At 37.7% G+C, this 288,358-nt stretch overlaps 9 protein-coding genes and 2 long non-coding RNA genes across 14 annotated transcripts; 8 read left to right on the forward strand and 3 right to left on the reverse strand.

Annotated features, from left to right (window-relative positions):
• Positions 1-83,665: 83,665 nt before the first annotated feature.
• Positions 83,666-105,282, reverse strand: LOC115630484 (cytoplasmic dynein 2 heavy chain 1). The gene is made up of 25 exons (XM_030527065.1): positions 105,246-105,282; positions 104,711-105,051; positions 104,445-104,529; positions 103,672-103,801; positions 103,153-103,616; positions 102,564-103,092; positions 102,066-102,489; positions 99,673-101,582; positions 99,401-99,617; positions 99,086-99,331; positions 98,324-99,028; positions 98,059-98,241; positions 96,427-97,358; positions 93,883-94,008; positions 93,698-93,829; positions 92,707-93,625; positions 92,514-92,630; positions 92,341-92,454; positions 92,184-92,286; positions 91,044-91,499; positions 89,670-90,984; positions 87,242-88,551; positions 85,784-87,180; positions 85,420-85,722; positions 83,666-84,044 (listed from the first exon to the last, which is right to left on the reverse strand). The coding sequence occupies exons 1-25, from the start codon at positions 105,280-105,282 to the stop codon at positions 83,772-83,774; spliced, it is 12,768 nt and encodes a 4,255-aa protein (XP_030382925.1). The 3' UTR covers positions 83,666-83,771.
• On the forward strand, positions 85,099-96,256 carry LOC115630485 (hormone receptor 4). 4 transcript variants are annotated; one of them, XM_030527066.1, is made up of 4 exons: positions 85,099-85,241; positions 91,810-91,956; positions 94,175-94,321; positions 94,579-96,256. In XM_030527066.1, the coding sequence occupies exons 1-4, from the start codon at positions 85,224-85,226 to the stop codon at positions 95,770-95,772; spliced, it is 1,506 nt and encodes a 501-aa protein (XP_030382926.1). In that variant the 5' UTR covers positions 85,099-85,223; the 3' UTR covers positions 95,773-96,256. The 4 variants fall into 4 exon arrangements, with proteins under 4 accessions (XP_030382926.1, XP_030382927.1, XP_030382928.1 ...); XM_030527067.1 differs by having other exon boundaries at positions 94,175-94,306; XM_030527068.1 differs by lacking the exon at positions 94,175-94,321.
• Positions 105,283-132,573: 27,291 nt separating the features above from the next.
• On the forward strand, positions 132,574-133,294 carry LOC115630728. Its single transcript, XR_003996101.1, has 2 exons — positions 132,574-132,651; positions 132,704-133,294. It is a non-coding gene; the product is annotated as an uncharacterized LOC115630728 (long non-coding RNA).
• Positions 133,295-140,321: 7,027 nt separating this feature from the next.
• LOC115630594 (transcription elongation factor A protein-like 3) lies at positions 140,322-141,912 on the forward strand. The gene is made up of 2 exons (XM_030527214.1): positions 140,322-140,394; positions 140,452-141,912. The coding sequence occupies exon 2, from the start codon at positions 141,212-141,214 to the stop codon at positions 141,590-141,592; it is 381 nt and encodes a 126-aa protein (XP_030383074.1). The 5' UTR covers positions 140,322-140,394; positions 140,452-141,211; the 3' UTR covers positions 141,593-141,912.
• Positions 141,913-142,116: 204 nt separating this feature from the next.
• On the forward strand, positions 142,117-142,732 carry LOC115630595. The gene is made up of 2 exons (XR_003996098.1): positions 142,117-142,330; positions 142,409-142,732. It is a non-coding gene; the product is annotated as an uncharacterized LOC115630595 (long non-coding RNA).
• A 2,338-nt stretch (positions 142,733-145,070) lies between these two features.
• LOC115630776 (insulin-like growth factor-binding protein complex acid labile subunit) lies at positions 145,071-227,241 on the forward strand. Its single transcript, XM_030527431.1, has 15 exons — positions 145,071-145,299; positions 169,355-169,394; positions 179,853-179,875; positions 211,902-212,034; positions 217,026-217,223; positions 218,819-218,946; positions 220,324-220,467; positions 220,571-220,675; positions 220,746-220,872; positions 220,961-221,157; positions 221,244-221,399; positions 223,081-223,227; positions 223,380-223,542; positions 223,635-223,766; positions 226,583-227,241. The coding sequence occupies exons 4-15, from the start codon at positions 211,902-211,904 to the stop codon at positions 227,239-227,241; spliced, it is 2,289 nt and encodes a 762-aa protein (XP_030383291.1). The 5' UTR covers positions 145,071-145,299; positions 169,355-169,394; positions 179,853-179,875.
• On the reverse strand, positions 180,631-181,328 carry LOC115630488 (eukaryotic translation initiation factor eIF1-like). The gene has a single exon (XM_030527072.1). It carries the CDS (start codon positions 181,187-181,189, stop codon positions 180,857-180,859), a length of 333 nt encoding a protein of 110 aa, XP_030382932.1. The 5' UTR covers positions 181,190-181,328; the 3' UTR covers positions 180,631-180,856.
• A 13,717-nt stretch (positions 227,242-240,958) lies between the features above and the next one.
• On the forward strand, positions 240,959-243,373 carry LOC115630531 (phosrestin-2). The gene is made up of 4 exons (XM_030527135.1): positions 240,959-241,161; positions 241,997-242,804; positions 242,864-242,993; positions 243,059-243,373. The coding sequence occupies exons 1-4, from the start codon at positions 241,053-241,055 to the stop codon at positions 243,107-243,109; spliced, it is 1,098 nt and encodes a 365-aa protein (XP_030382995.1). The 5' UTR covers positions 240,959-241,052; the 3' UTR covers positions 243,110-243,373.
• A 3,357-nt stretch (positions 243,374-246,730) lies between these two features.
• LOC115630498 (protein croquemort) lies at positions 246,731-248,605 on the forward strand. The gene is made up of 5 exons (XM_030527088.1): positions 246,731-246,861; positions 246,919-247,221; positions 247,290-248,101; positions 248,155-248,245; positions 248,298-248,605. Exons 1-5 carry the CDS (start codon positions 246,733-246,735, stop codon positions 248,433-248,435), a joined length of 1,473 nt encoding a protein of 490 aa, XP_030382948.1. The 5' UTR covers positions 246,731-246,732; the 3' UTR covers positions 248,436-248,605.
• A 1,327-nt stretch (positions 248,606-249,932) lies between these two features.
• On the forward strand, positions 249,933-251,465 carry LOC115630777 (protein croquemort). Its single transcript, XM_030527432.1, has 4 exons — positions 249,933-250,238; positions 250,301-251,097; positions 251,148-251,241; positions 251,301-251,465. Exons 1-4 carry the CDS (start codon positions 249,933-249,935, stop codon positions 251,463-251,465), a joined length of 1,362 nt encoding a protein of 453 aa, XP_030383292.1.
• Positions 251,466-277,406: 25,941 nt separating this feature from the next.
• LOC115630726 lies at positions 277,407-279,261 on the reverse strand. Its single transcript, XM_030527381.1, has 2 exons — positions 278,460-279,261; positions 277,407-277,797 (listed from the first exon to the last, which is right to left on the reverse strand). The coding sequence occupies exons 1-2, from the start codon at positions 279,236-279,238 to the stop codon at positions 277,476-277,478; spliced, it is 1,101 nt and encodes a 366-aa protein (XP_030383241.1). The 5' UTR covers positions 279,239-279,261; the 3' UTR covers positions 277,407-277,475.
• Between the last annotated feature and the right edge of the window lie 9,097 nt (positions 279,262-288,358).

The following is a 288,358-nucleotide window of genomic DNA, read 5'->3' on the forward strand; positions in this document are numbered from 1 at the left end:
CAAATGCCAAAGTTTTTTAGCTAGAAACTCACGCACAAATGTAAATCGAATAAGAAAAGCAAGGAAGTGGAGACAACTAGCTGATGGGAAAATGTAATAAGAGATAAGCACTGAGATGGTGAGTTCGGTAAAATGGGGATAATTCTCAGAGGTGTGACAGCACTTAGAAAACAAAAGAAAATTAAGTAAAAGCATGAAATTATAGAATTGGGAAAACAACACTTGAAAAAATCATAGATTCACCACCGCTCTAAGCCTTCATTTCCGCCTCACCAACATCACAACCTACTACACAATAATAATAAATTATTATTTCATATTGTCTGGGAGAAAATGCATTTCGCAATACATTAAGAATGTACACTCGTATAACTTTTCAATTGCCATTTATCTTGATGAAAAATGCGTCGACCAGTCAGCAAGCAAGCAAGCAAGCAAGACCCACAACAAGCTGCTCCCTATGGCAACAGTGAGTATATTTATATAATTGCCGATAAGTTAATATATGAAGTACTTCAACAAACTTCTAAGCGACGACAACAACAACGGCAACAGCAAAAGCAACAACGAGAGCAGCAAAGACAACAAATCTTGCGAGCCCAAGACGACTGAGTCGTCGAATTGGCCAAAACAAGGACGAAGTGTCGTTAACAACAGCTGCAACAAAAAGAAGAAATTGCGCTTATCATTTTAATCATCATTCCCAGTACCAAACACTCGACAACAAGCCAAATTACACACAACAAATGCCATTTAAGAGTCGTAAAAGCGAAATAAAGTAAATAAGTAAACCAAAGGCAGCAGCAAACAGCATTTTTTGGCCGTGTAAAATAATCTGCAGCTTATATAAATTTGGCCAGAAATACAAAAAAGCGCACAACATCAAAATAAGCAGAAAGCAGAGGTGCGATAAAAACCAAAACGAACGCACCTGCACTCGCGGCAGATTCTGAGGATATGGCAGGTTTATGTTCTGGGAAAGTTGCTTCGCAGCCCATCTTTCAAATTTAATGTCTAATTTAAATGTTGTAAATACGAGAGGCAACGAATTAAGCTTACGTGTGAATGTGTGTGTTTGTGTGTACGTATACAGCAGGGACAGGCCGATGGTGACTATGGAATCGGGCGTCACCTCGAGTTGGGCTCTAAAATTAGAAAAGTTCATCTTTAAATGACATTTTGGATATAAAGATATTCAATTCTTTGATTTTTATGAATAATGGAAGAATGTACCATAACACAGCATAACTATGTCGTTTGATTTATATTATTTTGCGAATGAAATTTCATTCCATTTTAGATGCAAAATTTGATTAATCTTAAGCAATAGATTGTAAAAAAATTTATGATCTATTAAGGAGAGTAAACAATTTCTAGTAATGGAAACTATAAATAGCTCAAATTTATTTAACTTCATTTAGGTGCCATGACATATCAATAATAAATTACACGTGCGGCAAGCAGGGCGCTCCGTTGCTTAGAAACGGCCCTGTGTACGAAAAAGAACGAGCGAGTGAGGGAATCGCAAAAGGGCAAGTTGCAAATGGCAAGTGGGCTTTGGTGGTCCGTCCAGCAGCGGCGAGCGTCTGACTTTGTTATGCAAATGAATTGTGCAGGATTCACGCGCCGGAAACGGAAACTCACACAGTTAGCGCTATGCAACCTCACAGGCTCGCAATGACGCCACGGCGCCGGTCAAAGGCCGAGCTAAGTTTTCTTCTGCCGCTGCCGCTGCTACTGCTAAAGCCGCTCCGGTTGTAAATATCATTAACGTGATTTTGAAGCTGACTCGTAAAACGGCCGAAATTGCTTGCAGGCTCCCGCTGCCGTCCACATCGCATCCAAATTCTCGGGTGTCGGAAATTTGCTTTTAATTTTCCAGCAGCGGGCGTGGTTGCGCTCGCATTTCGGTCATTTCTGTCTGCCCCTTCCTTCCAGACACGGAGGGGTCTATTTGGTTTATGCAGCTTTGTCGTCTGGCACTTGGGGCGCTTTGTTTGCACCTTGCCCTATAATTCTGCGAATTTCGAGAGGTGTTTTATTATGCCACAATCTGAAGCCCCTCCTCGTTCCTTGCTCTTCTAGTGCAGTTTTTATTACTTTGGCTTTTTTCAGAGTTCAGAAGCGGGCCCTGGCCTAATGAAAATGTTTAAATCAATTTAACGCCTACTAAATATACACACACACACGCACATACATTTGGCCAAAAATAGGTCCACATAGTTTTTAGAGCGTGGCCTTTCGGGCTTAACTGAAAAGTATACGTAATATGCCATTTATGTTTTATTTAAGTTGACTTTACCAGCACTGATACATATATCTAAGAAGCCTAAACAAGCGTCTGATGTTTAAGTTACAGCTTTTGAGCAGACAGCGATGCGTGACGGAAGTGAAAATCGAATTATGCCCCAATTTAAATGCGGCAGTGAGAAATCAAAGCGATAGAATCTGAGGGACGGGTCTTTGTAAACGGTTTGATGTTTTGACAACGCAATTAGCCAAATTTGTCTGTTTCGCGTTTCAATTTGGTGAGCATGATGGATTTTTAATATAAGTATATTTTATAGCTTGAAGATGTGGGCTACAAATAAAATGTCATTAAATGTTTTTAACTCTAAGGACACGACTATGATTCTCTTAAGTTCTTCCGGTATATCAATATGTCGCTTTACAACTTTTTTGTTAGTAGCCTTACAGTTATTAGCACTTCATTATCCTCTATCCAACACCCATTAAATCTAGAATAAAGTACCTTAATGCGCTTAGGCTTGCATCGCTGAGAGAAAATATGAGAAAATACTTATACAAAATACGGCAAGGTGCTTTGGTATTACTAGGTATTATGTCCGTAAAAAATATCGTTAATCGACTTTGGATTCAAATCTAGATTCCGATTTCTCCCTATTATAGAAATCAAAAGCTGTTGCCTTTTAATTTTTTAAAATCACATTAAAAGTTCCAACTACATTACTAACATTACTTGATTGAATTTTTTGTTTTGTATTCGCGTGGTTCAGCACCACTCAAGTTTTAGTTTGTTGGCGATGATATTGGTTTTCGCGTAATATATAAGTCATTCATAAGAATAAAAGAATAAAGAATAAACATAAAATGAACATGGTTTCAGACCGTGTAATTCGCAAACTAAATTCCAAAATTGCTTATATAAGCTATAGAGCATGTAAAATACCCTCTGAAACATAATTAAAACAAAATAGAACGCTACAGTCGAGCAAGGCCGACAGTAAAATATCCTGTACTCTCCACCAAAAAGAAAAATTTAAGAAAAAAATTACTTAAAAAAAGTTAATTAATTAATTAATTAATTAAATTAAATATAAAATATTCAACACATGCATACTCACACATAGATAAGTGTATGTATATACTCACACATACACTTATCTATGTGTTTATGTACAATTTCAATAGAATACATTTACATCAGAATCGTGTCTCTGAGCAGAGCAGCAACAACAACAGGTGCGGGTAGAGCTGCAGGCAGAGCATGGGCAGCGATTTTATTTATGGCTATAACTTTCTACAGTATTGACCAATCATGGTGGATGTAATAACCAAATTTGATTTTAAAATTCCAAAAATTGCGGGAGTTATGGAAAAAACACAATTTGCGGGGGAGTGGGGGTGCATCGAAAAGAAACTCAAACCTGTACTTACTGTATACCAAGTTTGGTTATTCTAGCTCTTATACTTTCTGAAATTCTTGCGTTCATACAGACAGACGGACGGACGGACATGGCTATATGGACTCGACTTGTCATCCTGATAAAGAATATATATACTTTATGGAGTCTGCCACGCCTCCTTCTCCCTGTTACATACATTCGCACAAAACTAGTATACCCCTTCACCCTTTGGGTACAGGGTATAAATATTAAATCATCCGTTCTCACAACTTACAAAGTTTATTGCCAACACATAACATCAGTATAGTTTACAAATTATTGTATACATATGCCCTGTTATAGGCAACATCAAAGAATCAGTTGAAGCAACCCAAAATGATTTCCGCATCAAAAAATTCCGCTGCATAATTAACTGACAGCATAAAATTACATTACATTAAGTGCTGGGCCGGAGCCATAACCAACATAACCGGAAAAACGTTGGCCAATCTTTCACTAACTCCCATACGCAGACCCAGAGACCGCACGCACAGGCCAGTTGGGAACCACGTGACTCCACCGCTCGCCTCAATTGCGGCGCGAATGAATATTTCCATTAAAATTTCATGCTGATGCTCCTGCGGCTCATTGCGAAGCTTTAAAAGTTCACAACGAATGTTTTTAACATATTGAAATGGCCAGAAAGTAAAGAAACTGAAGTGTTGTTGAAGTGTAAAACACTTTTCGGTTTTAAGTTTACATTTTCAACCATTTTGGTGCTCAAAATTTGTGCGTCAACAACAGCACAGACAGGACAACAGCAGGATGAACTAAACATGAGTGAAGGACACGTGCCTGTGGGCAAACAACAGAGCAGCAGGAAGAACAGTAGCTTTGCTTACAACATTTCCAACATTTAAATGAAAACTTTTCTCATATTTTACTCGTAATTAAGTTAATTTACTTGTCGTCTAGTCGCTCCATTGTTTGTGTTACTTCATTATTTTTGTTGCTGTTGCCTTTTTGGTTGTCAGATGACTAGGTAGAAATCCGTGGCATTGTTTCTGCTAATACTGTTACTGATATTCATAGACAAAAATTAGAGCGTCCAAGTGGAGTATTGCTTTGTAGCACTTTGTAACACTTTAATTATGAGATTCCGAGGAAAATATTAATTACCTTAACGAGAATAGCAAATAATTGAATAGTTAATTGGCAGCCTTATTGGTTTGACCCTTGCAATCACAGCAGTAACATAATTCATTCGTTCTTAGGCACCTCATTCAATAGCTGAACCTCGAGTATATTCTTTAACATTATATAGTTAATGAAATTCAGGCTGAACGTATCGGAATCAAACTTGCAATTTTGAGTACGTATTAGTATTATTCAAGGACATAATTAATGATTAAGTGGTGGGGTAATGATTTGAAGTGGGATTACGTCTCATAAAGAGTGAGATGTGAATGAAATTCGCTTCATATTTCATCGAATATATGTATCGTAATTGGAGAACTGGCCTGATTAGTGATTGTTATCATTTTATTGAATGAAATAGCTACTTTCAAGGTAAAGAAATCCCGGACTAAGGATCCGAACCAATTCAGAATCCGTTTATGAATTTAAGGCAACAGCACTGTCTCAGAGTCCTGTCTTCAAGACAATTTTTTACTAGTACTTTAGTTTCTCGTTGAATGTCAGAATTGAATAATTCTCACGGAAATTCACACGACCTTCTTTGAAAAACAATGAATGTGTAGCACTCCAGTTAAAAAAAGAGTTAAGAATGAAACAAAAATGAAAAATCGAGCCTTTTTATTATGGGCCTTTGAACATAAATGAATAAGGTGGCAGCGTGATTTTTACAGAATTTTTCTCCCGCATGATCAACACCAATTAAACATAAATTTTGTCACCCGCCAGACAGCTTAAAACTGTATGCATTGCAGTTATTGCAATTGAACGCCACAAATCACTGAATAAAAAAATATGTACACACGTTTTTTCCATAAGTCATTTTAAATTAATTTTCCAACCTTATTTTCCAATAGTCCCGGGTCCTGAACACACTATCCAATTTCGTTAATGAGCTTTTCAGCTTAAACGCAATTGTATTCAATTTGTCACCAATATTACGTGCAATCCGATAAAGCCAGTAAAAAACGTCAACAGACAAGCAAGCCCCTCCGCGCCTTCGCCACCAAATTAAGACAAAAAAGCTCCCAGTTGACCCAAATAAGCCGGCCAGCCATTCAAAAATGCCAATGCCTTGTTCTCCTCTTGTCAGCGTGCAAATAAACGGCGCCGTAAATGAAATCCAATAACAAATTTTTAAACAAGTGTTAACTTCTACCTGAGCCCTCCTGCCACAAATGAAAAGAATAAAAAACCTCGACGCGTCGAATGTGGAAATGGGAAATGTGTGAACGGGCCCTTTGGCCACTGGTCAGTGCATAAAATGCAGCCGCCATTTCCGAAAAAGCTTTCTTTTGGGCTCATATACTCATGCTGCAGACCACTGCAGGGACGTGCATCATGTTGTATATATATATATATGTGTGTGTGTGCTTGCTTGTGTGAGGCATTCTGTAAAGTGCCGCATCGAAAAGCATGCATTAAAATGAAGCGAGTGGAGTGAATGAGACTGTCGTCTGAAACTGTTCGTATTCAAAAGCAACAGTCGAACAAGGGAAATGAAAATGAAAAGTGCGGGCTTCACGGTTTTTGCCCCACCTAGATGCAAAATCAAATTGATTAATGAATAAATCAAGTTTTCCTTGTTACTCTTTTACTCATTTATCAAATAAATATTAATGATATTTCAATTTCAACTGCGCATTAATTTAACAAGTGGAACTGCTAAAGGCAGGTGGCCCCGACTTTGAAATACTCTGTACATATGCTGAGAATATTTTTAGAAATTTAAAACATTCATAAAATTAAAAAAAAAAAAAATTGTAAGCATTTTTGATCGATTCTACCTCTTTTGGTATTCATTCAAGGTAAGATGCAATTTTTTGTCTTAAATTTGGAGCAGGCTGGTAAACATAATTTCACAACACTTTTTATGAAAAAGACTTTCCTAATCCTTGCCTTCACCGTCAAACTGTATTTATGTCTACAATTGAGGGAAGAGCTCATTCTTATTTCCCAGCTCCTTTTCCTTTTGTACGGGTCCAGCTATTTTAACTATTTCTAATGGTTCAGTTTTGTTTAAATAGTTTAATTTTTAATTTATATTAATGTTATTTCAAAAAAACATTATTTTTACTGTGTTCCTGCGGCTTGCCGTACAATTCCTACTTAATTCAGTGATATTGCTGCAGCGGTTCCCACAATCTGAATCTGCAATTTCTAAATGCGGAATAAATGTTTTTATAAAATTGAAGTTTGGACAAAGTAATTTGTCAAAATTTTCAAGCTATTTTTGCGTTGACTTTAAAAGGTTACGACCAAGATCTCGCTCTTGCCGATAAAATATGTTATACGAACGGCGTTGCGGAAAAGCCCTACTATGGGAGGAGTAAGGTTGTAAATCAAGAAAGCCACACAAACAAGCAAACTATGACTGGATCAGTAGACTTAGCAATTAAAACGAGCCGTTATAAGCCCTTCAAACATATGTCAAATGCTGTGAGAACTAATTTAATTTTCAGCACAATTTCTAGAAAAAGTAAAACCAGAAACTTAATTTGATTTACAGGCCAAGCGCTCTACCAAAGTCATTAAATTTAGAGACAAGCACTCACACGAACACATACACGAACAAATAACTAGCACAGCACAAAAACTTTGCGCAAAATATTGCACAACAAAAATAATTGTACAATACAGAAAACAGCGCACAAAAAATGAAGGCGAAAACGCGCGAAATTTATGAGCCATCTTTGCGCAGTAACACGCACGCACATAACGAGCCATAACAAACACTCCCCAATCCCTGCCCTAGCCCAGACACATCCCTGTATATACTATACGGTTATATAGCGGCTCTAACAGTACTTTGTTTTAGTTTGGCACAATGGCCGCCACTTGCACACACACACACACACACACACACACACACATACACACAAAACTCTCACAGCCACACTGTCAATAAAACGCACGCCGCCACATAAAATTTTCCAGCTAGCGAACAAAGGCAAAGGCTTCCTTCCATCCTTTCATCCGACCCTCTGACTGGCCTAAGATCGTGTTAAAGTTTTGACCAGAGTTATATGTTTAACCCCAAAAATGTAGCATGCAGCGCTTACTTGCAAAAACAAGTCGGGCAATGAAAGTGGTAGTCGTATCGCAAAAATCAATCATCAAGTTTAAACGCATTACATTGAGCGTTAAACGATAAGCAGCTTTGCTGCATTTTCCAAAGGATATCGGCAAGTGCATCACACACACACACTTATGCACAGACACGCAATATACACGCACTCTCACATACTCGTACATAAAACCGTTTTAGTCTCTATCATCAACTTGAGCCATTTTATTGTGCTGCGACCTAAAAACTAAAGCAATAATACGCTTCCCAGGCACGACTTGCATTTTATCATGCTCTATACATTCACACATATAGTACCCATACAGATATATAGTACTCGTACCTACTGACATATAACTATGTATGTGCAAGACTTATGTGTTGGGTCGTCGTCTTCATTTTAAGACTGTGTGGGCAAGGGCCAAGCCATGCCAGATACCAAATTTATGGCCGGCGAAGTGATTGAAAGAGATTACTGAATTAAAAGTAATCAGAAGCAAACAATGTTGTTTAAGCCCACACACAAGTATGTAGACGTATTAAAAAGTAACTTGGCTAAAACGCGATTAATAGAAGTTGTGAGGCTTAAATTCAACTTGTTATTATATTATTAATTTCGCTGCCTAAATGGTAAATTTGTTTATTATTTTCCGTTTACAATAATTTTTAAATAATAATTTAAATAAAAAATCTGTATATTTTGGATTATGAATTATTTGGTAGTTAGAAGTTAGATTATATCAATTGTGAATGTACCCACAATATTATTTCTTAAACATTTAAGGTTTGATAATAATGGCAATAAAATTTCCGCCACTGGGTTGGAGATTTTCCTTCATCTCTTTTTTTTGCTTTTTTTTCTACTCACAATTTTTTGTTAGGTCTATAACGTCTCTGATATCATTTGGCTGTAAATCGAAGCATAGCTGGCCATATGGTGAATAAAATGCCTTTAAATTGTCAAAATTGTCTTGTTTGTTTTATAAATATTTAAAAATGAAATGAACTCCCAAAAACAAAGATGGGTTTTATAGAGACAAACTTTAAGATGTCATGAATAATGGCTCCCATCCTAAAAGCTGATATGTTAGTAACTGGAATGTTGTTTGTTATGTAACATTATATAATGAATATTACTAGAGGGAAAGCATTAATAACCCTTTGTGATTTTTATAAGTATATTACATATTGAGATTACAAATAAAATTCATTTTATTCATTAATAAGTTTGGATAAATCCACAAAATTTTTCAGCCTCTTTCTTCCTCACATTATTCCAGATAGGTCTTAAATTTTGGTTCAAACTTGCTAATAACGAAAAATAAAATAAACACATTTCTGATGTACATAAGTATTTAATTCTTATTTTACTTTTTGGCTTGCACATATTGAACATTTTTGCAATCATATAGAAGGTATCATTTCATGGTCCAGTTAAGTTATTTTGGTCGTTCCACTCACAGCATTTACTCTGCCCACCAATTTGGCATTGGGATTCAATTGAAGTATAAGGAGAGGCAGAGCGTGAATAGCTGCTGTCTCTATGTGGTTGCAAAACTATTTATTTAGTTGGTCATTTTGTTGTTATTTGTATTTTAGTAGACACACACAAACATACACACACACGCTGGCAATAGACATATCTGTATATCCCAACATAGCGACGAGGACGTCGACGACGCACAGGCGGTCAGAGATATAAATGTTTGCGATTGTGCGAGTATGTGTGTGTACGCGCATTTATTTATTGAGCCTTACACACATACTCACATTTCTACGTATATAGGGCGTACTAACTTGTTATGCCAAAGTGTGGCAATAGGGGAAAAAAGCATAACTAGGGGAAAATAATAAAAATAAAATAAAAATGTGTGCATGTGCGTGGTGGTCGGCTATAACTGTGTCGACATTTTAGCCTTTATAGCCACACAACTCAACAATGGCGCTTGTCTGTTAGCGGCCAAACTATATGTATGCGAGTGTGTGTGGAAATATTGCAACAAAAAATAAGATAGAAGTAAAAAAAACAAAAATAAACAACAAAACACAATGAGGAACGAGCAACGCAACACTGCGAACGGATATCAAAGTGCGATTTATTTTTATTAGTTTCGGATGTCAATGTGCGGGAAATTGAGAAATTAGAAAATATTATACACGCTTGCTTGTTAACGCGCACCTAAACACAAACGTGCACACACACAAAGGAACACTCACTCACACACACACACACACACACACATTCATGCACCATTTATGCTGTTACTTTGTTTGCCTTTCCGTTGGTCTCTCGTCCCACAGACCCGTACAAGTATTTTATTGTGTTGTTTGATTTTATGTTTTGCTTTTGCGCTTCGACGCCTCTGTTTGCTCTATTCCCAGATCAGTTTCCGTGTTTTGTTTTTGCTTTTAAGACATTTATTAGTTTTGCTTTTCTGTGCGCTTATACTCGTAAATAAGCGCTAATTGCAATTGAATAATATATTCCTCACTCATGCAAATGCCTATGACGTCAATGAGTTATATTTCTCATAGTTGTTTTGTAAATGGTAGTGGCAAAATTTATTTAACTTTAAAATACTACACGCTTGCCTGAATTTAAGTGACAGTAATTGACAGGCATTGACTTAAGTAAAATGTACAAGAACAATACAAAATTCAATATATTCAAATAATCACATTATAAAGTCGACAAAGCGGCTTAAGCGGCTTGTGATGAGTCATGCTGCTCGGGCCACAACGATGACAAAAATTAAGCTGGCAAGAAAAATCCAAACTCTTTATGAAAATGTGAAAATAAATTATTGATTTTATATGATTATGATTGCCATTTTTCTTTGAAAATGTTCATTAAAAATGGCATAATTCATTCATAATTCATAATTTACATGTTTATGTTTTAAGAGTGTTTCAAATTATTCGCCTTCTACCAACTTATTCTTATTTATTGAACTAGAGAGCTCATCGCTCACTAAATTTTAAGCGCATTACATAATCATCATCATGAAATGCAGCAAAGCTCGCACCCAAGCCATTTACTAGTCGCCAAAATAAAAATCATGTATAACAACAACAATTAGTGCAAGCCAGAACAAAGCAAAAATCCAACAATAAAATGGCGACAACTGCTGTATGGATGCCACAAATTATACTTCATATTTGCGCTCGATACGCAAAATAGCAATAAAATTAAACATAATTACAACACTTGAGCGTGGAGGGAAAGCGCGGAGAATGTGGCAGCCGCACAAACAGTTAATGCAGCAAATATTAGCTGACAAACGCACACTCATACACACATTCATAGGCATTCGGAATGGCTTAATTTGCTATATGTTGGGCTTTTGTTTAATTCTCAAAGTGTATTGTGAAATGTACAGCTGGAGAATCATTGTCCAAACCATCGGCAAAAACTAACAGCACATACATCCACACACTTCAGCACCACTACATGCGGGAACGTGGCTTTTTATTAGCGCAGAACGCATGTTAACCGCACGCATATACTCGTACACTAACACATATAAACATGTGTAGCCGCCGTACGTGCCCCGAATTAGTTTTTTGCGATTTGAATAAAATTGTTTTGAATAAATTTGAATGCCACATGCACACGCCCACTAATAGAATACATACATACATGTACACACACACACACATATATATATATATATATATGTATATACATATACAGTCAAACACACTCGCCCATTCGAAATCGTTTTTAGCATTGCGGTTCCCGCTGCGCTAATAAATAGGCAATGTTTTTTCCCACAACTTTGCCCCATTTTCTGGCACGCCTGCTTTACAATTCGGCCCCGCTGTTTTCTGTTTATAATTAGCTGCCATGTGCGCTTATCTGAGCTTATTAGTACAGAAACTTTTATTATAATGAATACAACATACATTCATGCTGGGGAATAATTTTAATTTTTACCATTGCAATCAGAATCAGTATCATTCAATTAGAGAATTAAGTCAAAGAATTGGACGAGAGTAGGAGACCCCCTCCTCACTCTTTACTTGAATTATTTTTGCACAACGCCTAAAGAATAAATAATATATACAAAGCTGGTCTTGAGTATCTTTCTTTGACAAAAAATATATAAAATATATAAAAAAAAAAATAAATCTCAATTTACAATTTTTGTTCCACCAGTAGATATAGCAAGATGTTGTATCTATTGAATAATCACTATACTTATCATATTTGCTGCAATAAAATAACGATCTGAACGAAACCGTTTCATGCTGCTAAATATGCAAAAGATTTAGTTTGAATGTAAATCAAAGCCTCAAATAGAAGAGAATCGCCATGTCTGCCTGTTGTAAAAACAACTAACAAGTACTACCTATATACTTAGTAGGTACATAAGTAGAAGTTGTGAAGTGTCGTTCTTAACACTCTTCAATGGGAGTTTGGCTTGGCGCTGCTTCACCGAAAAACCTTTTCGTACTAGTGCCTTTTATGTGTGCAAAGCTGCAGACACTTTCTGTGCTTGAAGTGGCTTATATTGTCGAAGGATACTATCTGTGGACTTCCAAAGGCTACTCCCTTGTAGTCCAATGCCGGGCAGTTACAGAGATTGTGTTTTGTCTGCCTTCCAGTTTTTACCCATTCTGCTTGTTAATGTGCGATGTAGGCTGTGTAAAATGCCTATTGTCTTGGCTTGAGAAGAGGTCGAAGGAGGGAGGTCGGTGGTAGTGCCTGTCACACTTGCAATACTGTTATCTGACCTGCTCAGAAGGACAGCAGCTCGTGTTGGGGTGTGTTGTCGTCACTGTTCATATAATGCAATATAAGGTATTAAAGGGTTCTGATAGAGTTGAAAAATTTAATGGCAAACATGCAGCCTCTAATGGCCACAAATGTTCATAGCAATTTACATTCTTATAAGATTCTGCATAAAGTTCTAACTATTCTCTTACTCCTCTCCAATGCAGGCCTAATGACCAAACTCTACTTCAACATTTTTGAAATTCTATGCCACTTCAATTGCCGGTACAGCTCCCACAACTGAACAATAAAAGCCAACAAACAAGCTCACTTCGGAACTGTACACACACTCCCACACTGCCACAGCCCCGCACACTCACACACACACACACACTTGGCCGCAGTGCAATTGAAATGCCAGCCACAACAACACATATGTATGCACATGTATGTGTAACGCGCATCGAACATGAAACATGCAACATGGCCGCGCATATCAGAGTTTTTGGGCAACGCCAATTGCACGCACATATGCAAGCGGTTTGACAGTTGTTGGTCGGCCAGAGCTGCCACCCCAGCAGCAGTTTTTTTCGCGGCCTGCCACTGCAGTAATTGAGGCAATAGAAGCGTCGCCAACAAATGCTGAAGGGCATTGGGAACGGGCATTGGGAACGGGCATTGGGAATGCTATCAATATTGGCTTGCGAACAGTTTTTAAAACGGAACGACATGGCCGATAGATGGATGTATGTACATACATACATGACATGCACACATATAGATTGCTATATATGCATGTCTCTATGGTTAGACACTTGTTTATCAATTTGCTAGCCAGCATGTGGGCAGCTGTGGACGGAAACTTCTTAACACAAGCCATGTTGGCTTGTTCGTGGCGGCCAGTCTAACATTTTCTATCGTTTTAATTGCTCTCTTCTGAAATTACAAATCGATTTCCACACACAAGACCTTCTTTGTCTCCCCATTTTCCAATTAGCGCAAATTAAATCATTTACGCTCGGAGTCTGGCAGCCTAAAAAGTTATTCAGCAAATTAAATTATAAGGAATTTTGCGCTAAACTCTTCGAACGTGTAAGTTGAGACAAACAGTCGCACTTCATAAATTCTTCGCTGTTTTTGTTAGTGGTTCGAGACTAAAAAATGTGCGCAAATACATAAATAAAAAGGCGTTGAAAATCTTTGCCATTAAATATGCATGAGCGCCGCATAATTTAATTATGCGTACGCTGCTCGGCAGCTTGCCAGAACTTATAATTTACTAATTGAGTAGCTGGCAGAGATTCAATTGCATTCAAAGTTGAATTTCAATAAGATCATCACTTCAAATTCCCGCTCCACACACTTTTTCGAAGTTGCTCAGCTTGATAGACAACCAACGCAGGCAAGGATTAAACGCAATCCAACCGTCAGTACAGAGCAATTTGAAGTTCATAAGACAAAGGCATTGATGTCAAAGACGCTATATGGTGCTAAGAAAGGGAAAAAAAAACAAAAAAAAAAACAATGAACAGAAAGGGCAGTGGGAGAACAACTTGAAGCGGCCCAGCACTTAGAAAATTGAAGAGCTATGCGCCTCACTTTGCTAGCTTACTCTCTAAATTATGAAATACTTGTGAAATTTATGACCGAAGTTTCTCAGAAAGTAAACAAAAAATGTTCGCAAAGGCAAGCCAATATTTTTCGCTGAACATAAACGTGCAAACCCTTTTCTTATTATAGTTGAATATAAGAGTCCTGTCGTTGCTTTAAGTAGGCTTTGAATATATCAGTGACTTGATCTATGATCACGATAAGAGTTCCAACAAACCAAAGTGCACTATATATTTGAATTTTATGATGATAGTACATACTTATAAGATAATAAAATCATTATTTCCATTATACCAGACCAAGACGATATTTTCAAAATATTGAATTCCTTTTATCTTATCTTGGTTGGATTCAGCATTAGACACCAAACTGCAGCTGAAAATTATCAGTTTTTTTTAAATTATTTCGGTTCGTTTCGACGCAAATATAATATTGAACTAAAATTAATTAATTAATCTTCATAATCGTCATACAAAAAACGAAAATGTTGTACAACTTTAATAGTATTTCATATCAAGTCATTCGTAAAGCCTTTGCAAATATATTTTATTTTAATAATATTCTGAAATACATTTAAGTTTTCTTTGTTTGCTTATAGTCTTTTCATTGAATTGAATTGGCTGACACTGTAAACACAATGCTTGGAACAAAATTGCATATCAATATCTGTCTGGCTGAGGCAAGATCCTCTCCCTGTGACCATCAAAGTTGCTTGGCAACGTTGCGTTTTATGCGCCAACACAAAACTAAAAGAAAAATAAACATAACAAAAATGGAGCCCAGTCGCCATGACAAAATATTTGCAAATAAAACGGCTGCAATGTGGCGGAAGTAAGCTCCAGGATGTTGGCTGCCTGTCGTCCCCGGCTGCCTGTTGAAATGCGCAGCGATGGGAGTTAGGACAAGGAAATACATTAGACTAAGCACTGCTAAGACGCTCGTTCCTTGATGGTCTGGTCCAAGAACAGGCGCCCAGCTACTGTATTTGTATGCAATTTGCGTTTGTCTCAGCAGCTAGAGAATCCCCTATTTTTCTCCCTTCCTTGTCCCTCTAGCTGCTTTGTCTTTTGGCTGGCAGTGCCTAGGACGTTGGCTGACACCATTTTTGCACTATGAATGCAAAATGCCATAATCTTATTAAATGTTGAAAGGCAGCTGAAGTAGCTGCAAATTGCCGGCAAAAAAGCATCAGCAAGTTGGCAGAGGTGTGCACAACAGATAGAATATGGGATGTACAGTATAGGACACAGAATTCATATTGCCAGCGCTGTCAGGGCAACATTATAAAAGTTTATCTAAGTTATAAAACAGACTACATTTCATTACATCAGGCGACTGCGAACAGTCAGGCTGCTAATTTGGTTAGAAGACTAATAAATTAAAAGTAGCATGGAGAGCTCCGCTTATGAAAATGTGGCATATTGATTTCTAAAAACATTTTTACTTATTAGATTTTCTGAAAACATTTCATCTTAATGTACTTATCGAATTTCAGCAACTAGCTCAACAATTTGATTTAACGTCTCTCTAGGCACTTGTTAACAAATGCCTCTAAGCGGCACGTGATAGCCACTTAAGTCTCATTTCAGTTCGGCCTTAAATCAGTATATAAGCAAACTCGCAACAAATTAGGCTCGTTTTCATTCAATTCCAGCTAAACAACGGCCACCCTCGCCTATAGAATGAGGCAGTACTTTGTTCTAAATTGGTTAACCATAGCTTAAATGATCCAAGGACCAAAGGCTCAAGACACAATCGAAAAGTTAGAACACGAACAACTTGGCCGTGTGTTTTCTGCAAACAATTTCAGGTTCACAGCTAGCTGATTATGAACGGAAGCATTGTCTGACAGAGGAGAGAGGGCTGCTTGGGCATGGCCCAAGGGCGTGAAGCAACAGCAAACATTACAAAAATAGTGCCCGTAACGATCGAAACACTTTATGTAAAAACAATTTCGCAAAAGGCCCATGAACCCACAATGAAGCAGGCCCAGAAATTACAAAGCAAAACGTCCAGCGGCAAACACCAAATACCAAACGGGTTATCATGAGCCGATGCCGTTGCCAATGACTGCCAAGGCACAGCAAAGCACGGTGCCAGAAATAACTACACTGCACAAAAATAGAATAGAATAGAATGTAACAGTCGAGGAACAGTTGTAATACCCTGTACCCGATACCTACTTTTTTGATTATACTTGTATGCTGTAAAGAGAAAAGAAGGGAGATCATCCATGTCTAGAAGATAATATACGTATGTACTCTATGAGGTCGAAGATTTTTCCTCCTAATATGCCACCCTAATAGTTGAAGGCCAATTGAACATTAACAAAGTGCATATTTTTTAAGGCACACTTATTTGTGAAGCCTATAAGAAGAGCGAGCAACAAAAAGAGAATGCAGGAAAGGAAGGGAAGTAACAAGCGCGAGAGAGTAAAAATGTTGACTCTCGCGCTTTCACAGAAAAAATAAATATGACAACGGAATGATGCACAGAACAAAGACAAATGCAAAAAAAAATAGGCGGCATTCCACACTCAACAAAATGTGGCACCAATTAGATAGAAATAACATACTACATACAATGTCTGAACAACAACAAAAAATCCTAACCTAATCTTTTAGACAATTGCTACGCAGCCACTCGCTTTCTTTGGAGCCTGCTCGCCGTATTCAGGATTTTTCTCCTTTTTAATATGTAAAAATATGTAAAAAAAAATATGTATAATAATATGTAAAAAAAATAGTTTACGCCTGCGGGAGGATTCTGGGTTGAGTTTTAAAGTATTTTCACGCTGATTTTATGCGGCTCTGCCGATTAAAAAAAAGGCACCGAGCCCCGCCGTTAGATCGCTACAGCCCGCGTTTAAACACTCCCTAGCTAAAACGAGAGCTTGCTAGCGGACAGCTTGTACAGCGGACGGTAAAGCTAGCCTAGAAGTAAGTTCTTCTCTTTTGTTGCCTATTCCTCCCTCTGGGAACAGAGGCCGATAGAGTGGATGTGCAAAGCAAAGTTTGTTGCGTCGAACAGCTGATAAGGGCCCCTGGCCTTAATCATTTTAATTTATTTTCCACAAATAAGTATATTGATTTTAATCCTTAAAGCGTTGAAACAGATAAATTAAACGATCTATCGTATGCACTTTCAATTGAACTATTTCTCCTTTTTTTTGTCCAAAAAAATAACAGCACAAGAAAAGTGTTCTTTTAATTCGTACATTTAATGGTTGCCACTTCTGGTTTAGATGACGTTCAGAATAAGAAGACCGAGTCTATTGCCGATGGCGCAAAAGAAAACTTCTAACAGAGCGTCAGTGAAAGGTGGCATTTCCTTTCTTGTTGACATTTGCAACTGCTAGTTCACTTTGACCCAGTACCTTTTAAGGGATACTTCTGACCAATGACCAATAGATGGCGAATCGTTGTACATATTTAAAAAAATTGAATATACCGCACAGGCTACAAGCGACGCTGCAGCTACTTTTAATACAAATTCTTCCTATTTGCATTTCATTTCGCTCCTTTTTTTTCAAAGTGTAGTCAATAAGCCCATTAAGTAGGTTCTCACTGCTTTTGGACATGTAATGAGTGCGGGCATGCCCAAAAGGATTGCTGCATGCAACAGCCAATATCCGACATTCAACGCCGCTGGCCCATTATGATGGAGCCCATTCAACTGATGCTTACGTGTGCGCTGCGCCTGATAGAAGCCAACAACTACAACAACAGCTACTACTCCAACAACAACGTGAACAGAAACGACCACGATGAACTTCAAATCGAGCGTGAATTTTTGGTTAGAGTCACTTGAATTGGTCGCGAAATGAAATGCCAAGAGGCAGCAGAAGCAGCAGCAGCCATGGAGATGACTCCGCGTCATCATCATCATCGTATGGGCAAGGGTACGGGGGAACAGGCACTCGAAACAAAGCGAGCGAAAATGTCAGATAAAGCGCTTTGAAAAGCATAGCTCGAGGGCCCTGAATATGAATGTTGGATATAAGCCTAGGCGTGGGCGTGCACTCTTGGCAAGCAATGCACTCTCTTTCAACTTCATGTGCAGGTTTCACATTAAAGACGTCATCATAAAACTGGCACAAATATATCTACACATACGAATTTGAGGCTTTGTAAGTAGAATCCGTTTCAATTAAAGACTAAACCGACGCCTGTTGTTGCTTCCAATTAGATGTGGCTCCAATTAAATAAATATAAAAGCCACATTACAAAATAAATAGACAAAAGTGCAATGAATATAATGAAAGTCGTTTGCAACAGAATCAAAAACAACAACGAAACCAACGACAATTCTCTTAGGTTTGTCGTCAGGCAGTCTTTGCATGTCTTGTCTAACTTAACACAATCATAATAGAACAATAATTGTAATTGTAAAGCAAGCCAAGAAATTTCAGCTGCAAAGACTCCCCGACGCCACAACATATGCCCTACGAAATTTCCAACCATAGCTAGTAAAATCCACATAAATAAATGTGTATGTAAATATGTTCAGGTACACCAGGAAGTATGCTACAAAAATATGCAGCAGCTATCTTGTTATTTTTAATTATATTTTATGGAAATTCTCGGAACTCACAATCAAACACAAAAATTTTCTACTGCAACATAAAGAGATGGGAGGAGAGAAATTTTTGGAAATTTTACTGCACAAGAGCGGTTGATGATGGCGTTGACAGGTGTTAGTATGATACACGGAAACACACACACACAGGCACAGACACAGACACAGTCACAGTCACAGCTAGAGCCATTTGATTCAGCTGACAGTGACACATTTTCAAGTTTTAGCTCATATGCATATCATGTTCATATGTATACAAGTATGTACATATGTACTATATATGCATGTTTATTTTCCTATGTCTGTATGTAATGGCAGGAACTCAACACCATTTCTGTTTTGATTATTTCAACAAAAACACACAAAATTCGGCACAAACTTTTTTAATAAATTTTTGGACTGTTTGCAAGAAGCCACACTTGCGTTTGTTTGTTGATGCATGAGTGTGTGTGTGCGTGTGTGTGTGTGTGTGTGTGCTTTCATGGGGGCATATATACTCGGTGTGAGTTGGCTCGTTCGTTTTATTTTGTATGCTTCAAAATATTATTAACCACAAAAATATGTTTCCGGGAATTTGAGTTTGTATTTCCTGTTCGGGTTTTTTCATGTTACGCCGGGAAAAAGCTTTCAGTAAAATGAATGAATATTTTCCCAACATGCAAATGTGGGTGCATACAAAAAATTTACAACGAAGCTAGAACAGCTGGACCTCAAAAATTTGTTGAGTTTCTCAAATTGGCTTACTTGTTCAATTAGACTACATGAAAAATAATACAAATATGTTTAAATCGAAAGAATCACTTTTTGGACCTAAAAAATTGGTTGAGCTTCTGAAATTGGTTTATTATATTATTCAATTAGACAGCATTCAGAAAAATGTTTAAATCGATAGAATGACTGTGTAATTTTACTTCAGGCTGTCATCAGATGATAGAAGAGCTATCAGTTCAGTAACTAAGTTAAAGCCCTACATGACAGCATTCATTTAATAATTGATGTTAGGTACAAATGGGTGTTTTCCGGCTTATTGGAAAGGAGCATGGTGGTGAGCGCTGTGTGAATTCAATGTCAAATGAATGAATAAATAATAGAACGCCTACTACACGGCTTAATCAGACTAACCACAATAAAAACGAAAGCAAGTGATACAAGTATAAAGCAAACAGGTATCAGGTACATGTACATACATATGTATGAGTCGTTATGTATGTAGGTATATTTCTGTTGCTGATACAATGTTTCTATGAATAAATACGTAGTGCCGTTGCAATACAGGCAGAATATATACTAATTCGCAGTGCACGCTTGGTAAACGTGCTTTTATCTGCTGACGGCAATGCACACTCTGCGGCAGTGGCAAGCAACATATAAACGTGGTAAAGGTAGTGGTTTTTCCACTCAGATAATAGTGCTAAAGTGCGCGCAAATCACTCAAAAGCATTCGCACTGGAAAATCTTAGGCTTTATTCTAATTTGGCGTGTAATACTTCAACTCATTCATTAAAATTCAAACGATGCTTCTAATGATTCAAAATTGCTCTTGGATGGATCTCAGCTCTCTAATCTAAGCATCAAGCTAGCTTAGAATAATTTCCAACAATGTTTTATCCCATATACGTACAGTTTATTCAGTTTCGAAAGATTAATCATTTTTCTTTTTCAAAATGTCACTCCACCACATTAAATTATTTTCTTCGAGATCTGACAGTGTGAATGCCAAATTACGTATACGCCACGTATAAATCAGGCTGAAATCAAATGCCACGACATTCACACATCAACAAAAGCGATAATCACACAATTCATAGAATTTAAACAAAGTTCGGCAGCCATCATTAAAGGGAACCCCTCATCGCTTTGCCTAAGCATCAGGAAAAGTTATACCCTGACATTTCGCCGACAGTGCGTGACATGTCGTGTAGAGTTCAACGTGCAGTCAGGAGTCAGGAGCCAGGAGACAGCCCAGCGAGAGTTGCCACCCAATCACTTGGTACTGCCGTTAACGCTTTGACACTCGGTCGCGCAGCGGCAAACTGTCAGATAACGATGACGATGCCAATAGCGTTCGAGGCTGAATCTGAATCTGAGGTTGAGGCTGAGACTGAGACCGAGACCGAAGCACAAACTGGCACTCTGTCGATGACGATGATGTTTAAAGCATGTTTACGACTTCAGCGCGTATGTGTAAAATTGGATTTAAGCGACAATTGACAGAGGGGAAGTTACGCTACGGTTTCGCAGGCAGGCAGACAGGCAGGCAGGCAGGCGCATGTCAATCAGGGTTTTGCGAAATGTGCCAAAGTTCGGCATGGAAACAGTAACGACTACAGTCCCAACAACATAATCAGCAACAACAACAGCAAGAAACGCGCCATGTTGCCACGCCATTGTTGACATTCATGCCAGTGCTTGGCGATAATGATGTCAAGCGTGTTTTACTTAACAAACCCCACTTAAGCGCAACACACACGCCCATTTCAAGCCAGACATACACACACTCACATAATACTCGTATACGGGTAAGAGTATGTGCTGCCCTTATTGGCTGATCTGGCCTAGAGTGGTGTGCTGACAATGACGCCGCCTCAGCCATTGAACTGCAATTGATGTCGATGGCTTTTGGCCTCGTGTCACGAAAAGTTTGCGTTGCTAGCCATAAAAATGTTGCTGCTGACGATGACAATTTTTTCCTCTGCTTTATAGTGTATGTGATTAAGCAAGCCGAAGAGTATACCAGTTTGTGTGTGTTTTACATTGTTTTACAAGTATATTTTTGATGTAATACAATTTTACAGGCTATTCAATTATTTTTAAGCACATCGTTTCCAGCTTATAATTGTGTAATCAGGTCGAGAATACATCCCGCACAATTTAATTGAATTCAATCTCAAAAAACCGAATTATGTGAAATAAATTGAATTTCCTCAGAATTGACTATCACAATGGTCGCACGTAAACCCAAATATTTACTCATTAAACATAATTTGCTACATCTGCCACAGCTGCCACCAAATGTGGCAAGCAAGCATCTATTTAAAATCCCAAGGCACCAACTTGAGGTCTTTTGAATTGCCGTCAAGCATACACCTAAAGAAAAATTGGGGTTTTCAATATACTTGTAAATTCTGAAATGTGTATTATATCTGAATGGCACCAAAATAAAATTTTTTGAATAATTGGATCGAATTATTATAAACAACTGTTTGTATATAATTAAAACTGAATGTTTCGGTTGTATATTCTGAACCTTAACCGTCCTCAGGGTTATATTTAATTCAAAAACTAGTCCCTATTCGAGGTCAAGTGCGAATTTAATATTTTTATACCCTGTACCCAAAAGGGTACAAGGGTATATTAGTTTTGTGCGAGTGCACATGGAACACACAGAAGGAGGCTTGGTAGACCCCACAAAGTATATATATTCTTGATCAGCATGACAAGCCGAGTCGATATAGCCATGTCCGTCTGTCCGTCTGTCCGTCTGTCTGTCCGTCTGTCTGTCCGTCTGTCCGTCTGTCTGTCTGTATGAACGCAAGGATCTCCGAAAGTATAAGAGCTAGAATAACCAAACTTGGTATACAGATTCTCCTGAGACCGAGAAAGGACGAGTTTGTTCATTTTTTCTGATCCACCCCCCCACTCCCCCCCCTATTAACGATTTTCTATAACTTCCGTAATTCTTGGAATTTTGAACTAAAATTTGGTAGTCACATTAGGTTAGTTATTATATAACCGTATACCAAGTCTCATTATGATAGAATGATCGGAAAGAAAGTTATAGCCATATAACCAGGCCCAATGCACACATACATACATATGTACAAGTACACAAACACGCATAAGGCACGATTCTGATGTAAATGTAAATGTATGTATGCATGCATGGAATATTTTATATTTAATTTAGTTAATTAATTAAATTAATTTAGTTAATTAATTAAATTTAATTAATTAATTAATTTAATTACTTTTTTGTGGGGTGGTACAGGGTATTTAAGAGTTGAGCCTGCTCGACTTTAGCATTCCTTTCTTGTTATAGTTCAGTAAGTGCCTCATTATGCCTTCATTAGAAAACTTACAGTTCAGCTTGACTATGCATCTAAAATATAATTATTTCATGCTTACATATTCGTAAATTGATATTAGTCTTATTTTAATGATGTATTATGCATCCATTTTGCAAATTCTGATAGTTTAATATTAAATTAATTTGTAATTAAATAGATTTTCCATCAGCTGTGTTAAAACCCGTTCACTAAAAGAAAGTTATACACATTTTTATGTGTATTATATACCCCAGAAGTACTAGTACTACAAGTAGTTTATATACGATTACATATATATGTACAAGCCAATTGGTAGCATATGGCCGCACAGCTTTTATTGACGCAACAAGCAAGGACCCCGACAACTTCAAGTCAATTCAATTAAAATGGAGTGTAGCACTTAATGTCTTGCGAAGCTTTGCACCTTTCAACAAATCAAAGGAGACAACCCACTGTGATAAAATGTGTGTTTATGCGCGTGTATATACTTAGAATGTGTATGTGTGTTGTGCTCGTACGAGTATGTGCCTTGCGTGCAATAGGAGTCAATAATATTGTAACAGCTGTCAATTTTCGTGTGTATGTGCGGGCGTGCGCCCGTTTGCCATTTTTTAATGGAAATTTAAATGAGCGTAGGTGCGCACACCTGTCGAAGAAGTGAAGCACACATACACGCAAACACACACGTATACACACAGGCATGCGCACCACTCGTGCATAACTGTTGATTATAAAAAGTGAATGCCATCCAATATTTGACAGTTGATTTCGCCTCTGTGTTCGGCATTGCTTTTCCACTTTATTTTTCCACTTAAAGGTTACAATTATTATTTAAATTAAAATTACATAAATGGAGAGGCCTTTGAAAATGCTTTCAACTGAATACTGAATAAAATAACAAAAACAAATTGTGAATTTAATTCGTTAGAGCAAATAGCTCTTAATATGAATCCCAAAAGATTAATTAAAGAAAATGCTATAAGTTTCCGTGCTTAATCCTTCTGAGGCTCCTCTAAAAACTCCGAAATACTTTACTTTAGGTCTTTGAAGATGGGGCCATAGAGAGAATGAGAAAATATTTTTAAAGTATGACAGTACGTCGATTACTGGGTTAAAGCAAAGGTAAAACCACGCATTCATTAAATAATTTTTTAAAATACAGATTAAAAGCCTTTGAAACATTTCTTTAAAAGATCTCCTCGTTTCGTGTCAACGTAAGCATTGTATTTGTAGGTGAATATTTTTATTATATAAATAAATGAGCAACACATTTTTTGGATCAGCGATAGAACTAATTTTCTGTAAGTAGAATGTTGGTTAAGCAAAAATGAAAACATTAAGAAAATTGGAATATATCTCTACAATGTACGATCGAAAAATGTGAAATAGACTTGCTGCTGTTTTCTATTTTCTCCCTCTTTTTTTTTTTTTTTTTTTTGTATGTTGGCATTTGTCTTCGGTCTTGACATCCACAAATAGGAATACGAAATAAACGCTGCATCACCAAGAACTTACTCTTAGTGTTGCTTGGCAACCTAAGCGCGAAGCCGTTTGGTGCAGAGTATGGCCATTACAGATGAAACTTTTTGATGATCTCACTGATGGCATTATTATAGCATTTTTTATGCTTTCAGCAGCACATACTGCGTACACAAAATATAAGAGACATACGTACATACATAGAATAAATATATTGCTCCAATCTCCAATAAATGGCATGATTTAAAAGAATGGTATTCATAAGTTATTTAACGGACTTCATTAATATCTATTTTTGTAGGTCCATTATATATTAACTAATTCCAGTAGAATTTGAATAAGAAATCACTAATATCGTAATATCGTCATTCCAATCACGCCTCTTTCAGTATGTTACTTATTATGTATAACATTCGCACTTAACTAGTAAACCCTATTACCCTTACTTTATAGGGAATACACAAAAAATATTAGTGGTTGGCAAATCCGAAACATGAATACCAAATAGTTGAAAAGCTTTTAACAAATCTAATGCATAACTCTCTGTTCTTTTATATATGTCTGACACTTGAGGAGCCAGATTCAGCCACTATATATTTCTACCTATGGCAAAAATAGTTTAACACTCCACCATATACAATCCTTGATTAGGCAATGCAGGGTACGCGCCCATAACCAATCATTGCTTTTAATTGGTTCTAATTAAAATGAAAAGCTGTACTTAATTAAATATGAGACTGAATGGGAGCCCAATTGCCAAATTCTCCTGCTCAGACGTTGCTCTACTGCTGACATGGCGCAATTTTGTGGTGGCTGCTTTAACTTTTCATTCTGCCCGTTTAATGCCAAAAGCGCTCTGTAGTTGTTTTTTAATTGCTTTGCTGTGGCAGCGTAAAGTTTTGTCGCTAATTTGTTGCGCCATTTGCACGCAGACAGTCACACACACACACACACACACACACAGAAATAAAGCGGGCAGGGAAGGAGTCGGAGAGAGAGAGATACGTATTTGGTGAGCATTTTAAACATATTGGTTGCCCACAGCTGTTTACTGCCATTGAATGGGGCGTAAAAGTTCCTTTACTATTCTACACTTTACGTTTAATGGCTTTTTGGTTGACTTTGTCAGCGCTACATGCTAGTTGTGCCATTTAAATAAGTCTCAAGTGTATTGGAGAGAAACGCAGAGAGAAGTGCTATTGACATTAAACAACATAACAACTCTGCTCTCCCTAATAAATCAAAGAAAATGCAATTTAAGGCGACCGAAAAAAATACAAAGTCCTCTTTAAGCTGCTGCTGTACTTTCTTAATGTAATTTATGATCATTATTGCAGGCTTGAAATGATGTAAAAGAGCCGCGCAAAGTTGTCTATGACCGACGGGCTTTTGGCTTAAACGACAGCTAATACATAAATTGAAAGAAAACGCACCGTTACGCTGAGCAAAAAAAAACTTCAGAACTTCGGTTTTGTTATTCCCCCATTGAGAGGCACTCCAAAAGAAAATACAATACGGGTATGAATACAAATAAATTCAATACAAAAGGCTGTATAGGTAGCCAAAGGACTGAATGATGAGCTGAAAGTCAATTCGCCCAAACAAGTGTTGCCAATGTCAATCAAAATGTCAAAGTGCTAAGCCAAGCGACTTACCCACCAGCGGCCAACAACAATAATAACATTGAAAAAAAAAAAAACTAAAATGAAAAAAGCTAACCAAGCAGCAAATACGCCAAATAGGATTAAAGCCAATCTAAAGCGACCGCCGAGTAGCAACGGCAACAGCAACAGGAGCAACAACAACAACTACAACAACATCAATAACAACAACAACAACAACAGGAGCAGCAGCAGGAAGCAAACAGAAACAACAGCCACATGGCTGGGTATTAAAAAATATCTAGACCAAAGTGCGCATTGGCAGCCAAAAGGTGTGCAAAACATATATTTTTACGAGCATACTTACATACATACATACATAGAAATGTACATATGTCTCTACTCGATGCCAGTTGTTGGAATTTGCACTTAACGAAGCATGAAGTTGGAGTCAGACAGACACAGACACAGGCACACACACACACACACACAGAGAGAGAGAGACACCCACACCCACAGTCAATCCTAAACCCATTCGACATTGAGAAAAGAGCGACAAGAACAACAACAACAACTTCAGCACTAAAATAGGACCTTGCGAATGCGAAAGGAATTCAATCGAAGTTTCTCGGAAGTGAGGCAAGGGCATTGGCTGACATTTCTCTGGGTGTACACGTATTTGGCAGCCTCGACAACGTTTGTTGTTTGATTTTCCGGCACGGGATTATCATCAGAAAGCCATTAGAATTTTTATTGAATTCCGCACGAGCACAAATCGCACGCACACACGATACTGATGATACTGATGCATATATAAAAACTAGATAGGAGCTACACACTCAGGCTGTCACCACCCACGCATGGACACCTTTCTGCTATTCTAATATCTTCCAATAAAGCAAAGCCCTCCAACCAGAACCAACTCCAGAAACAAAAGAGGCGATGGATCATCGAATATGGCACACTCTCTCATATTTTGTTATATTGTAATTAATTCTTATACTTGTAAATACATACAATATAATTCATATGCTGCTCAACTAAATAATAATACTTCGAAAAAGTCAGGAGCGTACACACATCTCACAAAACCGGAACCGTATAACTGCCTAACAGTTGCTCTTCAGAAGCTTCGCGATTTGGATGGGAAAATCTGCAGAAACTGCAAGTAGTAGAGCAATAACTTCTTTCATATTTAAAAAAATATTAACTTGAAAAAGTGCAAGAAGTTAAGTTCACTGGAAGATTTAAGTAATTACATAATATAGGGTAGAAGCCAATAATACATACTTGTACGTACCATTTATTTCACTTCTAGTCGTTGTAATTAGAAGCTAATGGATTTTTTTGAATTCTAACTAACTAGATGCATGTGTATTGCAAAACTTTTCCTTCGAAACACTGTAGGGCACTAGTTACGGATTAGTAAAGGGTATTTCAATAACACCAGCAACAGGATGCTACAAAAACGTATATGTAAGCTCCTTTGAGTTATATACCCATGAGTGCAGCTGCCAGCAGCTGCCAACTGCCAGCCAACACTTTCATGCGTATTTACGTTAATCATTTGGGATTAGTTCTAATATACTCAGCAAACATTGTTATTGGATTTGAATCGACTTTGTGTGGAATTTCAATTAATGAGCCTGGCCTCCTGTTGCTCCTACCTATGTACGTACGTATGTACGAGTATGTACTATGTTTATTGGGAGTATATAATATATGCCTATACACATGTGTAGATGCAATGCCTCTGTCCGTCTGCGATAGTCCAGTTAATCTTTTATAATTAATCTGATTCAGCTTCCTTAGCTCCATTTGTACTTGCTCAGTGCTTGCCCATAAGTGTCTGTATTTGTATGTGTGGAGTCGAATCGTTGCGTCTTTTGTTGCGAACATAATTTCCCGTTAATATCGTATATTCTCATTATATGTACATGCGACTCATTGGTGTCTACATATTGCGATTATGTTTACTACTCGTGTAGGCGCTTCGAGAAACTAATGGAAATTTAGTTATATACCCAACACGATTTCTCCACAACTGCACATGTAAGTCAGTAGCTACATACAAGTATGTGTGTGTTTATAAATATACCCTCACATTGCCGGCCCTTTAATAATGCCTATTGATATTGTTGTTGAGACAAACAACAGACGAAGCCGAGGACAGCCTAAAATTAGGCATTGTGGCCAATGGTTGTTGTTGCGGTCTCATTTCTTTGATGCATTGCCTGTTGCCATGGCAAGCTATGAGCTCAGATGCATGGTTTTGAGGCACCATTGTTGATACTGATTGACCATGCATGCAATTATGTTTGTGCATATTCCATGAATGTCAACCGAGTCGCCAGTACACGCCAGGCAAATAAACAAGCTTTAACAACCAAGTCTTCTCGTCACAGCTAATTTATGTCACAGACAAACACTCGCATGCTTTATGATGCTAATATACCAAAAATCACTTGCCGCCGTCTCCTCCTACTTGAATTAACATATATAACATGATATAACATGGTTTCGTTTTTGTGCATCCAGTTACTATTATTTTCCAACTGTCAACTGTTGACATACTCGTACTTTGACAATCATCTGCTACTGGGCTTGAAGAGATAACCAGTCATAGGCGAAATATTAAGGACCTAATAAACTGCATTCGCAATCGTATCTGCAAAGAAGCAAAGAAGTCAACCATTATTGATATCTGCAATTTATTTTGGAAAAACCTGTAAAGAAGGATTAATATGCCAATGTCAGAATTCCAAGTATTTTAAAATGAAATCCTATAATAAAGGAATAAAATGTGTAAACGCATAGCAAAAAAGGAATTCTAAGTATTTTAAATTTGTATTGAAATGGCAAAAAAGATGACAAAGAACATACCACAGAAGATGATGAAATTGATGAAATTGAAACACCGAAGATGACCAAAAAAAAAAAAAAATGACAAAAAAATAACAAAAAGGATGATAAAGAATGTAAAAGAAGAAAATAAGGGTGAAGAAGATTTTTTGGTTTGCCGTAGAAATAAATACATTTAATGCAAAGCAAATTTGGGAAAAATGGGAATTTAAAATTGTTATCTTCTTCTATCAGGTCGAAGCTGGTCTAACACCTCTTGGCCTTCGCCATATTCAATGACTCTCATCAACCATAAGCATAAAGGTTCAACAAATTTGACTGCATTTATTTTAAACTCTTCCAAATTGAGATTAAGCAGCTGGCTAAAGCTGAAATTACGATTTTGTAATGTTTACTTTCAAGTTGAAAAAAAAAAAAAATTAAATCATTAAATTTAGTATATTTATGAATAAAGTGACAACTTTTTGTTCTGTGTCGGCTTTCAGAAGTTTAGCGTTAATATATGCCATAACTTATGCAAATTTCAATTACTTGCGTCACTTGCCTTGCTAAAGCAAAATAAAAACAATATGCGAGAAAATCCAAACAATAGATTATTTTTCTTTTGGTGCTCATTTTTCCCAGATATATTGCGCAGTGTCTGCCAAGACGGGCTCAAGTTCAATGACATGCAAAACAACACGTACACACACACACACACACACACACACACACACACACACACACACACACACACACACACACACACACACACACACACACACATGACACATGGAAACTCAGTTAGGGACAAAATGCAATAACTTGGGCACATTTCGAGCAATTGATTCACAAAATTTGGAATAAAAACTTTCTTCGTTGGCCTGAGTTACGATTTTGAGGCCACTTAAGCAGGCAAATATATCAGAGCAATTCCTCGAAAGACTTCATATTTATTAGACCAGCATAAATGTACGAGTATATATACATATGTATATGTATATGCAAAAACAGGCCAATACGGGTATGAAACGAAAATACACACATAAAATTTAATCTGCGATATTGGCCAAGGAGGAAGACAGCGGCAGACATGCTTCACTGCACTGCAAGCATTTTTGGGCTGAACGAGAATTTATTATCATATCGATATGCGTAATAACTTGGCAATAAAAATAAATCTCAGCACAAAGTTATAAATATGAAAACATCAGCGTCGGCACAAAACAAAGCAAAGCAAGGCAAAAAAAAAACGAAAGACTTGAAATAAAATAAAAACACAACAAGCGAAATGTCTTATGAATATAATACGAATGCGTCTAGTGATATTCATTTGAAATTAGAGGCCAAAAGCCTAAATAAACATCAGAAGCCGAGCAAGCGAGACACACTTCAAAGAAAAAGGCAGCAGCCCAATGAAGCCCCTGATTGAAGTCCTCGAAGTGTGGCAGCTTCATTGAGCGCGAAGCTGCGAGTGGGAAAAACGGAGAAATTTTGCCGCTAATATGAATATTGGCAAACGGAAATGAACAAATGCCTTCGCCGTTTTCTTTTTCTTGATTTTTTGTTGTTGTTGATGCTGTACTCAGAAATGAAGCATACAAAATTCCATAAAAAAGCGCACCAGGGCAGGGTAAATGTATTTCATGTTGATTGCTTCGCTTGCCAGCTTGCGAGCTTGGTAGGGCAGAGCAGGGCATGGCACGCTGATTTCCTGCTCGTCGGTGTTTCCTGCTCGCTATCGATAGCGGGGCGTTTGCCATCCAAAGTCCGTGGACGGCACTCCAATTTCATTTGATGCAGAAAAATTGCTACCAATAAGTGCCTGATGGCAAATGAAATAAATAGACGCTTCGTTGCGCATTGTATTGCCATAAAGTCGCTGAGCCTCGCCCCTCCTGCCCTACTGGTATGGTGGTCTATAGCGTGTCTACATGTCCTCCTGGAGGAGTCGGAATCAGCTGCGTGGCTTAGACAGCTTTACGACCATATTTTTTGTAGTGGTTTGTTGCTTTTGTTGCTGCTGTGCTTTTGTTTTGCCATTTGTAAAAGTGATTTCAAAATAATTTCCCTAGGTTAAGCAAATTTACGCTCCTTAGCCTTGCTGAGTGTTTTGCAGTGGGCCAATGCACAAATTCATTGAATTTGCTCAAATATGCCCAACAATGGAAAGACATCTTTGCCATTTATTATTTGTTTAGAGGTAAATTCAGTTCAGCTTGAAGTACTTTTAATCGCAGATGAATTTCTCAAATTTGCAATGAATGCGTTTTGGGATTGTTTGTTCACAATTAAAAGCACTTTAAGTTTTCGCATTTAAGCAAGACAATGCGAAGACTATTTACTGTTCAAAAATATGCAATTTGCCCCTACATAAAGGAGCTAGACACATTTTGTAGACAAAGGGTCACTTAGAGGTTACTAAGCAAAAGAGAAATATTAAGTCAACATTTTTTTATTGTTGAGACAAATTGGTTCTTAAATCATTTTGTTGTTTAGAAATGTTGTTTTACATGTTGTCTGTCGGCATAGGCAACATTTTTAACAAGTATTTTTCTTGGTTTTAGCAGACTTTCTACTGTACAACAATATACAATACTACAAAACAGTTAACAGGATGACTGTGTATACTTGTAAGAAAATTAAAATATATAAATATTAAAACTGCAAAAACTTACTAATGATATATTTTGCACACATATTTTAGCTTAACTTATCAGACCAACACAGGTTTCAAAATCTTCTTTGATCCGTATAGATGTTAAAATCATTTGATTTTTGAAATTCGGGATTGAATAATGTGTTGTTAGAGAAGGATGCGTGGCAGACCCTATATAACGCATATATTCTCGATCAGATGATGAATAAATATAACCATGTCTATATCAGCTAGAATAATTATAAATAGTCCAAGTAATTTATGCATTAAACTACATTCAATTACATTCTCCAAGTACTTATCTGTTTTCATGTCAAGTTTTATCGAGTTTGGTATAATGTTGTTGTTGCTGCTTTGGCTCAACTCTGTACAGCACACAAAAGCATGGACCCAACCTCCATGGAAATTTATGCAAACTAAACGAGAAAAAAGTTGACTGTTGTACGCCCTAAGAGGTTTTCTCGTCACAATCCGTACAAAGAATACTTGTAATAATGTTGTAGTTTTAGTTGGAGCTATATTTTATTTTCCACCGATGAAACTTTCCATTAAAGGCGATACTTATCAAAACTCATTAATAATAATTTTAATAAGAATGGTTTTCCCACGCATCGGTCTATAGCAGTTATATAAAATAATAAGACTATATATGAATTATTAGAATATTCGTATGATATAACAAGCCTATAAACTCACTCAGTTTGGTGTGTCGTCTAGTTATGCTGATCCTAAATTATATGGATCCATTACATTGGCGTTTTTCACTTGATGTCAGGATACATATATACTATTATATTCTAAATTATTCTATATTTTAAAAATGATGTCTTTTTTACGAAGCAGAGGTTCTTAAAAGTTTATTCCATTCTTTATTTAGTTTTGCTTTTCTTTTCTTAGCTCTTTAATAAAATATTGTATGCCTGCTTTGTAATTTACAATTTACTTAACAAGCATTTTATGTAAGAAGCCACTGATTTCCATACAAGTAAATATTTTAGTGCCAATTTTCACATCAACAGCCTGAGTGCACTTGAAATATCCTTGCGAGATATATGTAACATGGTATTATTATAATAAAAGTGTGTACAACAAGAGAGCCCAACTAAGCTGACAGACAACATAGATAAGAACACACGCACACGCACCCACCGCACATCCACTCGCACACACACTTTAGCCATGTCATACGCACAGATTTAACACGTTCTACAAGGCACCAGCACCAGCACCAGCATCAGCAGCATAATACATAACTCTCTGGGCATATTTACAAAATATGCAAAATAATGTTTGCAGCTAGTGTTTAGAAAACGGAATATACCGACATATGCACAGGCAAATCTGTTTGTAACTAGCTGCATGAAAGTATGCCTTTCTCTGTGTGTGTGTGTGTGTGTTATGTGTTTGTTCAACGCGCGTCACATGTGCACTTGAGCTCTTGAGAAATTAATTTCAAGTGGAAATATTATACCAGCAGCAGAGCAAAGGCAAACAAATAAACAAAATATGGGCGCATGGCAGCAGACAGCTGCAAATTTTGATAAGTCCCGCCCCTCTCTCATCCTCTTTGACTGACCTGACGTTCTATGATGATGATGGTGGTGATGATCAACGTGCTTTTGGTTTTGTTGTAGATATTGCCTACGTATTAGGTTTGGCTCTTTCAATTTGTAATTGCAAATTTCTCGTATGCTCGCCGTAATTTATGAGGCGGCCAACAAAAGTCAAATGTTCTGGCATCATGAGGGCCTGGACAAACAATATTTATTTCTATTTTCATTTGATGGTCGCACAAAAATGCAAATAAATGTTGGCCACAAGCGCCGCACTAAAAGTAAGTCATTTGTCAAATAGGCCAGACAGCAACAAAAAGTGAACAATAAATTTACTTAATTTGGCGCATTCTTTGGCCATCGCTAGAGGCCTCCCTAAGCTTCCTAAGCGTTCTCTCTCCCAGTCTTTCATTATGGTTCAGATGAACTTGCCGACAAGGTGTTTATTAGCATCGAGGGAATAATGTGCGTATAAGTAATATTATATACCCACATTTTTTGTCTGCTGTCTGCCATGGCGCATTACTCATACGCCATGTGTGCATGCACAGAAACGTTAGCAAGCCACTTCGGGCATCTTAAGGCGCCACTAAAAGGCAAAAGTCATAAAAGAAAAATGTAACAAAATAAGTGAAAATGCCAAGGCGAAAAGTGGCACACAAATGAAATAAACTACAGAGCGAGATGACATTGGTGAGATGAATAAAAGGAATAAGACGGATGAGGTTGATACTCAAGAGGGTGACCACATATACAAGCATGTTAAATGTATATCAAAATACAAAGTTAAATATCACTAGCTGTGGGAAATAAAGCGAAATAGTCAAACATAATTAGATAATTAGGACGTGCTCGGTTTTCTGTTTCGAAATTGTGAGTGTGAACAAAAAGCTGCAGACAGGACCCAACGGCAGTCGCAGTATTTATTTATTTTTTGCTGCTCTGGCCTTTTGTGAAGAGATGATAAACTTTGATATCAATAAAAAATCGGCACTCCACTCGCATCAAGTCGTGTTGAAGAAGGAAGAACTGAATTATTGGACGTGCTTAAATGTAAACTACTATTACGAATTTAAGAATTTCGTTTTTTTACATTGTAGTGTTACATTAATTATAAAGAAATAACCACAAAACCCCTGAGCATTAAAAGTAGTTGCACAACAGCCATATTCAAAGGAAAGATCAACAAGCCGCAAAAAATCATTTAGTTTTTTTTTTCAAAGTTAGCAGTCCGAAATATGATATCGTTAGAAATAATAATATCTTGCAGAAAATAAAGATATATCTAATAACGACTCCCTCAGGCAATGGAGCTTTAATTTTTTCAAACATTTTTACAAAATTTAGCACTTAGACGTTTTTGAGTTGGAATCACCCTAATGCTTCAGCCGTAAAGCAACAATTATGCCTCACAGGGCCCGAAATGGAAGCGAACAGTGCAGCCAAGGAGCGAGTGCTTTAATAACACTTAGCATAGCAGCAACAACAAAAACAGCAGGCACCTCATTGGCATCAGCATCAAGCTTAAAGACCAAAGTGACGAATTGGGGCTAATTTATATACACACACACAAGCACAAGCACACGCACTCACACAACCACACATGTACACCGATGCCTTTGTAAGCTGTTGGCCTTTTGTGTGACACACATTTTTCCGTGCCATTCTTTCATTTGTTTGTTGGTTGTTTGGTTGTTTGTTTGTTTGCTGGCTGGCTTCCCCCAAATGTCGGTCTGCTTTTTGAGGCGTAAAACAACGCCCACACCCACTTCACATATTTCCTAACTGAACAATAACATAGTCCGGGGTGCTCTCCTATATGTTTGTGCTTGGCTTTGTTGTTCTTTTATTTACGCCTGCTTGATGTCCTGATAGACAACCGCAACCAAGCGCAGTAAGCCAAGCCTCCACTCTACCCCACCCTAGGATTGTCATCCCCCTTATAGCTGGTAATGCTGCCCCAGTGTTAGCTTCTAAGTAAAGCCCTACACTTGTTATTGTTGGCCGCCTGTGGTTGTGTTTCTTGTTGTTTCAGTTATTTTTTTGCGCCTTGGGGAAATTAGTTTTCTGTGGTTGCCCGTTTTCTTCTTTTATTTTTGAGATTTTACTACTTCCTACTTCCTCAACACACATACATACTCGAACTATAAACGTAAATACACACAGAGTGTGTTTCCTGCGTGTGCGTTTACTTTTATTTTATGGAAATTTTACACAATTTATTAGCCGACAAGTGCGAAAAGCAAAACTTGCCGCTCGGTGCTACTTCTCCTGATGGTGTGTGAGTTTTCCTTCTTGTTTTCTGTCTCTCCCACTCTTAAGCTTAAGTGTTTGAAAAATATAAAGATATGTTTTTCGTTTATCATACAAAATGCTCACAACGAACTTGGAGATTCACGTTGAAATGGAATGAAAAGGACTTATATAGACATTTAAAAATAAAATTTGAATAAAGAGCGGCTCTTGTACTCACACAACATTTTTAAATTAGGTATTTCGGATTGCACAAATTAAATGAAAATAACAACAAAAAAATGATTAAAACATTTATTTTGTCCCAGTTAGGCTGACTTTTTAAACAAATAGTTTTTTAAATAAACCTAATTAAACCATAGTACTTGTATGCTACAAGAAAAAAGAGTCATACAGTTTCAATAGAATACATTTAGATTAGATTATTCTCAGTCATTTTCCTTCAACCGGCTCTTCCTGTTGCAGTTCTTATTTTTTTCTCAGTCTGCAGTTGGTGACCATTAATTAATGGAAAATGACTTCAAGAGCTGTCGTTTTAACCATTCAAATATAATTTAATATTAACAATAAGGAAAATATATGTAGCGCGCCTTCGACAAAAATTTTTCTCTGAAAAAAACTCTTTCGAGTTCGAGCTTTAATAATCGTTTTAAGCTAAATACCTAAATCAGATTGTAAAAGTTGCAATACAAAGTTTAAGCCAGAAGGAAAATGTGAGCCGTTACTGACGTTGCGCTCAACTGTCGTTTACAAACGCTGAAAACAACAGCAACAAACACTGCAAAAACTGTGAAAATATTTTAGAACACGTAGCAAACATCAAACAAATTGCGGCGGAATCCTTTTAGCCAAGCCATTTTTGCGCTGCTGCCACTACCGGACGTTGCTGTCAGTAGGATCGCCAGCAGTGGCAGCAGCAGTAAGAAAAACAACAAAACAAACGGCGTCAACTGCTTCTCGTTTGCTTTGCATTATAGCCAAGTTCCGTTTCATCTCGCCTCCTGCACTCAAAAATTAATTCAAGCAGCAAAAATTGCGCGTTGATAACTTTCACAAATCCCCGGCTGAGGATATCGTCGCCTGCCTGGTCCTAAGATTTTTGCCATCTGCCTTCTGGCTAAAAAGTTGTCCGCTGCCGCTTCTTAGCTTCTCTGCTCCTGCCTAGGGCTGCCTGGCGTGCCGGCAATTTTTATTTACCCGACGACAGATATCAGGACCGCATGCAGTTATAAGCACCGTCAAAATTTGTTCAACTCTATGGACACACGCTGCGCCAGTTGGCGATAGACAAAAAAAAAAAGACGAGCCTCACATGCTCGACGGTCTCCTGCCTGTGCCGGTCACATAAATACCGACAAACACACATGTCGCAGCAGCTGCAATTCTATAGAATGCGCCATATACATTTTCTTGAACCGAAAAGTCACCAAATATGGATATAAAATATCAGTAAATATCGAATTAGGCATCTCTCTATGAAGTGTCGCAAAGTTGTTATCTGGTCAAGCTGGTCTCTTGTATACGCTGCATTCTTTCTCACAAACCTACAGCCAAAGATTATTTCAATCTTTCCCATCCTATTCCTCTCAACTTCTATATTAATTATGGTATTGCATTTACAATTCCATCAAATGTCTGAATTATATCGTTGTTGGTCTGGTCCTGCCATTTGTGCCACTCTTGTTATTGGTTGCGATAAATACCATATAACGTAAATGATTAGAGACGTCACTTTGGTCAAGATAAGTAATTTATTTCTATATTATGGTAATTCAAGATTTGTACTGTACTTTCTCACACACTAAGGATTTGCGTATGGAATGCGAAAAAAACTTTTGGCTGCTTTAATGGAGTAGCAACCTTAAATTGTATATAAAATATATCCAGTATGTATGTATATCGAATTAAATTTAAGCACGGTATAATCTCAAGATGGTTAATGCTAGCTGGAGTAGCAGATAAAACTTGTTTTTTTCTGTTGCCTCATGATAAACGGCTTCTCAACTCCCCAGACTAAAACAAGATCCACTTCAATTTATTTGGGTTTTATTCTATGTCTACCCACCTAATAGTTAAGCGAAAGTAAATTAAAACGATTAGATTTTCTAAAATTATAAAGAACTAAAGTTCCAGATATTAATTATAAACAAATAAACTAGTATGTGCCAAAAACATACACAAATCGCATTGCTGATATAACTTGTGGCTGCTTCTTAAAGGCCAGGCACTTGGCCAAGCTCAAAAGTCAAAGTTCAATGTCCAATGGTTGCGCCGTGCCGATGAAACTGTAGTGTGGATGTGTGTGCCTGCATGGATGTGAGTGTTCATTTGTGTTTGTAAATTATGATGGGGCATTCAATTTGGCACAACACTCATAATTCAAGGCAGCTTGTGGGCTATCTGTGTACGCAAACAAATTAATTCCTTAAGGGTTCCTTGAATTTCTAAGAAGTGGATGGCCTCGCCTTCCAGAGGGCCATCAGGTAAGGTAACTTGTGCCAATAATTCAAAACGCAACATATTTATCTGCACTCAATTATATGAAATGGATTTTTGTATCCAACGGAAACTTATTCAACGAGAAAGCGTAAATAAAATGACCAATCTACTTAAATAGAATAACAGCAGACATTTTCGACTTGCAACTTGCCAGCCAATGAAACATGATCATCGACTGACCCTAAATATGAGATAAAGATTAGTCTCTAAAAGTATATGGTGACCCTTTTTGAGAACATCGCTTGAATAAAGACAGCGGCCAATGGATGAACGTCGACTTAAATCTGTTATTGCTCCCCCTTTCTGGATACTCGATTGCCTCTGCTTAATTAAGAACATTGCTCTCTTGCCTACAAACTGACATGCAAATGAAGAGCGAGTGCGAGAGACAGCAAAAAAATTATTTTCTATTAACAAGCAAACAGTTTCAACGCCACAGCGTAACAAAATTGCCTCCATTCACTAACACATGCCACACCCAGGCCCACACACACACATACAAACACATATGATGCATACGCTTACTTATCAAGCCTGATAAAAAGCAATAACGGCAAAATACTTTTGCCACCATACCAGCAACAGCAGCAGCAACAGCAAAAGAGTGAGTAAAATCAAGCAAAATGGGCAAGCAAAGTGAATTTGCGCAGTCGAACACACAGCACCCACACATACACCCACACATACACCCTCACACACACACACACCCATACGCATGCAAAACGTTTAGTATGGAAATTAAATTTGCATAAATAAATGTCGACATGGGGAAAGCAACAGCGATAGTAGCAGAAGTAGTAGCAACAACAACTGACAATGTGTCGCACGGTCCAACTACCCGACAAAATCGTCGAGCCCGGCGAGTATTGGGGGCCGGGTCATGGATGTGTTCAAAAGAAATCTCAAATATTCCACTTGTGCATAAACAAAATTAAATATACGAGACAGAAAAGCTGTGGAGAAACCACAACAACAAATGACACACAATCAGTAGAGAGAGAAAATTCACCAAAACTATATAAAAATTGCAAATTGGAAACCACAAACGAAAAGTGTAGAATGTAATACAAAGAGCATTTGTAATGCACAAACAACAAACAGACGCGGGTCATGGTCAATGTTATTACTCCCATAATTCACAGAAGCTCTCTGCTTCTGGCTATATACTTATTTGGTAAAGAGCGAAAAAGTCAAATGAACTCAAATGAAAAATGTCCAAAGCTGAACAACCAACATAACTGGGCGACCAAAACAGAAAGTCAATTGGTATGCTCTCCGTACCGCAACTTTTCATTATTTGCTAAATTGTGTTCCGTATGTAGTATAACGTGGGATATAGAAAACTTCGAAATTTCCCGTTAAATACAATTGGTGTCCAATTTAGACCAAAAACAGCATTCACTATTTGCATAAAATATTTTTCTCAATATAAACGACATCAATATGTGTCTTTTAGTTAAAATGATTTCTATATAAAATTCTATCTAATTTAGTAGAAAATCTTGAAACTAATCATAATAAAATGTATTCAGTTTTTATTCGATTTAAAATAAGATTTAAATTTAATATTTTATATCCCTCAATGTAGAAGTTTACTACAATTTGTTGGGTTAAAGATAATTCTTTGATTATAGTTTTATTCTAATTCTGTTTTTCATATACTTGCTTTGCATAACTATTCTTTGTTTTCTAATCCTATGCCTTTTTCCTAAAATATAAATGTAGGTAATTCTAATATTTTGGAGCCTGCATGCTAAATTAGTTTCCAGGAGCTGGTCTGCTATTAATGCTATTAGAGGGTCGATCGCATTTCCTCTCTTTCGTGGGTGTGTCGACCATCCACTTACAGAATTCACGTCGTTGATATATTTATAAGTAGAATTTTATCAATTAGTTTTACCGATGAGAATGGAAAACGGCAAAACCCAATCTTATTAATAATCTTATCCTCATATTTATTTACAACCATTCCCATTTCACAAATCAATATCAGTATGGGCCAGACTGAGATATTCTAATTGGGCAATATCATCCGGGATTATCAATAACTGCGAATCGGAAATACCAAACTCAACAAAGTTTCAGTTTACATTGAATTTTTTCGTAATACTTAAGCTTAGTACTGAAATAATATTAAGCTTATTTTCTAAACGGAGAGAAATTACCACATTAATAAAGATTTTGTAGAAATAACAATAAAATTAATACAGAAAAGAATAAAATATTAAACGCAACCCCTGAAAAAAGAAGGTGCGAAATAATTTCAATTTGTTTTTTTTTTGTTGTTTTTTGTAACCCAACCTAACTGACTTCCTTGCTTTGTTTATGTTATTTGGTTACTTCCTGGTTACTAATGCCTAATGTGTAATATGAAAGGTTCGTGAAATAAACGCATACTAAATAAAAGGCATAACTCACATTAACATAATTTATATTGCCATCGCTCTGATCTGTCGTAAGCCCCACACACATGTACTCGTACACCTCGATGTCTTCCCTGCATCCACTCTCTCGGCTGACGACACAATTACTCAACTGCCTTTTGTTGTAGACTTACAAGCATTAAATGTATTTATTAACAACAACAACGATACAGCGATCCGCTTTTATTATTAATATGCCATGTGCATAATGTGGCTCCCGTTTTTCTTAATTTTTCTTTTTTGCTCGTCGGAAAATTCACATATGTGCTTCAAATATTTTCATTAGAAAAAAACAGTGAATGCAAACAGCAGCAGCGACAACCACTAAGCCTCAAAATTAAGTTCATTATACGCACCATGCAAACAACAAAGCAAAGCGGTGACTGTAACATACACTTATAAACACATATGTATATACACACAAGTATATTACGAGTATGTATAAATGTTTATATAAAATCACCCACATCAGCATACAATAATAATAATAACAGCAACAACAACAACAACAACAACAACCACACAAAGCTAATTTTGCACAGCTTAAAGTCTTCTTTATGTACACTGCCAAAATGTGCCTGCCAACGACAACAACAGCAATAACAGCAGCGAATAAAACAACAAAAACACATAAGTTAGAGAGCAAGCCAAAAACATTATTCAAGCTTTAAGCCCTGGCAAACATTTGGCATTGTCTAATGGAGAGCGGGTACCCTCGGATAGGGAAGAACGGTAGCTGGGAAGCTGCCGAGCACACCTTGACATATTTTTTGGGCCAAACCATAAATAAGCTGAAATAAAGTACGAGTAGCTGCCAAAGCAGCCGCAGAATGTACTAAAAATCTGTAAACAAATGACAATAGCAACAACAACAACAGCAACAGCAACAACATCCAAACAAACCACTGACTGGGCGCCAGTTGACAACGACAATGACGTCGACGTCGACATCGAGGTCGTTGGGAATGAAAACAAGAACGGGAGAGCCAGGGTTGGCACAACTTAACGATTACTATCATGGCCCACTAGAACTTTGTTGTGCCGACAATGTGTAACGGGTATAGGACATATCCCAGTAGAGTAGGCGAGATGGTGTGTGTATGTTGGAGAGCGCACGCTATATGTTCCGGCTCGGGCTCGTCGGCTAGTGGGTGGTGTTCGATGTCTCTCCAATCATACGGCCTTTCATTAAGCTTATTATTTAAAGTTAAAGCGTGCTGTGGGGAAGCCAAAAAAAAAAACCGGTAAAGATATACATGAATATGACTAACGAAAGGATCGCTGGTTGGCAGACCACGTAACACAAGTGAACACACATCTGGTATTCCTCTGTTGGTGTTGAGGAAGTATTGGCCCACCCATCCTTGGTCATTTATATCCAAAAACAATTATGCAAATGACCCCTTTGAACCTCTACATGCTGTGGCTAGCGGAAATCAATGTTAGGCGGAATTTAAGCGAACATTATAAACTTTTTATTAAAAACTAAAATCATAATTTTCAAGGAATTCCAAAAAAAGTGACCGTACATTAACCGATAATAGAAATCTAAAGCTAATTATCACTGGATTCGTAGCCAGTAGCAGAATAGGTAAACATATGACTGCCTTAAAATACTAGTGTAAATATAAATTGAGCAAGGTGAGTAAAGCAACGGCTTGGCTGTAAGAGATGGTTAATAATTGAAATGGATCGTAATATAATAAAAAAAAATATGATGTAAGAGAAAGTGTTGATATTTAAAGTGTTATAAATTCTTGCATCGCTTTTTTTTTTTATTTGTAAAGATTGGCCATAAATTTAAGTAAGTAATGACCGCAAACAAGTATAACGTTATTACGGTGATTTAAAAAAAATAATAATAATAATGCGGAAATTAGACTTTACATGGCCAGCAGGCAGACATATGACGCATATGAACAGGTGTTTTATTTATTTTTTTTGTTTTTGTACGCGTGCTCTTCTGCATGAAAGTAAATAAAATTCAAACGGTTCTACTTACAGTTGTCGTCCAACGTCGAAAGATCTTTCCGTTGAGGCGCTCTGCATAGGCTCGTTGCTGCTTACATGCACATTAATTATGATTTTTAATTTGTTGGTAAAATTTTATGTTGAAATTTTGGTTTTAAAAAACATGCACTTTTCATACCTTCACTTGTCGCCATGCTTATTAAAATTTTATTTCGAAACGTATAGTCAAAGGGGTTTTTATTTGTTGTTTTGCCTTTTTTTTTTGTTGCCTTCTCTTTTTCTTTTTTTTCTCTTTGGTTTTCACTTATTTCTTTTTTTTCCCTCTCTACACCCCCGGCCGTGCTGCTTTGCTCACATCGGATATAGATCAATTTAAGTATAAGGCCGTATACGACCCAAAAAAAAGAATATAAGACGAAAGAATAGAAAAAAATAAATGCCTAGTTCTCTCGGTTGCACTTTTTTTGTTGTTTTTGCAGGGCCCACATTTGTGTATAGTTTTACATAAATATAGTTTTTATAATTTTTTTTTTTTTTTTTTTTTACGCAGGCACTCTTCACTAAAGCCACCTGGGGCTTCGCCACCTTTTCGGTGCACGGAAACGCAACAAAAAAAACAGGTGCCCTAGCTTAAGCCGACGACCGTCATATCGGATATGATCCACGCAACTGAGGCGGTGATTCTTTTCGCCGTTCCAGTGGCCTGAGCGAAGCGCCGATCTCGTTTCTAGCACGCCTCCTTCTCCCGTGCACTTCCCTTTTCCTAGTCGTCGCTCTAGCAAGTGCCCATCAAAGCGATAAGCAAAGGTTAATGCCCTTTCTGGGGATTGGACTTTTTATTAAGTGCCAATTCTGCACGAAAACAATGTACAATGAAGAAATAGCATTAGCTTTTGCATTTTATATGCGAATAAACGGAAAAAGTAAAATTTACCCGATATCCGGAAGTGGCACCAGGCAGAATTCCTTTTGCTAACACAATTGAAGTGAAAAATTACTGCAAATTCTCCAAATTTGTTGCAGCAGGCTTAACGCTTTGGCCCAGCCGAATTTGAAACGGACTATAGGTTATACTATATGTATGACCATATATTTGCCAGCCAGAGTATATTGGGCACAACCTGCTCCCATGCGATCTTCAAGCGAAAAGAAAGTATCCGGATGCCGAGGCTACGCAAGAAAACTTTTCTTTGCGGAAATTGCTTCACCCCCTCTTCTGACAATCTCCCTTTGACAGGTCAAGGTTGAAGAAAGGGCCACTGACAACTAGCAAATATTGCCACTGAGCAATACTGAAAATAACCCATAGGTGGCCGATAGCCGTGCGGCTGCAGAAAATAATTTTTTTTTGTACATATATAAAAACAATTATGGAAAATTTGTTTGTTTCGTCTGCTAAGGCAAGAATAATAAAAATGCGATCATAGGCAGTTGGCGCTAAGACGAATCGCCAATTCAAACCGTAACTAAACAAGCAGTGCGTAAACATAAATAGCCAATGAACTGCTTGACTAAGGGAATGCAATTTAATTTACGATATTCGCCGCCAGCGTCGTTACAAATTCCCCCCTGCTAAATTCAATCTTGGGTTTCAAAGCAAACGCAAGATTGAAAACACCAGACGCTGCAAGAAAACAAATTCTTACTGACGCAAGTCTTTCGCATGATAACGACCCAGTATTTTCCCTTGCAAATTTTCGACCTCGTAATAAGAATTTCCAAGTTTACGTCGAACTCTCGCTTTCACAAAAGCTGGTCCTAACTTTGCATTGTATCCGGCTGGAAAATTACTCTGTTTAAAATTTCTAAGGAAGATTTCTTGTCCAACTGAATAAGAAACCTCACGCGACCGCAAATTATAGATTTTTTCGTTCTTCTGCTGCTGTTTCTTCATTGTCTCAAGCGCCTTACTGCGCACAATATCGAGCGAATCCTCTCTTGAGAAAACAACCGCTCTATCCTCAATAAGACGCAACGTTTTAAGCAACTTGTACGTTGAACCTGAAGTAATCATATGCTGACCAAAGACCATGTAATAAGGTGTTGTGCCGAGGCCAGAGTGGACAGCAGACCGTAAAGCGCAGCAGATACTGCTCAAACTTTCATCCCAGTCTTTTTGATCTGGACGAATATACGAACGGATGGCTGCTATAACTGAGCGATTCACGCGCTCAGAAGCATTTGCCTGAGGCGAATGCACCGCTGTAAGTGAATGGAAAATTTTGTTTTCCCGCAAGAATTTTTGAAATGCTTCAGATTTAAACTGGGAACCATTATCCGATACTATAGTTTCGGGCACCCCAAATGTATGAAACAATTCTTGCTGCATGTACTTAACAACCGTTTCTGCATTCAATTTCCTTACTGCCTTCAGAAAAACAAATTTAGAGTAATGATCTAAAACAATGAAGATGGCAATATTTCCGCTGCGTGACCGAGGATATGGACCTAAAAAGTCAACGTATAAACGTTGGAAAAATCTCTCAGACTCCGCAGGTTTGCCCAAAGGTGGTCGCATCGGAAAATTCGGTGCTTTTGTCATCTTGCAAGTTTCGCAAGCATTTACGTACGTCTTGACATCATCAACAAGACCAGGCCAAAAATAGTAACGCCGGACTCGTTCCAACGTTTTATGGATCCCGCCATGTGATGCTAACGGATTGTCATGGGCATTGCGGAGTACTTCCTCGACCAAGTTCTTAGGTATCCACAATTTCCAAGCATAATTGTCGTGTAGCTGATCACCCGTTGTATGCACGGTGCGCCTATACAGCATATTGTCAACCACCTTCAAGTCCGGAAACTGGTCATTGTTGGCTTTAACTGACTCGACCATATCCAGATAATCAGCTGACTTAAAATGTTCTGAGTCCAAATTTACAATTAGGCCCTTATTATAGTCAATTGCTGCTAATTCGTCCTCGTTTACGCGTGACAGCGCATCTGGCACAATATTTAATTTGCCTTTTCGATGCTCAATATTAAATCGAAAACCCTGCAGTTTTAACGACCAACGCGCTAAACGGGAATGTAAATCGGTTTGCGACATAAGCCATTTTAAAGAGGCATGATCGGTAATGACTGTAAATTCATGCCCTTCAACATACGGACGAAATCGTTTGATACATACGATGGCTGCCAAACATTCCTGCTCGGTGACAGAATAATTTCTTTGGGCCTTGTTTAATTTCTTAGATACGAATGCAATCGGCCTTTCGTCTCCTGCTTCTGACTTTTGTACAAGAACCCCACCTACTCCTGTCTTGCTTGCATCGCAATGTATGTAAAAAGGTTTGGAAAAATCGGGACTGATCAAAAGTGGAGCAGAACTAAGCATTGATTTTAAAGTTTCAAACGCTTTTTCTCCTTCGACAGACATAGTAAATTTACGCTTTTGCTTCAGCAAATCTGTTAGTGGAGCAGTGACTCCAGCAAAGTTGTTTATAAACTTTCTATACCATCCGGCCATACCAAGGAAACGCCTTAACGCCCTTAAATTCTGAGGTAAAGGAAAATCTACAATCGCTGACACTTTGCTAGGGTCTGTGCGTATTACTCCCTCTCCGATTATGTGGCCTAAGTATTTTACGCTACGCATACAGAAATTGCTTTTTTCGCAATTTATTGTCAAGCCGGCTGCCTGTATGCAAGAAGCTACTTTGCGCAAAACATGCATATGCGCCTGAAAACTATCTGAAACCACTAATAAATCATCCAGATATATAAACACCTCATTCCTCAGAGCCGCTGGTATTACCTTGTCCATCAAGCGGGACATGGTTTGAGGAGCATTGCAGAGCCCGAATGGCATGACCTTAAAATGATATAAAGGTCTACCTGGTATGGTAAAAGCGGTTTTGTCGCGAGATGCGGTATCGAGTGGGATTTGCCAAAAAGCATCTTTTAAATCCAAACTCGTTATGAACATTGCCTTTGGTAGCCTGCTTAGTATGCCATCAATTTGTGGTAAAGGATATGCATCCTTTTGCGTAACTGCATTCACCTTTCTACTGTCTAAGCAGAGCCGCACTTTGCCAGGCTTTTGGACCAACACCACAGGCGAGGACCAGGCACTGTCTGACTCCTCAATGACATTTAGCTTCAACAATCGATCGACCTCAGCATATAAAAGTTTTTCAACCGCTGGCGATACTGGAAAATGTCTTTGCTTTATTGCCTTGGCGTTGCCCACATCTATAGAGTGAGATACTAAATGTGTTTTACCTAAACCAGCTACGGCAAACGATGGAAACTGCGCTATAACATTCTGCAATTCCGATTGCTGAGCCAAAGTCAAATTGTGTGTACCCCTATCTACTTCTGCCAATTGCAAATTAGATGGAAGTAACCCAAAACTGTTCCAAAAGTCTATGCCCAAGTATAAGTCTTGACTAAGAGAAGGTATTATATGGAATACAATGTTCTTTTTCTTATCATTGTATTCAATTGGTAATGTCACTCGTCCCAAAATTGTTTGACTACTGCCGTCCGCAGTGCAAGCGTTGCCAAGAATCTTTTTGAGTCCTATCTTGCTACGTATAACTTCCTGGGCCAATTGTCCACTAATACAGCTCATTGATGCTCCTGTATCTAATAAGCCTGAAACAACTCGACCTAATATTTTAATATCTGCATACGGACGTTGGTCCTTAGCATTTTTGCCAATAGCCGAGATAACTTTCGCTGCATGCCAAAAAGATTTAAGTCTAGCTGTGTTGCGCGAACGTTTACCAGGATGAAGATACGTTGGAAAGTTGGCGGATTCTTTTAAAATCTGAATTCGGTGAGGCCAGCATGACGTAATGTCAGGCATAGTCTCAAAATGTGGTACGTCCGGTATATTTTCAACAATAGTTGAGTTTATTTTATTATGATACTGGTCTACAACTCCGTGTTTGTCGACCGAGAATGGTGAGCGATCTGAGGCGGTCGACTGCCTTGGGTGCTCGCTTTCGCGTTTTTTGAGCATCGCTGACATGATGGCTTGTAGGTATTTGCCACTCCACAACCATAACAAAACACTTTTCTTTTGGCAATACAGTCCTGATAGCGGTGACCCTCCTTCCTACAGTTCCAACAGACTAATGCTAACGCTTCTATATCTAAAGGAACTTCGTCTTCACCAAACTCAGAAGCCTCTTCCCAATTACCTCCATTGACTACTTCAGCTACGTTAGTTCTGAACGGAAGTGCTTTACGATAAGTCTGCGTGCGATTAATGCTTTCCAAAAAGCATTCGCGCCTGCGACAAATTTCCCGCAACTGCTCAACAGAGTTGATCTGCAGATTCAAAATTTCATGCTGAATTTCTGGTTTCAAGTTGCGCCTCAAAACCTCAACTAACGTTTGCTCCGACAGTGGAGTTTGCAAACGGTCAGTCAGCAGCACAATCGCATCATAAAATGCATCAAAGCTTTCTTTCTCGCGCTGCTTCCTATCGCGTATTAATTCGCGGATATCCACGTCGGTGCGAGTGTCCCTAAATTGTTTGCGTAAGGCCGCGCATAACTCTGGCCAACGTATATGTCCACTGGACTTGTGAAAACGCCAGAAGAAATCGCTAGCTTTTCCCTCAAACAGCGTACTAGCATTTCCGCATAATAAATCGAAATTTCCTTCCAAAGTTTGATGAGTCAAAGCCTCAACCCGGTATAAGAAATTATCAATAGACAAACTACTGCGTTCACCAGAAAATCTAAGTTTCCAGCTAGTAATGATTTGGCCAACTTTATCGGGTCTACTCAACAAGCTAGAATTGATCGAACGAGGCGATGCATTAGGAGGTGCCGTTGATGGTATGTTAATGGCATTGTTAGAGCCAATGCCCAATAGTTGTTGCAAAGAAGCGGTCTGATCTGGTATTTCTAACGATATGTTTCTTGATTCTGCCGTTGCTGCAGGGGCCGCTTGTGTGGCTGCCGCTGGTGCAGCTGACAATTGAGCTGCAAGATTTTCTTGTAGTAATCTCCCTATCTGACCAGTTAACTCCAGCATTAATCCAGTCTGCATTGCTTTAACAGCTTCTGCAATCGCTGCTCCGACCTCAGGAGAAAGGCTTGAATTACCAACAGTACTGAGGTTGACGGTATTAGGTGGGCTTGGACTAACACTAGTTCGCCTTGCCTCACTGGACGTGCTAGCCGAACCTTGTTGTCGAGATTGTGCCCTTGTGTTGTAAGCCGAAGTTGTTGGCTTGGCCAAAGGCTTACTTATGCAAACCTCTCTGCAAACGGGACATAAATTTGAGGCATGGACATGCGTTGTAATGCATGCCTTATGGAATATGTGTCCACAAGTCACCCTATATGTTTCCAAATCCTGTAAGTTGCCCTTGCATAAAAAGCAAAGGTCAGTTGCCGATTCGGCACTGGTTTCTGTAGACCGATTTAGTGGCATCTCGAAGCTACTATTAATACTTCAATGCATATGCAAGCAAAACACTTGCAAGAATAAATGCAAAACAAAATCCCAAAACAAAACAGAGAAACTAAAATGTCAACAAAACCAAAAAAGAAATGTTGTTGATGTCTGCACGTCAATAAAACTATTGCTGCAGCTTAAGATATAGGTACAACAAACCCAAAAGCGAAAAACTAAAAATTAAACCTAAACAATAAATATAGCGAAACGGTAACGATCAAAAACCAAAAGTCTATGATTTCACGCTTAACCAACAGCATATGTAGAGATTCTTATCAGTGTTTATCAGCCTGTGTACGTAAGTGTCTGCTTCCCAAAGCGGGGTAAGAGGAAAGAACACTGGTGTTTGTCGTAAGAACAACAACGCCAAACTCAACGCAAGCCAACGCTTGGCCGGTATGACGGTGTTATTCTGATGCCAAACCTACGTGACCTTGTCTTCATTATGAGCCGTGGCCAGGCGGCAATTACAGAAAATTAACCCAGCCTGTATTCCTAAGCACCCCATAACGCAAACAAAAAGTCTTTAGAAACCAATGATATTGAACTTTTTTTACTATTTGAATGCCTACATTATCCGTGGTCAGTAGTCAGCTCTTAAAGCCGATCGTACTGAATTCCTATGCGTCTAATTGCAGAAACTCATATAATAAAAATAGAAAAAGGAATTGGTATCGCTTTAATTCCTATCAGCCGTGGCCTGCTGACATTTCAAAGAAACTATTCACCAGTATTCCTATGCGTCTGACAGTCACCAAAGCGGTACACAAGAAAGGACAGAAGAAATGGTTATAGATATACAGTGTCATTGCAATTTAAACAGTAGCCGTGGTCAGGCGTACCCTCTGTAGAGAACCAATCCCCTGCAGTCCAATGCGTCTAACTGCTAAATATACCTAAATGACGTTAAAAGAGATTTATTTTTCCTTACGATAGTTGCAATTAAAAGAAAACATAGCGATAACGATAAACAAAAATGTAGCTAAACTACAAAAGGGAAAAAGAAATTTAATTGCGACTAACGTACGAGAAGCTATTGTTGGAAAAGACTAAAGATTTTACTGCAGAAAAGAATAAAAAGTGTATCAGTCATATTTATGTTCTTGTGAAGCCTAACATTTGAAAGCCAAAAATACGAAATAAAATTGACAACTAAAAGTTGGGCTCCACACGTTGGGCGCCAAAATAATAAATGAAATTATAACTGTAACGGGTATAGGACATATCCCAGTAGAGTAGGCGAGATGGTGTGTGTATGTTGGAGAGCGCACGCTATATGTTCCGGCTCGGGCTCGTCGGCTAGTGGGTGGTGTTCGATGTCTCTCCAATCATACGGCCTTTCATTAAGCTTATTATTTAAAGTTAAAGCGTGCTGTGGGGAAGCCAAAAAAAAAAACCGGTAAAGATATACATGAATATGACTAACGAAAGGATCGCTGGTTGGCAGACCACGTAACACAAGTGAACACACATCTGGTATTCCTCTGTTGGTGTTGAGGAAGTATTGGCCCACCCATCCTTGGTCATTTATATCCAAAAACAATTATGCAAATGACCCCTTTGAACCTCTACATGCTGTGGCTAGCGGAAATCAATGTTAGGCGGAATTTAAGCGAACATTATAAACTTTTTATTAAAAACTAAAATCATAATTTTCAAGGAATTCCAAAAAAAGTGACCGTACATTAACCGATAATAGAAATCTAAAGCTAATTATCACTGGATTCGTAGCCAGTAGCAGAATAGGTAAACATATGACTGCCTTAAAATACTAGTGTAAATATAAATTGAGCAAGGTGAGTAAAGCAACGGCTTGGCTGTAAGAGATGGTTAATAATTGAAATGGATCGTAATATAATAAAAAAAAATATGATGTAAGAGAAAGTGTTGATATTTAAAGTGTTATAAATTCTTGCATCGCTTTTTTTTTTTATTTGTAAAGATTGGCCATAAATTTAAGTAAGTAATGACCGCAAACAAGTATAACGTTATTACGGTGATTTAAAAAAAATAATAATAATAATGCGGAAATTAGACTTTACATGGCCAGCAGGCAGACATATGACGCATATGAACAGGTGTTTTATTTATTTTTTTTGTTTTTGTACGCGTGCTCTTCTGCATGAAAGTAAATAAAATTCAAACGGTTCTACTTACAGTTGTCGTCCAACGTCGAAAGATCTTTCCGTTGAGGCGCTCTGCATAGGCTCGTTGCTGCTTACATGCACATTAATTATGATTTTTAATTTGTTGGTAAAATTTTATGTTGAAATTTTGGTTTTAAAAAACATGCACTTTTCATACCTTCACTTGTCGCCATGCTTATTAAAATTTTATTTCGAAACGTATAGTCAAAGGGGTTTTTATTTGTTGTTTTGCCTTTTTTTTTTGTTGCCTTCTCTTTTTCTTTTTTTTCTCTTTGGTTTTCACTTATTTCTTTTTTTTCCCTCTCTACACCCCCGGCCGTGCTGCTTTGCTCACATCGGATATAGATCAATTTAAGTATAAGGCCGTATACGACCCAAAAAAAAGAATATAAGACGAAAGAATAGAAAAAAATAAATGCCTAGTTCTCTCGGTTGCACTTTTTTTGTTGTTTTTGCAGGGCCCACATTTGTGTATAGTTTTACATAAATATAGTTTTTATAATTTTTTTTTTTTTTTTTTTTTTACGCAGGCACTCTTCACTAAAGCCACCTGGGGCTTCGCCACCTTTTCGGTGCACGGAAACGCAACAAAAAAAACAGGTGCCCTAGCTTAAGCCGACGACCGTCATATCGGATATGATCCACGCAACTGAGGCGGTGATTCTTTTCGCCGTTCCAGTGGCCTGAGCGAAGCGCCGATCTCGTTTCTAGCACGCCTCCTTCTCCCGTGCACTTCCCTTTTCCTAGTCGTCGCTCTAGCAAGTGCCCATCAAAGCGATAAGCAAAGGTTAATGCCCTTTCTGGGGATTGGACTTTTTATTAAGTGCCAATTCTGCACGAAAACAATGTACAATGAAGAAATAGCATTAGCTTTTGCATTTTATATGCGAATAAACGGAAAAAGTAAAATTTACCCGATATCCGGAAGTGGCACCAGGCAGAATTCCTTTTGCTAACACAATTGAAGTGAAAAATTACTGCAAATTCTCCAAATTTGTTGCAGCAGGCTTAACGCTTTGGCCCAGCCGAATTTGAAACGGACTATAGGTTATACTATATGTATGACCATATATTTGCCAGCCAGAGTATATTGGGCACAACCTGCTCCCATGCGATCTTCAAGCGAAAAGAAAGTATCCGGATGCCGAGGCTACGCAAGAAAACTTTTCTTTGCGGAAATTGCTTCACCCCCTCTTCTGACAATCTCCCTTTGACAGGTCAAGGTTGAAGAAAGGGCCACTGACAACTAGCAAATATTGCCACTGAGCAATACTGAAAATAACCCATAGGTGGCCGATAGCCGTGCGGCTGCAGAAAATAATTTTTTTTTGTACATATATAAAAACAATTATGGAAAATTTGTTTGTTTCGTCTGCTAAGGCAAGAATAATAAAAATGCGATCATAGGCAGTTGGCGCTAAGACGAATCGCCAATTCAAACCGTAACTAAACAAGCAGTGCGTAAACATAAATAGCCAATGAACTGCTTGACTAAGGGAATGCAATTTAATTTACGATATTCGCCGCCAGCGTCGTTACAAATGCGCAGCACAGAATTCCAACACAACTTTCAACGCAAGAGCCACAACAACAAGAGAACTGGCCACCCAGGGACATGCCACCTCCACATTCGCATAACGCATTACTTTATGCTCAGGGCCACAATAATATTCATGCAAATCGCTTTTGAGGCGTGCACCAAACCCATTCGAGTAGATACAGTAGTTATCGCCCTTAGTACAAGTCCTATTACTCTGAAGAGGCAGCTTATCTTTAGATTTAAAATTAATAATTTAAAGACGAATCCATCATTCATCTATAATAAAGATTATATACCTATTTGAATGCTTTCTTTTGAGTTTGTGTGTAGCACATTTTGCTGTGGATCGAGCCTATTCTTATTGTGTTTAGGCATTTGATATATATTTTAAGTTTTTATTTATTGTTTTGAACATTTTTATATTTTTTATTTTATTTTTATTTATTTATAGGTCTTTTAACGCCTCTGACTACCTTGCATTGCTGGCCCAATTGCGAATAATATTGACGATTAATATTAATGCAAATTAAATTAAATTTTTCCCACATATGGTTTTTTTTTCTAATTTTTCCTACATGCCATTACTACCAATATACAAATAAAATAAATAAATAAATAATCAAAGGGAAGAGGTATTCATCCGTGCCGATTATGCTTCCTTCTGTTTGTTACAAACTGTGCGCAAACATAATAAGAAATTTTTACAGGGTACAGGATATAAACACCGGATATAGTATACTTTTATCCGGGGCTGTGTTTCGAGTTAAAAATTGTACAGCATCATGCTTAAGAAATGACAACATTTATAGTTTCATTTTGCTGTTCTTTAAAAATACGGGGCGATGATGTCATCAGCCCCGGAGTTAGTTTAGCTCTAAGGACGACTATTTTATATATTGATTCTTAACTTACTGTATGCAGAATTTATCATTAAGATGGGTATTATGAGTATAAATGGTAGTTGCACTGCTTACTGTATCCACCCATATAATTTCTACTGTATATAAAATTGGGTGTGCGTTTGTATGAATGTGTGTGTGAATGTGTACGTGGCATGTGTAATTGTCCTCACGCCGTGCAAGTGTTCGTGTGTGTTAGGCAGACAATAGGTAGTAGTCAGGTCCACCGACTCCTCCTCAATAATTGTTTGGCCAGCCGTGGCACATTTGCATTTGCACGTAGAGTTAACAAAACACATACGCTTAACAACATGGGTGTGTGTGTGTGTGTGTGCTTGCTACAGGCTTTGGCATGCAAATAGTTAGCCATGGCGCGATTGCTTAGATTAGACCACGCATTAGTGTCTGTTGTTGTGGCTACCAATAATTTTCAGCTTACGTTGCTTGATTAGGAAACAAACTGACTTGGAGGTAAGTATTTCTTATATTGATTCGAAACTAATTGGAGCTCGTTTGAAATTTGGCAGCATGCATAATTCAGAGAACAGCTGAATTTGCGTTCTGCTGCAGGCAGTACTTGATTAGCAACATTAAGTATTAATAACATATTTGAATAGATCGCAATTTGCGGTGTCACTTGCGAGTGCCTAATTACTAATCGACGCCACGATTGTTGCCTGCTTGTGTTGCAAAAGCCGAGAGCGATGAAAATGTGATATAGATGTGCCTCAAGCAGGCAGTCAGTCAGTCAGTTAGCAACATAATAACGCCAATTGTTTTCAGCTGACAGAACATGTCGAGTTTATTTACAAATGTTGTGTTCTGTGCATGTTGGGCCTAATGATGTGTATTGCGCATAATTAGCGTTTAATTGGCAGCTTCGAATGTGGCATGTTTATTTGAACATCGTTATTCAGCTCAAAAATGTGAGAGCTTTGATAGCTTCCGGTTATTTTCTATTTCCAATTTGGACATTTATTACGCCTACAGTATGAATGAGCTGTCAACAGTTCATTTTCAATTAAATGGGAACTACTCTATGCCCATTGTCCCACTTCCTTGGCAATCTCTTCGCACACCACATCATGTGCTTTTGTTTTCGAGAGTGTGTTTTGTTTTAATGTTTAACATAAGTACCACATGCCAGATGCCGCCCCTCACTGTTAACAACCAGCACTGTTAAGTAGCAGCAATAGAGGAGACCATATTAACAGCACCGTCTTGGGGTGTACATAACATCCACACGATTTGGGTGGGGTTGGGTGAGCAATTGGATCCACTAACTAATGTCTCTCGGTGGTGACATGTTAATTTCAAAAGAACGCATTACAAGCTTGTCAGCCCCCACCCTATCCTCTTTTCTGGCTGTCCTTTTATCTGTCTGTCTGGGTATGCTTGCTTTTGATTACTGCAGAGCAGGGCACTGAGCTTTAATTTCAAGCAGGAGGCTAATTTGTATAAAATTGGCTTTTTCTGACTGACTAGTGAAGCGAAGGAGCCCGTCATGCTTCAATGCAGTAACGATTTTTTAAATCAATATTTGTTACTTTATGGGCTCCTCTAATGTGATTAATGAATTCCCAAGCTCAAATGATTGTGGCTAACGGTTTCGATAATAAATACTATTATACGATCGGTCTTAGCGTATTTTTCGATAGATGAAAGAGAGAGTTACAAAGAGCTCTATTAAGATCAATAGATGATTCGCAAACGAAATATCAGAGAGAATTATATGGAACGAAACCACAGAAAACCACATCTGAAATTGTCTATGTTTTTATAACGACCATTGGTGTTCTGCCACTGTGTCAGTTCGTAAAAAGTTTAAGAAACGGAAAATAATGAGAAAATATTGATTTCCTTATACTCTTTACTGAAAAGTCTAATATATATTGTTTTTTGTCTGCTAGTTGAACCTTCGCAGGAATATAAATTATGAATTAAGAGAGTTTTAGAATACAAAAACTACAACTTATAACGTCTTTTAAAAACATTTAGAAATCACACGAAAAGGTAAATATTTCTTATGTTATTGTCGGTAAAAATATGATAGTTCCGATACAGTACTGCTTACAATATAAATTGTAAGAAACAGCATATACTAACGCATTATATTTTCAAAAATTATTCAAGTGGAGCTGCAATTGCATTGCATTAAATCAGTTTATGCGGCCCAGTGGAGCTGATGCCAAATACTTTCATTTCATATTTGGAACAACATTTTATTCCAACTCTGTATTCCCAGCGTTTAACTAAACTGTTTACAAAATATCAACAAATTTGCAGCTTTAAGAAATTTCAATCAATTTTAATTTATCACACAGACTTAAAAGACGATTGATTTACCAAAAGCGACAACAGCAAAAACCTGAAGGACGGCAGTCCAAAAATAAACACAGACACACATGAGCATAAATAAAAATAAAAGGGAAACTAACGAAGAGGCAAAGACAAGCCGAAGACACGACATAGGAAATCATTTTTACCATAAAATTTATTGCTTTTGGGTTTTTCAAATATTTGCCGCACACATAGCACGCAATCAGGCGGAATTTGGAGGGTAGACGACCGACCGGGCGACACACACTGAAGAGCCATCAGAGGAAGCACACACACACGGCAGCGCTCAAAGTGTTTTATGAACCTTCAATTGCTGTCAATTTATTGACAACATGACGCACACAGGTTGATGGCAGGCTTCTTAACGGCAATGCCTCAGGTGCTTGCAAAACAAAGACGAGGAATTCGTTGCCGAAATTTGTTTGCCAGCCGCTTGGAAAATATGAAGACAACAAACCGGTGGAAAATCCTTTTCTTTCCTCCTTGTACCTCTTCCTTTTATGCATTTACAAAAGAAATGCGCAAAATTTACAATAGAAATTGCTGCGTGAGGAGACTCTACAGACAAGAAGAGGGGGCATGTACGCAATCAGACGATGCCAGGTGACACACAACAGCAACAGCAATAACAGCCTCTACACTGTGCTCTTGATGGCGCAGAGGCAAGAAACAAAAAAAAAAAAAAAAAAAGAATGTGATATTTTACATTTCAATTGTTTTTTATGATTGCACGTACGACAAACGGCTGACGGCTATGGTTGTTGTAACTTAACTTGATGTTGTTGCTACCAACATTGTTGCCAGGGATGTGCGTGTAACCATACACCATTACGATCACTCATATAATTCATGAAGATATACTTTTCTAGCACATTGACCGTGATAAGCCGTCTCACCTTATAACCAATAATTATTGCCAGGAATTCTATGAGCATTCAGATATGTATATTTTCAGTCTATTATGGTGCGAACGAGCTTCGGATCTCCTAGGGAACGCACAGAATGCTCGACAAGCCTTCAACTATATTGCTTCTGGTAAAAATTGAAAACTGTGCAAGGTCTGAGATAAGTCATCAGAGCATCTTGAACTCAGATTTGTTATTTTTGACAGAGCTTAGAACACCTTATTTTAATTGATGTTGCTATTATAATTCTAAAAGAGATGCTTTTCAACAAGAGAAATAGTCCAACCCAAAGTTAATATACCCATTGCACCAATTTAAAACAACTTTATTTAATGTACAGCTTAAAACTTCGTTTTCTCACCATAGTCTTCGTGAAGTTCTGTGACGCAAATTGTTCCGATGTTGTAACTTTCTTGCCTTTGGCAGTTATTTTCGTTATTTATTCGCGGCCTATTACGTACGATCACGCACGAAATCACGCACATTGTTAGTTATTGGTGTTGTTGTTGGTGTTGCAATTGCTGTCTTACTGCTGTCAATTTGGAGTGTGCGTGCAAATTGCGCACCAGCTGTTCGATTGACACTTCTGCTTATGCATGTGAGTGTGTGTCTGTGTGTGAGTGTTTGCGTGTTATGCATGTACATGTATGTATGTAGGTTTGGGCCTATGTATGGTTGGCATCAGCATTTTCCTATGTTATTTCATGTGCATGGAAATTGAAAGTGAAAAATGCTTTGCATTTGTGCAGGTGTTAAGTGATGAAGTGCCAATTGCTGTTGCCGCTTTCATTGTGTTTGTGTGTGAGCCAAATATTGATTTCCTCTAAATATCGAAATACTGTTTTCGTACGCCCTCAAAAGTAGGCAACAAAATTTTATGTTCGCTACGTTGATTCTTTACCAAAGCACCGAAATACACGCATGAAATCTAAATTAAAGTACGCAGAACCAATTGAGAATAATGATGTAAAAGGATGGAGGCACCCACCAAATGGGTGGCGAGCAGTAAAGGAAATTGAGAAAAAGAAACGCATCATTTGTTTTCGAGGAAGACTTTCCGTATGAAATTGTCTAGCAAAGAGGGTATTATTATATAAAAATTTATGTGTATGTGTGGCAAAAAGTTTTGGGTGATGAAATGAATCAGGCGAGACTAGGCAGAGAATTCTGTTGAATGTGGATGACAAAGATCATCAGAATTGGAACACATACCCCGAAAACGATTGAGCCAAGGGTAGTGAGTTGTGCAGCTTGATGAGTGGGAAATAATTCCATGTTGGTCTAAAAGGAGCTCAAAATCTAAGTCAAACTTGAAAGAACATACCATTAAGGAAAGCATTCTGTCAGGAAGAGCTCAACAAATGAGTGATCATAATGCCATATTAACGCCATCCAGATCGAAAGAATTGTGGATTTAAAATTCTATTTGATAAAATTATGTAGCAAATGCACTTGAAGAATTTTAGAGAAGGATTTGTTCCATATTTTTCCCCTAGTGATATGGCTGAGGCTTTCGTCCCTCCCGTATCTTAATAGATCTCTTCAAAATCCTTATTTCAAGTGTTTTTTTTTTCTCATTCACCTCAAATTATTCAGCATGTTAAAGAAAATCAGTACATCAGGCATCAAGAGCAATCAAAACATTGCATTTTTTCACAACGTTGGCCAAATTGTTGAAAAAACAAAGTTCAAACTGTTAAATTTTCAGTTTCAACTGAATGTGCACATTTTTAAATGTAAGACTTCAACAGATCGTTATGCGAATAACAATAACTGAACAGCTAACTGAACGTCTAATGAAGTGCCATAAAAAACAAATGCAAATGAAAAGGAAAAGGGTAAGGAACATTGTGAAAAAGAAGCAGAAGCGGAAAAATCAGAAGCAACAACGTGCAAACAAACTCCCAAATGTACAGTTATATACTTTGAACGCAACTGCGCGCCGCTTTGGCGCAAACTACTAAATTAAGGCCCTCATGCAATAAAACAAGCCAAAAAGAAGCTCAAGATTATTCACCAGCAACAACATCAACAATGGCAACAGCAACAACAAACAGTTTTACAACTTTAGGCGCGTTTACATAAAAATAAATTTCTTATTTACATAAAGAAACTTTTAAGGCAAGAAACAACAACAACAACAACAATAATGACAACCAAAAAGAAAATAAATAGAATAAAAACCGCAAAGTGAAAAAAATCTTGAGCAATGGCAGCAAACAAATATTAACAGCAGTAGCAGCATCATCATCAACAACAACAACAACACTGAGCACTACATTTGCATATTTTCGGCTTTAATTTGTTTGCAGCACATACCCACGCACATATACAATATATACATATATACTCACACATTTGGATAAAGTATGCAACGGTGGAGTGACTTTTGTTGTTCTCAAGCTTAGCAGCGCGCATACAAGTTTTAAGCGCCTTCTCTCGCAGAGAAATGAGAAAAATGTAATAAATAAGCTGAATAAAAACTGCCACAAATACCCTGAAAAAGTGAGTGGCGCATTGGGCCCCCAAGCGGTCCTAAAAACAGAAAAAAAATGAATAAATGGAGCTGTTGGCAGCCTCAGATGCACAGACATCGTCAACTAATACGCATTATCACCAACTGCGACTAAAAGTCTGAATACGAATTTGTGAGTATATATAGTATACATACATATATGTACAAGTGTGTGTTACTGTGAGTGTGTTACTGTGTTTATGCAACAAGAAAGCAGGAAATTATTTCATGAATTGTCCATACCAAGTGTGTGGATTATCCTAAAACAAAGTTATTAAAAAAATGTTTTGATGCATTAAAAAGAAATATGTTTGGTCTGATATCGCATTGTACTTTTCATAAAAACATAAAAACAAAAAACCATTGTCCACCAAAGAACCTATCAAAATATTTATTAATATTTATATTTATTTAAAAATCATTAAATAAAACACAATTTTGTTTGGAATAAATACAATACAACAATAATACAACCTTATTTGCAATGTTCGACTTTTATTTAATTTAATTTATTTCGTCTTAAAGAACTAGAAGTTTCAAAAATTAAATATATAAATCATATATTTTAAAATATTCTTACTATGCTGGCACTGAACAACAAAATAATATAAGCACTTCGTTGCAATTTATTTATAATGTGCACTTTCTCATTTCCCGAAAACACCTTTTTGTGGTTTGTGGCATCATTAAAACTTGCAAAAAACACCTGAGTTCGGTTGAATAACCCAAAAACAATGTTGAACTCGTGAATTTAAGTTTTCAACAATTGACTAACATATACCAGGTATGTGTATTTGCCAACGTATATGTATGAGAGGAGGTAATGCCAATTCCCAATGACGCATTCGGCTCTTCTTTTTTGGACTACTATGTAGTTTGTCAGTATGGGAGTCTCTCTGTTGATTTGCTTACATTTCCATCTTTACACACACATCTACAAACTTGTACAATAGCTTTGTTTTCTTTTTTTATCCAAAGCCATTTGGGCAGGGGATTCGGTCTTTTTTTAAGGCCGTAGTGCCATAAATATTGGCCTATTGTTTTGCTTTATTATTTTTATTGTTATTGTTTGTACCGCTTTGCAAAATTTATGTTGATTATTTTTATGGCGCGGTCGCTTTTGGTGGCCAGACCATTCAAATGGTCGCACATCCGACAATATGTCAATATATATGTATGTTCGTTGTATTCACCGTTTAACATGACAAATGGTCACGCCCAGCTCTCAATGACTTCTCGAGCTCTGCCGTGCTACTGCTGCTGCTGCTGCTGCTGCTGCTGCTGCTGCTGCTGCTGCTACTGTTGTCAATGAAAGTCAATTTATGAATATGGCCTTTTGATAGGCCTCTCCGGCCTGTGGCAAAGTGCATCAATATCCTTACCGCACATACACACACACACACACACACACAGATATACGTAAATATATATATTTATATATAAACAAATGAATATACAGACAGATTCCATCGCTGTCATATTGAGCACCTCTTGACCGCGTAAGAACAACTCACGGAAATCTCGTCAACTACTCAGGCAGTTAACAGAATGACGCATCCCTCTCAGCAACGAACTTCCGTTAAGTGAATCGCAGACTGTTAACCAACACTGACGGCGTTGTATGGAAAAAAGTAAATTTGCATCTCATGATTGAAAATACTGGTAGTGCGAAATGACAGAAGTGGAGATGCAATTTTTCCGCTTTTGTTTTATAAAGAACATTCATTCATCCAGAAGATGTCTAGACCACTATTAGAATATTTCCGCTAAGGATAGAAACATGCTTGTTTGAGTGTACACAAGCAAACCGCTTATACAGTTATACATATATCTGTATGTATTTTTTAAGGAAAACGGTATTTATGTATTAAAGATCTTTGTGTTTGTCCGAAGGAGGGATCCTGTAGAAAGGGCATATAAGGTTTGTACAACGTATATAACTGGCTAAGGCAAGCATTTTCGACCTCATAAAGTATGTATATACTACACATATGTATATTCCTAATCAGTATGACGATACAAACAAATTTAGTAGACATCTCCGAACGACAGAATATCAGAACACTAGTATGATTTGCCACAATCTGTTGTTCTTGTTGCTGTTTTGTGTGTTTAAACTCTATACACACAAATCTTTACCTATGCGTTGAATATTTTGTATTTAATCAATTGCATTTAATTAATTAATTATTTTTGTTCTTGAGTCGAAAAGTTTGACAGACTTCTTGAAGCCTTTTTTAAAAATATCCCACATGTTTTTCTAGATCCCTATTTGAATATCTGTTATTTAATCAATTGTATTTAATTAATTGAATTTTAAATCTATTTTTTCTTCAGTGGAACAGTTTGACAGACTTCTTGAATCCTTCTTTAAAAATATCCCACGTGTTTTTCTAGAGCCCTAACAACCGACTTGATAAATTTCAAGTATCTTAACTGGGAGTGTATTAGTCACACATAGACAGACACACACACGCACTTAATCACACTTCGCATAAGTTGAATATTAGGGGTTGCATATAAATATACATATGTATAGAGCATTTTGAGGTTAAGTTCACCTCAGTCACACAATGTCTCACGCATTCAAGCATTCAACTTCGTGCTTGGCTGATTCATTCACTCCAGCATACGAGTATGTTAAGAAGCAACAACAAGCACCTTAACACGTCCCTCCGTCGGCCTCTAAGCCCTACCTCAAGCAGTCGCCAAGCACTAAAAATCTTTCGTCTCTGTTTGCATTTTGTTTTGTTATTTTAGTATCTGCTATTAATATTTTACTTCTGCTTATGTGTGGGCTGCCTGCTACCCTTGCCGCTTTCCTCACTCCTTGCTGCTTCTCGTTGTTGTTGTTGTTGTTGGCTGCTGTGCGACGTGCCGTCGTCACTGCCATTAATACGCTTAACATGGGTAACATGATAAGCTAACAAGTGTGTTTGTCTAGGTTTTGACTCGAATTTGACGTGGCTTTTCGGTTTGCCATTTTATGAGTTTTTATTTCTCCTTTTGGCTTTGTTTGCTAAGCCGGCTTTAAGTATGTCCTTGACTTGATTCTTGTTGTGTTCGGTTAAAGCGGAAGTGCCTCTTTCTCTTCATCTCTTCATCTTCATCTTCGTCTTCTATTTCTATAGCTACCAATTGTGGTTGTCAAAGCAACGGATTAGCTGACAGGTTTGTGTGTAAAGGCTTCTTTGATTTCAGTGCAACGTTTTTGTTTGTTTTAATAGCTGCTTCGAAATAGGTAGAAAATATTTAAAGAAATGTACGGGTACTTTAGTCCACAAATACTTATATACCTATAGGTTTGCATCGGAGAAAATAAATAAACTTGCTTTTATCACACTTAGGAGCAGCAGCATATTCTAGCTCTTAAACAATAGATCCTGATATACGTGCGCCTATACAGACGGACTGTCGGATGTCAGATAAACGAACATGGCTATATCGAATCGTCTCGTCCTACTGAAATGTCCTTTTGCATACATTCGTTCTAAACAAATATACCACTTTACTTTACTTTAGTAGCAGCAACTGGAAATTTAGAAAAGATCTTTTAAAAATGTAAAAAAGAAACCTATTTTCATAACGATTTTCAGGAAAATAAAAAACGGCCTCTTATTAGGTATTTAGATACTTACATTCATTATAAATTGTGCATAAAAACGTACAAAATCATTTGATTTTATTTTTAATTTTTAATTAGATAATTATTAAAAATTTGCACGTTTAAAATAATTTTCAAATACCTAAGGCTATAACAAAGTACTCGCAGTATGTTTCAAATAGAAAATAGTTGACGACACTGATTTACTTTTGTTCACAGATTTGTGACCGTTTTGAAATTAGAAATTGGAAACAAAGAAATCTGATAACATTTATTTGTAAAGTGCAATTAAAAAGGCGTCCCTTTGCAAATGATTCGCATTTGTAAGCCAACAGTTAGGTTCATTGCACACATAAAAAGCCATTACGGACTTTTTGCTAATTTCTAAATCTATTTAAACACGGGTAGTTCATTAAAAGCCGTCAACCGCACATGAAAAATCAATTAAAACCAACGGCAAACACAATGCTTACCGCAAATCGTTGCCGCAAGCCAGCATAAACAACTACAACAGCGACAACGCGACGGTGATTGTGGCAGCCACAGAAACCATTGCTGGCTGATCTTGTCAATATTAGGTTTAACATGGCGCATAAAATATATTTACATGCATGTCGCATGCAGTCAGGCTACATCCCCACTTATACGCCCACACTCCTATGTAGTATGTATTTATTCAGCAGACCAAAACCAAACAACAACACGCTTCTGTGTGCATAAATGTGTGTGTGTGTGTGCGTGCTTCCCGGTTGCAAATACCGTCCAATTTGCATATTGGCCGTGTGCGCGACTTCCAGCCCTAAAGTGCACAGCAAAATGCAAGATTCTGGCAATACAGACAAATAAAATTTGCAAAATGAATCGCATTTGAAAATTTACGTGCCTCAAGACGTAAACAAGAATGGAATGCTAGAGTCCACTCTACCCTTCTGTATTCCACATAAACGTATTTTTTAATTTCATTATTTTGTAATGTATTATTTAATGTGAAATATTTAATATTTAACACTTTATTTTCAACAAGTGTAATGTAATATATTAGATGTTCTCTCTCCCCACACTACTTATATACATAATATTAATTCAATAAATTAATTTAATGTAATTTTAACGCATACTTACATACATGTCTATGTACTAGTCCAATGCAATACATTTTCCAAGTTGCGTCTATTTGTGTCAATGCCTGTTTATGCCATGAAAAGTTGAGCCAAATCAGTACCAAGAAGAACCGCAGCTGCTAGTTCTTGGCCAGAGATAGTAATAAATTAATAAATTTAACAATTTAACAAACCATCTACCATTATTATTTTTTGCTTATTTTTTTATTATTTACATTTTACATTTAAATTCATTAAATGGAATATTAATTCTAGATATTGTTTTTTGTTTTCAGAAAATAGAAATTTAATTTTAATACTCTGTACTCTGCAAAATGTAACAGTAGACCCCACAAAGTATATATGTATATTCTTGATCAGCGTGACAAGACGAGTCGATCTAGTCTGTTTGTGCGTTCGTCCGTATGAACACCTGGATCTTAGAGACTATAAGATCTAGAGACACAAAATTTGTCACAAAGATGCCTTTTGTGTGTACGCCATACGAGTTTTAATTTAATTTTGACAAATACCGCCAGCTATACTATATACATGTTACTGCTTGCACAGGCACACGAGACACACACTAAGACACACATACACGCATAATTCTAAACATATGTATGTACAGAGTATTCCGAAGTCGGGACACCCGACTTTAGTAGAAAAGCTAAAGAGAAGCTTGTTTATAATTTGAAAATAATTATAGAAACACATTTAATAATCTCATACAAGATGCAATGTTTTTCACCTCTTGTCTATTTAGGTTACATATTTCAATTACGATAATATACTTTCTTGTACATATTTTAATTTGTTTAACATATTACAGTTGAAAACACACAATAATTTGTACTTTATGATGGTCATTTAGCAAACTATTAAGAGTATTTTCAAAAAAGAAAACAAACAAAAAATCAATTAACATTTGCCAAAATTTAATTATTGTATAATTGAAAATGTATCACAGCTTGTAGAAAAAACAAAAGCGCATTAAACCTAATTGAAATTTAAAATATAAATAAAAGTAAAAGTGGGAAACGAATTGCTGAAAGCAAAAAAAGGCGACTATATTTCAGCCCTGAAATTAAATATCAGCTTTAGTGCCAATATACGGTTATAACTTTTTGTTGTTGTTTTCGCAATTGTGATAATTGTTTTCCAATCGATGGAGCATAAACAAATATAATGCAAGCACAAAGTCAGCGCAAGCTCGCCTATCCCATCAACTCTCTCTCTCTCTCTCTCAGCCCTATAGTCTATCATATGCAGGATATTTTATTTTATGGGCGGCTGTTGCTCATTTAGCAACAATAAGTGGATGAAAATATTGTTTGTTATTGGCATGGCTTGTTTAAGCAGCGAAAAATTAAAAGAGAAACACACAAAATAACATATTTTGTGCACACAGAAAACGCAATTGAAATATTTCCCGGATTGATGAAAATAAGCAGAGCGCCCTCTAGTGGGATTCTGTTGCAAAATGGACGCAATAAATAAAACATACAATGAAGCATGAAATCAATGCAAATATAAGCATGTAATATAGTGGATAATTGCTTATTTTAGCTTTGGAGCGTAATGCTACGAGGGCACTACCAGAAATACTAGCAAGTACAACCATTTTTTTGAACATATTCCATTTGGAGACTTGAACTCTGCGAATCCAATCGAAGTATTAGGGATGGGACCACGAACTTATTATTTTGAATTTTTGTTAAGTGAAACCAAATTATTCAATCGTTATGAATCAGAATAAAGAAAGTTTTAACAATTTTATTCGGTCAAATACGGAAAGATGGTCTGTGGTTTCAAATCAAAATAGAACCGATTAATCATTAAAATTAAAACATTATTCATAAATGTATGGCAACGGACACCCACTTAAATATGAGAAAATGCAATTTTTCGAACCTGCATAAACCTGTTTGTAAAATTTTGACATTGTTCTATAATTTTCCTTTGATAGAGTTTGCTTGAGCTTCTTATATATGTATATATTTAAACTTTTAAACAGGTAACGATCTATTGAAATGTATGTATTCTAACTATCTGATCTGGTATTGAAGTATTACAGCCTTTACAATATCCGTCATTATAGCCTGTACCCAAAGGGTGAAAGGCTATACTAGTTTTGTGCGCATGTATGTAACACACAGAAGGAGGCGTGGCAGACCCCACAAAGTATATATATTCTTGATCAGGATGAGAAGACGAGTCGATATAGCCATGTCCGTCTGTCCGTCTGTCCGTCTGACCGTCTGTCCGTCTGTCTGTATGATCGCAAGGATCTCAGTAAGTACAAGAGCTAGGATAACCAAAATTGGTATCAAGGTTCCTATAAGCCCTAGGCAGAACGAGTTTGTTTATTTTTTCTGATATACCCCCCCGCTCCCCCGCAATTCGTATTTTTTCTTATAACTTCCGTAATTCTCGGAATTTAAAAATCAATTTTGGTAGGTACATCCAGTTAGTACTAATGTGTCCGTGTGCCAAATTTCATCATGATTGGTCAATTCTGAAGAAAGTTATAGCCATAAGTAAAATCGCTGCTCATGCGCTGCCTGCAGCTCTGTCGGCAGCGCTGCCCGCAGCTGTTGTTGTTGTTTCTGCTTTTGTTCAACTTTGTGCTGCATACATACACGCATATAAACACGCATAGGTACGTGATGTAAATGTATGCTGTTTAAACTGAACATAAACATGTATTCTAATTTAATTTAATTTAATTAATTATTTTAATTAATTAATTCATTCATTTTTTTAATAATTTAATTTTTTTTAATTTTTTTTTTTATTTTTATTTTTTTTTTTTATTTTTCCTTTTTGTGGAGAGTACAGGCTATTTTACTGTCGGGCTTGCTCGACTGTAGCGTTCTATCTTGTTTTTATCTACTTAATATATTCAATTATAAAAAAGGATTTAATATATGCAACTGCTTTGACTACCCGTGTTACGAATAGTACTTTAATTTAACTTGTTTACATAATACAACTTATTGATATGAAAAACAACTTTATTTTTTTAATTTATTTGCAATACTAATGATGCATAAGCCAATTACATTGTCTGACTTTCCAAACTCATTACCATAAATATTCTAGGCAGGCAACGAAGTATGCAGCCATGCCCGGCATTCGTCCATAGCTCATTTGCTCAATCAATTAGACAGCACGGCTCAACATGCAGATCCAATACTCGACATCTTGCGAATGTCTGTGCCATGTGCCTCGCTGGTATTTCATGCATCGAAGCCATTCTACCTAACCTGTTTCTGTATCTGCTGCATCATTCGCTCGCTTCAATCCCAAATGCCGGACTGTTTGGGGGAAATGCAAAAATACTCTAATGGCCGAATTCGTACAGAGCAGTGGGACTGCCCAAGTCGATGGGCAGATTGGCAGCTTCCGAGATACGACAAGAGCTGCAGCAGGCCATGACAGGAGACTCCAACGAAGTGTAATTGTCTAACAAGATTACGCAAAATATCCGTTGCTCGTGGATGGCTGAGCAGCCAGCAACAGGGACAACAACAACAACACTAACAACAAGAATCCCTGAGCAGGCAGTGAGGCTGAAGTGTCAGCAACAGCAATTGCCGCAACTGTAACAGAGCAGTACCAACAACGACGACAAATGCAAAATGTTGCTAAACCATTTGAAAATCGCATTGCACAAAGTGTCTGTTGCACGACGATGAGAAGGGTGGCGAGGGCAGTGGCCGAGGGGTGACTTGTAGCAGCTGCTTGGCCCGAAACATGGCAAATGTGCAGCAGTCTAATGTCGTGGATTTCACACTTTTACAAGTGGATTAAAACGAAAAGTATGTCAGGTTCGCACAACGGTGCGTATGCTTTATGCAGCCGACCTGACTGTTTTAATTCAGATTTCAAGGAGGCATATACTATATGAAATGTGTCCTAATCGTTATATTTACTTCACCTGTTTACAATGTATCACTGCTCAGCTTTCCGTTAAACTTACGGCTGCAACTAAATTATTTTTTGTTTCCTTTCTTTTACTTTGTCAAAGACGCCTGACCAACTAACGTACTTGCACCCAGACAAGATCATCAAATTTTTCTAAAAAGAAAATATTATTAGTTTGGAGGATGTGCCTGTATACTTGTTTCTGCTCTGTTAACGATAGATTTATGGTTTTTTTAAATACACTTTTTATACTCTGCATCCAAGGGCTAAAAGCTATATTAAAGTATATTTTATTCATGTTCTACAAGTACTTGTAGATCAGTATAAAGTAGCAATGTCTAAATTTACTTGCCTTGTTCTAATGATTGATACATCAGTCAGTTGTTTAACTCTGCAAGAAGTTAAGGCTTCAATTTTAAGTCAACAATTGGTCAAGCTAGCCCTCAATTTATATTTTTGCAGCAGTGATATTAACTTAGCTACGAAAAGCCCAAAGGCCTTATAGCGATTCCTCAAATTTGGATTGAATATGTTTGTGATTTGGCATCTATTTGCATATAAGCCCATCGCTTGAAAGAGTCATTCCGGCCTGATCAGTTTACATCGGCAGATACCGGCAGTGATAGCTTTACCATCACAGTATGTCACATGTAGTACAGCATATCATACCTATTTATTTCATTTATTTATGGGTAATTAAATACTAGTGCTACATATTTATAAACCCTAACCATTCTAAATTAATATAAGGCCAAGAACGATGCCCTTTCTGCTTATGCCGTCACTGAGTTGCTTATTAAAGAAGTTGAATGAATATGAATATAATAAGCGGCACAAGGCAGCTAAATAGCACGTATGGTTCCATAAAAGTAATTGTTTTAAACGAACTCGCTTGCTTTTGAATTTCTCTGGGTCTTTCTTGCCTCTCAGTTGCAAGTCAAGCAATTTTTCCTCTCCTGTTGTCCAAATCCAACTGCACAAACAAAAGTTTGATGGAAAACTGTTGCCTACACAGTTGCTCGTCGATTCCATCAGTTTGCTGATGCGAACACTGCACAGCAGGTTGCGCCGCCTGGCCGCATAAATATTTTAGATTTTGCATGCCGCACACACTTTTTGTTGCTCTTACTGTACGGGCATAACAGTGGCTCAGCAGGAGCTGTGGCAGAGGGGGTAAGGGACGTCGGTATCTGCATCAGCTGCATATTTTGTCAGCCTAACCAGCAAGCCGTTCATCCTGCTGATGCTTGTTGTTAAGAGTGTTGTTGTTGCTGCTGCTAGTTGGCCAAGTTGGCATGCGGCAACTGCAATGTTGACGCTGCTGTTACAGAGGAGCTCGTTGAAGGAGAGAAAGATTGAGGATGCACTGCAGTGAAGCAAAAATGTGCTGCGGGTTGGTCTTTAAGTTTGTTTTATGAGAGCTTTCACATTTTTGGTTGCTATTAATTTGTTGCATGCGCATAAAAGTGCTTAATAAATATTTTAATTAGGAGCGTCGAGGTTGCAGAGGTTGCACCACTCGAAAATTTAAACCAAGCCGCAACACTAGCGGAAGCTGCAGCGGCACAAAAATGTCAAGAGTTGAAGCTGCGAAAGGGGCCATGTGTCGCAAATGTTGTGCGACCTATTTGGTATCACATTTACCGACTTTTGGCAGGAACTCTGGGGCGGACTCGCTCAGTTGACAATCTGTGACAAAAGCCGGTTCCATTTTGACCTCGTCGTTCATATTTACTCTGTCCTTACTGAGAGTGCTGACTAATTATAAAGCTTTGGTCTTTAGATAAACACAATTTGTACGAAATTATGCAATGCTGGGCGCTGAAAAGCAAAACAGGACAGGCCAAAGGCGTCTAAACTCATTTGTATAATACACACAACTACGCACACACACAACCGCACACACACAACCACACACACACCAGCACACACTCATGCAAGACTCATCTGCATATGCAAGTTGGGAATGCGTTCGGCTCGGCTAAAAGAGCGGGTATAACTTGAAAATGTGACCCCAAAGCATGAAGTGAAGCCTGGTGCGTGTTTATAGTGTTCTGGCCTTGGGCAACGTTTAGCACTTCCTGACGTACGCTCCACACCGCAACCACTTCCTCCCTCCACTAACCCCCACCCGCACCCGCCCGTCGTCAGCTGTGCGAACATGATGCAGCTTAGCCGTGTGACACATTTTGCACATAATTTTCAACACCTAAATCCGCAAGTTAGCGCCAGCCAGCATCAGATTTTCGCACACGTTAACGCAAACATAAAACGTAGGATTTTAAATTTGGCCGTCACTGATGGGCGACCACCTGGCTATATGCACTTTGCGAATTTTAAAGCATGGCAGCATATAGAATTAGAAACTTTTCGCATGCCATCAAATGGCATCGTCCGCTTTGTTGGAGTTACTGCCCACTGTTACTGTTAAAATTCAAATGAAGACTTCTGGGCCCATGCCCGAGGCCAAACTTTAGTCAAAATATAACTAACTATAACTTTGTACATGTGCTCGACAGCTGCATGATGTCCTACTCGTACATGTCCTGTTGGGCTGTCAACAAACCAAAATGCATAATCAAGCACCACACAAGTTTTTGTCGCCACGATTGTAGGCCACATTAACCGTAATTTGTGGGCATGAATGAGTACCCAAGCATCTCAATTCAATTATAATTTTTTTTTTTTTAAAACCAAACCTATTGTGTTTACCACCGCTAGGGTAATTCTATCGTTACTCGATTCTTACACAACTATATCTACCAATATCTATCAACTATACTATATCAGCATAGTACACTGATCTAAATGAATCAGCAGGTTATGAAAAATATTAGAACCAAAATTAGATTTATACAAGGTGCGTTCCAAAGTAAACAGGACTTTTTAAATCTAGCGCTCCCTGGTGGCGCTATCTATATGTCGACTGGTGCGTTAGAATCTGGTATCTTTATCAATTGTCCAGTGAGAATTTCATGACATTTCATCAATTGGAAGTTAAGTTATCGCGTTTTAAGTGTGAGTATGTTGTGTTATCGGTGCGAAAATGAGCTTCGAACAAAGAGCCAACACTAAATTTTGTTTTAAAATTGGTAAAACTTTTACCGAAACGTTTCAATTGATGGAGCAAGTTTATGGCGATGATTGCCTGATGATCCCGTAGCAGAGTGCACGAGTGGTTTCAACGTTTTAAAAGTGGTCGTGAGGACATAAATGACGATCAACATGTGGGCCAATCAAAATTTGATTTGATTTATCGCATTTTGACCGAACATTTGGGCTTACGAAAGGTGTGTGTACAGTTTGTTCCGCACAAATTGACTGACGACCAAAAATTGCTCTCATCGATCGACGATTGTGACCGATTATTTTACCAAAAATCACATTTCAACCATTAACCACTCGCCGTATTCACCTGATATGGCACCGTGCGACTTCTACCTTTTCGGAAAAATGCATTTGCCCATGAAAGGAAAGCGTTATGCAGATGTAGAGGCCATTCAAAAGGCTTGCACCGGCATACTGGCGGCCATACCGGCCAACGAGCTAAAACACTCGTTCGACATGCTTTTGGATCGTGCAAAAAGCTGTATTGAAGCAGAAGGAGACTATTTTGAATAAAATAAATTGATTTTGCCGAAAAAACCATTTGGTCTGTTTTTTTTTTAAAGTCCTGTTTACTTTGGAACACACCTTGTAGAAGAAAAGAAAAACGTATGAAAATCTCTAGCCCTGTGGGGTAAAATTTACATAAAAATCCGGCCTATGCCCCAACTCGCACCTATAGGGTTATAGGGAACAGTTGGTATATGGTAGAGAGAAAAAAAAGCTACGTTGAGAGTAAGTGCAAAAGATTATCATTATTTCAACGATTGTGCTAGGCATAGTCAGTTGTGCACCTAGACAAGATAAATAGTAATGCTAGATACATAATACACGAATATTCCAAATGGCTGAGAAAATTAGTTTCATTTTACACAATTAAATTAAATTGTAATTATTTAAGTGACATGAACCGAAAATATCGATCTATTGTCTACCATTTGGAGCTATTAAGAGCACCATATATGTGTAGTATACAAAGACAGCTTTTTCAGTAAAAATTAAATTGGAAATACATTTGTAATAGCTTTTGTTAAATATAGGTATCCCTTTCATCCCTAATGAATATTTATGCCTTTCTTCTTTGCCACATACTCGTACAAATTATTTGCCTATGTATACAAGAGCATATGGATGCATGGTTTCCTGAAAAGTTTGTTTATCCTTTTTGTCGTTATTTTAATCATTGTTTTTCCTCTGTCAAAGTTTAAACTACAGCCAGGGTTGGGTTTCAGTCCTTGCAAGCGTGCCATGTCAAACGAAAATTTATAAAAATTTTGGGATAAAAACACAATATGAAAAACAACATATTAATATGCAACATTTTGCTGAGACACATGTCGCACATGTTGCACACTCATATGTAAATGAGACAGCACAGGGACACTCAAACAAAGCGGCAGCAGCAGCAGCAGCAGGATTCATCGAGCGATGGAACATACTAAAGACTAAGGCGTGGCTTCGCCATTTTCTGTAATCTCTCAGATCAGCATTGAAGTTAAACGAATGGGAGGAGACATTATGTTTATTATGCCTACATATTTTTTGTGGTAAATTGCGCGCAATTCATTTCATTTATTTTTTCGACCAGCAATCAAATGAAACGCCATATATTTTTGCGTTAAATAAAGAGGGAGGAGGAAAGTGCGGAAAACCAAATCCTTACTCCACAACTTTTTCAATGTGCCATTACTGCGTGTGTTTGTGTTTTTGTGTTAGTGTGTGGTATAGAGTGTATATGTTGTTTGTGTTTGCATATTTATCATGTTGTGCTGTCATAGACAACCAAAAGCAAACACACTTATACACATAGCGGAATATGTATACATACATGCTTAGCCAAGTATCTATGTGTGCTGTTTCCACATTGCATATTTTGCCAATCAGAGCAACAACACTTTGGCCTCATTGAGGCAAAACTACAACAAGTTGTAAACAAATAAAGGAAACTATGCCAGCGAGCTCAACTATCCTTGCGATAGTCCTGAAGCACAGTCACAATGTCATCGACGTTGGCATCCCTGAAGCTCCTGCCAGAGGACCCACATTGTTGCTATAGACCTTTTGGCAATATGTGGAGAAGATTCGATAAAATGCGCAAAGGGACCGACGGCAACAACGGTGGCAGTTTGTAAAACTTTTCAATAAGCTTTGTGCGTTTGGTGTCGTTGCAAGTTGTGTGTGGCAGCGGAAATGCATAAGCATATGTAAGAATTTCCTTCAACGTTTTCAGCACCATTTTATCGCGAGCATGGGTTAAGCCCACTAGACAAAGTAAATTGAATTCAAATTGGCTAAAAGTTATGTAAAAATACAAGTTGCTTTAAGGGACATAATCATTGTACTATCTAAAAAGTAACTAAAATTTAAATAAATTAACATTTACAAAAAAGTATGTGAGCGCTAATGTTAATAATAATAAATAATTTATGAGTAAGATAAACTCTGCCCTAGGGACTTGAAGAGTCGACATCTATATGTTCACTGTACATTCTTTCGAGTACAGGATATAAAAGTACTAAAGGAATCAATAAAACATTTGAGGCTGCTTTTGGTTTGTCACTTTTCATTCAAAAATTGAATTTATATTCAAATTCCCAATAGAAAATATGCACGCTTTTTAATTTGTTGTTATGATTTGAAAATCTGTATCTCATGTTGTTCAATATTTTATCATCTCTTAAAATGTTATTCTACGCTTATCCTATATCCTATGTAATCGATGTTACCCTGGTTTGGGTCGTCCCTAACGCTAACTTAATGCCCCCATAACTCAATGGGAACCTATTGAATCACAACAAATTAACATGCATATATCCTGCGAGCAATGCCCACAAGGACACATGTCGACTGACGCGTTTCTCTGGCTGGCATACAAAATAAGCACAACAAATTCGATAACAAATGGTTTGGAATTGAAACAACAACAGAACGAAATACACATCCAAACAACACATACATAAAAAAACGAAATAGGGAAGGACTGCGGCGAATTTAGAACAAATGACATATTGTCATTGGCAAACAAAGAGGAAACGGCAGAAGGCAGAAGGAGAAAAAGGGCAGCACACATATAGTACATAAGTATGTATGTTCCACTGTGTGTTTGTTTAACGTAAATATAGAATTTATTATCAAAAGCAAAGCATAAATTAGCCCGCAAATCGGCAGCTGGGAGACCTCGTCTCTGACAATGTTGATGATAACAAATGAAAGCAAATGAGCATGAAACTAACAATATGAATATGGGAAATCGTACACACATATACATACAACTATATATACATATAGTCACACATCTACATACATATATAGGAAATGAGTGGACACAATGAGCGCAGAATGTGGTCATGTTCTCTGCAGATTAAGTTGCCAAGGAATTGACTTGCCAGTTCAGGGCTTCTGGAAGGCACAAATAATCAATTACAGCGCGTAGGAAAGGAAAAAAACAATAGCTGTGTGTGGCGGTATTGGCGGAACTAGTAAAAACATTGCTTGAGCATTGTCCCCCAGTAAAATGTCAGATACAATGAACTCATTGGCCTTGGCAACTGAGACTCATCATGAAATCGAACGCTTGGCTGATCAGAATGGCGAGCTAATTAAAAACTCATATGCCAAACTTTAATCCCGAGCTTCAGGTTTATACATATAACACATATACAGTACTTACTTGTCTTTTTAAATTCACTTGGTGGTTTACTTTTCTGAACAACAGATCTGTAGTTGCTTTCCGCACAGAATGGTAGTATTGCCTTCAAATAGATGGATGCGGAAACAAAAACAGTTGTGGTCTTGAGGGTAATAGAAATATCCGTAGAAGTATGCTTTTTTTGTCATTTAAAGTGACTAAATATTTTAAGAAGGATTTTGAAGTAACATCATCCTATATAGAAATAGAATTTTCAGCTATTTGGTCTAAATGAGGTATATCTAAGATAGTTTTCCCATGCCATAACTCTACAAAATTAAAATGGAACCATTCGAGAAGCACCAGTTTTCAAATGGAAAAAGAATCATCAAAATCGGTTCACCCAGTTGAATGTGCTGATGTAACAAGCATAAAAAAATAGGTTAAAAATAGAAAATAATATCAAATTGGAAAGTGTATAGCCCGCTAGCGAAATATGCCAAGTTTTTTATAAGCGCCAAATTTAAAAAACACTTTTCCTTCTCTAGCCCAAGCCTTACAAGTAGCCTTACTAAATAGTACTGGTTTCTAGCGAGGTAACTAGCTCAGGGGCTTTAAAATTATCTGAATATGTTAATTACTATGTTTATGTTTGCATTACCTGCGCATTAAAACAACCCCATAATAGTGTGTTCCATTAATCCAATGCTAGAAGCTTTTTTGTAAGCTTCCCTTCAACTCCACAGACACATCATCTCCCATAACTCAACCCCATCCCCTCCAGCCAACAATTAGCCAACAGTTATCTGCCCATTACACCAAGAAAATTTGATCTGCACACTTATAAATTTAGCTCTGGGCACTAAACAAACTAACACAGAACTCATTTGGTAAACAGACAGGATATGCACATAAGCACACACACACTCGCGCACATCCGCTCTCACATGTGTTTGTAAAGAACTTTCAACGTTGTGTTGCAGTTGTAAAATCTCAAAGTTTTAGTCGGTTATGGAAAAGTTTCCGATGTTGCTTTTGGTCATGTTGCGATTGTTGTGGCTCTGCTTTTGGATGTTGCAAGAGTCAGCGCAGCCTCGCTCTATGACTTTAAGCACCGACAACTTGGCCAAAAGTTACATACGATACATATAGACAAACACATAAACACACTATTTGGGTAGAACACCGAAAGAGATTCGGGCGTAGTATTTGGAATTGAGGCAGCGAGAAATTTATTGCATTAACAGAACAACATGTGAAATTTAACACTTGTCAAGGACAACGGCAACTCTCTGAAACAGCCAAGACAGCAAAGTAATAGCAAGTGCGAAAGGATTACACTTAACATTTGTATACCAGGTTTGTTTTAAGGTATTTCAGCAGCCTGGGGCCCCAATGCGTTAACATGTGAAGACAACGATGTCTAAAATAATTGATAATTGTCTAAATTTATTGAAGCGATAGGGCCTTTCAGAATATTTGACATTGTGTCAACATGTTAATTAATTGTTACTCCAAACAAAACCAACAAATAATTTCAATTTGTTAAACAAATGTTTAATTATTTGTGTGATGCAAAAACAGACATGTAGCCAAGTGCATTAGATTAGCATAATTTAATCAGATGTTGAAGGAAATAATGCTGACATTTCATTAACCATAAGTCATAAGGCTTGTTTAACGTTTTAGTTATTTCTCAAGCTCGTTTGATTTTGTTCACGGGTTAGAGGTGTTTATTTTCATTATAACTTCCACGCTTTTTTTTTATAATTAAATGCAAGCATTGTCTAGTTGACTGCCGATTTTTATTAAGTACCTCATATTTCATTACTTAAGCTGCATTTATTCTTTAAATAAAGAAATTGAAACATAATACACTTTGTCTTACAAATATTTCAGTCTAGTTAATTAAAAAAGTGTTCTTTATTAAAACTAATTTATTATTATTTTATTTAATTTTATTAATGGCGTTTACATGTTCAATATCTAAACACATATTCAAAGATGGGTCTTCAGTTGCAATACCTGGTATGGTTTATGGATTAGACTTTATGCTTTTTTTCCATCGTCTTGTTTTCTGATCAATTTCATTTTGAATATCAATACTTTTTCGCTCTATTTATCAAAAGTGGATTTATTTTTATTTGGATTTATTATACTTATTAGAAACCTAATTTCCATGAACTGGCAATGTTGCCTGTAATTTATAAACTCCAACTAATCGAATGACACGCAGAAGAAGAAAAAATCCCATTAGGACACAAAGACGTCAACTCAGCAAAGGGCCAAAGTTAAATGGAATCCACGTCTTCCATTAATCATGAATTACCTGTTGCCATTTCGTTTTCAATTTCCGCACAAATAATTAATTATTTAAATGCCACCAAAAAAAATGCAATAAATATAGCAGCTGTACATTTTTTCACACCCATGCACACAAATCCCTTATAATTTTGCTTTTGATTTAACTCCATTTTAATATTGTCCCCACACATGTAGTATTTATATATGTACAAGTATATGTATATATATACTGCGCATCTCTACCCAACCTTGTATGTATAGTATATGCATACACTGTACTGGGAGAAAAAACTATTGAATGCTGTGCAGTTGAATGCAAATTAACCCAGAAACGTTTTCGCGCATAAAATGCCAAAAATTTAACTAAAATTATGCATCTTTGTAGTGGCTTCGCAATACAAAAAATAAAAGGAAAACGTAGGTAAATAAGAGCCATCCAGCACCCCAAAATGAGGGGCGATTGCTGGAGAGCAGTGGCGGGTAGGGGGCGGGGTGGCGTGCATAAAACGCTGATTGCACTCTCGCGCCTTATGCGACGTGACTGAGTTTACACGCAAATAAATACAAATTCAACAACAACGACAACACCAGCAACAACATGCTCAGCATGCATAATAAAAATGTGGGCTGTGTGGGGTTAAAGGTGCAACAAAAACGAATATAACAACTACAGCAACGACAACAAAAATATGAAACGCGAACAACCAAACAAATGCGAATTTATTCGCAACGAAAGACTTTTGCACATAATTTTATCACGTGCCACGTCGCGTCGCCAGATGGCGCTCATCGTAAAGCTAGCCGTCGCCGTTGGTAGACCGGAAACGGAAACGCTGACAGCAAGGCGCATTGTCCTCGCACACCATGCCGTGTTTGTCGTTGTTGCTGTTATTGTTATTCTTCCCAGCAGATCTATTCGTGCATAGTTGGGATGAGGTAGGCAGAGGAAAAGGATTAAACAGAAGAAAATCACTACAAGGGAAACCCACATATGTATAATGCAGTTCTCCAACAAAATTGATATTTATGAAAAGCTTCTATTGTTTTTTGTCATTATAGCGTTTCCCCGATTCTAAGAATAAAATCGTTTAATTTCATCTCTAAATTTATCACCAATGCTTTTAACAAATCGCTTTAAATAATATTTCTCCTCACTGAGTTTTTGACAACACAATCGGGAATTATTCAATTCATATATTATTATTGAAACCAAATTGGAGGCACAACCTTCATTATTTTTTCCTCTAAAAGTATTATTGAACCCTCTCTTTGTTCGCGTTTATTTTATGTATTCATTTATCCATTCAAAATTAAAGCGATAAATCTATTTGTGTAATCTTTTTATATTTTAGAAGATTTGTTTAGAGTTTTCCGCATTTTTTTTAAAATTGTTTTTTCTGTATGGAAAGATATTTGAAATAATAACAAATCAAACATCCCCAAGTCCTGTCACAAGTCACAATCTTTGATTTTTGTTTAGAGTCCAGAAACTCTTAACACATAGGCTTCACTGTTGATTCTAGTGAGGTATGTCAGGGCAACGTGTTGTTGTGTGAATAAGTTTTTCATGCTTGCATGGACAAAACCAATTAGCTGCGATTTAAATGTGCGAAATCTCGCAGCTCGACATGGGAATCTTGTGTGTCCATGTAAGGAAAGGTAAAATAATGCATGTGTTTGGGAAAGAAAGATTGAGTTTTAAAATATTCTGTCTGCTTTTTAACATAAAGTAGTTTCGAAATAATCAACTCATTCAACCATTAAGCAGATACAAAAGTAATAATAGGATTGCATAACCCTGGGTTAAATATTTTATATTTATTTATTAATTATGTTTTCCACCTTCCATCAAAGCAATATTCTAAGTTGAAGTCCGTAACGTAAAAAGGCATAAACAAAATACTTTTTGATGTTTCTTCAAATAAAAGATACTCTGAACTTACACGTACTTATATGTATTTTGTACCGCATCCAGAATGTGGAATTAAATTAAATTAAATTCCAATTTACCGATTCAGTGCAGAAAAGGTATTCTTGTAAGTAATTATAAAGCTGTAACGGAGCGGCCCAACCGTTTGTAAGCTTTGATTTAGTATATAAGTCAGATTAGGAAAAATGTAATAAAAAGAAGGCTTTTAGTTAGTTAAATATGCCCGAGCCAGAGCACGGACACAAAATGCCTTAACACAGCCAGTCAATCAGTCTGTAGGGAAATGATTAAATGATTAAAAACTTAACACACAAGTTCCCTCTGAACGTCGTCATTCAAGCGCGCCAAGGCTTCTACAAATATTATTTTCAAATTATATTTTCTTTTTGACTTACATCGGCTCACTAGACGCCTATTTACGCGCAGGGCGTTGATTAATCGCATTTGAAAAGCTTATAATTATGGACACACGCAGGATGCGCATTACAGCTTCTCAGTATGGGTCTAGAGTTAAATACAGGACAGGAATATGGCATGCCAAAGGATATGTGAACTTGTGCGTGACCCACACAGTACACGAGCACCCACACACACTGTGAGATAGGCATGCAAATGTCATAGGAGCTTAATATGTACATATGTATGTACTTTAATTAATATCTAATCCTTGGCACTGAAGTCAACGATGGCAATTAGATGCGGGTGCATGGGATCTTATAGCTTAAATTGGACAGCTATTTAGGGCCAATGCATTTATCAAATGTCAACACACATATACACCCACACACACACACACACACACACAGTCCACACATCAAATTCCAATTAGACATTTCAAATTTAATCATCAAAGTTGGCCAGTTACGTTTGCCTACTCCTCCAAAATGTGGGACTTTACATGGGGTAGGACTTAACATAATTAAGCACATCGCATTCACGAATACACAAAGTGAGTGAATGAGTGAATGAGTGCGTGGGTGTGTAAATGGACATGGAAATCATGGAAGTTCTGAGTAGCCGTATTATTACTCTCCCACTGCTGCAATGTGTAATTTAATACTCAAGTTTAGAGACAAACAATTGCTCTGATTTATTGGGAAAAGACACATATAAAAGTAAGTTAGTTAGATAGTCGATCGAAACATGATTGACAAGGCATTCTACTTTTTATTGAAATTAGCATCCATTGCAGAGAGCAAAAGAGTACAACCTTATGCAATACTTACTTGGTTTTTTAAAGCATACGGTTCAACAAAAAAGAACATTATAGTCGGGCAAGCTCGATAGAATCGTCTGTACCCAAAAATCACAGAGCAGAAGCAACAAGAACAAATAAAACAAGAGAGAACGCTACAGTCGAGCAAGCCCGACAGTGTAATACCCTGTACCCAGGTAAACTTCCGTCACTGAGTTATATGCGCCCATAGCAGCAACAAAAAGAGGAAGAAGAAGAGCGAACTTGTTGCTGCAGTTTGTGGGGGTTGGACTGGCGAGAATTTGTTTCGCTAATAACTTTTCTTAGAATTGACCGAATTGAATAAAATTGAACAAACAGTAGACAATTATATATAAATTATGTGTGCAAAGTTTGGTTTAGGTAGCATTTGAAATGTGGACGCTATTGACGAAATTCTGTAGCGGGGGAAGGGGGGGAAAATTAAAAAAAAATAAAATAAACTCGTCCTTACTCGGACCTAGGAGAATCTGGATGCCAACTTTGGTTATTCTAGCTTTTATAGTTTCTGAGATCCTCGCGTTCATCCAGACGGACGGACAGACGGACGGACAGACGGACGGACATGTCTAGATCGATTTCTCTCGTCATGCTGATCAAGAATATATATACTTTATGGGGTCGGAGATGCTTCCTTCTGTATGTTACATACTGTGCACAAACCTAATATACCCTGTTTACCCTACGGGTACAGGGTATAAAAAGAACGAAAACGCTGCTGCAGTTTGAAGTAAATTCCTATCCTATTCTGGAGTAAGTTCTTAGGATAAACAATTTCGAAAATTAAATAAACATAGAGAATAGAATTTTAATTGTGCAACATTTTGTATATACTTGTACGTATGTAGCCAGGACAGGCAAGAAAAAACCCTCAAATATTAAATATACTCGGCATTAGAGCCTACATACTAAGATTGTGAAATTCTGAATTTCCTCTGGAGAATATATTTACGTCATAGGGCTTCAGCCCTGCTTCCTTCTACCTATCGTACAGAACTAGTGTATATCTACATACACTAGTTTCACATACTTTTTAGCCAGATAGGTATAAAAATAATTAATATTTAAAATTTTAGAATCATTCGTTCAACAAATTGTAAGTTGTCATATAATTTATTTTGCTGCTTTAGAATTTGAAATGATAACGAAAAGCGCTAAATATGTAGTTGGAAAAATTGTAGTTTACTCCTCGAATACACAAATACTTGTATTGTGCTCCTGCATTGCATTTTGATAATCGAATCATGAAATAGAAAAGTACAACTAATCCCTTCTGCAAAGGCAAGCTGAGCTAATGTTATTTATTTCATAGATAATATTAACATTATATTGCTATACCCTTGAAAGGTATATATTTATCTTATTGGTATTGGCATCGTGGCACAGATACACATCTACAAGCACAAAAATGATCAGATTAACGATTAACTTGTCTCTCATATTTAAGCTAGCAGATAAGCTTCTTTTCTTTTCATGTAGATTCTTGGTCAAAGTTGGTCGAGTCGATTTAAGCGGAATCTGACATCAATACCATATAAGTTTCATAAGAGCGATTGACTTATTTTGCACAATTTCTTTATTTTCTAAGCTAAGTACCTCGACTAAATTCAATTGGCGGTGGTTTTTGAAATGCTACAGCATTACAAATGCTAAAAACTTGGTAAACGACTAAACGCTAAAGTCAGATTCTTAAAAAATAAAAGTTTTATAAAACCTATATTCGTATTAACATTAATATTTGTATTAATTAGAGCTGCAAATAGAATCAATTCAGAATCGATTTAATAGGGTGCTTTTGGAGAATCGAAATAGTTTTAATTCAAATTCATACTTGAATAAGCCATCATTACTTGCCAAAATTAAGATTTATCTTTGCTTAGTTGACAACTAATTGATTTTATTTTTGAAAAAATCGCACACCAATTGAAAAGGATTAGTGCAGTTAACATCGATTATTTTGCAGCTGTAGTATTAATATCATTTCATAATGCCAATATTAACAACAGCTATTATAAAAGCATTTGAAAATTCCCCCAATTATCGGAATGGCAGCAACCATAGCATTCATAAGTTTCATATTTTCATAAATTGTACATGATTTCGCTGCTCGTTAGCATTTCAAAGCCTTGCCACACAACTACTAAACTCATGATAATTTCGTGCTGCCTTGTTTTAATTGTATAATTTATGTATTGCCAAATGGTACGTGCTCTTCGCTGTAAATGTACTCCGTGGATAAACAAGATGTGGCATTGCTCCCCACCTTACCACACCTAACCCAGAATACTCACGCAGCAGTTGCAGCAACTTTGATTTGTGTTTTTCAAATACTTATAGCATCAGCATCCTTAGCAGCATTCCTGAGCATCCTCAGTGGGAGCGCCCCAAGCACTTTACACATAAATTGTGTTAATTTACATATTCAAAACTTTGCCTAATTGAACATAATGCCAGTTAATTAAAGTTAGGCAAGTTTTTGTGGCTGTAGGTGGTATCTACCAAACAGATGTTTGAGAATACACATTTCTACGTTCATATGCATTTAGATGTACTCGTTCTAGTGCTGGAGACTTATGTAGTTGGACAAATTGATAAATCACATTACCCTCTAGAAGATACAACAGAAAGGCAGGCGCAACCCGACATTTATCGCATACGAGTATTGTTGTTGAAATTTACAGCAATTTAGTTTAATACGAACAGATTATGGCCACATCACCAGCTTTCGGGCAATAACAATTAGCATTTGGGCGGTAAGGTTGGAATATTAAATGCCAGTCATCCGTTTGGGTATGTATGAGAGTTTTTGAGTGTGTTTTAAGGACGTCTACACACAAAATATGCCAAATATTTCAATTGGAGGGGTCAAATGAATAAAATCCAAATTTCTTACCGCTTAATCTTTAGCTTCGGGTAGTTGTATTAAACGAGCCCAAAGGGTTTATCAACAAAAAAGATGCTTAAATAACAGCGTAAGGATGCACAAGTGGGTTGGGCGCACATAACAGTTGTTTTTAGAATATAGAACAGGATAGAGTAAAATGGATTGGCTAATAAATCTTCCCCCAACGGGTCAGTGATTCTCCCCATTTAGCTTTTAAATTATATTTTATCTTTTATTATAAAAGTTTTAATTTAAATTTGTTATTTTAATGTAAGCTTACTTCTACTTTATTTGTATTACTATTTCTTCATTTCTTTTTTTGTTAGTTCTAATAACGTCTCTGGCTACCCTCTGCTGTAATTTGGGCAAATAATTGGCAAATAGAGTTCTCCCACCGAGTCGGATACGTTTTGAGATATTTTTGTAATTTGAGTAGGCTTTTTTATTCTTTAGTATCTTCGTTTGTCGATAAAATAAATAAATAAAAATGCCATCTAATTGATTATTAAGGCTAGAACAACATGGAGCAACCTTTTGGACTCGTTTACATATCCTCAAAGCTAACAATATTGAAGTGTTCCAATCACATGGATTGAGAGATACAGAGCGGAATCTATGTATATAGGTTTTAAGTTATTGGCAAATTGCTGCCAAAGCACATACAGGTTGCATGCAACTTTGTTTTGCATTTCATTTACGATTTATAATCGATTGACAACACACAACCAACCCTAAAAGTATGCAATCGAAATTAAAGCAAATCAACAAGTAAATGAGAAAACTAGAATTGCATAAAATGGGGCCGTATTATTAAAAAATGTTGCCGTATTTTCCCCATCTTGGCATAACAGATTTCATTTGATTAAACGGGCACACTAAAAATTATTTCACTAACCACAGCAGCCCTTTCTCGATACGGAAGCCAAAATTAAACGTCAGTCAGAAATAAATCATTAGTATTCCATAGCTAATAGCGAGCAGACGCTCAAATTCAATATTTTTGATTTTATTTTAAAATGATTATATTTTATTTGTATATATATATTTTAATTTGTTGCATAATATACATAGTTGAACTTTTCTTTTGGGACAAATGATTTTAAAACCAGCTAGCAATATTTATTTCATGAAACCTGCCATCCTCCTTTTGCCTTAAACTAAATTCATTTCAATGGTCCTCGACTACCATCGCTAGTCCAGCTAGTAATGCTTCGCTTTCCGTAATTTGCTCGTTTTCCAGTTCCAAATAGCAGATGACTCTGTCGCGTTGGGCCCGCGAGTACAGCGGCAGTCTTAGTTTTGTAGACCTTGAAGCCTGGTCTGTATCCAAGGAATATTTGTTGCCTAAGGCCTTATTCTTGTCCGATTTAATTTGGTCTTCCGTTTTGTAAGTTAAATAAAATTCGAACGATTTTGGCTTTATTCCATCTGAACCGTCCAACTGAAAATAATTATTTTATAATTTTTATAATTATTTTCTAGTCTTAAAAAATCTTAAAATAAAATGTAAGCTTCGTTTGTATAAAATTTAAAAAGTCTGGGTTTTTTTTATAAAAGAGAAAGTGATTTAACTGTTTTGTTTTATGTAGCTTTGTTTTTTAAGAGATATGTATAATATAATATAGGTTGATTATTACTTGGATCAAAATATATTTATTTTAGTAAAATAAACTAAAGTTTTTTTAATTCCTAATTTGTGATAATTTTTCGCAAATTAAGTTGGTCTATCACTGGAATACAAAATACTATGTACATATGTACATACATCAGTATTGTGGAAACTTTTTATGTTATTTCCCTCTTGATAATTTAATTTTTTGCGTTTCCTAATGATTTTGTTTCTATATATTTTTAATTATCGTAACATTATTTTATTTTTCCGATGCTTTATTTTTAAAATCTCATTTTTTGATAATTATTGCCTAGGAGGCATTTCTGGATTTTATTGTATTCTTTTTATTGCTCTTGTTATATTGTAGCCCTGGTTGTAATTGAGAATGAAAAATATAATATTTATCGTTAAATACTTCTGTCGCAAAACATGTAATGTAAGTTTACTTATTATTTTATTTTAATAAATATTAATTTAGTTTTCATTTTTACAGCCTTTTTTGTTAGGAAAATTGTTCGGACGAAAAGTTTTACTGCTGTAGTCTAGACACAACCCTTATTAACTGTTTTTCCAATTTGCTAAACTCAATGACTTATTTTTAATATTTAAAAAATTTAATTTTAATTTTTGGCGTATGCTAATTATTTGTGCGTATTTGCAAAAAGTTGCAAATACAGATACAATTCTCACAGCTTTTTAGACGCAATAATTCAAATATAACGGCCAATCTTTGTAGTCTAGACACAAACCATTTCACACACACCAGACAACCCTGAGTGTTGCAGTGCTACCTAGCGCAGAAAAACGCCGAGGCCAGTGCTGCCATACCCTCTGCAGACGCTGCTGCGCCGGAATGTCAATCAAATAAACAACAAAAAGAGAAGCGGCGTGAAAAAAGTAAAACTGCAGCGAAATATATGAAAAACGCTGCTTAAATGCTGCTAAATTAAAATTAAAACTGAAATACACAAGTGCGATTGAAAAACAGGCAAACTGGAGGCGCATTTTATGGCAAAAATGGGCAAGGTAAGCCAAAAAATGAAACAAAGCAAAAAACAAAAAAAAAGAATGCAAAACGAGACGACCAAGCAGACGAGTGGACGGACAAAAGACACAAACACCATCGTCGAGGGCAGGACGAGCGAAAGTGTAAGCAATAGCTAAGTGGGGGAAAACCAATATATCCGCATCTATACGCACTCACCTTAAGCGGTGCAATATGCAGAACAATACCGTCGTCGCCTCCAGCGACCGCCTCAGTAGCTCCCACACAAACCAAGTGCAGGCATTGTGCCGACACGCCGAACGTGTGAGCCTGCAGCAGTTTGAGACAGGCCAGCAGATTCTCGCAGTTGAAAATGTGCACCAGGTTCAAGGATGTGGCAAACTTCACGTGCAGCTGCTCGCGATAGCGACGCTCCGCTTCCGAGGCACGCACAATCAAGCCGCGCAGGTAGTCCACCGCAGATGCAGGTCCCGGCCACAATTTCTGCCAGGTGGCTGGCACCTGATCACGATTATACGCATTAGTTGTTATTGTAGAAGATAGAAATGTGATGGTGGCTCACCTGGTGCTCGGCCAACGTCTGCAATGCATTGGCATCCACATTTCCAGCCTGTGTTTGGGTCTCCTTTAGCCAGGCGTGCAGCTGGGCCAGTGTCCGATGCACAAGCTTGTAGAGATTTGAGCCCAATTGCAGCTCTGCAAGGACAAACAGCGACCATGGAGAATCCATGCCCAGTGGCTGCTCCATTGCCTGCATTTCGTCGACGGTTTGTGCCACACTACAATTAACTGCCAGTTTACGCCAGAGGCTCAAAATTGGCTTGATTTGTTGCTCTAGTTTCTGTCGAGCGCTTGGCGTACTCACAGCATCGCCAGCTGTGCCGCCATAGTAGGCAGCACGCAATTCCTTGATGACCACACGTGACTGTTCAATCTCACGCTGCTGATGCGCCTGACTGGCCAATCCGTAGATTGCCGGCTCATCCACATCGGGCAGTTTGTCTAACGCTCCATAATAGTCCTGTAGTTGTGCGCTTGTTGGTATCGAAAAGCTTAAACCCAATGGCGTCCAACGATTGCTCAATACATCGGCGCAACAGAATTTATTCAGATAGCTTCTGAGCACTTCCAGATCCCGTGCATTATCCACACGCCCGCCATAGGCCACAGACTCGCAGAGACGCTGCAGCAGCAACCAGTCGCATCTTCCTCCGGCCAGCTGCGCATCCATCCAGCTGAGCACGCCCAGCGCCGCCTTCAGATCGGCCTCGCCAAACTCGTAATATTTGGACCAGCCTTGGGGTACATACTGACGTCGCTGCTGCAGCACCGCACTGAGCAGAAACATAACCACTCGCATCTTCAGGCACTTGGCCTGTTGCTGTTTGTTACCCTGATCGAGCTGCATGGCTGCATAGTTCTGCAGCATTCGCTGTACTTGCTGCTTCAAGCCTCGCGGCTGTTCGTAACGCACCTTCAGACAGCGATAGATGGCCGCTTCGCTGAATCCCACCGTCGATTCACATACCAGCCAAAGGCGGAAGTCCGGCGCCTTTGTCATTTGGCCCAGTTCGCGTTCCAATTGTGTAAGCCAATGCGGCACCAAATGCACATTCTTCACACACAGCCATTGACCCTGGGCGGCCGCTTGTCGCACTGCCTCCAATGCACGCTGCTCAATGCCACGGCCTATGGCCAGTTCCTGGTATTTCTTGTCACCCCATTTTCGCAGTGCCGTGCTCTTTAGCTCCGTTGCCGGATCATTTTCGGCCTGCGTAATCATTAGTATGGGACGCTCGTTGCTACTCTCCTCGAGCAGCTGCTCCACACTAGGCTGCACGCCGGCATCGTAGGCAATGCCAAGCAATTGGTTACAGGTGCTTCGCAACTGGGTCACAATCAGATCTGGACGAAATATTTGAGCCACGAGCACACGTTGAAAGGGCGAGCTAATGGCGGCTGTAAGTAATTGGATAAATGTATGAGTTAGTTTTTAAATTACCCCAAACCTCTAACTTACGCAGCACATCATCCGTTTGCTGTTCAATAAATCCGCGCCACACGTAATCCTTGTTCAGTTGCAACTGGTCCTCCAGAGTAGGCAGCTGCTGCAATAGCAGCGACAACTTCAGCTGAGCCTCACGACTCATGCAATCCGGCAGAGTTCGGCGTCCAAGAATTGAGCTACTGTCGGCAGCACTGCTCATGAAATTTGTCACAAATAGCTCCCACTCTTTGGCGCTAATGCTCTCGGCATAGGCCTGTCGGCATATCCACAGGGAAAGGGACAGTTGACTCGAACGTGGGGTAGCTCTGGCCAAATGCAAATAGACACTGCGTACAAGACGCTCGTATACACGCGTTTCTTGTTCCTTCTCCGCGTCTAGCGTCCGCAGCGCTCCAAGGAAGAGTTCAATGTATACCAAAGCCGATAGTTCATAGCCCAGAATTAGACCCGTATAAAATGCTGCTGCCTTTGCGCATTGGGCGCGCAGTGGTCCGAATTCGGCCAGCAGCGTTTGCCTTACCGCTCCGCTCTTCTTTAGCGCGTCATCGATCTGTCCGCTGCTTTGCTTCACTTCCTCCAGCGTGCGAAGCAGCTGCTCGTTGCGCAAAATGTCTCCTTGGGCGCTGGACAACTCCTCCAGTAATTGATTCTGCAGCTCCATACGCTGCTTCAGCAACTCACCCTCTTTTTGCAACAACTCCACACGCTGCTGCTCCAATTGCGAATTCTTTAGTACAATGGCCTTCGACAGGAGCTGGTCGCTAAGACCCGCAGCAGTGACTGTGAAGAGCACAACATTTACAACGCCACGAAACTCCGAACCCATTTGGAAGCGCGGCGCCTTGCTGCACAGCACCAGTTGGAAATTCTCATGCAAGTCCACCAGTTTCGTGCCCACCTCCAGCTGCCGTTTGTTAAAGCGCACGTAGGTGTGGCCCTGCACCAACTGCAGCAGAGGCGGTCGTAGTTCCTCGCAGTCTACTACCAGAAGCGTTTTCCCAAAGCGCACGGCCAGCTCCAGTTGATAGGATAGTCGTTCATTATTCTGTGTGGTTAGCTCGTAGGCACGTCCGCTACTCCGTAAATGAGCGGCCAACCAGTTGGACGCTGTCTGAGTGGGATCCAGTAGTAAGGGCACGGCACAGCTGCCAAAAGGTAGTGAGAGCATTTGCCTCAACAGTGCAGCATTCTCGATGATCTGCACGTCACGCGCCAGTCCCTGACTCTCCCAAATTATTTGCTCCTGTTCTGTGATCAGCGCCTGACGTAAATCAAAACCGCTGGACAACTGCATTTCGGTACTTAACTTCTGCAGTAAGGAACTGCAAAAAATGTACAAATTAAAAATTTCAATGAAATATATCAATGATTTGGTATTCAGGCACCAATCAAATAATTATCCCTGATAAAGATTAGATCCAGAAGAAGGCGCTCCTTGGCTTGCTAATAAAACGTTAAATCACAATTTATACGTAGTTATATGTAAAATATATTTTAAGATAAAATGCTAAAGTGGAACAAGCATGCCAGTGAAGTATCCTGTACCCAACATTAACTTCCGCCACTGAGTTATATGCGTCCACAGCAATAATAAGAAATATGAAGAGCGATCCCGAAATCAAACAATACAATTAACTTGTGTTGCCTTGGAATAAGGATAGTATGCATTCCAAGTTTGGTCCATGTGGGCTAAGCCATATCCAAAATCCAAGCGTTCATCCAGACAGACGGACGGACAGACGAACATGCCTAGATCGATTTCTCTCATCACGGTGATTAGGACTATACATATGTCTATGCATAATGGGGTTGTAGATACTTCTTTCTCCTTGTTAAATACTTTGTACAAGCCTATTTCTTACTGCTTTTATCCTTCGATAAATACGATACCATATACATATCTTCTATATAACATATGGCAGTACTTCTTTTTCCAAAAACCGCAAGAACATTGCAAACCTTGCATGCCTTGTACTAGCCCCTATCTCTGCCAGAGTCCTTATCTCATGTATTCGATTGTAATATAAGTTGAGATTATAAATTTTAAACACATAAATATAAAATGTGTGATATCTTAATAATCGAAAAGATAAAGTTTTTGATACAAAAAGTGATTTTTCCCTGATAACGCTTTGTAAAATAATGTGGCTATTTATGTTTTGTAATAATCTGGCCTGCTTATGGATAAGATCAGTATGCCTGGCTTAAGACTTCTCGTCGTTCATAGGCATGCTTATAACGATTCCTCTTGTAATGCTGATCATATCATTAAACAGACCTTTTCTGACTGCTACATACATTTGGCGTTCACACATTCTAGTATACCCTTTTACTCATCAGGTACATCAAAACAAAGGCTCTGCTAATCACTTGTTTGCTTTGTAAGAAACCACATTTTCCGCGTTTGGAAACCGCATCAACTATCTTTTCAGCCACCTACCTGCGCTTATCCAGAGCTAGGCCTGCAAAGTAATTGAGAGCCAACGCTACTAGCAACATCTTTGTGTCAAGGGTCTTGTGTGCCTGCTTCAGCTTGGCCAGCTGCTCACTCCAAGTAGCATACTCTGCGCTCAGCTTCTCGACCAACAATTGTGCAGCTTGCAAAGTACCACGCGCCTCCTCCAGCTTCAGCTCTAGGACGGCGGCCTCTTGTGTGTATGTCTGCAACTTAGCCGATAGCTGCTTAACACGCTTATCCACATCATCAAGTCCGGTGGCAAGTTGTTCCATTTCACCTTCGGCTGCCTGCAGATTGCGTTGCAGTTCTCCCTGCTCCCGCTCCAGAGGCTTGATGCTTTGTATAACTCGTGCATATCGCACACTAGCTTTCACCCAGGCGGCCAGAGGTGCTGCCGCAGCCGAGGCTCGTTTGGCGTTCTTCATTTCATAGGAATCCCCTTTAGCTGCCAGGAGACGCTCAACCGCCTCGCAGTTCTCGGGACTGATGCGCGCTGGATCCAGCGAGCGTATATCCTCCTTGATGCCACGCTTGGCCAAGAACGTTTTCATGCTGTTCCAAGAGGTATCGCGTATTCCCATCAGTCGGAGCACGCCCTCGAGTATGTCACGCACTGTCTCGGGTGGGGCACGCAGCGAGCGAATTTCGGAGAGAGCCTCGGACTTGATTTGGCCTACGGCAGTGCTCGCCTCCGCCAATATGGGTTCCACCTCAGCCAGCTCTTGTTGAATTTCGCGTTGTCGTACCTTGAGCTGTTCGCTGCTCTCTTGGGTCTGCTTCTTCAGCTCCAGCATGCTGGACTTTTGCTCGTTCGCATTTCGCATGGTGGCCGAAATCATTTCGAGGGCTTCATTGGCTAGCTTCCGCTTTTCGCCAAGGGCCTGCTCCTGGGTACTCGCGTTGGTTTTTAATGTGTCGACCAAGGCGTGGGCAGCAGCTAATTTGTCAACGCCCAACTGTAGCTTGCTTAGCCGCTTGTCAATATCCGAGGCGGCGTTGTCGTACAAATGATAGTAGCTGGTTATCAATTGGTAGTAACGGCAGGGTGCCTGCTCCGGTAGCAGATCCTCCACTGCATCCACAAAGTAGCTGCACACAGGCACTTTTCCCCCTTGTCGGCCTTCGCCCAACACTTCGATATACTTTTTTGGCAGCATTAGTAAGGTTTCTCGCGATGCAGGCCGCACATAGAGCACGGTCATCTGACGATACAGTGCCGGACAGTGGTTGAAATATTCCTGCACTTTCGCACTACTTGGATCCACAACAACAACTAAATGTAAATTCTCTCGTGCTCCTGCAGAATTGAGACGTGGTTAGCTAAAATTCTAAACAAGCCATCTACTATCCACTTACGTTTCATAAAATAGGCACCCAGGGACTCTTGATATCCCTCCAACTGCGCTGCCTGTTTTAAGGTGCTGGCTACCGACTCGAGCTCGTCACCGAATAATTCCAAGATCTCGCTTCCCTCCAGCAGAGCTTCAATTGGTTTTAAAATGTCCGGAACGTAGCTCAGCCAACAGTGCTCGATCAACATATAGGTGTTCTGCTGCTCTAGCGCCGCCGTCTGCATCGCCAGCTTTAGATCATTATAAAAGTCTTCCAGAGCATAGCTCTGACCGCCTTGCAGGGGCAACACTTTTGCCTGCTGTAGGGTGGCTGCGACGTATATGGCATCCACATGCCTTCCCCCTGGCTGGCCAAGTATAAGCTGATGCCCATCCTGGCGGACTAATGTGCGGGCTATATGGGCTGTGTAGTGGAGTAGTTCCTCGGTAATAGGCGCCACAATGTTGTAGCTCTCAGTATCTGTTAAGGAAGTGAGCATTAGACTCTATATTAACATTATTTAAGCGTCCATTAACGATGAATGCTATCACTTTCGCTCTATTTTCAAAGGTTAGAGATTTTTATTTTTTAATATATTATAGCAAAGTATCTTCTTTATGTAGCCGTTCTATCGGTTTTAAAGTCTACTTCAAGGTAATAATGCAGCAGTTGATATATGAGCTGCTGCCTTAGAATTTTATAGACAAATTTCTTCGCCTACCTATTACAAGTCAACGTTTTCTGAGCCAACATTTTCTGTTTTTTCTACCCATTCTCTATGTACTTGCAGTGGATGACCCCTGAAGAGGAGGCACGCCAAAAGTTCATCATGCGCGAAAGGGATCGCGAGCGAAAGCGCATCAAACGTATGAATCCCGAATATCGGCAAATGGAGCGGGAACGTGATCGATTTCGCAAGCAGACGCCAAGACCGAGTGTAGTTATTCCAATCATATATTTGGTTTTTATATCTTTATCCGGATTTGTCTTGTAACGCTTGGGGCAAGCATAGAATATTTGCTAGCATTTTGTGGGGCTGCTATCCAGTTTTTGGGACATTCTTTTATGCAGTTGGGTATATTTTTATATTTCATTCATTTCTAGTAGGAGCTCTCAGCAGTCCAGCCTGTCAGTTCAACCCCAGATTAAATCTTTGTTACTTACTACATATCGTGATTTGGCGTTGCACCTCATCCAGCCATTCATCGTGAGTCAGACCATATAGCTTTCCCAGGGACTTGGGAGACTTGGGCACGTAATAGATTTTCTAATCAAAACAGACGCATTTTAGTAACACCCACAATTGTTGAATGTAGCTCACCTCTTTTCCATAATATTTACGCATTGTTTGCTTAAGGATGCCCTCAAACTGCTGCACATGTTCCTCAGTAGCCAGGCGATCCTTGAACATGGCCAACAGCTCGCAGTGCAAGGCCTGCAATGAAAAGTCAAACATTAACAACCCCATTAATCAGGCACACGCACTACACCCACCTCGTTGAAATCGCCCGGCGGGTAGTACGAGAGTGCGTCCAAAAGCTTCATAATGCATTTCGGACTGAATTGGTAGTGCCCCTGCTGCTGTGACGCGGGCGTGAAAGTAGCTTGCAACTGCGAAATCAGACAAGCAATTAGCAGAAACATAAACAAGTGCATTTGCTGCAGAGGGTGCCTCTGCGCTCCTCACCTTGGCGAAGAACTCCATTAGACACTCGCTCACATGCTGCAAATTAGTGGTGGCAGCGTTTGTTCTGAAATACGCCCCGTTGCCACAAAGCAAAGGCTCCATGCGACACTGGACGATGCCAAGCATGTCCGCAGCGGTTGGCTGGCCCACTCGCACAAACTGATTTATCGCCAAAAAGCGAGGCGCAATCTTCGCCAAATTTCCGCTAATAGATGCGCATATTTGGAGCCCACTGACGCTGATCCACTCGAGGGTGTCGGCATAGAAACCTTTACGCTGCACCAGCTGCAGCAGCAGCTCCACAACCTCGGAGGCACCCCAGGCATCCAGTCGACACAAGTCCAGATTTTTTAAAAAGAGCACAACCCGTGCCTGTTTGGGCTTAAATTCTCGCCCACGTAGCCCACTTATTGTAACGCACTGTTGGCGCAGTGTGTTCAGCAGATAGGTGGGCGCCAACTGGGTCGAGCAGTTCACGGTGGCCAACTGATATCCTGAATGTTCCTGCACTGCTTGTTGCAGCAGCAATGTCTTGCCCGAACCGCTGGGGCCGATAAGCAGGAAGGGTGCGAGTGTGCAAGTGTCTAGCAGGGTATCCAGAATGCCCAGATAAGATTTTACTGCAGCTGTCTCAATCAGTTGGCCACCAGTTGACGCCGGCTCGATGCTCCCAACTGCATACTGATCCAGTGCACCACGCCGCTTGTCGTAGTACGTCAGCTCGGCATGATTAGGATTGGCTATGTAGAGATTGGCGCGTTGCAGGACAAATTGCGCAAATTCCTGGTGACGCTCATTGGTCACGAAACCCAAGAGCGCCCGTAGCATGGCCGCACCAAATTCCTCTATGGTCTGAGTTCCATGCAGCTGGAGGAGCAATGCATGAAGCAAGCTGCTGCGACCAATGCCGGGTATATGACTGACACAAAAAAGAGCAACAACAACAACAACAACTTGTAATGAAGTTAACTTTGCAAATTCGAGAGCTTACCCCAACTGTTCCCTTTCCAACCACTCTGCAGCTGCCTCGAAATTGGCATCCAAGTAGCTTTGCAGCAGATCTCCATATGGTTCCTTGGCTAGCTCATGCCTTACTATCGCTTGCAGAGGATAATGCTCGTAGCTGTGGGTTACGCACTAACTGTAGCTAAGGATCAACCCACACTTCCTACTCACCTCATATTAATAATGCCCATGCGTGAAATAGTCGCGGGGGAGGCGTGTCGCACATCGTCCGTCTCGAAAATAAAGTTGATATTGTTGCCGAACTGTATGCGCCAGCCGGAGGGGAGGGTCAGGAGTCTGCAAGGGTTTCAAGACAATACTCGTATTGGCATTACATACGCTTGATTCAATAATTTTCTCACACCCACACAAACAAACACACACACACACTCACGTACAAATCCCAGATGTGCTTCTTGTGCCAACATGTGATACAACAACCGATTCCCATCTTTACTTGCAGCTTATGACCCCCGAGGAGGAAGCGCGTCACAAATTCATCATGCGCGAAAGAGATCGAGAGCGAAAGCGCATTAAACGCCTGAACCCTGAATATCGACGAATGGAGCGCGAACGCGATAGATTTCGCAAGAAGGCACGACGTGCTAACGTAGCATTTTTCCAATGTTTCTATTTAAAATCACACACACACACGCACACATTCCCACCTACACGGCTTAGTCTTAAGTAGCTAGGACAGCGACCTTGGACGGAGCTTAGAATTTAGTTCGTAGTGGTAGAGACAACCTGAACGCTAAACCGACCTTTGCCTCCTACAGATAACGTCACATAACACCGCATACCAAATTGTCGATTTACATTCCACATTTTGCTTTAATAGGTTTTCCCCTCTTCCCGTTTTTGCAGCTGACGCCCGAGGAGGAGTTGCGTCTTAAGATGATACAACGGGAACGAGATCGCGAACGCAAGCGTATTAAACGCCTGAACCCTGAATATCGGCGACTGGAACAGGAACGCGATCGGGATCGCAAAAAGGCGCGGCGCGCTAACGAGGCCTTTAGGCAGCTGGAGAAGCTACGTGATAAAATACGCAAGGAGCGCAAGAAGGGACTTCTAGTGACTGATCCAACCCAATTGCCGCCTGAATTTGCGGCCATTATACCGCCAGTGCCTGTTGAGCCTGAGGTGATTATATCGACGCCGCAGGTACAGCAACAACAAACACAACAGCCGCAGCAACAACCTCAGCAGTCGCAGCAGCAGCAACAACAACCACCAGCCACACATATTCAGCAGCAACAGCAGCAGCAGCAACATCAACACCAACAGCTAGCAGCGCAGCATCAGCGACGACGCAACAACATGTCGCATATGGTGCATGCGGCGGCCACAATTTCGGGAGCAATCAATACCACCACATTGACGCAGCTTCACGCATCGTCGCCGGCGCACGCCACTTCGCAGCATTTGCAGCAGCTGAATAAGTTGCAGCAATTATACCCGCCACCCAGCTTTGCGCATCCCGCCTTGCCCATCGCCAGCGTCACACTCATGCCTCAGCTTTGCCACCCCATACTGCACCAGAATCTGAGCGCCACACTGTATGCGGCGCCACCAAATGGTATCAAGCAGGAATATGGCCAGGAGCCTAGTCTCGGGGTCACAACGTCTGCCTCGGCGGTGGCAGCCGCTCAGGCAGCAGCACTAGCGTCACTGCGACCGCAACAGCAGCCGAGTGATGAGGCTGAAATGGCGCTCAATTTGGAGCCAGAGATAATATTGCAGACGCCCGGTGATGGGAATCCTACGTCGCAGCAGCAGCAACAACAGCAGCAGCAACAGCACCACTTCAACGCCAGCCACGCGCACCAGCAGCAACAACAAGCACAACAGCAGCAGCCGCAACAGCAACAACATCATCTACAGCAACATTGCAACATGTTCCAGCATATGGCGCCCCAGGCGCACATTCAGCACATACGGCCAGCGCATGCGCCGCCACTGCCGCCGCCACCGATGCTAGCGTTGCCACCGCCAGCAACGCATCAGCAACCGCCACAGCAGCAACAGCAATTGCAGCAACAACATGCGCAGCAGTGAGGTGCTAACCGGCACACCTAGATTCTAAGCTCATGTAGCCACACTTTATAAGTTTTTTATCCACCCATACGCACACAGACTCACTCACTTAGAAACACACTCATTAATAGGTATATATAGTTATATGTTCATTGTGAATCGAGCGTCATTTGTAAAATGTCGTTACGTGTTACTTGCATTACGTTACACAACATTATGTGTTAGTGGGCTTCCTGTAATATTTTTAAAATCTCATTTTATCGTTTCTGCATTTCTGTTTAGCCTTTAGCCTGTTTATTTTTAGTAGCTAAGTAATATAGGGGATATCCGTATCCGTACAATATTTGCAAATTTAAGATATGATACATGAAATACATGTAGGTTTAAAGTGTACGAGTATACCTATACATGCATATATACAGCATATATATGGCAAGCAGCAAAATTATACATATTACGAATTTATGCGCAAAATACGAAACCAATATAGAAAACTAAAACCGAATGCCTCACTCTATGGAAATGGGCTGCATTAATCGAATGGATATACTTGTATTTGTTTAATTTATGAAGATTCCCACTCGGCTACTATATACAATGCGGGGCCTTAATTAAAAACCTAAACTTAAAAGACTGATAGCCAGGTGAGTTATCCTCCAGATCCCCACTACTTACTTGTTATCATCCAGAACCGAGTTCAGCGCCTCAATCCACTCGGGGTCGATGCTTCCGTCGCACAGTATCCACGAATGGACATGCGCCGGCTCCTGATTGACCACAACGGCTGTATGAGTGAGGACACCATCCTGCCACTGACGTGTGTCCGCATCCAGACGACCTAGCAACTGCACGCGACTCATTGATTTGGGACTGATGGTGTGCACGCGTATCTGCGTCGAGTTGGTGGCCATTAGCGCCTGTCGCAGCAAGGCTATGACAGTCGACTTGCCACAGCCAGGAGGACCCACAACAACAACGCCCATGCGTTTCTGCAGCTGCTCGTGCAATTGCAACGCCTTCTCTATTTGTGCACTATTTGGGCCCAGGGCGAGGGGGCCGAAGGCAGAGGTCAACGCCTCCTGTAGCGAAGTGGCTGGCGGCGGCTCATCACCAATTTCAGGAAATACCGTTCGTAGCAGCATTTCGAAGCGCGCCACGTCGTGTTGCGCCAACTTTGACATGGTCGATGAGCGCAGACAACGCACCACAATAGACATTTCATCATTAGCGGCCGCGTCGCTGGGGGTGGAGGTCGCCCGCTCATTAGCAACAGCGTTGGGCGCCCTCGCTAATTGCATACGCAACCCCTCTCCACAGACGAGGAGCGTTGTTTTAAGCTCACGGAGTCCCCAATCGTAGTGCCGCTGAGCCGACAGCATTTGTCGGCACAGTTCGAAGAGTTCTACGATGCGCGCAGCCATGTCTGCGGCAGTCGTAAAGCCCTCAACGAAGAGCATGACGCGAGCAATTTCGCCCGGCTCCGGCTGTTGCATTACAATGGGTCGGAATAGCGCTTGAATATTGCCGGGCAGTTTTTGGCGACCACCATACTCAACACCAGCCGGGTTCAAGGTTACAAAAATGCCGCAATGCTGATTTAGTTGAACCTGCGAATAACATTATTTCAATTATTGATGGGAGTGGAGTTCACAAATAAAACATTCTGAACTTAAACAAGAAGGGAGTACTAGAGTCGAGCGCACTCAACTCTTACATACCCTGTACCCACTCCCAAAAAAAGGAAAAATTGATTTTTTTTAAATTAATTACAAAATTTTAAAATATATCCAATACATGCATACTTAAGTGACATATGTGTGCATTACAGAATTAAGTCAGGAATAGCTGCAGACAGAGATTACACTTATTGCTATAACTTTCTTTCTAATTGTCCAAAAATTCCATGGGCCCCAAATTCCGTGAGTTATAGAAAATCGTGATTAGCGGGAGAGTGGGGGGTGCATCGGAAAAAATGAAGAAACTTGTCCTTTCTCGGGCTTAGGAGACTCTGGATACCAAATTTGGTTTTTCTAGCTCTTAGACCTTCTGAGATTCTTGCGTTCATACAGACAGACAGACGGACACGGTCGATTCTTGTCATCCTGATCAAACATATATATACTTTGTGTGGTCTGCAACGCCTCCTTCTGTGTGTTACATACATTCGCAGAAAACTAGTAAAACCTTTCCACCTTTGTGTACAGGGTATACAAATAATCAATTGGCAAGCTTAAAGGGGGGTCGAGACATAGATTACACACTCAATAGGGGGAGTGATGTGTGTGCGTTAAGTCACAGGGTACTTGCAGTTCGTTCTCCAACTTGCACCGTTGCCGCCTTGTCCTTCAGTGCGCTCTGAATGGGCTGTATGAGCATGGAAATGGCAGAGAGTGTAGCCTCCTGGAGCCTATTAAATTCATCAAAGCAGCCCCAGGCTCCACAGCGAGCGAGGCCTGTGAGAATAAGTCCCATCGATTCCGTGTCGACGTTCTGAAAGCACACATAGAAGCTCGCACAGGTTAGACAATGACAAATCACAAGATTAGTTGGTTATGGCAGCTCGTGTACCGACCTCATCACAATTGAAAACCAACACGAGGCGTCCCAGCATCGCACCCAACGCCTTCACACACTCCGTCTTTCCTGTGCCCGCTTTTCCAAAGGGATTACCGCCCAGGCCCATGTGCATGGCCTGTGTGAGTATGAGATAACACTTGTGCGTCAGCCTTGTATGCACAAGTTTGTTGGCATTGCCCAGGAACTCGTAGGCATATTCAAATTCTGCGTAAACCATACGCACGTAAATCTGCCGCCCATCACCCACACCCACACCTCCGCCTTTGCTGCCACCTACTGTCGCAGCTGTAAGGTAGTATCTCAGTTGACACAGCCAATGCCAATCGCTGACATGCATCACATTTTCCTGCACTAGCTGCTCCGCGACAGCTGCATAGTGCACCAGATCGATAAGTAGGGCGCGCAACTTGGAGGCGGGCAAGCTGCCATTGGGAGCGCCTTGCTTCAAGGCGGCACAGTGCGCAATCTCCTCTGCGAGCCGCTGCTGGAGCTTGCCCAAAGCCATGGAGCCTATTGCCTGCTCTGCCTGACGTGTGAAGTGCAAGGCCCGAGCTGTGGCTAGCACCTGGATGGGGTATTTGTTGAGCAGACGCTCGTCAAGAGTTTTGTTGTTTTCACTAAAGTTGTTGTTGTTGTAGCACTCGAATATCTGCCCTCGAAGCGTCTGTTGAATGCTGACGACGAGCTTATTGAGCCAATGCTGAGAAAGAGTATATTGCATTCGTTGCTGCTGCTCAAACTCTTCTACTGCTCTTACCTCAATGTCGCCCGTCATTTCAACGCTTTGATTGAGAGTTAGCTCATCGCCTTCAGCACTGTGCAGCGCATTGATGATAAAGTGTCCTGTTTCAGGACCTTGTCGAATGCCTAGACTGTGGCAGCCAGGAAACAGCTTTCGTATGTGGCGCTGCACAATATCGGCATCTTTCGAGGCCTGACCAAGCAACTCGAGTAGATCATCGTCACCAAGAAAATAAAAGCGCGGAAAGCTGTTGCGCTTATCCTATAAGAGTAGATCATAACACGGCTGTAAGTCTCAAATTTTGAAGTTTCCCGAACACACATTACTTACCGTAATGTAACTCAATAGGTTTTGCTGACAACGTGCCAATTGCGTTTCCAATGTTTGGACAATAACGCTAATATTGTTAATTCGTAGCACTGAAGTAACACGAGGATCCGCTTGTATCTCACGCATCACATAGCGAAAGTCCTTGTCGATGCGCTTGAAGAGCGCCTGCTCCTGCTGTAATGTTCCAGCACCAAAGACCGGCTCCAGATAGACCCAACTGCCATAAAAGTATATCAGTCGTATTCCACTTACATAATTGCCTCAAGACTTACCGCCTCTGGGAGTGACTCAGACTGCTAAGAAGCGTGTCGAGGCTGTTGAGGCGACTCTCCCATAGGGCCGCCTGATCCGAGAAGCTGTCAAAGGCAGCGGAGTTCTTTGCCGACTGTAGTAGCGACTGGTTATCGCCAATCTTGTTGAGAACCTCCTGATAGTCCTTAATAAGCCCCACCGGCTGGCCAGATGCATCCGTACGACTAATTAACTTAAACTGAGCTGTCACCGACCACTGATCCAACTCAACCAGGGCCTGGCGCACAACTTGCTCGGCAGCTGCCTGCCGAACAATGTTAGCCAGCTCGGGGGCAGCCGCTTGAAGTGCATCCATATCGTCGAGTATATCAGCCAGCAGGATACTGTGCAGTGGCTTCGTTTGCTGTTTGTGCAACAGATTGAAAATTCGTGCCCAATGGCGTTCGCTAAGCGCATCCGACTGCAGCTGTTGGAGAACAGGGAGTGCGGCTTGTAGACGCTCCACACTTTGTCTTATGCGTTTGGATGGCAGGTCGATGGATTCATGTACAGAGCTCTCCCAACGGCCAATAAATTCGTTTAGCACATACGGACGTCGACGGTATATGGCCCATTCCTCCTGCATAATTGGCTCCAGCTCGGCTAGGAAATTATCGTACACCTCCCACTGCTTAGCCTGAGAGTTCATCTGGGCGTCGATCTCAACAAAGGGCTCCAGCATATCCGCCGGAAAATGCATATTGAACTTTGCGCACTCGTCCAGCAGGTGTTGTTTTTTCAATTGTATCTGCTGCCAGTGTGCTCGACGCTCCTTGAAGAGCTCCAATGTGGCCTGTTCGTTAGCCTCCAGCTCGGCAATTGTGGACTCCCAGCGTAGCTGAAACTTTTCAGCCTCGTTGCGCAAATTCTGAAGCTGTGTTTGTGCCTGCGTCTTTATCACATCCACTTGACGTTGCAGGATCACAGCGTGGTTCTCCAGTAGGGGCTGAAGCTGCTCCCACTGCTGCAGAATCCCAGCCAGTGCCATCACGCGCTCTTTGCACCAACCAGCGAGACAGCTATCTTTTGCACGCACCAAGTCCAATGTGGCGGCAACTTGCGGAAGCTCCGACATGATCTTCTCGTACTTCATGCCCGATTCAGTGATGCTGCCCTCGTCCATGGGTATGTTTTGCAGGAATTGAAGTGCGCTCTGCAAAAATTCTTGCACCACACCCACATCGCTCAGTATAGATGAACGCAGGCTGCTGGCTAAGGCCTCCCAGTAACGCCGCCCAATTAGCTCGATGTCCGATCGCAAGGGCAGAACATCAATAACAATACAATCAATAGACTCTTCACTGCGCTGCAGTTTGGCGATCTTCTGGCTGAAGTGCTTGCATTCGCGAAAGTTGCGATCCCAGTCATCGGCCTGGCTCAAGTGAATGCCACACAGCTGTTCCACATCCACACAACCCAGAGCAATCCAAGGTAACCAAATGCGCTTAAAGTCCGCGAGCTTGCTGAACAGCTGCGAGGCTCGTTCATAAAGCGGCCCAAAGTGTTGTTGATTCATCGTCACCATGGACCCAAACAGAGTGGTACTCTGATCGGATAATCCACGAAAACCACACGGGCGTTCAATGAAACGACGCAGCTGGGTGTAGTACTGATCGCGTATCTCCTCCTCTGGCGGACTGTAGCAGAGCTCGCGATGCCGGAGCACTAGCTTTGTATGAATGTCGGGCAGCTTATTGTTCATGTCTAGCAGGCCTAGCAAGTACTGGTACTCCAGGACTTTGTACAACTGATGGTCCCAGTGCAACTTAAAGGCGTCCAAATTGCTATATCCCTGCCGCTCCAGGGTCGCAACTAGTTCACGCAAGTGGCGCAGCTCGTCCTTCCAGATTTGAGATTGAGTAAACAGGTCCGTGGACATAAGTCTCATTACCTAACATATAAGGCAGGACATGAGATGAAATGGAAAGTAAAGATAAATTAGCTTAGAAAAAGCAAGTGGAAAAGCTAAAATACTCTGTACATATGTGTAGAATAAATATATACAAGTAAATCTAAAAAAACAGAAGAAAATCATTTCGAAATAAACTTATACTGCATATACAAGTATATTATTTATAAAATGCTTCGGTGGGCAAATTTGTGTGTCTCTAGATCTTATAGTTTCAGAGATCTAGGAGTTCATATAGACAGACAGATATGATAAAGAATATACATAGCTTGTAAGGACTGATACGCCTCCTTCTGCTTTTTACATCTTTCAATTTGAACGATTCTATAAGGTTCGTTCAAAGTGAAGTATACTCGTACTCTTGTCCCTCTTAGGTACAGAGAATAAAAACCGAGTAAGAGGTGATCGAAAGGAAAATGGGAGCACTATGTAAAATAAAAAACAAGTTAGAACAGAACAACTTACGGTTCGCTTAGCCTGCTCATGGTAACCAACCAGTAATGTGTTGTCTGCGGATAGCTTGGACACTGCCTCCTGTAATGTGTTCACATAGCGCAGCACCGAAGCCTCATCCTGCCAGGCAACAGTTTCGCTCTGCACAAGCGCTGCAAGCTCCAAGGCATTCTTTAGCATTATCGGACGCTGGCACGGAATCATGCGGTCTCCAATAGTGTTGTGGAAAGTGGCGATCTGCTGCAGTCGTCGGGCATGACACATATGCTTCGCTGCATGAGTCGCGGCTGCTCGCAATTCGAGTGGCACATTGTAGCCAAGATTCTCAAATTCCCGCACATCTTGGCAGAAGGTGACCAGCTTCGGATTGAAAGTTACGCGCATTAGTTGGCGGCCTTCCTTTTCGAACTTCACCACGGCCTGATCATCGCGAAGTCTGCAGAAAGAATGAAAATGGGGAAAAATTAATTTGCAGAACAAAGATTAGGGTGATAGTAAGCTGTGACAAACCTCAGCTCGCCACTTTTCACAGCCGTGGAGCATTGGCCGGACCATATTTCAAAGTTCGTCCGCAGCAGAGACTCTGTTTCCTCCTTGATCTCTTGGACAGCCTTATTGATCTTTTCAAAGCCCTCGCGACCGTTTATCAAATGGCTAACCTTCTCAATCTCCTGTATCTGATACTGCACCACCTTTAGCCAGCGGCATTCATTGCATATAACCGACAAATGTCCGGTGTCCGGCTCCATGTTTGTATCTGTCATCGCCTTTCGCAGATCCTGCAGTAGAATGTGAAGTGACTGTAGAAATTGCTCGCGCTCGATGGTCAGTAGCTCCAGCACAGTGGGACGCTGTATGAGTGTTTCGTACTTCGAGAATATGAAGATGACCTGCCGCGGATTGCTCAGGTGGTGGTGCAGCTGTCCTTTCAATGCGGTTGCTATACGCTCATCAATAGGCTGCAGCACCTGCTCGAAGTGCTGCAGGGCTTTGTTCCACTTGGACTGACCCAGAATGGAGGTGTCGAAAATATTGAAATCTGTAGGTAAAGCAGGTAATGATTAGTGGGACTCTAGGTCAGACAGCTCCTCCACCTTACCACTGAAAGGTGCATGCTCCTGAAACATTTCCTGCAGCTCAGTGTCGTCGAGCAAGGAGGCAATTTGTTTGTACAGCTGCTTAATATTCCTGATTTCGGTAAGCCGTTCCTTAAACAATTGACCACGTTTGGGCATATGCGGCTCGCCAACCCACGGATGCTTCACATAGTTGGGCCAGAAGAGTCGCGTCAGTGAGTCACACAGCTGTATCCATGCGTCAACTGTGTCAATGCAATGGCTCATCAGATTGTTCACATTAAACGAGGTGAGGCTCCAAATATCTTCGGCCAGCAACTGCGCAAGACAGGCCTCCAGCAGTCGGTTACCAATAATGTCGAGCAAGTCGGCCATTCGCTGCTGTGGATAGTTGTAGGGAAGGCGCCACAGTTCGTCCAATTGATTATGAGCATGGTCGAGAAACTCTTCGATAGTGCTGCCCGCATTGCCATCTCCTTCTATGATACTACAAATATGTTCCTTTTTTATTCAAAGGTGTTATTATAGGAGTGTTAAGTTACCCAATTCTTCTTTCGATATTCTCCAGCATGCCAATAAACACCTGAGCCGTTTCACGATCAAGACGTGAGCTAGACTTTTGTCCGAGCTTTTGCTTCCAATATTTGATTTCATCCTTAATGTTGGAAATGCCTACAAATATGTGCACAAGGGTCAGTTTTTTTTTTTTTTTATTTCCTTTGTACTCCACTTGGGAGTTTTTTTTTTTTTTTTTTTTTTTTTTTTTCGTTTTTTCGAGAGGAGAAAATTTAGGTCATGCTCTCGCCATGAGTGGGGCTCGAACCCACGACCTCTTGTTTGGTGTGCGCATGCGCTATCCACTACGCCACCGAGGCCCCCTCAAGGGTCAGTAGGGCGCTTTTTATATCTTACCTATTGATGTGGGTTCAGATCAGATTCGACCAACAACATTATTTTATGAAACCAACTAACAACCGTTAGGAGCAATCATTTCAAATCAAATCCAACGAAAAGTCGTACAAAGCCTTTAGTTACAGGGTAGATGCCACAGTTCTTCCAAGAACCCTTTGCTGCACAGCTATAAAAGGATCTAGTACTTTGAACGTTTAGAAGACTTTGAAAACTAAAAACAAGTACATAGTCCTTTGTGTAACTGATAGTACAGCAATTCTACTACAAGTAAAGCAGTTCTTAAAATGCGAGAAATTGTGCAACTTGCAACAATATTTAATATTGGTGTGTTGGCTTATTAAGTTCTTTCGCACCTTCAATCAATTTTCCATTTCTCAAATGCCATTTATTTGATTTAACTTACCACTCTGTGGCAGCCCTAAAGTGGAGCCAAGGGACACATGCAAGTTCTCCAGCAGACCGCTTATCTCCGGGCTATATTCGTTGCGCTGCCGAGAAATAAAAATACGTAGATACATATTAACAAATAAAATGCAAAGCTTGCAGCAAAATATAATTGGGAAAATGGAATTGCAAAAATTGAATTATGTGTGAATCCGATTAAAATGTTTTTTTTTTCTTTTCTTCCTCTTTGCCGGAGGCAAACTGGAAAATCCATCCTGCACCTACCTTGGCCGTTGCATGTGGAGAAAATACACGTGAAACGGAATTGTAAATGGACTTAACCAGGCCACCTTCCAGTGTTAATATGCCAAGCAGTGGTTCGTTGGCGACTGAACCGCCGCCGCCGCCGCCACCGTTGCCGCCACCACCTTGGCCCACCTGCGGCACCTTGTAGAAAAGCAAACACACCTCCTCGTTGGGAATGCGATGTTGAAATTTGATTTTACCATCGGATTTATCATGCACGGCCGAGATAACCGTGTGCTCGTCCTGCTCTAGAAACTCCAATATGGCTGCTGTTTGCGCATCCAATTCCGTGCCCGGAATGCGAGCACCAAAATATTCAACTGCAAAAGGCAACAGTGAAGCTTCATCGTTAGATCGCAAAATCGTAAAATGTAATAGTCTAGGACCGCCCTTGGCCCCCTTTGTGCAAATATTGGCCACGTATGCACAGCGAATAACTTTAATCGTATCACAAGTTCCTCCCTTTCCTTCCCTTCATGCACTATATAGTTGTAGTAGTAGTAATTGGATTTACCCGATGTGTTTATTATGAACTTTGTGCGGTGGCTCATAATGTCAGAGTCCTTTAATTGTTTTTCACTTTTCTTAACGTGGGTGTAAATACAATTTTAGTTTTTGCTTTTCGGTCACTTAAAGCTCTCGCCGTTTTTCCACTTTCCCTCTTTATCATGTCATGTCACAACTATTTGTTGTACTTTTGTGGTCGCCACTGGCAACGCGCGTTGTCATGGCTGCCACAGGTAAGTCCTGGGATTTTATACCGCCTTTTGTTTGCACTTGTGTTTCTTTTTTACTTCGATTTGCACCTGTTGTTGCCGCTGGCAGTGCGACACGTGTCGGTCAGATGGGGAGAAAAAGTTAAAGTGGAATGTTGAAGGCAGTCCAAGTTCGGCCGATCTTTTGGGTCACTAATGAAACCAAACACAACACTGAGGTGCTGCACTAAAAATGCCAGCGCCAGTTCAGGTCATTTGAATGCCGGTAATTGAATTGCACGGCCAACAGCAACACCGACAAACTCTACGCCCTTGCCATCTGCGAAGAGGCTAAAACAAAGAACGAAAGGAATCTTAAAATTGTACTTGACATTGTTTAACAAGGTGGGAGACAAGAGTATAAACTTTTGTATTTTGTGCACCCTTTGACATTTACTACTTAAGAATATATACATAAATTATTATTTTTTATGTTATTGTAAGCATATGCAGGTCTGTTCTTAGAAAACTAAGCCAAAGTTTGTAGACATTTGTAGAGTTTGGTTGAATTTTGTGTGAGACCACATAAGCTTTACAAATAAAAAATAATATTTTGTGATAAAATGTTTATGAAAATCAGGTAAAAACTCCTGCGGATATATCCTCAATTACGGTACTTTTTGAACCCCTCCAGCGCTTATTTTTTATATTCATGGCAACAACTAGAGTTAGTATAATTCTATATGACATGAGACACATAGGCACGGGATATTTTTGTATAACTTGCTAAACTATTACGAGAGTTCTAAAAATTCCGTATCTCGATAGAAAAAACAGAATTGATCAACTTTGGTTATTCTAGCTCTTATACTTTCGGAGACGGCCTCGTATGTTTTTTTATCATTCGGGTACAGGGTATAAATATTAATCAGTTGGGGAAAAACAAATGTAAACACACACGAGAGGTACGTATGTTTTTCCTTACACAGACGCACGTTAGTGTATCCTATTCCGATAATGATTTATTCGATTGCAGATTTTAGGTCTGTTTAAGGAAACTTAATATTCAAACTTTTAACAGCTTCAAATGTTTTCCAAAATTTAAGATTAAACTGTATTCAATTTTGCTTCTTATAACTCTTATAATTCCATTTAATTTTTAGATATATTATAAATGCAAATATTTCGAATATTTTTCTAACTTGAAGTTAATACAAGGAGAGCCTAAGGTGCTCGAAATAAGAAAGTAGGACAACACATTTTTTAATCTAACAAATGAACAATATATTGCAACAAAATAAAAAAAATAATATAAATCAAAAAAGAGCGTAGGTTGAGCTCCATCCTATCATATATTCGTATACTAGCTACATATCACTGAATAATTGCAACATCGTTTAAAATCCAGCTCCGCTATCCACTTCCACTAAAACAGTCCGTCAACTCCTCCTAATTGCAAAAACAGCACTGCTAAGCTGAATGCTTAGCCAGACAGCGTGTGATTAATTCAAATACTCCGAAATAGATTTGATAAGTCTGATTGCTGAACGGGTGGATGAGGCGTCAGTTCGACGCTCATTTGGCGGCCAACAAAACCACATGAGTCTAATCTCTTATGTGGAGTGTGAAATGCGCGAAATCGCAAACATAAAAAAACACAGCTTAAAAATTAAAATAAGAACAAAAACCTAACCAAAATGAATCGAGTCGAAAATTGAATGCAGCTGTGCACATTTAACTGAATTAACTGTATAATAAAATGTAACTTTTTTGTGCCTGCTAATAAATTGTGCAAATTGACTTTTAACGCCAAATGCCAAAGCACACATAAAACGCTAAAACAAAAAAAAAAAAAAAAGAACGAAAAGGAATGAAGGAAGGAAACTGAATTATTTTTATGACACTTGTCATAAAAACGCTTTTCGTTTATAAAAAGCGTCACCAGCGGCAGTCAAAGCCTTTTCATGGTTATGCGGCACAATTTTATTGACAAAGGCAAAGGCAGAGGAAAACGAAAAAAATGGAACAAAAAACACTCGTGAAGGGCATTGAGTCTGAGTGCAATGCTCGAGGCATCTCAAAAATGTTTCACATCGACATATCTGCTTTGGCTATTTCTGTGACCTTGCCATCAACTCATTTGATTATCAGCTAACATAGCATGCAATGTTTTCTGCATGCCTTACTGGCTTTTTCATTGTTAGCAGCTCATTGGAGATCAACCACATCAGAATACACAAGTCAATCATAACTTCTATAATTTGCCATCCATGTATGGGAGAGAAGTTTCAGCTCACAAACGCACAGTGTTCCATTTCGCTCATCGAGGCGGACTAAAATAAAGTTTCACAAGCATTCATTACCTTTCTTTCTTTTTTTCTCTTTTTATTGTATATTTTTGAAAAAATATCAGGGACCGCAAATAATGATAATTTTGTTTGTTGAATTTACAGATATCCTTTTTAAAGATTCAACATGATTTACAAATTTAAATTTTTCCCATGTGCCCCCAATTTAATGATTCGATTAATTTGAGTTTTACTTTAAAAATTAAGCAATAATCATTATTGTTGAGGAAAAAATAAAACTTACAAAATAATGATTATTCTTTGAGTTTAATTTTTTTGATCAAATATTAAACTCAAGCTAAAGTCTTGTCTTTTCAATAGGTTTAATAGGATTAAGGACTTCATTTATATATATCCCAAATCAGTGAGCCAAGGCGAACATATTAAATAAATTATATATATATATTTTTTTAATTCACAAATTAAGTATTGCTGAGCTGTGGAAATGAACAGCGCATCCTAAGAAACTCAATGTTTGTTGTAAGGACACTTGTACCTATGATTGGTCTGCAAAAGTATTTATTTCGTAAAACACCCTATTATCACAAATTATTATAAACATTTGTAGATGATTTAGTGGTCGTGTGTTTTCTTTGTAGAACTTTTGTGACTTTTACCCACTAAGGTTAAGAAAATTGCATTCTGTACTGCGCCTAAAAGCAAGCACTATTTTTTCTCCGACTGGATCTGTTCTAATAGGCCTTTGTGCCTTTTACTTATGGTCTGCCAATGTTAACCAATGACGATTTATGTGTTTATGTGCTTTTTATTGCTATCCACAAAGACACACACATATACTTATGTTCCTACGCGGATACTCGGAAGCAAGGGGTGCCACAGCCAACTACAAACGTTGTTCTGCAAGCACAGACGAGTTGACAATTTCGATAATACTTTATATGTTGATGCTCCCGCTTCTCGGCTCCATTTTATTGCCAACGATTACGAGTTTGTTCTGTGTAGTGCCAAAAAAGAGGAAAACCCGAAAAGAGCGAGAAAAGCCAGAAGACAGGCAAAGAAATCCAGTGGAAGACAATGGCCCGCAGCTTGAGCCACAGCTACCGTTAGGCCAATATCGTAAGCGTAATTTTAGTGCTGGCTAAGAATTATAGTTTATGGCTTTTTACTGGTTTTGTCAAATTGTTCTTGTTGTTATTTTTGTTGTAGGCATTTTTGCTACTGCTGTTGTTGTTGTTGTTTTTGTTGTGTTTGGCCTCAGGGGCAACCTTTTGTCTACGTGTTTATTCAAGCGTATAAATTGTCAACACACATTACGCACGCATGTGTGCATGCTAGTGTATTTATATATATTTGTACATATACTATACATACTCCTGCATATATGTATATGTATATGTAAGACCATGTAAGTGTGTGTGTGTTCTTGTGTCTGCGGTATTTTACATTGAAATTGGGATTTGATGGCTGCTTTTCTTCTTCTTTGTTTATTTGTTTACGTTTTGTCGCTCTATGATGCCTTTGGCCTACTTCTTCTCCCCTTCCTCCTGCACTCATAAAAACATATCAATGTGTAAATTTTTATCTAGGTGATGAGAAGCAACAACAACAAAAACAATAAAAGTATGACCATAAAGTAGAAATTATATCGAAGATTATGATTGTTATTGGTTTAATAGCAAAATTTATGATATGAGCAACCGAGTACGGAAACATGGGAACCAAAATAAAATAAATTACAAATACTATTGCTGTAAGCAAAAGGCCAATTCCTGGTATGCTGAACAAAATGATTTACAACTTGGCATATTTTGTAAGTTTTGCATTGCATTTCAATAATAGCCAATAATCTACTTTAAACTTCTATTCGCATAATAAGAATTTAGTAGACAAGTGTGATTTCAAGTTCAAGAAGACCTTACATCTTTTAAAAAAAGCTGGACTCGGTTATGTTATTTAGAAATGGTAAATAAATCTTACTAAGTGTTATATAAGAAATTATACAAAATATACTTACTAAAATGAAGATTTACATGCCAGTATGTCTATAAGCTTTGAAGACTTAAATTAAATTTTCGAATAGTGACGAATTATTTTGTGTCTAAAGCAAATTGCATTCAATTTTTGCAATGATAACTGTTCTAAAAAATATTTTTGGGCAACGGGCTTGGCTTTTCTTTTAATGACTTATTTTTTCCAGAAATAGCAGCATTTCTTAGTATTGCCAGTCCTACATTAAAGTTCAATGTAAAAGGAGCTTAAAGGCAAATGGCACATTGACATGAGAATGATGTTGCTTGAAACTCAAGCAGCAATGCGTAAGTTTGCCAGCTCATACGTGTACACACACACATGCATATGTATACATTCATATGCATACTATATGTATCGAACACTCACAGCCATACTAAAATATGCATGCATATTAATGAACGTTGCAACAATTCATCATTAAGAGCGACGCCTTTAATAACACACAAAAGCACTTGAGAATGCCTGAACCACCTAGCGACCCACTTACACAGCCAACAACCCAACCACTACAACATTAATAACAATAACAACACGACGGTATGCAATCGCACACAACGAGCATTGCAACATTTCCGTTGCATATTCTCAGGCGTCGTCATCGTCATCGCCATCGCCATCGTCAACAACAACCGCCGCCGTCGTCGTTGCCTTGGCATATTGATGAATATCCACGATTTGCAAGCTATAAATTTTGACGTTCAATGCAGTGCACGAATTTGGCATTTACTAATTGCTAGATTATGCGCCGACAGATGATGTTGTTGTTATTTAACATGTTATCGAATTACTTTAAACTAGAGATGGGCATTGACGCGCAACAAATCAGCGTTTTGCAAACATGGCCGCCTACACGCGACGATCCGAATTCTTAGATACAAATAAAATAATTAATAATTTTAAATCTATTTTTACTTTATTACAAGTATTTTACTTATAAAACAGGGTCAATAGTCATTTGAAATTAATAAAAATCTTATTTTAAACATTCAGCATAGCTTAATCAGCTAAGCACAAGATCGAACGATAAAAAACAATTGATGTATGATTTGAAATAGTTTTTGAAGAAACAACTTTTGGACTGGTTAAGATATTGAAATCGAATTGCTTATAAAACGATAACATATTCCAAAAACAAGGGTACAAATAATGATCATGACTAACACAGCCTGTGTTGTAAAACACATACATATACGGGTATATAGATCAAGCAATCAAAACCTTTTGATGAATCATTTGGAAATAGTTTTTTAAGAAGCAATTTATTGGCTTTTTTGAAAGACAGTTTATTTCGTAAACCGTAGCCACAAATAATAACCATGAAGAACATAGCTTACTTTGTAAGGAACAGAGAAGGGTATAGGGCTTGATCAATTTTTAGCGCGTTTTGAAACACTTGAACTCTTACATATGCATCTGCGTTGACTATTCTAATCAATTTTTATGCAACTGATGCCGACGCGGCGGATTTGTCATCAGCATTAATTAATCAAGAGCCTGTCAACTGCAAAAGCTTTTTCGGTCTTCCTCCACCTCTCTTCCACCTTTCTGCATCTTTCCCTTCTCTTCTTTTCTATTTCTGTTTGAGTTTTCCAAGCGTATCACTTTCGCAAATTGAAGTTTTTCTTGTCGCATGTATCTATGCATGTATGTTGCTTTTTTTAACTGTTGTTATTGCTTTTGATGTTGTTAGTGTTGCTGCTACTGCCGTTTGTGGCTTTTTGTTGTTTATTTTGCTGCTTCTTTTGTTGCTTCTTTTGTTGCTTGTGTTATTGCTGTTGCTTAGTCTGCCATTGCACGTGTCGTGCTTCATTGGGAAGTCATGCATATTCATTGTTTACTAAGGGAACACACAACGCGCACGTGATGCAGCAGTGCTTTACCTGATTTCTTTTCAGATTCCATATTGTCGGCTTTTTTGTTTCATTCCGTCTATGTCCGTCCATTTGCATGTCTGTGCATGTCTGAGTTCTATTGCACACCACAATAGTAGATCCTCAATCACAGTCTTTGTGTCGACCACTGCTCTGACTGTCGTTACCAGCTCACTCATCACATAAATGATGACAGTCATGTAATTGATTTCAATTAACCAAGAGCACACACACACGACAGAAATCCATAAAGCAAGCAATGCCGAATTGTATGTCAGCATCGAAATGAATTGAACGTAAGACCGAAAAGTTTCAAGGGCTTTGAACAATTCCATATCATGTGTGGTGCAGCTTTTCATAATAGAGACACAATACGAAGGCGATAGCCAAATGCAGCATAAATATCTCCATGAAGTGTTGAAATCACCACCGCAGGGTGTAAGCCAGCTATCCAGTTATACAGCTAGTATTCACATTTCTACTAAACTGACTAAACTACAAAAATATGTATGGGTATGCCAGTTGAAAAGCAATGAAATATAAACTAAGGAATATCCTATTAACAATAACTAATTGAAGACTGGTTATCCTTTCTACGTCAGATAAATAATATTTAAGTACACCTTAATAGGATAATATGGTTTACTTTTGTGGGCTATCCCCATACAATTTAGAAGAATTTACTATATATATAATGAAAACAGAGGGGATATATATGCAAGTTTTCCAATTTATATTTAAAAATGTAATAAAGAAGAGATATAATTGAGATTAGTATTAGCTGGTAAGAATAGCCTGTTTTAATGGGGGGCAAATAATAAATTAGTTCATGCTAGCATAGAATAAACAAATGGAAATTATGAAATATTAATAATAAGGGAACAAGGTTTGAGTTTGTTAAGATATCTTTATCAATTCTGGTATTTATGAGTTTTGTAAAATGGATCAACACATATAACTTAAATAAATTATTTGATTGAGATCCCATATTTGATTTTCTGAGTTTTCTAACTATGTCGCATCATAATCCAAGGTCTCACCAAAATTGGTGCACTACCATGCCCCTCTTTCTGCTTGTAACAGATATTTGGGTTTTTCGACTATTCACATATGTACTTCATGTATATATATATATTAAAAATTGGTGCACTACCATGCCCCTCTTTCTGCTTGTAACAGATATTTGGGTTTTTCGACTATTCACATATGTACTTCATGTATATATATATATTAATATATATATATGTATATATATAATATTAATATATATATATATATATATATATATATATATATATATATATATATATATATATATATATATATATATATATATATATATATATATATATATATATATACATATAAGAGTACAGTATAGTAAATATAATATAAAATAAAACAACATGAGCTTAGGATATATTAGGAATGTTGGCATTTTTAAATCCATGATTTATAAAGTTTCTACTTTACTAATTATTAAATCCGAGGCCTTTGAATGCCTTTGGCATCAACACAAAATCCATATGCTGCCTGACAATGACGAATTAAACATAATTAGCAACTATTAACGGAACACCCGATGCCGCACAACCCAAATGCAAAATTAAACATTATATAAGGTTCGCATCAACAGCCGAGAGGTCCCAAAATCAAAGCAAATCAACAAGCTGAACATCCCAAATACCCTCACTCCCCCACAGAAACCAAGGGCAGTCCCACCCTTTAGCCAACACTTGACCCTAATAAGTCAACTGTAATGCATAAATTTGGCATTGTGTGTGCCGTAGAACGAGACGAACGCACCTTTTCGTGTGGGCAAACAAAGCAGAGCAGCAAGCTACAGAATAAGCCACAATAACACAGTCATACTTCGATTTAACGAACCTTTAAGGGGAACAAGTGAAACTCTTATTGAATGGTTTCTTCTTAAGTATAGGCTTCAGTTGCACTTTAACTTCCAGTTATTGTTATTAACTTTTTATAGCCTGTACCCAAAGGGTGAAAGGCTATACTAGTTTTGTGCGCATGTATGTAACACACAGAAGGAGGCGTGGCAGACCCCACAAAGTATATATATTCTTGATCAGGATGAGAAGCCGAGTCGATATAGCCTTGTCCGTCCGTCCGTCTGTCCGTCTGTCCGTCTGTCCGTCTGTCTGTCCGTCTGTCCGTCTGTCCGTCTGTCCGTATGAACGCAAGGATCTCAGAAAGTATAAGAGCTAGAATAACCAAACTTGGTTTCCATATTCTCCTAAGACCGAGAAAGTACGAGTTTGAGTTTTTTTTCGATGCACCCCCCCACTCCCCCGCAATTCGTGTTTTTTCTTAACACTTCCGTAATTCTCGGAATTTTGAAATAAATTTTGGTAGGTACATCCAGTTAGTACTAATGTGTCCGTGTGCCAAATTTCATCATGATAGGTCAATTCTGAAGAAAGTTATAGCCATAAGTAAAATCGCTGCTCATGCGCTGCCTCTGTCGGCAGCGCTGCCCGCAGCTGTTGTTGTTGTTGCTGCTTTGGTTCAACTTTGTGCTGCATACATACACGCATATAAACACGCATAGGTACGTGATGTAAATGTATGCTGTTAAAACTAAACATAAACATATATTCTAATTTAATTTAATTAATTAATTCATTAATTTTTTTTAATAATTTAATTTTTTTTTTTAAATTTTTTTTTTAATTTTTCTTTTTTTGTGGAGAGTACAGGCTATTTTACTGTCGGGCTTGCTCGACTGTAGCGTTCTATCTTGTTTATAATAATGCTTGATACCGCACCGATAACGAAAATTGTGTGTTTAAAACTTTGAAACATTTTTTTTCTTTGAAAATATATTTCTTTCTGACTGGAAATTGCTGCATATTGCCCATGTACATAAGTATTTTGTATATTCATGTATTCGTATATTTATGTACCCTTTTATTTATCTAAAAAATAATTATATCAAGATACAACTGAAATTAAATGGATTAAGAGATGATTCTCTTTTTCCGCCAGGCCGGTTCAAATCATCGATGCGATAATCTATGGGTTGTAAGAGTATGAAGGCAATGCGACAGAGCATACGATGTAACCAGAAGTGGACAACTCGAAAGTCTTGCCATTATCCAAATCCAAATATGAAGTAATTCCCATATGAGAGTTTTTACACAACAGTGTTTCGTGGTTTGATCAAAAAAAAACTCAAACCTCGAATCGGCTTTACCTCCATAAGAATTTCATACTGATGGGGCTTATAAGGATCTAGAATATCGAAGCTCAACTGCATATTCGTTCGCATACATGTGTAAGTGTCTGTGTGCATGTGTGTGTGTGTGTGTGTCTATAGTTGTTTGCCTCCGTTCTGTGACTTTAGCAAATAGCAGAGCCGGCAGAGAAGGCATTTCTTGATTGACAATGCGGTCCATGCGGTGCGTGCCTGTAGCTCGTGCTTTTCGACTGCCAAAGCCGATTTGGAAATCCAACGAATGCTTTAACCTTTGACAGGCCACCCATTTCAATTGCTCAACAAATTCGTTGCACATTTTCCGACGCTCTGGCCACTATTTAGCTTCCCAACTTGGATATGTAATAGGTATATATATACTATAAATGTGTTTATATATATCATGTACGAGTATGTATGTATCAATGCTTTGGTCAAGCACATTAAAATTTATTACCGAACATTTGCCGGCACGTTTGTTACTTGGTGTTGCCTTTATAATAAATGGCTTTGGGTTAAATGCCTTGCGATTTGATTGCTCTATCTGCTGCCATTTGTTAACGCTTTGATTTTCACACTTTGTCGCCATCATTCAGACACTAAATGGTTTGCTAGCTGACAGTTTTCCAAGGCTTTTCATTTGTGTATAATCCCTTTGGCATTTAAAATGCAGATTGACTAGATGTGGCGGAATATTTTATTTGGCAGCTAAGTATGAATGCCAAGGAAAATTAAAACAAATGCTTTTTATTGCCATAGAATCTTGTGGTTTTATTTGTTTATTAAGGCATAATCATACGCCTAGCAAGATAACTGTGTTTGTTTAAACAGTATTTACTTTATATAATACATTTATATCAGAATCGATATTAATTTAAGAAACTTATAACTTATAACAATTTTATTGGCCAATATACGACATCAACTCTGAGTAAATGAAGCCATAATATCGGTTAGGAGCGTTCCAAGCTCATTGGTGACCATTTTAGATTTATTTACTTTTTTAAGATAGCTTAAGTATACAACTAAATTTAGTTAAAAGTTTTGATAATATCATGATGCTCAATCTAAGAATATACTAAAGTAGGTCACAATGGAATTTGTACAAAATCTGAATATTTTCTGTTATATTTTAATTTTTGAGCCATACTGCTTTGCTTTATTAAATATTTAAGCACTTGTCCTTGCACAAACCACAATTTCCGCTTTTACTAAGCACTTATCAAATACAATTAAGATTTTAATCTTGGAAACACTTATGGTAATCCCATTAAATGGCACAAACAAGCGGATATTAATATAATAAACAATTTTCACGTTACAATGAACATCACATGTGTGTGCGAACGAGTATGTATTATTGAGAGCTTATTTCTTTAGGTTATTTAATATTCAATTTCGACAGTTTTCGTCCATTTAGTACAGCGGATAAAACGCCATGAGATGCTTGACCAAAAGCGCACAAAAATGTAAACATACATATTTTAATCTGCAGGATGAAATGTGATGTTGAGTGTGCAATGATGCGTCTACTACTCGTACGTGTAAAGATGATTTTATGTGAAGCATTGTTAATTCGCTGCTGAGACTAAAGCCTTCTCTGCCATTTGGTTGACTTGGCAAATAGAGAATAATATCACAGGAACTTTAAAATGCCTTCCAATGAATTAATCTGTTTCATTTTGCCGACTTGAATACTTCCAACTACATTGAAAACATTATTATATATATTTATATTTATTCTAATTAAGCTGTTTTCGGCTCACCATTTCACACACAATTCTGACACGCTATTCAAACTGGTGCGGATACCCAACTCTCTGCTCTTAGCTCTCAACTCTGAACTCTCAAGTTCCAAGTCTTCATTGAGAGTGCAAGCTGCTAATCATTTCGCGCTAAATTAACTGCCCTAATGAAAACCATGTTTCTTAATGCTGACGCTAAAGGATGCGCGCCTGGACAGAGCGTAAAACAGCGAAATTGCTTGTTTTCAGGGCGCTGGCACAACAATTAAGTTGGCATTTAAGCCGCATAAAGGACACTGGCGATGGGGCAAGGGTTGCCAAAAGACTCTGCATAAATCAATGGCAACAACATTATTTCGCAAATGCGGACGATAGCAACCGTAGAAAAAGGTCAAACACTTAATTCTTGGCCGGGGCACAGCAATAATAAACACAGTATTCAACAACAACAACAACAAAAGAAGAGAGGCAAAATGGAAACAAGAAAAGTGTGAAATAAACCGAAATGGACATAAAAATTTGTTTGCCAAACGAAGGAAAGAAAAAAATTCAAAACAAAAAGTGCAAGCACAGCAATAAAAGCAGTAAAGGTTTTTAATTTGAAATTCGCCTCGAAATCGGCCTTCACTCCAACTTCGCTTTGTATTTAAAGTGATTTCTCTCAACTGTCTGAGTACGCGGGGAGCTCCTGTCGCTTCTGTACGAGCGCCACTTATAACGCTTGTGTGGATTATAAATCCCAGCGGTGCAATATACTGCTTTATTTGCAAAAGTTGGGCCCACAGCAAGCAAATGCATACTCGTATAGGCGTTGTTCGTTCAAAATTATGTCAAAAGTGGAAAAAAGTTAAAAAGAAAACTCTATCATATGAACGATGAAGAGTGTTAAGTCATAATGAGCTTAAGTTTTAAAAGTATGGAACGATTCGTTTTATTTAAGATGATGCCAAGTCAGGGAGAGATTTTTCCAAATAAAGATGACACATGCCTGGGGCAATTATTATAACTAGGTTGTAATTAAATAAATGGAAGATATGTATTTAGGAACAATATTTTTCCAAAGAAACTTCTTTACTAGACATAGACATTTTGTTGTGCACGTAAAGCTGTTTGTTGTATTTATACTATGTATTTATTTATTTATTATTATTTACATTATTGCACTAGTCACAAAGCATAAAATTATCTTTGATAAAATTTAAATGATTTGATTAACCTACTTAATCTATTTTAAACACTTTGAAGTTTAATTTAATGGATTGTTGTAATTCGAACATTTTATATTGTAAGTTCATATTTTTTAGAAACACATTTAATTTTTCCCCAAAATGCGATGCACTACTAATTTTCTTTAAGTGTTGCGGTACTTGATTCCACAGGCGAATAGCATGAATAAAGAATTGCCGTTCAGAACAGCCAAGCTTGTGCCGTATATTATTTATATTGTTGGTTATTGCGGAGGCATTAAGACATAGTTTTTCATATAGATAGCACGGTTCTCTTGCATATCTTCTAGTTGTAAATGATTTGATTTACATTATTACATTTCTGGGATTTACCCAAGTTCCCAACTTCTTATGGTAAATGCTGTTAGCTGTGTGCTCCCTTCTCTTGACATACTATACATATCTGGTAACATTTTTAAATGCTTCATTTAGTTTGTGCCGAGAAGCACTATCACGGTTTCCAAAAATGTTGATACCATTATAAAGCGTGAGTATTAGGTAAGTTTTAGAGATTAATAGTCTGAGATATATGGGCAAAAATTCCGAGTCAACGAAAGTTTCCTTTGTAAGCCATACGTTTTTCCCGCACCCTTAGATATGTGATCACCCAAGACAATGTCTTGTTAATGGTGATACCAAAATTGATGCACGTATTCAAATTGCGTGCTGTAGTTATAGAAATGCCAGTTGGTATTGAAAAATGTTCTATGATAAATCAAACTTTAATTTATTTTACCACTGGAAAAGGTGTTTTTTTCTGAAGAACCAATGGCAAAACATATCGCGGATCAAAGCGGCGCACAAAACCTTCAAGTCTCAATCTAGCGATCATTCGTAAAAGATGTTTTTGTTGTCCGTGTTATTCTTTATTTAACATCAGCCATGAATTGGACAATTATTATATAAACTATTTATAGAGATATGGATATAGATTTCTGTGTAGAGGTAGTGAGTTATAGATTGACTTGAAAAAATGTCTAACTGAGACGCTTTTATTAATTTATTACATTCACTGGCTTTGAAGGCATACAAAACCTTTCCAGACACTTGATGTTTTTTTAATGAAATTTTATTTCCTGTATACAGTGAACCCTGAAATCTAGATCAAGGCCGGCGAATATCTATGACTCCTGCTTCCATTTCCAAAACAACCAGAATTCTCAATAATTAGGTTTTCAGTGGGTTTTTTTTTTTTCAGAGGTCTAAAGCTTTAGCCTTTTTATCGCATGAGACAATTCGTTTCTAGACACCAAGATAAACCATTCACCTTTGGGGCCGCAGACCATTACAGACTCTTTACTATTAAAGTCTTATATACCTAAATAGGTAAACATAAAACATAACTTTGGTATTCTCAAGGACATACTAACAAAATACTATCTCATACAATCTTCAAATTATCGCATATAGTGCTAAAATATTATAAGCCAAAAGTCAAAGTAACAATTTAAAATAGATTTAATGTGCATACCTCCACTACCAATTCTAATTAAAACTAACAGTTTGGAATCAACAGCATTAGTTGATCGTTATCTGTTACGCTTGTCAACTGGTGCTAGTTTATATTGTAGCTAACAATTATAGAGTTTATTGCCAGTTTTATGGGCAAGCCCATAACAAATGTTGCTGGCCTACTTTATTTGGTTTTAAAACAAGCAATAAATGTCAGCGCCTCAGGCAGAGCATAAACTACAAGAGTCGTCGAGATACTTTTTTCAACACTTCCACAGATGCTCACGTCCTTTGTGTGTATGGATGGAACAAATGAAGTTATAAAGTGCGCTGATGTATATATGTACAGATGAATGTATGTCTGAATGAATGCAATATGTGGGTCCACTCATTTAAATGTGCTGCACAATAAAAAGTTGCAAGCAAGAGATTCCCGCTCTGATGATATCAGTATAGTAGACGCTTTATGCGAGGGCGTTAACATCCTTTTGCACTTCTAAACGCCCACATTTTTCCGCCCCACCCCCTCCTAGCTCTCTGCTGGCTTGCTCCCTCACAATGTTGCAAATGCCGCTGTTAAATCTAAGCAAGCCGTCAACACTAAGCCATTAGGACTGAACGACTGCTATCCAGAAAGCGCATAAAGCCACAACCCATGACTCCTATATCTCCCCTTCTAGCGCATACTGGCGGCAGCAAACATAAAAATATTATGTCAATAGATAAAAGTCAAAGTGGAGAAACGGCGATGTCAACTCGCAAAAAATGAAGAGCAGCAGCAACCGAAGGCAAATGTCGAATGTTCAATTGCAAAGGCACTCGAAGCAGCCACCAACAACTCTGACAGCGTTTATTTTATTGATGTCGCTGCTCTTCAGGCGCTGATGCTTTATAGCTGAAAGAAAGAGAGAGCTTAGAAAATGATATATGGAGGGTTTATACTATGTTCGATTTTCTCTCCACTATGAATTCAGGAAAAGCTATTGACAAACTGCGACATTTTCAGAAAACATTGGTTGATGGGGACTAAAAGTTTATTTTGTGAAAATAAAAAAGATCAGTTGGAACTTATATTAAGGATGAAGCCTGGTTCTATCTGACAATAAGATTAATAATCTACCTGTAAAGTGAGAGCTTATAAAAGCAACTAAAAGTATCCGTATAAAATAATTAAATTGGATGTTAACAAAAATTTACAGGCTTTCTTTACAAATATATGTATTAAAATTACGCGAGTTGAAATGACATTTAGACATTGATAAAAAAATAAGCAAAGACAATGTTTGATACTTGGAGAATTAAATACAAGGAGACAGGGACTATAATTCGGATACAAATTACTTCGAACTAAACGCAGCGCCTATCTCATGCATTACAGATCAAATTTAAAAATTTGTTTTAAATGATTTGGTTTCAAACAAAGGCGTGGTAAATAAAATCTGCTTAATTTGTCATAGTCCTTATTTGTAATTATTTTATTCTAGGTAGTTTTCTTTTAAATTTAATTGTAACTTGTTAGCATCACAGTGTTTTCTAGCATTAAATGCATTTTTTGATAATTTATTCTTGCGTATTGCATACCCAATTGTCAGTTTGCGAGCTTTCTTGATTTCTGTCGCATAAACTAGACAAGTGACAGTGTCGCGACAAAGTCGCTAGTAGGCTAAAAAAGCACAAGATGGTGGCTTCGTTATTTTACGAGCAACGAAGCGACCATAATTGTACATTCACGTGCCTATTATAGGCGCAGAAAGTGGGGCTCGATTCGTATGGCTATGTCTGTATATCCCGACTACGACCACGACTGGCGGCAGAGTGGGCGTGCAATGGGGTAATTTGCAAGTGATTTATGGGGCTTTTGGTGCTCCAAGTCGATTCCTGCCATGTCGGCTACAATTTCGATTTGGCGCTCTCTGTTCTCCTCGGCGGCAGGCGGCGAGAATGAATGGCGAGAGTATTGCTCCGCTGACTTGATTAGCGGCAATGATTGAACGGTTATGGGTAAATTGAAAATTATGTTCTTCGTCGTTTTTGAAGGGGCGCATTGAGGCATTAATGTGTTGTAGCCCAATTTATAAGCAGCGTGAGAATTTACTATAAAATGTTGCCCAGCTGACAGCCATCGGAGTAAGTGTGGCATTCTGTAGAGCTACCCAAAAGAGTCGACTAACATAATTTGGGCAAGCAAAACGAATTCGCCACAACTCTCTTACATACGAGTATACACAACAAAATATGGTTTGGTTATAAATATTTTTCTGCAATTTTCAGACTGCCAAAAAAATGAAAGCAAACGAACGAATGCTGCTGGCAAGGCTGTCAGTGCAACACAGTTGTAGACACGAAGATTATATATGTAAGCACTTTTCACCCACTACACAACACCCAACACTTGCAGCACAGAACTTGTAGTTGTACAGGCATTTTGTTTTTCCGTAATAACAAATTTGTAATACTTTAGTTGCTCACTTCAAGTAAAATATGTGAGTTTTTCTTTGCATAGTTTTATGTTATGCACAAGAGTTTTGTTGCCTTTTCTCTCCAGTTAGTTGCAAATTTATTGCATTCACACCCAAGTGTTGTACTTTTTAGGTGTTGTTGGTGTTTTGTAATAATTTAAACAAGTGTTTGGACAATGCTTGACACTTACAATTTACAATATACTTTCTGTATGGATCTTAAAGAATTTTATTGAAATTCCATACACACACACACGCAAAGCCATTTAATTTGTATAATAAATCTCATTTTGCGCAAGTCTGTGTGTTTGTTTTGAGCAACTTTTGATTTTGATTTATGCCAACAGTTTGATTAACTTTCCTGACTGGCTACTGCGCGCAAATAAATCAAATGACAAATCGAATTGCACAGACAAGCTTTTGGGTTTTGCTCTGAGCTACGCTGATGTATTGGATTTGTGAAGCGGCCAAATAGCATTTGCAGCCTCTGCTCGCCTATTTGATTCAGTTTTTAAGCTCTTTCACCTGCACTTTACGGCTTATTAAAGGCATCATTTCAAGCAAGTGCAATATATATTCAGGTATTTAATTTCACATAAATTAGCGGACTTAAAGGGCCTTAAGGCTACCGCCGTGTCATGCAAATGGCGGCCACAGACGCGGCTTATGAAGAAAACAGAAAAAACTGTAGCATAATTCATGGCGCGACGGCGTAAGCAACGCCCCCTCATACTTACCATGTTTTCTTAAAACATTTTTTGTGTGTCGCGTTTCTTTTTTTTCGTTTTTTTTTTGTTTGTGATTTTGGTATGCCGCTTTTTTGGTTAGAAACTGTTAGAAAATCACGAATTTATGTTAATTTAGCGCTGGCATTATTACATTGTCAATGAAAGCTTGGCAAAGGAAATGAAATGAAATAAAAAAGGAAAAGCTTGGCCATGAAATGTCTGGCAGAAAACAAAATGCAAAAATGTCAAAAGTGTCATGTGCATAAATGCTCGATGGTAGCTGCGAGACTATTATGCAAATGAGATTCTTAAAGTTGGACATTAAATCGTGCTCAGGACTCACTCCAATGTGATTAATGGCAACCTTTTGAATGCCACTTGTCACTGATTTCTTTTTTCTTCAAGCCGCAAGCGAATTATCATTTATTTATTAATATTTGATTGCACATCATTGGCATGAGTATTGGCATTGGCAATGGCATTGCAGACACAACGATTTTCCAAGCTCTGGCAATGTTTGCCATTTATATGCACCACCAGGAGCCACCAGCTCGGCAGTCGTGGCAAGCAAACAACCACAGTGGCTGCCACCATTTATCTGTACGCCGCACGTTGCGTTGCCTGCAAGCTGCGTTCAATTTAATTCAATTCAATTCGATTTCGGGTTCAACAGCACGGACGGCGAAAAGCTGCCACTACAGTCCGTGCCGTATATACTCTCACTCGAATTTGAAATAAATAAATTGACAAACAGACAGCCACAGCCACAGCCATAGCAGCAGTGGCAGTGGCAGCGACAGTGGCAGCAGTAGTGGCAGAAGACGCAGCATCAGTAGTAGAGTAGAGCATAAACAAACCGACAGGCAAACAAACAAACTTTTGACCAACATAAAAATGTTGTAAAAAACGAGCAGTAAGAAGAAAAAATGAATTGGTAAAATACGAGTGAACGAGCGAACTGTAGAAGAAAATGGAAAAGTGTGTGGACCAAAGCGTCGCATTTGCACAGTGAAAACATCTATCAAATTTTTCGTTTATTTCTCATCGAATGAAATGATGACCGTATATATACGGGTATGTGTGTATGTGTGTGTGCGCGTTTGGGCCAAACAAGATAAAACTGCCACTGGTCGAAGCAGCTCGTAAAAGACGTCCGAGCTAGAAAACTAGCTGCAGAGCTCACAACAACAAATGTAAGAAATGCGTCAGAGAAAATGTAAAAAAGTAGTGAAAAATCTTATTACGATATACTCGTACATGCATGTATATTCCGAATGTCTGAGCATGTCTATCCATCTCTAAGTGCGTGTCTGTGGGTGTGCTTGGGTCCTCGGGTCACTTGAATGTCCCTTTGTTAAGTAGATTTGAATGACAGCTTTTGGCTTTCGGACTTTAAAAATCTTTGATGCAGCATCATTATATAAGGATGCTGGCGTCTCATGCAGCTCGTCGAATGATTTTGCGAATTTAAATGAGACATTTTTATTATGCCAACGAATTATTTTAATATCCATATGCAAAACAAAAGTTCAGTCATAGCTCTTTCTCTCAATTACCCAGAACAAACTATTGCTCAAGGGGAATGCGGGAACTCTATAAACATATTGTGCGCTAATACCCCAACACATGCCATATTGCTCTTTTTCCGCTCTCCCACCTCCTCCATATTGTCTCATGTGACTACCAATTTCCCTTTTATGCACAACTTAACAGAGCTTATTGCTTTTCACTCTTCATTGCGCATAAATTTAGCATATATGTATATCATGCATAGTATATGATGTGTGTTTGTTTGTTTGTATGTATGTATGATGATATGCGGCTGCCTTAAGCGATCTGCCCCATTATTTTCTGATGCTTACGCCGACACCGTCGCCCTTTAGTTTAATGCGCTTTTTGTGCCGGCTCCATATGTGCATTAGAGATGGAAACGTGATGAAACTAATTCAGTAACATGAATGGGACTTATCTACACTAAAGAGGTATGATAAGGATAAGATAATGGAAACTATTCAAACATTATACCGCTACCACTTCGGCTTAAAAGCTTATCGTTTGCATATTTTAAATTGGAGCCTCTGATGGGGAGGACCGCCATGGATAATTAACTATTACTTAGCTTTTGCATCAAAACTTTACGAGTTTCCAAGTATACCCTCATTTTCTTTTGCCAGATTTTTAAATAACTATGACAAGTAAAGTTATTTGGACATATTAGCGAAATAATGGACATTAATGCTAAGTCTTGCTGCAATACAGATCGCATAGTCCATTTATTAAAAAAAAATTAATTACAAAACTTAGTTAGAATGGGAGGCAAGGCAGAACTCAGAGTGTTTGTTAAGGACAGCATACAATGATTATTTTATTATTGTGAAACGAAAAAATCATTCCCTTATGTATATGTAGTTACTTTAATTTAGTAGTTAGTTTAATTTATTTTGTAAGAGAAATGAATAAAATTAAAACATGATCAATATTTTGTATTTTTTATAATAACACTTATAATGATTTCCGTCCTTGGTCTTTATTTGTTCTCGACTTGAATATGAAGTATGCATTTAAGTGATTTTTTGCGTGAAATTTGTCCACCGGTATGGTTTTTACTTTCACGATAACCTCTCTCGTCTATCTGCATTGTGCAGTCAATTGTGATATGAAGTATAGAGGTAATGCGCCCCAAGGCATTGCTGACTTTCCCCAAGTCTCATTAGACCACGCCCATATCTCTATCTTTGTCTATCGACCTGCTTGCCTGAGCACAGGTATGTGCTTCATAATCTGCATACAATGTGCTGCATACTTTCCGGCGTGGCCTTTATAATGCAGCACGTTTCCAAGCACGACGGAGATGTGCCATCGAATCGAAAAAATGTAGTAGCGTTTAAAGCGAACAAAATGAGCTGCACGTACAGCAAACTCTATTTTGTGCATATGTGTGTGCATCTGTGAATAAATGTGTGTATGTGTGTGTGTGTGTGTGTGTGTGTGTACAGGAACAGAATATAACGCCAACGGAAATAATTCAAGTGCAATGCAAATCATAGCAGGCACGCTCAGGTAATTGTGTGTTTACCAAAGGAAATCATGGAAAGTGAACGCGTTGGCCATGAAAAAAGTTGCAGGAAATGAGCAAACACTATTTGGAATAAATGGCGATGCCTTATACGAATAGACAGATTGCAGAAAAAGTACACAAGTTCTCAAATAAAATTTTCCCGCTGCTGAATAATGATTACTTTAACTATAGACTTAAAGGAAAACTCTATTTTTAATTTAAACGAGAGAGAACGCTACAGTCGAGCAAGCCCGACAGTGTAATACCCTGTACCCAGGTAAACTTCCGTCATTGAGTTATATGCGCCCATAGCAGCAGCAAAAAGAGGAAGAAGAAGAGCGAACTTGTTGCTGCAGTTTGGGGGGGTTGTACTGGCGAGAATTTGTTTCGCTAATAACTTTTCTTAGAATTGACCGAATTGAATAAAATTTTATACAACAGTAGACAATTATATATAAATTATGTGTGCAAAGTTTGGTTTAGGTAGCATTTGAAATGTAGACGCTATTGACGAAATTCTGTAGCGGGGAAAGGGGGGGAAAATTCCAAAAAAGTACTCGGACCTAGGAGAATCTGGATGCCAACTTTGGTTATTCTAGCTTTTATAGTTTCTGAGATCCTCGCGTTCATCCAGACGGACGGACGGACAGACGGACAGACGGACGGACATGTCTAGATCGATTTCTCTCGTCATGCTGATCAAGAATATATATACTTTATGGGGTCGGGGATGCTTCCTTCTGTATGTTACATACTTTGCACAAACCTAATATACCCTTTTTACCCTACGGGTACAGGGTATAAAAACAATAAAAGTGCCGTAATAAATTGCGTAGTATAAGAGCTTTGACAGAGCACTTTCATGCATATACTCGTATATAAACACAGAAGTGTACAGTAAAGTATTCTCTGGCAGTCTCCATAATGAACGGAAAACAATATTGGCTCATCAAAAATAAAATTACTTAAGTCAAATGTCCTGCTTCTGAGGGTTTGAAGGCTGATAGCAATTCAACACTGAAATTTAAAGTATAAAAAATTGCGCATGGAAAATCTTGATGATGCAGTTTATATAAAAGATTTGTTGGATTATTTCTAACAATATCAGCTCGTGGAAAACAAATATAATGGGTAACAGGAAGTGATCTGCCAATTCTCTGCTCAAAAGATATAAATATATAATAGAGAGATTATATACTAAGAAGGTAATTGATTTGCGAACAAAGGAATTGTTGTTTTACACTGGTATCAATAATTATACTAGTCGCACCGTTTATATAAAACTACATTTCTGAAATCTTCAAATTTGTAATCTCGACTTTGAGTTTTAATATTTAACTTTATAAATACCCGAATTTTATAGACAATTGTCATTCAATGACAAATAGTCCAATTCCTGGATTCGGATACTATATTTCATAAGATTTGAATGGATCCATATTTTTTATACCAACAAAATCAATTAATATTACCGGAAAGAATTACAGTTTCTAACTTTAAAGATACCCTTTTTTACACAAATGGAATGGAAAATTGATAAACAAGCTTGGTTGAGTTTAGGTTCTTGGTTAGTGTTAAATGTGTTTCTTGATCTTCGGTAGGTTTTTCAGGGAAATATAAAATATACTGGGAGTTTCAAAAATGTTTGTGTAATGCAAGTGTATATAATATATTTAATAATATTTACAGAATATTAAATGAACAATATATCTATGTGGGTAACTCCAACAATGACTTGAACACAAACTGTAGGAAATTTCCTCTAACTGGATGAACAATTTTGGGTTTCCTACATATTACCTACATATAGTATTGTTAAACAGAATATAGATATCGAATTTATGACAACGAGTTTATGACATTTTCGTATGAATATTTGGGATGCTTGTTATTAAGAAATAGTTTTATAATAGCCCATCTATTTTAAATAATATATAGTTTTATTCTTAGTTCTAGTGGTAAAACCTCTTGGGTTGTGAATGGTGTTAGAGATATGTTTTTGAAATACGTGCACACCAGTCCATTAACAATCATCACGGCCACATTTTAATTGGCTCTGGTTAAATAAATAGCCGCAGTCGGAGCAAAGGCAGTCATTGCCCGCTTTTGTGCGTGCCTCTCCTTCTTCTTTTTTGTTTTTTTGTTGGCTTAGTGGCCAGGTCAATAATCAACGTCGATACTCTGCTTGGTTGCAACGGTCGGCTGGTCGATTGCACACGCATTGATACGCGCAATTTTCAGGGGAATTAAACCTGCCCGCCCGTCCAATCGCCTCCTCCCCTCCACCACAAGCCATTCGCTATTTATTGAGTGTTGGAGTATTGGTAGGTGTGCGTGTGTGTGTGTGTGTGTGTGGGTCGCGGTTTTTAATTAGTTTTAGTCCGCTCGAAATCAGCTCAAAAGTCTCAAACGCTGTTTGCATTTCAATGCGGCCACTTGCAATTTGATTGCGGTCCTTTTGGACACTTGGCAGCAGCTCATTAGTGGAAAATCATTTAAATGGAATTGTCTAATTGGCTCGGGGGTGGGAGTATGGAGGAGCAATGGCATATGCTCTAATTAAATTTATTAAAATAAATACAAAGTTTCGTGGTTGCCAGTGCCAACCGCATAAGCCGTTGAGAAAGTTCGCCGCCTGCTGTTTGGTTGCCTTTTGTGGTCATGTGACTAGTCTTTAATTAAATTTCATTCAGTGAGAAGACGCCTAAAACTATGCAGGAACTATTAAATGCGGATATTTCTCTGCATACCCAACTGTGCAACAGCCATAGACTTATGCGTAGTATGACAGGAAACTGAAGCCATTCAATGGCTGTAGTCGGATAATTCATACGAATTTTCCAAGCGAAAAGTTAATGTGCTATATACTTTGTGAGGCAACAATAAATAATAATGGCAGCCACCACTAAAGTGAAGTCAAGCATGAAGCAAGCTATTTTTAATAAATATATTATAATGCTCATATGAGTACGATATAGTACATACATACATACATATATAGAAAACAAAGGCCAGTGAATGGATAGGCAGCCTGTGTTCTATCATCAGCTCTGTTTTGTTTTTTCTTCTTCTTTCTGTTGTGTATTTTTGTTTTTTGTGTTTGGACGCCAGCTGCCTGGGGGCTTTTTGTTGTCTGCTTGGAGCCTTGACCCAATAATTGTGTTGTTTGTTTGTGTTCTTACATTATACTACACATACATGTATAGTACACTAATAGTGTCCTTGCGGCATTTGTCTGACTTAGTATATATGAGTTGGTCATAAATGGTGTTGATTAGTGCTTGCACTTCCGTTTTAATTGGTATTAAAATTGCATATTATGCTTAAGCCTTGACCAGATGCCAACTAGAGAGATTAATCGGATCTAGTATAAGCTCTTAAGTAGGAAAATATGTCAAGAATGTGCATCAGCAAGTTATAAGTGTTAAAGTTTGTTGCACGTACATATGTATGTGTAAGTATAATTGATGTGCTTGCAATGATAATTAATACGAGCTTCTGAAAAATAGTTATTTACACACGCAGTGACCAACCGTCAATCTGTCAGTTCACTAGCCTGCAGAGATCCTGAACGGTAAAACAATTACCCTGTTATATTCAATTCGACTTCAATGTTGTTGTTGTTGTTAAATGTATAGTATGTCCGCCTTTTTTTTCCGTCTGCCTGTTTGTTTGGCTGCCTCTGCTTGTGCAAGAGTGTGGCAATTATAAGTTGTTCGTGTCTGTTAATTAAATGTGTCAAGTAAAGGCATTTAATAGGTTTCAGTTATTTACAAAGAAGCGGAATTTTGCCATCGTCGAGTCGTACCGACTGAATGAACATGGCAACAACTATTTGAAAATTATGGTTTTCTCGCAAGATAACCATTTAACAATTAATATGAAAAAAATATATAGAGAGTGTAACATTTTCAAAACTAAAAGAAAAATATTTTTGATTGTTTCTGGAATAGAGTGGAAATTTATTCATATTTTAATTAAGAACAGTGTACTTTTCGGTAATAATATTATTTTAAACTTCTTTTAATATTAATTTTATATTTAATTGGCGAAATAAAGTTGAAAACCGGAATAATATTATTTTTTTCTATAAAAAGTAATAATGTTAATTTATTAATAACTATGCCACAAGTATTTGATATGCTGTTTTTTTTTTATTCTACAGAGGTTTAGTAAAAGTTTTCTACCAACATAGGATTCCGTTTCAAATTATTTGAACAAAATTCGGGACTGCAGAATTTACATAGTAAGTATTTAAATTGGTATTTTAAATGACTATCTTTTGCTCAAAAGCGTGGAGGAGTAACGTTTTTGTTGTACAACAAAATTAAGGCTATATGCGTAGATTTCGCACAAACGTTGACTTCTTTTTAGTTCGAAACTTTCAATTTTTAACGATAGCTAGCTAGCTGCACTAGCTGTTTGCCTGCAGCTCACTGCAAAGTCGCTCTGGCCGCTCGCATTTCTTTTGGTTTGCCTTGGTTACTGCTTTTATTTTTCATTTACAGTAAATGCCTTCGTAAAATATGCCCTTTTGGCATCACGTCGCGTTGCGCCGAGTATTAATTAATTGAAGAACACGCTTACGCACACATTGTTTTTATATTTACTCAAGTGCGAAATTTCGCGCCATTCGCCGAGCTCAATAAAATGCAATGATGTCTGCCTTGTGTTATGTTATTTAGCAATAAGTAATTGTCAGTGTGTGAGTGTGTGTGTGTGTGTGAAAACGTGTAAATAGTGCATTACGCAGTGATAGCCAATAAAGTGAATGTGGTATTAAATTACCTTGATAGCTAATTAGACGAATACTCGTAACCGTGCACCCACATCATAGGCAGATGATGTTCATTAATCAGTAGCCAAAGGTAATATTCTAAACTCCTCTAAAATGCCGACAATCTTAATATCTACTATATACGAGTATGTGTGTGAATGTGTGTGAGTGTCTGCTGCTTACCTCTGTCGTTGTGTCTTGTTTATTTGACGCTTAAGCATGTGACATTAATTTGTAAAGTTGTCTACCCGACAAACACCCAACACGCGGTCTGCGGCTGCTGCCAACTACGATTACATGGCCAGGTGTGCACATATATATATATACACACATGCGTATATAGACACAGACATGAGAAAACCCGTTGCACTTACCTATGAAATGAGGCGTCAGCCTGCAGCATACAGACACATGCAGATACATAAGCGCACACATGCGAGACGCCAAAACAAAATGCGCTAATAGCAGACATATAGGACTACACAAATACATATGTACTTACATATAAGTACACTCGAAACAATCAAGACTTTCGATTCAAAAACAAATGGACTTCAGAAAAAAGCAATCATAAAATAATATATTTACAAATAAAGGAATATTTATACTCTTTCCGTTTTAATCTGATACATTTATTTATTCAGTTAATAGTCTGAATACAAGTTTGATCAATTTTAAGATGAAAAATATAAAATTGTTGCGAATAGTTCGGTTAACTCGATATTACTTGCTTTTCGGTGTCTTGTTAGAACAGCTTTTGGCTTACATTACAATATAAATCAATATAATTTGTTTAAATTTTAGGTATATTCTATATATTTACAAACCTGTTTTAATTTCCGCCTAATCTAGAACGTATTTTTCAGTTCTTTTCTTTAGGTGTATGTATGTATACACATGAAGTTGCTGTTACTTATGCAGCTGTTGCATAGTAAATATTTGCATAAGTGTTGAAAATTAGTTAAATAAGCATTTATAGTTGTTCTAGGGCTTGTTGTTGTTATCCTTGTTGCTGCGCTTGTTGACGCAACATTTGAATTACTTTTAATGTCTATTGTGTTTGCATGTACGAGTATGTGTTTCAGCGCACCCGCAACTGTTAACAAAAAGGTAATTTTCCTGCAAATTGACATAAAAGACAACAAGGAAAAACTTTCTTAGCACAGACTCCAGACGCTTTGTTTAATTTTAAACGGCACACACACACATACACACTCTCGCGCATCATCAAAATTTATGCAAATGGAAATTGCATGCCTGGGCCAAAGTTACGTATACGCAATGTGCAGCGACAGTGGCAGCGGCTTCGATGGCGTAGTGGCTAAAGGAACTGCCTAAAACCATTTTGCACGTATTAGAGCGCTACTTTAATTACTTTAGCCATCTTTTAGACAACAATAACGGCAGCTGGTAGGCATATTCAGCGGGTTGCGTGGGTCTGGAGACTGGGGGATAGAAAGAGTGCCTGTGCCGGTCGTAAATGGCAGTGGCAGTGGCAGTTGGGCATTAGCCACGATATTCGTTTTATGGGCTATTTGTGCCAGTCTTGGGCTTTTCGGCAAGTTTGTTTTCCACATATGTGTGTGAGGCTGATTTATAGGCAGATTCAGTGAAATTTCCAGCTGATTAGGAACAACCATTTGCAACAATGTTCAAAAAGCTCCTCACTTGCTATTACTTAATTTCTTACAAGATATTTCAAATTAAATTAAATTTTAATTTATTCCTAGGTTAAAGCGGTAATATTATAAAAATCGTTTGGTTACAAGATTCATTTTAAAATTAATTGGGCAAGCTTGGTCGCGTATGTATGAGACCATCCAGTACTTCATTACGATGCTTTTATTTTCCTCTAAATTTTGCAGACCGAAGCGATATAAATATTTTTTCCGAACAAGGATGGTGTCTAATAGAGTTGGATTCGTCTATTTATTTTTCTCCACAGAAAACTTTTAAGCCATAAAACACATGGTGCAATGTTCAGCTAAGACTATTTCTACACTATTGTAAAGTGACACGGTTCTCTGAACTTAATTGAATTCTGGAAAGTCAAATTACTACCCTTTATCCTTATCATTTTGTCTATCTAGTTCAGATAGTAGATACTTTTGGAAACATATTTTGAGCATTTTTAAAAAGAGTTGAGCTGGCTCAAAAAGCCGCAGAGTGAGTGAGATTTGAAGTACGCATTAAAAGTCTTGAACAACAATTAAGGCACGTTTAACTCATAAATAAAATACAGTTTGCTTTGCTTATTCAATCCACATATTAATACATTGCAGGCAATTTCTCCTTCAACGTTGTTCTTTTTTTCGGAATTTGCAATGCAGGTCAAGACTTGTCTCGTTGCACAAAGTAAGTAGAACTACCTGACAAAGAACCTACTAACTACTGTTCTCCCATTCAGCAATTGGCGGCGACAGCAGAATCTCCTGCATATTTAATCCCCATTACTGGCAGTCTACCACTACAAGATCAACGGAGACCAATAGCGGGAACCAAACAAATGACAAAAATGCGCAAAATAGTCAACTGTAAAAAACTGTAGCACTCCAGCAAAGTCCATGGAATCGAGAGGGAGAGAGGCCCAATTAAAGCAAAAATGTCAACAATGTACTGCAAGCGCATTGTCAAGCATCAATTTTGAGTGAGAGGAAGTGGCTACTTAATGAGCTGCCAGTCCCTGCCCATCACAACAGCGCCCAACTGGTGTTCAGATCGTCTGACTACGAGAAATATACAAGAAAATTGCTTCATTTTCGAATTTCTGTCATACTCGACATGTTTTGTGCATACGTGTTTTTCCCACTCTCTTGGCGCCCCCTTCCCGTGCTCCTCAGACTCGTACTCGTATGTTTGGAATCTATTCGTGCCACGAATTTCATTTTCAACTTGGCAGCTGCAATATTTACTCTTGCTGCAACGTGCAACGGCTGCCAGGCAACTTATTAAAAACGTCAGTAGCGAAAGCAGCAATAAAAAAATGCCGTAAAGAAAATGATTTTTTCCCAAAGAAAACAAGGGGAGCAGGCAATAGACCTCTCACTAATTGTCGTCTTTTACAAATTTACTGATTTATTATATCGAATTTTTTTAGTTTGGAGTTTACCGATATATATCAGAGTTAATATAACATATTTGTGTATACTAGTGCAACTCAAATAGCAAGTTACATGTATGATAGACTTATAATGATCTCTTGAGTCATTTATAAAATCATCAGAACTCACTTGATGCTGTATAGTTCAATCGAAACGCTTATAACAACAGATCGGTTTACTTTAAATCGCACTTAATGATTTCGCTTAGAATGATATATTGCCACAAAATTATGTTTAAGGTACTCTTATATGTACTTCAAGAGATAGCGAAAATATAATTACAGCATTAATGCAATAAATTCTTTTTAGAGAACATAAAACACAAAAGAACAAACCTATTCATATTTTTAAAACTAAATAGTCGCATTCGAATGTTATTTTATTGTAAAGTTAAATTCGGGTAGATAAATGAATAGTTTTATATGGGCATTGATAGAAGATTAAATACCGTCCATTTCTTGTACTTGTGTATATGATGGATAAACTGATGTTTGGAGAAAAAAGTAATTGATAGAAGCCAAATAAGTAACTCAAAGGCTGGTATTTTCTGGAGTGTATAGCTGGTAGCTAGCGACGGAATTAGCGTACTAAGTAAAGCCTTAAATATTTACCATCTTATGTATAACTCGAGAAATATGTTCTTCTTAATAGGTAAGTGGCGAATGGCAAAGCTCATAGCTCAATAGTCTTTGCATGTTTCTAGAAAATGTCGAAGTATTATGGGCAGCTCAATTTCTTGAACCTTCTTCCATTTCTTGTCAATTTCTTCCGACGCTGTTTCATAACTGCTCCTCTTATCTGTGCCTATATATGTGTTGACCTCTTTGTGGTCGATAAAGTAAGTTTAAAGAAGTTGCAGCCTTAAAACCACGAATTGCACTTTGTTCCTGCGTTCCGTTGAATAATGCATGAGGGACAGTGAATGCAATCTTATGCAAGCTCAATAAATCGAAGATGAAATGTATGGGCTGGACATGCATGTATCCGCTTGCCAGCCACAGCCGATTTTAATTTATTTACAACTGTGAAAGGACAACTTTCATTGCCGGACTGCGCATTGAAATTACTTTTAACACATACTCAGGCAGCAATTCAATTTGCATCGATGCAGGACTTGCACCGAGGCTGACGAAAAAGTGTGCACGGTCAGGGAGGGATCGTGTGGGTGCCGACTGAACGAGCTCTGTTGACGTTCTCGTTCCCCTACTGAAATGCAACGCGAACTGCACATGCAGCCCAAGCCCATGCTGCAATGCTCATTACCCAAGTCCCTGCTCAATTATGTTGCATGCTCCTTTATTACAATTATCTCGTTACGTGGACGCCTGCCCCTTGCCAGCCGGCTATGTACGGGTAATATTCTTGCCTTTTTCATGTTGTTGTACGCAATTGGCAGCGCTCTTCAGTTGATGTTGATGAGGGGTTCGTGATGAGCTGTTCCCATATGGTAAGTGATACAGCAGGCAGGCAAAAGACACTCTTTGACTTTCAATTGCAGCCCATTGAGACGACTAAGTTGCTGGCTGAAGTGCCTCACAAGCGGCGCATTGAAAATTGCGCTTAATTTTGCGACTTGCAGGCGCGCTCAGACCTAAAACTGGTTTCAATGTCAGAGCCATTAACAGCAATCCACATGAACGGCCCAAGTGAGTCTTGGCAAAATTTTAACGAATGAAGATTATAGTCCTCGCGTAGGCTGAAGCTGTGCAACAGATTTACGCAAAACGATAATAGAAAACAGGTTGGCTGTTGACTTAAGCCGCTTTGGTGCCTTCGTTTGTCACCTGGCCATGGCAAACAATTTTATAATTAAAGCATCAAATGCAGCTCAGACGCTTCAACGACATCGCCCATCATGTTGCTCACACATACGAGTACACAGGTAAGACAATAGCGAGGAGCGATATGTGCGAAAGGCAGATAAGACACATACGCGCAACACTTGAACAGCAGCGTCCAGTTCAGATGCAGACAGCAGCGAGCAGGTGTTCAAACTTATTCATTAAAACCACAGAAAGGAAGCAGGCAACGGGGTGTAACCAAGCGAGGTAGCAAGGAAGTTGGCAGCAACGCACCCCAATCCACAGACATCACGCCAGTCAGCTAGAACTTTTGCATTGTCTTGGCAGCCTGGCCAAGATTGTGGCCGACACGCAATTGTGGCAATTTCAGCGTCAGGCAGACGTGCAAAACGCTTCGAAGACATCCGCTGCACTCCATCCTGGCTCTCAAGCAAACGCTTGCAACCGGTTTTCTTCTCCTTCAATGCGGCAACTATACGAGTCAGCAACTCATTCGTATGCCTGGTAGCTCTGATTCCCCATCTATGGCAGCTGCAAAAGCAAATCCGCCACACTTGCAGAATTGTTGTTTTGCATATAAGTTGGTACGATGTGCTGGAGGCGGCTACGCTTCGATTTAACTTGCCAAAGTTATGATCGCTTAAGTGCCGGCAGTTAAGCGTGTTTAACTGGATCTAATAAATTCTGCTGGACCATGACACACTAATTACCGACTGAGCTGTTTCCAAAGTCGTGCCACGCCCAGAATCATCCTTTGATAAATCGAATGGCAAGCTTGCAGCAGTATGTGCAAGTTTGTATTAGATATTTCATACAGAATTTCAGTTCAAAATTAAAATCAAATCATTTCCGAGCTTTCGAAATGCGAGCCAAATGGCGCAAGAAGTGTATGCTCAGCTTAGAACGAGAACGAAATCGTGCCGCAAAATGCGCGCACGGTCCAAATAACTAGAAAGTTTTGATTTCTAGAATATTTGTTAAACTTTCCTTTTCATTTATTTAATCTACAGATGACAGTTGCTGAGAACCAATTATAAAATATTCAGCAACTAACTCAATGCAGGCATTAAGTATTGGTTCGCCTTAAAAAGTTATTAGCAAAGCAAATGAATTTTTTTCACTCAATATATCGTAACAAATCCATGTACAAAACATAATCATGAAATTATTAGCGGAGAAATATGGAAAACAAAAATACTAGATGCGCTCAATTTAGCTCATTTTGAAACATTCGAAAAATGCTTGTCAAAATGATCGTTATTTTTAATTGCGCCTTTAATTCTATTCGGCATACTTTTGACTACATTTTCTTTGATTTCCTTTGTCACTCTTGCTGGATTCGATATTCGATATATTGGTTTGCTTCTTTTCACAATAGAACATACAAGTATATTGAAATTAGACTTCTTGTAGGCAACACAGCACAACAACAGGCATGCACGCCGCTCGAATATCAAGAAATTGAGAATATTTTTTAGGAAAAATAAAGCAATAACTTCCCATCTAATAACACCTTACATAATCAACATAATTTATCAATTTCATAGAGAGCTTTAACCTCATATAATCTTTGCCAAATTATCAACCAAAATTTATTCATCCATCTAATATCCAACGAATGTTTTTTGCCTTGTCGAGTACACAATGTATGATTTCGCATTCTCTACAGCGCTTTAATTATAAGCCCTCTAGAAACTTGTGCGTATTCCGATTTATTTTGGAGAGGCATATTTGTATGCTGGACGCATAGAATCAAAAATAAAATCAGAAATTTATAAAGCCAAAGAAAGATCGGTGCGACAACGGAAGTTGGTCACCACACAGCATGAAAAACAGACAAGACACACAACTCTATCGACTGCTAGGTTCGAAAAGAGGCCATAAATATTGTTCATTTGTAAATGGATGGTGGAAAAAAAGAAGAAGAACGCACAGCACAAGCATATAAAACATTGTCCATGTTCATTTCTAGTACATGTGTTGTGCTTTTTGGCTTGGCTCTCCTATTTCCTAGACAAACATTGACCAGCCGACCAGTGTCCGTCCATACGACGCTCGACGCTGTTGGTGTTGTTGTTGTTGTTGGTGTTTGTTTTATTATAGTATCATCTTCCGGTCACTTTGTCATTTCTCCACAACATATTTCAAACAGTTACGAGGAGACAAGTGGCCACAGCGCGTGTCGGTTCGCTGGGAGGCGCAGAGAGCGCGGCTTAGTTATTGGAAAGTACTACTGCAATGGCTAGAACTGGAATTATTAAAAATAGAAAACTTGCCGAGTGGTAAACGGAAGTTGTATAGACGAAGTCTATTGCTTTTGGTGTGCAGAAGCGAGTGAAGTCAATAAGTAACTGACCATGGCTACACAGCGCGAAACTGTAAGTGAGTTGGGTGACTAAGCTTTTAAAAATATGTCAATTGTGATTAATGTGGAAAAGATATTTTTGTAATTTCTATAGCCTTTTTTATGTATTTCTTTTAGTTTTATTTAGTTTAAGTTCTCTATCGTATTTTTTACATCCAATAAATAAAATAAAATAATTAAGAAAGACAAATCAATTCGACAAATCTTATTAAAAAAGAAGCACGAATAATTTAATTTGACTGCCCATTATCTAATTAAATGATCAAAAAATCAATTTTAATCCGGGAGAAAATAAGGTTGTATTTTTTTCAGATGCACCTCCAGCTTTATTTCATCGAAATGAGTTTTCGATTTTTTAAGAGAGAGCACTAAACTAAATTGTTTATCGGAATCCTTTTAACATTCGCAGTAATAATAAAACTATTTAAAGCTACTTTCTTAACTGGTAACTAGAATTTAGTTTGATTGTAGATTTGTATTATTTACCTAATGCTCAGAAACAGAGTTGTGTTTTTTATTTTTGATATTTGTAAAGGAATTTGAAAAGTTTTAAGCTAAACTAAAAATTCAATCTCAAGGAACAATACATTAAAGTATATTTTAGACATAAATCTTATAACATTAATTTAAAGTCTTATAACAACTTTATCGACGCAGATATCAAAGCAGCGATCGTAAGAGGCATATGGACGGATAGAGACGGATTTGTCTACCCTCATTGAAAGTTAGAACCTTTCCAAATCAAATACACCTAGTTCACGGCAGCTTGGTTCCAGAAAAAGTCGTGTGAAAAAAACCCCTGTTAAAAAAACATTGATCATATGTTATGCAACATATATAAAAAATTTAGTTTTCAATCAATCGTGTTTAATCAAAGCCGTGTAAAAAAAAACCGTGTATACTATAAATAGTTTCTAAAATATTTTATCTTGTGCTATCAGTGCTATTAAAAGGGAGACAACCAATTATTTCTCTCACTACATGAGCGCCACAGCAACATTTGACTTGTTTAGTGCGCTTCAAAGCGCCATAGTGGGTCACAATTGCTTTAGCTCTCTGGCGAAAAAACTTGCCGCGCGCCCAATGCTCCCTATATTACCCTTCTGTCCGCCCCGCGGTACTGACGTTACAGACACAAGTGCCCCACGGTGCAAAGCGAGCGACGCGTCGGGGGAAGCTGACCGGCCGCCACTTAAAAACAGTGCGCGCGGGTGCACAAACAAATACTCGCACACTCACAGTTGGTTGCCCCCCGCGGTGCACGCACTCATGCCTATGTCGCGCTTTGAATATAAATTACACAAAAAGTGCGCACACACATGACTCTGACGCGACTCTGACGCGACTGAGTCGCGACTGTGACGCGACTTTGACGCTCCGGTGTTGCGATATGACGCGTGCGACATATGCATGGAAGCCATCGGATTGGAGTTGTTGGAGCGCCGCTCACGGCTAATGACTGATGGCTTGATGCAGAGCGTCGGTATCGATGGCGCGCAAAAAGGAAAACCTAAAAACATTTTGAACTTTATGGCTAATCAGGAATCATTGGCCACCGCCCAACGCTCAACGCCCACTCTGGCAATGGAGGCACAAACTGAAGTGCACATTAGCATGCGAGGCGGCAAATGGAAGGTGGCTAACTGTGCATTCGGCGTGGAAAGCGAGACAAGTAGTTTCCGCAAATTCTAGATCATAATTATGACGACGAATACTATAAACTGCTGCACAACATTGTCAACTTTGGCCGCTGATTGATTGATTAATTGACAAAGGCATTGCCGTTAGCTTCCAATTATGTATGAATGTTTGTTGATGTTGCTGGTGAGTGGTGTGTGGTGAGCGGTGCAGTCGGTGCAGTCGGTCAGGCAACGATGAGTGCAACAGAATTTGCATTTCTAATTCATTCATGCATTCGTTTGTCGTTCCTCACACATTCATGCTCATGTATCTATGTATGTATGTATGTATGTATGTATGTATGTATGTATGTATGTAGTTCATTGTGCTGGTCATGTAAATGTTGCATTTCCGCCGCCCGAGCCGAGCTTAATTATTCATTAATTTCTACTCAAATTCCATATGTGCGTGCTGTGACAGTCGCTGTGCTATTTTTGGCCAATTTATGGCTGTCCAAACCTTGTGCTGTATGTGCATGCGGTCTGGGTCTGTAAATTCCTTTGGGCATTGCATTACTGCAAGCTTTTGTCGCCAAATATCAAGTGTTGCACATTTATGAAATAATTATGCGCATTGTGGCATTGTGGCCATCCAGACCATGTGGGGGGTGCAATTATGATTGGATCAACGCTTTGAGAGCATAAAGGGCCAGAATACAAGTATTTGTGTGACTTAAGTAACATTTGCTCCTCTACTCTGTAGTTTGTCATTACATTTTGCAATAGAATCGACCTGCTTCATACACAAAATGCCGTACGTCTTCAATCCGGGCTATATTGGACCCAATCCTCCATGTTGTGATCCGGAGTGTGAATCGGAAGAGGACTGCCCGGATTGTGAGTGCGGGCCCTGTCCAGATAGACCGCCATGCAGTGGTTGCTCGCCGAGCCCACCACTTACACCAAAAGGTGCAGTAATGGCCGAGAAAAGGGACAAAAAGAATAGAGAAGATGGAAAAGAATGTGACTGAAGCTTGCAGCAATAGAATATTCAAAGATCCACTCCATAAAACAAGGTATCTAGTATTCATAGGTTAAACACTCTCTTAGAAAGATTACAAATATGAAAACATTCTAGGTTCATTTCGTAAAATCCTTTGATAGGGTTAGCACACACACATACAAAAGGAGAATTTCTCTGTTTCTAAATCGTAAGTATTAAACGTATATTTTTTGCAACGCAATGCTCGATGCTTAGTATTTTGCAGTCTGGTGTCCATAATGGCCTGTGATCCCTGCTGTGATCCCCGCTGCTTTAATCCATTCTACGTTGGTCCTTACCCGGCATGCGCCTGTGGCCCATGTCCGCACGGATGTTACTCAGGTTTTGGAGGTTGCGGTTGCTGCTGTTGTAACAATTGCTGCTGAGGGAATCTAGGCGAGCCAAGTCCAAGACACCTAGATATAGGAACGAGAATGTCCGACAAAAGCAAACGATAAATCAAAAATTAAAGTTCAGTAGAAGAAAAAATTATTTCATCATTTGTGTTGTTTTCAGTTACTCTGAAAAGACGAACTGCGGCTCGTAGTCCAGGTAGCGCCATGTCTGTCCTCATTATACTATTGGATATGGGAAGGGACTTTGGTAATTCCATTATACTGACGATGTCATGGGTTCTTCATCAGTTGCATGGTCCTTTGATTCGAACTCTGGACTATATAGTACCTACCGCACGCTCCCTGCTACTCGTTTTTCATGAATGCTGCGCCGATTGTCACATGGAGCCTGAGCCTGTTGCAATAGACATAAGAAGCTCCTTGGAGTTTTACCAGCGAATGAAGACCCTCTTTTGGGAAATTATAGATGTGATATCATATTTGGGTTCCTAGCTCAACGATTTTCCCTTCATCTTTTGAATTTATAAAATTTCAGTGTAACAAAAAATACCTTTTAATGGCACTTCAATCCCATCCACAAGCAAAGAAGCTTTCTATGCAGTAGGATCCAAACGTTTTCCCAGCATTCTAATGGAAGTCGTACACGACGCCATTGGCGTGGTGGGTGTGGTGGCATTTGTGGTGATTGTTTCTCATGCAGCCATACAGCTAGTGATCAATTCCTCTGGCATATTCGTCAGCCTCCTGGATGGTGCCTGCCAGATTGTGAGCAACTTGAGAGAAAAGCTTAGGTCCAGGCGGGAAAACAAAAGTGAAAAGCCGAGGCCGGAAAACAAAAATGAAAACAAGGACGAACCACCAAAGGAGAAGGCTGATGAAAAGGTTGAAGAAGACAACAAGGCTGATGAACCAAAAGAGGAGAAAGCTGAAGAAAAAGTGGAGGCAGATGCAAGCGAAAAGCCTGACGAACAGGGCGAAGAAGCAGGTGAAGAAGCTGGCGATGCTAAATAAGGCATAGAAGCTATTCAAAGATACATGTTTTGAAGATGAAATAAATTCGTTTTCTTTCGTTAACAACCGAGATTACTTCAAAGGATGAGGCCGTGCAGTCCCTGAAGGCCGTTTAAATAATAATTTATGCATACGATCAACCAAAAAACTTAAACAAATCCAACTCCGTTCCATTTTAGGGCGAAATAGTAATGAATAATAATGAATGTGTGGTCGACTTCAGATTGCAAGATATAAATGACTTTTTGTCAATTCATTACGTTCACGTTTAACTTGTAGCCAAAGATCTTACAAAATATAAGACCGATGTATAGTCAGAAGCATGGTGTGTAGTCTATAATATTGATTCCAGAGAAGAGGTGAAATTATTCGCACTATAAATTCTGTATTAAAATAGTTTTTAAATTTAATTCGTATTATTAATATTTTCAAACTCAGTAGACTTTGAAATATATGTCGTAATCACTTTAAGAAGCAGACTTTCGTTAGAAATGTTGTTCATTCGTTTTGGAAAACTCATTGGGTGAACAACTCGTACGAAAATAAATAGAAAAAAGTGCCTGTTCCGCCCCCTCTAAAATTGGAGGAGTGTTCCGTCGGTGCTTTTTATTGTCAATGTTGCGATCCAGTAGCCGCCTTGGTGCAATCCAGTTATCGGTTGCTGACTTTCATCTGCCATTCCCAAAACTATCACTCTTTCTGGACTAATACCCACAGATTACCAAACACTCGTAGCAGGTGAGGCTCAAAAACTTGTATTTATTAAGTTTCATAAAATCTTCACATTTCCGAACATACTTTTATATTTATTTGCAGGAAGTCAACCAAGAGATAAGCCCACAATGCCTGTAAAATTTAACCCCTTTTACGTTGGACCCTGTCCACCTGGATGTGTTGACTGTGGTCCATGCTGCGGGCCGTGCTGTGACCCTTGCTGTGGACCCTGCTGTGGACCTTGCTGCGGTCCATGCGGCCCATGCGGACCCTGCTGTGGACCTTGCGGCGGATGCTGCTCCTCCTGCGGCCCCAGCTGTTAACGCTAAATAATTGCGTTGATGATGGATCAAGAGCTGGCACTCTATCAGTACGTTGTTAGGACCCCATTCAAAATTTAAAGTAAAAAAACTATCAGCAAGGCAATTTTGTTGTTTGTCATGGGGTGTACGAGTAGGTGGTGGCATAGCCAAGAGTCATCAAAGAGTTAAAAAAACAAATGGAAATTCGAAATGAAATTGCATCGGTAAGGCACGTGGCAAGGACTGCAGCTTATTAGCTTCAGATGCTACGATTGGCGTGCCTTTGCCAACGGATGCTTGCAGAGAGGGGGGAGAGAGGAAGCTAGGAAGGTAACGGTAAGTAAACAACGTTAGTAGCTAGCCTCGGGTCATAATCATTAAGTGTTGCTGCAGCAGCTCGAAGCTGACTAATAGCCTGCGCGCCCGCAGTTGTCCTAGCCATGGACCAACCAAACAGCTGTTCGGCTCCAACTCGCACTGCGCCCGCGCGGCTCGAACCGAGCCGAACCCCACTGCCGAACTCTAAAAACATAGAATGTAGAGCATTGTGTCAGGTCAAAGGTTCCACTGCTTACCGCCTGCGCTGCCGTGAACTGTAGGGCTCCAAAATCCCTCTGCCTACTGCCTGATGCTGTTGCCGAAGACTGTGGCTACTATGTTTTGTTTTGGCTTAGCGCGATTTATAGCACGTACCCCATATTGGTCCTTTGCGCGCTTCTTTCGCCATATTTACGTATCTCTGTGTGCGTGTAGTATGCTTTTCTCTGTGTGGGTATTTCACTCTCATTTTGGCATCGTTTGCGTTGTTTTTGCGTGGAATTTATTGCGGTAGGTCGGAATTTTCATTGCTTTTGCGTACACCACCTTTACAACGGCTTTTAACTGTGCTCGCAGTAAGTCTCTCTGTGCCCTTCGCTTCCGTTCCGCGTTTGTTTTTCCTTCACCGTGTGAGTGCATTGTTTCATGGTTTATAGTTAAAGTTTTGTCAAAAAGTTTTGCCAACTGCATTGTCGCACTAGTCTGGTACCCTTTTTATTATTAGGAGCTGTGCTAGTATTGTTTTGCTGCTTACTATGATTTGACTTTGCTTTCATTTATGTCAGTACACTTTTAATATACAGACTTCCTGGTTTGCCACACATTGCCTTCCAAAATTCCAGTTTCCGAATATTGTGACCGAAAGTCCCCAAGACAGCCCATAGCTACAGTAAAACTAAAATGAACTAAATTGTGTTTGCAAATATATGAATTCTTTTATATTAGTAGTAATGCCGTGCCTATTTAATCCTGGTTATATTGGACCCTGTCCACCCTGCTGCGATCCTACTCTGGCACCTTGCTGTGGACCCTGCTGCGGCCCCTGTTGCGCGCCCTGCTGTGGACCTTGCTGTGGTCCATGTGGTCCTTGCTGTGGGCCTTGTGGCCCCTGCTGCAGTTCGTGTGGCCCTTCCTGCTAAAGATCTTGGGACTGGAGGAAGCAAACATTTCCAAACCTGTAACAATAGTGTAACAAATACAGCCGACTGCATGTTAGCAATGCTAACTACATTTAACGAAGTCAATTGAGCAACAGTGGGCACAAAAACATAGAATCGGTAACACGCTCCGCCAGTTCAACCCACCCAACATGTTCGTTGGCTTGCGCTTGGAACCTGGCTCGAACGTGGCTCGAACTTGTGCGTCGACTTTGCTCGGTCCGCACTGCATTGGAGTTCTTGGCTTCGGGTTTATCAACGGACGCACGCTATCTTCGCTTTCAGTGTTCGTTTCAAATTCGTTAGGTACGGTCGCTCTGTATGACGGCTCCTTAAGTTGATCCCAAAATATTGAAGCGCGTGTTGAAACGAGCTTAGGCGGTACAACAAGAGATGCTTATAAAGTGTTCGATTGCACTTGAAATCTGCAATAAGTGCAAAATTCAAATTTTTTAACAACTATACTCTTACGTTATGAACTTTACTGCTAGCTCCTAATTAAAGAGACATTGTTTCTGTGCAATCAGAAGATGAATAACGCAACATAATTAGGTGGAAAAGTTTCGAGCCGACACAAAGAAAAGGAACGAATGAAACAAACCCATAATCAAAAGGCAAATGGCAGCCCAGCCGCATTAATGATGCTGCCATTCATATGCTACTTAATATAATTTTGCATCGCAAAAGTTTGACAGTCCCTGAGCCAAAAGTGTTGCCAAACAACCAACAACAAACAAATAATAAACACAACAACACCAGTTCGGTAGCCCAAAAAGTATGCTATGCTCTTCTATATGCTATATGTATAGTTAAATGTGTGGAAAATCTGTAAAGTATGATTAGTGTGCGTTCCGTTCTGTCAAATTACATTTGAGGCAAAAACAAAAGGCGCCCAGCGACCAACGACCGTCGACCGACGACCGTCGATCATCAACCGTCGCGCTGCCGAAAACCAACAGAAATTACGGTTCATTTGCTAAAAACACGTCCCGTGTATCCGTTCCCCCGCTCTATTAAGTGTCGCCGTGCGTTTGTATTTGTACGCGTGTTTGCGGCTGGCAGTAGAGCCCAGAAAACCCTATGACAAATTTAATTTACTGGCAATACATCTGAATATACACATGTACATACTTACCATGATTTATTGCCAGCAAACGAGCCGTGATCTAAAGTGACATTTTTTGTAATATTCGATTTATATGCTGTTGAAAACCAGGTAAATTGCTAAACATAACATAGCTGTGGCCATAGATTAGTCCCCTAAGCCGATTAAATAAACGTTCAGGCCCTATTTTTGTTCCTATTAATCAATGCCTTCTCATTGATATCTAACCTGTCAATGCCTTCGCTATCAATTGCATTCGTTCATTGTGTATTTAACCACAGAACATAATTTATAATATATATATTCATACACATATCAAATATCATTCGCCGCTTTTCCGCTTTCACTCATTTGCCTATAGCTGGGTGTATACAAACAAACGACCTTCAATTGGCATATCAATTAAGCACATAAAGGTAATATACCCAACCACCAACTGCCCATCATGCAAATATTGGAACTAGTCAGTGCATGTTTGGAAAAGTAAATATGTACTATGTTGAGTGCGAAATGGATTATATCATTAAAAATGGGCGAATATGTAGTAGCTGCTTGCAATCGACAAATTGCAAAAGCAAAGTAGCAAAAATAATATTGGTCAAATATGTAACTAATTCCGTAGTTTTGCGGCAAATGCGTAGTAAATCGGATTCATGTATTTGTAGAAAATATTATTGATTTTTAATTAAAATATAATTGACTACGTGGAAAACTTTTCAAATTTGGCAAAGCTTGGTTTTGTTGAATTGTTTTAGAGAGCATTTTTGAAATGCTAAAGTATTGAAATTAAAAAAATATGAACATTTGTGAATGTTTCGATCGATAAATTGCCAAAGCAAATTAGAAAAAATAATATTGGAAAAGCCTGTAGTAAGTTACGTAGTTATGCGATAAATGAGCAGTAAATCTGATTCATGCATTAGTAGAAAATATTATTGCTTTTTAATTAAAATATAATTGACTTCGTGGAAAACTTTTGATATTTTGCAAAGCTGTATGTAACTTGGTTTTGTTGAATTTCATTTTTGAAATACTAAAATATTGAAATTAAGAAAATATATATTTGTTAATGTTGATTGCGTTTGATCAGTAAAATCTTCGTGCCTATGGGCAGCGTGTTTAGAAAATCGATCGTCTGTCTAGATAAACGTATCAATTTAGGAAACTGCGACCGACTTAACTATTTAGATGGCATTTTTAAGTACTACAACATATCATTTCAATACATAAAAGCAAAAGTCCACAAAAAATCACCATCACTCCAGCACTACGAGTATATTGGATCCCCGTTGGGTCCAATAAAAATAAGCAAGAATAAGCAACTACATTTCCATTTATAAATACAAAATTCGAGTAAGGTTTATTTTATAATAATATCGATTCTAACAAAAGGTTATTTTCGTGCAATAAATGAAAGGCTCGATGGAAAATTTCAACTACATAACAATTTTAATTAATACTGGCTGACAGAAGAATCTAATACGAACTTAAGAATTCATTCGAGAAACACATTAAAAATATAAGAAACTATTCCAAACACATTTTACAAATTTAAAATTGCTGTTTAGAGTGTTCACTGTAGCATAACATAATTTTCTTCCCATCATGCATTTTATTAATTCATTTGCTGGCCCTGTTTTTACTCATTTCACTTTTTTCGCACTTTCCATACTTTCATGCCGCCCCAACCACCGCGTCAAAAAAGTTATCGCATGCCTCTTGCTGGCTCATAAATTAACGCATAAAATATTGATATAAATATCGAGACATTAGGCAAATTTTATTGGTTTTGGACTAACAGAAATAATGTGGGCCATAAAATCCACAAAGCAAACGCGATTTGAAAATAGCTAAAGAATTTATGATTATTAGGATTGGCATCATGTTGGCCAACAGGTTCGAGGCATTAAAGCATTTACGTTCAAAACTTTAAGTTGCCTGAATTGGACAACAAGTTTCGAAGTCTGCACCTGTAGCCAATGACTATCAGCACTGAAGAAGTGTAAGAGAAGCAGCACGAAAACTTTCAGAACTCGTTCGTCATGTTCCGGAAATCGGCCAAGAACAACTGGGGTTAAATTTGAGAGAGAGCCCTTTTTTTTTGTGGTCAGCCAACCAACCAACCTGTTCGGCTACATAATTGGGCACTGAGGCATGCCGGGCAAAAATAAGTAAAAAAGGGTTAGCAAGTGCCTGTTGAAGGGTTTTTATGCCCTCAATATGTTTTTAGACTTCGAGCAGGTAATGCAAATTGTAATTAAAATATGAAATTTCCTTGCACTAAGCTTGGCATTTCAACTATTTGCAATAACCATACAAATTTCGCCTTGTGCTTCTGCACAAAATGAATATCTTTTGCTTATATTCAAAACAAAAGCGCCCACTTTGGCCTGACTTAATGGCCTTGAGCTCATTCAAAACGCTCAATAGTACTGCCACAGTACCTAAGAGCGCCTTCATAGTCTTCATTATCGTCATAAACATTATCATCATCATGAACATCAACATCACTTTCATCGCCATCGTTGGGCGCCAAACTCTTTTGCATAATTTTTAACATAAACTCTCATTTTCGTGCGCATAATCCGCAACGTGGATGACAACTAAATGGAAGGAATAAAAAAGCATGACATAGACAAAAAAAAAAAAAAAAAAAAAAATTAAGAAGATAGAGGACATGGAAAGGGGGAAATGCAAAGTGAGAAAAGGTGTACTTCAGAAAATTCTTGTATCAGAGTGTGAGTGTTAAATGCTTAAAAAATGAAGCGTTCAAAAGTTTGGCAAGTTACACATACGCCGTGTGGTACGCCCCATATCATGCCCTCCACTCACATAGTTAATGACAGGCAGCTGCTGTTTCACCTCCATCTTTACCTTCCAGCTCCACCCACACTCGCAGGCTGTCTCAATCTGCTCCACTTGTGTGTAAATTTTTCTTGACAAACTTATGAATTTTAAGGTGATTTTCATGTCGTCATTGGGGTAAGTCCTTGAAATGCGGCACATTGCGCATGTTGCATGGCTGAAAGGGTTACAGCATCATAAATCACATCAAGGCTGGCTTGAGGACTGGGGCTGTGCGGTGGCATAATCAAAATCATTTTGCGGTTTTCAGCAATTCTGCATTTCGAAAGTAATTAATCATCGAAAGTAATTGGTTTTATGTTTTGATTTGACATTTGAAAAATTGCAGCTGCGACAATTCAATCCCATGGCACTTCCACTGCATTTCGAAAACACGCTTTACACAAAAGTACGGCTGTAATATGGAAAGTGTTCTGGCAGGATATTCAATAGTACCCTGATATGTACGCGCGACATAATTCCCAATCTTGATGCGCTGTGCACTTTTTCCACAGTCTGCATATTTTAAATATGCAATTTAAATGTTTTTTCCAACGACCTGTTGGCAAAAACTAAAGTAAACTCGATGACCAAAATTGTAAAATGCATTTTAATACACGTTTTAATGGACAGAAGATTTGTGTTTGGCTTTCAGCTGCAGGGCGCCCACAAAAACCGTTTGTACAAACAACTTTTTAAATGCACACAGAGATGCGAATTAAATAAATAAAACTTGCTAATAAATGCACATACAATGCATTAAAATAACTTCAAATGTTGTATAACAAGCCGTAACAAACTTTTAAGTGGAAATTAAACGATATTTTGCCAAACTGTTATCATTGCAGTTCTATTTGTTGCAAATGTAATTAATTCAATTACAATTTTAAAGTACAATTATTTATGTCAATTAAGCGAATGTGTGCAATACATTTCGATTAAAAAGATTGTGCGATTTTAAATAAATAATGTTCTGTTGGAAATATACATTTAAAATCTGAATAAAACTGAAATGTAACCCCTGAAAATTGAAAATCATATTTTCTAGAGTTGGAATTCTGTAAAACTACTTATTTAGTACATACGTTTTATGGTTATAACAGTTTATTTTTATTGTTTATATTGTTTCTGTATGTACGTAGGTTTGTAAAACTCATAAGGAAGCATTGTGGCACATTTGTTATATCCATTTTATATGTTTAAAAAACATATAACTTTTTAAAATAATGCAACCCAGCTACAAATTGATAATATTATTGATAGTATATGGTATAATGGATGGTATAATGCAAAAGTTAGGAATTACAATAGGGTATGTAGCCAACGAGCCTTAGGTAGGATAGGATCCGCACAAATTAAAATCACTTTCAGGAAATTTTAGCCAAATTATGTAAAAATTAAGGTGGGAATACTTGACAATAAGAAGGAAATAGTTAGGGCTTGTATGATATAAGCATCGCAGCTGTAATGTTTTTGTCGGTCGAGTTATTTGGGGTCCAATGTTGTATCAAAAACTATACATTTCTGTTTTATGATTACAACTGAAGAGCCGTTTTCCTAATCAGATCAAAATTGGTTATTTTTTGTAACAAACTTTGTTGTTGGCCTTGAAATGGAACCCGGGCTCAGGACTATAAAATAAATTTAATATAGCTTAATCTTAATTGAATTTTTGCTCAAAAGAGTCAGTCAGACTATTGCATTATCTTTTTCCGCCTTGCGTTTCCTAAGGTTTTCCTCTTTATGGTTTTCTATTGATGCTGAGACATATTATGCGGGATTATTTTTGGTTCTCCTGTTCTTAGATTTTATTTATCATATTTTACGAAGTTCAACGTTGTCATCAATTTGTTTCCAAGTCAAAATCAGCAACAATTGCATTTAACTTAAGCAGAGCCCTTACAGTTCCAATTGATTAATGAAAATCGACACCGTCTAGGCATATAATACGCTAAGACTGGTGCTCACAATAAAAATAGTGCTTTCAATTAACAAGAATTTCAAGTGATTTTACGCTTTGTTTTATTCTCATTTCGAGCTTTTTCCACTAAAATCAATAACAATCATTATCAATATCACGATTTTATTTACCGCGAATTACGCGTATTTATTTTTCGCCTAAACATGTCTGACACTTTTTTCGCTTATAAGTTACAGTATCCCTAACAAGGTATTTGCATATATTTTATAAATACTTCGCTGTCCCAACAATATTAAGCAAATTGTCCCCCTCCTTTCAAACAATCAACATAAATTAACAAATTAAAACAGCACTCAAAGTTTAAATCCAAGCGTCTTCACAAAATGTCTGGCGCAAAACTTTGAAAGTACGTACAGAAAAAAGTTGATATCTATATAATAAAAATATTACACCAAATGTTTACAGTTTTTAAAAGAGAATTTCGCTACATTTGAATGTGGCTGAAGTGGCAGGTTCAACTTGACTTTGAGCTTAAGGTTCGGTTTCACAAAATAAGAGTGTGCAGAAATGTTCCTCTTCAAAAGGAATAAAAACTGGCTTACTTCAACACAAAACCAAACCAAACAAAACAAATACTAAGCAAAAATAACAAACAAATCCATGGCAGCAACTTTTAGGTTGCCCCGTCAAGTGGATGCGACATCAGCTCATGGTTTATAAGCGCACGGGGGGAATGGCGCCGTTTTGCTCAATAATAAAATTTATGTTGTATATCTTTCTTTCTTTTTTTTGGAGGCAGCAGCCGCCGCAATAACAACAACAACAACAGAGCCATCAATTCTGTCGCATGTGTTTTGTTTCAGCTTCAAATTTGTATTCGTATTTATTTGGTGGTTTATTTGATACTATGGACACAAATTCCCGGCACTGCCTCTCAATTAAATAGCACTTGAGAGTTGTCATAAAACGAACTCGTAACTGCAGTGGTTTTGTTTCTGTGGCGCATATAAATATTTATGCTGCTTTTAATCAAACGAAATGCCCCATTTCCACGATGCCTCTATTCGTTTGTTTATATAATCCTCTTTGTTTATTTAAATATTAAACTATTTTTTGTTGACTAACCTCTGATATACATACATAAATTAATTTTACATTTTTTAATTTTTTCTAAAATAAATTATATTAGGCATACTTCACTCAGACGCACTTCACTAAAATCCCCTTTTACCACAAAGTGAAAAAGACATTTAGAATAACGAACATATAGTATTGAAAATAGCAACAATATGAATCATACAAGAGGACGAACGCTGTAAACAATTACTATTAGTCGAGCTTTCTTTATAGGAACAAGCTGTCTTTGCCACGATCAAATAACGTATAATTCAAACTGTAGAAAAATTAATCCGGTAAATAAAATGAATATTAGGGGCATTGAAATGGTAATCACCCCCTCTTCCCCACCACACTGACAACATCTGGATTTAAATGTGTTTTTATTGAGTTTTAATTTTAGTTTTTTAAATGTAAATTTCGAACATATTTCGTGAAGAAGGTATGAGAGCAAAATAACCAGTGCTAGAACAATATTTGAGGCCAATTATTTTTAATGCAATATTTTATTAAAGCACTTTTTGTTCACTTCGTCAAAATGTAAATGGAAGTGCATATATACCATAATTATTTGTATATTTATTCGAAACTATAATTTGAACGCGGTAATGAAAAAATAGTGGGGTTGCTGGGGAAATTAACAAAATTTATTATTGTTAAAGAATTCGTGTGTGTAGTTTCGATGCTATTTTACGAGAGAATTTATTGTTTTCAAATTATGCTTGGGCCTAGAACAATGCGAGCTTTTCTTACATTATAGCCAACTAAGCTTATAAATATTTCATTTACTACACTGCTAAAAATTCATTGGCTTACAAATTAAGTTTACAATAATTTACAATTACAATCTAACAATTCAAATAATAATCAAAATTATAGCTAATGAACTCCTGCTTCAACACCATGTATCATTTGCAAAAATGCACATTAGATTATATTTATATAAAGTGCAAAAAATGCAATGGAAATAAGTAAAATCTCCAGATTTCTCAACTGACAATGAATATAGATGCCTGGATTAAAGAATCTACAATAGAAATTAAATTATTGGCCCAATTACTAACTTTTTAAAATTATGAAGCAATCGAGATTATAAAAAATTAGCAAAAAGTCTAAAGATAAATATAATTTATGCTTGCCAGTCGATGATCAAAGAAGTAACATAGGATTTGTCTTGAAATCAATTAGGAATATTCACATAACTCACTTAATTTTTATTCACTTTTCTGCGAGTTCTTAGCGGCATAATAGCTGAGGGAATAGTGGCAAATATCTAAATCGTTGTATCATCCTTTTTAATAAAACAGAAGCGATTACTTTAATCACTGGCTCTGTTTTTCTCTAATACATCTCAATAACACTCTTCCTAAACCCAAAAGCTGCATGTATTTATTTTGATATCAATGCTGCGAGTGTCTCTTTTGTTAAACCTTTTCGGGGACTGATTTAAAAATAAAGGGGGCACACATACTTTCATTCCCCATTTACATAAATGCGACTCTTTTATATACTGGAAGCGGAACTCGAAGCACATATAGCTGATGGTGTTGTTGTTGTTGTTGCTGAAGTCTTTCATGTGGCTCTGCAAATGAAAATGTGTAATGAAGGCCATGTAATGTATATATAAATGTATTTGCCATGCAATACATTTCTTCTTTAATTAAAAATGCAAAGACCTTTCACATTAATATTGATTCTTAATTAAATGTAATTTAAATGCAATGCGGCATAATATTTAATGTACGATTGCGAAAGGGTTGCCTTGCGTAATTGCGAGTGTGGGTTATCAATTGTTAAGCACTTACACACACGTTTAATCAAATGCCACCAAGGTTGCCTTCTGGAGAGACACATTTACGACTACAGGACGAACAAGCTCTGCAAATAAATTTCAGTGACAACTGTAAACGGTATTGTTTCAGCTGGGGATTCCTCCTTCTCGCTCTCTCTCTCCCTCTCTATCTATCTATCTCTGTCAGCGTTTTTGTCAAAATGACAAATAAGGGCATTTGCCTCTGTTTGCGTCTGTTAGTGTTCTCGCTCCCCGTCCTTGTTTATCAATAAAAATAAACTGTGCAAAAAACGGCTCACAAGCCAAAACAAAACCAAAAACCAAAGCCAAAGCCACTTTATGCCACACACGGAGCTAAAGCCGTTGTGAACTTGCCACATGTGTTGATGTCTGACTGTCTGCGTGTGTATGTGTGTGTGAGTGTGAATGTGCCCCCAAAATTGTCAACATGGATCAATGTTGTGTGCTTGTCATGCATTGAACGCCACTGCTTCTGACTTTCTGCCATATCTGTATCGGCGGCAGTTATATAACCATAGATATAAACATAAAACGCAACGTATTGTATCTTAAAGTATCATATTTCACTTCATATTCATAATATTGTTTTTTTTTTTCCTTTTCTCTTTTTATATTGTGCGCCGTTGTTCTCGGCGTCGTCATTCAAAATCGTGAGAAAAAAACAAATACAAATCAAGCGCAACCAAATTGTGTTTCCACTTCATTTCCAATACCCCTTCTCTACCGATTTTGTATATATTGTTTTGTGTATTTTTTTTTTTTTTGCGCGCGGCTTTTTCACTTACGATATGCTTTTGGAATTGCTCAATAAGGTTTATGTCTTGGCCTTGTCGCCTGGTCAAAATCGCATGGCAGTGGCACGCATTAGTGTATGAAATTGCTTTAGAATTTTACGAGGCGGCATCCAGAGTCGCGTATTCTTATAAACATTTAGCCAAAGGGTTGGTTTCTCTCCAGCCATATACACTGCAGAAGTACAAAAATTTATTATCTTCTGATTGAAGGCAGTCAGATGAGGACTTCAATGTGAAATAATTGAGGTTTAATTATAAAATATAATAAATAAGTCGTGTAAGTAAGCTAAGTACACAAACAACAAAACAAACCCTAAAGATTCCCAACAGATCTTTACAATGTAAGTAATGGATAAACAGTAATTTTGCTTTGTTTTCTAAATGATTTTTAAAAATAATGTCTTTTCACTTGAAAGTTCTCAGACTACGGATGATATTTGAACAAGAAAGGAATGCTAAAGTCGAGCAGGCTCAACTCTTAAATACCCTGTACCACCCCACAAAAAAGTAATTAAATTAATTAATTAATTTAATTTAATTAATTAACTAAATTAATTTAATTAATTAACTAAATATTAACTAATTAAATATAAAATATTCCATGCATGCATACATACATTTACATTTCCACCAGAATCGCGCCTTATGCGTGTTTGTGTACTTGCACATATGTATGTATGTGTGCATTGGGCCTGGTTATATGGCTATAACTTTCTTTCCGATCATTCTATCATAATGAAACTTGGTATACGGATATATAATTACTAACTGGATGTGTCTACCAAATTTTAGTTCAAAACTCCAAGAATTACGGGAGTTATAGAAAATCGTTAATAGGGGGAGAGTGGGGGGGTGGATCAGAAAAAATGAACAAACTCGTCCTTTCTCGGTCTCAGGAGAATCTGTATACCAAGTTTGGTTATTCTAGCTCTTATACTTTCGGAGATCCTTGCGTTCATACAGACAGACAGACGGACAGACGGACAGACAGACGGACAGACGGACAGACAGACGGACAGACGGACATGGCTATATCGACTCGGCTTGTCATGCTGATCAAGAATATATATACTTTGTGGGGTCTACCAAGCCTCCTTCTGTGTGTTCCATGTGCACTCGCACAAAACTAATATACCCTTGTACCCTTTGGGTACAGGGTATAAAAATAGTGGAATGGGATTAAAAGTTGCACTTATTTTGGAATCAAAAAAGCAGCATAACAATTATTGTCCCATTACAGCAGATAGTGGTTCTTATTTAAGTTAATAATTTTATTCGAGAAGTGCCAAATTAAAAGGCGGTTAAGTAGTTAAATACAAACAAAATGTTCGAAAAGGTAATTGATGCGTCCGTATAACAAATTGAGAAAGTTTAAAGAAATGTCATTCTTCTATTGCACATATTTTAATAAATTTCTTACGAATAATACAATACCTTAACAATTAAGAATTTCAAAACAAAACGAACAGAATTGTACTTAGAACCTAGTAAAAGGCGAAATTCGTGCCGGCCCGTTTATAAAATAATGACCCTTTTCTCCGCTATAGTCATTCAACTAAAATAAACTTCAATCAGTTATTATAGTAGAACGTTTTTGGAAAGTTGTCGATTATGTAAAGCCAAATACAAACAAAAATCATAAAAAAATGGTTGCCGATACCGAAATGAGCAAAAATTCAAAAATTTATTTGAGTAAGGGATTGGCCCTATGGTAGATATATTTTATAATTACCATGTTCAATGGTTTGTAATAAACCTGCATTGTCTATAGAAAGGAACTTAGGATACGCTTTAAAATGTTCATGCGGCCAGGCAGACAGACTTGTCTCTTTCAATTCAGCAAAAATAAATAAATAGAGAATAATTTAAGAATAAAGCATACTGTGCAGTAATTCCTGTCAACAACAATAGCCGAAAAAACTAGCGGATAACGAGGCCACTCGATTGAAAACCGTAAAATGTTTGTCTTTCTTGAAGTCTTCTCAGCACTTTTGCGTTTGTTTACAGAGTATTCGCATTTATTTATTTTATCAGCTGGATGTTCAATTTGAAGGGGTCATTTTTATTTGCGCACTTAAAGTGAAATCAATTAAAGCAAAACATTGTGCTGAGTTAATTATGGAGCGAGCGTATGAATCTGAAGTCTTTCAGTTACATAACAATACGCACAGGGCTTGGACCAACTCTGTTGCACTAATTGTAAAACACACTTACAGACAGGGAACCTTATAAAAATTATATATGTAACTCAATTTACTAATTGCTATCAAAATAATGAAGTCTACTGCCATTGCCGTTGCTGTTGCCGCAGCCTGCTTGCCTGACTGGTCTGTTGATTGCAACCATCAAGTATCATTCGAGTAATTTTAAGTGCTCTTGCTCTGGCCCAGGCTTAGACTTGAGCAGCTGCCCAGACCAGACACCGCTCTTCTCTGCTCGTTTCATTTGCTCTCCCACACGCTCGTTTGAGTTAACAGTTCGAGTGCGCAACGGATGCGGACATTTTGCTGCAATAAAACCAGCCAACAGACTGTAGGAAAACTTTATTTCTGGCAACACCCATACATACATACATACTTGTACATACATACATACTCGTACATATATTTGCTCATCATGCACGTCTCAGATACAAACTCACACACCAACTCAGTCACAAATAGAGCGAGCGAGTCAAACAAATAAAAGTTCAGCTTGAGCTTCAGTTTGCTTATGCAAGCCAAAGTTCTTCTCTTGCCGCCAACTTCGTGTTCTTGAGGTGTAAGTTCGTTCCTCAATGTGTGCCCCCATGTTTCTAAGTTATCCTTCTTCCTCTTTTTTTTTTTTTTGTTTTGAGTTCCTTGCTTGACTCAGTCCATTTATGTCTTGTTAAGAGTTTTATACGCTTAAGACTGTTTTTAGTTTCTCACAAGTTCGCAGTACCATCCCCTCCAGCGCTCCAGTTGCCGCCGAGTCCTTTTCTTAACTGCACGCTAACTAGACTAAACTTTACTTTGTTTTGTAAGCCTTTAAGTGTTTAAGTCCGGCTTAAGGGGGTATAAGGAAAGCGCATGTTCATGCTGATTAATTTATAGTTTTCAGTCGGTTTTTTTCTAATTAGATATGCTGTACATACATACGTGTGTATTGTGGCGTGGAAAATAAATTCACTGCAATTTAAATAAAATTTTGTTTGTTGGAAATTTAAATATCATTTTTAATTTTCTTAGTTTGAAAGACGTGTTTTTGAGCGCATATTATTTCTGTATTTCCGATTTTACCATGTTTAAAAACACTTTTTTTAAGGAACACTTCTTATTTCACGGATTTTCTATCTATTTTTTTGTGGCGGCATTTGTAGCTTTTTATATGGGGCTTTCTAACAATTTTCTAGCGGGGTTTCTATCTATTTTTAATGGGTTTTGTACCTTTTCTCCAACTACTTATAACTGTTTCTATAAAGCCATTTTCTATCGGATATTCTAGCTATTTATAGCGGGTTTTCAAACCCATTTTCTAGATCGATACCCGAAAGCGAATTAACATTAGCCAACAGTCGCTGATTAATAATTATTAAGGCTCCCCTTACCAAATTACAAATAATTAACTCAATTTAAATCATTCCAAACCATTAAGTTTCACTTCAAGCGCTTCTAGCCCTGGAACGTCATCCTTATTTTTGTAATCCTTCGTCATTTTGATGAACCTATTTTAAAATGCTATTCGACGGGAAAAAACGAAATCAAAATAGATTTTATTATTTTGTTTTATTTAATTTTTAATCATTAAGTAACGAAATTCATATATATCTTTAATTGCTTGGACTTACAAAATTAGAACAAAACAAAGAAGAAAAACCTGTTTTCAATCGCGCATCGTCGTTTTGTCGAAGGATGACGGAGCAGGGAATTGTGAAATTGAAAACATTTATACAAGAATCCAACGAATTAAAAATTATAGGGAATGTACGCAACTATGCCTTAGATTTCAGTGAATTTCTTTTCCATACACTGACTGAATACCAACAACTGAGGAAAAAAGTCACTCTTTACCGAAATAGAAACAGTTTCTTACTCATTCAGCATCTAAATTGAATAAAAAAAACCAGTTATTGATTCAAGGAACTTTTCAGTTATAATGTGATATTATTGTGCAAATAAATTTCGTTGCCTTTGTTAAACATTTGGTATAAGAAATAAGTAATTATTCAAAATCCAAAGGAAGCAATTCATTATTAAGAGCTCTTCAAACTGAAAATAGGCAAGATTTGTCGATTTACGTTTCTCGCTGCCAACGTGTTTTCAATCACCTCAGTTTAAGATATTAGTAATAGAGCACTTAACCGAATGTCGTCCATTTATTTCAATTCCTGCCTTAATTGTATGGCAGTTTTGTCTTCGCCGTTCTCATTGCATTCCCGAATTGTAATTATAATCTCCGGCATTTCCCATTTACATCCGCAAGTGGCTGCTCTTCCATTAATTATTAAAATATTGGCCAAACACTTTCAGGGCCGCAGCAGCTGCCGTCCTTCTTCTCTGAAGCGTACTTGCATACACTTACATTAAATTTAAAGTATTTATCACAATATTTTCGCTTCACTTTGCCGAAAATGTATTTTGTATTGTGCTTGCTTGCCTGCCAGCCTTCGTTCCCTACTTGAAAGCATGCCAACAATTTACAAGCGCAGACAACGACGTACACACACACACATACATACATACACACACACACACTTCCTGGCACTCAGGCGCACTCTCTCACTGGTTGTGTAAAATGTATTGTGTTTCGAGTTGAAATTCGTTACGTTTGCCGCTCTGGCGGTAGCTAACGGTCCAGCGGCGGTGGTGGTGGTGGTGGTGACGGTGGTTACTGCTTTGTGCTGCTTTGTGGTTCGGCAACGTACGTTTGTTGGTATAACTCTTATGTTTGGCTTACACCGTTACAACACCTTCTTGCAAAGAAAATTGTGGGCAACTATTTTAGCTGAGCATTTCATTTCCTCAGGCATCTAAATTGAAAAATTTTCTTCAAAAACCTTCGACAAAATGATATATTCTTGTTAACGATTAAGCAATTCAAAAAAGATAGATAAGCCCTCAGTTTCAATATCGATATGTGTTTCAAATAGTTTCCTGTTCGCGCTACTTAAAATGCACTTTCAAATCAAATACGAGTGTTTTCTAACATCCACATTCAACACTCGTTTTAGGGTTAAGTAAGATTACAAATGTGTTTTTGCTGGCGATTGAGCTTTTTCGAAAACTGACCCGTACGATGCAAGGTTATTATGTCAAAAGACTAACAAGAACTGCCAACTTTGCAGAAAGTGGCACACCATTTAGAATTAGATTCTCAAGAAAATTAAAACAAAGTGCACTAAGTCGCACAAAATTATTAAGTCACAGAATCGCTTTTGCTGTAATGTAGTAAGTTAATATATAAATCTTTATAGGTATATATGTCGCTTAAAATATGTCTTTTATAGTCCTAAGCTCAAAGGGTAAATGGGTATTCGGACATACATACAGTATGTACAGGTATGTTTAGCAATATTAATCTGTCTGTCTGTATGAACGGCCAGATCTCGAAAAGTATTAGAACTAGTATCACAAAACTTGGTACTAATATACTACAAGTATAACGCTCAGAATAAGTTGAGAGTAAGAAACTATCTTTGCCAGAAAACAAAAAAATCTCTTTTGCATCGTTGCATTTTTTAAAAAGTTATAAAAAACTTGTGTCATTTATAATTGGATTGATGATTTATTTCGCCGTTTTCCATTAATATGACTTTAAAGCTTGTATAAAAATAATGCATTCCGTATTGAATTCGCAGTTGAAATTAAAAACAGTACAATATATGTTTAATATTGATAGGATAATATAATAAAGGATTTTTTTAACTGTGTAATATTGTAGGTGTTTTCTTTTTTCCCTTTTTCGTACGCTTGCCCAAGTGCATACAATATTTTGGCACGAGCCTAAGGACTTGTCCTCGCAAAGTAGCTACACAAAGCTACACCCTCCCACAAACTAAGCACAATGCCAAATTTTTGGCGCGCAAATATTGTTCTGTTGAGGCTGGCAAATAAATTTAAGTTGGGGTCAGCACGTGACTTTCGGCAGATGAAGAATAAAAATTGAATAATGTCATCGCTCGCATAAAAGAGAAATTCACTTACCGGAATTAGCGCAGGGTCGAGGGCAGTGCGCCCGTGCACGTATCTGACAACTGTACGCGTCTATTAAAATAAAAAGATTTTCAACCTCAACTGACGCTCAACACGTACAGCCATGGGCAACTCAGGCATACATACATACATAGTAGAGCCAGACAGACCAGACAAGCTGACAAACCTTCTAAAAATGTGTAGCGGCAAAATAGGCGCAAAATTCTACGACGCGTACGTGCAATTATTCAAAGGCAAAGCCTTGCTTTCGCCCGCCATCGTCATCGCCATTATGTTGGTGGGTGCTGAGTATATGGCTCATAACTTTAACACGAGTTGGCAGCTTCGTCTGCAGCCCGGCGACAACTTTGTTAACTTTTGGTGCGACACACAGCCAACAAATCTTTTTATATATTCCATCAGCGTTTAATTTATTGACATAATTTGCGTTGCTACGATTGCGTTTGGGACTCGGTTGTTGTTGTTGTTGTTGTTGCTGCCTGGCATTAGGCTGCATATTAATTTAGCATAAATGGCTCACAGCCATCAACAAATTAGCCTGATTATATGCATGTGCTCTGACATTAAGACGTTGACATGCTCATTGTTCCCTGTTCAATGTTCGCGGCCTTGCACACATCTCGCAACAGATCAACATCAAATTACCCTAATCAAATTGACATTACGCATATTTTAAGTTAATGAGCGCCTGAATTTGGATCAAATTAGCATGTTAGTACAAGTACACAGCTGGGCTTGAGTTTTTATTGACATATAATACAATGAGCATTGGCAACACTTTAAACGCCAATACATGTCAGCCAAATGGTACTTGGATTGGAGAAAGCTTATGCACGAAGTGGGTTTGGAAAGCCGCCGATGGCTGCAAAATTCAAGGGTCTATTGGACCATAGTATCCGGTAGTATCGATATCTAAAGGGAGCTGCAGCAGCTTGTTGTTGATCTACTTTTTTGTTAGTCTATTTCGCTTGTAATTGTTGAGTTTCAGTTGCAATTACTTTTAGTTTTGAACCGTCGAAACGAAATGCAACGGCCCCTTTTCCATGAGAGTTTGAAAAAAAATTCTATTCAACCATGGAAATCCTTTGAAAAATAAACTAGTCGTGATAATACAAATTGGAAGCTTATATATTTTTGAAACATCAAGTTTTTTGCTTGACTCTTGGACGCTGCTTTATTATTTTAGCCTCCGATTTTGTTCATCTAGATTTCAACAATTTTGAAATACTTGTATATACATTTATGTAAGAAACAAATTTTGAAATTTTATCGTTACGATGTCGCAAGGTATATATTAGTTTATGTTAGTTCCACGATTACAAATCTTCATATTTTTTTAGCATGTGTGTTTTTATACCGTGTATATTAGGGTATATGTAACATGCAGAAGGAAGCATCTCCGACCCCATAATGTATATATATTCTGAATCAGCATGACGAGAGAAATCGATCCGTCCGTCCGCCTGTCCGTCCGTCCGTCTGTCTGGATGAACGCAAGGATCTCAGAAACTATAAAAGCTGGAATAACCAAAGCTGGAATAACCAAAGTATCCAGATTCCCCAGGTCCGAGAAAGGACGAGTTTATTTTATTTTTTGAATTACAATTTCACTCCGGTACTACGCCCACAAGCTGCAGCATCAAGTTCGCTCTTCTTCTTCTTCCTTTTACTTCTGCTAGAGGCGCATATACTATAACTCAGTGACGGAAGTTTACTTTGGTACAGGGTATTTCACTGTCGGGCTTGCTCGACTGTAGCGTTCTCTCTTGTTAATTTTAATTGCATTTAAAATCTGTATAATTACACAATTTCATTATTTTTCATTTTATTTTTCCATATTTTTTTGTGCAAAAAAAAAACGGCAACAAATCCTGGCTACGCCCATGGTTGAGCCTGTAACTATATATAAATATATAAATAACAAGCAAATATCAATTTTTAAAAATGCTCATGCTTGAATTCGGTTACAAGTTTTTCGCATATCAGAATATGCGTTTGATGCAAATAAAATTTTATTTAGCAATTTAAAAGCAACAAAACAGTGTTATTTAATTCTCATATTTGTGAATTTTCATCTTTAAAAATAAAAACAAACAATGACCAGAACAAAAGGAATAACAACAGCAATAATAGTGGCATAAATAAGGCAGACCCTGACAGGCACGAATGCCGCTTATCTATGTACATAAGTTATGAGTAAGCACGAGCGCATCACGAGCTTCACGACGAGCTCAACGAACGACGCGGACATTGCTCAATGTCACGCCGGCTTACCAAACAAGCCAACAAGCGAACAAGCCAGTAAGCCAACAAACCAAGACGCCCAGCACCAGAAGCCGGGCCCAGCCCCTTCCGGTCATGGCTGGCCAGCCACACGTCAATTTTAAGTACATTTCACGGAGCATAAAAAGGGCGGCAAGCAACATTTTGCATATTTAAATGGGACAGCATAGTAAAATAAAATGTAAACTTGCAAAAGGGAATACATTAACACATATTTACAATTAAGTATGGCAACACATGCAACGCACAGACACTTATACACTCCCACTTATACATTCCCATACACACACAGATGGGCAGAAAGTCCCAAATGCACTTACGAGCTTTAAGACAGGCAGTCACTCACTTCTGGGGCACGCTGAGTGAGGCCGGTGGGTGGCTTGTGGGTGTGTGTGGTGTGTGGCATATAAAATTTAACAGCCGATGTGTGTGTGTGCGAGTGCATTTCAGAAGTCTGCAGGATGCGTACCATAATGCCGAGCAAGCCGAGTGACCACACAACGAGAGAACTAAGCCAGCTAGCTGACCAATGAGCCGTGACCACGTGCCAAAGCTGCACCAAGTGTGCATGCAGTATGGGTTACAAAACACTTTGAAGAGTTAAGGGAATCTGTTAGATTTCTAAACGAGACAGAATACACACTTTAGTCTGAACACCTTAAACATTCCATGCGAAGCGCATGTTAAACACATATTGAGACTTCGAGTCCTTAGATAGCCCAATGCGTAAAAAAATATATTTAATGTAGAAAAATCTCAAACATTCTGATTATTTTTCTTGAAATTCCCATCATTTGAAGCACAGATGAACAAAACTAAAGCAAATAGTATTCCAACTCCCTGAACAAACATTGGAAATAAACTCCATTCAAATAGAACATTTCATTATAAATTTCATGATGTAGATAGAGGGTATTGCATAGCCACTGTGCCATCACACATTTTTATGCTCTTTGTGGCTGTTCTGAGACGCAGCAAGGCGTTAAGAATGCAACAAGGAATTTGGTTCGACCTACCAAACCAGCCAGGCATATCTGCCCCGTTGTGGCCTCAGGGCTTATGCTAAAAATGTTTGCCATGCGACTGGGCAGGATGCACTGACTGCTTAATTTTCTCTTTCAAGACACCCATGTGCACGCCTTGTTAATTTTTTATGGCTCAAGAATTATGGCAACCGCCAAAGTGCTTTATGCATTCGCTTAACGCCTCATCTGCTAGCGCCACACTAAATGCCTTGGCATGGAAAAAGGCTTTAATTCTACAAATGGGCTGGCTGGCACAGACTCCAACTGCGGACCACAAGTGCTGCATTTAAAAAATTGTTGGCAGGAAAACAAATTCAATTAATTCCGAAGCCAAAAGTCTCCATTTTTGTCGCCCTCCATCTTTGTCGGATGTGTGGGATGATTTTCATGAAATCATGGAAATGTGATATCGTCAACATTCCACAACCACATGCTGAGTGGCAATGTAACTGGTTGTGTGTGTAGATTGCTAGTTAGTTGACCAGACTGAGTCATTGGCTTTGCCCATCTCCGGTCAGCCTCGGGCCACTATCGATTGGCCATTGCTGTTGGCCACAAAAGTTTGTTTACCGTTACTTGGACATTTTGCAATCAGCAAAAGCAAAACTTTGGCACCATATTTATGTCCTGCACTCTGCATATATACACAGGACACACACATACCACAACACGTATGAGTTAGTTAGCACTTCTAATGCATTTCTGACCTCAATATTCGTCTCTCTGCTCGACTCTTTGAAGTCGGCATACGAATGTTTTATTGGTTATTAGACAGGGTATGTAACACTCACACTTAATCTGTTCAGCTGTTTGAAGGTACGAACCCATATAGCTCAGAAACTATACGAATTAGAGGCCCCGAATATTGTGTCAGCAGTTCTCCGTGATATTTAAATTTTGTATAAGCATAATATCCCTTTCTTGCAATAACAAATGTATTTATTAGACATATTTGTCATTTTATTCGTTTTTTTCTATTTAGGCATTATTAGCTTATACGCATTATAAAATTCATTATAAAATTATGGACATACGATAAAATAAAGTAAATAAAAATATAAAATAAATCTATGTTATTCCTAAACTATATAGCTAGTCAGTTTTTGTACTATGAATATTTAACAACAATGGTTCACGTAGAGGGTAACTCGGAGCCATTGCTTTACTTTATTTCATTTTGTAGCTATTTTTTGACTGCTTCTTTGCGAGAAAAGAGGACGAGGAAGCAAGAGAAAATGTAATCTCGCAAGCACATGGTGTGGCCAAATCTGCATTCTCTGACAATAATTTTGTAAATATCATTTACAATAAATTACAAAGCTATTGAAGTGCATTGCTTTTCCCTAGGTCTGTGGGTTGCACAGCTGCCACTGCTACTGCTGTTGCTCTGCGGGCAAACAAGCATCTGTGGTGCAATTTATCAAGTTGTGCTGTTATTAAAGTGGCATTATTTGTACTTTCATATAACCCATCAATACCTGTTTAATACCTTGCCTGTCAGATCTGTTTACTCGCCAGCTATGTGCACGGCCATCGCATTCATTCTCTATTAACTCGCTGCATACTTATTTTTTATGCACTTCTGCTACTCCCTCTGCAGCAAATTCAATTTACCATTGACAGTTCAGTTTGATTGATGGGAATTTGTAATAAGAAGCAAAGTCTATTGCTCTCTTTTCTCTGTACGAGGTGGTTCGGCAAACGTTTCAATTAGTAATTTTAATCAGGCACAAATTGAAGAGCAGCCTGTCTTGGGAAATAATTTGCTTCAAATGAGCAAAATGCACACGCAATTTGTGTAAAATATTCTTTGTTGGCTTTCAATATTATGCGTTTGTTTTTGTTTGCACGCGGAAATTGAGCGGGCGGTTCTATTTAGGTCACACAAACAAACAAACAAACAAATAAACAAACAACCAAATTGAGTGAAATCTATGTCAGCTAATGGCAAATAGTGGGCGGTAGGCGGTACGAGTACGTGCACATATAAATTTTTGGCAAATATCAAAGATTGTTTTTATTGCCTGATGATATTAGCATTTGATATATTTGCATGCAATGCCATCAACTTTTTGTGGTTATTTGTTTGTGGCTCATTGCACGAGAATGACTTTCGATTGACAGTTTTGCAAATAGTCCACAATTCGAATATTTTGATTCACATTGCAGCAGCAGCTCATTTACTGCACAATTGCTGTACCTCGATATTAAAGTTAAAAATGTAGCTCGAATTGCAAATGCCATCGACTTATAATGCACGCATATGTCACCAAAACGAAATTCATTTAAGTTTCCCAAGCTTTCACATTCCACTCGCTCAGGACGTCAGTAACAAAGTTTCCACAGAAATGATTTGCACAAACAAATGCCATTTCAATTTCAAGCCATTAGTGTCGCCGTTTAAAAGTAGCTAGCTAGAGAGAAAAAAGTTTTGTTTTCACGCGTTGGTATTAAGGAAAAAGAGAGGAAAAAATATTACAAAAACCTCGCACAAAAGTATCAGCAAACTTTTTCAGTTTGTCTGCAGCACCGCAATCCCCTCAGAAGCAGCCGGCTTTGGGCAATGGGTGCGCTGATTTGTTTTTTTGCGCAGACCATTTCTCAACTTTTTCCTCTGTTTTCCAGTCTGTTTGTTTGCACAAGAAAAATTAAAGGAAAATAACAGCAGTAATGAAATAGAAATAAACGTACATTGACTTGAAATGGAAACTGTTAAAAATGTTCCCCTTTGTCAAAGTTTGAATATCAATTCTGATGGCAAACATCAATTTGGCTGCCGTTCATCGACCAGAACAAAATACATTGTTAAAAGCCTGATAGCTGTGTATTACACCAGAAAAAATTTGTGTAGCTTACCAAAAGGTTTGAAATACAAAACCACACCTAAAGATTTCATACAAATTAATATTATGCTTCTTTCTGGAATTATATTTTCTTTCAACGGTTTTGCCGATTTTTAAAACTAAAGCCGTAAAGCCTGACCCATATATATTAATAGAAGGGGTAATTGGTATATTCATATTTAACTATTTAAACACTTCTATTTATATACAAAATTGCATTTTTTTTTATAAATTACTCTCACCTGAGAGCGCCCAGTCTTTAAATAATATCATAAGGCAAAGGTTTATTGGAATATTTGAAACACTTATATTTTAAATTAAATTAATTATATTTTTTTAATACATTAGCGTCACTTTAGACCGCCTACATTTGGATCCGCCATCGCCAAAGGATTTATACGTTTTCCATCTTTAAATAATATCATGATTTCAGTGATTGGACGCTATAGAGTAGCAATATTTTTCCGTCAATCCTGTCCGATACGTAGCTATATTAAGCGGTAAACGAGCTCTGTGAAGAGTATTCATTGACTAATTAAGGATATTGATCGACTGTTTTAATTCTTTATATACACCTATACACACTATATTATAATTCAATTAAAAAGTATGGAGCTAAAAAAGAACTACAACCTTTAGCAGGTTTTCAAATATAATAACAATATAAAATTTAAGAGCATTCAAGTGTTTTGCAAAATTGTAAATAATTAAAAACCCGAGAATTTTCTGTAATGTTTTTGCTATAAATTGTTATATTTTTAATCTTCCGCGAAAATTGCCCTCAATTAGGTAACCTTTAAATTTACATAACAGAGCGCCCTGTTAGGTATGCAACGTTTTTTTTAGTTTTTCCCTGAGGTGCTTTAATTAAATTAAAATATCTATTTATGGAATAGTTTTGTGTGTGTGTTGCATACAAAAAGTTGCAAACACAAAAATATGACTAACGAGGCTTAGAAGTGCTGCCCACGCAAAACGCACGCACTGCACACATACACACACACACCAGCACACATACAATGGCTAACTAGCCAACATCAGTAACAACCGCTGCAGCAACAAAAACAACAGCAACAACGGTAAAGTGGCTAACTTAAACGTGGCATGGCTGCTGGCTTTGGCTTTTGCGTTGGCAGCAGTCGGTCATGTGGGTCAAGTGGGTCGCTTGGTCAAGTACTGTTGGTGGTCGCTCGGTGGGCGGTCGGTCTGTGTGTTCTTCGGCTGGTCCGCTGGTCGGCTGGTCGCCTGGTCTGGTTGATTTTAACTGGTTTTTAATGAAAGTTTTCAGCCGCTTTAATGCTACTTGTTGTTGCTAATTGTGTTATAAACCCACGTCCGTTCCCACCCGCCTGCCGCCCGCTCTGACACATTTCTAATGCTTCGGCTAAACCTAGCATTAAGCATTAAATCCAAAAAGTAAAAGTTTTACAAAAATGAACTTTTCATATTAAGAGCATAGCTGCCGCAATAAAAGAATGGGAATAATAGTTACATACATTCAATATGCACAATGAAAATGCGAACTAACAAATCCTGAACAAATGAGACGAACCATTTTCGTGTTTTGGCCTTGGCTTTATCTATACACTATTTTCCATTTTAATATCCACTCTATTTATTCCGTTATGTCCACCGTTCTGCATTGCTTGCAGCTGCTGTGTACTATTTCGTTTTCAGAATTTTTCTTTTGCATTGTTGTTCATTGCAAATTTCATTTTTCATAGCGCACTTTTTGCGCCACTTTTTCAGTTGATTTCCTGCCCCTGCTTCCTGATCGGAATTTTGTATTTCCGTTATGTCCATTACAGTTTAAATGCGAGTGTATGCGCGCTTTGTTATCCTCTGTACTTGACTTGACTTTCATTTATTTATGTTCTTCTGGGAAATTCCTCCAATGAGAAGAAGAAGTAGTTAAAGCTTTTTTTTTTTGTATTAAGAGTTAATATTTTGCCGGGCAGTGCATTCTAAACAAGCGTTGTTTTTGTTAACTCAAGGTTGACATCTTTTTCTGTTCAGAACTCAGATAAAGCACAGATAAAAAAACAAATTATAAGCCAAGCTAACGTATTTAGTTGATTTTTAGCTTAATTTCAGCTTCAATTCCATTTAATTGATAAATTGTTCTGGCTTAAATTAGTACTAGATAACTTTTAAGTTATTACGCTAATCATTGCACATTTATTTCCAATTATTTCCAAATTTAATTAGGTTTTATTTAACGTTGAACAATTATTAATTTTTGTTTGCTTTAATTTTTTCCTTTTTTCAATATTTTCCTTAACCTAAATTTATTATTAGTCTTAATTAATTGTTAATTACAATTTTAATTTAGTTTCATTGGACGTTTAACACTGAAATTATTAATTTTTGTTAGTTTTTTCCCCCTTTTTTAATATTTTTTCGTTATTCGTTATTTCGTCCTTTTTTCTTATTTTATATTAATAATTTTATTTTATATTTTTTGAAGTTGTTCCATGTATGTGTCCTACTACTTGAGTGTACGATTTGTATAGTTACACATAGAATTTGGGTTTTACGTCTAAAGTGCGTTTCGCTGGTAATTGTCTTGACGAGAGGCAAATATGAAGAAATGACTTATCTTATGGACATATCTTATGGAAACTAAATTCTTGATGTTCTTTTAATTTTAAAAGTTATACAACTCTTGCAACTACATATGTATGTATATCCGATCTACTATTTCATTAGATATTGCAATAGATTACGTCAACTTGAGAACAGATTCAATTTGTAGCGGTAGTGATATTTCTTTGGTAGGTCGGTTATTCCATTCAAAAACCGCAGGATAATCAAACAGACTTTGGGAAATCTATGCAAACAAAAATTTGTGTGACTTAAAACAAAACTATATCGCATTAATAAGTGTTACGCTGTTTTGCCTTTCTTATATTTTTATACATTTCGGTTGAAATTAATATTCTCTGCAACTAATCTCGCCGCAAGCATTTCACTCCATCTGCCCCTGTATTCACTTGAATTTTTGTTAGGAAGGGGGGAGGGAGGAATGCCGCAGAATTTGTAACTGCTGCAGAAGTTGTCGCTCGCCAGACGCTCACTGATTTTAATTAACATTTCTGATTTTGCGGCCTACCGCTTTGGCATAGTCTCTGTGTGTGTGCGGCTGTTTGTCTGCCTCTTTATCACCACAGGTGACACAACAAGCCTTAATGTATATGTATGTATATGTGTGTGTGCGTTGTCACTGTTTGTGGCCTAATTGAATTGCTACTTGTTTAATTAGGTGCGCAAGTTTTTGTGATTAAGTTTGTGTAGACATTTAATGCGTTAATACAAGTTAATTAAATTATTATATGCTTGCACGTTTCATTGCAGACTAATATTCGAGTGAGCGGCTTAATAAACTTTAAATAGGGTAAGTTATACGCTTCACATATCACATATAGTACAAAAACTGTTTTGGTGTGCGTTTGGCATCAGCCAAATATTATATCTTTCATATCATGTGCAGCTTTCCGGTCCCAACTCGTACTATTTCATTGCCCACAATAGTTGATTGACAGTTGTCGATGGTTCTTTATGGTTTGCGATATCATCAATCATTGCATTTAAGCTGTCTCTCATCGCAATGGTGCATATTTGACTTATGACTGCATTTCAGCGTAGTATGCTCGGCAAATATTCTTCCGGCATACTTTTGTGCGCAACCGAAACGATTTCAAAAAGCAAACATTTGGCTATGAATAAATAATAAAAATGTGCATATGGTTTGTATGTTCATGTACTTATTTTTACTTTAAAGGTTGTATATAAAATAGAGAACAGTGCACATTGATATTAAAAATTTATGACAGCTATAATGTATCAGATATTGAATTTTTCAGGTGAATTATGGCAGTATAAACAATTTATAAGCTTCAAAATATCAGAACCTATTGCTTAAATCGCAGAAGCAAAAGCCTTACAAATAAAAATATTTGCTGGGGTAAAAGTCAAGCTTTTGCTGTCGATATATCTAATCAGACATATGCTTAAGAAATGAAATTACAAGCACAGAGATGGGCATACAAAGTAGTAACGTGGCCAACAGGCAAGTTGTAGTTGTGAGACCTTTTTGTTGCTGTTGTTGTAGCTGCCACCTTACCGGCACACACACGTTCCGACAAACTCGCACGTCACAGCTCCTTCTGCCTAACTGATGAAGATAATGTTGAAAGAAATGAAGATAAAACTGCGCCAGGGAATTTCTCGCACAAACACTCGCAGATACACACACACAGACACCCACACACACCCACACAGACGCAACTGTGAAATGCTTGAAATGAATGGCATCGTGAAGCACTGGATTCCGAGCGTTCGGCAGCAGTGCCCAAGGAGCAGGAGAAATTATGAAAAGAAAATTTCACGCATATGCATAAGGAAACGAGCTAAATGAGTATGAGTGTGTGCCCGTGTGTGTATATGTGTGTCTGCTGAACTCCGTAATTAATTTGATTTCATTCATTAAAGTCAGGGAAATGTAAAGGCAGCAATGAAAAAGGACAAGACACTTTCTCGACAAGCAGTTAAATGAAATGAGAAGCAGCAGATAAAAAAAAAAATTTGCAACATTAATATTTGTATTCAAGCCGAAGCTTAAAGTCGAAAAACTGTTAGTATGTACAAATGTAGATATTGGTGCAAGTGTGTGGGTGTATGTATCTCTATTAAGCCCATTGAACAAACAGAGAAAATGCCAGCTCGTAGTAGTCGTCGGCGGCATTGTTCAGTTCCCCCTCAACGTGTCGACATTGGCAATAAAACGCTCACTTGCATTTGTATTTGTGGACTTTTGCCTCCATTTTGTCTGTGAATGCGAGCTTGTGTGTGTGTGTGTGAGCGAACGAGGTTAAGAGCTTAATGAGTGCTGAGAAGCCGTCTGTAGTTGACATATGACATTTTTATGCGATTCGAGCTACGGACAAACAAGAGTTTGCTATTAATATGTACGAGTATGTTCGTTCCCAGCCTCAAGGTAAATGCTAAGGTTTGCCTTAATTAGTGCAGGGCCGGAGGGATGTTACCCACATTGTTCTTGTTGCTGTTACTTCAGTTGAATGAGTACCAAACATGATATTTAGCCATTTGCCATTTGAATTTTTGGGTCGACATTTTTAGAGGCAAATCATTTAACAGCTATTTATAGGCGACCAGCATGGAAGTGAGTGTGAAGAAGCTTTTGATATTTTCCACCACATGGGACGTGATTTTATTGAGAATTGTACTTTGTTCGTACGATACAAACATACAGAGTTTACACCGTTTTGGTGACTTTTATTTACATAGAATTGATACCTGATCCGTCTTTGATACGAAAATATGATATTCCCTTGATTTCAAATATATCTTTCATACCATATATGACTAAAATATCAATTTATACAACATACACAAGCTCGAACCGAAGCAACTCTGACAATAATCATTGTTCCAATTAAATAGTATGATGTCGATCCAATAGTATTAAAATTTATATTACAAATAATTTCTTGGTCTGTAACGTAAACTTTAATGTTTCAATACCATTTCAGTACATTTTCGAAAATATGAATATTATGAATACTATGAATATTACGAACATTATGAATATTATGAATATTACGAAAGTTATGAAAATTATGAAAATTATGAATATTATGAATATTATGAATATTATGAATATTATGAATATTATGAATATTATGAATATTATGAATATTATGAATATTATGAATATTATGAATATTATGAATATTATGAATATTATGAATATTATGAATATTATGAATATTATGAATATTATGAATATTATGAATATTATGAATATTATGAATATTATGAATATTATGAATATTATGAATATTATGAATATTATGAATATTATGAATATTATGAATATTATGAATATTATGAATATTATGAATATTATGAATATTATGAATATTATGAATATTATGAATATTATGAATATTATGAATATTATGAATATTATAAATATTATGGATATTATGGATATTTTGTTCTAAATATAGAAGAAGGTATCCCAATTACCGACTTCCGTATTACTCTACCAATTGGTCTGCAACCTAGCGTAATATTTTCCGATCTACACAAATCGAATTGGGAATGCCACAGCACACTTGTTTTTAAAGCATTTTAGCATTTCATGTTAATTTTTTTATTTGTTTGTGATAGCAAAACGTTTTTTATTTGCTCATGAAATCTGATAACATAGTAGAATTTCTCTCACTGAAGAGTTGTTTTTTTTGATAGTTCGAATTGCCCCACTTGTCCTCAAGAGGTTAAGCTCTGCGATTATTTTGTATACGAGTATGTTTGTATGTATTCCCTGTTAGTTGAAGTTGCTTTTTGAAGCATAGAAGCGTCACATAGTCGGAAGCAAGTAAGATTTATTTGTTGCATTGTAGTTGATATTGTTGTTGTTTGACAACCATCCACTCTTTTGACAATTAGTCAAAACAAGCCAAAAAGTTATACGAGTACAATTGTTGTTGCAATGGCAACGGCAACGGCAACGTCAGCTAGCGTAACGATAGCAACAACAACATGTGTGCATAGATGTGCACTCACACACTCACTCACACACACACACACACGCACACACACTTAGTAGTGAGTGGCCGAGGGCCATTTTGTTGTGCACTTCAATGTGTCCGCTGCTCACTGTTTGGTATTGTTAACCACTCGTAGCCATTGTTTGTCTCGTTGTTGTTGATTTTGCAAGTTGATGACATTAATTGTTACACTTTTAGTTTTTTGTTCCTTGTTGGAGTTTGCGTTGTGTGTGTGTGTGCTTATTTGTTTGCCAGTCGCGCAACTTTTGTGCGCTTTTCACGCCTCGTTGCTTTACGAATTTCAGCTTACAGTTACAAATTACCGCTGCGCATGCAGATTTGGTTACCTGTGCGCCTTTTGAGCACCTCTTGCCCAACATAACATATCAATTCCGTTTACACGCTCTTGATTTATTAGGTTGACTTGCCGACAGCGTCGCTTACTTCCGCGGGCAGCGGAATAAGCTCGGTTAGGTAGTTTAGAATAGTCTGCATGGTGTGCATTTTAAAAGTTAGAACACACATTACCGGAAATACTAAGTGCTCTTCATATTTAAAAGCAGAAACGAAACATATAAATGTCAAATTAGGGAAAAAAAGATAACCAACTTCACTCAAAAAAGAAACCTAAGGCCTTTGCTCACCTGCTGAGCAACTTTGAGTGAGTAATTAACGAAAAAGGATTCTCAACGTATGCTGCTACAATTACTCGCTCTTAACTCAAGAACTCTACAAAAAAAGGACATACCCTTTCATTAAATTTTAATTAAGAACAAAGTTGTAAAAAAAGGGAAGCAACAACATGTCCTTGCGAAAGAGTGTTCATGAGTCATAAGCACATGCCGCGAACTCTACTGCCTTCAGTTAATGAAAAATATATTGAATAACTTTTACAATTAATGGCAACATTGGTGGTTGTGTGCACAAAACTACATGACAACTAATTAAGTGGCAAGCGAAAAGTCCACAAGTCAATTACACTCTGCGCACATTTCGTTGCACTTGACCAAACAAGTTGACTGACACTGACTAACAACATCAACAACAACAATATCAGCAAAATGCACAAAAACTAACAAAACACAAGCACACACACACACACACACCATATACTTACCCACTCACACACAACATCAACAAGTTCATTAAAAAAGTTAGCAAGGCGCAGACCGACAAGCGGATGTGAGTGTAGGTGGCTAGAACTCAAGCGAACGGAACGAAAGTAACGCTTCACTTGAACTTTGCGAAATTGTTTTTTTTTTAAGCACATGATATGTGTGTGCGTGTGTAGTGAATGGCTCTGTATCTTTGGAATATTTGCAACCAGAAATTACACAAACACACCCACCCGAACGTAAACGAAGCGGTCCATTTGTTTGCGGCCACATAATGGCGTTCACCATTTCAATCGACCTTTCTAAAAAAAAAACACAGCTATAAAATGTGTGATCGGCTTATGGGATCATGGAATACTCTTAGTCGAGTTATGCTGCCATTTCTTTGTAAAGGCTACATTTGTGGGGTGAAAAGGGTGTGTTTGCGGAAGGTAGAAGGATGAATGTCCGACCCCATAAAGTATACTTTATTTTATTAGTCAATCTTGGTATGTAGGCAATACGATTATTTAATTTTTATTTCCACGCCCTCCCAAAACTCCAACCTTGAATTCATCCAAATCGGTTGACTCTATAAAAAATGATACGCAGATTGTTATTAGAAAGAATTGAATCGAGCTAAGGAGTTATAAACCTTTTACTGTGTCTTACAAAACAATGTCATCCTTCATGTTCCTCCGTGGAATACATGAAAACTTTACTGCGTCCTTACTATATTTTTACAATACAAGCCATATTTATACCAACTCTTGATATTAATATTTTAGTTTGGTTCCAATATCTTCATTACCATTTTTATGTGCTACAAACTTACATACCCAAGAAAATATACCCTCACACTTTTCAGTAAATTTGTTAAATGCAATTGCAAAATTTTTTTTGTGACACCAGTGTAGAAGTTACGCCTAAGGATTGAAGTCAAAACACAGAAATTAAAGACCATTTCTTGTTGATTAGTGGCATATTGTATTTTATATTTTATTTTAGTTTGTATTATTGGATGTCTGGATAACTGTCATCTCACGATGTTACAGATTAATCAAAAAGCATCTAAGCCAATATATTCCACATGATGGTGCTTATATACATTCCAGGATATGACTAATCGAATTAGAAATAGACTTAAACTGTTTAACTGACAGTAGGCTGATTATTATAGTCCTTAAATTGAAATATTTTCGGAAAACAAATAGAAAAATGATGTACCATTATCTCACATATCTACCGTTTCATTACTATAGCTATCAAGCAATGACTATCAGTTGAACTCGTGCATGAGCCTTTAAGATATCCGCTGGTCCCTTCTGCATGCTTAAACCCTTTCAATATAGCATTTTACCCTTCGGATAGCAGCAAGTCGAGCGAGTGGCACCACTAAAGGGGTGTTGGACAAAACAACTACGATTACAACTTAAACTAGCAGAAGTACAAAACGGATGTGACGTTGCAACTGAATTTGATTTTGTGCAACTGCCAACTGGGGCTCATGGATCTGGAAGTTGTTGCTATTGCATTTCATGGAATGCATGCATGGGCAGTCAGGCGGAAATGTGTGAGGGCAGGCAGCGAAAGTGAAACCGCTAAAAGTTCACTTGTTGGCCCTTTGTTTCGAGCTCATTCAACGTGTGCGCCACCGCCGCCAATGTAGTGCCTTTGTCCAGCTCAGCCCTTTTCTTTTTGTTTTTTTTTTTTGGCGAGGTAGAACGGAAGTTTGCGGTGGGAAATTTCATTTATGCTGACACTTGACTTGTTTTAGTCGCCCATTTCCCCAATACGCACCCAATGTCCATTGACGGCTTTAATTTGCAGAAAATAAATAATAGAAACAGCCGGTTACCTACTGGCCTTGGCGTTTAGTTTCACGCTGCTGCCTCATGAGCTTCCTACTATAATGTTCGAGTTCTGGCACTTTTTCCCATTTCCGTTTTGGACTGTCATTTGAGGCGACCGAGTGCTGTATGCCCGCCACCCCCCGACGGAAGTTCGATGAATGAACAACGGAAGAGCGGTGAAGAGCGGTGTAGAGCGGAGGAGGCAGTGGCACATACAAGACATACAAGACTGACATTTGACTGTATTGTTGTTGTTATTAGCTTTTTATAGCCATTTTCTTGTTCGCTGTTGTTGCTGCCTGCGTCCTTTTGGCATTGACTACAATTTTCTGGTTTGCTTTTGCTGCTAAATGTGACAATTTAATTGTTTTGTAATTGTTGGGCTTTTGAAGTGGCTCTGATTTATTGACAAATGAAATTAATTGTCAATTCCGAATGTTGTTAGCTTTTAGTGGCAGAAAGACAGAGAGACAGCCTGCAATCACACGTAAGTGCAAAAACGTGTTAAATGCTAGAATATCAGATATTAAAGAGTATTAGATTTTCATCTAACATTCTGCTTCAAAAGCTTTATTATTATTGTTTTAGATAATTTTAGAACTCACGAACAAGTGTTTTATTTAGATTATTCAAGTAAGTTCTGTGTTCATCTCACTAGGATGATTAGATATTTATAAAAGTATTAGAAATTAAAGAGTCTTAGTTTTCCATCTAACATTCATTTTTATAAGCTTTATTATATTTTTTTAGATAATCGTAGCACACAAGAACAAGTGTTTTAGTTGCTCTACATACATTTTATGGGAGACTATTCAAGTAAGTTATGTTTTCATCTTTATCCTGCAGATTAAATTTCGCTTTGAATATTCGTGGAGCTTACTAGGCTGCCCTAAAATTTGGCTTACCATAAATTTTGTGCACCGCCAACATGCATGTGCAACATTTTACAACTAGGCTAACTTTTAGGCGCAAGAGCACAGTCGGCAGCCGGTAAACAGACGCATAAGTAGCAGAAAAACTTTCGTAAAAGATTGCTGTGCGTGAAATTGCCGTACTTTAAAGTGATATATACGATATGTACGCAATGTTGGCTGGCGGGCACCAGAGTTCATTCTGCTCCAACTGCACTTCGTGCCGGGCTTATGTTGCTGAAATTAAGTTTGCAAAACTGATTAAGTCTCGGCATGATTTTGCTCTGTTTTGTGCTATGCAAGCAAGATAATTGAATTTTCAAGACAGCGCGCACACTGGCATCCAATAAAAATGGCCCCCCATGCCCCCCAACACTAGTTAATGACGACGGCTTGTACTATAGCGGCCTTTCACTTAACATAGCACTAAAGGAAGTACACGTATATTACACTTGCTGCATTTGCACAAGCAATTTAAGTGCATCGTTATAAATAGTGCAGGAAAATCTCTGCAGCAGGTTGCCCGAACTTGACCTTGTTTGCCAACCCAACGATGTGTTAATAAATCTTAAAGCGCCCACATGCATGTGCCACACAATGCCGGCACAACGCAACATCTGTTCATGTGTGGGGCAATCGCACCGCACATCAACAATAAAGAGAGCAGAATGCGCATCATAGAAACAGACATCAAGCTTTCCTCCCTGCTGCACCTCCCTCTGCTGTATATCCATTTGATTGTTTGTCAGTCTTACGTTTAAAATGTTTGCGGTGGCATCAACAGCTGTTATCGTCATCGTTGTCATAGCTGCCACCGCGGCAGCGCACAGTGTGCCAGAAGCTAAGAAAATGTGGAACAGAATGTGTTTTAAAGTTTTTAAGTCCATTTGAAACTGTTTACATTTCTTAGAAAGTCTACCAGCGATAGTCGATTAACTTATAACATTGATTAAAAGTTGTACAAATCCAATATTGGTGCTGCAGATACAGCTATATAGATATAACAAGAGAGAACGCTACAGTCGAGCAAGCCTGACAGTCAAAGACCCTGTACCCAGACAAACTTCCGACACTGAGATATTTGCGCCTCAAGTTAAAACAAAAAGAAGAAGAAGAAGAACGAACTTGTTTGCTCCAGTTTGTGGGCGTAGTATAACATTACTTAGAATTGACCGATTTGGATGCAAATTGAAACAAAAGTAGATAATTGTATATTAATTACGTGTGAATATACCAAGTTTGGTTAATGTGCGAAATGCAGGCGTTCATCCAGATGGATAGACAGATGGACACGCCTAGATCGATTCGTCTTGTCGTTGTGAATAAGAATATATTTATCTTCTCCTTCTGCCTGTTACTTTGCACACACCTTATACTTATACCCTTTTTACCCTACAGGTACAGGCTATAAAAACTATCGGTAATCTGAGACAGACGTTGTGGTAAAAAAAAAAATACAGTATCTTTATTCCAAAATGAAGAATAAAAGTAGTTGTAATCTTAATTAGATGAGCTGTATCTGCATACTTTGATATAGAAAACTTTTAAATATTATATTATAGGAGATTAGAGGATATTATAGGATATTATAGGAGATTATAGGAGAGGAGAGGATATTATAGGAGATTAGAGGAGATTATATTATATTAGATTATATTATATTTTTATCTTCTATTATATTATTATATTAGATTATATTATATTCTATTATATTATATTATATTATATTATATTATATTATATTATATTATTATATTATATTATATTATATTATATTATATTATATTATATTATATTTATAATTTTGTAACGCATATACTTAATTCACTTGTTTTGAAATATTTACTTAATAAAATATCTACATACTATATACAATGAGGGGTCAGCGATGTCCTGTTTTGTTTCATGAGATTGTTTTATTCTCAGTAACAGGATTCAAAAAAATTAAGTTTGATCGGGGGTTGATTGATTAGCTATCTTTACTTAATTTATCTTTACTTAATTTATGGCAACAATTCTCTAAGCAATGAAAGAAATATGAAAATAAAAAACTAATAAAGGAAAGCAATAGTTTCTTTATTCAATATTAATTGGAGAGCTTGTAAGTTGCCGAAATTCAAAAAATATGTAGCTTCGAAGCACTGTGCATTACTGTTCAGCATCAGTGTTGCGCCTGCTTGTCGCTCGCGCTGTGCTTCAAGCTGTTGTCACACCATTTAGACTTGTGCTTTAGTTTTAGTGCAAGCCATTTGTTTATCTAGAACCCGCGCCCTGGGCAGGCAAACACAAACAAGCCACGCCCACCAACAACAGCCCACACTGCTCTGACTGCGCTAATTCTGACATTGGCCATGTTGGCCGCATTGGCGCGCTGATAAATAGCTCGGCGACCGCACAACAAATTCATACACACAATACAAAGCCGCAGCATTCCTTCATTTTTTGTATGTGCATGTGTCGGTCGCACTTCTGTCATTTAAATTTATGATTTTCATAAATTTTAAACTTGTCCAGGCGCGCACAGTAAACCCACCAAGGAAGCCTTTTGGCGCTTTAAACATTCACGTGGATTCCAGTACAGTGACACTTGAGATAGTTAGTCTGAATGGGTAAAGGATTTTGTTGCCTTAAATATCAGCAGTAATTAAAAATGTAAAAACTTAAGAAAACTATCTATGCAGCTTTATTGGACAACATCCACAGAAGCTTTTCATAACCCTGTCAAAACATTAGTTAGCTAAAGGAGTTTTAAGTCGTTTTGTTTTCCATCCATCTTCTAAAATTGATTTGTAACAACACTTGTTATTAGTAGATATATTATATTTAGAATATGAATTAAAACTAAGCCTACAAAATTAGTTTGTTGCTGACATAAGTGAAAATTATTATTAAGTGGAGTAGCATCAGAAAGTGAAACGTTAAGTATTGGTTGAAAACCATTTCATGTATCAGCCTGGCAGGTTTAACTATATTTCCTATATTTTGCCAATTTACTCATATATGTATGGTTTTTTTGAACCGACTTGCCTATAGATGTGTCTACGTCTGTGGTTTGAGCTTTTCGCAACTTTCGTGCCCTGTTTGCGTTTCACTTTTGCGGCAAATTCAATGTGACGCGTGTGCCATTGAAGTAGACGTATAGTCAAGGTAATGGCGCCGAGTGGGACTCACGTCACTACCTCTGGTGCCCTTTGCTACCTTGCAGTTATTTACATGACACTCGAGCGCCAAAGTTACGTGAGTGACGCACTTGGCCTTGCTTTAAGCAAAGTGGGCATGGCTATCTACACATGTACGATATACATACGATTATACTACTATAGTAGTACTCGAATGTGTGTGTGTACAAAGTTTTATTTAATTTAAAAGTTTCTCATATAAATTAATAATTGTTGGTACTTGATTTCTTCTACTTGCAGCACAAACTGTAACCATAGCAAAGGTGAGTGTCATCCACAATTTATGATGAAATAACATAAGCCATAGATGTATATACATAGTGTACATCGTTTATGGTTGCCATAGGTTGTTCGGGTTGTATGCTTAACTAACTTTGGGCGAGTGCACGGTGGGCCATAATTAGCAAACATTGCAAATATTTTCGATTCATGAAAGAAAGATAATTAAAACAATAATTATAAGTATTTCATTATTTTAGTAAATATCACTTGAGTCTTTTTTAACTTCTCTTTTACATTAAAAGTCGAGAAATAAGTTACGAAAATTATAGATGTCTGAGAAAGGGCCTTATTGGTGAAGAAATTCTCTCACAGATTTTAAACTAAACACCTAAAACTGTTTTTTGTGACTTCATTAACAGATCATTTTTACCGAATTTATGAAATTGTTATGAGAGTTATTTGCTGTTCCATTACATATTTGTAACACCTACCTAAGTTAGTAAGTAGTAAATATATCCTTATTAGCGAAGTCAGTATTTACTGGTAGCTAGCTGCAGATTACAGAAGTTTCTATTTACCGGTAAAGATATCTTCTTAGTCGTCGAGATGCTTTAAAATTGTAAAGAAAATATGCAACTATAGTTTAGTTTGAGTATAAATTAGAGGTGAGGCTAAATGTTGACTGCCTAACTTTGAAATAAACGACTTCTTATTTATTACACTAAAAACCAAAACTAACACATCTTGCCAATCTATTCCACTGTTGCTTGCATGGCCATTAAATCATTACAGCTGGTTATGTGTGTGTAACTGTTTTTTATTTTATTTAACTGCAAACTAAAAGTGATTCATGTTAGTGCGACATTGCTATTGCTTTTTAAATATTTGAATGAATTATGGGTAATAACTGTGTAACTGCCAACTGCTTCGTAATCGTTGTTCTCTGGTTTTTATGGGAACGTTCTCTTCCTCAATTTGAAGACTTGAGTGAAACATTTTGTTAGGGCCTATGTTCCCTTGCCTTAGAAACCATGAACTTTCAGATGATCGGCTTTGGCCAGGCCCGATTTAGTCAGCCACTGGCATATGTTTTCGCGCTGGTCACCCTGAAGCTGAAGCACTTCACCGTATTGGGGATGATCGATCACGGTGCCGTTGCAGGCAAACTCCTTCTTACATGAGCGCACAATCTTCTTCAGATCGTATTCGGCTGAGAGGCCTTGGACGGTGGTCAGAGTTTTGCGGCCGTTCCGCTGTTGAATCCTTATATGTACGAGGCCGTCCTGTATGTCATCATCAGGGCCCTTGCTTGCATCAGCAAATGGGTCGCGCACGTTGAGGTTCTGTATGGACATACGAAAAGCCGAAAGTAAGCGTACACTTGTACAATTGAACGAATTAACAAGCAAAAATGCACTCCGATACGCTACTGCTATCGTTTGGGAACTTTTTCTTGTTGAACTACAAAATTTACGAATGGGAGATGTTTTTTTTTTTATTTTTATTTTATTTTTTGACTATTTTTTTCTACAGCATAACCAAAAACTGACACTAAACGTTTGTTAAATGAATGTGCACTGACTTGAAAAATCGACAATGACGCCGTAAAAACAGTTTGCTGTGATTTGTTTGTTTCGATCATAAGCTGTCAATTAATTGTCCGACTAATGGGAACCAAATGTTGTTGAACCTCAGCCAATTAGTTTCAATAGACAAGACCCAGCGATTTTTAAAGCATTCAGGCACAATTATTTTCTAATTTACGAAATTGCTGAATTTTCTTTGGAAGCAGGCGCATAAAACGGTTCATAAAATTTAATAAACGCCACTTCTTGCACCAAAACAGACAGACTACATCCCTCCAGGGGCAAGATGAGCAAGCCCCAAATGCATAAATTCAATTTCGTACAAGAAACGAAGAGCTGGCGAATAAAAATGTGGCCTGCTCTTAGGCGCTGTAGCGTAAAAATATGTTTTTGCCTGATTAATTTTGCGGCAAGCGGTTGTAAAATGGAAGAAACACATAATACAAAATGGAACAAGAAACCAAGTGCTAACCAGAACACAAAAAAGTAAAAGGCCACGCGCTGGAAAATTAGAAAATTTGCATTTAGTGAGTGGATATGTGTGTGTGTACACACACAGAAAAGTAGGCAACAAAAACTTTCGCTCACTCACATGCATATTTTTCGAAACTCACACCTGCGGTTTTATGTTTGCCAAGTTCATGATGACTTTTGTGTTTTCCGGTGCTTGCAAAAAAAAACACTCACAAAAACAACTAGAAAGCACAGGGAAATTCATGAGTTTTTGCTGGCCTTCGGCATGCATGCAATGGTACATTTTTCTCCATTTTATTATTTTTCTTAACCTTAACCAAATTAAAAAAGTTTCGGCATTACGTTTCAATTCTAATGAGACTGTCATGCTGCGAGATGTATTATGCAAATAAGGTAAGCAAGCATTCTGCCTTTCACAGAGTCGCACATCATGTTAACATTTTTGCGCTTTACAACACCTTAAGAATCGGCTTCTAAAAGCATTCGTCAAACAAATTATGCGCTTAATGCAGCACACAGCAGTTGTAATTATACAGAATTTCATGCGGCGTAAAAACCGAATACAAAACTCATTCTTCATATTCCGCATGTTTTCCCATTGGCGAACACACACACAAAACGACAAAGAACCAGAGAGAGAGAGAGAGCAAATGAGAAAGAGAGGGAACGGGAAAGATACCGGAAACTGTGCTTTAAATTGAAAATATGATGAATGTGCGCCGCTCAAAGCTGCTGCATGTTGTTTTCATTTTGCGTTGTTCGTCTGGTAAATAATGAAAAATTATATGCACGCACACGCATACATACACAGACACAGGGACAGACACACACACATACCCACAGACAGTAGTGAGTGCGCGGTAAAGAACTAAAACTGTTATGCAACACTGGCAAACATTGTGTGCCACGTGCTTTTGGGCGCTGTTAAATATAAAATTCTATGAATTTGTACGTGCATCATTTGAAAATCGTAAAACTTGCAAGTGTAGCTTGTTGTTGTTTAGTCGACTGTGCTTATATTTCTTCACCACTGCCAGCAGACTGTTTGTAGGTACTAGAGATGGGCACAAATCTGCCACACACTGTTTAAATGCTTAAAGGAAATCGAAATCGGAAAATCAGTTATCATACAAACAAACAAATAAACCCTGAACACTTCGTCTATTTGTGGAAAAAAACAGAGTTGATAAGAAGATGAAGATCGAAGGATCTGGAGCTGTGTAAAAAGGCGGTAGAAAATCTGACCTTTAGACCTGCCATTAATGCCACAAAAATATCTAAAAAACGAGAGAAACAATTGAGTTTAGTACGCATTAATTTAAATAAGTCTATGAGTGCACAGTTATATTGTATAGCACTATTTTTGAGATTATGTTTTGATATTTGGATTTAAAAAATTTATTTTTATCATTAATTTTAATCAACTGCTGAATGTATTGCAGGACGCTCGATTCTAGTATTCTATTCGTTGTATGAATTGAATGGAATTTTTTATAAACTGCTCATTTTTTGCTATTTTTTATTTATTTCATTCAATTTAATAAAATCACAATATTATCTAATAGCGAAACCGAATAGATGGGAGGATTTTATTTGATCAACGGCCAGCTATGTCCCGATTTACAGCATAAAGTAATCAGAGACGTTATTAGCCCTAACGATAAAAAGAAAGAAATAGAGAAGATGCAATTAAATTAAAAGAAAATAAAAATGAAATTAAAATAAAACACCAAACGTAAAATAAGAACTAGTAAAGTAAAATTGAATTTAAAACCTTAACAAAAAAATGTATTACGTTAACTAAAATGTTCATTTTGTCCACTGAAATTGTAGCGGTTTAAATAATATTCGATTGTTTTATTTACAATAACTTTTGCTCCTGTTGTAGTTTTGTTTTGTTGTGTCACGATGGGTCACGACCAAAAACACGGTCCATGTCCACCTTTAGTGTTTATGTGCGTGTTTGTGAGTGTTTATGTGTTCTGTCATAAACGCCCCAAAAAGGTAAACTGCCTTCTGCATTTTTTTTTTGTTCTGTGGTTATATTATTTTTTATATTTCTGTAAAAGCGCTTACTCTTTATGTAATTATAATATTACTGATGAGGATGATGGGGATGATGGCAATGGTGATGATGACGATGACGATGAAGAAGACGATGATTTTTCATGATGCTGAAGCATGCACTGTAATTTGTCTTAACTTCTCGGTTTATTTGCTCCAGTTTACGACTATATGTGTATGCGGCTGCCAGAAGTTGAATTAAAATTTTATGCGCTACTGGGCCATGTGTAAAAATTCATAATTTGCACTCTCGTAAATTAAATTAAAGCCCAAAAAATTGCAGTCAACTTGATTTATATCTGGGAAATGAAATGTTAGCTTGTTATAAAACTCAGCCCTGTAATTTGCCCATACCATCTATTTGATAAATTATACTACATAAATTAATTGTAGAGATCTCATACTCATTAAGCAATACGATACAGTGGCCTACAAGCGTGTTTTTTTGTGTCCCGCGCGCATTGTATGCTAATTGCTTCATAAACTCCACCTAATAACTTAATCCCACACCACTTAGCACACAGCTCGTATACCGTATACACAATCCTAGGGCTTAGCGGTTGGCGTGTGGAATAGAAATAGAAGCTGCGCTTTTATCTACCAGTCGAATGGCACAATCAATATTTAGGTTAAACTGCACGTTGGCATGTGATAAACGCGCTCTAATGAACGTTTCGTTGTCATTCGGAGCGCCAGTCAACTGTCTGTCATTCCATTCATTCAGTCATGCAAACAAATAAAAACGTTTTTATTGTAATCCGCAATGTCAAAACATTACAACGGATGTTTGGTAAGCGATACGAGTAATGGAACTGTTACAAACACACCATACATACATAGATCCATAGAACACAAGTCGTGTGTTTAGGCGAGTATCTACACCTGTATGTGTATGTGTGTATGTGTATGTGTGATGGCTTTACTACTATTTTCTACCTCCGTTTGCCAAAGTCGCCTCGTCTTCCGAGCATGGCACAAAAACTATAAAATGCGTAGCCCAGAAAAAATAAAGAAAAAAGTAAGTGAAAAAAAGGGCGAAAAATAAAAAAGGTTTAAGGCTTATTGATTTTCCATTGATAAATGGTTGACATTTTGTGCCGTCTCTTTTGCTGCACAGGTTAAATAGTTAAAGAATGTCTGCCACATTAAAAAACAATTTCCGCTAAATCACTTTTAAGCGGGGCACGCACACACACAAAAGAGGCGTGGAAGATGGAGATGATGAAGCGTTCATAAGGGTGACCATGCCAGGTTTCGAAAATTTATAGCAATTTTAAAAGGGATTTCAAAAGGGGTAATAGTCTTCGGCACAGAAATGTTAATACCTTAATACAATTCTAATATCAAATTGAGCAATTTTTAATTATTTGTAAATTATTATTTAATGTTTCGGCTACGGTATAAAAGTTGTCTTTCTGCAAAAAATAAAATTAAAGATTTTCGAATTTTATAACACATTCATACATTTTATTAAAATCCTTATTCGAATGTATTTTTTCCTCACTATTTTTATTTAAGAAATCGAACGTTAACTTCATGTTTTAAAATATGAAATCGTTAGCAATTAAAAATAGTATGGAGTTGCAACATGAAGTTAGAAACTTAAAATAACATTTATAATGAAACAAAAATGGTAACAATTTCTTCAATTTAATTCAAAATGTTTGCGACCTATCATTTGTTAATTATAATATAATATAACGACTATGACATAAATGATTATAAATTGCATAAAATATTCCTAAATATAATTCGACTTTTCATTCGAATGTATTTTTTAAGAAGTTCAACTAAACACGTCATGTTATTAAATATTGAAACGTTGGCGATTAAAGCTTAAGTCGTACGTAAAATAACCATAATAAAGAAACTGCAATAGTCAATTTAATTCTAAATATTAGCGACCTCTAACGAGGCTTATGTTTGCTTTGAAAGTTTACATTTCTTGTATTTTCAAAAAAGATTCAATATTTGTTCTTACATGTATGGTCACCCTATTGTGGTGCTGTGAATAGTAAAGTTTCCGCAGAGGCAAGGCCAACCATAAAACAGTACCTTATGTAACAAATCAAGTGCCTGAAGGTTATTTTTTATGGCCCTGCTGCTTTGTGTGAGTGAGCTATATATTTGGGCATATCGCCTGGCATACTAGGTTGCAGACGAACACGTAGTCAGCTTCGATTGTAGCGCATAAGAATTTCAACTATACTCGATCTAGACTAGTTTTCTCCCTGCGGCAAAAATGAAAGAAAAAGAGAAAAATCTCAAAGAAATATTAATAAAAGATGAGCAACATTACAGTTTTGCTTGCTACTACATTTTTTCTTCACTTCTTAGGTACGTCCAACCCAAAACCGTAAAAGTAAAAAAAAAACAACAGCAAACATTTTTACTACTTCCAATGCGATGTCCTTTGCTAGCCTCCAGCCTTTTGTTGACCTTTTTCGACTGTTCCATCCGACATGGGGTTGTGCCGGTTTGGGTTCGAGTCTCTAGCTACTTTAAAGACCAACGATGCAAAGACAGGAATGCAAAAGGAAAACGTCATAAATTTGTAACACTTTTTGCTGAGCAGACGGCAACTCAGACATAACATAGCCGCCATGCTTGAGAATCTTAAAGCAGCGCCTAGGAAGCTGCCTCTCATGTATGAGTGTATGTGCTAGACTACTAAAAAGAAAACAACAGCAACAACAACAATCAAAACTTAGCCTTTGGCACAATTTGTCACACATACATATACATGAGACATCAATGACACACAGAAATGTCGTACAAGTACCGTGGAAGCCATGTTGGTTTTTATTTGTTTACTCTTTGAGCATAGTACTGTAGTTGCTGTTGTTGTTGTTTGAAATGCCATCGGTTGTTGGCCTATTTGATTAAGAAATTGTTTAGAACTAATGTGAGGCAACTTTTGCTACCACAAGCCCATCGCTGGCGAAATTCACAGAGAGTTGTATATTAAATAAAATATGAAGCTCGAAGTTTATGATGCATCATCAAAGGGCAGAGATGGAAACCAACTGTCGACCGTTTGCAAATTAGTCATGCGCATATAAATTCTATCTTATTTATGCCTGTGATGATGTATGCGTCTCAAACAAGACCACATTTAACCTCAGTTAGCAACGAGAGTGTGCGCATATGTTTGCTTCTACCATTCAAAAATGTATGCACAAACATGTAAAATGCGATGAGAAACGAGTAAATACACTTGCAGAAAATGGGCCCTATATGAGTCTCTGAAATGTAAATTAAATTAAAAGAGGTGCCTTTCTCAAACAGAAGAACAACCTCAAGACTGAACTACTTATAAATTAGTAGTCGCAGCTTTAATAACAGCACATAATAGTCCGCATTAAATACACATTATCGTATAACTTCAATGTTCCTTGTGAAATTTAAATATTTACTGGCATACGATTAAGAGCCCTAATCCAGAATTAATAAAGACAGGTTATTTAAACATATGGGATATTTGTATATATTAGGCGCAATGCCGGAATGCAGTTGTGGTAATTCCAATGCTTTTACTTCGCACAATTATTCCTTTATACCTTGTACTCGAAACGTTAAAGGATATTCTCAAATTATTTAATTTAGTAGCAACTAGAAAAAGGCATGGTAGACCCCCCCTATGAAGGTTTAAGCGGAAGACGAATTAGTGTACATGCTTCTGCCTGCAGTTGATTGGTTTCTGCGATTCAGGTGCGTACAGATATTCAGACTCATGCACATACGAGCTATAAATGCATGCAAATGTAATTAATTAAATTATATTTAGACTGGCCAATTATTACGATGGGCGAACCCACACAACAGATTTAGGAAGTAAATATATTCATTCAGAGTAGTATCACATATTCAGAAGAATAAATATACAGGTAGGGATATCAGCTATTTAGCTCTTTGATTGTAGCCGGAACATTGCTTTAATTGTTTAGAAAAATATAAATATAAAATTACGATTTCTTAGATAGATCAATTTTTTAATTATATTAAATTTTTGTAACACAAGGGATATATGCAACTCAGATATCAACTATCTACAATAATATAGTACACGAAACATTCTTCATATTGTTTAAAAAAATAAAATAAAAAAAATATAAATATAAATATAATTGTTAATGTTTAAAAGCTCCTTATAATTCATACTTACGATTTTTTAGAGAATCAAGTTTTTAATTATCCACATTTTTTTCAGTGTACATATAAAAACTCTCAAAAATAACGTCCGTTGGTAACATCGCTTCAGTGCGTGCGTGTGTGTGTCGGTCCACACTGCGTATGCGTAATTTGATTTTTCGTCTCTTTGGCCTGCGGATTTCGTTTGAACTGTTTCCGTTTTCCGCCATGCATGGCCATGATTTTTATGCGCTTACGCATTTGTCGTTGTCGTTCAAATCGTTGCCGACAACTTTTTGTCCAAAGCATAATCGTACACTGTGTTGGCCTTTTTTGTTAGCGCTTTTTGCTCTAGCTCCTTTTGATTATATCTCAATCAATTGGTGGCATTTTTATGTTTGCACATTTCGACATCTGTGGGTTTTTGAAATGCTCCCAGTTATACTTTTTTTACGATGCCTGCGGCTATTTGCTGTGAAGTCCCATGAAAATTTGTAAGCACTTTAAGTTGTTTCCTTTGCTTTGGCTTTGGCTACACTTCAGACTCAATGTTTTTTTGTTTTGTATAGTATGTATAGTATATATGTTGTATAATAGTAACTGTGTGTGTGTTTGCATAAAAGTTGTTTATATCAAATTTTACAATTTTATTGTATTGTTGCAAATGTTTACAAATTGTGAAAAAATACTTCAAATTGAATTCATTGTTTTGTGTTACATGCGAAGTTGCAAACGGCACGCAAATAGCACAAATAAAATAAATATAAGCACAAAATTTTCAAAGTGCTAATAGGCAAAAAATACAGAATTAAATATACATTTTTCGAAAAGATAACAATGTTGTTACATGCGAAGTTGCAAGCGGCATGCAAATAGAACAAATAAAATAAATATAAAAGATTATAATGTTGTTCTTAAAGAATTAACTTATTAATAATTTAAGCAATCCCAGGGTTTTAAATATTTTATTTGCATTTGCACAGCTCCTTGAAAATGTGTTTTAAATGCTTCAAAAAGCGAACCTTCTGGTGCTTTAAAGCATCCTTGTCCTGCCCGAAATCTGTTGTTGCCCTAGGCAAGCGTCAGTCAAATACAATTCAATTTTGCTTAACAAATTTTTGTTTACCTACCGTAGCTGCCACCTCACATGCCTAAGCCGAAGTTCACTGATCTGCAAAAAAAGGGCCAAGTTATTTTATAAAATTATATTTCATCTAGCAAACTGCCTGCCCCTCCCCCTTTCCCCCTCAGCACCTTCCTGCCTCCTGGCCAGGCTTTCTGGCCTGTCCAGTTCGTCGAGTAGCAGCATAATTTTCATTCAATTTCGCTCATTCGTTTAGCGACCGTTGCTGCTGACTCTGCCATTCGCTGTGATGTGGGTCCGGACTCATTTTGTTGACTGCATTCATAGTTATTTGTGTGTTTATCCACTTAGAAATGAAGCGATTTGATTCGTTGCTAAATGAGGCATTTTGTGCAATCATTTGCATTGACTTGTTTAGCAATGCGGCAAAAATCAGAGTGAGGAGGCCAACTATTCAATTGAGAGCGCCCAACAAAATACATAGTTGAGCGGCTTGAATGCGGCCTATTTCATAATCACTTTAGCTAACTAAAGGCATATGCCAGAGCATCCAACCAAGCACTGACCGCTCAGTGTTTTTCAGCTTCATTAAATTGTGTTTGTTGTTGGAGCTCTTGCTTTTGTTTTTGTTTTGCCGTTGATATCCCGCAGCCACCGCCCCACTTTGACTTTGGCTCATAGCTGAAAGTGCACTTTGGCGCGAATTTCCTTTTCTTGTTGCAGGCTTTTCCTTTACCCAACGAAGCGGTTGTCGGTTGTGCTCCTCGTCGTTTGCCCCACTTTGGCGGCACTAAAGTGTTAAATCGCATAATTATGTCTCTCATGGCGCGCACTTCACTAAACTCACAAGTTTTTGCCGTCGTCATTCTTAGCACCGTTGCTCGCCTTTGGCAATGTTTGTTGTCATGGTTGTTGTTGTTGCAGCTGCTGCTGCTGCTGGTACTACTGCAGCTTCCTTTAATCTCATATGACACTGCTTTCTTTGTACTTTCTCTGTTTTTGTTCTGAACTAAGTATGTTTGCGTGTGTTGGTGAAATGTGTTGAAAATATCACGCATATTATGAGATTTTTTCGTTTGCGGCATTTTTCTTTTTGTCTTGTGTGTTTGCTTTGTTATCCCTGCAAGTGCAGCATGCGACTCTCGACTTAATTATATTTTGAGGCCCTTGTCTGACATAAAAGCAGCAGCAAATTCCTAGGGCATGTGTACGAGCTTGTGAAAAGCACACTCTTTGATAGCAATAGCAAACAAACAAATAAGGCCACAAGTATGTACGCCCATTCCGCATCAACTCGGTATAAGGAAAAAGTTTTCATGCCCTAACGCGCCTACAACTTAATGGCTCAATGAAGAGCACTTTGCGTCAACTTTTCAACACACATTACGGAAAAATAATTTGCATACTTTTAGTCCAAAGTATTTGCCAACTATTTGAAGGAAGAAAAAGTGAAGTTTCTTTTGTTTTGTTTGCATACTAAAATTTAATTGCATGGCCTAGACAATATCTAAGGCAAAAGCAGACCCACCATGTAAATATTCATCCGGATGAGCGGCGAACAAAACAAAACAAAAAATGGCTTGTAATAAATCTCGGCGCACACGTAGGCGCGTAACAGGCCAACGGACTAGGCATGAAAATATCCTTAAAGATAAGCCAACTACAGGCGCTTATCTAGCCCAAATGCCGCACAAATCCCTTGTCGGCAATTTGAAACATTTAAAGACTGGCTGACGCTGAGATTTGGCTCACTAAGATGGAGCGGTCCAAGACCAGGGAGAAGGGCGATGGTGAGGTAGCAAGGAGAGCTCGTAGCCCACTCGTTTATCTCATTCGCTCATTCTTTTTGCCAAGTTACGCACTTCCCTATTCCCTTTATTGTACGTCTTGCTATTGCAATGATGGTCGCTGGTAATCTATAAAAAAGCAACTGCCAGAAGTGCGTGCAAGCGGGTGGGAGTTGTTGTTGTCATCGGTATAGGATAGCGTCCACGCGTCCGAACAATCAACCAACCGAGCGCGTGTCACAAATCCTGACAACACATAGTAACGCCTAATGTCTAACTGTTGCGTCTTTCCCCCACACTAATAAATACGAAACTGTTCAGCTGCGGCTGATTTCGAGCTGACAGGGCACATTGGGCCAAAAACAGTTTTGAAAACGCAATACAACCGAATCGATATAATATCGAAATGTTAACAAATTCAGGAAGAATTATAAGTGACGTTACAAGTCAATAATAAAATAGCATGCCTTTAATAATAGATAGTAAGCATCAAAAGTATAAAAAACGACAGTTAACATTTCTATAGCCATCTACCTTAGAAAATATATTTTGTTTAAAGTATTAAAGTATTTAAAGTATTATTAAAGTAACTATAGCATCCCCGCTGTTTAAAAGACGATTAAAACACAAAAACACACCAAAATATTGATACACCAAAAATACTTCAATAATATTTTTTAAAAAATAATAATACCCGGAATATGTAAGTAATTTCAAAGTATGGCAAAATATAATGGAAAAAGGTAACGAAAGTCGGTACGGAAATTGATATTAACTGCTAATGTGCAACATTTCTATATCATCTACTTTAGAAAATATATTTTGCTTAAAGTATTACAGTTTTAAAGTACTATTTAAAATATTATTAAGGTAACTATAGCATCCCCGCTGTTTAAAAGACGATTACCGACATCGCAATTCATTAAGAAAGCAAGAAACCAAAGCACAGTTGGGATATTGACTGTAATGCTTTTAAAAAATGTAACAAGTATTGAAAACGTATTAGATTTGTCCACGTTATTAAATATTCGTCCACCACCTGCATGTAATTCTACAAAATATCTTTTATTATACTTAGTAATAAGGAATTTCAATACATGGCAAAATATAATGGAAAAAGGTAACGAAAGTCGGTATGGAAATGAATATTCATATCAAAAAACTACATATTTAATTTGAGATAAATTCCTGCGTTCCTGACACACTGTGTGCAACGATAATCGTTCGGTTGCCTTCATTTTTCTAATATCTTTATAAGTATTGCAGTACATTAGGAGTATTAAGAGGGCTGTTGTTTATTATTTAGCTTGTCATATCGTGAATTTGTTATGACGCAGCTGAGAGAAGCACATGTGGCGTATGCGCTTAACATTAAGACTGAACATCTATCGGAATTTTAAATAACTGTTAGCTCCGGCTTTGAGCACAACACGCATACGCTGCACATTACCATTTAAATTGTTTGTGCACGCACAAATATTAACTTTCAATTACCAAGTGGGAAAAATGATTTGAGCAACTCGTGCGTAAATGCAAACAAGGCTATATATAAACACCGTTTGTCCCATTGCCGCTTCTTTATTTACTTTAGCTCAAACGAAACAGAAAGAAATGAAACGAAACGAAATGACTTCAAATAGCAGCTTTCATAAACAGTTGATCGTCGTCGCCGTCGTCGGTGTCGCTTGTCCTTGTAGTCCTTTTTAATGTCTAATCAAATAACTGGAGAGAAACGCCCATTGTTGTCGCTCGCTAAAGCAAACAAAATTAAAGACACGCTGGCACACACGACGTATACGCAATGCACAAAACGTCTGAGTAAATTCTCAAAATTCCGCTTGAATTGCGCGCTGATGAACAAACAGAAAATGGGGAAAGCGACGATGACGAAAAGTCGAGAGCATCGAGAAGAAAAATGAACAAAAACCCCGTCAGACTGTTAGCAAGCAAATCGGTAAATTGCAAAAACATGTTGGCGGCACAAGTGAGAGGGAAATACTAGTGAGCAAGAGCGGGATAGTACGTCGTTGAATGGCTGATGAATGAGCTAAAGTGCAGTCGCGTGTGTGTTGACTTGAGCGTATGTGTGTTGAAGGAAAAGGCATGCAAACAATGTTGCCAAAAAAAAAGGACAAGTCTGTAAAGTGAGCAAAAGCAGTGGAAAAGATGGCTGTTTCTGTTACAACTACCATTGTCTTGAGCGCAAACACGAGTATATAAGTTACTTTCACTAACGCGAGTGGTTTTTGTGCTTCAACTGTTATTTTGTTTACCTGTCATTAGAATGTAGCAGAGTGCTTAAAGCTGTATGCTTTGAGCTAATTACGAAATATTTCGCAAAGGAAAATTAAATTAAATATTTTGAAGCTCATCCGTGCTTGTGCGTGCTTTATGTGTGCCGCATTGCCGTATTCAACGACTTATTCTACAAAGTGATGCATGCACAATACCATGTCTTGCCCCATGGGTATATGTCAAGCGCAGCAGCATCAGTCACAAAAACAGCATATAAATTATTTAATTCTAAAAGCAAACTAAATTGAATTTTTAATCATCATATGAATGGCAGTACATAAATGTGCGTGTACTACACTGAACAAAAAGACTTGTAGACAAATGCTAAAATAACAAACAAATGTATGCATTTTGTGTTGGGGGCAGTTTTTATATATCCTTCTGATGTGTCTGCAAGCTGTTGAGCCCGTTCATTTCAGTTACATAATTGAACATAAATTATTAAATTATCACCTCCAATGCGTTTAGGTGGCATTTCTTCACCCTTATATATAGTAACTCATAAAAAAAAAACTTAACAACTTTTAGTACTCTGCAATAATCATAATTTTTTCACCATTTTTTACATGAATTTATTACTCGTATATTCTTCACCCACAACAAAGTAACGTATATCGTATTGTTCACATATGATTGGCCAACCAAATCCAATCCAAAGTCCTTTTCTTCTCTAGAGCTATTTCGTTCTAGCTTTACACCAAAGATCACTTTTTTGCTGTCATACAAACTACATTATGTAGGATGCATTTTTGCATGGATTAATTTTTAAAAGCGGTATGCAAAGTGTTAAATGTGTTTTTTAGTTTTATGCAACCCTTTGTTACGTGGAAGGAAACACATAGAATATACATTCGTGATCAATAATATGAATCAAATCGATCCACTTATGTTCGTCTGATTGGATCAACGCCTTTATTTCTGAAGCAGCTACAGTATACTGCCTTTTTATAGCCTGTACCCAAAGGGTGAAAGGCTATACTAGTTTTGTGCGCATGTATGTAACACACAGAAGGAGGCGTGGCAGACCCCACAAAGTATATATATTCTTGATCAGGATGAGAAGACGAGTCGATATAGCCATGTCCGTCTGTCCGTCTGTCCGTCTGACCGTCTGTCCGTCTGTCCGTCTGTCTGTATGAGCGCAAGGATCTCAGTAAGTACAAGAGCTAGGATAACCAAAATTGGTATCAAGGTTCCTATAAGCCCTAGGCAGAACGAGTTTGTTTATTTTTTCTGATACACCCCCCCACTCCCCCGCAATTCGTATTTTTTCTTATAACTTCCGTAATTCTCGGAATTTAAAAATCAATTTTGGTAGGTACATCCAGTTAGTACTAATGTGTCCGTGTGCCAAATTTCATCATGATAGGTCAATTCTGAAGAAAGTTATAGCCATAAGTAAAATCGCTGCTCATGCGCTGCCTGCAGCTCTGTCGGCAGCGCTGCCCGCAGCTGTTGTTGTTGCTGCTTTTGTTCAACTTTGTGCTGCATACATACACGCATATAAACACGCATAGGTACGTGATGTAAATGTGTGCTGTTAAAACTGAACATAAACATGTATTCTAATTTAATTTAATTAATTATTTTAATTAATTAATTCATTCATTTTTTTTAATAATTTATTTTTTTAAATTTTTTTTTTTTTTTATTTTTCCTTTTTGTGGAGAGTACAGGCTATTTTACTGTCGGGCTTGCTGGACTGTAGCGTTCTATCTTGTTTTATTTTCCACTCCATCCCTATTTTAAATTTGAGGTGACACTAAGGAGTGTTAACAAAATTTGTAAAGTATAACGTTTTGATTTAGTTCATTGCCATAACTATTGGGCTGTTTTCGACAAGTCGTATTCATTTAACTCAGCTCAGAAAAAATGCATACATTTGGGTAAAAATTTAAATATGTTTCAGAAAATATTCTAAAAAAATGTTTTTAAGATTTTTAACTCAACTTATTATTTGCATTGCATTTATTGAAATTGATATATATTATATTATATTCTTTTTATTGTTTTAAGGACTTTTAACATGTTTTTTTTAATCATGCTATTGAGTAAATTTAAGCGCTTATCTTTTTTAGAAGAAAATGTGAGATTAAGTGAAATTTCGATTCTTTTTCAAACAATTTATATTTGAGGTATCTTCATAAATTACAAAAATTACAAATTTGTTCAGTGTAGCAATATTGTGTATGGGCATGCACAGCGGTCATAAAATGAAATTATCCGCATATATCAGCGTATTTAATCTTAAGGAACGTTTACAACATGCCAAGCAAAATAAAAACTATAGTTTTTAATTAAAGCTGTGCAAAATAACTACAAGTGAGTAGCGAGTAGCTATACACACACACACACAAAACCCGCAGACCCATATAAGAGCCAGCTAATGGCCAATCCTCACGCTGCGTACTTTGTGAGCGCCATTGAAAAGTGTTAACAGTAAGTAACAACCTCATTTGGCTGGCAAAATGGCAGCGGCGCTTGGCGCTCCAAAAACCACTTTAATGCGCATTGTGGGGTGTCTATGTGTGTGTGTGTGTCTATAAGTATGTGTTCGTGTGTCTATTTGTGAGGTGTGTTCTAAGCGCTTATTGTGCCTGTGGCGTCGACATGCGCATATTGCTTTCAATGCCCGTTCCCGTTACTGGCATTGTTGTTCTTGTTGTTGTTGCTGTAGTCGGTCTGAGATTGCAGCAGAAAATGAAAAATAGCTGGATTTTCATTTAAGCCCATGGCTTAAAGTGCGCGCTCTGACGCACTCTCACACACACACACACACACACACGAACAGAGAAGCTCTGGTGCTGTGAAATGCTGCGTATGAGTAACGGGAAAATACGATTTTCGTTATGATTTTGCTGTCAGTCCTGAATGCTCCTAAATGGTCTGCTCACCAGCCCATCCAATCACCTCTTATCTGCACGGCTACAGAACGAACCATTCAGTTGCTAATAAATGCGTGCAAATTAGTTATAAAAGTCAATGGGACCCCAAAAAGCGAGCAAATGAACGACTCTCGCTTAATCAAAAACTCATCTTAATTACTATGATTTCTATATGCGAGCTGTATGTTTTAGTTACACACATGTGTGTGTTTGTGTTAGCGCATTTCTGGCAGCCTTAATCTGTCAGCAACGTTCGGATTTGACGTTTCGGCAGAGCGAGCGACTTCAGCCTGATTAATTTTTGGGCAATGCGGTTGCCCATGCTGAACTTTGAACGGTGAAAGGGATTCTGTGATACATTTGGCATTTTGGAAATTTGTGTGTGGGTTGTACGCAGTCAATGAAAGGTTTACTAAAAGTTCATTTTATCTTTGGTGTTGAGGAAAAATTAAAAGTATGGCTTTACAAAACTTTTAAATTTGATAATCATTTAATAAAATGTGTCTGTTAAAACATGAATAACGTTAAAAATATATATTTTACGATATGAAATGTGTTTGTTATAATACGAGGCTTAAAAAATATATTTTACTATTTGCAATGAACTTCACCAACTTAATTATGGTATATTAAGTGCATTTAAAAGAAGGGTATGTAAGTGTAAACGAGAATTGCTAGACACAAAGAAGGCGTGAAATAGCAGACAATAACACAGCACACAAAAACAACAAGAGGGAAGTGCAGAAAAATTAAAAGCCAAAAAGCGCAACACCAGATTCAGCCAAACATTACAAGTACCATATAGATGTACTATAGGCCTAATGTATTTCCATTTATATATAGGAACAAAAATAATCAGACTCATAGGGGGAAAGAGGCATTATAAATGTCGTAGTGCATAGGTGAGAAAACATTAATGATTTAGTTTCAATTATTTAACACAATCTTCAAATAAATAAAAAAAAGGCAATACAAAATTAAATAGTTATGTACTGTAAACAAGAAATTTATTTGCCCGAAACAAGGGAAAACATATTCGTAAAATTTTTTTGCTTTAAGCGAACTCTTAAGCGAGATTATTAAATTTTAGCTTTGCAGGTAAACCAAGGCCTTGTGCCTATCAATGAATGCTTACACTGTTTTAGACATAACCCACAATTAATTATTTCCCGACTTTTATTTCAAAAAATGACATACAAACCGGCAAAAATTAACAAACAATTTCACTCCAGCACTACAGCCACAAACTGAAGGAGGGGGTTCGGATTCTTCTTCTTATTCTTCTTTGTGCTCCTGCTATAGGAACATATAACACAGCACTGTCTGGACTGACTGCTTGACTGTTGCTTTATATCTTGTTTACATTGGTCCCAGGTCCCTATATTTGTATTTTAAAAACTCAAAGCTTTCGTATTTCATAAAATCAAAGTAAGGTTCAATACATAAATAGTTCCTTTTGAGAAACTCATTTTAAAAGAGGAAAAGGAAATATTATTTGTAGCAGTGTGAAGCTTGCCAATTAATGCCGGCGCTCAACAAAAACTTCTCACAATTACAATACAATTTCAATTAAAATCATATTTTTCATTGGAAAACGTGGAACGCACACACTTATCCAATCAAAAAGGGCAATTTATCATTTAGTATATATGTATGTACACGGTATACTATATAAGTAATTTATGCTCAACTCAAGCTCAGCCACACACAACCGCATATACGAGTACATAAGAACAACTTTCTGTAATGGAATGCGCGAAAACTTGCGCTCTTCAGCTGTCATTGAAACGCATTCTTCAATGAACTCAATTGAAATGTCAAATGGAAATTTTGCGCTTTTCATGTCAAAAATGCTCATTAATTTATCAATTCCATTGGCCGTTTACAAAAAGGGAGAAGACGAAAATAAAATGGAACTAGCTATAACATTTTTCTACTTAAATTTGCATTTATCAATTTGGCTCCCCCAACAAAAAAGATTGTGCCAAACTGGTTATTATTTCAATCAATTGAATCGACCGAAAGGGCAAGCAGGCTCCTCCTCTGGCTGCGGCCTCTTAGTTTGAAATTTCTATGAAAGGAAAATATTGTGCTTCACTGACGACCCACAGGACTTGTCAGGCTAATTTATCAATGGCTGGCGACTCGGCAAATATTTTGTAATGGCAAGTAATTTTTTCTATCGCTTCGCCAAAGAGTTGAAAACGTGCCCAAGACCCGATGTTTGGCTCGCTTCTGCTTCCTTTCTTGTGTGATTGAAGGCGAATTGTGTCTGAAGAGTTTGAAATTTTATGGCATTGGGATTTGTGGTCGACCATATTTAACCTTTGCCTCCTTGCGCTGACAGCTCGTCTTTGCATCTGCCTCTTTTTAATTACATTTGTAGGGTAGCTGTCAAACTTTTTGTAAAGTTTTTAGACTCTATTGGCACACAATTTCAGATTTGGTCTTTTTTCCATGAATTTTGATGACAAAATTTGTCCATAGCGTCATATTATATTTTTCAATTTTTACGACATAAAATGTCAGCAAAGGCATTTTTCCATTAAACTCTGAAGTTTTTTTTCGCACCCCTACTTCAGTAGGGCATTGTGTTGACTTTTAAGCACGTCAACCGCATTACATCAACCGCAAATACCACAGGAGCGTATCAGTTGTGTCCTCATATAAGAGAAAAACTCAATCAAACTGTTAATCGACATGTCCTGTGCCCCACCTCCTCCCCACAACACCACAACCTCCTCGATGTGAGCAAACAAAGGCCACTGCCATGACTTCTCATGTGGGAAAGGACGGGTGGGTGCGTGCGTGCGTGCGTGCATGCGTGCGTGCGTGCCATGCCCACATGCCAAGCATGCCAAAAAACCTTTTCTCTTTTTCCTTCCATTTTTGTATGAATTTCAGGCATAAAATGTCAATAATAAGTATGTGGGGCATTTGCGCTTCGACAAAGATATGTCAATAGTTCGAAAGGCCGTACTGCATTGCAATTGGCAATCATATATTATTCCTTCTACTGTGCTGGTTATCGAGTAATCGAATTGAGTGACCCCTAAGAATGGTAATCGCAGCTTCGAATTAGATCAGATACTTTTATAAGAGTCCAAGCGAATTATTACAAGTTGCTAAGCCCGTAAAAGTTTAACGTAATTTAAGAAAAAAAAGTATTATTAAAGAAAAATAATTCTAAGCATTTATTATGGTTGTTAAAATCTTATATACTGCTGACTGCATTAATCTTTTTGGATTTTTTTTTTACAATTTTACAAAACTAAAATCGTTTAAACCTTGAGTGAACTAAATTAAATTCAACTAATGATGTGCTAATTCAAGTAAGCATTTGAATTCATATGGTTATTTGATTCTATAAAAACAAATCGATTTTTATCTAAACTTTCAAACATCGATTAAGTGGATTGTTTGTCGATTTTCCGCCATTCTCTGTGTAGAATTTTTGAATATTTTGAAATAGTATGTTATTTGTTTTTGAACAAGGTTAAAGACATATTATAAATAGACATCACAATAAAATAATTAATTATAAAAAAGGTTGAATCTACCAACTAAATTTCTCACACATCTATATCACAATTTTTAAGCATTTTTTTCTTCTACACGTGAAAAATATATTTTATTTCTTATGTTATTTCTCTACTTAAATCTGTAACAGCTTTGTCAGTCTACCGAGTTTTTGCAATTTTCATGTAGGTGAGAATTTGCCATTGTGGTTTCAAAATCCTATTTGTGTTTATTACTGAACCACTTTTATTAAAGAAGTGCAATTTAGTATCTTATATTAAAGTACTCAAAGTTTTAGCAATTAATTACAATAGATATAGACATGATAGTGTAGACCAATCACAGTCTGAGCTTCAAGTCTCTTCATGCAAAACATTTGCCGTCCTCTGTGGGATTTAATTTGATGCGGACGTCAAAGTGCCGAAAACAAGTTAAATTAAATGAATCTAATGAAGAGCGTATGTGTGATGTAGTATACTTGTATGTGAATCCACCAGCCTAGAACCCCACTGCGGTCTAACGGTCGTCGTCGTGCACCGTGCGGTGGCAAGATATACGACTTAAGAATTGGACCAAGATGTGGTGAACGCAGCGCTCTCCGCATCTACATTGTTGCCTGTGGCAGCACACAGGGAATGCTGTAATTTCCAGCTACCTTCTCCTTTTTTATGGAAGCTGACTAAATAGTATATCTACACATGTGTGGGTGTGTGTGTGTATAAGTGTGTGTGTTTAGACGTCTGTGTATAAAGCTAAAGTGATATAAGGCTGCTTGCTGCCAACCAACAATTCGGCATCCTCGTCGTTGGTGGCCTTGTTGCCACTCTCTTTGAGGCCGCGCAAGACGCCTACAGCAAGGCCATATACTATATACATACATATTTGTGTGGGTGTGGGTGTGTGTGTAATTGTGTAAGTGTGTTGGCATACGGCAGCTGCGGTCGACATCGCCAGTCAAATGAACAAGCGGAAACAATTAGCGTTGTAACATTATTCGTAACATGTCTGTGTTTGTGTGCGCCTCTTTAGTCCTGGCAGTAATTAAGTGTCTCATTAAAAAATGATAAATTTAAATGAAATTATTCCTTACAATGCCAGCAGCCAGACAGTTTCAAGAGCACTTAAAGCATCAAATTTCACAATCAGACATGGTCTGTTTATTTGCCCTGCAGCTTTAAGCTTTTCCGTCTTAAATTTCGACCAAAGCTGCCAAATCCCACAAAAAAGTCAGCTTTCGACAAGGCAAATAAAACCAAGGACTCAGATGGGGCTTCACTATACTTTGGCTATTTGTGGCTTTTTGTAATCGACAAATTGGCGCCTTCAATCCTTTGCCGCCTGCTTAGCCCTGTCTGGCGGCAAATCGAAAAGTTTTCTTCTGCCTTTTAGCTTTAAATTGTTTAAAAATAAAAGTAAATGTAGCGGTCACATTAAAAGTTTTCATGGTTCGCATTTCAATCAAATTGAACTAAATTATTCGGAGCTGTATATCTTCTTTGAAGAATTATTTAAGACTCTGAATTTAACATGAATTTCGGGCGAACAGCAACTTTATTTATTTGACGTTATTTTAGGAAGGTGACTCTTCCATGGAACTACTATGCTATCTCAGTACAAATGTATGTAGCACAGAGAAGGGGGCGTGTCTGACCCCACAAAGTATATATATGTATAGTATTCTTGATCAGTCATTTCAGTTCATATGGACGCAAAGATCTCAGAGATTATTACAGCTAGAATAAGCGATCTTGGCATCCACATTCTCCTATGTCCAAGAAAGTACGAGTTTAAGTATTTTTTCCCTCCCGCTTCCCCGCTATAAGTTATTTTCCATAACTCCAGTTATTAATTATTAACTATAATTAAACATATGTCGTCACGAATGCATGTTTGTATTAAATTTCTTTTTATAATTTAATTTAGTTAATTAATATACTAAGTTATTTTAATTAATTAAAAAATGTTAATTTTTTTATTAATTGTGGGAGTGGCTCAAGGTATTTAAGAGTTAAGCCTGCTCTCTTCTATCCTATCCTATCATTTACTTGGTTAATTGAATATTTTATTAAAATTCTGGTTGCAAAAAACATATATTGCATTTGAATAAAAAATATCACAGTTGACGGCCTTACCTTCAGTATATCGTCTGACATGCAGATGTCGGATCCATGTCACCTGTCGCCTCAATTTGAATATATAATTAATTTAAATGATTAATTTAATAAATTTCAATTTGTTTAATTAATTAAAATGTATATTTTTTAATTTGTTTGTATTATTATTTTGTGTAAGTGGGTACAGAGTATTTAAGAGTTAAGCCTGCTTTTGACTCTAGCATTCCTTTTTTGTTTTTGCTTGGTTAATTGAATATTTTATTAAAATTCTGGTTGCAACAAATATATATTTCATTTGAATAAAAAATACCACAGTTGACGACCTTACCTTCATTTTATCGTCTGACATGCAGATGTCGGATCCATGTCACCTGTCGCCTCAATTTGAATAGATTAAAGTTCTAGTGAGTGAAGCGCAGTGTTGTTCATTGTTTATTAAACAAGTTAAAACAATGAATGTTGCAAGCATTTACTGACAAAAGTTGCAATCGGCCTTTGAATTTTAGCTGCAACTAAATAAAAATAAAAATAATGGTAATGGATGCTGTCCACTCGAGTGACATAAAAATATATTAAAAATTTAAGAACTCTTACGGCAATGGAAAACAGACTATTATAAAACATTTCGGCTAAGCAAAATATATTAAATGTGACCGATTTCTGCTATCTTCCTTAAGGTTGCGCCTAAGCCTTCATCCCTATATCACTTAAATATTTAATAGTTTTGGCCATAAACCATTTACCATATGTGCAGCAAAATTTTGCAATTTAGAGTCGACACGTGTGCGCCATACCAAGAATAACATTTTTATCAATTTCGACACGACAAGCCCTAATGCCAAGCCCGAGCATGAATTGGCCAAAAGGCGGGCACCCAACACCATGGACTATCGGTAAGCTGCCGGCTTTAGCAAAGTGGCAACGACGCGTGATTATGTCGGGCAGCGCCAGATGATAGACACGATGCAGGGCATTTGGAGTGCAACGGAGAAGAGGCAGCGTCGGACCGTTGGCACGACGCACGAGGCATAAAAGACTTGAGCGATTAGTTGGAGCACGTGCAGTGCATGCGAAGCACACAAAGCTCGAAACTAAGCTTGCCACATGGAGAACGATATGTAGTGGCATATAAATAGAAAGCGAAAGCGCAGCTAACCACAGCTGTGTGTTTCCGTTCAGTTGAGGAGCCAGATCCTAAATAGCATATATATTTTAATACCACAAAACAAGGTGTAAGCGATATAAGCCAAAGCAGACATATTTTAAATAAAGAGTAATAAATTAGATGAAATTTTCTGATAAGCGTGCTATCGAAAATAAAATGTTTTGCCATATGATGACCATAGTGTTTCTACTAAGTATAGGAACGCTTAGAGTTCTAGAAAGTGAATATGATTTTAAAACTCTACTTCAAAATATTTACACTAAGGTGAGAAATCGAAAGCAACACTAATTTCAAGAAGCCAAATCTGATATGTTGTAAAATATTAGGAGTTAAGATAGCCCGCCCTTCTTCATAAGTAGATTTGGTTCACAAGTATAAGACTCAGCACTAACTGTTTGTTAGTTCTCAGATATATTAGGTTTATTGTTGTTTGAATTATACATGTATTGATCGTATAGAACATTGTATTGATTATGGAATAAAAATGTTATTTATTAAGCAGCTCTAAGGCCAAAATATCGTATTATCTATAATAAAACCAAATTTAGGTTTTCTTTTGAGGTTTTCTGGAAACCTGTGCAATATTGCTACCAATTTTTTCTACTTTTTTATAGACCTTTCTTGATTTGTTAGCTATACTTGTCGTATACAAAATATACTTACTATGGTAACTATACAGATATTCTTATCTCGTTAAAAAAGTTAACCAAACATCATAGACTTATACGATTAGTTAATTTATTATATTTACAAAATTTTCTCGCTTATGTTCATAAATGCACTGCTCTTGTCTTAAATGGTATGGGAGTTCCTGTCTAAATTGTATAAAGTAGCGCTATATGGCTTTGTTTATTTCTTTAATTCCATAACTAGTGTCTTGAACTAGTTTCGATAAACACAATTCTGATCTCGTCCACTTGACGTCCAGCAGCTCTAATCCTTGCCAACCATTTGTGGACTTGTGGGATTCATGCTGCATAAAATTGGACAACCAGCAGCAATATTAGACGAAAACCGTGTGGCATTAAAGCCAGGGACTTTGGAGTCGGGCAAGGCGCCAATAGCATTTCAATCGTTCTAGCAAGTAGCCTTTGGTGTCGCTTTAGTTGTTGTAATTGTTGAAACATGTGTTTGACCACAATTACAATTACAAGCACACGCCCACTTCTACACACACACACACACATACTAAAGAGCTGCCCACTTGTGTTTTGGCTTTGAGTGGAAAAATTTATTTGATTTATTTCACACCCAAGCGTATTTTCTGCGCCCTGCGGGCATTGGGAATTCCATGTAATTTCTTCGTGTAGACATAAGGAAATTTATATAAATTGCCTCCAAGCTGCTCAGAACAGGCACACATGAGGAAGCGGTGTGTTTGTGCGTGTGTAGTCGTATATCTGCAATCAGTTGCAGCTTTTGTCGCCTTCTTTTTGTGGGTCATGTTTTTTTTTTGCTGCGATTAGCTTGGGGGCTTTGCCGCTGGGCCATGTGACGCAGTCGACCCACATACTCGTACTATATATATAGTGTGTGTGTGTGCAGAGATGTCTGCCTCAGCCGGAAAGTGCGGAAGTGTGCAGACATTAAGCTGACATTGGCCAATTAAGTACGGTAAATGAGCAATCTTCTGACGCAATCATGCCTAAAACGTAGCTAAGCCCAAACTGCCGGCTTGTGCACCTTAAACGTTGCAAGGCAAGTTCATTTGAAACATTGGAGCTGACATGGACAGAGGCTAAAGGTAAATGAGCCATGTGGGCAACCTTAGGCCTGCCACTTTGACTTAATGAATGGGCAACTACGGAAATACGTTTCCAAAAATCTTTCAACTCAACACATGGTACAGTTTAAGCAATGTACACAAAGAGTAACAACTACTATACAAGCAATACACATAGGGAGGGATTGTACATTAATAATAACGAAGAAAAAAATTGTTGACTATATGGAGACTTTACTTCTAATTGTGTTTAACCAATGAACCTTTAAAAGGCATTTTAAAATTGTCCTAACTCTAATGACGAAGACAAAATCTTTGGATGGGCTTGATGTGTAATTAAATGGTAAAAGCTAGCGAATAGTACGTATAAGGCCTTTCAACGCTGGCTTCTTGACAGCTTGAATGCTTGAGTTACTCAGCCATGTTTACAAAACTATTTAATAAAAAGAAATTAAAGAATTAAAACTTAACAAATAAATTAATGAAAGAACAAAAATTAATAGCAAACAAGCATTAAAGAATAAAATAAACTTTCACTTTCCAGCACTTTGTCTCTGAGATCTAGGTGTTCATACGGAAAGACAGATAGACAGTCGGACAGAAAGGGCTAAATCGACTTGTCTTGTCATTTTTTCAATAATATATAAACTCTTTGTCCGTTACATTTTCCACTCTGTACCTTTCATGTAGAGAGTATACCAAAAACTAGGGCAATAGAAAATGTTGAAGAATATTTGGCATCTCCGTGTAGTTTAATTCTTTATGTGATATTTGCTTAAATAATAACAATACCCTAAATTTTAAATAAATGTTCAATAATTTATACAAAAAATCCTTAAATTCAATTCCTACACTGCCTTTCCAACGAACTGTTGAACTATCAAGCATATTTACATTAGCATTAGACAACACAACTATTGAGCGCATTTTTTATTCCGTGTAGAAAAGGTGGCATATTAATGCAATTGCAGTTAAATCTTAATTGCACGAAATTGTCCGTTTAGTCGGACATTTCGTGAATATATATTATAACTTAATATTTTGTTTTGCCTCTCATCTACCTTGATTTAGTTGTTTTACGGTTTCTTTGAGTGCATTAGAAGATTTATTGCGATTTGTCTGCGCTCTAAACATAAAGTCAAGCCCTTCACTTCTGACATTAGCAAGAAAATACTATTCCTCTTGTTTCAAGTTTCGCAGCAAAACCTTAAACCCGCCGCAACGTATTAACTTTCAACTGACCGCCACCGTCACCGTCACTGCCACAGCCGTCGACTGCCTTTTTCTTTTTAACTGTCAACCCATTTCGACTGCACTCGCCAGCTGTCTGGGCCTCATTCCTACCTGACTCTGGATCTGGGCTCAAGTCTTGGTTACAATTCTTTAGCTTTGTGGTTCGCCTTTTGTGCAGATGTTTGTTGTAGACGTTCCGCGTATATTCTTCTCTTTTGATGGCATTTTTTACGCTTCACGCTATGGCGGGACGTCTTTTTAGTCGCTTTGTTCGAAGTCAGCGAGTCAGACGAATAACTTGACCACAAAAGAAGTGGCAGGTGCATGCTGCAAATGAAAGTTTCCATCAAAAGACTGGAAAGCAATAAAGCTTTGGCCTTTGCTGTTGATTTCAGTTAATTGAATTACAAAGAAGGCTGAAGACAAACAGACTGTGCAGAAGATACGCTGATTCCCATTCCATATCCAGAAAGAATGCGGCAACTGACAGATTGGCTGCCATGAGGAAAAAATTCTTAATTTGCTACTCGTCTAACACCCCAAAAAACAACCTCTCTCTAATGCAACTAATTGCAAGGCCACGCTAAGGAAAGTCAATCAAAATTCAGAATGCATTGAAGGGAAAAATAATATTAAATAAATTAAGTTAAGTTATGTAAAACGAAGCTTAAGCAAAAAAGGAATATAAATAAAACGTTTTTGGAATTATTGGCACTGCTCGTTAAAAATGATGATTACAATATTGGACACACACCAAACTAATAAATTGCTTTAATTAAATTTTTTATTTTTCCTATTCTGCAATTCCACTTCTACTTGTATGTTGCAGCACCCAGACTCACACAATTTTGTCATAAATTGCAACCCATTTACATGTCTGCGGCAAAAATTCATGGCCGGTGAAAATAACAGCCCATAATTTAACGATTTCAACAGAGCCACGTAGTGGCTATCCTGCCTCTAACACTAACAAAAATTACAAAAAACAACAAAAAACATGCAGCCCAATCACGTACATAGCACATAAATAACCGTTGGCTGAAAAAAAGTATCAAATTGGCAAAGAATTCGCGCTTTAAAATCATTTGCCAGCTACCACAGGGCTCGCTGCATTAAACATTTATAACAAAAAAAAAAAGAAGAAGAAAAGTGCAACAGGAGCAAAAACAAAACCAAATCTATGGGCGAACAATAACAGAAAAAATGTATTATTTTGTAATATAATTTCTCGAGCGTAAATGTAATTTATCAATTTGTGAGCGGGCCAGCAACGAAAGGGAAAACGAAAAGCAAAGCCCAAAAAAAATCAAATAAGTATGAAAGCCAAAAAACGCAAACAGGCCGAAACATTTTGTTAGTAACATTTGTTGGCAACTTTATGAATGTATAAATGTATGTGTGTGTGTGTGTGTCTGTGTAGGTTTTTTTTTTTGTTCTTTTTGTATTTGTGGGTGGGCTGTCTTTAGAGGCCGTGATGTTTGGTCGGTTCGTTCGCTCTCGTACTATATAAAACGTGCCGCAGGCCTTGCAGTAATTGGCAATAAATGTGTTCATGAATTTTAATGTCGGCTCGTTCGGTCCGAATGTTCGCTTGTTGGTCAGTGACTGACTAAAGCAAAGGCGCAAATCGCCCTCAACCATGCTCCGCTCTGCGTATAACTCATAATTTGGTGCCTTTTGGTCTTAGCCAGGCTTCTGGCTTGAGTTTGCTGCGTAATTTGATTTTTCTTGCGACAAATATTGAGATTTATTTGATTTTGAATTGTGGCGGAGTTTATATTTTTCTATGTTTTTGTTTTCGCATTGCCATTAAATTTAATATAATTTAACGACTCAAATGTCCAGCAAATAAGTGAATACTCGTACATTTACCAAATCAGAACACGAAACATGAGAGCTGCACAGGAAGCCCACACACAAGCATACTCAGGGTACGCGGTCTTCCCGCCACATCCGTGCTGCCACGAGTGAGTGGTTTGATTTGATGAGTTGGGGACCACCGTGCAGGCAAATTTGCACAACTTTTAGTTTGATTTATCATATTCAATTACAAAACGAACGAACGAACGAACAAGCAAAGACGCGCCTGCCTGACGTATTAAATGCCACATCCGCCCAATGCGGCGTATGAGTAATTTAGTTCTTGGTAGCAACCTGCCACTCAACCCATTCCACTACTCCAGCTTACTGACTGCTTCCGGCATTCTGTTTGTCTGAATTCTCGTTTGTTTGTTTCGCCGTCAGCTTCAACTCCATGCCTATGCGTAAAACGGGAAACAGCAAACGGCCAAATTTCGCAGTGTTTAAACATCCAAGATAGAACGGCGAAGGCGGCCAACAACACGAAGCTATGGAGGGAAAAAATATGCTGAAAGCTGATATCAACAACTACTTTAGCCAAGTGCCGCGTTTCCTCAGTCTCAACAAAGATGTTACTTTTACTTTGCGTGTGCCATGTGCTCGACTTTAGAAAGAACCGGCTATACGCAAACAAACTTTCGCAAAAGTCCAAATGGAACATGTAGAACGTCAGCTTGTGTGGGTTTCAGCTTGTAGTTCAATTTACAAGTGTGTGTGTGTGTGTGTGTGTAGGCGTAGCTCTTAGATGTGGTTTTTACTCACAATTCTAGGTTTTTAACGAGCCTGTCCGTCGCTTATTTTTATCATCAATTTCACAAGACAAATTTACCGTGTCATGTATTCGTGGGCGTAGCGTTTGATTTGGTAATATGATTGATAAGAAGTATTTGATCGTTTAAAAATATTGTATCCATCCCATGCATACTGATTGCTTTATTCATAATGTATCCAGTTACAGACCTTTATTTGCAAAATATGCATAAAAAGTGGGCGCCATTGTTTTGGCAACAATTTAACTTCGATGCATTCAAATGACTTTTATTCAGCGTGATTTATTAACATTTTAAAAGCAGTTTCTTAAATACAAATAAAAACTAGACGAGCAGATTGAAGGATATTAAGAAAAATTGTGTCGGCAACCGATAGTGGAGCCATGGATCCTGATTATTTGCACTAACAAAGCTCTTAGAAAAGGTAGACTATGCACTTAATAATATTCAAGTATATAAAAATGATGATAGCATTTTTATAACCATTTTTCATTTTAAGTAAAAGAAAAACATAGCAATTCCAGAGTGTTTATAGAATGGATTCATTGAGATTTGGCTGCTGTAGAGAATCCTCGAGAAAATTGATTATAAATCATCTATACTACTTGTATTACATAGATAGTAAATTATTAAATCTCCGAAACCTTTGAGATTTATGTTGCTTCCTTCTTCTTCTTTTCTAATCTTTTAACACTTAAAGTTCTTTATAATTCGTGTCATTCGTCGTAATAGTTCCAATACAAAATATTATTTAACTTTAAGACATGACTTAACAAAAGCTTTTATGCAACTATTGATCATAACGCTTTTAATCGATAACCATTAGCTTACAGTTTTGTGGCTTTCACAATTTTTTGTGTTTTACACATTTTTCAGGCCTTTGTTCAAACATAAAGAATTTGTTTAATGGGCACATGAAGACCATCAAACTGCAACTGACGTACTTTAGAATTTAGTTTTTGACTTAAAATCTTAGCCCCCCCAGAAAGGATTTACATTTTGAAAGGTTATTTATTCTTCTTAACGTTCGAATATGTTACATTTTTAAATGACAAATTACGCCCCAGGCCAGAAACTAATACACAGAATTAAATATCGTTGAGTAACTTGTAGTAACTCATAACGCAGCACGCACTTTAACAATTGTAATGCCCTGCAGGTGACAACATACGTATACGGATACATAAAGCCCAAACATCAGCACGTAAGTGGACATATCTATTGGAATCTCCGGCTCCTGCTGTGCACATTTCATGCAAGTTTTCTCCCCAAATGCACTTTGGAATATTATTGTGAATTATGCCTCAGTGCTCGATTAAATTGTGCGTATTGCATAAGTTTTGAAGCAGGTCTTAGCACAGGGCTGAGGCATTTTGGAGGTTGTCGCAATTTTTCACTTCTACCGCAACAACTTTGCAGAAATATTACTCAACTGTGCCCAACGGCAATATCCTGACAACAAATCCTCCACACACACACATATAAATATATATGTATGTGTATAGACCGTTCCGCTCTGAGTCCTGAGCTCGCTCACTGAGGCGGCGGCTGTGTGCCAAATATGTAAAATGAAAAATATGCTGCACATAAATCCTGTGGCTTTCACATGTTCCGACAGCAACAGCGTCTCGGCAAAGCCAAGCATTTCAAATTTCCTACCAAACTTGCCTGCATTCTTCCTTTGTTGTGCCATCGTCATCATCCCAGACAAACTGCAGCAGCTTGCAACATTGCCAAGTGCATTCGCCTTTATTTGTTAGCTTTTTGGCAAATGAAGAACAGTACTCGTTTCGTTAACATCCTGCTTAGCATTGTTTAGCACATGCTTCATAATTTTCAATTTCTCGTTGCCCATTTTTGAAGCAATTTCCGTTGCCATTTTGCATTTCCTCTGATCCTTTTTTGTTTTAGTTTCAACCAAAAAAAAAAGCAGACTTCTCTGTGTTGGCAACTGTGTTGGCTTGTGGCGCACTACTAACCACATTGTCCTGTGGCTAATTTATGCAGTTACCAGTGCGCGTTCCGAATGCGACATACAACCGCATTTTATCGCTGAGGCAGGCACACAAGTGTCCAAAGCGCGACCACAAATCACTGACTCACACACACACACTCACATGCATTACATTGTTCCAAGGGTCGCACTTCAAAAAAAGGTTAACTAAACCGCTGACCTTATAGAAAAACAAAAACCACTACAGTAACAGCAACTGCAACGATTGCAACACAGATACCCGTGCACTCACGCACACATAGAAACTTGTCAACATGTGACACCAAGTTGATTTCAATTTGAACGGGTCACGTGGGTTTGTGTGGCTTGGGATTTGTGGAAACCATATTTATGTTTTTTCCTGGCACATACAAGTTCCGATATGAAAAGCATTTTCCAATATCAAAATTTCAAAAATGTTTTTATACAAGTAATTGAGTAAACAATTTACAGCCCTAGATTGATGATATTATTCAATTCTGTCAATTCACTTAGTTGCTCAAAACTAATTTAAATAACTAATGTGGTTTACCTAAAGAAAAGATTTATCAATCATAAACAAACATTCATAGCATCTTCACAATGCATAATACTGTGAAAGGAGCTAAAGGGTATCCCACAATAAATCACAAATAAGGTTTGCACAATTCTAAAGTCTCAAGTCTTCCAGGCTTGCAATATTATTCGAGAGATAATTAAGAAGAAAGTTTCCCTCCCATTATTTTGAATATTATATTTTATTTTTATTGCTTTTCAAGCTACATATATATTTTCAGTCTTGTGTGTGACATGTCTATATCTTATATTTGTTCCCCAAAATAAAAACATGTTACACATTTTTTTGACAATGTCCGTAACAAGAGAACGTAATGAATTAAGCTAATTTTTTTCTTTCTTATTTGATTCATTTGATTCTTAGCATATTGTCTACGTTTTCAAAATCTGAAACAATATAACTAAAATGTATTAAACATAAGGAACTTTGTGCTGAAAGGATTTCTAATATGATGTTTAAATTAATTTTAATATCAGTGCAATTAACATAATTAGTGCAATTACAATTTTAAATAAAACTATTGCTACGTATTTAAATGGAATGCAAAAAACCACCAAATATATATTTGAAATAATTATAGCAAAAGGGATACGTGCGCTACCGTTATAAATAGATTACCAGTTTTACAAATGAGATAGGAAGAAAAGCAGAAGGTGAAAAGTAAAATTAGGTGGCAAAGAGTAAAACTGATTTCAACAAAAAATAACAAAAAGAAGAGGCAACAAAGACCAAGACCACTAATTGCATTTAAACGAAAGCTAAAAATCATTCACTTACCCACCCATCACTTACTTACTTTCTCTTTTCTGTTTTTTGTCTGGCTTTCAGATGCTCTTTAAGTGGTTGCTGTTCTGCCTCTGCATCATGCCGGCCATGTTCAGCACAACGCATAGAAAATGCCCCGCGGAATGCACCTGCAGTATGGATGAGTTGAATCGTTATCAGGCTATCTGCACAAAAGGTAAGTGGCACAATAAACGTGCAAACGACGCGGAAATGAGAATGTGCCGTGTGAGGCAGCGCGTTAAATTAGAATATAAAAGAGACAGCTGTCGTTAGACTGAGCAGCGGAAATGTGCGCAAATTACAAGGATGCCAGGCACTTGCTGGCAGGAGGGAGAAGTGTGGCCAAGATTGTGTGCGATTGTCATAAGCGCAATATCAAAGATAACTACATACTGTAGTAGTTGTATAGAAAATTGAGCTGCTAATGCTGTGGCAAGTCCTCAAACACAAACACACACAGTACTTTTTCCCCCACATATACCAATTACTTTTAAAGTGTGCCATTTATTTCTTTAAATGCCTGACAATTTCAATTTGTTCAGCTGTCATTTGCCGCCAATTCCAGATAGGGAAACTTCCCTATGTGTGTGTGCGAGTGTGTTTATATGTGTGGCTGTGTGTCCAAGTAAGCTCGCGCATCTTCAAAAAATCTATAATTTCAATTTAACGCTTGTTTGCTTTGCACATATTGTAAGTTGGTCTTAGAAGTTTGTTATGTCTCCAACATTTCACATTGGCGTTCCAATTTTGTTTTTAAATGTTGCACAAAATAATCCGCTGCTAAGGCTCAATGCTTACTTTTTAAAGATTCGAATGCATGACGTACGTTAAAATAACTTTTGAAATAAAATGGAAACTTAACATCCATAATTTATTGCTCAAAGCTGATGGATCTGAGAATTAGCTTAAAATCAATGAACAATCAATGAAATGGATACATTTTTTAATCAGCTTTTTGGTTACTTCTGCACAATTGAACTCTTAAATTGGATATTGTCTGATGTGTGTGTAAGTTAGTCACACTTAGTTGTGGTGCCCTTCTCTCTATCTATTTGGTTCAATAATTACTTTTCATTAAACTTTTGAGCTACCGCCCTGAGAGAACGACATCATCTGTTTTAGTTTTCTAAGTAAAACATTTTGCTTATTAAGAGTACAAAGCACACGTCACAACCATCATGACAGAACGCATGATTAAACGAATCCAATGCTACCATAAAATTGAATAATTGTCCTCATTAGGACAGATCTAAAATAAAGAATAAAGATTTTAAAAAAGAGTACAAAGCAAGCTAAATGTTCTACGGTGCACAGTGGGGCCTTCGGACTTTTTTCGTTGCAAAAATCATATCTTCTGAACGGCTGAAGCAATTTTCGTCATTCAAATTTTGTTTGAAAGAAAAATTCTTAAGCTTTGAAACAAGTCATAGCGCATTGTGCTGTGATTTGTAGGAGCTGCGCAATGTGTGCTCAAAGTTGGATTTTGTTGCCAGTGCAATATTTGCCTAATCAAACTAATAAAAAACATTTAATGATACAATTATTTTCAGTTATGTTATATTTTTAGTTTTTAACAAATTAAAAATTGAAAAAAAAATTGTTTAAATATTACAAATTTTTTTTTTAATTTAAAAATATTGAAAATTTTTTTTACATAAAAAAAAATTAAAATAAAATATTTTGTTAATATTTTATGATTACATTAATTTTTATTATAAAGTACTGACAGCTGCAATTATTTACATTAATATGTTTTCTTTAAAATAGTCGTCTACATTCGAAGGAATATCTAATAATTTCACCATGTCCGAAGAATAATTACTAACTAATTCTTTGTGAGACCTCACATGTCTAAGGGATGAAACCAGTGGATCTGAAGAGGCTGACAACATATTGAAGAGATCCTCGTTTTGCCTTATTCGTGACGTCTTGCATGTGTTCAAATATCTGAATTTTTTATAGTCCTTGTTCCTCGACTCTTGGGCTTCCTCTGACATTTCTCCAATTGGTCATGAAGTGTTACTTGCACTGACTGTTCCGTCACTATTGTGGGCTGAGGTACTGCCTCTTTCTTAGCCGATCCTATTTGTTTGTACCCAGGAAGAACATCAACATTATGCCGAATTAGGGAATGTCGCAATATTAAATATTTTTCCTTTGACAATCCCAAATCCATAAACAATGCCAAAGCCTCATCGGCACTGAACTGCTTTGGCAGTAAGTTTGGCGGAGTAGGAATGCTTTCCTTGATCCTTTTAAGTCGCACTGGGCTTGCGTCAGCAACCGCTTTTGTGACTTGCGATTTTATTTTTTCCTGATCCTTGGTGTATTTCATGGACAGCGCCTCCGACAAGTGATCCGTAGCTATGGCTTCTGTGACATCGACAAGCTTTCTTTTTCTTGTAAAATCCGAGCATTCTTCAATGGATTTCGTTGGTCTTCCTCTGGCTCGTCCAGTTGATGTAGAGGGTACATCGTCCATTGATGTATCCAAGTACGTAGTCGTTGATAGCCAGATTTCATATTTTAAATCAAATTTCTGCTTGCTATATCCTACGCTTATCCATTTCTGTTTGATTTTAGAATAAATTAATTTAAGCTTATTTCTCAACATTTTTTGCTGATCTGCACTTTCCAGAGCATCATACAGCTCTTCCAGAACAGCTTCTTCAAATTCCTTCTCATCATTGGAATTCCTAAATAGATCAAATAATGTTGCATTTTGCACAGCCATGTTAAAGAAAAATCACTTTTAAGGTATTTAAACGTAAATTATATTGAAAAATACTATTCACTGCTAGTTAGACACAACTGATTGCTTTTTAAGTCAAAATTCGACTATTACGCTGCACCAAAAATATTGGCAATATATACCATTTCTAAACGCATACCTAAGATAATAAACTAAAACCTCTTTTTGCCTGTTCAAATGCTTTAAAGCAAAGAAATTACAATTCATGAAAGGGTCAAAAAGATTGCAAGACCTTCACCTGATATTGTAAATTACACTACCTGTAATAAATGTTATGCATAATTTTGGTTGCACAATATTAAATGTGGATCAAATAGGACCGCTTAGGTATATTTTTGTATCCATAATGCTAAATACAATGTTCCTAATAGCCGTTACTGCGAATCTACCTGCAATGCATTCTTCTTCTTATACCCGCGGCAGCGCCTTTTTCGCTGATTTTTTTCCGAAGTTGCGGCACTCTTTTTGCTCTGGTGCACACCGGCGGATCCGGGCGGATGAAAGTTTTATTGCGTTAGGTAAAAGAATATTTAGAGAACATATTTTGAAAATATGGGAGAGGTACTTTTGGGTACTTTTTTTGTATTTTCCATCAAAGTTGAAAAACACCCTAAAAATAGGTAGTTTAAAAAATAACGTTTTCTAGATAACTACAAATACGAAAGACATAGTTTTTATTAAATAATGCATAAAATTAATTCATCTAGCAATACAAATCAAAACATCAATGATTCGTTTCATAACTTAGCTAATATTATACCTGAAAGATGAAGTATTTGCATCAAATTGAATTAATTGTTGCGAGCTTAAAAAAGGGTCGACTTTGAGTGCACATATGTCCTAAACTATAATTACGATTTTTTTGAGAGTAAGATTTTCGTAATCTTTGGAAAAAAAAACTATTAGACACGTTTATTCATTACTCCCAAAGCGTTCATGAAAATTTTGATTTTCGCAAGCTGTTTCGGCCTAAGGCCCCACTGTGCGGTGTAGCGTATAGAGCTTCCGTGCAGACGAAAATAATTTGTTTATTTGTTTTTCAGCCGTATGCATATATAATATTTCTCGCTTGTTAATTACATTCATGAGCAATTTAATTATTCATTTTTTCCTCACTTTTGTTTTTAAAACGTTTCTATTGATGAATAATGCTAAATAAAACAGTAAAATATATACTTAAAGAATAAATGAATATTCACAACTAATTACTATACTGAATTTCTGGTTACTATGAATAAGGAGACCTTGCGGCAAACATTGATACTTTTAATTTCCTCAAGCTCAATTTTATTGATTTAGTCTGGATTTGTATTATCCTTTTAATTAAGTTTAGTTATCTTTCTCACTTTTGGTCAGTGGAACTCAGGCAGTACATTCCTACAAATCTACAATCCTATCCATACTTCGCTAAATATGTTATTCAACCATGAATGTTTTTCGATATTTACGTATAGCAGAAATGCTTGTAATATATACATTCAAGTATGGCACAAGCTGATGTTTTATTTCTATGCCAAAATAATAGTCATCATCACCAACACGATATATTGAAATCCTTAAATATTAGCTCATATAGCATGAAGGGCGTTATGTATCCAAAAAGTCTGCTTTTCTCTAAATTATAGCATAATATTTTCACCTAAAAAGCTTCATGTACTTCCTCTAATTGCTTCAGAAGACAATTATGTATGTGCCTTTATTTCATAAACGTTTAAAATTGGCATCCTGTGAGCAGTAATTTTATGAAAATCAATCTTAATGGTCATATATCATAAGTAGTACTGTGTTGGAAGAACAACAATAGCAATAAAATGCCATTAACGGCATTTACCAACGCCTTCAAATATGTTGCAATCAGTGTTAATTCTTTGCGTTTTTATGCAAATTCACGAACGACCAAAAGTGCAAGCCTCATGGCCATACACACAATAAATGCATTATAATGAAACCGCAACAACAACAGCAATAATGGTGGATAATACAAAGTGTTGAGTACAAAGCGCTGCGTGCGCGTGAATACAACAAAATTGTATAGCATACAAATGGGGGCAGGCAGCAAGCGCTGCAACACAATGGCAATAACAACAAGAACAACGTGTAGCAGCAATTTAATAGAAACTGCACTCGTTGAATTATAAGCTTCAAATGCTGCCGTCCACCATCAAAAGCGACAAGGACGGACCCAGAGCGGCACATTGTTTGCATACACAAATGGTAGAGTGCCGGACCAGACCGCAACTGAAGTTTTGTCTGATTTTAATGATCTCATTGTTATTGTTGTGGCTCTTGTAGTTGGTATATTGTAGTTTTTGTAGCTATCATAATGGTGCTGCATAAATTTAATTTAAGTGCTCCATATATATTTGTAATTGTGTCAACAACAATTAAAGAACTCTTTTTCTTTCCCCTGGCAGGCGGCCTGAGCTCTCTATCGCCCAATCAACTGGACAAGGATGTCAAGGTGATCATTATAAAAGGACCTCGTAATACCATTACCATTGGACCCGCTCTGCGTCAGTTCATGCAGCTGCAGGTGTTGCGCATCACAGACTCGAATCTTCCTGCTATTGGTGCCGAATCCTTTTGGGGCCTGAAATATCTGCGCACATTAGGTGAGTAGGAAGTAATGGGCAAGGCATGTAATCAAATTTATGTGCTGCTGCGCTCTGTGATTTTATAAATGCGCTGCAATAAAAAGCCCGATACGGGCAGCAGCGACAGCATTTTCAATTTAACTAACCGAAGAAGGCAAGAGTAGTTAAAACGCCACGCCATAATATGCAAATAACACAATCAAAAAAGGGACAAAAGGCGGCGGTGCTCACCGTTTGTGGTGCAACAGAAGCAAAGACAACGGTAACAGCAGCAGCATCATAAAAAACCAAACGGAAACCAAATAAAGCTTGGACGTTAAATGAGCGCAGTGGCCATTGCCATTGCGAGGATAACGCTTGTCAATAAAATTGAAATTGATGCGCCAAACAGGAGCATTGGCAGCAGTAGCACCACCAGCAGCAGCAGCAGCTGGAACAAAAAGCAAAGCAGCAATCAAACAGTAACCCAGCCGATATATACAAAAAAAAAACCAACAACAAAAATAAGATTGAAAAAGCAAAAACAAATGTAAAGGCGATGCGTCGATATCGTTTGCGCTTTAAACTTGTTTATTTGTGTTTTATTTGCGCGTCTGTGTGTTTACAGCCAGACCAAAATACCAACCAACCAACCAATCCATCCCTGTTCCCATTCGAATTCTCATTGCTAGCCTCATCCCCACTGCCACTGGATGAGCGAAGCTTATTTACATGCCCATGCCATTGTTTCTTTGTTCTCCTGCCGTTTGGCGTTTCATTTGCTTGCCAAAAGTCAAAAGTTGGCACAACAACAAAAATAATACCAACAATACGAAGCACATTCTGGCATACAGTTGCCTGCAAAAAGTTGCTCTGCATTCGAAATTGGTAAGGGATACGCTTCATAGTAAATGGATATGGAAAACGCATTGAGCTAAGCAAATGGGTTTCATCTTTTTTTTCTCTCTGCACCCGCCATTTCTATTTAAATTAATTTTCCAAATGTTTAAGTAGGCGTGGCTCCCTTCTAAATTGCTTCAGCACGAAAGGCAACAACAGCAACAGCACATAACAAACAAATCTCTGGTATGTGTTTTGCCTGGCTTCCAGCTAAAAATTACTGTCTCTGCTGCCTAGACAAAGGGGCGTATGAGCAATGTTTTGTGTGTGCGTGTGTTTGTGGCAACTTTTTGCTATTCATTTCATTTAAAATATATTGTAGTACTCGTACATTCTTGCCCTACTTGTCCAACATGTATTCCTTTGCTGTAGTTTAAGTTTTAATGAACCAAACTTAACACTCACACATGCTTGTTTATTCGTAATCAAATTTTAATTTGTTTACTTCAATCAGAAATGTGTTTATTTACATATCGTATACTGTGCATTTTTGCAATTGAACTGCATGGCACATATATGAATATGTATTTATTCTTCGCCTTTGATTACAGCCAATTCAGGTGGGCTGCTTGTTGGTTCATCGCATGGCCAGCGGTAGTTGTTAATAAGAAGTGCGCTTGCACGGCCCATTGTTTAACAAATATATTTCATAATTAAATTGTTTTTTCTTTGCACTTTTAATTGGTACACGACAAACATAAATCGTGTTCAACGCTTACGATTGCTGCACACAGATCTCTCAAAGAACAACATAACGAACATAACAGAGAACAACTTTCGAGGCCAGGATAATCTGCATGAGCTGGACTTATCGAAAAATAAAATACTACGCATGGCCAGTTCAACGTTTCGACACTTAACGGTAAGCTACTGCTTTAAATTGTTGCTCATTACTCTTTTAAAGACTTTTAGTAATCAGTAAGGGATTTGTTGTGATTTTCGTTTAAGTACTTTCAACAATTTATAATATTTAAAACGACTTTATTTTAACTTGATTGCACTTCATGGCACATACTTTTCAAATAAGATCAAGCGTTTTTGAGAAAGCGGATATGCAGCTGAATCAACAACCGGCGGCACCCTTCGAACCATTCACTTAAGCCCGATCTAAAAATAAATTATACGAAATTAAACCAATTGACTTTAAAGAAAATCCATTCTGTTGAACACCCACAGACTAATTAAATCGAATAACAGATTTAATAATACATTTTTGTGCTTCTGATATCAATGGACTCTGTTATTTTGTGGTAAATTCTGGAAAGTTTTTTTGACCATACTTTTATTATTCATGTCTTCTTAATAACTTTAACAACCGAAAAAGTACTGAAGTTTCATCTTTCAGACATATTTTAAAAAATTTTCTCTAAAGAGTTTGAGATCAAAGGAATGAAAACCAAAGCTTTTTCTAAATTAAGTTTTGACTATATAGTAATTTTATTTATTAGTTACTACCTTTAAGTCCAAAATCATAAAATAAATTGTATCTCTGGGGTTATGAACAAATCTAGCACTTTTGAAATTGTATTAATAGGGAACATTTATAAGATATAAATTTTCCAATCTGTATTATCGTCAAACAAGACATTTATTTTAAATTAAGAACAGACAAACATGCGTAAACATAATCCAATACGCATGGTGCTATAGCCACAAAGTCTGATTTGCTTCTTTCCAAATACAAGTTGTATTTCTTGCTACTCTAAATATTTCAGTATTTTATAATTTCGCAGTTGCTCATCGGTATTTGTGATATACTATAAAGTGCATTGGGATATATTTTGTGGAATTTATTAATAGCATCAAAGTGTTGCAGACATTTTGCGGGCCACAGCAAAAGTTGTACGTACCCGAATTTAAGTTTGTCCTCGCCCAGTCGTACCTCTCCTATCTTTCTCCCCTTTCCTCATCCATTCGGTCTCGGCGAACGGAAGTGCCAGTGCACAAAACTTTGGTGTCTTCAATTTGCTTTCGATTTTTGCTTTTGCGCTCGCAACTTGCCGTCCGCTATTCCGACTTCCGCTGCAGCATGCCATTTTGTTTTTGAAACTTTCTCTGTTCTTCATTTTTTTGTTTAGCAGTTTCCGGGCCTGTAGTTTTGCTGAAGCCCGTTGGCAACATTTGCCCGACTTATGAATTATTAGCCGACAAATAGCATTAAAATTATTAATTGAGTGTGTGCAATACAATCACCTTTTTTCACTCCCCACTCTTTCTCTGTTTGTTTTAATGTACGCAGGAGCTGCGACGTCTTAGCCTGGCTGATAACTCAATTGTGGAGCTCGTGCAGCGTAACTTCTTCATGCTGAGCAGACTCAAGTACCTGGACTTGAGCGGAAATCCGCTGCAGGATTTACAGCCGGATGTGTTTCGCGATGTGCCGGTGAGTAATGACATGAACGACGCAGAAGCGAAAACAACAACGGCACGCAACTCACGCACTTTTCTTGTTCATTGTTTTCGGTTTGCTCCTTCGTCCTACGCAGGAACTCAAAGTATTCAAGTGCCGCAATTGTCAGCTGAAAAAAATCAATCCACAGTTGTACAATTTATTGCCGCTCTTAAGCGAATTGGATTTGGGACGGAACGAGGTTTGTCGGCTTTCATTTGTTCTGTTGCCTTGGCTCTAGCCCTTGCCAATTATTTTCGCCCTTCTTGCAGTTCAAATTCCTCGACAAGGACGAATTTCGAGATGTAAATCGTCTGACGAAAGTTTTACTCGACGGTAATCAATTGTCTGTGGTCGTGGACCAGCTCTTCCGGATGCAGAAAAGTCTTAATCACTTGGGTAAGCTAGATGATGACTCCATCCTCCTCCGCATTTATTTATAGAAGACGACCCTTTTCCATTTATTGACTCAATCTATTCATTTTAGATTTATCATACAATCGCCTAGCCAAGGTGCCCAATGACTCGTTCCTGCATTTGAATAATTTAACCTTTCTGGACTTGTCCTACAATAAACTGGTGCGTCTGGAGCCGCAGTCCGTGCGTAATCTGACCAACCTGCAAACTCTCAACATCAGCGGCAATGTGCTAATGGATTTGCTAGAGATGCGTGAAACCTTTGAGGTAGGCAGCATCAACATCAACATCAACAACAACAACAGCTGCTCATTACACATTCATCTGCAATTTGTATGCAATTTTGTTAACAGATGATACCACAACTGACGCATCTGTCCATTGCCGATATGGGCCAACTACCAGTTGGCTTACTGGTGCCCTTCAGACAGCTGCGCTATTTGAATATATCTGGCAATTCGTTGGACAATATGGCACTGCAAGTTATTGCCCCGTGTCGTGAGCTGGAGGTAAGTTTTCGGTAGCCCAGCAAAAAAGTGATTGAATGCCAATTGAATGGGTGTGTGTTGCTTCTGTGTTGTATTTCAAGATTTGTCGCCCTGCACAAAAGCTTGGCATGTTTTATAAATGGCAACAGCAACAACAACAGCAATACAACCAACAACACTCAGCTGCGGCCCATTTTGCCATTGTTGTGATTGTCGTGTGTCCTGTTGCCAACACAGCATGCATGTTTCTCTGCCTGCCTGCCTGGCTGTCTGTCTGTATTTATTCAACTGCTGATAGCTCTTTGACCGATTGAAAAGTATTTCGCTTTTGTAACAATTTCAAAATGAAAATGCTGCCGTTCAGACGGCATTTTTGGCTCATGGATGTAAAGTTTTGAGTCCGTGCTCTATTGGACTAATGGAGGGGGGAGTGTGGCGGTACGAGACGTATATTGATAAAGAAAACATATTGGCAGACAGCAACAAAGATGCTACATACTATTCTAACTACTGCTAACCCCACCCCCCACCTTATAACCCACCCTAAACACATGCAGTGTCTGCAGCTCTAAGAAAAATATGACCTCCAATTTCGTTATGAAATTATATGGCTATTTAAACTTAGATTGTTGCTCTTACTTTACGTACAATAAGGCTGTTCTTCGTCAAAATGACTACAGGCGATTGTAAATTGTTCCTGTTTGATCTCAAAGCACAAATTTTAAATTTTGGAAGTGAAACTTCTTATGAGGGGTTTGAATGCTGGATCGGCGAGTTCTATAGCTATTTATAGAAGTATTCTAGCCATTTTCTAGCGGGTTTTCTATATCTTTTAGTTGTGTTATTTTTTTTTACATTTTGTGGAAAATTTTTAGCGGATTTTCTTCGCTTTTTCTAGCTACTTATAATTGTTTTTCTTGCGATTTTATAGCGGGTTTTCTAGCTATTCATAGCGGTTTTTAAATCCACTTTCCAGCAATTTTCTAGCTTGCTAACCAAAAGCGATAACCATTTTCTAACATTAGCTCAATCTAAGTCGTTCCAGTACAACCATTAAGTTTCACTTCTATCGCGTGTCGCCCTGACACACAAATATTTTATTTTATCTCTTAAAATCACGAAACCAACCTTTTTACCATCTCTTGTTTATCCAGCTTGAGAAATGAAACACAAACAGCTTAGCCCACGAACTCAAATGGCATCATCTGCTTGGCTCTCTGTTCGTGTCCTCGCTCGTTCGCCGTGTCATTCTGCAGAATCGGTTGTTGTCGTATTTGTAGGTTTCAGGTATTATTTTCATTGTTTTTGTTGTTCACCATGGCAAATGTATTTCGCAACAATAATCATTTTATGCACATTAAGCCTTTCAATTTAATTGAATTTAATTATATATGTATATACTTCAGATCTAAACCAATTTCGTCATTGTTTTCGTAGGTCATGTTTTTGTTGTCTCGCTGCTGGCTTTCCTTTGGCATGTGTAAGGCCACTGGCCATTGCCTGACCTAATCGCTTTTTGATAAGCAAATTGCAGCTTAGAATTTTGCAAGGGGTTTGAATAAAATCATTTTATATAAAAGCAGCTACATCCTTCGAATCAGGGAGATGATTACAGCGCAAATGGGGGAAATGCCAACGTACATTAATGCACATTTCATTTGAATACCTTACCCTGAATTGTTGTGTCTCTTTTGTCTGACAGTTTCTGGATTTATCACGAAATCAATTATACGGCATCAGCGAGGACACAGCGCTGCGCATTCAAGGCATTCGCAACGTGCGCCTTGACAACAATCCTTTGATATGCGATGAATGTCACATGGGAAAATTAATAAATGTTGTGCGACAGGTGAGTGCATACAAAACGATAATGAAATGAGGAGCAGAACAAAAAGATTGCCGTGCATTGGCAGCCAACATAAATTGCAATTTATTGTCAAAGTACTATTATGCTTTTCGGATTCATACATTTCCTCATATGTTTGTCTGAATTATTTATAGCTGCAGTGGAAATGGGATACATATCCGATTTGTTTTCTGCCCAAAAGTTTGCGTGGCGCCGAAATCAACAATTTGGACATTGGCGGCCTGCACACATGTCTTGATTACATCAGTGATGAGGAGCAGAATGCTGCCAGCACTTCGTATAATTTTCTTGAGCACGGTGAGTCTAAAAGTTGTGTGCAATTAATTAAATGAATTTGTTTTTGACTCTCTGCACTCTCTCCTCCCAACGCTCTCTTCCTCTATTAACAGGCGGCCTTAATACTCTCGCCATTTTGGGCGGCATCATTTTTGTTCTAATTACCACCATTATACTGTCGGTTGTGGTCTGTTTCTCCAAAAATCGTGCCCGCTATTATACTAGAGAGGATCATCTCAATGGCAGTAAGTCAGCACATATATTTCATTTGACTTATTTAATTACACAACTTGAAGCTTTGGCAAATGCCTGCAATAAATGTCCAAGGTGTGGCAAAGAAAAATTGCCAGTCAGAAAAGAGCCATTTCAAAATGGCTGAGACGCCTGTTCAGTGTTCACCCTCGCCTGTCTGTGAACCTAATCCTTTTGGGCAAAGCGCCAAGCCATACTCGTACAGAAGCAAACTTTTCTTGGCAGACAGGCCCACAGACATGGCGTTGAAATGCGAAAACGAACGCATAAATGTGAGCGACGACAGCTTGAAACTGAAACTTATTTAAAGAAAAGGGAACAGGCAGCTATACGAGTACAGGACTTTCAAAATTTCCCACTTGCTCGCACCAAGGCCGTGCGGCATGCACGAGAAATTTTCAACGAAATTAAAAAGAAAGACGTCGTACTTAATTAATTAGAAGTACGTGCTTCATTATATGCCTCCGCGACTTAATTGAGGAATAAATAAATTTCACGCTGACCCCAGCAAAGCGGTCATGCGCAAGCAGTAGCAGCAACAGTAGCAACAACAACAGTAACAGTAATAGCACCTGCCCAGCAAGCTTGCTTACCTTTTCGGTTGACGCAAGTTGTGTGTAGCTCACAAATTGGCCCAAGGGCGAAGCCATTCAGCGTGGAACGCACTCGGGGGAAACGCACGGCCTGCGCCCAAACAAAGCAAACTTTTGAATTTTCGCAATTGTAGCGTTTTCTGCTTTACAATAAAAGCGACGCGACCACCACCCCCACGCCGTACAGCCCACCTTAGGTATTTTTACAGGCCGCAGCGCAACGACAAAATGTAAAACAAAAGTTTTTCACACAATTCAAGTCCCTTGATAAGCGAAAAGCAAACATACAGATGCATGAGAAATTGAAAGGGTTGCTCGAAAAGTAAAAGCAATTGCATAGAAGGATTCCATACAATACAAAGCATGAGAAACAGAATGGCAATGAATATAATAGAAGAACAACACCTAAATAATACAGTTGGAATTGAAACTGAAGAGAAAGGTAAATGGAAACAGTACGTATAGCTGAAAAACTATGAAATAGAAACAAAATAAAAAAAATAAATCGAGTACCAAACAATATGGTACAGGATTAAACAAGGCTGAATTATATTTTCACTTAATCCAAAAATATTTTCGGTGTCGAGAAACATGAGGGAACAATTGTGTTCATTTAGAATTTAAATGAATAATTATACTCTGTACATAAAATATTCAAGAGTATACTTGTATTAGGTTTGCGGGAGCTGAAAATGTAACAGGCAGAAGGAGGCGTGGCAGACCCCACAAAGTATATATATTCTTGATCAGCATGACGAGACGAGTCGATCTAGCCCTATCTGTCTGTCTGTCTGTCTGTCTGTCCGTCTGTCAGTCTGTCCGTCCGTATGAACACCTGGATCTCAGAGACTATAAGAGATAGAGACACCAAATTTTGCACAAAGATGCCTTATATGTATACGCTACACGAGTTTGTTTTATTTTTTGGATTTTCCCCCCACTTCCCCCCTATGGGAGATTTCCCGATTTTCCATTCGTATATTCGCCTATATCTCGGAGAGTATTACACGTAGGAACACCAAATTTTAGAATTTTAGAATTTCCCTTCCTCCCCCCTCTCCCACGCAAATTGCGATTTTCAAGTTTCACTATGATATACCGATTTAACAAGAAGTTATAGCTATAAATATATTTGCTGCTGCAGCGCTGCCCAAGCGCTGCCCGCTGCTGTTGTTGATGCTGATGCTTTGGTTGACTGCAAACATGTTTACACAGATACGAATAGATCATTAATTTTTTTTTATTTTCTATAATTATTGTAAGCATATGTACAGAATATTTCAAAGTCGGAACACCCGAATTTAGCTTCTTTACTCGTTTTCTGTTCTCTTTAAAATTAAAGGTATTATGAAATGAAGAGATATTCTGAAACAGTTCTGTTTTTGTAACAATCTATGTCTGTTGAAACCGGAAATTTAATCTTTATGCATGCCACGTTGGACAGATTTGTATTTAATATTTAAATTATAAAATTAATATTACCAAGAAACTTATTAGGCAATCGAAATAGGGTTTCAATTAAAGCTTAAAGCATAAAAAGAATGGAAAATTGCAGCCCTAAATAATACAGTTGGAATTAAAACAGAACAGTAATATAAAGTACAGAAGTACCAGAAGCCAAATATATATGAAAAAATGTGAAAAGTAAGCCAAATAATGCAAACAAATCGAATACCTACCAATGTGTTACAGGATTATAAAAGGCTTTATTATAATTTCAATTAATTCAAAACTATTTCCGGTGAGGCGATAACAAACAATTGCATTCATTTAAGATTTTAATTTTTAATTTTCTATTATTTTCAAATTGAAGATATTATGGAATTATGGAAATGTTGTGAATTGAAACCATTGCAAATCATGCCACGTTGGACATATTTGTATTTCATATTTAATAGATAAAAATAATTTTCCCGATTAGGCAATCGAAATAATGTTTGAATTGAGCTTAAATCAGTTCTTGTAACACATGAAAAAAGAGGCTGTAGCGATTCCTAACAAATTTACATGCGTACTCCCTGTTCTCACTACGATTCTCTCTTTATATTTAGGAACAGCTCTGCAGCTATCAAGAAACTACCTAAGCAGTTCTCGTTTTTGCATGCATAGTGGGTTGACATAACTACCTCAAGCACTGCACCAATTCAGCCCATATCTCAAACGCTTTTTCTCTCTTCCTCCTTTTTTCTTTGCGACCTGTCTCTGTTGTACCACAGGCGATAGCAAATGTTTGGAAAAGAATTTGGAGGCCACCACAATTACGACACTGGGCAATGGCAATTCTCCAACAACTACAACCACACTCACGCTGGCCATATCACCCGCCGCAGCGCCCGCAAATGGAACAAATGGCACAAGTGGACTGGCCGGCAGTCCGGCCGGCAATGGCAGCACCATGAAGCAACAGCCAACTGGCGTCAACGAGGCTGGTAAGGAAATCAACTTTACATTTCCCATGGACGATCGCGTGTGCACCATCGACGAGCTGGTGTTGCCCCCAGCGCCTCCGCCACCCCACATGCGACACGACCTACCCAGCATGGGCAGTCTGATGTATAATGTCTCCCACACGCCTGGCAACACGATGGCGGGGACGACCACGACGCTGGCGGCGGTGGCTGCAGCAGCCACCGTCATACCACCCGGTGCCCCCTCAGCCGGGGGTGGTATGACTGGCACTTCGCCCTTGCATGCACCCACGCCGACGCCAGCCGAGGCAGTTGTTGTTGTGCTGCCGCCTCCGCCGCAGGCAGGCAGCGTTATCTCCTTAAGAGAGGCACAGCAATTGGTGCATTTGAGTGGCAGCGGCATCGGCGGCGTCAGTGGCGGCGGTGGAGACGTGGGCGTGCTGGAGCCACTAGTCAGCGTCAACTGACCCAGGGGACTTAGCGCAGCCTCAACCACAACAGCCGCAAAAGCAGACTCATCAGCTGGTAAGTTTCCCATGCAAGCAAAATGTACGACAGGGACAACGTAAGCACCGCACTCCAAAGAGGAGGAGTTAAGCCACATGGAGCGTATAATTAATGACAATTTCTGTTTGTTTTTGGGTCAAAAGCAAGTGCAAGTAATTAAGATTTGGGTTTACTTTTTATCTCAACTTCAATTTACTGATTATTGAGTTCATTTTTCATTAATTTGTAACACTCAATTGTAAGGTCACTGCCACCCATGATTTTTAAAGTCTAGGAATTACATGTAGTTTTCTTTCAACTTTTATACTCAAGGTCAAGTCTGTAAATAAACTTCGAGCATATGGCATAAAATAAATAAAGGATAATTTAAACAGATACAAATTTGTATAAACACACACATTCCAAAATGTGATAAAAACAATGGATATATTTTGTAAATAACATAAAATGGAAAAAATTAAATAAAAATGTAGCTATTAAGTCAAATATACAGCAAGAAAACTTGAAAGTATAATCATCAACTAAAAAATACAAAAACTAAAAAAAAAACTAATAATATTTGTACATTTGGCAATTCGATTAAAAATTGTAAGCCGCAAGAAAGCATAAGTAATGTAGTCCGTAGATAGTTTCATGAAACATTGAAACACTTAAAGAAATATTAGACTTACATTTAAGCAAATACCAAGTAATACAGATGTAAGCCAAGCTAAGAGCCACATAAAACAGATAAAAAATATATTGAATATAAAACTCAACAATTACGCGCAACATTAAGAAACACATTAAACATTTTTTTGCCTTCTTTATTTTAATATACAACCAGTTTAATTTTTAACCATAAAACAGAGTATAAAAACTCCTTTAATTTAATAACGAGATTACCATTAATTCCATTACAATCATTTGTAACAAGTTTCATTTATTTAAAATAAAAACCACCTATATTTCAATGTATAGTATAAGCGCAAATATTTAAATCAGTAATAAAGTGTGACTGTTTAATGAAGTAAAAAAAACACAAGCTGCATTTTTTTCTCACCACAGGAAAAACAAAAGCCACAACAATTTAGAAAAAACAACATCTAACTGAACCAACTTACAACAACAACAACAACAAGAGATCAGCAACCGCCGCCTGCAATTTATTGCTTTAAAAATACGCATTGCTGGTGGCATCATTTGTGGCTTATGGCAAGCGTTGCGAACGTCTCCACTTAGCCACACACACACACACACTCTCTTACACACGTACGCAATATGTGCAGTAAAATTATGCTTGCAACACTGATACACACACACACAAGCACATTTATTTGCACTTGGACGGTTAGACGACCGCATATATGACGGCGCCAGCCCTAAGCATGTGCTTTGCAAAGGCTGCCCTAAGTTCGCTTCCTCGCCATTTTAACTCAACGCAAATGAAAATTGCTTCCGTTTTCATTTCGCCACGCTTTCGTGCAATATAGCTGCGCTTTGTGGCAACGATGTCGGTTTGGATTTGGATTGCTATTGTTGTTGATTGCTTAGTAGACGGGGAAGACACGCAAAAACAGCTTGAGACAAAGAAATACACTTTTAAAAACACACGACTGATTTATGATTGTTTGGTAGAAAATCACAGTAATATTATATCATATTTTAATTGTGAATAAGCAAATAATAAAAATGCTGCTTGGTGGCACTTTTTTTATTTATTTTTTTTTTTCTTAATTTTGATAAAACTTTAATTAAAATTTAAAGTTTAGTCTTATTTAAATATTTATTTCATTTAATTATTAATTATTTTATTTATTCTTATATTAAATAAATCTATTGGAAAGATCAGCAGGATGTGATCTCTTCAGCCTCCTTCTTACTACTCTTCTTCCTTTTGTCGCCGTTTCAGCAGGCGCCTTGCTAATACGTTATCATGGGTTCGCAGACGCTCCATGTATTGCGCAGCCTGCTTATTTAGCACGTCTCCAACTTTTTGCATGTGTGCCGTTTTCATGTACCAGGGGGCACCTGTTAGTAGGTTAAGGGTTTTCGCTTGCAGGACCCGGATTTTCTGCAGGTGTGACTTTGCAGCGATTCCATAAACTTGTAAGCCATATCGCCAAGAGGGAGCGATTCAGGACTTATAAACAGTCACTTTGTTTTTCAGTGACAGTTTTTTGCTGGTCATATTGCCATCTCATATTGTTTATTCTAACACTTAGTGTCTTTACAACAGAGCATATGTGCTCTCGAAATGTGAGGCGCCTGTCCAAAAGTACGCCCAAATATCTGTAGCTCTTGGTGTGATTCAACAGCTGGTTCTGAATGGTGGCACTTGGATGAGAAGTGGTTTTACATTTTATATTTCAAAGATCAAGTTTGAAATCGCAGCCCTAAGGTATGCTACATTTTTTAATACGAGTATATGTAAATACTTTTTTTTTTAATAAAAATTATACACCATTTATTAAACTAGTGTTCTGCTACCAATAAGGCAGCTTAAGCTAGTTGAAAATGAATGGGGAATAAAAGAGTTCATTTTTTTTAGATATCGTGTTCTTGCCACATCTTGGATTTATGGATCTTAATCTGGAAATTCGCTACCGCCCATAAGTAGCTTTTCAATCACAGTAGGAGCGCTCTTTTTAAATTCAATAGTTTTATAAGCATCCTCTTAAGCAGTAAGACAAAAAGTATGTGGAAATGAATTTGAAAGCTACGCTCCTATTTTTAAATAGTTTGTAGTATTATTTTGCTTATCTTTTCATAATATATTTTCCCGATGCCACTGCTGACTTTGATTAACTAATAGGCACCTGTCCGGGAATATCGTCGTTGGATAACTGCATAATAAACTCATACCTTTTCGATGAAATCTGGTTCTACTTAGTATTGGTGGAGGTTACACAAGGTTGGGCCAGCTACATTTGCAGATCAGCAACTGAGATAAGCATAGCAGGGCGCTGCAGTCATTTATTTAGCTAGTGCTGCCAAACAATCATATCAAATAATTTCTCAAACGCTTTTTTTAGTGTACTTAAAGAAATATATATAAAGTTTAACTTGCTAGTAGGTAATTGAATTGGACAGCAACAATTAAGGAAGTACCCTGGTAGCTTTATTTATATAACCTATGCGAGAGAAGAATTCGAAATTACCCAAAATTTTTAAAGTAGGAAATGCATGAGTAAGTCATATAATCAAGCGCTGCCCACTTGACTGCTAAGAATTATGGCTGAGGAAAATGCAACCATTTGTTTTGCACAAACTCTCAACCAGCTCATGAATCTCGTAGACAATTTTAAGTAGCTCCATGCTATGCACACATTGTACCCAACCCAAAGCCCGTTGTAAAGCTGTGCGTACTTTTTTGAGGCAAGAAAAAAAAAAGGGGGAGAAAGAAAATACATTTGCGTTTATGCATGAACGCAAGGGCTTCAACTTCGATCAATGTTGTTATGCTGTTGTTGCTGCTGCTGCTGGTGCGTTTTGAATTTTGCATTGGAAATGCATTGGAAATTGCATATAAAAAAGGCTGGAGAAGAGCTCAAGTGGCCAAGTGCGCATAGAAATGGCCAAGGCGCCGCACCCAGCTCTCGCCAGCTGCCGCATGCAAATTGAGCATGCGGTCCATTGCAGGGCTTCCGATTGCACATCAATATTGCTACACTTGACACATGAAGCAGACAACTTTGACTGTCCGGCGCATTGATTAAACTGTGAAGTGCTCTGGGCGCAGTACGAAATTGTTAGCATAGTAGAGATGTGGCCTTTACAAAATAAATTGGTACTGCAGCATCTATACAACTCAATATGCAGTGCACTAATTCATTGTTTCACTTTAATCCACTTGCCTACAAATACGTATACGAAGGGGTTTCGCATAAGCAACGTGCGCCAGACGTTGAGCATGACGTAAAATTTTTTACAACAGACACTTACGACCAATTGACGGTAGATAGCCTATTTAGTTGCGCCCAACTGCAGCGCACATCTGTTCCACCATCAATTGATTTCAAAGTTTAAGGCAAGCCATCAAATAAGGTCTACAGCATCTTCTGCACTCCCGGGTGTTGCCTCGGTCCTTATACACTGCAGATACTAGATACAAGCATAACAACTGCAACTGTGCACTTTTGATTAAGTTTGGATGCAACAGTTGTGGTTGCATGTGTAAATTTAATCAGCAGACCTGCTCAAGAATGCGGAAAAGCTGTGAAGCTGTAACACAATCTTGGGCAAGCAGTTCAAATTTAGCAATTTAATTAAATTTACTGGCCTGTGAGGCGAAGCTTATTTGTGGCACGCCGCTCAGCCAACGTAAATTTACGATACAAGGGATATTTCGACTCCACCAGAAAGGCTGCTCCCAATTTGTTTGTTGTGACTACATGACTATATACTATAGGCTACATAATAATAACAAAAACTAAAGCTTAGAACATGCAGCAACAAATATTCCATCGAAATGTTTTTTAACAAAATCAAATTCTTTATTGGGTTATAGGTCGTAGAACTAAAATACTCTTGTTGTACCAATTATTTCTAACACAGCTATATAGTTTTCCGATCGCAGTAAGACTTCAGATCAAAACTCAAGAAAAAAAGTTTTCTTCCGATCTTTCCTCTGGCAGCTATAAGACAGAATGCACTTTTTTTTAATGCCATGATGTACTTTAACTTATCATTATATTATCATCATATAAATTACAATTTTACTTCAGATATCCCCATAAAAAAGTATACAAGTACTTCAAAAAACCGATTAGTTATATTGCAGGTAAGTAATGGTGTGGCATAAGTATAGCTTTTCTACATTCTAATCAAGCAACCGTTGATCTTATATCGACTTATATACCAACAACTACTAATTGCAACTTTAATGAATTCACAACATACTTCTGGTTGCATGTATTTTCCATTTATAAAGATCTTTTCACTTTACTCTCTCTATATTTATCTATGTATATCCCTATAAGTCTAATCTGAATACGGATTAATTTCTAGTCATAAATTGGAGGACTGGATAAAAGGCGCAGATAATTTTATTACGGACTTACTTCTTAAGTAACTTAATTTTCATTGTTGTAATAATTTTCTTTTGGTTATTATTTATTCTTCTTTTTGAAATGAAAACCTATTGTTTGTCCATTAACCGTCAATGGCCATAATTAGCTCTGCATCAAGCATAGCTAACTGAAGGGAAAACTAACTGAAGGGAAAATAAAAAGCTCCCAACGAAATAGAGCCGGTATTTTATTCTCTAGCCTAAAATATATTTATTATATCACTGACAATGTATTGCATTATCAGTTCTGGAGGAATATGACATGTTGGCAACATCCTACTCAAAAGAAGGTAATACTGAACAGTTCAGAAAATGTAATTTCTGAATTGAAAGTCGAGTAACTAAAGCAAAGGGGAATATGTTTAAAACCTTGTGAACGGATGTGATCACAGTGAAGCAATAAACACTTAGAATTTAAATGATTTATTAACAACGTTTGTATTGGAACGAGCACTAATTAAGTCTGTACCTGGCTGGAAAACCATTCCTTTTTCTCAACTTCAAGTTCAAATTCGTTTGACTTTAAATACGTTTCAACAGGATTTCATTTAGGAATCTTTTGAAATTTTAGTTGAAATTTTTGTCTTAGAAACAATTTCTCCAATTTATAATAGCTACAACAACAGCATCTGAATACTTTGTCTGCCTTCAACTAATCAATCACTGAGCCTTCAACTATTAACCCCTACATATTTCTGCATGACAAATCGCTTTCCTCTCTATTTACATACTTGTATTTGTATTTCTGTCTCTCCTCCCTCTCTCTCTCTCCTGAATAGTTTCTTTTCTAATGTCAAAGCACGCATTTGTCATCACTAATTGCTTTTCGAAGCATTGCAAAAGTCTAACGAGAGAAAAAAATGAGGGTAGGGATATAAAACCATGTCAACAATTAGGATTGTGCCCGACAGTCTCCAACAACGCAGCTTACACATAAAAACAATGAGAATAAAAAAGGGGGAATGCTAAAAATTGTCAGGCCAGAGATTTCTGGTTTCTGCTCTCTGGTTGCAGTTCAACACGTGTGACAAGCCTGCTGAAATGTGTCAGAACACAATGAATTTTATTGAGGCGCTGTGCAACGGGGCTTAGGGGCAAAGAGACAAAAACGAAAAAAAAAATGGGGAAAATGGAATCAAAAATCTTTTTGTGGTTTAACCAGTGAGCAATGGAAATCCATGACTGGTGCAAGAAAACCTATTGCGTGCTGACAGTTCCCCGGTGTGGAAATCAGGGAGAAAACAAAAGCAACAAAAGTGAAAAGTTAAAATAGGGAAGAAAACGAGGACGAGGCGACTGCTTTAAGACTCACAATTGAAGCGCACAGCTTGCAATGGGAAAAAGTTTGGATGGGACTTTAATTTGCCATAAGCGAGGCAATAATGGAACGTGCTAAATATTTGGCTACATGGGAAACTTCTGTGGTACGATGTGCCTATTTTGTTTCTAAATTGCCAGCGATATATTTGGCACGACTTCAATGCCATTGCCACCGCCGTTAACTAAAAAGCCCCCTGGGTGTAGTCATAAAGTTTTCAAAATGCATAAATTTTTGCGAGTTTTGCGGCCAGAAGGAGAATGGTTTTTGCTTGTGTTAGCCCACTCTTCACTTCAGCTTGAGGAATTTCATACTGGCGCATAGTTGACTTTCTCATTCTTAGCAAGCTCCACACGTTTTTATGTGGTTTCATCAATTTTATTGTTATTATTAAAACATGACTCATAATATTGTGTGGTAGCTCTAGCTCTCTAGACATAAAAGTCGAATGTCCCATGAAACTACAAATAAGTTAGCGCGTTTGGCATCGAGCATTGTACGAGTATGTAGAATAATATGCGACATATTAATAATATCTCGGCACACCTGCTACTCCCCCTTAATAGTGTGAGTGAGACATCCTTGTTGTCGTCGTCGCCGCTCCCCGCTGAGCAGCCGAGATTTATGCGAGCTGTGAGCGCACGTGTATGACTCCATTATATGCGTTAATAGGATAATGTGCCAAATAAATGAGAATATGCACCAAAGCGCGTCAAGTTTGTTTCTTTTCTTGGCAGAACTCGTCGCCTATGTATTATATTTCTTCAAATTTTTGGGTTGCCCCCCTGCGGCAAAGTCCGACAACCCGCTGGCATATTTAAATTCAAATTGCAACTGTATGTGTGTGTGTGTGCCTTTAAAGCCAACACTATGGCAACAACAATGTCATAGCAAAATATGAAGAGGGAACCCAGTCAGCAACCTTTCTGGGCCCGTTTGATAAATGAAACAGCTGTCAGCGGCAATGGGCCGCACAAAAAGCTCATCTAGAGCCAAACATGTGAAGGTGGCCAGCGGGAACAGTACATGATTTTACAGGCATACTACACACACACCACACACACACCACACACACACACACACAACAGGTAACACTAAACACGTGCAGCCAACAGCAAATACGAAACTACAAAAACAACACTAGTACATGGTCAAGCGAACTTAAGCACGCAGCTTTGTGTATTGAACATGTCATCGACAAAATTGTGTCAAAAACCTACCACAAAATACCAGAACGCGGTTACAAACGAAGTGTGGGGCGGGGAAGGGGCGTGGAGGGTGCCTCGGGTGTGCAGACGTGTAGGTCATACCTTTGGCCATTGTTGTGCAACAGCTATTTCAACAATATTTCGTTATGCTCCTGCAACATGGCTTGCCACTTTTGGCTGACTCTGCCCAACAGCCTGACTGAATAAATTGGAGAGAGAGAGAGAGAGTGGTGGGTGGAGAATGGAGATGGGACTTAGAGGTGGGTCTACGGTAAGGGCAACGCTTTTGTGGCTGCTCGGCTGCTCGGCTGCTTGGCTGCCTCGGTCATACATCAATTTAACAAGCAAGCATGCACATGGGAAATTAGCAAGCAATAACGGTATTTTTTGGACAGCAATGCCAGAGCAACGACAAAACCGAGCTTACATGCATGCCATAGACAAACAGCAGCAGCGGCAACAGCAGCAGCAGCAGAAGTAACAACAACATCAGATGCACCAGCAACAAAAACAATTGGCTTCAATGTCTAGCACATTGTTCTCATGCCCGCCTAAATATCACTTTTAGTGCATTATTTATAACCTCTGCACATGGAATAAGTTAAGTTTATGTAGTGATGCTACAGAGAAAAAAATAAAATGAAATCAAAAGTTCGGTAATCCCCTCACTAATCGGGTAATTTCTTTAAGTCATATTTATATATAAAACAAGAAAGGAATGCTAAAGTCGAGCAGGCTCAACTCTTAAATACCCTGAACCACCCCACAAAAAAATAAATTAATTTAATTTAATTTAATTAATTAATTAATTTAATTAATTAACTAAAATAAATATAAAATATTCCATACATGCATACATACATTTACATTTACATCAAAATCGTGTCTATGCGTGTTTGTATACTTGTACATATGTATGTACGTGTGCATTGGCCATGGTTATATGGCCCTTGTACCTTTTGCGTACAGGGTATAAAAATAGCCAAGCTTTAAAAGTTTGGTAATCCCTTCACTAATAATAAATAAATAAAATACGTTCATACGGACACAGCAAAATATAGAGTTTTAGGTTCATGATCATAAAGGAATAAAGGTTTCCTTGTACAGATTACTCTTATTATCAAGTATTCCATGCAAATGTTTTAAGACTAAAATAATTAAACCATACCCAAAATTAAACCTTCTCCTTTGGATCCCATGTCTTCGACATTCAAATAATTGGTTATTTTCATATGAGCAATGTTCTTATGAATACAACATATAAATTCATATAAAGTATATATTTTAATTATCTGGCAGTATATTCGAAAGGAGTCAGAGTTAATTCGCATTCCCGTTTTTTCATAAAAATAAATGTTCATCGCTAAGATTATTTTCTAAAACGATAACACGACGAAATCATTTAAACTTATATTTTTAATTAAAATTATAAAACTGCATTATACGTACATACCTGATATTGATGTGCAATTCCTAAAAGGTAATAGATGTAGCTAAGGAAAAAGCAGATAATACTAATACAGTATTCAGAATTTACGAGTACATTTTTCCTTAAGCTTTTTATGAAATGTTTGCTTTTAAAATACGTTTGCTTTGGCTTAACACAAATTGATTGTTTATTGAGGAACTACGGAAAGGGAATAAATAGAGCCGGGTCGATTTTGGAATGCCATTTTTGCATTAGTCGCAGGATATAAATGGACAGTAACTTTAGGATAAGTGGGTGTATTGATTCCACACGCATGCACGTCAATTGAATTAAATGCCAGGGGAAGGCAATACACACACACGTACTACAAACATGCACAAGCATGCTCAGCTCATCAGCAGTGTTACCACATCAAAATGCAAATGTCAAGCCAACCATCATTTTATGGTCTTGGGAGCACCTGAAGTCGACAGGGTTGACAGCGCAGTCAACAACGAACCCATAACTACACCTAAACACACAGCTGTAGGTACAGGACCTACATATATTTATAGGGAGAGAGATTTGTTCACCCACGATTAGTTGACACACCCACAAAGACACACACACACACACACACACGATTTCCGCGCCATTTGCTGTCACTTCGCCAGTTTGCACATCGTCGACGACAGCGACAGCATCGCTGCCAAGTTCGCTCATGCAGCACAGTTTTTTTTTTTGTATTTTGCTGGTCCCTCCCCCTCTCTGTTTTTCACCGGGCAGGACGCGCGACAAGTCCTTCCTCTTACTAATGGTAACTGGAAATGGCAGCGGCGACGAAGACGGCAACGTTGATTGCCGTTTGAATTGCTGCTGCCACTGTTGTTGTTGATATTGGTGTGGTTGTAGCCGTAGTTGTTGCCAGCATTGCTGTCGCCGTGGCCAAAGGTTCAGCGTCATTGCCGCCAATGTTGCCAATTTTCTTGCTTTTGCGTTTCGCTTTCCCATAAGACAACAATTTGTGTTCTTTTTTCTTCCAGCGCTGCAATTTTACGTGCTGTTGACTGTGACGATGAAATTGGGCAAATGGCCTATATATGTACGTACTTACAAATGTCACTACAAAGACCCCAGAAACATAATTGATATATCAATATATTCAGAAAAATACTTGCATTAAATTAAACGCAATAAATAAATAAATAGTAAAAACTTTACTTGTATATAGATCTATTAAAAATCCTATATTCTTAATAAAGGTACAATTTATTTCAAATATTTTTTATGATTATTTGTTAGCTATAACTACATAGACATAGATGTTGAGGAAGAACTTATCGAAATAAAATCGTTGAATGCTTAGACAGAATTAGTCTCCTCTTGTGAAGTATAAGAATGGCCTTGAATCAAAAACAAACGAAACTTATGTTGTTTATATAATATACGACATTAGATTTTAAATAAAATCGAACAGAAAAATATTTTATATAAAAACACATTTGTGAAAAATGCATAAAATGTTCGGTAATTGGAATATTGTTTTATATTGTACTTCAAATTTCTTTGAAACTGCACACTTTTTCAAGTGTAGTTTTGTCGGGCCTCGGGCGAATGCATATGTCAATATGGGTAGAGCTATCCTGCAGGAACTCAAAGGCTGGCTCAACCTTTCATCGTCCGATGGTTTGTCATGCTAACGTTCATACATTGCCCGGCCCTCTCACCAAGCGCCTGTTTGTTGTTTTTAAATGCCTTCTCTTCTTAGACTGCCGCTGCAGTGGCAATAGCCAACCCAAATACGTTGACTGCGCTGGCCAGATCCCAATTTGGCCAGCTCTAATTGCACTTACTTAGTAGCCTGAGCCGAGGCAATTTCGCTGATTGTGCAATGCAATTTGGGCGGTGCCTTTGTCTGCTGTCGTCGCGTGCAATTGAATGGCGGCGAAAATTAACTACTCGGAAAGCTGGTGCTTAAGAGCTTAAGCAGTACCTACTCGTACCTATATCTAGTACAAGCAAGTATATAAACAAATGTTTATAAGTAGTTTTCAAAACTCACAAATACGAGTACAATATGTAAACTTTTGCGTGCAAGTTTCTAGTGCTTTTTTTATTGGTTTGCCAAAAATAAACAAGAATTCGAAAATACACAAAGAGCGACGACAAAGCAAAGCAATAATAATATGGAAATGTAAAACTTTTCCAGCAAACAAATACCAAAAATGTAAATGGGGCGTATGAGTTATATTTGTGCTACCATTGAGTTGCAGCTGTAAATCTGTAAAAGAGAGCGAAAGAGAGAGAGGAGAAAAATCACCGTTACTCAACTTTGGAACTTTCACTTTTGTGCAGCTAAAAACAAAAACTGGTGCAATGCTAAAGAAAATCCAATTGTTGAATCGAGTGAACCAGCAGGCTGGCAAAGGGGCAGGGAAAGAGGGCAGGGAAATTTAAGAGAAGTTGGAATAGACTGCAGCACAATTGTGCACAAATAATTGAAGTTGCCTTTGTTGTGCATTCCGTTTTGTGGTTTATAGCATGTAGTTGGTCTTACCGTTCTGTTTTCTGCACTACACCTATTCACACATCACACACACACACACATACACACACACTCACACATACTATATACACACAACTAGAACATGTCTGGCGGCGAAGTCCTTATGTTGATTGATTTTGATTGCACTTTGCTTTATGTGCCGCAAGCTTATTTTATTTCCGAAACAATTACCTTATCGCCTTGTTATGCCTCTTAAACGTAAATCCCTTCACCCATAATGGGGCGACTCGAACCACGCCCTTTCAAGTTCAGTGATAACCCATTAAGCGCCCACAGGCACCCCAAACACCCGCACTAAGTGCAAAACTTTAGCTATTATTAAAAGCCTCATTGTCAGTTTTGTTGGGCCCTGGTGTGCCGTGGCCGAGCTCTGAATATGGCCCTATAGCCATACAGAAACATACTTGTACACATATTTATACAATACACGTTAATGCTATGCATGTACTTGTAATGCAAATGGGCACAATGAAGCCGGCAGCTTCCTCGCTCCACCTCCCACGGCACAGACCACACATTTACACAATACAGAAGAATGAATATATTTCGCACAAGTTCGTTCATATTTTTAATGTCATGAGAATAATAATTACGTTCATTGACTTTGTTAAGTAGCCTACTTAATGCTAATGTGATTTGTTGTCTGCCCCAATGAGTGCGGAGCGGTACCTCCAGGTTCCTCAGAAATATTCATTACTCTGCTTTTGGTGAAAGGAACAATGAAAGTTTGACGTTTGAGAAGAAAAGAAATACCTTTAAAAGGAATTTTTAATAAGTCAAAGAAAAATTTGTTGTAAGGCAGCCATGATTTCAAATAATAAGGAAAACAGAGTAGACACTGACATCATCTGCAATACAGTTGTATTTTCTTAGGAATGAGCTCTGCTTATATTAAATTAAAAATATATTAAAAAGTATGAAGCAGTAATTAGGAAGCGAAAAGGACTAATTTTTTCATCAACCGACACTTAGGAGTTTTACGCAGACGCTTCTAATATTAATAATAATACAAAAGACTATGTTAATGGATATTTGTTTTGATGTAGTTGATAGTAATTTTATGTTTAAATTTAAAAATATATATGTTATATATATTAGAATTGAATATAGTTCCAAACCTAGGATTACTTTTATTAACTGGCCATTAAGTTAAGATCTGCCTAAGCAATAAGTCAAGGTTGGGAAGTATTTGTTATTATTAAAAACTTGCTGCAAAGCAACTAACTACTGGAAGATAACGAAGCTTGTCAACTTGTATATCGAATTCAATTGACTACTAAATTTAGTCTAAGATCATTTGGACAATAACTTATATTTGTTGTTCATACAAAAAGTGCAACTCATAGCCCAGATGTTGACTTACTGTTTACCGATTTGTCTTATCAGCACATTTAATTGATTGCCTTCCTTAACCAAATAAACGGCATTTACTCGTATATATTCTATATGACCCTTAATCAGATAGTTAAACTATCTTTAAAGTGTATAGCTTATGATGTGTAGCGCACATTATGAGTGGATCATAAATAGCAAACGACAATTAAATTAAAATCGATTACGCAAGCGAGCCAAAACGTAATAATTTTGCATGCGTCAACAAGTTGCACATATACTTGTATTGTACAAAAGAGTAGTTGCCATTATTTTCACAAAAACATATATGCCATTATATAGTAGTACATGCATTCACTGCCACACTACATTGATTTCTGCACCACTAATATGAGAGCAGTGACAATTGTCAACCTATGTGAACTAAATATAGTACATTGTATATAGAATAGTGACGTGAATGGCATGCTGAATTACTTAATGGCCAGTCATCGATTTCCACAATGTCAATATCAAAGACAGGCAGCAGTCATGCGGTCATTGCTGCACCTACCACACACACACACACACGCACATACATATATATATACATATATGCATGGATATATACATATGTGCTTAGAATAAACTCGTATTTCTATGAGAGCCCCATGAAATGGGAAGCCCTAGCAAGTGTTTACATCGCAGGCGACTACACAACTTAGGTTAACTAATTGAATTTAGTCGTTGGCGACAATGCCAGGTATAAATGTCGGATTGCCGAGGAACGCTAATTGAAAACGAAGCAAACAACGCAACGCGGCGTAGTTTGGAACGCGAGCGCGAAACGTTAGTTGATCATCTTTCGAATAACATATCCGGAATAGTTAAGAGCCACAACAATCTCAAGATGGTGGTCAATTTTAAGGTGTTTAAAAAATGTTCTCCGAACAATATGATCACCCTGTATATGAACAGGCGTGAGTTTGTGGATTCGGTGACACAAGTGGAACCTATCGGTAGGTAATAGAGGGAAGGCCCGAAACACCTTTGGAATTTCATATTACGCACTGTAGGAGTCTAAGATGGATCATATAAATTTATTGTGATTGTGCAATATTGACATTAGTTAATACAATGAAATTTCAAGAGCTGTAATTGCAGGTCAATTGCATTGTCAATTTTAAAAACTTTGAAAGCCTAAACCAACTTTATAAAGAATTGCCCGATATACACACTTCCTTAAATATTTTGAACACATTATACATTAGATCGAAGTAGTGAAAATAAAGCACAAAATATTCGCATCATCACAGATGATCTGAGTCCAATTCAGTCTGCAGATCTCCATTTAGGCCTCTTTATAGTAATAAGTTCTTTAGATCAAGAAATCAATGAGCAATGAGCCTATTAGGCTCGGCCGCATGCAAAATTTAATAAGTTAGTCTGCTGAGTGGAATTTATTGCGGTTTATTATTGAAATTTGCTTTGTGGTTTAAGATTAAGCAACAAATTGTTTGTCTCTGAGCAAAGACAATTTATTCCTACTCGTGTGTACGAATTTCTGTCTCATGCGTAGTCGGAACTGTAACTATAGTATAGTCTAGTCTAATTAAATTAGGCTGTAATTTATGCAATACGCACAAAGGACACCGCAACCCAACTGCAGCAACAAAGCTGCTTATTAGTTACGTGACCGTTAGGTGCTAGGATTTTGCACAAACACCCAAAGACACACACAGACGCGTTGTAATGACAATACAATGGCGTTTATATCGGTGCCTACTTACGCATAAGACGGCAAGGCGACCACCAATTAATTTCACACTTAACCTTCTACGCCTTCTTGTTCAGATGGCATTGTTGTGCTGGACGATGAGTATGTGCGTCAGAATCGCAAAATTTTCGTGCAGCTCATTTGCAACTTCCGCTATGGGCGCGAGGACGACGAGATGATTGGTCTGCGCTTCCAAAAGGAGCTGACACTCGTGTCGCAGCAGATTTATCCGCAGCAGAAGCAGGATCTGCAACTTACCAAAATGCAGGAGCGTCTGCTGAAGAAGCTCGGCTCGAATGCCGTCCCCTTCATCATGAATATGCCGCCCAGCTCCCCAGCCTCGGTGGTTCTGCAGCAGAAGGCTAGCGATGAGAGCCAGCCCTGCGGCGTGCAGTACTTCGTGAAGATCTTCACGGGCGACAGCGACTGCGATCGTTCGCATCGTCGCAGCACCATCAATCTGGGCATACGCAAGGTGCAGTATGCGCCCACTCGGCAAGGAATTCAGCCCTGCACCGTAGTGCGCAAGGACTTCCTGCTGTCACCCGGCGAGCTGGAGCTCGAGGTGACACTGGATAAACAGTTATACCATCATGGGGAGAAGATCTCCGTGAACATATGTGTACGTAACAATTCGAACAAGGTTGTGAAGAAGGTCAAGGCCATGGTGCAACAGGGTGTCGATGTGGTCCTGTTCCAAAACGGACAGTTCCGCAACACAATCGCCCATATGGAAACAAGCGAGGGTTGTCCCCTAAATCCGGGATCCAGCTTACAAAAGGTCATGTATTTGGTCCCCACCCTGGTGGCCAATTGTGATCGTGCGGGCATCGCAGTCGAGGGTGATATCAAACGCAAGGAGACGGCTTTGGCGTCCACTACGCTGTGAGTACTGGCAGATCAATGGTGAAATAATTTAATTCATATACTTCTGTACTATGCAGGATTGCCAGCCAGGATGCTCGTGATGCGTTTGGCATAATCGTTTCGTACGCCGTCAAGGTTAAGCTCTTCCTGGGCGCTCTGGGTGGCGAGTTGTGCGCTGAGTTGCCCTTCATACTGATGCATCCTAAGGTATGACTTCATTATTCTAATATTTTCAAGCGAAATAACCTTTTTTCATTATTTCCAACTTTTAGCCCAGCCGCAAGGCTCAATTGGAAACCGAGGGCTCCGTGGATGTTGCTTAGACCACCGTCTTACCTCAATTAAATGCCAAGTGCCTATTTATACTTCTACTTAACCAAATCTAATCCAGAAACTCAATATCATAATAGATAGACTATTTTGCTGATGTTGCTGAATTGTTCTGAACTGCAGTCGTCGTACTTTTCTTATGTATATGTATAAGAAAGAAGTTAAATATTCCTGAATATGTGTGTATGTGTATATAATCTCTATAATATACTCTTATATGCTGATTTATTACTATAATTAGCAATGAATGAAATACATATGAAACACTTTGTGCTAGGCTTCTAAGCCACTGATTAAATGAACTCGTCTTTGGTATTAGGGATTGCCAATTAATAGGTAGCATGTACTTGACACCATTACTGGCATATGTACTTACAGATAAACAATTTGATGCTGTTCCTTCGCACACTCATTAATACGTTTCTAGATTCCCTGGCTTCGCAAGTTCATTATAATTCCCACATATTCTGCAACACGCCCCCACAATCATTGCTAAAGATTATTTGTTCAAGTGCATTTGGGAAATCAACTGTTACATTCATAAGCAACCAAATCAATATGCTACATTTATTTTGTGGCTTCGAAATTTCAACTAATGCACACCCACAATGCGCAGCCAGTAAAGAGGCGAAGCTGAGCGTCGTGGCTGAAATTAATTCATGCTAAAGTCCATAATAATTAATTCCATATGACCTGGAATATTCTGCAAATATAATGCACCAGAACTTGGCAACATCATTGATAAATACATAAGCATATGTACATACTCGTACGAGTGTATATGGCGGTGGCAAAATATAGTAGCAGCCCCGCTACTCGTATTGCTCGCAGCTCTTTTTATAATTGATATAAAAACTGCTTCCGAGGCGAAAAACAAAGTGGCGAAAACAAAACATGTAATATTTTTTAAACTATTCAATAAATATTTTGTAATCTATCTGCTGCTTTACGAATTAAAATTACGTTCAAATGACACTTTAACGAACAAAAATACTATCAAACGATTTGAAAGGACGAGTAAATAAAAAGTTAATAACACTCTTGCGAATAAAGTATGAAAAATGATAAAAAATAAATATTTAAGTTAACTAAATTTTCAATGCTATGAGAGCCTTTTTACACCCTGTGCCCAAAAAGTAAAAGGGTATACTACACATCGAAGGAGATATGGCAGACCCCCAAATGTTTAGCAGCCCTGCGATTGCTCGCAGCTCTTTTTATAACTGATATAAAAACTGCTTCCTAGGTAAAAAACATGCAATGGTTTTTTAACTATACAATAAATATTTTGTAATCCATTTGCTGCTTTGCGAATCAAAATTATGACCAAATGACACTAACGAAAAAAAATATCAATTGATTATAAAGGGCGAATAAATAAAAAGTATATAACACTCTTGCGAATAAAGAATGAAAAACAAATATATAAGTTAACAAAATTTTCAATGATATATGTAAGAGCCTTTGCATTTGGTTTTTTGTACAAGACGTTATAGCCATATATGTTGTTGTTGCTGCTGCTTTGGCTCGGCTCTAGACTGCAAAGAAGTAACATACAGAGAACACATACAAAGAAGGAATCCCGATGTAAATATATGATAATGAACTCTGAAAAAACTAAGAGTTCCGCCACATTTCTTCTCAATGACATTAATTGCCCTTTTAACCTTCAAGTCCATAAGCATCCAAACAAAGCGAGAGGGCATAAACCCTTATTGCTCATAAGATCATTTTTAAGACATACTTACTAAATTCAAATTCCATATAATTATATGTTAGTGTATATTTTATGGCGCTCTAAAACATTAGATTCTTATTTTTAATGGTTCTCATACATTTCCTGCCCTGGCCAACGAATGAGTTATAAAGACACTAAGCTGTACAATATAGATATACGAGAAAATAAATGATACATACAGCCAACTTTTAAAAAAGAGTTGTGTAAATCAGTAATTGGTCTCACACACCCTCACACTCGCCGTTACTTTCGCCACTAGATGGACTGCCGTCCACAGTGATATGCGCCTAGTCCCTGTATTTGACGTATTTCCCATTTTATTTCCACACAATAAATTCCGATTACAATTTTCGGCAATTTAATTAAAAATTCAACATGTTTAACATGCTCCCTCTATTCCTTCTGCGTCAGTACGCGCGCACCACTCATCAACAATCGACAATCAAATTTCCTCAATGCTCTCCTGCGTGGCTGCTTTAGTTAGAAAGCTGGCAAAGAGCAACCAACAGCGCAGTCAATCATCAAGCCAAATTAAACGCACAGAGAGTGAGTGCCACATCATCATCATCATCGTAATCATCATCATCGTAATCATCATCATGGTAATCATCATCATCGTCATCAGCATAATATGGCAATGATGCTCTGCTACTTTTCATTTCACTTTTCCTTTGCAGTTAATGCGTGCTCTTTGGTGTTCCCATTGTTATACACTTGCCACAGCTAATTTTTTGGAAATTCTGTGCACTCCATAAACCATTTTATTGCACAACTGTGCACCAAGTGGCTTGTGGCACTTTCAATTAGCCCAAGATTTATGGCTTGCATCTGGTTGCTCTCCTAACTGATGACTAATTTGGCTGACGCCCACTTATGTCGAGTGCAAAGCACTTAGTCGCCGCTAAGTTTCGCAAAATTTTCGCTATTTAAGTGCGCTTATTGAAAATTGCCCTTGTCAAACATTTAAATGCGATTAGATTAGCCCACCATTATCTGGTAGCGCAATAATTATCGTTTCTTTAAACATCTGGCTGATGTTACGGCACCGAATAAATAAAGGTAATCATGCACTAAAAAGCTTTAAAGGAAAACGATTCTAAGTTTTGAGGTAGGTAAGGTCAAGCAGAAAATGTAGTGCAAAAAGTGTATATATAGAACTATAATTGTCCTACTGACTCACTGAGTGACGGACTGATTAATTTTAATTTAATTCTAAAAGTCTGAACTTTGAAAACTCGACACCAAAAAGGGGAAAATTGTGACAAAATATTTATTTTAAAAAATATATATATTTTGAAAACTTTTAATCTTTTATCATTATTATACCGATCAAGGACATCCGTTCTTTCTAAATTAACTTTCTGGGGAAGCCCACAAAGCAAGTGAAGCGGAAGGCAACCTAAAAGGATCCTCATATGCACGAAATCCAAGAGCCATGGTATTTCATAAATGTAGAGGCTCAATAGGGTTCCTATAATAGATGAACAAATCAGCGAGGCCTTATTGCACATACAAGCTAATCTTACGCTATTAGTTGCCAAGTTCTGCCCCACACTAGAATAGCCAATTTGTCTAGCTGATAACAAATGCACCCAAATAATGTCGAGAATTAATTATGAAGGTCTTTACAGGGGTTTTTGCATAGTAGCAGTGCGGTACGCTATAAAATTTATGAAGTGCCCATAAAATTGTAGATAACCGTGAAATAATTTGAAAAAAAGTCGCCTAACATTCTGCCACTGCTCAACCAAATAGCAGTTAACAGCAAATAATGTGCAGCAGAATTAATCTATAGCCTGATTATCAGACAGTTTTAAAATAAGGTAGTGAGATTATTACTGCCGTCTTTAGTGCTTCGACAGCCGCTTAACGATCAAGATGTGTTGTCGCTGTTGTGGTGTGGCCCAACAAAAGTTTTGGGTATTTGGCTTCGGCGCAATGTTTACTGTCACTGGAATACTGTCCATAGTACTCTGGCCAGGCTTTATAGACGATATGATCACGAAGGTTTGTAGTAAAGACTAGAAATTCCAGCACGATGTTAAAGCCTTACTTCCCTTAAAGTCACTGCCGCTCACACCTACGTCGAAGACCTTTGACAAATGGGAGGTAATGCCCATACCAGTATACGTCTATATGTATCTGTGGAACTGGACCAATGCGAATGACGCGTGGACACCAGGAGTCAAGCCAAACTTTCAGCAGGTTGGACCGTACGTTTATCGTGAAGAGCGAAGAAAGGAGGATCTGGACTGGCATGACAATAATACGGTGACCTTTAACTCTCGTCATACCTGGTTCTGGGAGCCGGAGCTCTCGGGCGGTCTACAAACAGATCTAATAACCGCGCCTCATCTGGTTTCAATTGTAAGTAGGCTAAAGAATAATCCGGATTAATCAAAGCTATAAGATTACACATCGGTTCACAATTCAAGGCCGCAGCCAATACTATGCGTGACAGTCCGAAGCTATTGAAATTGATGTTTAACAATGAATTGAACAGCAATGGTGGCAATCTTTTTGTCACTCATACAGCTGGCGAGTGGCTCTTCGATGGATTCTATGATGAGTTCCTGCATTATGCCATGGAACTTAATAATCCTCTGGCGCCTAAGGTGGAAACGGATCAGTTTGCCTGGTTTCTGAATCGCAACGGATCCAAGGACTTTGAAGGTGCTTTCACCATACACACAGGCGTGGGCGACATAACGAAAATGGGTGAAATCCAATTTTGGAAAGGAATAAACCATACGGGCTGGTATGAAGGCGAGTGCGGCCGTCTAAATGGCAGCACATCCGATTTGTTTGTGCCCGGCGAGCCGCTGGAGAAACCACTCACCATATTCATAACAGACACGTGTCGCATCATTAATTTGGAATTCACAGGACAGAGCGTGGAGATCGAGGGTATCAAGGGGTGGAAATATGAGGCCACAGCCAACACCTATGACAATGGACAGCTGAATGCGGACATGAAATGCTACTGTCCTGTTGAGCGACAGCCAGACAACTGTCCCGCCACGGGTGCCACCGACCTAACTCCCTGTGCCGATGGTGCTCCCATGTATATGTCGGCCCCACATTTCATGAACTCTGATCCCAGCTATGCCGCAACCATCACTGGCTTTGAACCAAGCTATGAGCGTGACAACTTCTTCATCATTATGGAGAGGAAATTAGGTGTGCCGTTGCAGGTCAACGCTGCTGTTATGATAAGTTTGTTCATAGAAAAGGATGACGATATAACGTAAGTGCAAAAGACAACATTACTAAATGCTTCAACTAAGCCGATTCCCATAGCATATTGAAGAACGTTCCCGAATTTTATGCTCCACTTTTCACCACAGCCAGTCGAGCTGTCATCAACAAGGAACTCGCTGCTGAAGTGAAGGTAATATTGCAAAATAATGCTTGGGCTCTCAAATAATCAAACATTTTTGCAGCTGGCACTAAATCTGGGCAGCATAGGAGTATATACGGGCATTGGTTTCCTATGTTTGGGGCTTACAATCATTTCAGTCGGTATTGTGCTCACCATACATCGAAAATGGCGCGGACAGACAGCAGCAGACAAGGTGTAAGGAATGGCAGATGTTTAAAAAGCTACTGAAGAGGCAATACGAGCATAAAAGAAGCAAACAATACATACAAGTATGGCATTTGGAAAATGTTGTGAAAAATATACAGCCACGCTGTGATAGAAATCATTGTAACAATTTTTGTTCAACTAAATAAAATGCATTTAATTAAATATGGAAGTCATGGTTAAATGAATGCTTAGAATTTCCAAGGAATTAAAAGTAGGGATAATTTAATGCCAACGTAATATTTACAAAAGCAGGTGTAGCAGGATAACAACGTACGCAGCACCTCTGGCAAAAGGCGGTGATTGAGAGCTTTGATATAAAAGCACAAACATATCATTCCATAAACGGAGCACAATATAAGTATTTCTTATAGATTCAATTTTGAACTTGTTTTTAATAGAGACAAGTTATAATAATAAAATTGGCTTCATTTATTTTCAATAAAATACTTTTCACTAAAGACACAAGAAATAATTTCTGTATTTGTTGCTAAGATCTTACTATAAGAAATAATAATTAGTATAACTAATTAGACAAATTGGCCCTTAAATTATACATTCAATTTGGCCCGACTCATCGTTTTTTGGACTTCATGGATTAATGTGCCTTTTAGTTAATGAATAAATAATTTCAAAATTTGGAATACCTTTTTTTCCATTCTTTGCAATTTTTTCTATCCATCTTGCATTCATCTTGCATCATCATCTTCATCATCTTATGAATTGTAACATTTTATATATACTCGTATGTAATGAAGGGACCTTCTTATTTTCTTTGATTTGGATGCACTCCGATCAATTTGTTTGCTAAAGCATGAATTGTTTATATCATCTTAATTTTTGCTATATTTTACGAGGAAAACGTTTTTGCAGAACTTCAGTAAATTGGCTTATTTAGATCACTCACTTGTCACTAATCAACAAAAAGAATTGCATATTAAACTATTTTTCCAATATCTTAATATTTTCTAAAATAGGCCCAAGGCTTTTAAGTATAGCTAGCGACTTTTTGGTTCTCAAAGATTGTTATTGACCTTCCTCAACACAAGCATTATATTGAATATTTCAGAACATATTTCAACCGTTTAGCTGTCAAATAATATAATTTTTATGAACAACCCACACTTCACTCCACTCTGCAAATATTTTACAGACTTGTTCAGCATTAGACAAAGGCAAAACTGTATAGCAACGAATGCGATTAAGTGATTGTCTCGAACGTGGCTAATAAAAATAGCCAAGTGCATACAAATCTAATCACTGCGACTAAAAAAAAAAACCCAGAATACTATAAGTATATAATTGGAAAATTTTGCAATTAATAACGCAGTTGCGCTTGTAAGCCGTAGCCGTGCGACTTAAAATGTGCTGCAATTGTTGTAGTGTGCGCCAGCAAAGGATTTGGGTCTTTGGCATAGGCAGCTTTCTATTTGTGCTCGGCATCGTTCTACTTACAGCCTGGCCGAGTCTCTCACAGAAATGGATTCGTAGCATGTTGCCTTTAGCACCCGAATCCTTCATCTACAAACGCTGGGTGACAACGCCTACGCCCGTATACACAACATTTTATCTATTCAATTGGACAAATCCTCAGGATATTAATAACGAAGAGGTAAAACCGAACTTTGAGCAATTGGGGCCGTACACCTTCAGCGACTTCAAGGTAAAGGAAGGCTTGATGTGGCACCAACAGCGACCCGAAGTCACCTACTACGGTCGACGTACGTGGCATTTTTTACCGGAGCGTTCGAAGGGTCAGCTAGATGATATTGTTGTGACCCCGCATTTTCCCACAGTGGTTAGTATAATGAATGGCAGCAAACTTTTAAGCATATAGTAGACTGATTTCGATATTCTCAGACAGCTGCTGGCTATGCACGCAAATATCGCAAGATCCTGCGCAAGATCATGAACTATGCGCTAAATCGTGAGGGCGGAGCCTATTTATTTCGCCACACAGCGGCCGAATGGATGTTCGATGGCTTCTACGATAGTCTTATAGATTTTGCGGAACGACTGCACTCTCCACTAGTGCCCATCTACAGTGATCATTTTGCCTGGCTCTATCAGCGCAATAACTCCAAAAACGCCGAGGGAAACTTCACCATTCACACGGGTCGTGGCGATCTCAGGCAAATGGGTGATCTGAAAATGTGGAACGGGACCACACACACCGGCCTATATGCTGGGGAATGTGGGAAGGTGAATGGCAGCACAGGCGAGTTGTGGGCGCCAGATCGGCAATGGCATGAAACCCTCTCTATATTTATACCAGATGTGGCGCGTTTTATAAACATGTATAGCAGAAAGAATGTGAGTGTGGAGGGCATAGATGCGTGGCGCTACGAAACAACCGAACTTAGCTTCGACAATGGCCAATTGGCGCCAGACACAGAATGCTTTTGCGTGCCCAATCGTGAGTGCCCCAAAAATGGTGTGGTCGACTTTTCACCGGTGAGTTATCACGGTCCCTTCTATCTGTCCCATCCACACTTTTATATGACGGATGAAATGTATCGAGAGAACATAACAGGCCTACAACCAGATGCCGAGAAACATGGCATGTATTTAATAATGGAACCCACTCTCGGTATACCCTTAAGATTGAATGGGCAAATGATGATTAGTGTGAGAGTGCAACGCGATGAAGCTATCGAGTAAGTAACCATGCAATGTTAACAACATTACATTAACATTATATGTCCAGCTACCTGAAAGATGTAGCATACGATCACTATGCACCATTACTTGTGCTGCAAATGCAGGCTGAGCTGAACGACGAACTTATCAGTCTGATAAAAGTAAGTGTAAGCTTTCATGCAAACCTTAGAAACGTCATGTTCTTATATTTATTTTACAGCTCACTTTAAGTATACCCCATATAGGGCAATATGTTGGCATAGCTTTTCTAATCATAGGCCTGACCATGCTAACTGTGGGCGTGGTGCTCAACAAAAAGCACAAATGGCACAACGAAGTGCCACCCAAGACCGTTGATAAAACAAACAAGCCCAATGCGGACTGATGTTGATATGGCGCCTTTGTTTTGCCGATAAGACTGTTATTTATAACAATAAGATTTAAGCATTAAAGTGCGAAATTCATAGCCTAGTACTCATACTTGTACTCTTCAAAATGCTGATGGCGTGCTGCTCAAATTTCCAATTTCCTTTGGGTGTTGCATGCACACACAATGAACCGCACCTGCGACCAGGCTAAGCAGCTGCTAAAATTACACAAAATTATGGCCTTTCAAATATGCTAAATTTATTAATATGTTAATAATTGTTTTTTGTATCGTATACCTATACGAGTATGTGGCGAGGCCAAGTGAAGCCTTGAGCACGTTAGTTGCATACTTTATGGGGTACGAACTCTTTCACCAAGCACGGAACAAAAATACCAGCAGCGTTCAGACGGCAACTGCAAATTCAAAAAATGCCAACAGAATATTATAGGCGGCTAATTTATATGCGGCTGGCACGCAAACTCACGTTTTGCACACACATTGTCGGCTAACACAGAGAGATAAGGTGGTGGTGGGGGGAATATGTTGTATGAAAATTATATGGGTGCAAGAATTTTTTGGTCATAACTTTAACAAATATGTAATGATTGAGTGGTAAACTGGGAAATGCCATAGCATTATTGCAGAACGAATGGATATAAAACAAAGAGGAATTTGATAATTCAAACGAAACTAACAATAATAACAACTCCCAATCAAAATTCCCAAAATGTGAAATATTTAAAGTTGAACAAAATTTAGCCTTTTAGGCACAGGTTTTGTTGGGGACTAGGCTCGGTTATTTTGTTATTATTATACTTAAACCCGAAAATGATTGAGCGGATGGACAAACAAAATTTAATATATTCGTACTATGTACTTATGTTTGCATATATTACATTTAGTCATATCCTACTAAGTACTTGTATATAAAATTTAACAATAATCTGGTATCTATTTCATTTTCTAAAGCCAGCCAAATTATTTATTTATTGCTTCCATTAAACTGATGGTTTATTTGTAGGAAGGAATATTTGTTACTTTCGATATGGGATGCACTTTTACATTCATTATACTAGTACTAAAAACTGTGCATTTAGTTGATTGCTTGTCTTTTCCATTAATTACATAAATGTAAGTTTGAAACTCTTCCGCTTAACTAAATAATATTAATTACAAGTTAGTATAAAATTATTCTAAATGCATTGTAAATAAATGTTTACAGCTATAATACTTTAAAAAATCAATTAAATTTTTTCGTATACTCGTACTCACACCAAAATATGAAAAACAAAAACCAAGTTATCTGAACTTTCCCTTTTTATTTTGAGTATGTGATTCATAGTTCTATATTGAATTGCGTTAGTTTACTTACGATCATATGGTTTTAAGCTATTCTTGTCGATACTGCAGATCATGACTTCTGTAATTAAAATTTTGCATATCACTCCATTTCGTGTTCTTTGTTCTAATTATAACGAACCCTAGCATATAATCTCGTCTAATCAATCCCCTAGTAATTTAAGCAGAAACATCTCCTTACATTTAACTAACCAGCATTAAATAAACATGCACTAATGCATAACTAATCACTCGCTGTGAGTCGGGGCACAGATTAAAGATTCGACTCAAGATTAATTTTGTATTGCTACATTTCTTTAAGTTTAAATTCTTCTCTTTTATGTCATAAGATTTTTTATTTGTTTTATAAAATGATAGTTTTATTTGCTAATGATTTTTATATCGAGCTTATTATTTCATGCTAATGAATGCCATTCTAAGACCTGTCCAGTTCTAATCTTGCTATATTTTTTCATACAATGTTTTAGGGCGTCGACTTATCACACTTTACAATAAAACGTTATTTACTTAAAAAGCATAGAAGGGGGAAAAAATAAACAAAATATATTTATATCTTATTCAGCTCGTTGGGGGCATCGTGAAATCCCTTCAAAGATTCCACCGAAGATAGCTAAAAAGTTGGAAGAGGGAAGACAGATAGTTTGATTTCTGCATGACTCTAATAAGCTTTAGCTAATTGTAGAAGGCAATAATATTCATGTTTTTAAAACTCTCCAGAAAAAAGTGAAGCAAGGCCAACCTTTTGGTCATTTTGGGTAGACGGCTTTTAAAAATAGCAACAACTCATTGCCTGTTGAGACGCAGGTTGTTAAGGCACGCAGCACGACTGACATTTTTCTGTCTGTTTTTTCTTTATTTTCTCTTTTTGGGCACTGGATCTGTGGTTTTGCATGAAAAATGCGCGCTATTTACAAGCAACAGATCGGCCAACTCGACTTCATTATAGCGCCAGCATTCCAACATTCAAAAAAGAGCAAAAAAAAAAAAGCAAAAAATAAGAAGAAACGGTTGTATAGTAAATACATACGGGGCTATAAATGTGTTTATAAGTATGTGTTGCTGTATGTGAATGGTTTGTTGGCTCTTTCATAAGCTGGACCAAATTGTTTTTGCTGGCGTTGCTGTTGTTGTTGTTGTTTTTGTCGCTTCGACTGTTGTCCATTTTAGGTTGCGCGGTCATCATCAACGAGCGAAGCGCGCAAAACATTGGTGTCCTAATCTGCTGCCTGACTTGCATACTAATTTGTTTGTATTACCACAATACCACCTCCCCCCTCCCCCCCTCTCTCCAGCCTTTCTCTTCCATCAGTTTTGGTGGACAGTTTGCTTCTTTGGCTTTGCCGCCGCCTTTATGGTCGCCTCGTCCATTCGTTTGTTCCCTCAGTTTGTTGACAACCCGTAGATTATGTTGTTGGCTTTGGCTTTTGTGTGTTTAAGTATAAGTAAAAGCACGAGCATTGTTGTGTGTATCTGTGGATGTGTGTGTGTGTGTGTGTGTGTGTGTGTGTGTGTGTGTGTGTGTGTGTGTGTAGGAGAGTATATTGGCCGACTGCTCGAGTGTCATGTTGTCTCGGCTTATGCATTCCACACGGGTACATTCCTTGCCATCCATTCGTTGGTTTGTTAGTTTGCTTAGCTGCTTAATTTTTCCTTTGTTATGTCGACAGCCTTTCAGGGTCTGCCTTTTGGTTCATTTTTCGCACAATTTAATGTTATTTAATTGGCATTTAAGTTTATGAAAATGCTTGTGTTTGTGTTACAGCCACTCCTCAGTGATAATAATTGCCCCCGTCGGCTCTACCGAGGTCAGTTTTTATCTGTGGACTCGCGCGTGCTTCAGCCCCAGCTTCAGATTTGGCGTATGTGTAGGTGAGTGTGTATAAGTGGGTTTCATTTGGCAGCAGCAGCAGCAGCATGTCCTTGACCTTTTTCCATCGACAGCATTTTCGAGAGCTTAAGCCTATAGATTTAATGCGTTTGAGTTTTTAATGCGGCCATCACGTGGCAGGCACATATTAAAGCAGCACGCCTTAAGCTTTGGGTAATCTTTTGGACGCTGCTTTAAGGCCGATCTTATTGCAATTAATTTTTATTGCAGCACTGTAACAAAAATTCCGACCACAACGTGACACATTTAAACAACTTATTTGCTTATCAGCAGTTTCTTTTTTTTAGTTTTTGAAAATGTATCCTGTGCATTTACACAGCAATTTTCTATGCATTGTTTGGCTTCTCTTTCTATTTGGGCTCTCAAATTGCATTGGGGCCTTCGGCGCCTAGCGTCCACATGCAACGGCGGCAACGTTACAAAGTTGACAGCTGCCACAAAAAAAAGAGAAGAAGAACACAAACATACGACCCGTTGTACAAATAAAAGCATAACAATAGCAACAACAATAAGCACGGCGGCATATTGTTGGCCAAATTTAAAAATTCAATTTCAAAAGCAGCGTATAACAAATATTTGTATCCCCCTCGCACTTTCATTTGTGTATAGTGAATACTTTTTGGGTCTCAAATTGGTTATGGCAGCATGGCGCGTGTGGCAGGCAACAATTTATACTGCCCGAACATTTTCTAACATTTTTAGTGTAAACAATTTTCTCTCTACGACAAGTCAGAGTTCTCTTTCAGTAGAACATTTTTTAAAAATAAATATAAGTTTCTTTAGCTATTATCAGTTATAGTTGTTTCATCCTATATCTACTTGTATGTACATAAGTATGTCAATTGTTGAGCAACCCGATGTCCGTTCTCTATTTTTATCATCTGTGGGCAATTATCTTTGATTTTGGATTGAACTTATATTATATTTAAAACCAGACATAATAATTCACATCGACTGTGATCATTTCTATCAGTTCGGAATATAATACCATTTACTTCCTTCAATTACAGCTTACAAACTACTAAATTATTTAAATATTTGTAAGTATTTAACGAAAAGGGAAAAAGTAGATAAACGCGAATGTGCAAGAGGAGATGGGAAACAGAGATCTTCGAAAGTGGCGAAGGAGACAGTAGTGGCATATATAAGGTTATGCGGGGCTTACATAGAATAGGCCTAAACACTATTCTTGGGCGTAGAACCTTTGCCCTGTGACTGTGAAATGTATAAGGAAGGAGAATGGACAAAACAACAACGAAGTAAACAAAGCCTAAACAGGACCAAGCCAATAATAGAGACTGAATAGCTAAGCAGGTACATTAAAGACAGGAAAGTTCTGGCTTAGTGAAGGGAACTCTTGGCGGCGTATTTAAGCGCGGAGTATCTCAGCATTCATGAGTCGACGGTTGTTAGTGTTTCCGTTAGAAAAGAAAAAAGTCTCTTTGGCAAAGATTGCACTCTAGGCTTAAATGGAGGTCGCTAAAACAATCCAGCTCCACTTAATATTCAATTGGACTTAAGGAACATCAATCGGTTAATAGAGTCAAAAATTTGTTCCATTTTATCAAAATTCGCGGTCAATTGAGTTCCATTGCTGCTTTATTTTAAAGTAAAACTTAAAAAAAATATATTTGAATGAAATACTTGATTAATGGAATGCTTAATTGTAAGCCAAAAAAATTTCGAAAACTGCCGGAAATTTAAAAAATTCGTTGCAGTCCTGCTTTTTGGGGTAAAGCTGCAGGTTCGACATTTTCAATTTTTATACTCTGTACATGAAATGTACAGAAGTATATTAGGTTTGCGGGAGCTGAAAAATGTAACAGGCAGAAGGAGGCGTGGCAGACCCCACAAAGTATATATATTCTTGATCAGCATGACGAGACGAGTCGGTCTAGCCCTGTCTGTCTGTCCGTCTGTCAGTCTGTCCGTCTGTCCGTCCGTATGAACACCTGGATCTCAGAGACTATAAGAGATAGAGACACCAAATTTTGCACAAAGATGCGTTATGTGTATATTCTATACGAGTTTGTTTTATTTTTTTGATTTTCCCCCCCACTTCCCCCCTATGGGGGTTTTCCCGATTTTCCATTCGTATAATCGCCTATATCTCTGAGACTATAAGACCTAGGAACACCAAATTTTAGTCCCAGATGCCTTACGTGAATACGCAGAAAATGTATATTTTGGAATTCCCCTCCCTCCCCCCTCTACCCCGCAAATCGTAACTCCCGTAATTCTTGGAATTTCGAACTAAAATTTTGGAAATATCCCCAGTTAGTTATTATGTGTCCGTATGCCAAGTTTCACTATGATAGACCGATTTAACAAGAAGTTATAGCCATAAATATATTTGCTGCTGCAGCGCTGCTCAAGCGCTGCCCCGGGCTGTTGTTGATGTTGCTGTTTGGTTGGTTACACAGACACGAATAGATGCGCATAGGCATACATACACTCACACAGGCGCAATTGCTATGTAAATGTGCAATTATACACCCTTTACGTGAGTTCGAATACCGAGAGAGGTAAAATCGATCAAATTTTTTTTTATTTTCTTAATTTTTTTATTTTCTATAATTATTGTAAACATATGTACAGAGTATTTCAAAGTCGGGACACCCGACTTTAGCTTTTTTACTTGTTATTTTTTTTAAACTTGTATGTTTTAATTTAAATGAATACATACTCGTATGCATGCTCTTTATTTTTCAGTTAGCATCAGCACACTGCTTTTTAATTTGTAGTGTAGTGTGCATACATAAGGAGTACACACTGTACGCAGTGCACTCTTAAGAACATACACTGTAACACTTTATTGCAGTGAATAAATTAATTCAAAAAGCCAAGCATAATTCGGACGCGATGTAATATGATCGCACATGCATTGGGCGACATAAGTGCAGCGTCAGTGCAACTAGTGTCAGCCACCTCAAGTGCACATAACATTCTCCCTCGCGCTCTCGCTGCCAACAGCGCTGAGTACAAATACATAAGTAAAATACATAATGCGGCCGCTCCGCTGCCGGCGTCTCTGGCAGCGCAGCTACGAGGCCTTAGCTAAGTTCATTTTAAGTAAAATGTAAGAAATCAATATAAGTTCAAGTTTTAAGATTGAGTGTCATAAAAGTTAATAAATAATTAATAAAAACTCATAATAAAAAGTACGTATGTTATTACATGGCGACCGTGACAGTGTCCTACATAGGACCGTGATAGTGGTCCTGGAGGACCAAGGACAGAGGAGCTGATATACCATAAAAACGACCATAATAACGGCAGGAGGACAACTTTAAAATTCGGAAGACGGAGCTTGGCATGGACATCAACACAATAAAAATACTGAGTGAGTAGAGTGCGCGAGTGATGGGTAAACGCGGAGGTGTGCACAATAAAATTAATAAGAGAATAGCACATTTAAAGTGGCTTTTATTCTCAACTGCAACACCACCCGCGTGGACAACGGCCCAAAAATTGCAGGCAGAACTTGACTATTTAAAGTCAATAAGCAAAAATGCGAAACCCGACTCCGCAACTCGCTCCACTCGTATTGAAAATATAAATAAACGTGAAATAATTTTACCGCCTTCACCCAAGCAACTGCCAAGGAACGCAAAAAGCTGCCCAACGGACTGCGAGGGACCATTGCACACCCCACACTGCGAGTACACGTGCCGCCACTGCACGATACGCAATTAGGAGCAGTAAGTGTGAAAGGCATAGGACCGCCTTTTGCACCACCGCTGGAAAAACGCCGACGACAACTGTAAGTGCGGGAGGCAGGCCGCCCCTTGCACCAACGAGGGAGCATCAGCGTGCCACACCGGCGACGCCCAGCTGATGCGGGAATACACCACATCAAATAGCGACAAGTGCGGGAGGCAAACCACCACCAGCGACAACGAGGGAGCATCAGCGTGCCACACCGGCGACGTCCAGCTGATGCGGACGCCACAAGACGACAATCCCAAAAAGGGACACCAGAGGAAAATTTAATGATTAAGCAAAGATAAAAACTTATAATGCAAAATTTGTAATGCATATTTAAGTTAAAATATATATATGTAAGAAAAATTGTAAAAAAATAGCCAATAAGAAAATTGTAAAATAATTAATAAGGAAAATTGTAAAATTGAGCGGAACCTTTTCTGCCCGATTAGAAGTACAGCCCGTAAAGCTGTACGAACAAATAGGCAGGAAAATTGTCAATCTTTTAATAGTATGAATGAGGAGCAATAGTATAAGTAAGATAGATCAGATAGAAATATATAAGCCATATAAAAGTGGCATAGTTACCGATAAAATAAGTAATATACCCAAAATGGGTTTGATAGACACTAAGGTAGTAGATTCCACTGCAGGAATTGTCAATAAGGTGGAATCACAGAAAGTAGATGTAGAAATGATAAATATCCTGTTGGTAGTAATCGTTGTGTTAATGAGTGCGAATTTGTTTTTTAAGCTGTATAAGCTACACAATAAATGCCTAAAAAAAAGAATTCTGAGTAAGGCAAATGACTTAGATAAAATATAAAAAAATATACAGCGATTACTGCCAGCAGCAAAAAAAAATTATTAATAAATAAATATAAATAAAAAAAGGACATTTTTCACCAATGTAAAATTATAATATCAGGTATGCCCAAGAGTGGAAAGAAATCCACACCTAGGTAGAACCAACCACTATGCACAATGGGTAGATGACCAGGACAATAGATTTAAACAGTAAATAATAATTATGAAATATAGGAATAGAATAGAAGAAACATAAATAAATAAAAATTAATAAATAATAAATAAAACATAAAAATTAAAAGTAAAAAAAAAGAAAGGGTGTTCAACTTAATTACCTAGGAGTCCAATGAAAAAAAAATCTTGCTGAGCATCAAAATTATCCATAATACATGGACTGGAATGCTATATGCGGGAGAGTGCAAGAGCTGAGAGCTGAATTTGATAAATCATACAAAAGCCTCACTCAAAATAGGCCAATACAGATTGGTACATTGAATAAGCACACCATCAAATTGGTGCATTATTATAACGAGATCCGAGAGATATTCCTAGAAAACAAACCTAGGCTCACGGATCTCCATTGGACTCAGGCTTCAGACGTTGTCAAACGTCTAAGAGAACAGCTGCTCGCTGTTAGGGAAAGACATGGCTTGGATATACACTTGCCAAATGTCATAAGTAGCGCGGCGACATATATAGCTGTGGACGAAGATGAAGTAATGTCTATAAGTCCCAGGTCAAAATCGCCAAATACGGCATATGTCAGCATAATTTCGGAAGAAGATTCCAAAAGCGGACTTACTCCCAATAACAGCCCCGCAAGAAGCGAACCGGCTGACAGCCTCAACGCAATAGTAAACAGCCCGCAGTTGCGAAAAATGTCGCAGACACAGATACAATTCTTAAAAACGGCGTCATCTCTGATACCGGAGTTTGATGGCAAAGCCGAAAATTTGAGAAGCTTCTTGGACGCGTTGCAGTTGGTGGACTCAATTAAAGAGACACACGAGTCAACGGCAGTCCAATTAATAAAAACAAAGCTCAAAGGCAACGCACGCAATTTAATTAGCACTGAGAACTCAATTGCTGAAATTGTTTGCAAACTTTCTGCCACTGTAAAAGGTGACTCAGTTGAGGTTATTACAGCCAAACTGATGAACCTTCAACAGAAGAGCAAGACGGCTAATCAGTATACCCAAGAGGTAGAAAAACTGACAAAGTCTCTAGAGAGTGCATACATAAACGATGGACTTTCATTGGAGATAGCCGCTAAATACAGTACGCAACATGCTGTAAAATCAATGATGAAGAATTGTAACATTGACAGGGTAAAGCTGGTAATGGAGGCCGGCCAATTCAACAATATGAATGAGGCTGTCTCCAAGTTTGTCAATAGTTGTACCGATGCAACTGGACGAACAGATACAATTTTGTATTATAAAAACCAGCAAATAGACAGACGCTTCAGTAATAATCATAGAGCCAGAGGTAATAATAACCATCGCGTTGGAAATAGCTATCGTGGTGGAAATAACTATCGCGGTGGAAATAACTATCGCGGTGGAAATAACTATCGCGGTGGAGATAACCATCGTGGTGGTAGAAACTACCAGAATGGCTACCAACGAAATAACAGCAATTATAACCAAGTCCGACTGGTGCAAACCACGTCGGAAAACCAGTAAAAACCCTTGGGATAAAGAAAACTGTGGAACAAACGGTTCACGCAATAAACCTTAATTTCAATCTTTATGTTACACTAAAAAATGAAGCAACACATAAGTTGTACACATTGCTGGTTGATACAGGTGCAGATGTGTCTTTAATAAAGGAAGATACGGACTCGTTTGATAACGTCAATTATAATAATATTACTCAATTGTCCGGTATAGGTGAGGGAACAACCAATTCCAAAGGATCGGCAATGATAGAACTCCTATCAACATGCTATGCCATCCCTCATGACTTTCATATAGTAGATTCAGACTTTCCGCTTCCATGTAATGGAATAATAGGTATAGATTTTATGAAGAAATATAATTGTCAAATAGACTTAAATCAGGAGAGTGATTGGCTCATAATAATATTGATCACTCAATAAAAATCCCAATACATCATACACTTCAAAATAGTTACACAATTTTGCCAGCAAGATCCGAAGTCGTCCGAAAAATTTCCATAAATACTACAAGCAAGTATATATTCATACCAAATCAAGAAATTCAAAACGGAGTATACATTGGGAACTCCATTGCAGACTCTAAAAATATTTTTGTCCGAATTTTGAATACCACAGATAAAAATGCAATCATTCAGTTAAACGAAGTAAATTTTGAACCATTGAGTGATTATGAAATAATAGAAACAAATATGAACAGCAGTCACATTGAGGTCTTGGACAAACTAAGTAAAAATTTCCCACCACAGTTCGAACACGCTCTTACGGAGATATGCACCAAGTACATTGACGTATTCGGAATAGAAACCGAATCGATATCAACCAATAATTTCTACAAACAAAAGATAAGAATGAAAGATGATGAACCAGTTTATATTAAGAACTATAGAATTCCACATAGCCAAAAAGAAGAGGTAGACAAGCAAGTCGAGAAGCTAATAAAAGACAAAATAGTAGAACCGTCAGTCTCAGAATATAATAGCCCATTATTGATAGTTCCAAAAAAGTCATTGCCGGGTTCTGATAGTAAAAGATGGCGTTTGGTGATTGACTATCGCCAGATCAATAAAAAAATCTTATCCGACAAGTTTCCGTTGCCCAGAATTGATGATATTCTCGATCAATTGGGTAGAGCTAAGTACTTCTCATGTTTGGATCTGATGTCAGGATTTCATCAGATAGAGCTTGAGGAAAGCTCCAGAAACATAACGTCTTTTTCCACGAGCAATGGCTCTTATCGCTTCACGCGATTACCATATGGTTTAAAAATAGCACCAAATTCATTTCAAAGAATGATGACAATCGCATTTTCGGGTATAGAACCTACTCAGGCATTCTTATATATGGATGACCTGATTGTCATCGGGTGTTCAGAAAAACATATGATTAAGAATCTTACAAGCGTTTTTGATTTGTGTAGAAAACACAACCTTAAATTGCACCCCGAAAAGTGCTCATTCTTCAGGCACGAGGTAACCTTTTTGGGCCATAAGTGTACTGATAAGGGTATTTTGCCAGACAGCAAGAAATATGATGTCATAGAAAGGTACCCAGTCCCAACGGACGCTGATAGCGCTAGAAGATTCGTTGCATTCTGCAATTATTATAGACGTTTTATAAAAAATTTCGCCGATTATTCGCGGCACATAACAAGATTATGTAGAAAGAATGTTAAGTTTGAGTGGACCGGTGAATGTCAAAAAGCATTCGAATATTTAAAAGTCCAGTTGATGAAGCCTACGTTGTTGCAGTACCCAGATTTTAGCAAAGAATTTTGCATAACGACGGATGCGAGTAAACAAGCTTGTGGAGCTGTACTGACCCAAAATCATAATGGGACACAACTGCCAGTAGCGTATGCATCAAGATCGTTTACAAAAGGGGAAAGTAACAAAAATACAACGGAGCAAGAACTGGCAGCCATCCATTGGGCAATAAACCATTTTCGACCATATATTTATGGCAGACACTTCACAGTCAAAACCGATCATAGGCCCTTAACTTACTTGTTTTCAATGACGAACCCGAGCTCAAAACTGACGCGCATGAGACTTGACTTAGAGGAGTATGATTTCACAGTTGAATACCTCAAGGGAAAAGACAACCATATAGCAGATGCGTTGTCGAGAATAACTATAACAGACTTAAAAGATATACATAAAGGAAACAAAATACTAAAAGTCACTACAAGAAATCAAAGTAAACAGAAAAATCTCTGCGCAGAGAAAGACAAAGTAGATTTGCATAAGCAAACTAAAAATAAAGCTTCAAAGCCCAACGTATACGAAGTCATTATAAATGACGAGGTACGAAAAGTAGTGACCTTGCGTACGACAGATTCAACATGTTTACTAAAGCATGGAAAAAAAGTCATAGCAAGAATTGATGTTAGCGATATGTACTCCAATGGAATTCTCGACTTAGGTCAGTTCTTCCAAAGGCTTGAAAGGCAAGCCGGTGTGCTTAATATCAGCCGACTCAAAGTGGCACCGAGCGAAAAGATTTTTGAAACAACTTCAATAGAATCTTTTAAAGAAATGGGCAATAAAATATTGAAATCATTAAGAGTAGCGCTACTCAAGCCGGTGACCCAAATAAATAAAGAAAAAGAAAAAGAAGCAATACTGTTTACATTCCATGACGATCCAATACAAGGAGGCCATACGGGTATAGCAAGAACAATGGCAAAAATAAAAAGGCATTATTACTGGAAAAATATAACAAGAGACATTACAAATTATATAAAAAAATGTCGAAAATGTCAAAAGTCGAAATCGACTAAACATACCAGAGCCCCATTGATAATAACAGATACGCCAATAAAGGCTTTCGATAGGGTAATTGTGGATACGATCGGTCCACTACCTAGGTCAGAAAAAGGAAATGAATACGCAGTAACTTTAATCTGCGATTTAACAAAATACCTTGTAGCCATACCAATAGAGAACAAAAGTGCAAAGACAGTAGCCAAGGCTATATTTGAACATTTTATTCTGAAGTACGGTCCAATGAAGACGTTCATTACGGACATGGGAACAGAGTATAAGAATTCAATAATTGAAGATTTATGTAAAAATCTAAATATTAAAAACATAACATCTACTGCACATCATCACCAGACTGTAGGAACCGTGGAGCGAAGCCACAGAACATTTAATGAGTTCATCAGGTCATACATCTCAGTCGACAAATCAGATTGGGATGTGTGGTTACAGTACTTCGTATATTCTTTTAATACTACACCCTCAATGGCACATGATTACTGTCCATATGAGCTAGTTTTTGGTAGAACCTCAAATTTACCAGAGTATTTCAATAGCATAGATAGAATAGAACCACTTTACAATATAGAAGATTATGCTAAGGAATCTAAGTTTAGGATAGAACAAGCTTTGAAAAGAGCAAGATTAATGCTAGAGTCAAATAAACATAAACAGAAAATTAGTTATGACAAGAATAGTTTAGATCTGAAGTTAAAAATAGGAGACCAGGTTCTATTGAAAAATGAAACAGGTCACAAGCTAGATTTTAAATATACAGGACCATATAAGGTAGAAAAAGTAGAAGAAAATAATAACATAATAATATCAAATAATAAAGACAAAAAACAAACAGTACATAAGGATAGGTTAAAGATTTTTAATTCGTAACTTGAAGTATGGCCATACACAAGCATAAATACATATATATAAATATCAATAAATACAAAAAAAATATACATCAATTTTCTATGATTCCATCGAAAAAAAATAATAATAGAAAGAAAAAAATATATATATATACATATACATATAAAAAAAAAAATAATAAAATAAAATAAAAATAAGATAAAAAAAAAAAAAAAATTTATACATACAAATAAGTATATACATACATATATCAATTTTCCCTTTAAAAACATTATTAAACAAACAAAACAAATAGATTAATAAGAAACGAATCATAAAGATATAAACATATTTCATAACTAGATATACATGAAATTAATAGATAAATAATTTAGAAAATAACTTCATAATATTACGTTATTTTTCAAAAGGAGGGAGATGTAGTGTGCATACATAAGGAGTACACACTGTACGCAGTGCACTCTTAAGAACATACACTGTAACACTTTATTGCAGTGAATAAATTAATTCAAAAAGCCAAGCATAATTCGGACGCGATGTAATATGATCGCACATGCATTGGGCGACATAAGTGCAGCGTCAGTGCAACTAGTGTCAGCCACCTCAAGTGCACATAACATTCTCCCTCGCGCTCTCGCTGCCAACAGCGCTGAGTACAAATACATAAGTAAAATACATAATGCGGCCGCTCCGCTGCCGGCGTCTCTGGCAGCGCAGCTACGAGGCCTTAGCTAAGTTCATTTTAAGTAAAATGTAAGAAATCAATATAAGTTCAAGTTTTAAGATTGAGTGTCATAAAAGTTAATAAATAATTAATAAAAACTCATAATAAAAAGTACGTATGTTATTACATGGCGACCGTGACAGTGTCCTACATAGGACCGTGATAGTGGTCCTGGAGGACCAAGGACAGAGGAGCTGATATACCATAAAAACGACCATAATAACGGCAGGAGGACAACTTTAAAATTCGGAAGACGGAGCTTGGCATGGACATCAACACAATAAAAATACTGAGTGAGTAGAGTGCGCGAGTGATGGGTAAACGCGGAGGTGTGCACAATAAAATTAATAAGAGAATAGCACATTTAAAGTGGCTTTTATTCTCAACTGCAACACCACCCGCGTGGACAACGGCCCAAAAATTGCAGGCAGAACTTGACTATTTAAAGTCAATAAGCAAAAATGCGAAACCCGACTCCGCAACTCGCTCCACTCGTATTGAAAATATAAATAAACGTGAAATAATTTTACCGCCTTCACCCAAGCAACTGCCAAGGAACGCAAAAAGCTGCCCAACGGACTGCGAGGGACCATTGCACACCCCACACTGCGAGTACACGTGCCGCCACTGCACGATACGCAATTAGGAGCAGTAAGTGTGAAAGGCATAGGACCGCCTTTTGCACCACCGCTGGAAAAACGCCGACGACAACTGTAAGTGCGGGAGGCAGGCCGCCCCTTGCACCAACGAGGGAGCATCAGCGTGCCACACCGGCGACGCCCAGCTGATGCGGGAATACACCACATCAAATAGCGACAAGTGCGGGAGGCAAACCACCACCAGCGACAACGAGGGAGCATCAGCGTGCCACACCGGCGACGTCCAGCTGATGCGGACGCCACAAGACGACAATCCCAAAAAGGGACACCAGAGGAAAATTTAATGATTAAGCAAAGATAAAAACTTATAATGCAAAATTTGTAATGCATATTTAAGTTAAAATATATATATGTAAGAAAAATTGTAAAAAAATAGCCAATAAGAAAATTGTAAAATAATTAATAAGGAAAATTGTAAAATTGAGCGGAACCTTTTCTGCCCGATTAGAAGTACAGCCCGTAAAGCTGTACGAACAAATAGGCAGGAAAATTGTCAATCTTTTAATAGTATGAATGAGGAGCAATAGTATAAGTAAGATAGATCAGATAGAAATATATAAGCCATATAAAAGTGGCATAGTTACCGATAAAATAAGTAATATACCCAAAATGGGTTTGATAGACACTAAGGTAGTAGATTCCACTGCAGGAATTGTCAATAAGGTGGAATCACAGAAAGTAGATGTAGAAATGATAAATATCCTGTTGGTAGTAATCGTTGTGTTAATGAGTGCGAATTTGTTTTTTAAGCTGTATAAGCTACACAATAAATGCCTAAAAAAAAGAATTCTGAGTAAGGCAAATGACTTAGATAAAATATAAAAAAATATACAGCGATTACTGCCAGCAGCAAAAAAAAATTATTAATAAATAAATATAAATAAAAAAAGGACATTTTTCACCAATGTAAAATTATAATATCAGGTATGCCCAAGAGTGGAAAGAAATCCACACCTAGGTAGAACCAACCACTATGCACAATGGGTAGATGACCAGGACAATAGATTTAAACAGTAAATAATAATTATGAAATATAGGAATAGAATAGAAGAAACATAAATAAATAAAAATTAATAAATAATAAATAAAACATAAAAATTAAAAGTAAAAAAAAAGAAAGGGTGTTCAACTTAATTACCTAGGAGTCCAATGAAAAAAAAATCTTGCTGAGCATCAAAATTATCCATAATACATGGACTGGAATGCTATATGCGGGAGAGTGCAAGAGCTGAGAGCTGAATTTGATAAATCATACAAAAGCCTCACTCAAAATAGGCCAATACAGATTGGTACATTGAATAAGCACACCATCAAATTGGTGCATTATTATAACGAGATCCGAGAGATATTCCTAGAAAACAAACCTAGGCTCACGGATCTCCATTGGACTCAGGCTTCAGACGTTGTCAAACGTCTAAGAGAACAGCTGCTCGCTGTTAGGGAAAGACATGGCTTGGATATACACTTGCCAAATGTCATAAGTAGCGCGGCGACATATATAGCTGTGGACGAAGATGAAGTAATGTCTATAAGTCCCAGGTCAAAATCGCCAAATACGGCATATGTCAGCATAATTTCGGAAGAAGATTCCAAAAGCGGACTTACTCCCAATAACAGCCCCGCAAGAAGCGAACCGGCTGACAGCCTCAACGCAATAGTAAACAGCCCGCAGTTGCGAAAAATGTCGCAGACACAGATACAATTCTTAAAAACGGCGTCATCTCTGATACCGGAGTTTGATGGCAAAGCCGAAAATTTGAGAAGCTTCTTGGACGCGTTGCAGTTGGTGGACTCAATTAAAGAGACACACGAGTCAACGGCAGTCCAATTAATAAAAACAAAGCTCAAAGGCAACGCACGCAATTTAATTAGCACTGAGAACTCAATTGCTGAAATTGTTTGCAAACTTTCTGCCACTGTAAAAGGTGACTCAGTTGAGGTTATTACAGCCAAACTGATGAACCTTCAACAGAAGAGCAAGACGGCTAATCAGTATACCCAAGAGGTAGAAAAACTGACAAAGTCTCTAGAGAGTGCATACATAAACGATGGACTTTCATTGGAGATAGCCGCTAAATACAGTACGCAACATGCTGTAAAATCAATGATGAAGAATTGTAACATTGACAGGGTAAAGCTGGTAATGGAGGCCGGCCAATTCAACAATATGAATGAGGCTGTCTCCAAGTTTGTCAATAGTTGTACCGATGCAACTGGACGAACAGATACAATTTTGTATTATAAAAACCAGCAAATAGACAGACGCTTCAGTAATAATCATAGAGCCAGAGGTAATAATAACCATCGCGTTGGAAATAGCTATCGTGGTGGAAATAACTATCGCGGTGGAAATAACTATCGCGGTGGAAATAACTATCGCGGTGGAGATAACCATCGTGGTGGTAGAAACTACCAGAATGGCTACCAACGAAATAACAGCAATTATAACCAAGTCCGACTGGTGCAAACCACGTCGGAAAACCAGTAAAAACCCTTGGGATAAAGAAAACTGTGGAACAAACGGTTCACGCAATAAACCTTAATTTCAATCTTTATGTTACACTAAAAAATGAAGCAACACATAAGTTGTACACATTGCTGGTTGATACAGGTGCAGATGTGTCTTTAATAAAGGAAGATACGGACTCGTTTGATAACGTCAATTATAATAATATTACTCAATTGTCCGGTATAGGTGAGGGAACAACCAATTCCAAAGGATCGGCAATGATAGAACTCCTATCAACATGCTATGCCATCCCTCATGACTTTCATATAGTAGATTCAGACTTTCCGCTTCCATGTAATGGAATAATAGGTATAGATTTTATGAAGAAATATAATTGTCAAATAGACTTAAATCAGGAGAGTGATTGGCTCATACTGAGACCTAATAATATTGATCACTCAATAAAAATCCCAATACATCATACACTTCAAAATAGTTACACAATTTTGCCAGCAAGATCCGAAGTCGTCCGAAAAATTTCCATAAATACTACAAGCAAGTATATATTCATACCAAATCAAGAAATTCAAAACGGAGTATACATTGGGAACTCCATTGCAGACTCTAAAAATATTTTTGTCCGAATTTTGAATACCACAGATAAAAATGCAATCATTCAGTTAAACGAAGTAAATTTTGAACCATTGAGTGATTATGAAATAATAGAAACAAATATGAACAGCAGTCACATTGAGGTCTTGGACAAACTAAGTAAAAATTTCCCACCACAGTTCGAACACGCTCTTACGGAGATATGCACCAAGTACATTGACGTATTCGGAATAGAAACCGAATCGATATCAACCAATAATTTCTACAAACAAAAGATAAGAATGAAAGATGATGAACCAGTTTATATTAAGAACTATAGAATTCCACATAGCCAAAAAGAAGAGGTAGACAAGCAAGTCGAGAAGCTAATAAAAGACAAAATAGTAGAACCGTCAGTCTCAGAATATAATAGCCCATTATTGATAGTTCCAAAAAAGTCATTGCCGGGTTCTGATAGTAAAAGATGGCGTTTGGTGATTGACTATCGCCAGATCAATAAAAAAATCTTATCCGACAAGTTTCCGTTGCCCAGAATTGATGATATTCTCGATCAATTGGGTAGAGCTAAGTACTTCTCATGTTTGGATCTGATGTCAGGATTTCATCAGATAGAGCTTGAGGAAAGCTCCAGAAACATAACGTCTTTTTCCACGAGCAATGGCTCTTATCGCTTCACGCGATTACCATATGGTTTAAAAATAGCACCAAATTCATTTCAAAGAATGATGACAATCGCATTTTCGGGTATAGAACCTACTCAGGCATTCTTATATATGGATGACCTGATTGTCATCGGGTGTTCAGAAAAACATATGATTAAGAATCTTACAAGCGTTTTTGATTTGTGTAGAAAACACAACCTTAAATTGCACCCCGAAAAGTGCTCATTCTTCAGGCACGAGGTAACCTTTTTGGGCCATAAGTGTACTGATAAGGGTATTTTGCCAGACAGCAAGAAATATGATGTCATAGAAAGGTACCCAGTCCCAACGGACGCTGATAGCGCTAGAAGATTCGTTGCATTCTGCAATTATTATAGACGTTTTATAAAAAATTTCGCCGATTATTCGCGGCACATAACAAGATTATGTAGAAAGAATGTTAAGTTTGAGTGGACCGGTGAATGTCAAAAAGCATTCGAATATTTAAAAGTCCAGTTGATGAAGCCTACGTTGTTGCAGTACCCAGATTTTAGCAAAGAATTTTGCATAACGACGGATGCGAGTAAACAAGCTTGTGGAGCTGTACTGACCCAAAATCATAATGGGACACAACTGCCAGTAGCGTATGCATCAAGATCGTTTACAAAAGGGGAAAGTAACAAAAATACAACGGAGCAAGAACTGGCAGCCATCCATTGGGCAATAAACCATTTTCGACCATATATTTATGGCAGACACTTCACAGTCAAAACCGATCATAGGCCCTTAACTTACTTGTTTTCAATGACGAACCCGAGCTCAAAACTGACGCGCATGAGACTTGACTTAGAGGAGTATGATTTCACAGTTGAATACCTCAAGGGAAAAGACAACCATATAGCAGATGCGTTGTCGAGAATAACTATAACAGACTTAAAAGATATACATAAAGGAAACAAAATACTAAAAGTCACTACAAGAAATCAAAGTAAACAGAAAAATCTCTGCGCAGAGAAAGACAAAGTAGATTTGCATAAGCAAACTAAAAATAAAGCTTCAAAGCCCAACGTATACGAAGTCATTATAAATGACGAGGTACGAAAAGTAGTGACCTTGCGTACGACAGATTCAACATGTTTACTAAAGCATGGAAAAAAAGTCATAGCAAGAATTGATGTTAGCGATATGTACTCCAATGGAATTCTCGACTTAGGTCAGTTCTTCCAAAGGCTTGAAAGGCAAGCCGGTGTGCTTAATATCAGCCGACTCAAAGTGGCACCGAGCGAAAAGATTTTTGAAACAACTTCAATAGAATCTTTTAAAGAAATGGGCAATAAAATATTGAAATCATTAAGAGTAGCGCTACTCAAGCCGGTGACCCAAATAAATAAAGAAAAAGAAAAAGAAGCAATACTGTTTACATTCCATGACGATCCAATACAAGGAGGCCATACGGGTATAGCAAGAACAATGGCAAAAATAAAAAGGCATTATTACTGGAAAAATATAACAAGAGACATTACAAATTATATAAAAAAATGTCGAAAATGTCAAAAGTCGAAATCGACTAAACATACCAGAGCCCCATTGATAATAACAGATACGCCAATAAAGGCTTTCGATAGGGTAATTGTGGATACGATCGGTCCACTACCTAGGTCAGAAAAAGGAAATGAATACGCAGTAACTTTAATCTGCGATTTAACAAAATACCTTGTAGCCATACCAATAGAGAACAAAAGTGCAAAGACAGTAGCCAAGGCTATATTTGAACATTTTATTCTGAAGTACGGTCCAATGAAGACGTTCATTACGGACATGGGAACAGAGTATAAGAATTCAATAATTGAAGATTTATGTAAAAATCTAAATATTAAAAACATAACATCTACTGCACATCATCACCAGACTGTAGGAACCGTGGAGCGAAGCCACAGAACATTTAATGAGTTCATCAGGTCATACATCTCAGTCGACAAATCAGATTGGGATGTGTGGTTACAGTACTTCGTATATTCTTTTAATACTACACCCTCAATGGCACATGATTACTGTCCATATGAGCTAGTTTTTGGTAGAACCTCAAATTTACCAGAGTATTTCAATAGCATAGATAGAATAGAACCACTTTACAATATAGAAGATTATGCTAAGGAATCTAAGTTTAGGATAGAACAAGCTTTGAAAAGAGCAAGATTAATGCTAGAGTCAAATAAACATAAACAGAAAATTAGTTATGACAAGAATAGTTTAGATCTGAAGTTAAAAATAGGAGACCAGGTTCTATTGAAAAATGAAACAGGTCACAAGCTAGATTTTAAATATACAGGACCATATAAGGTAGAAAAAGTAGAAGAAAATAATAACATAATAATATCAAATAATAAAGACAAAAAACAAACAGTACATAAGGATAGGTTAAAGATTTTTAATTCGTAACTTGAAGTATGGCCATACACAAGCATAAATACATATATATAAATATCAATAAATACAAAAAAAATATACATCAATTTTCTATGATTCCATCGAAAAAAAATAATAATAGAAAGAAAAAAATATATATATATACATATACATATAAAAAAAAAAATAATAAAATAAAATAAAAATAAGATAAAAAAAAAAAAAAAATTTATACATACAAATAAGTATATACATACATATATCAATTTTCCCTTTAAAAACATTATTAAACAAACAAAACAAATAGATTAATAAGAAACGAATCATAAAGATATAAACATATTTCATAACTAGATATACATGAAATTAATAGATAAATAATTTAGAAAATAACTTCATAATATTACGTTATTTTTCAAAAGGAGGGAGATGTAGTGTGCATACATAAGGAGTACACACTGTACGCAGTGCACTCTTAAGAACATACACTGTAACACTTTATTGCAGTGAATAAATTAATTCAAAAAGCCAAGCATAATTCGGACGCGATGTAATATGATCGCACATGCATTGGGCGACATAAGTGCAGCGTCAGTGCAACTAGTGTCAGCCACCTCAAGTGCACATAACATTCTCCCTCGCGCTCTCGCTGCCAACAGCGCTGAGTACAAATACATAAGTAAAATACATAATGCGGCCGCTCCGCTGCCGGCGTCTCTGGCAGCGCAGCTACGAGGCCTTAGCTAAGTTCATTTTAAGTAAAATGTAAGAAATCAATATAAGTTCAAGTTTTAAGATTGAGTGTCATAAAAGTTAATAAATAATTAATAAAAACTCATAATAAAAAGTACGTATGTTATTACAGTAGTTTTTACGGCCAAAAGCGTCCCAAAATTGTATGTATAATTAAAATTGTGCCGGGCAAACAATCGAGTTGAGCAGCTGCTAAAGTTGTAGTTTTAATGTTGATGCCATGCGAAGTCGAAAAACACTTATAAATATTTTGAATACGGCGTGATGAAGCATCTGAATGCGAGAGTGTGTGTGTGTGTTTTGCGTTTTAATTGCTACTGCGTGCTTTTATGAAGTGCTCATAAAATGGCCAGAAGCTGTGCCGCCGCATTTTGCTCGCGGTCAGTTGGCAGTAGTTTTGCGAACGCTATTTGACCTCGAGCTCATAAAGTGCTCGCAGCTGGGCAGAGAATTTAGATATTTTTGCAAACGCTCTTTTCAAAGTACGTTGTTAAAAAATGCTTATGTGAACTTTTGCCAGGCCAACGCAGATATTTTTTTGGAGCCTAAGCTCTTCTGCCAACTATGCACTGACATCAACAACTCTAATACAGCTCACAGCATTTACCAAACGCATTCACTTACAGTTACCAGCCATGGCAAGATGCCACACATAAGCACGCACACAGAGTCCCCCAAAGCACACAAAGCGGATAGAAAATGAAAGTCTAATAACGAGCAAAGCCAAAGTAACAACAAAACTGCAACACAAACTGCCGTTTTAGTCCGGCTAACAATCACTTGAAAACTGCTGCCGTTGCAGTGCCAGAAAAACAATTTGCCAAAGGATAGAAACATTAAAAGCGGCAGGCCATGAGAAAAACGAAAGTGTATCAAGTGTCGCCAAAGGACGTTGGCAAGCTGCTGCTGCTTCTGCTTCTGCTGCTGACCATTATGCGAAAGCAGACTGCATAAATTGTCGCAGGTCGGTGTCGTTAGGCAAAGGACTAAGGCGCTATGACTTAGGGAGCTGCAGAGACTCAAAGATACTTGGAAAATATCAGGAAGCATGGCTTGTCAGAGTTTGAAGAAATTTGTTTTCCTGGATATTATTACATTTACAAGCGAAATAATTCTTTGGAACCAATTTAGATCAACAACAAAAATTCGGTACCCATTTCAATTTCATATCAAATATTTAAACAGAAATGTTAAAACATATATAATAGTATATAATAGCTAAATATATACTATATATACATCCAATCATGTACATATATTTGTATATTGCATATATTGTATTATTAGATATTATTGTAATTGAATTAGATTTTTCCTACTTAGGCTTTAAAGGTGTTTGCTTAAATTTTAAATATATTATTTTCCAACGTCGACAATCAATGTTTGTTGACTTAATAATAAATAAATAAATAAATGAAATGTACTAGCCATAAGGGCAAAGGACGAAATACGCTTACTCTGTACCCAGTTCAGTAATTATCCAGACGTTTATCCTGACTGACGAACATGGCTGGATCAATTTGCCCCATTATACCGGTCAAGACTATTTATACTATATAGGGTTGCACGTGTTTTTTTCTACATGTAAGCAACCAATATCTATTACACTTCCTACTTAAATTACCCTTTCTTGCTTACATATGTTTCCACACATTTTATTTGCATACTTTCTTGGCAAATTAGAGATAGAAATTAGAAGAATTAAACGAATTTTATAAAAAAATGTGTTTGGAATGGAATAAAATGATAACATATCCACAAAAAAAAAAAACTTTGTTAGATCCATTCTTTCTTCGATATCATAACACTCTTTTTCGCTTCAGATACAGAACATAAATTCCAATTTTGGTGTCTAGTTATTTTACTTCCCGTGATCATATAGACGGACACAGCTAAATCGACTCATCATAGCGATAAATAAATAATTCTAAATAAATATTTCCTTCGAACTATGTATATAATACCTTCCCCGAAAGCACTGCTGGCGTTTGCAAAATAAAGCAAGGTGCTAATGGAATAATAACAACAAACCCTTACCGATCTCCAACTATCCGGCATCGCTAAGGACCAGGATGGAAGTCCACCATGTCAACCTAACCTAACCTATGTATATAAGATACTCTTTGAGTATAGAGCATACAAATACGTACATACTAAAAAAAAACATTAACAGCATGCTTATAGTTAAAAATCTAATTGAAACGCACAAATCATTTTATTTTTTTAATAATTTTTTTAAAACTTGAATAGAAGTATTGATACATATGTATGTAAATAGTGAAAACTAAAGCGTTGCATTGATACGGTACGAATTAATATTTAAGTGCTTAGCAACATAATGTTCAAACCTAATTAAATACCGAATTTCCATTTTATAATTTCCCTCGACATAATTTAGATTCTTAAAACTGCATCAGCATAATACTATATGCATCAGCATATCGATTTCTTCAATAATAATAAAGCACATACACGTGTATTCACAGATTTTCTGAAAATATCGATATTCCTATCGATAATTTTGATAAACTCGTAATACTATTGGGCTTAATTTTTGAACAAACTTTTCAAGTGCAAACGGAACTTAATTCCGTCTTTCCTAGCCCTTCCATGCCTTGGCTTTCTTGCGTTATCGTGGCATCTTGTCTTTGCGTGCGCCTGAAAGTATGCAGCAGCATATGCAAGTTACTGAGCATATGACTATGCATATTTGAGAGGCAATTTCCAGGCGGTCATCAATGCAAATGCAATTTAATGTGTGTGTTTACAACCATCCTTATGTATTGTCCATCCTTTGGCTTTGCCTTAATGACAACATAACTTTATTTTGTATCCATTTCAACATCCCATTTGAAGCTGTTCTCGCACACATTTTGCTGACAAGTACAAGCGCAATAGACAACACCTGCAGCACAACTCCAATCGGGCCAAGTGTGATGTGTGTGGATGTGCATTAGGATATTTATTTAAATATACATTGGCCATAAATAAATGTATAAGTTGACACATTTGACCTACAGCTGCTGTTGTTGCTCGCTGTCACTCAAACATTTCAATCATTTCAATCGTAAATTTCACATCCGCATCCGTTTTCCGTTTACACGTCGGCAATTTATCCATGATTAAAAGCAAAACTGTTACCAACTGCCAACCAGCAAGCAACAACAACATTAACAACAATAACAGCAACATCAGTAGTAAGCAATTTTATCGATCACGATGCGCGCGACGGTTGCAATTTTTCCGGCACCGCCTGCGCAAAGGCATTCAGCAATTTTCACACTTACACCGCAAAATTTTGTTAAATTTTCATAAAAAATACATGCATATTATACATACACGCAACGGGGTACTATGTCTGTGTAAGGAAATGCTTGCCAACTGTCACCGCGCATCCGCTTCTGTAAAATGTAAAAATGTCATGCGTGTTGTGTGTCAAAAGGGGGATATGGCTGGGTATGGCCCACATGACAACCTAGTAGCCAAACACGATACATGGCATTGCAATTACATATGCAAATAACTCCATATAACAATGCACATACGAGTATGCACATATCTGCTTTTGGACAGCTTCTATTTTAAAATGGTCCAGAATAAATAAAGTGAAAGAATTCAATTTCTTAAATTTGAATTTCAATATTTAAGTGGCACCCAGATTTATGGAAAATATATTAAAGATATGCCTGCATATGATAGTTTCACTAATAACTTGTGAAAAGAACGATCAATGGTCAATATTGCTATATACATTTATTTACATATTACTTGTTAAAATAATTGTTTTTATACTCTGCACCTGATTGGTACAAAAATATATGAGCTTTGTTCAAAGTGAAAAACGTAACCGACGTGTTCTCCAAAAAGTATATATATATTCTGCATTAACATGACAAGGAACTATACACCCACCCCCCTGAATTAGTTGATTTGCTAAAAATTAGGGAAGATTGATTATAGTGTTTGGCGTTTATCCAGACAGACGAACAAGTATATATCGATATCATCCCGTTTAAAAATATATATTCTTTATTGTTTCCAAGCCGACTCAATCCGATACTGATGTGTTTTATACTTCAAACGCATGACAGGATTTAAGTATAGTATATTCTTTTATTCATTTATTTATATTGTTAAATTCTTTGGACCAGCGTTTAATTAATCCAGCAACGCCTCTGGCTTTGATTACGATAGAGAAAATATTGAATATTGAAAAAATTAAAGTTCACTTTGGAATCAAATAGTACGTACTCCAAGATCTTTAACTGTTAATAAAAAAAAATAAAAATTGTGAATCGGTCAAGTCACTAACTGTGCTTTGGTCTACAGTGACCAATATAGAACGGAGGGTATTCAGATACGAGGAAAACCTTAATCCATATCAGAACTGTTATCTTAACACGTATTCCATCTTCTCTCAGTGTAAATAATTCGATTGTCAATACAAAAACTACTCCCCTTCCCACCGCCTCCACTAATGATGGGGTCGCTCTATTTTCAATAATTTATTTTACGTAATGCCAGCGATAGCTATTTAATTAAAGGCCAGGCCCTAATGCACACAAGCGCCGGAATGCGATTTGCCCTTGGTCGTTGTATCAGTGTCGCATTTAATAATGTCAATTTTGGCGAGCATCAGCCCCTGATTTAGTTAAAATGCGTCGCTTTATTTTGCATATGTAAACACAAACATCGGCAATTGAATATTTTAGTATTTACAACTCGGCTTGGGCTTGTGCGCGCGACTGCTGTTCGACATTATAGGTCAGTTGAAAGCCCGTTTCCGACATATTTGTCTGTGCATCGCTGGAAAAGTATATGATAAAGGGTGCGCGGGCACGCAGTTTGGTGCCGACGAGTCCACTGCCGCAGTAATAAGTTGGCTGCAGCGCCACATTGTTGGCCATGTACGAGTTCGGAATGAGCAAATAGTCGGAGGCACGGCCAGTAGTGCGTACGGTGCTGTGGCAATCCGTGTCGTAGCCCGGACCCGTATCATCCCTATTCGTGGACAATGCAAAATGATCGATGGTGTAGCTGTTTAAGAATCGAGGAGAGCAATAAATAAAAAAATTAATTATTATAAATCAAAAAACTATGCTTATCCGATATAATTGCAACCAAGTTATTTTTTTTGCTGGAAGTTTAGTTTCTATAGCAAAGGGTTTATAGAACGCAAGAATATACAGCGGAATTTCCCTCTTGGCCGGCCAATGGAGTTTCCAGGAGAAAGTAATAATACTAATAATAATAGTAATATTATCTTTGAAATACGGTCCGTGGCTGGTCAAGAGAGGCGAACTAGTTCTAAAAATTACACCAAAACGAATGTTCTGAAAAGTATCCGCCTAAAAGGGGTATCCGCGTAAAAAGTGTTCATTAAAAGAGTTCTCACTGTATCCTAGCAGCTATTGTGTAAATGTTGAGCCAACCTTCAGATATATCGAGATTAAAGACAACGTCAAAACTAATGCTTACACTACTCTCATTAGCGATATAGGCTATGATCGAGGGATTTCTGATGTAGATACTGTTAATTATTTTAATTCTTCGTTATCTTTACGTATCCAAGAAAGGCTCTACTTAGGAATGATTTATAAAAAAAAATCTTTTTAATACCCGTTTTAGCTAGACAATCGTGTTAAATTCACAGTAAAAATCGATTAAATTTGAAATAAATTGTTTTACTAGCAGCTCACCTTATTTCGCTCTGGCCCTTCGATTGGACACAGATTGCGTAATTCATGTTGGGCATATATATTCCTCCCGCATAGTTGAAACTGACAATGCCACCATTCGTGCTACGATAGAACTGATCACAGCCCAGCGGGGCGAGCAAGTCATAATCCTCGTCAGGACTCGCAGTTAGCGATTGGAGCAGCTGCTCGGCAGGTCCTGGACTGCCATTGAAACCAAAGAAGGTGCGTGGCAGACGACCGCCCAAGAAGGGCAGCATTGGACGCACAGTGGGAAACAGCGGAATTTTATTTGTCGCGGCTGAGCCATCTAGTGCTTTTGACTCTTGCGGGCACTCCAGCTGCGTCAGTCGCAGCTGCCACGTCGACTGCGAGGAGCGTGAACTGAGACTGAAGTGCAACTCGAGTAGTTCGCCGTGCTTTAAAGGCACATAGATGTGTTGGCCGGTGTTGCGACCGCACAGCTTGAAACGCTGCACTTGCAAATAGTCCACGCACTCCAGTAGCTGCTCCCCGTTGCCAAGAAGCTGTGGCTGTGGCAGCTCAAATCGCTCGAAATCGATGCGCACTTGACACACTTGCGTGCTCCACGATGCCACGTTATACTGGCAGCTGTCCAGATTGGCCAGCTGTCGAGTTTCCGGATTGCGTATGACAAGACGCTTTTGGCGATTGGTGCCATTGCATTGCAACTGACAGTGGGCGGGGACGGGGGCGTGGCAGAGTAACAGCAGCAGTAACAACAACAATGGCAGCAAGAAGAGTTGCATTGTTAAATACATTTGATTGGATAAATCCCACGTTGCTTGCCTCACTCAATTTGACAATCGAAACTATTGACAGCTTCCACACACACGTTTAGTTGAATTTGTCAGATTGCTGAGCGCGCATTTTGCTTTTATGTGGTGGCTCTTATCATTCGCTTGTACATCGAATTTATTCTTGTTACTGCTGATAAGTGGCATTGACATTTGCTGATAGCATACGAGTACAGCAGAATATAGGGAGAACACGTCCTACACAGCATTTGTTGTGAGTATCTTTCAACAATCATTTCATCAATGTCAACAAATATTTTTCAGTTACGAAATGCGATTTGCAAGAGTCAGGTATGAGAACACAAAAGTGAAAGTTTCGTTCTCTTTTATCTCTCCCATGTCTGCAAGAGATGTTTAGATACATTAACATTTCTATCGATAATGACAACAAATCGTTCGGTCCAATTGTCCCGTACCAATACAATCTGATTTGCCTCTCAAATGGCTGAGAAATAGTCTGTAATTGGTCTTCCAAAAGATTTATAGCAACCAATTGTTGTTCCGCCAATACTCTAATTTATTTTATTTATAAATAATGCTGTCAATACACATTTATGAACTGTGATTTATTTATGTACATATATGATAACATTATAAATTGAAATAAAGTTATGTAATAATATTACGTTATAATTTCAACTTACAAGATAAAAAGCCTAAGAAAAAAATGTACAATAACAATTAACGCCTCCGACACGTTAGAGGAATTTTATTTTATTATACCCTATACCCGTAGGGTAAAAAGGGTATATTAGGTTTGTGCAAATTATGTAACATGCAGAAGTAAGCATCTCCGACCCCATAAAGTATATATATATTCTGAATCAACATGACGAGAGAAATCGATCTAGACATGTCCGTCCGTCCGTCCGTCCGTCTGGATGAACGCAAGGATCTCAGAAACTATATCAGCTAGAATAACCAAAGTTGGTATCCAGATTCTCCTAGGTCCGATAAAGGACGAGTTTAATTTTGTTTAATTTTCCCCCCCTTCCCTCGCTACAGGACAAACAAAATTAGTTTTGTAAAGCTACCGAAGAAAGGAGCAGCTCTGTGCATTTTTCTCGCTCAGCACACATTAACCGCTTTTGAGGAACACATGACGAAATGCGTAAATATCATTTAAAATGTTCACCAAGATGATATAAAAATTGTAGTTTCCAAGGTTTTTTTTAAGCATTTCTAGTAAAAATAAATGTAGCTTTTTATTACGTTTTTTTTTTTTAATTTTTTTTGCTTTATTTCACTCTCCTTCCCGAAAAAAACAGCTTTTTCCCTTCTAACGAGTTGGAAACGCTGAAAGAAACGCTCAGAAAATAATTCAAGTTGCATGGCAAAAAGATGCATTTCGGCTACAAAATCCAAAAAAACGTTATTCGACACTAAATAAAAACAACTCATTGATTAGATCAAATCAACACAAAACAGTAAAGGAAAATGTATATACTATATCAAACAAAAAATACTAATAATTATGAAAAAAAATAAAATATAACGAGCTTAGACAGAAATAATTTGTTGGGTTTTGAGGTCGAGGTTGTTCGAAATCTGTTTGAACTGTTTGAGAATTTCAAAACACAACGTGCGAAAATATCATTTCTTTTATGCTGTTAGAAGTGCTGCCACTTTTCGATTGTCAAATTAAGTGAATGATAGCTAATAAAACAAGAAGTAATAAATAAATAGCTTTTGGACTAAAAATATAAATTTCTGTTAAATGGTTAAAAAAAAAAATAAACGTATAAACAATATTAACAAACCTTTTTGATTTGAGGGCTTCAACTAAAACAAGAGCAGTACCATTTAACAGCTCGAGTAACTGATAGAAATGGTATTTATATATTTTTCAATTAAGATTACACAGTCTGCGACAATAGAGGAGGAATTGCAAAGTGGATTTCAATAAAATACTTACATAAGGTTATGAATTTAAAATAGCTCACTCTTCTATCATTGAAAATGCTGAATTTCAAGAAAGCGTAATTAGACAAGCATTTTGGTAGCAATAAAGATATATAGATAGAGTTAAGAGCTATTCGTATGGCTATTAATGGCAGAAATGTTGGTAATACTCTACTGTTTACCTTTCTACGCTGTTCGAGAAAGATCTTCTACCGGAAAAAAAGGACCAAGAAGCGGTCTTACCACATTTCCGAACGGTAGCTTTGACGTTTTGAAAAATTATTGTGGTATTTTGAAGGAAAGAAAACGCTTACATAAAATATAATCAATCATAATGAGACTAGCCGAACTATTGTCTGTTCTGCATTTTGGAGGCAGTTCGAGCCTCAGCGATGAAGCTTGATATCTAAAATCTAACAGTGCTTATGCGAAATGAGTTCATAAATAAAATAAATAATCGTCAAGTTTATTTAACAAATTTAATAATTGTCCGCGATGGACAGTTTTAAATAAAAACACTCAAATTTTTTTTTACATTTCTTCATGTAAAATACTGTCTAAAATTTCCAAAAAAAAAAGCAATGATATTTGAAATATCATGCCGTTCGTTCGTTTTGTTTTTATTTTATTGTAAGTATTTAAGCCAATAAAATTTAATTACTATTTTGACAAATACAGTCCAAAATTCTTAATACTCTTAGCTTCTAAATAATTACGATATTATGTGCATTTCTACATTCACTCCACCGTCACTCATTTTTTTTTTATACTGCCCAGCATTCCTAAAAAAATGGAAACAAATCGTGCATAATCCCTATTTATACTCTGTACATGAAATGTACAGAAGTATATTAGGTTTGCGGGAGCTGAAAAATGTAACAGGCAAAAGGAGGCGTGGCAGACCCCACAAAGTGTATATATCCTTGATCAGCATGAAGAGACAAGTCGATCTAGCCCTGTCTCTCTGTCTGTCCGTCCGTATGAACACCTGGATCTCAGAGACTATAAGTGATAGAGACACCAAATTTTGCACAAAGATGCCTTATGTGTGTATTCTATACGAGTTTGTTTTATTTTTTTATTCCCCCCCCCCACCCCACTTCCCCCCTATGGGGGTTTTCCCGATTTTCCATTCGTATAATCGCCTATATCTCGGAGACTATAAGACCTAGGAACACCAAATTTTAGTCCCAGATGCCTTATGTAAATACGGTGAAAATATATATTTTTTGGAATTTTCTTCCCTGCCCCTCCCGTAATTCTTGGAATTTCGAGCTCAAATTTGCAAATACCCTCAGTTAGTTATTATGTGTCCGTATGCCAAGTTTCCCTATAATAGACCGATTTAACAAGAAGGTATAGCCATAAATATATTTGCTGCTGCAGCGCTGCTCAAGCGCTGCCCGCGGCTGTTGTTGATGTTGCTGTTTGGTTGACTGCTAACATGTTTACACAGACACGAATAGATGCGCATAGGCATACATACACTCACACAGACGCAATTGCTATGTAAATGTGCAATTATACACCCTTTACGTGAGTTCGAATACCGAGAAAGGTAAAATCGATCAAATTTTTTTTTAATTTTTAAATTTTTTTTTGTTTTCTATAATTATTGTAAACATACAAGTATGTACAGAGAATTTCAAAGTCGGGACACCCGACTTTAGCTTTTTTACTTGTTTTGATTTAAAGTAGTAACACATCCAAGATAGAGGTTCAAAGGTCATAGACGAACTAAAATAAGAATATTTGTTGGCTTTTCGTTTCCCAGCATTATTGTTTTGTGGTTCATTCGTTCCCTTTGGGCAGAGCGTATTCATAATATCAATTTATTTTCAATTTTGGCTTTTTTCCGGTGTATCTAAAAAGAGTAAAGCTTGCAATATGAAGGGCATACCAATGCCAAGTTTAATGCCTGGGCTCGCCCTGCTGCTACTCTTAATTGTCGCGCTGCTCGACGACGATGACGGCGACGCCTACGACGACAAAACAAAATGTACAAAATGCCTAATTGGCAATTGCGCGCGCGCATGCGCAACTGTAGAATGCCACAGCGGCAAGGGCATGTGGAGGCAACACAAGCTGGCAGCAAGTGCGGCATAATTATGGCCATGGGGTGCATATAGGAACTCGAACGGCAGTTGTTGCCACGCAGAGGTGCGAGCGAGTTGGGAAAAAAGTTGGATCGAGTTGGAGCTTTGAAACTATCGAGCACACAATCACATTTCAATCCATATGCACATTTGATTGATGATCGGCTGCTGTAAGACTATTTGATTTGACATGCCCATTTCATAGCCGATGCGTCCGTCTTTTGTAGCGCCAGTCCCACAACAAATGAGGATCCGAATGAGAATCCGTGCATCTTCGAGAGATCAAGGTAATTTGCGGCCCTTCAAGAAAGGCATTAACGAAGCCAACTGATTGGACAACTGCAACGCTTCTTGATTGACTCACTTGGCCTTTGAATGGATGAGTAAGTGAGTGAGTGAGTGATTGAGTTTGAATATTGCCTGAGGTGTACGTATATTAGTGACATGGCTGGCATTAATTGTGGGAATATTTGTTTAACTTCAGAATATCAATGCGAGGGCCTTGTGAATTGTATGCAGAACGTTTTTCAAAAAACATAGTTCAGTTGCTTGATTTTAAAGCGTTTGCTAATATATACATACATATATAGGCAAAATCTGAAAATCTTTAAAATTGTTTCTCTCATACCCTGTATACGCAAGGTAAAAAAATTAAATTTTTTCTTTTTAAAATTAGCTTTAAGTAATTCGGAGCTTCTTCTCTCTGTTAAGTTTTTGCATATATGTATTCTATTTTGAGAAAATTAAGAAATAAGAACATATTTGTTTTGCTTCGAAAGATCGATAGTTTTTAACCCATATTTATCCATATTTAATTCAATATTATCCATATTTAATTCAATATTATTATAATTAATTAATATAATTATTTCATATTTGATTGATAACTTCAAAGAGTTTGCCTTAAAACCCATATTAATTAATTTTTTATTAGAATTCCAGATCTATTAGTTAATTTGGTCTGTTAACCGACTTCAAAAAGGGAGGAGATATTTTTTTAATGTTTGTTACGTCAAAACTTTCGATTGATTCTTTTTTTTATTTAAAAGCTGGTTCTTCCCCTTTTTAATTTGGGCCAACAATGGCGTCTAACAAACACAAAGGATTCGAACAATATCCGGGCCCCGGAATTATTCCGGATTCCGAGGTACTGCTCTCCTAAAAAAGTTGTGGAAAAACCCATGGAGTATTTCTTTCTAAATAAATGTTTGTTTATCAACTAAAAGTGGAATAGTTTAAAAAAAAAAGCAAAAAGAAAATTCAACACTCTCAGAATAATTAATAAAAGAAAGTATAAATAATCTATAAAGAAAAAAGTGGCAACGGTTTCAGAAACAAATCTAGATACTATAGAAAGATACTGATTAAAAATCTGCCTGAACTGCTTAGGAATTATAGTGTGCAAAGTATGAAAATTTTGTTCTACTTACATAGCGGCCTACTTTTATGATAGCATGCAGGGTTGCATTCGTGTCATTATCACTATCGTATTGAATTTTCTTAGATATGTTAGATTAATTAGGTTTATTCAAATTTGTTAGGTTACTTTCGTTTATAACAATTAACAATGTTTCACAAATGACCGTTTAATTCAAATTTCACTAAGCATCCTCCTCCTTTGACTGGTCAATATCAATTGACCTTTGGTATGGTAGTACCATGCTATCGGTTACTATCGATTATTGATTACTTATCACTATTTAACTATTCAATCACTATTCGGTCACTGCTTAATTATTGTTAGTGATTAGGGGTGTTCCTATTATCACCCATTCCTATAAACAGCTAATGTCTTATCTAGTTTCTAGTTTATTTGAAGTTTCCTCTTTTATTTAATGAAATCGTTCAGTTGTAGAGATTCTTATTGAATGAATTGATGAAAAATTAATATTTTGGAAATATATGGAAAACAATTTTTCTCTACAAATAAGAAATTTTATAACCAAATAATTGCTTTTTAATAAGTTGCATAAATGATTGATATTGTAAATGTCGTCTCTGTTTTAAAAATTTCTTCATAATCCATTAAATAATACAACAGAAATTCATAAAAAACCGGGTCTGAAATACTTTTGACAACTCTCAACTGTTTTAATATTTTTCATTTAAGTTACTTTTCATTATTATTTATTTGTATTCAACCAGTATGCGGTATACCCCATACTTTGCATGGCATTTGCTATCCTTTATGGCATTAAAGAAATAAGGCTCGACCGAAACCTCATGCCAGTTTTTTTGTACAAATTCAGATACTTAGCTGGTCGTTATTTTTAAAAAAGCTTTCGTACCAAATCGAAGCTTTGAGGCGTGTTTTGGGTATTCATCTTGTTGAATGACCTATCTAAGAGACATATGGTTGCATTGTGCTAATCAAAATATAAAAAAATATATGAGCAAGTGTGACCAAAGCATTTAAAATGCTTTATCTGTGTACTTCTTATGTTGTCCTTTCTTGTAATAACGACTTCACTTCGTGCTAAATCGATATATTAACCACTTGGTTTTAATAAAGCAAATGCTACTTTTAAGCAATATGTTATATTTGCTTCCGGTCGATTCCTAGGGTTGTATTTTATACTCAGTTCAGGGTTGAATTACACATTTTAATTTAATTTCCACTTCTAGATGTTTTTTACGCTGTTTATAAGCCAGCCCTCGCTTTTCAATCAGAGTCTGTTCATTAGATCATAAAAATAGAGATCTGGGAAGCTACTTATTTCTATATGCGTGGGAAATTGTGAATTCAGCTTAGACATTACTTCAGGGCTAGAAATCTCTCGGACAGCTTTGGCAAGTCCTGGCAGAGCGTCCAACAATGGCTGAACAAAAACAAGAGAGAACGCTGCAGTCGAGCAAGCCCGACAGTGTAATACCCTGTACCCAGGTAAACTTCCGTCACTGAGTTATATGCGCCCATAGCAGCAGCAAAAAGAGGAAGAAGAAGAGCGAGCATTCGGCATTGCTTTATAAAACAGGACAGATTCGTCAGCCTTCAAAATATTCGCTGGATATAAGTCCTTAATGAATCCTGGTAGTATGTCATGTATGAATTTACGGTCTAGAATGGTACCTTTTCGCCATAAATGTTAATTAAAGTAATATTTTAAAGTCATTAACAATTAATAGATGCACTGAAGGACAAAAGCAACCATCAAAACAAAAAACGGTCGTATAAAAAATATGTTTCATAGATGGCGCAGCTTACACTTTTAATATTCATGGAAAATGGCAAAAAAAATATGTGCCGATATGAGGCGCTTAACAACAGTCATAATTATGTTCATACGAAATCAACTCTTAATGCTGCCAAAAGCAAATGTCATGCAGCTCACTTGCCATTGCAGCTAACGATAGCGGAAGCTAAGCAAATAATACATATACATATACTTATATATACACTGTACTTAAAAAATCTTTGCACTCATACTTATATCGACTAATCAAGGATGTAAAATATCTTGTAGAGGAAGTTCAAATCTCGAGACTGTCAATTTTTTTGAGCAGCATTTTCTATTGCCTCCTATTGTTTTGCTAAACGACTCGCTAGGAGACGCTGTTGTATTTCTGAGCGAATCGCCGATTACAGCACAAGTATTGCATTCTTTTTGTACATTGGCTCTACGCTAGTATACTCTTTAAGGACATCAAATTATAGCAAATTCGAACAACAACAAAAATTGTTTAAAAAAGAAAACGAGACAATAATCAGCGGTAAGCGCTCCATAACCTTTATTACTCACTCGCATTTTTGCTGATCAGTGTAATTAGGGCAGCTTATTTATTAGCTTAGCTTTAAGAGCCTTTAAGGCAAGCGTTTTATCGATAAAAGAAAGTTTTACGCAGATTTTATGGCTCACACACGCGCATTAACACTTAGGTTACACCTTTTATGGTATACACAGCCACACACACACACACGCGCAAAAAGATGCGCCACTTTATAGCCACCAAGCATGTAAAACAATAAAAAAAAGAACGTGCATATCTTCGATTGTGAGCGTGCGTGTCATTTACATATAATTTTTTTAAGCTAGATCAAGGCATTCAACAATTTTCATTTATTTTCATTATAACCACGCCATCCATTTAATTCTGCATTTTAAATTAGGATGAGCACCAGCCAGCCATTAAACGAGGAACTAAAACGAAAACAAAAGTTGTAAAAATAAAACTGTCCTTTTTAAAAATTAAACAAACGACAATATAATAAGAAAATTGCATGCACAGTGCGATTAACATATTTAAAATAAAAACGATTTACACGGCAAATTTTCAGCTGCACATTTGCGTGCACAAAATGAAAATATGTGCATACATATACATAGAATTGCATTTAAGTTATACAATTTATGGCCCAAGTACAAGCTCAGAAGCAACAACAACAACAACGACGACACCGACACCAACAACATAAAAAAGCGTGCAGCCGGCGCATAAAAATAAAACTATGAACCACTAAGTTAAGAGCGGAGGCAGAAACTGTGCGATGTCGTTAGCACAAGAGAAAAATAAACCATGAAAATTTTGCTTCTTAGGCGAGCCGAAGTTTACAAACCCTTGCAAACTACTTCATATATGTATGTATAGATTTTTGTTGTAATCGGCGCCTTGTTTGTAATGCAGTAATGGTTAAATATTGGTTCAATTCCAATTTCCGATGTACTACCAAGTACTGAATCTATTCTCATCTTTATTGTATTTTCGTTGCTTTTGTTTTATTTCGATTTTCAAATAAAGCGAGTTTTAACATAGCATTGCCTTATTTGCAATTGTATTCCTCTGGCTATTTATTCAATCATAACTTGGATCCATTCATTCATTTATATTCATTTATTGAGTAAACGAGATTTTATGGTAGTGGAGAAAGTGTTTTTTCATAAAATCCACTGCAAATCCAATGGCATCCTTTTGCTTTATCTGATTATTTATAAGTGTACGAGTCAGAATGTTTGCTAACTGGTTGGTTAACTGACCAACTACTGAGGGCAATGAACTCATTTCACACACGGGCGACTTCTTCTTCCCCAATGACAAAAGCAATAAGTCAGGTGCTCCGACATTTTCCAATCAAATTAAACAAGATAAT

Source organism: Scaptodrosophila lebanonensis, unplaced genomic scaffold, assembly GCF_003285725.1.
Source record: "Scaptodrosophila lebanonensis strain 11010-0011.00,11010-0021.00 unplaced genomic scaffold, SlebRS2 tig00001410-arrow-pilon, whole genome shotgun sequence".
In the NCBI taxonomy this organism is placed as follows: Eukaryota; Metazoa; Arthropoda; class Insecta; order Diptera; family Drosophilidae; genus Scaptodrosophila; species Scaptodrosophila lebanonensis.

Bases quoted from the DNA above. Each gene is read 5' to 3' on its own strand.
- LOC115630485 (XM_030527066.1), top strand. The intron at 91,957-94,174 runs GTAGTTATTCCA...CTTTACTTGCAG, and splicing joins AGCAGACGCCAAGACCGAGT to CTTATGACCCCCGAGGAGGA. The intron at 94,322-94,578 runs GTAGCATTTTTC...CCGTTTTTGCAG, and splicing joins AGAAGGCACGACGTGCTAAC to CTGACGCCCGAGGAGGAGTT.
- LOC115630484 (XM_030527065.1), bottom strand. From the start codon at position 105,282: ATGAGCCACCGCACAAAGTTCATAATAAACACATCGG. The intron at 105,052-105,245 runs GTAAATCCAATT...TGCCTTTTGCAG, and splicing joins GTTCATAATAAACACATCGG to TTGAATATTTTGGTGCTCGC. The intron at 103,802-104,444 runs GTAAGTTAAATC...ACATATTTGTAG, and splicing joins TTTAGGGCTGCCACAGAGTG to GCATTTCCAACATTAAGGAT.
- LOC115630594 (XM_030527214.1), top strand. From the start codon at position 141,212: ATGGAAGTCGTACACGACGCCATTGGCGTGGTGGGTGTGGTGGCATTT.
- LOC115630488 (XM_030527072.1), bottom strand. From the start codon at position 181,189: ATGTCCATACAGAACCTCAACGTGCGCGACCCATTTGCTGATGCAAGC.
- LOC115630776 (XM_030527431.1), top strand. From the start codon at position 211,902: ATGCTCTTTAAGTGGTTGCTGTTCTGCCTCTGCATCATGCCGGCCATG. The intron at 220,468-220,570 runs GTGAGTAATGAC...CGTCCTACGCAG, and splicing joins ATGTGTTTCGCGATGTGCCG to GAACTCAAAGTATTCAAGTG. The intron at 223,767-226,582 runs GTAAGTCAGCAC...GTTGTACCACAG, and splicing joins AGAGGATCATCTCAATGGCA to GCGATAGCAAATGTTTGGAA.
- LOC115630531 (XM_030527135.1), top strand. From the start codon at position 241,053: ATGGTGGTCAATTTTAAGGTGTTTAAAAAATGTTCTCCGAACAATATG. The intron at 242,805-242,863 runs GTGAGTACTGGC...TGTACTATGCAG, and splicing joins GCTTTGGCGTCCACTACGCT to GATTGCCAGCCAGGATGCTC. The intron at 242,994-243,058 runs GTATGACTTCAT...TCCAACTTTTAG, and splicing joins TCATACTGATGCATCCTAAG to CCCAGCCGCAAGGCTCAATT.
- LOC115630498 (XM_030527088.1), top strand. From the start codon at position 246,733: ATGTGTTGTCGCTGTTGTGGTGTGGCCCAACAAAAGTTTTGGGTATTT. The intron at 246,862-246,918 runs GTTTGTAGTAAA...CTTCCCTTAAAG, and splicing joins TAGACGATATGATCACGAAG to TCACTGCCGCTCACACCTAC. The intron at 248,246-248,297 runs GTAATATTGCAA...ACATTTTTGCAG, and splicing joins AACTCGCTGCTGAAGTGAAG to CTGGCACTAAATCTGGGCAG.
- LOC115630777 (XM_030527432.1), top strand. From the start codon at position 249,933: ATGTTGCCTTTAGCACCCGAATCCTTCATCTACAAACGCTGGGTGACA. The intron at 251,098-251,147 runs GTAAGTAACCAT...TTATATGTCCAG, and splicing joins CAACGCGATGAAGCTATCGA to CTACCTGAAAGATGTAGCAT. The intron at 251,242-251,300 runs GTAAGTGTAAGC...TTTATTTTACAG, and splicing joins AACTTATCAGTCTGATAAAA to CTCACTTTAAGTATACCCCA.
- LOC115630726 (XM_030527381.1), bottom strand. From the start codon at position 279,238: ATGTATTTAACAATGCAACTCTTCTTGCTGCCATTGTTGTTGTTACTG. The intron at 277,798-278,459 runs GTGAGCTGCTAG...ATTCTTAAACAG, and splicing joins AAGGGCCAGAGCGAAATAAG to CTACACCATCGATCATTTTG.